We start from the raw sequence: 258,221 nt of genomic DNA on the forward strand, positions 1-258,221 counted from the left end.
TTCTGTCAACTAATTGTCTTATGACATAGACTCAAGGATCTTCACCAGAGGATCTGCCTTCTTCTGAACACTTTCTGCTTTATCAATGTTTTCTTCTTAAACTAGAGTTCCCAGAAGGGAAAGCCGTGATCAAGATGAGGTGTGCTGAGGGCAGGGTGCAGGAAAGCTATCACCTTCCTCTTCCTGGAAACTATACCTCTCTTAATGTAGCCCCAAATTACAGTAGGTTTTTTTGCCTGCCATATCACACGCTCACATTAAGCTCACAGTCCATTAAAAACTCCAGGGGAGGTTTTTCCCTTTTGTTCTAATTCTTCCTTCACAACATGACTAATGTAGAAATATGCCTAATAGGATTGTACATGTATAACCTATATCAGATTGCATGGGAGGGAGGGAGAAAAAAAAATTGGAACTCAAGATCTTATGAAAGTGAATGTTGAAAACTATCTTTACATGTAATTGGAGAAAGTAAAACACTATTAAGTGAAGGGGGGGAACTCTAGGGGAAAAATTGTTTATAGATAGACAGCTATCTAGATAGATGGATAGATGGATGATAGAGAAATTGTTAATATAATGACAGAAATTGTTACTACCAAATGTAATATGGACTACCACTCCCTTAATGTAATGTCAAAATTTCAGTAATGTCCTTACATTCCTACTTTTAAGATATTTACTCTTGATTAGGTTAAGCTGAACCACACCCTAGGTCTCCCCCGACCCCCAAGGGATGTTGCCTTGTGGGGAGCCCAGCTCAAGCCAGAACTCAGCTTCTAGTGTCTCTGCCTGCTTCCATTGGGATTAATGGCATGAAGGGCAAAACAGACACAGTGAAGTGGCTTTCCTTGCCTGGACTGCCTAGAGCAACTGGGATCTCGTGACCAGGCCTTACTACTTCATATTGCCTCCTCCCCCCCCTCTCCCAAAGGTGTAGGAAGCTCTTGAACAGGTCTTGCAGTTGGAAAATCCACTGGACATCCTCCAGGGCGGCAGATTTGCTAAACTGTTCTCTCCTCAACTTGGAGCTTTGATTTATTTCAGGACTTGACAATAGATAGATTATATATACATATATACACATACATGTACACCCACACATATATGTATGCATATACATATGTATATACATATATGTATATGCATACATATATGGATTTGCATCCATATCTATATGGCTATGTAACAAAATATAAAGTCTTTAAGTGTTCTAGCATTTAAAGACCTTCACAATCTGACCCCAGCCTACGTTTCTATTTCTCTTCTTTTCTTATTTCTTTTTTCTCTAGGCTTATTTCTTATTAGTCCTCTTCATGCATTTCATGGTTCAGCCAAAATGGTCCCTGGACTTGGCATTCCATCTATTGCCTCAAGGCCTTTGCATATGCAAAGAATGAGCTAAGAATGAGCTCCTTCCTCATTTATTCCCTTTTTTCTTTTTTTTTTGCTTTTTTGATGGGCAGTCAGGGTTAAGTGACTTGTCCAAAGTCACACAGCTAGTAAGTGTTATGTGTCTGAGGCCGATTTGAACTCAGGTTCTCCTGACTCCAAGGCCGGAGCTTTATCCACTGCACCACCTAGCCACCCCCATTCCCTTTTTTTTCAAGACCAATCTCAGGTGCTGCCTCCTATGGGATGTTTGTTTTGATCCCCAAAATCACTGCGTTCTCTCAGCAAAGTCTCAGAGCATCTTTCTGCCCTACCTGCTATCCCCTCTGCCCTCTCTCCAGCTGTGCATAGAAATATACCTCTGATCCCATAGCATTTCTATCCTGTTCTCCTGGGTGACCTTCACCTCAGGTCTGATACCCTAAGCTACTGCCTGGGAGAGTCACTTCTTTACAGAGCTCAAAATCTGGGTGATCCTCCCAGGCATAGACTGACAGTCTCTTGGGAGTCAGGTTATTAATACTGCCTGACAACTCCCCTAAACTACTTATTAAACTCTGTTTACTATGCTCAGTATTTGGTTGCTCAGGTAGCATAGTTTATCTGTAACTTTGGAAAAACAGAGAGGAAACATTGCCTCCAGACCTCTAGGCCCCTAGTATTATCAGCAGATTTGGTTATATAAGATGACTCTGGAGATGGCAGAAAAGAGAGTTTATGTTAAAGAAGTAGTCATCAGTGTTGATCCAAATAGGTCTCCCCCTTTTTTTGTAGTTAATATATGTGTTCCTGAAAAGTTATGCAAGCTTTACCATATATCAAATAGTATATAAGGGCAATTATTGTCAATGGAATCACTTAAAATACATGTCTGAAAAGCAAAGAATCGCCCGTCCCAACTTCCTTTCCCTGCCGATGTTGTGCTTCACAGATTTGGTTGGGCTTTCTTAAAATGAATATTATTGGTCAGACAAAAGTGGTGTAAGCTTTTTGGTCATTTATTCATTTAAATGTTTATTAAATCTCTACGTGGAATTAGGGCTCTCTAGGTTTGTCTCATTTTGTGATACTTCTTAGAGAGTTTGGAGTTACTGCAAAGGACTTTGGGTAGATTAGGTATTGAAATATGGGAAATTGTATTCCCGTAGGAAAGCTTACTGCTTACAAGGAGAACAATTGAAACTTTATTGTAACTTGCTTGAGTAAATTCATTGTAATCAGTTATCCACTAATGTTTATCTGTTTCTCAGATAATTTCAAGACCCACCACAGGTAGGTAGTTGAGCTATGTGACATATCTTCATTGTAAATCTTGCATGATCTTCCAACTATAGGCCTTCAATTATCTTGGTTACCTTGTATTATTCTTGCTTGATTTTGTTTCCCCAAATGTAAAAAAAAAAAAAAATAACATTTTGCCCTGTGTATTTTGGTGGGGAGCTTCTTCATAGCCACAAGATTTCTGTATATGTGTTTGAAATACCTCTTCCTTTACCGCTGTAATAAAGAATAAGGAGGATTGTGTGATGACCAACTTTGATAGAAGTATTTCTTCTCAGAAATACAATGATCTAAGACAATTTCAAAAGACTCATGATGGAAAATGCCATATGCATCCAGAGAAAGAACTATGGAGTCTGAATGTAGATTGAAGCATACTATTTTCTCTTTTTTTCTTTCTAATGGTTTTTCCCTTTTGTTCTCATTCTTCTTTCACAACATGACTGATGTGGAAATATGTTTAATATGATTGTACATGTATAGCCTATATCAGAGTGTTTGCCATCTTGGGGAGAGGGGAGGAAAGGGAGGGAGGGAGAAAAAAATTTGGAACTCAAAATCTTATAAAGGTGAATATTGAAAACTATCTTTATATGTACTTGGAAAAAATAAAATACTATTGAGTGGGAAAAATAAAAATAAATTAAAGTGGCAAAAAAGATGTAAACGACCTCATGACAATCATCTCTTCTGCAGATCACAATTCTAAAAAAGCATTATTCAAAAAAAGAAAGAAACAAAGAATAAGGAATGTCTTGATTAAGTCCCTCAAAGCAGGATATGCTGAGTCAATTCTTGAACACCTATTGAGTGTAACAAGAAGGGGTGCTCCATAAATAAGAGGTGAGATAGAGTTCTACCTGTAATAGCTAGTATCCCTTTAGAATAGAAACCTTGTAGGTGGAGGAGAACTCTAGCATCCACATCTTTTGGATACAAATGAACCTCAGTTGTAATGAAGTTGTTCTCTCCTAAAGGATGAGCATGCCACCTACCTGGTGCTCCTGCCTGGGCTCAACTTTGTTATAAGAACCCAAGTACTTATCTCAGTTGGGTGTGGGGGGTTATATAAATTATGACACTCCCCATAAGCTTTCCTGATTAATGGAAACTTGTGTTTGCCTAGGGGTATGATGGTCTCACTTGTGATACTTCCAAAAGCGATAGGTGTCTGCTTTTCCCCTTGCACCTCAGTCTTCACTTAAGCAGGGCCATTCCCCATTTCTTTAAAGGACCAAAAGGATAAAACTCACTTCCCAAATCTCTACCCGTGACAGCAACAATCACACAAAGATTAGCAGCCGCCGCATTTTCATTTTATCAAGGAGAAGAAAGTGATACCAGTGACAGCATGGGTAGTAATGGAGGTGGGGAGAACACTTCCTTTGGATCAGAAGAAGCCAGAAGCTCACACTACCAGCCATGGAAGCAGAGTCAGCCTCTCTGCACTTTAACTTTTTCCTTTCTTCATTGGAAGGGAGGGAGAAACAGGGCTTGGGTCAGTTGGGCAATTAGTGGAGGGTTGTTACCGCACTTGGAACAGACCTTGTGAGAGGGGGTAGGACAGGGAAGAGAGGAATATGTCCAGGCTTGGTGCATGTGTGTCCTTACCAACCAACATTCTCATTTTGGGGTGTTTCTCTTGTGCCCTGCAACTTTGATCACTCATACAACCCATTAAAATTACAGAAAGAGTCAAGTTAAGTCAATATTTATTAAGCATTGCCTTCAAGGAGCTTACAATCTAACGAGGGTACAACATGCAAATAACTGCACATACAAGATATATCACACATGTTTTATATATATATATAATATGATAAATTAGAAATAATCTCAGAGAGAATGCACTGGCATTAATCAAAATTGAGACAAACTTTTCTTTTCTTTTTTTTTTTTGTAGTGAGGCAATTGGGGTTAAGTGACTTGCCCAGGGTCACACAGCTAGTACATGTCAAGTGTTTGGTCTGAGGTCGGATTTGAACTCAGGTCCTCTGACTTCAGGGCCGGTGCTCTATCCGCTCCACCTAGCTGCCCCCTAAACTTTTCTTTTTGTTGTTTTGTACTTTATTTTTTATTTATTTTTAATTTTTAACATTCACTTTTTTAAGATTTTAAGTTCTAAACTTTCTCCCCCTCCTTCCCTTCTCTCCTCCCCAAGACGACATGCAATCTGACATAGGCCATATATGTACAATCATATTAAACATATTTCCACATTAGTCATAGTGTGAAAGAGGAATCAGAACAAAAGACAAAACCATGAGAAAGAAAAAAAAGAGAGAGAAAATAGTATGCTTCAATCTGCATTCATACTCCATAGTTCTTTCTCTGGATGTGGATAATATTTTCCATCATGAGTCTTTTGGAATTGTCTTAGATCATTGCATTGCTGAGAAGAGCTAAGTCTATCAAAGCTGGTCATCACACAATGTTACCGTTGCTGTGTACAATGTTCTGGTTCTGTTCACTTTGCTCAGCATCAGTTCATGCAAGTCCCTCCAGGTTTTTCTAAGGTCTGCCTGAAGTCCATTTCTTATGGAACAATATTATCCCATTACATTCATATACCACAACTTGTTCAGCCATTCCCTAATTGATAGGCATCCCCTCAGTTTCCAATTCTTTGCCACCACAAAAAGAGTTGCTATAAATATTTTTGTACATGTGGGTCCTTTTCCCACTTTTATGATCTCTGGGATACAGACCTGAAAGTGGTATTGCTGGGTCAAAGGGTATGCACAGTTTGATAGCCCTTTGGGCACAGTTCCAAATTGCTGTCCAGAATGGTTAGATCAGTTCACAACTCCACCAACAATGCATTAATGTTCCAATTTTCCCACATCTTCTCCAACATTTATAATTTTCCTGTTTTCTAATTTTCCCATATCTTCTCCAACATCTATCATTTTCCTGTTTTGCCATGGTAGCCAATCTGATAGGTGTGATGTGGTACTTCAGAGTTGTTTTAATTTACACTTCTCTAATCAATAGTGATTTACAGCATTTTTTCCTATGACTATAGATAGCTTAATTTCTTCATCTGAAAACTGCCTGTTCATATCCTTTGACCATTGGAGAATGACTTGTGTTCTTATAAATTTGACTCAGTTCTCTATATATTTTGGAAATGAGGCTTTTATCAAAGACATTGGCTGTAATAATTGTTTCCCAGTTTTCTGCTTCTCTTCTAATCTTGTTTGCATTGGCTTTGGTTGTGCAAAACCTTTTTAATTTAAGGTAATTAAAACTGTCCATTTTGCATTTCATAATGTTCTCTATCTCTTGGTTGGTCATAAATTCTGAGACAAGCTTCTTACAGAAGATTGGATTTTAGTTGGAACTCAACGGGGATTAGGGGTCAAGGGAGCAGCTTGGCATATATCCAGAATGGGACCACTGATCAACTCTGCCTTCTGTTCTTCCCTCTTCATGGCCCAAGGGGGATGGATGATCTCCTGTCCTTTGGATATGGCCAAAGAAGGAAACTATTTCACTTTAACTTTACATGTTTGGAATGGGGGCAGAAGGAGAGGTTTTCTTTCTAACTCAATGGGTGGGGTAGGAGGAGAAAAAGTAGATTTTTGTTGATTGAAAAAATTAATTTAAGCAAAAAGGTGATCTTCTAACCTTTTCCTAGAAACCTGTAGAGCCAAATTCAGACAATGAATTGGTGAACTCTGGACCAGAATCCATTCACTACCCCAGAGTCTAACATCTCTGTAGCAGTGCTCTCCAGGTGAGATGCTAGGAGGCCAGTGTTGCAGAAGTACGATGGTTATGAAAGATATCAAAAACCTTTCTCTTCCCATCAAAAATCTTGTAGCCTAGTCAGGGAAATAAGGTATATTTTATTTTATATCACAGCTTTATAGAAACATTTACATATATATGTGTGTGTATTCACATATATATATATATATATATAAATACATATGCATATATATGTGTGTGTGTATGTATATATATATGCACATAAGAGTTCTAAGCAAAATGAATTGAGTTCAAATGAGAGAAGGATCACTACCATCTGGGAGTGGTGGGGAGCTAAGAAAGGAGATCAAGGAAGGTTTTTTGGAGGATACTGTAAACTTTCCTTCTGTATAATTAATCAGTGAGTTTTTAAATTGGTGGGGAGCCCCAAAGAGGTCTCACAAATACTGATGTATCGTTGTTTAGTTGTTTTTCAATTGTGTCCAACTCTTCGTTACCCCATTTAGGGTTTTATTAGCAAAGATATTGGAGTGATTTGCCATTTCCTTCTCCAGATCATTTAACAGATGAGGAAATTGAGGCAAACAGGGTTAAGTGACTTGCCCAAGGTCACACAGCTAGATTTGAACTCAGGAAGGTGAGTCTTCCTGACCCCAGACTCAACATTCTCTCCACTGTGCCACCTACCTCTCCAACTTATCACTGTCCTCAGCTTATTGACATGTGAAACCAAAGAAGCAACTTCAAATAGCCGGAAATCAGTTCCTTGTTGAGTGTAGACCCCAGCAAAGTAGCAAGCTAAAATCTACTTTTAGTTAATTAGAGTCTGAAATAACTGTCAGTCTTGCATCTGGATTTTAGCAGGAACCTAAGCTTTGCCAAATGCTTTTTCATTTCTGGTCTCATTTTCACTAGGTCCCCTTGAGCTGCCCTAATTATATGTGGCACCATGTGGCTTCCTGTAGTGTCAAGAACAAGCTGCTGGTAAGTGATAACTGCTTTCACAGTGAATGGAAATATTCAGTGTCCTCTTGGAAGCCCAACTGCTCAGAGGCTGGAGCTGACTGAGCCATCCTATGTAGTTAGCACCAAACTAGATCAGATCCCCAGGTGGGTGAAAGAAGCATCCTCTCTAATGAGGAGATGGAGACCAGAGTATTCTGCTATACCCACTCCCCTTACAATCCTCTGTAGTCTGTGAGTTAGGTAGATGGTACCTAGTGGCTTATAGTGGACAAAAGTGGGCTGAACAAAGTCCTCTTGCCCATTGCTGGAACCATGCTTGACTTCATCAATATGGTGGATTAGGTAGCCTAGGTTAGAGTGTGTGGTATAGGGTTACTGACCTTATCGGTGTTGTTTGTTTTTCTCTATTCTGTACCTGATATTAAAGCATTTTGCTTTCATCTGGGAAGGAGTCCCAGTATACCTTCACTGTTCTTTCCCAGGGCTACATGAACTCTAGCTCATACTGCCACATTCTGGTGGATGGACACCTAAAATTGCCTTCCCTTCTTGAGGGCATTGATAGCCATCACTCTATGGTAAACAGACAGTTGACCAGGCTGGATGAGGCTATGGTGGGTGAGGTCCTACATTGGATAGTGGTCTATATGAGAGACATCAACCCTAAGAAAGTACATTATCCAGCCAATTCGGTCAAGTTTTGAGGATAGGGAGTTATAGTAGATGAATCCAGAGTCTGGAATAAGCTACTGACCCTCACTTTTGCATAAACTGAAAAAGGAAGCTCAGAGGTTTACTGGATTCCTTAGGTTTTAGAGAACCCACATACCCTACATTGGTATCCTGATAACCCCTACTCCTCACCCTTTACCAGGTCATCCTCAAGTCTATCTTTTTTGAGTGGGGCCCAGAATAGCATATGGCTCTAAAGACCTAAAATGGCTGTTCAGCCATCTATCTCCCTAGGCCCTTATGACCCTGTGGGACTCAAGTTTTTGAAGGTTTCCATCCATAAAAAACTGAGTGGAGCCTTTGGCAGACACCCAGTATGGTGGTCAGACCAAATGAAAGTTAGCCTTCTGGAGTTGCAAACTCCCCAAACTAGCCACTTGCTATACTACTTTTTTTTTTTTTGGTGAAGGCAGTCAAGGTTAAGTGACTTGCCCACACAGCTAGTAAGTATCTGAGGCTGGATTTGAACTCAGGTCCCCCTGACTCTAGGGCCAGTTCTCTATCCACTGCACCACCTCACTGCCCTGCTATACTACTTTTGAAAAGCTATTATTGGACCTTCAGTAGCACTGAGCTACTAAACAAATCATAGAGTCATAAATCCCTCTTCATTCAGCATAGTCTGTTATGAATTAGTGACACAAGACAAACTCTCTAATAAGATGTCACAGGAGGCTTCTATAATTAATAGAAATGATAAATTAAAAATTACCTCCTTCTAGGTTCCATAGGTGTTAGTGTCTTCATGAATAGGTTGTAACTCTGCCAAGGACTGAAGCCTCAAAGCCAAGCTTTGACACTCTGCCCCTTCCACTAATCCAATGGGTTCACCCTATGAAGATCTGACTCCTGAGAAATGCTATTTGGCCTGACTTTTGGGTGTCTCCACTTGTTAAGAGAAAGATATATGAAACTTTAGGTCAGTGACCATTAATCTGGTAACAGGAATTACCCAAATTGAGAGGGAAGGGGAAGTGGTACCACAGCAGATGTATGAGAAAACCTTGAGGGATGAGTTGGATTCCTGGTCACTGGCCATGAGTCTAGCTGTGTGGTCTAGTGCCTAGCCAGAGTAGGACTGAATAATCAAAGGCTCTCCCCTTTGGGGTCAGAATCATTGGAAAAACTTTACTAATGCCTCCGACTGTAAACAGGTGTTTACGGAGTATGCCTATACCCAACAGAGATACCATATTGGACTACATAACCAGGCCGGAGCCATTCTGAAAAGGGAAGTGGTTGGGTAGTGGGTCCATTGTCAGTCTGGACATGAGAGCCATCATGTCATGTTGTGCTGGGTGGGGACACCACTCAGATAATAGAAAAAAAGATGAATGAGGTTTTCTCTTCTTGCATTCCTCTTTCCCCACCACCAAAATATATCTGAAGGAGACTGTGTCAAAACTGAAACTAGCCTTATGTACTCACATCTGGAGAAGTAGGGGGAAACAGGTTATAACTAAAATCAGAACAAAGGTCTATTTTTGGAAGAGTACTTTTCTTCACTCACAAGTTTTATCTGAATCTGATAGCCATCTGGCTATACAACGAAACTATTCTATGTGTCACGTAGTCCTCAACTGATTTCTTTCCCATCCAACCACTGTTGGCATCCTTGGCTTAGAGAAGATGGTGACAAAGGAGTTGAGTAGAGTGGGATGGATGGGGCAGCAGTAGTTCCATTGGGTTTTGCTTTGGAGCAAGTTAGATCTTGATTATTTTATGGACCTAAGAAATTTAGTTCAATTCATTTCAATTTAACAAGCATTTATTAAGCACTTACTATGTCCATGGAGCAGTGGATAGAGTGCCGGGCCTTGGAGTGAGGAAGACTCCTCTTTGTGAGTTCAAATCCAGCCTCAGACCCTTACTAGCTAAGTGACCCTGGGCAAGTGACTTAACCCTGTTTGCCTCCCTTTCCTTATCTGTTAAATGAACTGGAGAAGGAAATGGCAAAGTGCTCCAGTATTTTTACCAAGAAAATATCAAATGGAGTCACAAAGAGTTAGATATGATTGAAATGACTGCATAACTAAAGATAGGTGGAGGATAAATCTATCATGTATTCTTGACTCTGAGTCTGACGATCTACCCACTGCTCCCCCTAGCTGCCCTTAATGTATTAGAAATTATTTACTAATTAATCAATTACTTGGAATATTGTTGATCATCATGGATTTCCCTTTTCTAGCCAAGAATCTCAACTTGCAAAGGAAGACCAGGGGTTTATAGAACTTTCCATGAGGCTTCTAGAGAATTTTAAACAATTACCTCAAGACTACAAGGCTAACAATAAAGTTATAATTCAGGAACAGAGTGTTTATCTAACAGGAAAGAAAAACAAGTCAAAAGTATATTTGTGATGTTGAATCACGACAAATCAGTAACATTTAACCTCGAGGACTCCAAGATGAGAAAAAGTCATTAGAAATTATGGAGGTCCAAACAATTAAATTAAATTCTAAAATTATTAGAATTAGAGGCCGTTTAATTAGTCAGCCAATAAGCATTTATTAAGTGCTTACTATAAGCCAGAACATGCTAAGGCTTATCATACAAAAGAACTCCAAAAAAAAAATTAATTCCCTCAAGGAGCTTACATTCTAAATGCAGAAGACATTCAAGCTAAATACAGATGGACTATTGCTAGAATATTCCAGTTCAACTTAGTCATTTCAGCTATAGAATTAAAACCTTTTCATTCTATTTTGCCTGTAAATTTGAATTTTGAATATTCTGATTTTTCACACTATACAAATCCAATACTGTAAACTCATTATCCTTACATTCAGTGTCTTCCTGTATCACAGCAGTACTCTCCACAATCACACCCCAACACAGCTTTTCAAATTTATGGCTCACTATTCAATTCAATTCAATAAACATATATTAAATGCCTACTATGTGTCAGGCAAGGCAGCTAAATGGCAAAGTGGATAAAACACTGGGCCTGGAATCAGGAAGACTCATCTTTCATGAGTTCAAAGCCAGCCTCAGACACTTACTAGCTAATGACCCTAGGTAAGTCCGTTTATCCTGTTTGCCTCAATTTCCTCATCTATAAAATGAGCTGGAGGAGGAAATGTGGCAAATAACTCCAGTATTTTTGCCAAAAACTCCAGATGGGATTATGGAATCAGACACAGCTCAACAATAACAAAAAATGCTAAATGTTTCCTACTTATTGTCCAGGAAACATTTCCTTTACTCATATCCTTCTTCTCCATCTTTCCCCCATCCAAGTCCTAATCCTCCTCCAAAGCCAACTTCAAAGATCTTTTATTCTTTTCCTGAGCTACTGGCTCATAGGCTGCTTTGGACTGCTTGCTGGATTTATGCCCACTTACCCAACTAGCCTTTTAAATTCTCTGAGGGAGGCAGCCAGTCATATCTTTGTATGTCTCATGGAATTTAGAGCTGAAAGACACTGAGAGCTCATCTAGTCCAATTATTTCATATAGACGAGGAACGTGGCGCTCAAAGAATTGAAATGAAGTATCAGAACAAATATCTTAATCAGGCCCTCTGATTCCAAGTTTAACATCTTCAAACTATAAATAATCCCTCGGTGAGAGATAGTGTTAGCTACACTGGGAATCAGGAGGGATTGGTTCAAATCCTGCTTCTGACGCCTAGTAACGGTGTGACTTTCGTCAAAATCCAGTAACCTGCCTCAGCCTCCTTGTTTGCAAAATGGGTACAATGACCAAGGACTTAATGCGGGTGAAGTGCTTTGCAGACTTTAAAGTCCCACAGCAAATTCTAGACCCTCAACAAGTGTTTGAGAGAAGGGGCACCGTAGGGACAGGACACTGAGCTGAGAAGTTTCAAGTTCTGCTGCAGACGTCCGCTGCGTAACCTTAGGCAGGTTACCACTCTGTACCTCATTTCTAGCTTCTGTAAAATGAGGAGTTGATTCCGTGGATCCAAAAGTCCCTTTTAGCTCTAAATCTATGGTCTTATCTGTGGTCTTGATCTCTCTGTTAACCAAAGAAGCTATTCCAGGAGCTCCCTTGAAGCAGAAATGCCACAAGCCCACTCCCCAGCATTCTATTCCTTTCAACACTCCCCTCACCCTCCACTTCGCGGATTGTTTTTGTTTTGCTTTTCTTCATAACCCTAGAGCTAACCACAGTGTCTGGCACATAGCAGGAGCTTAACTAAATGCATGCTTGTTGACTGGATGACTACAAGTCAACTCAGCCTCCCTGGGAACGAACTGGGGGGAAGGGGTCACGTGACCTCTGGGGCTCTTTTTTCCTTTCCGCTGGCCCCGGCCAGGGTTGCTAGGCAACGCGTAAACTCTGCAACTTGGAGCCGTTTGAGAAGCCCTTAGGACCTCGGACCTAAGTCCCCACCCGCGGGAGAAGCGGACAGAGGGTAAGAGGCGGGCGGCAGTGGTGGATAGGAGGGGAAACCGAGTGGATCTGTGCTTAAGAATCACAATCATTGTAATTAGTAAATTGAGAGCGCTGCAGTAAACTCCGTGTCAGGTATGGAGGAGAGGGAGAGAGGGCTTGGAAGGGCTCTGTCTGGGACACCTCACCCCGGAGAGATTAATGCAAGATTTAGACGTACCGCTCAACTACCTAGCCCTAGTCTTTCTGCCAATTTCCCTAAACCACAGGCTCATTTCTTTTCGATTAGTGGGCAAATTGTGTCCTTTCTATCTCCCTCAGGTAGCTTACATTCTATGAAAGAGACCTGGAAATAAATAGGGACACGTAAGATGCGTACTGCGTAGCTAGAGAGTAATCGTAGAGGAGAAGGCTCTTCTAGCATCTAGGGAATGGGGAACAGGAAAAAAAGCGATGTGGAAGGTGGCATTGAGGCTCTCTAGGAGGAAGCTTGGGATTGATTTTAAGAAGCTGAGGGAATAAGTAGAGCTTTCCAGGATTGAGGGACAGTCAGTGCAAAGACTGGGATGATGGAGTGTCCAGTGGGAGGCCAGGTTGTGAAGAGTGAAGTGCCAAACGGAAAACTTCCTGTTTGATCCTGGAGGTATCTTCCCTTCCATTTTCACCTGGCATGGGGCAAATTTAGTCACTTTCTCATCGAACCCATCCACATCTCTCCCTCAACAATGATGATGTTTCCAGCACAGATCAATGTTGCTGGCTTTTCCAGGTAAAATTTAGTTGTACCTCTGATCCGCTATTTCCTAAGGAAGTAAGGAAAATTTGCCCTGATACAGCAACAGCCAGGGCAGATAAGCCCTGACATGGAGCGATCTAGTATCTCACCCCACTCATCCAGTTAGTGGGCAATTCCTGTCCTTTCCTCTTTCTATAAGAACTCTCCCACCCTAGTTCAAGCCCACATCTCTCCTCAATTAGACTGTTTTTAAAAATAGTTATTTCATTTTTCTTCCCAATTACATATCAAGACAATTTTTAGCATTCATTTTTTGCAAGATATTGAGTTCCAAATTTTTCTCTCTCCCTCCCTCTTCTCCCCTCTTCTGAAAATGATAGGCAATTTGATATAGGTCATACATATGCTATCATGTAAACATTTTCATATTGGCCACAGTTGTGAAAGAAGAAATAGATCAAAGGGATAAAAACCATGAAAAAGGATAAAGTAAGTGAAAAACTTATTCTTCTGTCTGCATTCAGTTCTTTATCTGAAAGTGGATGGCATTTTCCTTCCTGAGTCCTTTGTACTTGTCTTAGATCATTGTGTTGTTGAGAAGAGCTGAGTCATTCATAGTTGATCATCACATAATATTGCTGATTCTGTGTACAATGTTTTCTGGTTCTGCTCATTTCACTTTGCATCAGTTCATACACATCTTTCCAGGTTTTTCTGAAATCTGCCTGTTCATCATTTCTTATAGCACAATAGGATTGCATTACATTCCTATACCACAGCTTGTTCAGCCACTCCCCAATTGATGGGTATCTCCTCAATTTCCAATGTTTTGCCACCATGAGAAGGGCTGCTATAAAGATTTTTGCACAAGTAGATCCTTTTTCCTTTCTTATGGTCACTTTGGGATACAGACCTATCAACCAAACTATTTCTAACAACCCCCTAAGATGCATCCCTGTGTCCAGCCTATCCCCTCTCTAAGCCCTGATTCAAGCCAATATTTTAGGCAATCTCCTTAATGCACCTTTAGTGATGCTCTGTTGCTTTGCAATGCCTTCTGATCCTGACATTCAAAGCCTAGACAACATGGCTCCAATTTCCCTATCAGATCTTATCGTGGGCTACTTCCCCTTCACATACTCTAAACTCCCAACAAATTAAACTGCTCTGAATCCCCTATTTTCAACCTACACATTTCCATCTCCCTGCTTTTGCTCAGGCTGATGCCTAGGTCTGGAAAGACTCTCCATTTCCATTTGTTAAAATCCCTTCTTCAAGATCCAACTCAGATGTTATCCTCCACCCCATCCCTTTCCAAGTTCTCTGCCCAACCCCATCCCACCATGGAAGTTAATAATTTTCTCTACAGATTTCTCATAACCCTTTGCCCATACCTCTCTGTACTTTTTGTCTCCTGACCTCTGCCTCCCAGAATCTTTAGCTTCCTTCTGAGCTCACTCAGCTCAAATGCCACCTCCTACAGGAGGCCTTCCCTGATCTACAAGCTGTACTCCCCTTTGTTATCCTCTATTGTTGCCCGCAACCAGATTGTACACCAAACGGAGAGGCGTGAAATACCTTATGACATGGGCCAGGGGGAGCAGAATTACTGACTCAGTTTATTCATCTGAGGGTACAGGAAATATAGAGAAAATCTAGCCTAACTTCAAAGAGTCCTCCCCATGAGATACTCCCCAGAACATCTGCTGAGGATGTGACAACATGAATTTCCTCGTTATCAGGGTTCCCATATTGGGTTGTATTTTCCAAGGTTTTCCCAGGTGCCTTGGCACCACCTGCACAGAGGAGTGAATGTGTAAATCTAAGGTTCAAAGAGTGAGAAGGAATGTCTCAGGGACCTCCTAATCAGGAAGGGATTGAAGAGCCGTACCACTTAATCATCGAGCCCTTACGGGTAAAAGCCTGGGCAGTGGTCAAGCTCTGCCTTGGATCTTAAACCCTTATCAGACTCTTAAGATCGGTCCTCAACACTCTATTGTACTTATCTTGAGTGTATTTCATTAACACTTATGTGTATGTACTGTTGTTTCAATAGAATATCAGTTCTTTGAGGGCAGTTTATATTGAGGGATATATATCTTGTCTTCATATCCCTAACACCTAGCACAGTGTTTAGCATAATAATAATAATAATAATAATAATAATAATAATAGCTAACATTTATCAAGCACCTAGTATGTTCCAGGCACTGTGCTAACCACTTTACAGTTGTTATCTCATTTGACCCTCACAACAACCCTCGGAGGTAGGTGTTATTATTATCCTTATTTTGTGGGTGAAGAAACTGAGGCAAAAAGAGGTTAAGTGACTTGTCTAGGGTCACACAGCTAATAAGTATAGGAGGCTGGATTTGAACTCAGTTCTTCCTAACTCCAAGCCCCACACTCTATCTACCGTACCACCTAGCTGCCACAGCACATAGTAGATTCTTAATAAATACCTATGGTTTGATTATTCTCACTTTCTCTTCTATCATAGTTATTAGTGTACATTTTCCCCCTCACCTCCACATTAGATTGTGAACTCTTTGAGGTTAAAGTTTATATATGTATATATTCTATACAGAATGTGTATATATTTATATATATATATATATACACTTATTTATATATATATATATATACACATATATATATATATATATATATATCTTTGTATCACTAGCTGCTAACACATTGCCTTGCACAATGCTGAATCAATGTTTGTTGGCCAAATGATTGACCTTTGATGGGCCCATTGTCTGATTGTGAACCACCTCACTGTGGATTCTTGGACAGACTGATTCGTTCATCTTGTAAATTAAGCATTTATTGGGTAAAGTCAGAGTACCCAAGGAATTCATAATTTCCTAGGATGGAAATACATGGGACAAGGCTGCTATTCTCTGCAATTCCTTTAGGACCACAAGTCTTCTTTCCCAGATTTTCCTTGAGGGAAACCATCAGCTCTGTACCACCCTTCCCCTATTGCAGCATTCTCCAAAATGGAGTGCACTTATGTCCAGAGATGGTATGCAAGATGATCCAGATGGCATGAAAATATTATAATTATTTTATATTTATTCTAATTAGCATTATTTCTAATATAAAATATTAGAATTTCTATCTCTATTCATTATTTATATTTTAAAATGAATACATTAAGCTTTCCTAATCTTTAATGTATGGATTGATACCAATACCCTTAGTAATATTAGGTCTCCTGAGGGAATAGTGGTATGCTGGTAAATGTTTAACAATTGGCTCACTGAAAACATGGGAGTGTATGTATATGCACTTTGAGGACTAGGTTTTTTAGGTTTGATCTCCATTATTAATATTTTCTCCATCATTTTCTTAATTCTACTAATCCATCCCTATTGGGAGCCACTGGAATTGATTGAGTATGAGAGTAACATGGTTAGATCTATATTTAAAGAAAATATCTTTGTCAGGAAGATGAAGAGACACTTAAAGCAAACAAACTTTTTCAGTAACCTAGATGAGAGGTGGTGAAGGCTGAACATAGGTGATGGCTATGTGAGTAGAGAGAAGGCATTGGATGCTAAAGGAGATATGGAGGTGGAAATGGCTAGATTTGGCAATGATTGTATATATGGACTGAGGGGGAAAAGCCAAAGATAATACCAAGGTCATGAACTAGGCAGATTAGAAGAACAGTGATGCCTTTGACAGAAATAGGGAAGTTTGCAAGCTGAGAAAGTTTAGGGGGAAAGATAATGAATTTTGTTTTTGACATGTTGATTTTACGATGTCACTATGACCTCCACTTTGAAAGGTCTACTAAAAACTAGATTGGGGTTGGATGTATAATTCTGTCAGGAATATGCATAGATATAAAGGCCGGAGGGAGAGAGAGAGAGAAGAGAGAGAGAGAGAGAGAGAGAGAGAGAGAGAGAGAGAGAGAGAGAGAGAGAGAGAGAGAGAGAGAGAGGAAGAAGAGGAAGAAAGAGAATGAGAGAGAAAGGAAGAGAAAGGGAAGAAGAAAGAGGAAGAGAGCAGAAGAGAAAGATGATAAAAGACTGAGAGAGGAAGAGAGAGGAGAGAGAGAGAGAGAGAGAGAGAGAGAGAGAGAGAGAGAGAGAGAGAGAGAGAGAGAGAGAGAGAGAGAGAGAGGAGAGAGAGAGAGAGAGAGAAGAGAGAGAGAGAGAGAGAGAGAGAAAGGAGTACAGAAGGCCTAAGACAGAGCCTTAGGGCACACTCTCAGAGTGTATAATAAGGATAATAATGACCCCCAGCAAAGGAGACTGTGGGATGATTAGACCAGTAGGAGGAAAACCAAAGCTTGACAGATTTTCCCCCCTTCAGTGTTATCTGATTTAGGTTGTAAACTCCTCCTAGGCAGGGAAAATATCTCAGTCATTCTTTCAGGGCACTAGCCCCAGGCATTGTATCTGCAAGTCGGGAATGTCACCCTTAGGCATTTGCTTCAGAGAAATGAAAAAAGCTTCTGACCTCCTGATTTATGAGGCTGACCAGCAAGTTTGTGAGAATGGGGCAGATCTGGGCTCATGAATGCAGGCAAACTAGCTATTAACTTTGGCTGTCTGGGGCATTATCATGCTTAGATTTTAAATGTCCCCCCTGTCTCTCTTCTGAGAAGGACACAATGTGGCTATTGTCAGACATTATTATCGTTGGCCTGGGAAGCTTTAAGTTATGAAACTGAAGCTTTAAAAACAGCATCTCTGCAAAAGAAATTTCTGTCCTGAAAGTAACTCTGTTCTATTAAGCCTTCTGATATCTATAGAAGTCATTGAGTCTCAGAATAATTTTTTCAAAAGGGGAACCCTGTGAACATGCATATTCCTTCTGTAATGGCCAGCAACCAGCAGACTTGACTTCCTTTAGGAGAGGGAATGGGTGCCATGTTGCAGCACCATTTTATTTATTTTTTAAAAATTGATGTCATTGTAGCAAAAGAAAGAAGAAAATGATTTTGACATTAATTTCCATAAATGCCTGGTTCTCCCTTAGGGAGACAATATGACACTTGGGGATAGACCCCTGGACTAAGAGTTAGTAAGACCTGGATTTGGATCCCACCGCAGACATTGGACAAGTCACTTAACCATGAAAGTCAGCCTCAGTTTCCTCATCTGTAAAATAGGGATAATAATAGCACCTCATTGACAGGGATGTTCCTTGGATCAAATTAGAAAACATATGTAATGTACTTTAAACTCTCTGAACCACAGCTTATTCATCTGTGAAATGGGCATAATAATAGTACCTATCTTTCAGGGTTGTCATGAGGATGATAAGATCCTAGATTTAAAAGTATTGTTGAGTTGTTTCAGTCACATCCCACTCTTCATGACCCCATTTGGAGTTTTTTTGGCAAAGATACTGGAGTGGTTTGCCATTTCCTTCTCCTGCTCACACTGAAGTTCAGAGAAATTAAGTGATTTGTCCATTCAGTCAATAAAGTGCCAGCTGTGTGCCAGGCACTGTCCTAAGTGCTACAGATACAAAGAAAAGCAGAAGACAGTCAGTCCCTGCCCTGAAGGAGCTCACAGTCTAATGGGGGGAGACAAGTCTAACAGACAGACAACATGCAAACTACCATGTACAAACAATCTATAACAATCATTGGAGATTATCAACAGAACTAGCATTAAGGGCAGCTGGTGGCACGGTGGATAGAGTACTGGCCCTGAAGTTAGGAGGACCTGAGTTCAAATCCATCCTCAGACCAAACACTTGACACTTACTAGCTGTGTGACCCTGGGCAAGTCACTTAACCCCAATTGCCTAAAAAAAAAAAAAAGGAAAAGAAAAAGAAAAAAAGAGAAGAAAATGCACATTCAGGAGATCGGGTGTCAGTGGGAAAACAGCAAGGCCAATGTCACTGGATCTCAGAGTACATGGGAGTGTGTGAGAAGGATAAAATAAAGTGTAAGAAGACCGAAAAAGTATGGGAGTGAGGGGGAACTTAGGAAGGACTTTGTACACCAGACTGAGGATTTTATCTCTGACCTTGAAGATGATAGGGACTCACTGGAGTTTACTGAGGTGTGTGGGTGGGTGGGAGGGGGAGGTAACAGGGTCAGACCTCTGCTTTAGAAGATGAGTTTGACAGCTTGGTGGAGGACAGACTAGATTGAGGAGACAGGTGTGTCCAGAGCCCCACCAACAGGCTGTTGTAAAAATCCAGGTGTGAGGTGATGAGGTCTTCACTGGAGTGGTGGCTGTGTCAGAGGAGAGAGAGGACGCCTTAAGAGATGTTTCAAAGATTAATGGGGACAGGCTTTGGCAACGGATTAGCTATTGGCAAGGAGGGTGAAAGAGGGTGAGGCATCATATGCTCCTGGTCACAAAGCTAGTAAGTGCATGGGGCAGGATTTGAACCTGTCTTCCTGACCCAATCCATTGCATTCTGATGTCTCTCAGATCAAATGGGATAATGTATGTAAAGCATTTTATAACTGTCCACTTCTATTATTATTTATATGTAAGATAAGGGATTTGTGATTTCTTCAGTATGGAAACTCTCTCTACCAAGCCACATGACCATCAGGTTATTAAGGGATGGACCTACACACCTGCTCAGGAGAATTAAGCTCTTGACCACACAACTAGTATGTGTCAGAAGGTTCAAATTCTTTGAACCCAGGCCTTCTTTACTCCAGTTCTGATATTCTATTCGCTACTTCACTTACAATTAAAACAAATTAGATTTGATGATTTGATGTAATTGTGAGGCAGCTAGGTGGCCCAGTGGATAGAGCACTGACCCTAGAGTCAGGAGGACCTGAGTTCAAGTTTGGCCTCAGAAATTAACTAGCTGTGACCCTGGGCAAGTCACTTAACCCTGATTGCTTAAAAAAAAAATGCCCTGCAATTGGTGTTACCTTCCTACTGGATCCATTGCTGCTTCTCCACAGCATGGAAGCTTCAAATACAGAAATCCTGGGTTCTGGTTCTAGGTCTCTCACATATGATTGTGTGACCTTAATACGGTCATTTATCCTCTTTAGGCCCTCAGTTCCTCATTTTGTAAAATAAGTTTGAACTATTTCTTAAGGTCTTTTTCAGTTCTGAAAAGTTGTGATTCTTGAGTAGCACATGGTAATTTTATCAGTTTTGGGTAATAGCTGTGTGACTCCAGTCACTTAATCTATCTGTGCCTTGGTTTTTCATCTGTGAAATGGGGACCTTAATAGCACCCAGGTGGCAAACAGTAGATCAGAGCACTAGATCTGGAGACAGAAAGACCTAACTTCAAACCCTGCTTAGACATATGCTAGATGCATGACCCTGGGCAAGTCATTTTACCTCTATCTACCTTCATTTCCTAATCTGTGAAATAGGGATAATAACAGCACCTACTTTCTAAAATTGTTTTGAGGATAAAATCAGATAATATTTGTAAAATGCTTTGCAAACCTTGAAATGCTATATAAATACTACCTATAATAAAAATTATTATTATTATTTAATGAGATAACATGTACAGCCCTCCTTTGCAAAACGAAACACTATATAATTGTTGTTATTATTATCAAGGTATCCCCTTGCTACCTCCTACCCACCCTCCGGCTTTCCTCAGGAGGTATTCTGATTTGTTTTCTGTTTTGCTGGTGCCTCCCTCTGTTGATTATTTCTAATTGATTATTTCTAGCTCCTTGAGGATTCACAGTCTTTTGTGTTTCTTTGTATCCTTAGCACTTGGCACAGTGTCCGGTACACAGTTGGTGCTTAATAAATGTTTATTAACTGACCAACTCACCATCATATCCCTGAAAATAGCCCAGGGATTCAGGAACTAATCTCCATCATTTGAATTTTCTGGGCCCATGGCTACCCAAGTCCTCAGCTCATTGCCTTCTTCACTACTGAAGGACAGCTCTCTGAGGCAAGGAGTTGAGCCACACTTCCATCCAGCTGTCCTTTTCAAAACCACAGTTCCCAGATTTAGTTGGAATAATAAATATTATAGACTATATGTGATCCCGGGACAGAATCTTCCTTTATCCTCCCGACTGGCAGTGATTTCTTTCTCATCTGACCTCAGAGTTCTTTATATGCCTCTTACTAGAAATATTGAAGTTTGTATTTTGTGGAAGCATATTAAAAACCTGTATAGTTTACTATAGGAAAAAAAATTTCTCTAGTCGAAAACTCTTTTCAAACTGGTCTCCTTTGGAAGGTAGGTTAAGTCAAGAACACAAGGCCTTTCTTAGGGAGATGGATTAAGGGTGGAAAGCAAATTTAATTTTAGTCTGATTCAGATCCTTGCTTTCCCCATCCCCTGAAGAAGGTACCCTTCTCCATTCAGGAAGGACTGAGATATTGATCATTGAGAAGAGATCTCTGTGGTCCTTGAGAGGAATTGTCAAAGAAGCAATTGAGTGGTGACTTGCTCTAAAATGTTAAGGCAAAACTGTATTTTAACATACTTTTTATAAATGTTATCTGAAATCAAGGGTAGAGGGGTATGTGTATAATATGCCAATTTGTGTATTTCTCCCTCTAAACTAGAAGTGCTTGGATATTTGATTAATGTTAAATTAAATAAAAATTGTTTCTCAAAAACTTGTACCTGAGGTGCAGAGGGCAGTATTAATATTTTTCAACAGCTTCTAATATGCATTCTATTTGTCTGTGTCCATGTTTTCTCTCCCCTCCCCACTCGATTCTAAGCACCTTTGGAGTATCTCCTTTCTGGTGTATCTCTGTCTTCCCCATCGCCTGGCATAGTGGATCAGGCATGTTGTTTAGTTGTTTTCAGTCATGTCTGACTCTTCATGACCCCTTTTGGAGCTTTCTTAGCAAAGATACTGGCATGGTTTGCCATTTCCTTCTCCAGCTCATTTTACAGATGAAGAAACTGAGACAAACAGGGTTAAGTGACTTACCCAAGGTCACACAGCTAGTAAGTGTCTGAGGCTGGATTTGAATTGATAAAGATGAGTTTTCCTGACTCCAAGCCCAGCACTCTATCCACTGTGCCATCCAACTGCTCAGGATTGTACATAGTATGTGCTTAATTCATGTTCGTTGAGTGCATACAAATATAACAAACATTGAGAACTTATTGTATGCAAAGCACTATGCTTAGTGTTGGGGAAGATATAAAATTTAAGTGAGTTTTAATCTTTGTCTTTAAAGAGTCAGCTGGCAGATGGGTTAAGAAGGAGGGGGATTGAGAGGAAACAATGAAGTATGGCTTTAAATAATAACTTAAGGTGAATGATGAAGCCTAACTGTAAGGAGCTCCTCTCATAGCTTTTCAAAGAGTTTAGCCACAAAAGAGATATGGGGCAACAGTTAGCAGGGACAGATGGATCAAGTGAGGGGATTTCAAAGATGGGGGAAACAGGGGCATGTTTGTACGCAGAAGGGAAACAGCTAATAGACAAGGAGAGATGGAAGATAAGTGAGAGGGGGAGGATGACAGATCAAGCAGTCCATAAGAGGAGGCAGGGTGGGTTGGGATCACTTTTGCAAGTAGAGGACCCTTGGCAAAGAGAAAGGGGCCACCTCTTCATGTGAGACAGGACAAAGAAGGAGAGATGGTAGAGGGCATCTGGGTGATGTGAGGTAAGGAGAAGGGGAGAAGAGAGATCTCACTGAATGGCCTTGATTTTTTTTTCCAGTACAATATGAGGCAAGGTTCTTAGCTGAGAGGGAAGGAGAAGAGAGAACCATGGGAGATTTAAGGAGAGATTGTGGTGAGTGGGATAATGAGCTAATTAGGAAGATGTAAAAGGATTGTCTTGCAGCAGTGAGCTTGTACCACCTAAATTTGTAGTGGACCCAGTAAATATGGTTTTGGGATTTTTTTCCTCCATCTTCATTCAGCTGTACATATATTGGGGATAAAGGTAGCAGATGTTAGAATGATCTAAGGCAAAGGGTTGGCTGGGCAAGATCTAATATAAAAGGTTAAGGGGATAAGGGACTTAAGAGAAGTGGACAGTGTACAGTTGAACTTAAAATGCTAAGGTTAGCTATTGTTATTATTCTTGTTTCTTCTAAATCTTTATGTCCAATCCTGACCGCTCTTCCATGTTCCAGACCCACACTTCCAATCACCTATGAGACTTTTCCAATTAGTTGTATGCTGCTGTCGAGTCATTTTTCAGTTGCGTCCCACTCTTTGTGAACCTATTTGGGGTTGTCTTGGCAAAGATACTGGAGTGGTCTGCCATTTCCTTCTCCAGCTCATTTTACAGGTGGAGAAACTGAAGCAAACAAGGTTAACTGACTTATCCAGGGTCACACAGCTAGTAAGTGTCTGAAGCCAGACAGGAACTCAGGAAGATGAGTCTTCCTGACTCTAGGCCCAACACTCTATAGTCCAGACACATACTATCAGCACTTTAAACTCTGTCCAAAATATAACTCAATTTCTATTACCTTATATTGGCTCTTTCTTCTCTCTTCACTATTTCTATCAGTGGCACCCTCATTTATGTTTTAAACTTGATATAGAAGGAGCAATATCTTAACCCCCCACCTTATTCAGGTTCAGATAATTTTTCCTTAAAAGAAACTGAAACTATCTTCTCAGCGCCCCACAGACATCCCAAACTCAACACGCCCCAAACTGACTCATTATCTTTTCCCTAAATGTTTCCCCTCTTCCTAACTTCTCTATTACTGTTGTAGTTACTTTTAGCCGCCACGATGGAGATAGTCTACGTGTATGTGAAGAATCGCAGCGAGTTTGGGAAGCAATGCAACTTCAGCGACCGGCAGGCAGAGCTGAGCATCGACATCCCACCCAATCCAGAGCTCATGGAACAGTTTGTCATTCGGGATCCTGTGGATACAGGGATTCAGTGTTCTTATGACATGTCAGAGCATGAGGTAGCATCATTCCCCAATGTGAATCAGGGGTCTACTTAAAGGCATATGATCATGATGACTTGGGGAGATGGGGAGAATGGAGAGCCAGCAAGATTGCTTCTAGTCTTCTAATTCCTTGTGTGCATTCCCATAATGATTGTCTTGGAGATTTTTCCATCCCCTCCACCTCTGAGGAGAGGGAGTCTTGAACTTCCAAATAGTGTTTTTGTAGAAGCAACTCAGTGCTTTTTTTTTAAATGATGCCTTTAAATAAAACATAATAATAATTTCTCAGCATATTCTAATTCCCACACATTGAACCCTCCCTTAGGGTTAGAGATAGGAGCTGTACTTATAATTTCGTTGGTACAGGAAAATCCCTGGTGAAGAACCTCCCTCCATCAGTGAAGATAAGCACATTTTCTACAATTTATAATCTTAGAGACTTGCTTAGAGTATTAAGAGGTTAAGTGATTAGCCCAGTGTCACAAAGCCAATATGTGTCAAAGGAAGGACCTGAACCCAGGTCCTTCTGACTTTGAGGTCGGTTTTTTAACCACTGCTCCATACTGCAAAAGAAAGACAATAAGGAAAACCAGTAACCATTTCAGACCACCTAGGCAATGTCTGCCCCAGTACTTATGGGAAGGGTCTTTGTTACATTCTCTTTCCTTCAGAACCAAGACTGTTCCTTGAATTGTTAGCTGCCTTTTAATATTTTCATTGACATTATTGTTGTTATTGTGTATATTTTTCTTCTGGTCCTGCTTTTTTTGCTCCTGTCAGGGTATTCTCTTCATCTTCTGGACAAGGCATACCCATCATCAGGGGTCCAATGACTGTGGGTCAAAGATGGGAGACCAAAACGAAAGAGATTTATTGGCCATACTAAGGAATCAGCCCTTGCTGATAACAACGAATATTTGGTTTTTGTAACATTTCAGGACCACTCAGAGTACTAACCAATCAGCAACATTCTGGGGATTCTTAGGATAGGAAAGTAAAGCATTTCATAGGAAAGGGAGGGGTAGAGAAAGAAGATGAAGGGAGAAAAAGGAGTGGGGGAGGAGGTGGGTTGGAATGCAAGTGGAAGGATTTATAATCCAAAAAAAGAAAACATTTCCTGTTCAAGGGCTGGAGGCAAGAGAAAGAGATCAAATGCTTTTATAATTGTGAAAGCAGTCCTTTCAGACAAAACAGCAGGGTCTCTTATTTAAGGACAGCAAATAGTTGTTACAGCAGTGGATGAGACCATCTGCTTTACCATGTGCTTTCATAGGAGCTGGGGACTTTTGAATATTAGGCCACCAGGTGGTTGGGGGATTTCTACATTTTTAGTTCATCAAGATGTAATGAAATTATTGTGGTTCCTAGTTTTCTCTCACATTCTGCATGATTTCATCTGTCTTCCAATGTTTTTTTTAAAATTTCTCATTTCTTATGGCTCAATACATTATACCATAATAACATTTTTTCACTATAGCGCATACCATAATTTGTTTCCCAGTGGATAGACACCCCTTTGATGCTAGTTTTTCAAATGGTCTCTTACTACAGCAAAGCAATCCTTTAATTCCTCCAGAATTGATTCCCTATTCATTCCCCACAGAGAAGCACAACACTACCACATATATTTGTTATATATGGGACCTTTCTTTCTGTCTCTGACCTCCTTGGTTGCAGGCCCACTATAAGGATCACTGAGTCCAAGGGAATGAACAGTTTAGTGACCTTTCTCCCATAATTCCAAGTTGCTATTTAGAACGGTTGATTACGTTCATAGCGCCATACAGTGTTAGTGTGTCTGTCGTCCCACAGCCTTTCCAAAATTCACTGCTTCCCTTTTTTGGTCTTGTTCTCCATTCTGATGGATGTGAGGTGAAACTGAAACTGAGCATTTTGTGTTTGTTTTTGTTTTTTTACCTTCCGTCCTGTATTTTATAGGTCAACACAGAGAGATTTGAGATGGAGACCCGAGGAATTAATCACTTAGAAGGGGGCTGGCCCAAAGATGTGAATCCACAAGAATTGGAGCAGACGATACGATTCCGGAAGAAAGTGGAAAAGGATGAGAATTATATCAATGCCATCATGCAGCTTGGTTATGTGAGGCAGCAAGTTCTTTTTTTCTGCTCTCTATCCACCCCATCCTCCACCCAACCCTATCCCAAGAGATGGTCAGATTTAGCAGGAAAAAGGAACTCCATAATACATTTTAATGGAGGGAGCCCCGTTCCTGCAATGATGACTCTAAAACCCTCAGAGGAACTCCTTCCCTAAGGGGACCATAATCAATAAACAAACCTAATTTGTTAAGCCCCTACTATGTGCTGGGCACTATGTTAGGAGCTAGTATACAAATATAAAAGTGATATAGTTCTGGCCCTCAAGGAGTTTACATTCTATTGGGAGAAATATATGTTCACAGATAATAAATACAGGATATACACAAAATAGATACACCAGCCAGCCATGGTGGCACATACCTATAATCCTATTTGCTGGGGAGACTGAAACTGTTGGATCTCTGCTTTTACAGTGGGATAAGCCAATTGGGTGTCCACAATAACTTCAGAATCAATATGGTGAGTCCCCAAGAAGCGTGCAGGGAAAGAGTTGGGTTGTCCAGACCATTGCCTAAGGTGTGGCAGAAGAGAGTAGGCCAAAGCTCTCATCTCATGCCTGTCAATACTGGGATTTGGCTTTGAGTAAGTCTTGCACTTAGCCTAAGTGAGAAAGTGAGACCTAGTTATTAAGTGAGAGAGGGAGGGAAGGAATGAAGGAAGACAAGAAGAGGAGGGAGGAGGAAAGGAAGGAAGGAAAGAAAGGGAGGGGAGGAAGGAAAAAGGAAAGAAGAAGGAAGAAAAGGAGGGAGAGAGAGAGAGAGGAAGGAAAGAGAGAGAGAGAAGGAAGGAAAGAAAAAAGGAAGGAAGGAAAGAAAGAAGGAAGGAAAGAAAGAGGGAAGGAAGGAAGAAAGAAAAGAAGAGAAGGAGGGAGGAGGAAAAGAAGGAAGGAAAGGAAGGGAGGGGAGGAAGGAAAGAAGAAAGGAAAGAAAGAAGAAGGAAGGAGAGAGAGAGGGAGGAAAGGGAGAGAAAGAAGGAAGGAAAGAAGGAAAGAGGGAAGGAAAGAAGGAAGGAAAGGCAGGAAGGAAGGAAAAAGAGGGAGAGAGGGGGGAAGGAAGGAAGGAAGGAAGGAAGGAAGGAAGGAAGGAAGAACGAAAGAAGGGACATCTTAATTCTCATTTAGTTACTCCAGAGCCACTCGTCAGGAACCAGACCTAGCTCTTCTCCCTTCCTTCTCCCTCCTTTGCTCATTTCTCAGCAGCTAGAAGAGCTCCATGGTGCACTAGACAATATCCTGAACAGTTTCTGACCATCAAATCCTCCATCCCCCTCAACCTCCCCCCTCCAGCTGCTCTGCCCCACCCTTTACCCCTTCACTTTAGACTCTGTTCTTCAAAACCTGAGCAGTCTAAAAAGAACGACAGAAACTGTTCTCCTCTGTGTCCCAGGTGATGGAGCACTGCATTAAACAGAACAATGCCATTGATATTTATGGGGAGTATTTTGACGAAGAGGATGAAGTAGAAGTATCTGATGAGGTTCTTTCAGCCAAAACTATCAACGTTTTCAGGTATCCACAGCTAGGCCATGTCTCTGCCCAAGCCTTACCTCACATCCACTCCAGGGACAAGATGCTCCCAGTGAATAGGGATCCCTCACCAGTCGGCCAGAGCTTGATGTGAGACCCTTGACGAAGAACCATGTGTCATAGGACTTAGAGCTAGGAGGGACCTCAGAGGCTGTTGAGTCCAATTGCCTCATTTTACAGAGGAGGAAGTTGAGGCCCAGAGAGATGAAATGATTTGCCCAGGGTCACACAGTCATTTAAATGTCCTGAGACAGGATTTGAACTCAGGTCTTCCTGATTTCAGGTGTAGCACCCAATCTAATGTAGCACCTAGCATAGGAAGATAACAGGAGAAAATGATAATTCCTATCACTGGAGAATACAGGCTAAATGGAAGGGTTGGATAAATATGCAAAGGCTTTAAGGACACGGAGAAAGCAATTTATAAACAGCAAAGAGGAAAGAGCGTGGGACTTGGAGTCAGAAGCCCCAAATTCAAACCCCTACTGAGTTATGTGTCTGTAGTAAAGCAAGCCACAGCAGCCCTCAGGACTCAGTTCCACCTCTGTCAAAATGAAGATTTTGCCGCGGCTAGGTGGCTTAGTAGATAGAGTACCAGCCCTGGAGGCAGGAAGGACCTGAATTCAAATCCAGCCTCTCCAGACACTTACTAGCGGTGTGACCCTTGGCAAGTTATTTAACCTCATTGTTTCCTTAAAAAAAAAAAGGGGGGGGTTGTCCTGGATTGAAGTTTTTTTAATGGTATCCTTTGGCAGTGTGGTGAAAAAGGTCGTGGATATGTTCTCAGAAGGACATTCATAAATGCATTAAATAAAATACACAGAATGACAGAGGAAACCAATTGCATTGAAATACAATTATCCAAATTTTTTTTTAAAAAAAAACCAAAGTTCATGGGCACCGGGATTAAGAATCCTTGGGCTACATAAATTCAAAGTTCCCTTCTCATTCTGTGAAGTCTTCCATATTAACAAACTGGCAGGTAAATAATAGCACAAATACTTGAGTGGGGTCATGTACTCTTGTCTTTGAACTGATTCAGAAGTCCAGGGAAGGGCTTTCCAGATTCCTTGATATGCTGTAGTGAACTAGGTTGGAGAGGATGTGTGGAGCTATTGAAAGGTTGCTGGATTTGGAGCGTGTGGACCTGGGTTCAAATCTTGGTCTTCTTATTTATTACATATGTGACCTTGGTCAAGTCATAGCCTTGCTTTTCTATCTGTAATAATAAAACTATAATAATTATAATAATAAAATATATAGCATTTAAAAACTTACAAAGTACTTCACAGAAATTATCTTATAACTCTGTGAGATAGGTATTACAGGTAGTATTATCCCAATTTTACATTTGAGAAAAATGTTATTCAAAGAAGTAATCACACAGCTAGAAAGCATTTGAGTGGCATATGAACCCAGGTCTTTGTTTCCAAGTCCCACACTCTGGTCCCTGTTCCATTAGACTAGATGACCCCAAGTCCAAACTCCTCATTTTAGACAAGAGGTTCTTAACTTAGAGACTATAAACTTGTTTTTAAAATATTTTGATAACTACATTTTAATTTAATTAGTTTCCTTTCTGATCCTACATATTTTATGTAATGCATTTTAAAATATTCTTCTGAGAAAGAGTCCTTAGGTTTCACCATACAGTCCCAGGGGTCTATGATATAGAAAAGATTTTAAACCTCCTAGCTCTAAATCTATACTCTTATGGTAAAGATTGAGATTAACGTAGAGGTATTCATGTATGTGCATATAGATGCTCAGATTTATTTAAAAATTATTGAGTACCTACTTGATAAACATTCAGGGCATTTGGCTAGGTGCTGTGGAGGATATAGAAAACATGGCCCCTGCTTTCAAATAGCTTAAAATCTTATTAGGAAATAATTGCCTGAGAAGATGGGAGGATGGGATCCAGTAAGTACTATTGGCCTCTGACACGTCCTAGCTGTGTGACTCTGGGCAAGTCATTTAACCCTGTTTGCCTCAGTTTCCTCATTTGTAAAATGAGCTGGAGAAGGAAATGGCAAACCACTCCATATCTTTACCAAGAAAACCCCAAATGGAGTCATGAAGAGTCAAACAGGACTTAAATGACTGAATAACGAGTACTATAGGAGCTCAGAGAAGGAAGAGATCACACTGGACTCACTCCCATCTGGAAAGGATAGGAAATAGAGGGCCTTTTCTCTGTGATTGAAGACTCACAGCCTCTCAGAGCTAGAAGAGTCTTCAGTAGTAATCTAGTTCAGCCTGTACTACCCCACCCCCACCCTCACACATGTTCAAGAATTCCCTCTATAAAACAATGTTTTTAAAACCATTCACAGAGGTAGGGGGAGAAAAGAGTCAGCCTAGTCAAGCTGTGTGCCAGACATTCTTCTAACTGCTGGGGATAAAAAGGAAAGGTAGAAAGCAAACATGGCTCCCCTCAAAAAAAAAAACAACACAACAATCTTTCCTTTCAAGTAGCTCACAGTCTAATGGGAAAGGCAACATACAAACTACTATGTCCAAATAAGATCTATGCGTGACAATTGAGAGCCATTTCAGAGGGAAGGCGCTAAGACTCAAAAGGACTGGGAAAGGCTTCCTGTAGAAGATGGAACTTGAAGCCAGCAGACGGAGATCAGGAGGGAGAATGTTCTAGACATCCCAGAACACGGCAGTGAAAATGTCCAGAGTAAAGTCTCATGGAAGGAGTAGCAAGGAGGCCAGTGTCACTGAACGACAGAATATGGTGGGATGGGAGGAGGCTTGGGGAGTGAAGTAAGGTATGAGAAGACTGCATAGGTAGGAAGGAAGCAGATTATGGAGGGCTTGGGAAGCCAAACAGAAGACTTTATATGTGATCCTGGGTGTAATTAGGAGCCACTGGAATTGACTGAATGAGAGGGTGGGAGTGATATGGTCAGACCTGTACTTTAGGAAGATTAATGTGACAGCTAAATAGAGGATGGTCTAGAGAAGGGAAAGACTGGAGGAGGCATAGTCCAGGCATGAGGACATGAGGGCCTGCACCATGGTGGGTGCAGTGTTAGAGGACAGAAAGGAGCACGTTTGAGAAATATTACGAAGATAGAAATGATAGGACTGGACCACTGACTCTGTAATTAAGGAATGAGGAACAGTGAGGTGTTGAGATTAACATTTGGGTTATAAGCCAGAGTGTCTCGTAGGGTGGTAACAGTAATAAGGGAAGTTAGGAAGTAGGGGAAGGTTGGGGGAGGAAAGATAATGAAATCAGTTTGGGGCATGGTGAATTTAAGATACCTACAGGAATCCACTTTCAGATGTCTTATAGGCATGTACAGATTCAAGACAGGAGGATGGAAAAGAGATTATAGGACTGGACAAATAAATCTAAGTCATCTGCATAAGGTGGTCATTGAAAACATTTATTGTTATTATTTAGTCTTTTAAGATGTGTCCAACTCTTTGTGACTCTATTTGGGGTTTTCTTGGCAAAGATACTGGAGTGGTTTGCCATTTCCTTCTCCAGGTCATTTTACAGATGAGGAAACTGAGGCAGACAGGGTGAAGTGACTTGGCCAAAGTCACACAGCTAGTAAGTGTCTGAGGCCAGATCTGAACTCAAGAAGATGAATCTTCCTGACTCCAGGCTGGCTATGCCACTTTAGCTGCCACCAAAATTGAAACCACGCCTATAAACAATTTTGTTATTTTTGTGGAAGAAACGTTTTTTTTATGAAGCTCTACATTCATTCCCAATCTCTTCATTGTTGGCACAGCCTTATATTTTACAGATTTTAGCAGTCTGGACCTGTTAAACCTGAGTTAATTGGTTGGAATTTCTTGTAATTGGAATCTCTAATGGAGCTGGGATCAGAAATTCGAAGGCCAGGAGACTTCTACCTGGTCCAGTCTGCATTTTCCTAGATCCAGATGCCAAAGCACTGAATTTAGAATTGATCATAAAAAGCACTTGGATGAAATTCTGAATTAAAAAATAATTACAATGGCCTTCCAACTACTTTATAAAGCTTAGTCACTACTCCCTCTAAACACTCAGTAAATTGGGAGGAATGAGCTTCCCTGTCCATTTAAAAGGAGGTTTCTGGCCCTTGGATAAGGCTGCTTGCCAACTGATTTGGTGCCTGGTACATAGGAAGCCATTTATAAATGCTTGTTACTGACTGACTGACTGACTATGTAAGTAATCATGATGGGAAGAACTGACTCCATGAAGACTTGAAGCATTACCTGGGTGCCAGGCATCATGACCGTAGAAGCTCAGGCCACTTATGTTCTTATCCCATAAAAATCTCCAATTTGGGTTAATTCTTGTGATGTCTTTGTGTCCCAGTGAGTTGTCTAAATAAATATCAGTGCTCATAGGTGGCGTAGATAGATATGGTCTGAGGTCTAGCCCACCTTTGTGGAAATGGATAGTAGTAATAATGATAACAATAACAACAATAATAATTACAACTCACTTTACAAATATTATCTTATTTGATCCTTGAAACAACCCTGAGAGTTAGCTGCTACTATTATCCCCATGTTATGAGGAAACTGAACCCATAAAGGTTAAGGGATTTTCTCTTTCATATCCTCAGTGTCTAAGGATGGATTTGAACTTGGGTCTTCCTGACTCCACACACCATATCTGTACCACCTAACTGCTAGGAGAAGAGCTAAGGGCCCTGCCCAGGTGAAAACCCAGTTGCACATTTAACATCCTTCCCGGCCTCCCTGATGAAGAGCGTGATGTAATTTACCCCAAGAGTCTTATACTTTGAAGAATTTTTTCTCCCTCTCTTACGCTATAGGGGAACCCAATCTTGCATGTGATTCTGTTTTTCCCAAAAGGGACCCACATGAAATCAAACGTACAGCAACCCACCTGTCCTGGCACCCTGATGCAAACCGGAAGTTAGCTGTGGCATATTCCTGTCTGGATTTCCAACGGGCTGATGTGAACATGAGCTATGACTCATTCATCTGGGACCTGGGTAAGAAATGGAAAGAACACAGAGGCATGTACGTGGTGCAGTAGATAAGAGATCCTTGGAGTCAGGAGGACCTGAGTTCAAATGTGACTTCAGACACAGGCTTACTAGCTGTGTGACCCTGGGCAAGTCACTCAACCCCGATTGCCTCATCCACTCCCCCCCCAAAAAAAAAGAAAAGAAAAAGAAATGGAAAGAACACAGCAGCATCTTGTAGATTGGCTGGTGGGAGTGGGGTGGGGGCTTTGGCAGGAAGGTACCATGAAGTCTTGGGCATAAAGAGTCCCTCAGTAGACCTGTAGCTGCAAAAAAATAATTCTCTTTGAAAGCTACTTTGCAGGTGATGTTATTATACTTAGTGAGATTTTTCTAGGTATTGCTGAGTTTAGAGACTGCTAAGACACACAGAGCCAGGTACAAGAAAGTCTTTCCATTCTAAATCATGGGCATCTGGGCGGCTTAGTGGGTAGAGTGCTGATCCTGCAGAAAGGAAGACTCATCTTCTTGAGTTCAAATCTAGCCTCAGACACTTACCGGCTGGGTGACTTTATTAACTCTGTTTGCCTCAGTTTCCTCATCTTCAAAATGAGCTGGAGAAGGAAATGACAAACCACTCCGCTATCTTTGCCATGAAAACCCCAAATGGGGTCATGAAGAGTTGGACCCAACTGAACACCAATAACAACTTCAACATATGAAAGTTCTGCCATCTGTTACTGACAATTAGAGGAAAATCCAGATTCTAGGACTCCCATTAAAAATTTTGAAAGGTCCCGTTAGCCTCCATTAGTTGTAAAATTTTAAGCTAGTGGTGCAGAACATTATGTATATTGTCAAATTTTGGTGACTCAATAGGTTTTACTGATTTTTTTTTCTCTTTGTTCTCTTTTTCTTCTTTTTGAAGTCAAGTTAACAAGCATTTATTAAGCACCTAAGTGCTGGGAATATAAAGAAAGGCAAAAACAAAAAGTAAACCCAAACCAGACCCTGCTTTCAAGGGGCTCAGATCCAACATGCAAACAATTATGTACAAACATGATGTATACAGAATAATCTGGAGATAACTAGCTAGAGGGAAGGCGCTAGCATTAAGCGGGATTGGGAAAGGCTTCTTATAGAAGGTGGAATTTTAGCTGGGACTTGAAGAAAACCAGGGAAGGCAGGAAGAAGAGATGAGGAGGAAGAGCGTTCCAGGTATAAATGCAGAGAGGGAAGGCGGAATGTTTTGTTATTTAGTCATTTTTCAATCATGTCTGACTCTCTGTGATCCCATTTGGAGTTTTCTTGGCAAAGGCCCTGGAGTGGTTTGCCATTTCCTTCTCCAGCTCATTTTACAGATGAGGAAACTGAGGTAAGCAGGGTTAAGTGACTTGCTCAAAGTCACACAGCTAGTAAGTGTCTGAGGCCAGATTTGAACCCAGGAAGACGAGTCTTCCTGACTCCAGGCCTGGCACTTTATCCATTGCACCACCTATCTGCCCAAGATGGATTGATGCAGGGTAGCAGTTAGATAAAAGGAGTAACATTTAAAAAGATTGGAAAGCTAGAAAGGGGCCAGGTCATGAAGGGCTTTACATGCTAAATAGGATTTTATATTTGATCATGGAGGTAACAGTTAATTTAAATAAGTTAAGACTTTCTCCCCAAGCCACCCCGCCCCAATCCTTCATATTTGTGTGTTTTTTCCCCTTTTTTTATAGAAAATCCAAACAAACCAGAGCTCATTCTGAAGCCATCTTCTCCCCTGGTGACCTTGGAGTACAACCCCAAAGATTCACATGTCCTGATTGGAGGCTGCTACAATGGGCAGATTGGTGAGGAGAGACCCAATGACCATCTATTTCTCCTCTAGCACTTGCCTGGGCCCAGGCCTCCTCTACCTCAAGTCAAAACTTAAATGCCAGTTTGGGCTCGAGGTTTATTAGTATCAAAGAAAACCTGGAGGCTGGGAGTTTCCACAGCTCGTAAGCAGACACATAGATGAGTAAGGTCAATGATTCATAAAGTGTCTCCACCAACCTCAAGTTGCTGTGGTTCAGTCATGTCTGACTCTTTGTGACCCCATTTTGAGGTTTTCTTAGCAAAGACACTGCAGTGGTTTGCTATTTCCTGCTCTAGCTCAATTTACAGATGAGGAAACTGAAGCAAGGAGGCATGAATGACTTACCCAGAGTCACACAACTAGTAAGTATCTGAGGCCAGATTTGAACTCAAGAAAATGAATCCTCCTGATTCCAAGTGCAATGCTCTATCCACGGTGCCACCTAGCTGCCCACTAACCTCAAGAGGTATCCCAAAATTCCCTAAGCAAAAATCATTTAAATTCACTGTGTTTTTAAAAAAATAGTATATAGCATGGAACACTTTCTTGGGGTGGAGGGGAGTAGAGAAATGGTTATAAAGTCCAACTTAGAGATGTAGCTACGGCAGGACACCACATGTTAGAGGAAGCGAAAAATGTAACCTTGGCTCTTTCAGCAATGTGATTTAGGAAGGTTCCTTTTGGAGGGGCATGGGTCTGGGGGTGAATAGAGTTTGTATGGTTCTAGAAGTCCTCCAATCCAGGCAAAGCTTCAAAGGGGCACTGAAATCCTATCATCCCTCCCATCCACCACCTCTACACACATATATTACTCTGCATACAAACTCATTTCCTTATTAACTTTTCTCTCCCAGGTCAAAAGCCTGTCTAGTGGGTATGGCTATATATAGATATATGTAATATGTTATATACATACATATACATATACATATACTGTGAGGTATTATTATTGTAATACAGGCTGGGAGGATAGCCTTCTAATATTGAAGAATTTTTATCTTTTTTTAATTTCCAATTTAAAGTGTTTATTATAATGATCCCTTACTTTGGATCAGCTGTACTACTACTGCTTTCCCCCCTCTTTTATCTCTTTTTAAAAATTATTTATTTATTTATTTTGATTTATCAATAATCACTTCCATATGCTTTTGAATTTAAAATTTTTCTCCCCCTTCCTCCCCACCACCCTCCCCCAAGACGGCACACAATCTGATACAGACTATACATTTACATTCCTATTAAACATATTTTCACATTGGTGATGTTGTAAGTAAAAATTAAAACCAATAGGAGGAACCATCAGAAAGAGGAAACAAAACTCAACAGAAGAGGAAAAAAAATAGCAATTCAACTTCCATAGCTTTTTCTCTAGATGTGGATAGAATTTTCCTCTCTCTAACTGGCTCATTACTCCCACCCCAAAATATACTTATTAGGGTTAAATGAAATTTGTGGTAAGTGGTCATACACTTTAACAGCAGCTTCAATAATCATTCAAAGGAACAGGCCATGATGGTTGCAGCTGGAGGGATTGGATTTTTCTGTCTACACATACTCTTCTTCCCCCCCCCCCCATCAGAAGGTAAATGGTCAGATGGGTCCAGGGAAGCTGTTGGGTTTGTTTTTTTTTTCCTTCCCAGATGGTACTCCAGGCAAGTAGGGAAACAAGAATGGGTGCTATGGACTGTATTCTGGGAATCTCACCATCCCCACATGTGCTATTTTGGCCTGATCTACTCTCAATTCCCCTGGTTGGTTTCCCATATTCTGTCCATGCTGCACCCTCCTCTGATCAGCACCCTGCCTCTGCTCCTGGTCTCCTGACCTCTGCTGTCCTCCTCCACTGACGAGTACCAGCAAGAGAAAGCTAGCTGCTCAGTGACTACTTGCTTTACCCCACTCCCTTTTCATGTGTCCTGGCAGCATGCCTGGCCCTGGGCCTGCAGGAGCCATCCCATGGATCACACACTCAGTGCCCTTGACAACTTCCAGGCAAATGCTTGGCTCCATGCTGAAGAGCTCAGAGTTGTGGGATGACGCAGCAAATGCTGGGTCATTCTTTGATCACCCACCTACCTGGGGTAGCAGTGCCTCAAAGCTCCAAAAGGAATGGCCTGCTCAGTTGACTTGCGGTTGATTGCCTCCACCGTATAGACCTACCTCTTCCTAGCTCTTGTTTTTTCGATTTGTTTGTTTTGTTTTGGTTTGGTTTTGGTGAGGCAATTGGGGTTAAGTGACTTGCCCAGGGTCACATAGCTAGGGAGGGTCAAGTATCTGAGGCCAGATTTGAACTCAGGTCCTCCTGATTCCAGGGCTAGTGCTCTATCCACTGTGCAACCTAGCTGCCCCCATATATTATAATTTGAGGTACTCCTGGTTGCCCTCCTCTGGGTACTTTCCAGTTTATCAATATGATCCTTAAAACACTTAAATCATTAGACTGTGAGGTCCTTGAGGGTAGGAGCTGTCTTTTTTTTTATTTGTATCCTGAGCACTTAGCATAGTGCCTATCACACAGTAGCTTGATAAATGTTTATTGACTATTGACTTAAGCATGGTGCCCAGAACTGAAAGCCACAGTCCAGATGAGGCTTAACCTGGGACTGTCACCTCCCTATTCCTGGGGACCAGATGCCTCTTAACGCCTTCCAAGATTATATTAGGTTTTCTTGGCGGGGAGGGGGAGGAATGTGGTGGGGCTGTCAGAGGGGATGCCATATCTCATTGCTAACTCAAATCGAGCTTGTAGTCTATTCTGAGCCATTTCCCACCACACACTTTGCTTCTGGCACACTCCTGCTTTCCGGGGTCAGGAACTAACACTCTGTGTGCTCATCCCTATAGCACTCTCTGTAGCTCCTTAGCCCTTCCAGGTGCTCTACCACCCTTCAAAGCGTGAGTTCATATTTAACAAAGGAGTCACTGGAGTGTTTAGGCAGCAAATTCTAAGAAAACTCAGAAAGCGGAGGAAAAGAATTCCAGTAACTTTCCCTTCATCAAGATAGACTTCTGAGCTGTTTCTGCATCCTCTTCTACGTCCAGATGTGCTTTTCCCTTTCAGTGATGGAAATGAGTTTGCATAAATCTCATTTATCAAATAATTGGTAAGGATTTTAAAATATTAAACTGAGGTCATTCTGCCATTATTTTTCAATACCTCAAGGCTTGCTCTTTAATTACTCTCTGTCAGCTTTTCATTGCCATTTTCAAAATGCAATTAGGCCAGGCAGGCCCTGGACTGGGTGGGGGTGAAGCTGGGTCCCTCTGCTTGACTCAGGTTGAACCCCACCATGGGAGCAGGGAGTAAAGAGCCCAACATGGTCCAGTGAATGTCTCACTGCCTTATTATAGCTACCACTACCCTGTTACATCAGGGACTGATTTGGCCATTTGCTATGACTTATCTATTTATAAGTCTTGGTTCGTTTATTTTATTAATTGAGCTCCTCCTCCTTTTATTTTTAGAGGCTATACAAACCCATTACTCCAGTGTTTGAGCCTCTCTGGAACAGCTCAGAATAAAAAAAGGGGAAGCCCTTGCTCTAACTCCTGGTTGAGTAGAAAGAGAGTTACGTTTGTACTGAATGACCTGGGTTCAAATCCTTGCTCCTCAATTTAGATTATGTGTGACCTTGTTGGTGTTCTGTCTTTTCAGTCATGTCCAACTCTTCTCGAGTTCGTTTGGGGTTTTCTTGGCAAAACTACTCTTTCTCCAGCTTGTTTTATAGATGAGGAAATTGAGGCAAACAGGTTTAAATGACTTGCCCAGGGTCACACAGCTAGTATGTGTCTGAGGTGAGATTTGAACTTGAAAGATGAGTCTTCCTCACTGTAGGCTCAATGCTCTATCTACTTCACCACCCAGCTGCCCCTCGTAATGTTGTTTTTAGCTGTGTCCAACTCTTCAAGACCCTCTCTGGGGTTTTCTTGGCAAAGATACTGGAGTGGTTTGCCATTTCCTCCTCTAGCTCATTTTGCACATAAGGAAACTGAAGCAAAGAGGGTAAAGTTACTGGCCCAGGGTCACATAGCTACTAAGCCTTTGAGGCCAGATTTGAACATGGGTCTTCCTGACCTCCATGCCCTGCATTCCATCTGCTAATAATTCACATTTCTAGTTTTCACCAACTTACCTGTGAAATTTGGGGTAGACTAGGTGGTCCCTCCCAACTCTAAATCCTAAGAAAAAGCTTGGCTATTACTATTAAAGACAAATAAAGTGCATTTCTCCTCAGGGTAAAACGGAAAGGGAGAGTAACCTAGGTAATCACCCAGTGATTATATGGAGTACAGTGAAGTGTTTCTGCAGAAGTGGCAGTGGAAGATAGGACCAGAGAGAAAGTTTAGATCAGTAAAAGTCAGCATATTTGCTGGTCCTAAGCAGCAAGTTAAAGAAGAGATGGATGGCGCATCCTCTCACTCCTGTTGCAATCTGCACCTGGTAGAGGTGGATAGGGAGGTAGCTAGGCAGCAAAGTGGATCGAATGCCAAGCCTGGAGTCAGAAGACCCAAGTTCAAATCTGGGCCCAGACACTTCCTAGCTGTGTGACCCTGGGCAAATTACTTAACGCTTTTTGCCTCAGTTTCTTATCTGTAAAATGAGCTGGAGACAAAAATGGCAAACTACTCCAGTATCTTTGCCGAGAAAACTCCAAATAGGGTCATGAAGAGTCAGGCATGACTCAAAGGACTGAACAACAAAAGAGGTGGGGGCAGCTAGGTGGCTGAATGGATAGAGCACAGGGCCTGGGGAAAGAAAGCCCTGAGTTCAAATTTGACCTCAGACCCTTACCGGCATCTAGGAGGCACAGTGGATATGTTCTGGGCCTGAAGTCAGCAAGAGTTATGTTGTTGGAGATCAAATGTGGCCTCAGACACTTCCTAGCTGTGTCACCCTGGACAAGTCATTTAACCCTGCTTGCCTTTATCCACCAGAGAAGGAAGTGGAAAAAAGCCCTCCAGTATCTTTGCCAAGAAAACCCCACGAACAAAACTTCCACAACTGAAAGGCTGAATAACAAGAGATGGGGCTTGTTTCAAACTTGGGTCTCTATATATACCTTATAAGGAACATAATATTTGGAGTTAGGATCATTTGCACGAGAAAAGCTTGGAGGCATTGACCTCATTTGCACGTGAAAAGGCCAAAAAAGCAATTTTGAAACCAAGCCAGACAGTAAACTTGCCCCAGGGTTTAGATCCCCTGGGTACATTTCCTCCAGCAGTTCATTTGCAGACCTACAGGAGAACTTTATTTTATTTTATTTTATTGACAATTGGGGTTAAGTGACTTGCCCAGGGTCACACAGCTAGTAAGTGTTATGTGTCTGAAGAACTTTAGAGTACAAAAAGCTAGAGAACCTTGAACCCCAGAGCTGCTTGGTGATTATTGGGTCTGATGGCCTGATTATGGCCTAGCCTGAAAAGATGAAGATTTAGGGAAATGTACTGGAAGGTCATCATAACTTAGGGTATTCAGCTCCTAGCCAGAGAACATTGTCCAAAAGACCTTATTTTCCATTCTGGAAGGTTGCAAGTCTCAGAATTGAGGTTCTAAGAGAGCATAATTGGGAGGTTTATAATACTCCTGGACTAAGGTTATTTGCTTATTCTGAAAGGCAGCATGGTTTATTAGATAGGGTGATGGAGTGGAATCACCAAGACCTGGGTTCAGTTACTAACAAGTCACTACCAGCTAGGTGACATAGTGGATAGATTGGTCCTGGAGTCATTACCTATGTTTCCTCATCTGTAAAATGGGGATAATAGCACCTACTTCCCAGGATTGTTGTAAGGACCAAATGAGATAAAAGTTGTAAACTCTTAGTACATAATAAGCTATGTTAACTGTTCTTAGTAAGTCACTGAAAGTCCTTGACCTTCATTTTCCTGTAGGATGAGATGGTTGAATTCAATGGTCTCTAAAGGACCTTTCTACATCTGATCCAGTGAAAGAAAACTGTAATGCCACAGCAGAGCAAGCCTAGCTCAGCTAGGTATCAAGTGTAAGGTTCAGTGTTAAGACACTAAAGATTTGGAGTACTGAGAGTTGTAAGTGGGCTTTGCCATACGTACTTGAAGTCTGAGGCTTTTCTTCCTGTGGATGCTATATGTTTTTGTAGGACAGTATACACATTTGTAGGAAATTGTCTTACAGAATTATGGGAGGAGGATGTTTTGTAGCTAATATTTTTATTACACTATATTAATAAATGTTTTTGCTTAGAGTTAATTGTGTCTACTGGCTGATTGTTAATAGGGAGCTTACTGATGGGGATCTGTGAGCTGTACTACACAGAACTTCAGAATGTTAGGTAACAGCCACCCTCTGGGGACCTGCCCTGAGAATTCCAGGGCAAACTGAAGGATTGTCCCAGAAGGGGGTGCTAAATGACCTTAATATGACCTCTCCTATACAAGCTTTATAATTGTAGACAGGTTAATTAACCTCTCTGTATACTTGTCTCTTTAACTTAAAAAAAAATAGGGTAATAATATGTGTGTCATAGATAGATTGTTGGATTTTGAGTTAGGAAAAGCTGAATTCAAATCCCACTTCTGACACTAGCTGTGTGGCCATGAACAAGCCTTTTCATTTCTTAATCCTCTAAGACTTTAAGCTAGAGGAGCACTTAGAGCTTGGTCAGACATTGAAGATGCCAAGGTCATCCACTGCATCCTAGGCCAGTTGTCCTGACTTTTGTCTTGCCACGGAACTTTGATAACTCTAAAAGAGAGAATGAGGCTGACTTCGTGTAACTCTGCCTCACTTAAATCCAATTCATGCATAAAGTCAAGACCACTCCGTGATGTCATTGGTCCTAACAACGGCTTGCAATGTGTCCAAGGGAAGAGAATGCAAGCTTTATATAACCATAGGCTATTATTATTGTTGCTTTTGTGAGGAAATTGGGGTTAAGTGACTTGGCTAGGATCTACATAGCTACTAAGTGTCTAGTGTCTGAGGTCACATTTGAACTCAGGTCCTGCTGACTCCAGGGCCTCTGCCTAGCTGCTCCTACTATAGGCTATTATTATCCATTAAAGAGAATTTCCTGTTAGGGTTCTGAGGCACTGAATCTTACCAAAAGAAATCATGGAGCCTGCTTCTTCAGAGACTTTCAGAGAGGAATATACAGAAACAATTCCCTTGTATTGTTCTGAATACATTATGCTCTGAAGAGGGAAAGAAGATGACACAGAACAAATATATGTTGGACCTGGAAAGGACAATAAGTATCTTATACAAATGCCCTCATTTTAAAGAGGAGGAAACTCAGGCTTGGAGAGGTTAGTTAATTCACTAAGGTCATACAACTTATTAGTTAAAGAACCAGATTTATGGATGGACATTACTGTAAAGGTCATTTAGTCCAACTCCCTAATTTTACAAAGAGGAAACTGAGACCAAGAGATGGTTGTGAATTTACCATGGTCACTCAGTAAGTAGTAGAGACAGATTTCAAACCTAGGTCCTGACTCTGGGCCCATTGTGCCATGCCAAGTGTCTAACTCCCAACCCAGTACTCAATTCATTTACACCATGAAATCCCTCACCTTCCTTAAACAGCCAGAGGTGGGATGGGGCATCCTCCATAACTCCCTAGTGCATTATCTAGTGGATTCTTATTCATGGCTCCATCTTAACCAATCTTCTATCAGTGACTTAAATAACTAACACATTTAGCACTTTAAGGTTTGCAAAGCACTTCCTATTTATGTTATCTCATTTGATCCTCACAACATCCCTGTAGGGTAGGTGCTATTATTATCCTAATTTTACAGATTTGGAAACAGACTGAGTGGACTTGTCCAGGGTCACGTGGCTAGTATCTGAAGCAGGATTTGAACTAAGGCCTTCCTGACTCCAAATCTACTACTCCTCTGTCTACTATGCCACCTGAGTTAGACATGGAGCTGGCATGTTCAGTTTTTTTTTCAATCGTATCTGACCCTTTGTGACCCTATTTGAGGGTCAATATCTTGGCAAAGATATTGGAGTGATTTGTCATTTCTTTCTCCAGCTCATTGTACAGATGAGGAAACTGAGGCAAACACAGTTACGTGACTTGGTCAGGGTCACAGCTAGTAAGTATCTGGGTAGCTGGCATACTTGAAGATTGTAGAAAGCTTGGAGAGATAGCTAGTGTGCTAGAATTAAAATCCCAAAATATCTCAACAACCTGAACAAAACTAGGATGCTTGGTTTAAAAAAAGAAAAGTCAACTCCACAAATACAGCAGATGTGTCTCAACATTAATTCATGTGAAAAGGATCTGGGTGACTCAGTAAACTGCCGTCTCAATTTGAGTGATGCAACAGAAGAGAAAAATGCTAATTTTCCTAGAGGCGGCATAAATGAAAGCATAGTGTCCAGGATGATGGAGATGACAGTCAACTTGTACCCTGCCCTAGTCTAATATCATCTGAAATGTGGTGACCAGTTCTGGATCCTATATTGAAAGAAGAGCATGGACAAGGTGGACCATGTCCAAAGGACTGTGACCAAGATGTTGAGGGAACTAGAATGTTTAGCTAGGAGAAGAGATTTTGCAGAGATATAGAATAGCTGTCACTTAATATTGAAGGGTTCTTACAATTAGCATAGACATACTGAAGCTCAGAGTGGAGGGTGGGGGTGGTGTGGGAATCTGCACTCCTCTCACTCCTAAGCTCAGGCATTTAGGTGTGGACCAGTCCATTACTAGGGGTAGTCTGACCTCCAGTTAGGGGAATTAGGCTTCCTTTATTTTCACTCTTGGCTCATTAAACCCCAACCTTGGCATCCTAAGGACAATGTTACTTTTTGTCTCGAGAGTAGGGGGAATAGGAAAAGAGGCATTCAATGTACAGTATTGATAGGGAATGAGAAGAGTAGTTTACTTCTGCACAGAGAGAAATGTTAAGCATAAAAGAATCACAGAGGGCATTAACAGAATGATTAGAAAAGCATTCAGTAACTGAACTTAGAACTATGGTTACAATCCGTTGGGAAGCTAATGGTTTGAGCCTTATCAGAACATAAAGCAGTTGTGCAATACTTCCAATTAGGCATTTCACATTTCACTGGGCATTTTCACCATTGAATTGCTCCTGGCACTTCTTTGCTTGGCCCCTGTCTTGGCAGTGGACCAACTCTATGATGCAGAAACTTCCCCTCTTGTCAGTCATCACCGTTCCAATGGATGGCCCAGCTGCCATGTCGGTAGGTACTTCTGCTGTTGCTGTTCTGATGGACTATGCTGCAGCCACAAACCTTTGGAAACTCGTAAGACCCCTGGACACTTCCCATCTCAGAAAAGTTGTTCTCTTAAGATCAGGAAAGAAGAAATACAGAGAGGAAAGGTAGCCAGGAGCCTAGATAAAGTTGCCCTGTAGCCCTAGCTGCCACAAGGGAAAAATTACCATTCTACTGGGATAGAGAAGCATCCTGCCCTTTTTCACATCTGGAAAATTGAGACACTCCAGCCTGGAGCCATATTCTCTCTCTCTCTCTCTCTCTCTCTCTCTCTCTCTCTCTCTCTCTCTCTCTTTGTGGTGAGGCAATTGGGATTAAGTGACCAGTCACACAGCTAGTGAGTGTTATATATCTGAGGTTGGATTTGAGCTCAGGTCCTTCTGATTCCAGGGCTGGTGCTGTATCCATTGCGCAACCTAGCTGCCCTGCCATATTCTCTTTTTAAAAGGTCCCCTGAGTCATTAGCTCCTCCAGTTTGCCAGTGAGGGGATTCTTCATCATCACACAGTGCAAGACCCTCCACATGTCTGGAAGTAGGTGCTCACCTCCATCCCCTCTCCTGGGCCAAAAGAAAAGAAAAGAAAAGAAAAGAAAAGAAAAGAAAAGAAAAAAGAAAAGAAAAGAAAAGAAAAACTTCACATGACATATTGGAAGCAGACAAAAAATAATTGTACATACTCTGCACAACTTACCCAGAAGAAAAATATGAGCCTGTTCCATAACCTTGTTACATATGAAAAAGAGAACTAAATTTGTTCTCTTTGAGGTATAAGAAAAATGAAAAGTCTGAGAGACAGAGTTTCTGGGTAATTAGTAATCAATTTATTAATTAGGCTAGCAAATAATCAATAAATTGATGTAACCAAAGACAAAACTATGGAGATCACTGAATGCTTAAATACCTTTGGAAAAGGAGGTGCTCCTGACAAGTGAAAATCAACTTTGATTGGTGAGCAATTAATGAGGGGGTGGACATATTAATGAGGAGGTGGGTTAAAAGTCTTTAGCTCTTCCTGCTGAGAACTGACTTGATCATGATACTCAGCTGCCACCAACAATCTGGACAAAGGAATCCATCTCTACCCAGACCACTCTGGTTGGTTTTCTACTTCATGAGCTGGGTTACCCTAAATTCCCATGGAGGGTTCCAAATATAGGGGCTTATTTCCTAAGGGCAAGAATTCACCTAGATTAGATTCTGTTTGTAAGATTTTCTAGTTGGGTGGGGTCCTGCCCAAGATTGCAGAGTTTATATCCAAAGGAGGGCAATCTCATCTATCAGCAATGTTCTTCAGAGACTGATTGACTGACTTGTGGAGGTTGGTCCCTGAATGAGAAAATAAAGCAAAAACACCTCAATCCTGCTTTAATATGTTAATATAATAGAAAATAATCATTTCTTTCAGAACCAGGACCAAGGGTTATACATCATAGCAAGGCAAAATTCGCATACTCTAACTTCAAGACCTTTTTTTTTGGGCTAGGCAGTTGGGGTTAAGTGACTTGCCCAGGGTCACACAGCTAGTAAGTACCAAGTGTTCAAGAACTTTTGAGAGGCAGAATGGTCAGGTGTAAAGAACTCTGGATCTGGAGCCAGAAATTGTTGTTCAGTCATTTCAATTGTGTCCAGTTGTGTCCAACTCTTTATGACCCCATTTGAGGTTTTCTTGGCAAAGATACTAGAGTGGTTTGTCATTTTCTTCTCCAGCTCATTTTATAGATGAGGAAACTGAGGCAAACAGGGTTAAGTGACTTTCCCAGTCACTTGGAAATATGGTTTACATTATTGCACATACATAACCTATATCAAAGCAGGACTTGCTGGAGCTGAAACTTTGGGCTGGGCAAGGCTCATCTTCCCTAAGGAAAAGCCATAGTTATATAGGACTGGAAGAATTCAGGAAGTGTCTGAGGCCAGATTTGAACTCAGGAAGATGAGGCTTCCTGACTTCCAGGCCCTGCACTCCGTGAACTATGGTGCCACCCACCTGCCCATGAGTCCAAATCCTGACACCATCATTTATTACTAAGCCTCAGTTTACTCATCTTCAAAATGAGCTGAATTGAACTTGGTGGCTTTTAAGGTCCCTTCCAGCTCTAAAGCTATGATTCTGTGGCTTAAAGCTGCCCACAAATTGAATATACTGTTGTAAAAAGTAATATATTCCTTGACACAGGAGCTTATCAATCAAGTAAGGGCTAAATGACCACTTAATGGATATGTAGGATGAGATTCATGCTTTAGACCAGAGATCTCTTTTCATGAATGATCTGTGTGTGTGTGTGTCCACACACATTTTGGTGGTGATAGTGAGGGGGTTTCAGACCTATAATTTCTCTTTTTTTCAATTTTTTAATATTATTTAATTTTTTCCAATTACATGTAAAGACAAAGGTGAACATTTTTAAATAAAGCACTTTTAAAATTTATTTATTTTAATTTTCAACATTCACTTCCACAAGATTTTGAGGTCCAAATTTTCTCCCCATCTCATCCCTTCCCCCACCCCAAGATGGCATGCATTCTGAATACTCTTTCCCTAATGTGCCCTCCCTTCTATATGCCCCTCTCCCTTCTCTTATCCCTTTCCCCTTCTATTTTCCTGTAGGGCAGGATATATTTCTATATCCCATTGCCTGTATATCTTATTTCCCAGTTGCATGTGAAAACAATTTTTAACATTTGTTTTTAAAACTTTGGGTTCCAAATTTTCTCCCTTCCTCCCTTCCCACCCACCCTTGTTGAAAAGGTAAGAAACTCGATACAGGTTATATATGTGTAGTCATGCAAAGCACTTCAATAGTAGTCAACATTTTTTTTAAAAAGTTTGAGTTCCAAATGTTCTCCATCACTCCCTTACCTCCACCTATCCCAAAACAGTAAGCAATTTGATATAGGTTATATATGTGGAATCATGTAAAATATATTTCCATATTAGTTATGTTGTAAAAGAAGAAACAGACCAAAAAAAAATGAAAATAGTGTGCTTCAATCTGCATTCAGACTCTGTCAATTATTTCTCTGGATGTGGACAGCATTTTTCATCATGAGTCTTGGAATTGTCTTGGATTGTTGTTTTGCTGAGAATAGCTAAGTCATTTACAATTAATCATCATACAATATTGTTGTGACTGTGTACAGTGTCCTTCTGGTTCTGCTCACTTTATTTTGTATCAGTTCATGTAAGTTTTTCTAGGTTTTTCTGAGAGCATCCTCCTCATCACTTCTTATAGCACAATAGTATATATTCATATACCACAATTTGTTCAGCCATTCCCCAATTGATGAGCATTGCCTCAATTTCCAATTCTTTGCCACCACAGAAAAAGCTGCTATAAATATTTTTGTACAAGTAGGTCCTTTTCCCTTTTTTTTTTTTCAAAGCTGTAATTTCAATGGAGTAGGGGAACTTCCAATGTGGAAGCTCCATGCAGATAACAACTCATCTGTAATTTGTCACTTAGAGTCCTTGAGAGTTGCTTGGGGCTTGGAGTGGTTAAATGATTTGTCTCAGGCTCACACAGCTTCAGGGGGCATCTTGCATCTTCCTGATTTGAAGGCCAGTTCTCTATCCACTGTGGCAGTGGGACCTCTTCGTAATCTATGAAAATTAATGCAGAAAAAAAGTAAAATCCACCCCCACCCTCTCTACACACACACCCAACCTTTCTCAGAGACTGTTAAGTGAAACGCTTGTAAGTTTCTCACCTGTGTCCCCTCTAATTCTACTCTCCAGATCCATCTCCTTGTTAAACCTTTTTCTGTCTTCTCTTCTCTCCTCTTTCCTCCCCACCCTGCCTCCAGCCTGCTGGGATACTAGGAAGGGCAGTCTGGTGGCGGAGCTGTCCACCATTGAGTTCAGCCACAGGGATCCTGTTTTTGGTGCCCTCTGGCTGCAGTCGAAGACAGGCACAGAATGTTTCTCCGCCTCCACGGATGGACAGGTAAGGGAAACAAAAGGGGGCGGGGTGCAGGCAGAGAGTGTAGCAGGTCACATGGAAGGCAGAACTTCCCCCTTGATGTGAAAGACGGGACAAAACAGAAGCAGGGAAGCTTATAAAATCATGAGCTCCGGGAAACCTTATAGAACATCGTTCTGATGTAGGTTTTGCTTGTGGTTTAGTGGAAAGTGATTTGCAGTTAGAAGACTTGGTTTCAGATTTTGGCTCTGCCACTTACCTGCCTATGTGACCTTGGGCAAGTCAGAATATCTGTTGGTATCTCAGTGTTTTTACCATTAGACTGTAGGTTCCTTGGGCATAGAGACTGTCTTCTGCCTCTTTTTGTATCCTCAGTGCTTGGCATAGTGCTGAGCATGTGGTAGGCAATAAATGTCTATTGAATTGAATTGAATTACCTGTAAAATAAGGGCATTGGACTTATTCATCCCTAAAGTTCCTTGCCAGCTCTTAAATCCTGTAATTCCTAGTGTTGAAAGGGGTTTTCACCCTGATTAACAAGGCAAAACTCAGCACGGCGAGAATTAAAAAGAGTTTATTGTAAGTACATCAAGATAGCAACACATCGATGGGCAGATCACTGAAGATCAGTCTTAGCTTCAAGGCATGATGGTTTTTATCTTTTTTAAAAATTTATTTATTGTTATTATTTTTTTAAAAAAACAATCCAGGTAGCTTCACCTTAGCAAAAGAGATGGAGCCCTTGCATCTCAGTTCCTCCCCAAGAAATTTTCAGGTGACAAAGAGCAGATAGCACAAAAAACTGCAGATTTAGTGTCTTCTTCCCCACCAGAGCCTCCCCCAACACTAATTGAGAAGCAGGGCTGGGAACAATGGAATACTGAGTCAACCTAACTTTCAACACTAGGAATGGGATGAAGGGGAAGGAGCTATTTTTTAGGCAGAGGTCGGCCAGCTGTTCTCTCTCTCTCCTTGGCCAACCTGGTAACCAAGACATTGAAATGCCAGTTGAAATCACCCATAAAGAAGGTAGTTTTGGGGTAGCTAGGTGGTGCAGTGGATGGAGCACCGGCCCTGAAGTCAGGAGGACCTGAATTCAAATGCGGCCTCAGACCAAACACTTGACACTTACTAGCTGTGTGACCGTGGGCAAGTCACTTAACCCCAGTTGCCTAAAGATTAAAAAAAAAAAGAAGGTAGTTTTTCAGAGACTATTCAGAGACATTTTTCCCCCAGAAATCCTTTGTTAATCTTTATTAACTCTTCTTTGCTTAACAATTAAACACAATGCAAACTCCTTAGCCTAGTATGATTCAGCCTTCCTTTCCTACTTTATCTCTGTAACCTCTCAGTGTGAACCTTCCTTCCTTCCTTCCTTTCTTTCTGTTTCTTTCTTTCTTTCTTTCTTTCTTTCTTTCTTTCTTTCTTTCTTTCTTTCTTTCTTTCTTTCTTTCTTTCTTCTTTCTTTCTTTCTCTCTCTGTCTCTCTCTGTCTCTCCCTGTCTCTGTCTCTCTCTGTCTCTCTCTCTGTCTCTGTCTCTCTGTCTCTCTCTGTCTCTCTCTCTCTCTCTCTCTCTCTCTCTCTCTCTCTCTCTCTCTCTCTCTCTCTCTTTCTCTCTCTCTCTTTGTTTTCCTTCTATTCTTTAGCACTCCCTCCACTTCTGTCAAGGAACTTACTCTGAATTTCAAACAATGACAAAACCAATTAAACTTACACTCACAACTGGTGGTGTGCTGGTAAATACTTCACAACTGGACTCCAAAAAAAAAAAAGATGTAGAGAGAACACTCTTTCAAGTTTCTCCTGCATTATTAACATTTTCTCTACAGTATTATGTTCTAAAGTCTAGGCAATCAACAAAACAGTTTCTGAGGTATAAATGCTCACACTGAAAATTTAACAACTGGCTCTCTCCAGAACTGATACAAACTGGCTTCAATGTACCCCTGCATTACAACTAACTTTTAAAAACCTGTAACAGCTTATTAGTCCTTTCCACCCTTTTTGTCCATTAACCTCTTATATATGGTATAGTTGATGGATTACTGAATTTGGAGTTCTAAGGTGAGGTTGGCTATCTGAGTTTTGCTATTTACTATGTGACTTTGGGAAAATCACTACCTTTTTCTGGTCCTTGGTTTCCCCATTTGTAAAATGAGTGGATACAACTAGATGATTTCTAAGATTCTATAATCCTTCACTCTTTGTATATCACCCATTTAAATAATTCCTTTTTTTTTGGTGTCTGCTTTCTTCATCACATTATTTCACATATTTTTCCATTTCTTTAGATTCTTGATCTTTTTCCATTGTATTACAGAAACCTCCACTCTCACCAGAACTGTTTGCTGTCCCCAAACATGACATATGCTTTCTTAACTCTATACCTTTACTAAGTCTGTCCCTTCTCTGTTTCTTCCCCTACCTTCCCCTAAAAACCTAAACCCTCAACTGGAATGCACTGCTGCCCCCCTGCACCCCTAGGTTTTTCCTATTCTTTATTGGAACTCAAACTCTACTTCCCTAAAAGTCAGTCAGTAGACTAAATAAACGTCTAATAAGTTAAACATTAAGTGCCTACTATGTGCCAGGCATTGTGCTAACCACTAGGAATTTAAAGAAAAGCAAAAGACAGTCTCTACTGTCACAGAGCTCATGGTCTAATGGGGCCCATTCCATTTCTGTGAATCCCCAATATAGATCATTATTACATATGAGTCACAGACCTTCATAGCTGGAAGGAACCTCAGAAGCCATAGAATCATACCTATACTTGAAAAAAAATCTTCTCCTACATTATGCCCAACAAGTGGTCATCAAGTATTTGCTTGAAGACTTCCAAGGAAGGAGAGCCCACCACCCTTCCGAGGCTACTCATTTCCTTTTTGAATAACTTGAATTATTAGGAAGTTTCCCCTTACATCAAGTTTAAATTTGATTTTTTAAAAACTTCTACCAGTTCCTCTTTGTTTTGCCCTCTGGGCCCAAGAAGAACAAGTCTAATCTTCCATGGGGCAGTCCTTCAAGTACTTGAAGACAGCTATCATGTCCCTCTTAAATCATCTCTTCTTCAATTCCTTCAACTGATCTGAGAATCATACGATAATTGATTTAGAGTTGGAAGGGATTTTAGAGGCCATTGAGTCCAACCCCCTTCATTTTATGGATGAGGAAACTGAGGCACAGAGAGGTTAAATGACTTGTCCAAGCTAGCAAGTGTCTGAGGCAGGATTTGAACCCAGGACTTCCTGACTCTTAAATCCACTTGCTACTCTATACTGAATTCAATCTTGACTGCACTCCTATGGATTCTCTCTATAGTATCAAGGTCCTAACTAAAATATGGTGCCCATATACTCTAGTCAGTTTTGTGACTTGGCTTCCCACACAGATAATAAGGTCCTTAAGAGGAGGATGTGTTTCCTATACTTCATAGCCCCCAATTAGACTTAGCAGAGAGCTATAAACAGTTTCTGTTCATTGATGAAAAGCTAAGAGCTGGGGCAGCTAGGTGGCGCAGTGGATAGAGTACCGGCCCTGGATTCAGGAGGATCTGAGTTCAAATCCGGCCTCAGACACATAACACTTACTAGCTGTGTGACCCTGGGCAAGTCACTTAACCTCATTGCCTAACCAAAAAAAAAGCTAAGAGCCATGGTGACAATGTCTTCTCAATTCCTGAACCATCCCTTGCTTCCTCTTTCTTCTCAGGTCATGTGGTGGGATATCCGTAAGATGAATGAGCCCACAGAGGTCCTGATCATGGATGTCTCCAGAAAGGGGGTGTTAGAAAATGCCCTGGGAGCCATCTCTCTTGAGTTTGAGCCAACCATGGTGAGTTCTTGCCTTCTCTTCTTTAGTCTTCATTAATAGTGGGGAAACTGGGAGAGAGGGATGGATGAAGAAGGATGGGACCATATCAGCAGGCGCTATGCTGGGTGCTAGAAATACAAAGGAAAAATGAAAATAACTTCTGCCCTCAAAGAACTCTTATATCTTACTCAGGTGGATGAGATAAAACATGCTGTGTTGTGGGTGGTTTGTCCTTCGTTCTTGAAGACAACCATGACATCAGAGAGATGATGACATGACTTGCAATTGACTTTGATTTGAATGAGAGAAGGCTGTGCAATGTCACTAGCCTAGCTTTCTCCTCCAGAGCCATCTAGGTCCAGTGGCTAGATATTGATCAGGTGAATATGTATACAAATCAGCAAATACAAAGTTGTTTTGTTGTTGTTGCTTTGATCAGATTTAATTGGTTTAAGGTGTTCCCAGGGTAGGAACTTCCTGTAACCAATGTAAATCAGTGCCTTTTCCACGAATTATAATTTTGGTTGCTTGGGGCACCGAGAGGTTGAATCTAGACTTTTCTTTAGAATTCCCTACATGTTTCAGGGGTCCCTAGAGGCATTCAGGTATGGGTGGCTGAGACCCAAAGGAATTTTCACACAAAAATTTTTCATCAAAAGAGGAGGGAATGACTTCCAATTGACCTAAGGTTTCTAATTTCTAAGAGAGGAACTCCATGTTTTCTGAGAGCTCTGTGGGGATCAAGTTTTCTCTTTGAATGAGGAAGCTAAATGTCTTTTTTCTTTTCTTTTCTTTATTGCCTTTGAATGGGAGAAGGTCTTTGTGAAAACAAAGACAAGCAGTAACCCATGATAGTTTTGTAAAATGATGTCTATGTGGTAAAATTGTATAACTGTGAATTTGGAAGTAAGGTAGGGAATTTAGACCTCTCTTTTGGGAATTTAGACCTGTCCCCCAAAAGGGGAAGATACCTGTAGAACACAAAGGCTAGTTCTCAAGATCTGAATCCCTCTTTTCCCTAAAGGGAAGAGAACCAGAGGAAGACGATGCCTATGAAAATAAAGAAGAGTTTTATTAAGCAGGGAAATAAGACATGGACATAGGAGCATTTGGCCTAATGGTGAACAACTCAACTAAGTAATGGATGGGTAGAGTATGTATACTTTTCAAATAAAGGAAGGCAGAGAATTGGGGAGAAAGGCAAGAACTGGGCAAGTCCTAGAAAGGAATGAGGCAAAGACCCCCACTCCCTAGGGGAGGGAAAGATTCAGGAAAGAAGGAGCTCAAGGAATTCCAGATGTCAGAGCTGTAGCCCTTTGATATACAAATCAGAAATGCATTCTTGGTGATAAGCAGTCCTGACAATTCAAGGCTAGAGCACAAGCAATAAGATAAGAGGATGTCTCCAAAAACAACAAAACAGGATGTGTCCAAGAACCTCATAACTAACAGCTAAGGTCCATAAACCATCAAATGAATCAGAATCTGTTTCAAGGCTGGTATGAGCTGAATTGGCTTCAGAGTTGTTGATTTTCTGCATGTCTCTCTCTCTCGGTCACAAAGGATTTTTGTGAAGCAAAGGATTGTTGGTATGTCAAGCTAATTTATATCTTAGTTAATACAGCCAATCCTCATTCATCTCTTCTTGGTTTCCTGGATAATTGGGGAGCAAAGCAAGTTGAGGTAGTATATTCATTTACAAATTCACTTGTACAGTGTAATTCCTAGGCCAACCAGCTGTGGTGGCCCTGTAGCCTTGTATAAGAAAGTTGATTCATGGATTCTTTTTAAACTGTTCGGCTGAGACATTGCCAAAAAGCAACTCAAAGACCTGAGTTCAAATATAGCCTCAGACAGTTTCTAACTGTGTGAACCATGGCATGTCATTTAAACCTCTGTTTGCCTCAGTTTCCTTAACTGTAAAAAAGTAATACTAATAGCACCTAACTCACAAGGTTATTGTGAGGATCAAATGAAAGAATATTTGTAAAGCACTTAGCAAAGTGCCTGGTATGTTTAAAGAAAAAAAAAAGCACTTCAGTTGATTTCCTTGGAATAGAAAATGTTTGGATGAAAGTTGTTGGGGGAGGTGGGGCAAGGAAGATTCAGTTCCCCATCCTAACCTCCAGCTCAGCTGATAGAATCACAGTTGAAGAACCTTAAAAAAAATTTTAAAGGTGTAAATGTATTATTATCCCTCTACAAAACATGACATGTTATTCATATGGAATTAAAGGGATAGTTTGGGATTATCCAAGTAATAATTGGCTATGCCTGTGCAGGGCTTTAAATAGCTAAGTCTGGGAGAAAATTCACATGTTTAAGAGGTGGAGGAAATGGTGTCGTAGAGCTGTCATTGGAGGAAACACACTCACAGAAACACAGGAAGGAATTTCTGACTTATCCTCTCCCACAGGCCGTGGCAGAGGACGACACTCTGTCTAGCATTTGGAGAACCAGTTCAAGAGAGTTTGAGGCATAGTTGAGGAAGCAAAGATACATACTCCAAACAGATATGAATACAGAGAGAGAGAGAAAGAGAGACACACAGAGGAAAAATGACAGATAGACAGAGACCTAGATAGAGACAAAGAGACAGAGAGAAAGAGAGACACAGAGAAAAAGAAAGACAGGCAGAGAGAGACAGAGAGAGTCAGAGTCACTTGAGGGAGGAAGCAGCCCCAGGAATTAGCAGTAGAGCTTCAGAAGAGAGAAGCAAACACTGGGAGGCCTCTGAGCAAACTATCTAACATAACTGCTGTGCCCAAGGGCAAGATTGGAGAGAATTCCAAAAGAGAAAAAGGACTTTGAGACCTGGTGGTACAGGAGACATGAGTAGCCAAGTCTGATGAATAAGATCAAACTGTGGGATGTGCCTTTAAAGCCCTCTGCCAGCTCAACCTCTGGCAATGGATGTCCTAGCCACACCCTTGGCACAGCTCGGCAGCTCCAATGCCAGCTACAAAGTACAAAGGTCAATCTGCTCTCTCCTTCCCATCCTTAACTCTTTACCTTAATGGTGGACAAATCATTTCATATCCCTGAGCCTTAGTATCCTCATTTGGAAAATGGGAAGAATAATAACAGCACTAACAATAATAACAGGATTGTTCTAAGGAGCAAGGGAGTTAGTATATGTAACCATTTGCAAACCTTTAAGAGCTATATAAATGTCAGCTGCCAATGCTACTGCTATTATTACTATTACTGTATTATTATTACCAATATATTATTTTTATTACCAACAAAGGCTGGCCCATTCATCCAGCAAATGAGTCTCAGTATTAACTCAGCATTAAGTTAGTTGTGGGGAGATGCAGAAGCAATAAAAGTTATAGACCTTAATTAATCTCAAAGAGCTAACACTGTGTTTTGGGAGACAGGACCCATCTACATGAAATAATTCAACAATCACACAAAACAGCATATGATTGTCTCAAAATGAATGATATAATCTAGTTTTAGAGGGGATGAAGGAGGCAGCTAGGTGGCACCATAGCGCACAGAGCCCTGGGCCTGGAGTCAGGAAAAGCTGAGTTCAAATCCTGCCCCAGACATTTATTAGCTGTGTTACTCTGGGCAAGTCATTTTAATCTGTTTGCCTCAGTTTCCTCATTTGTAAAATGGGGCTACACAACACAAAATAGTAGCATGACAAAGCAGTTGTTTGTGAGAATCAAATGAGAATATGTCTGACACTTTGCAAACCTTAAAGTGGTATGTCAAAGTCAAGGGGACTGGACTCAATAGCACCTACCATCCCTTCCAGCTCTTAAACTATGATCCTACAGAGCTGGGAATGACTTTGTGGAGCACTTGAGCTAGATCTGGAAGAATGATTAGGAATGGGATAGGAAGAGGAGAGGGTCCCACTATTCTGGTGGGAGGAATAGTGTGTGTGTGTGTGTGTGTGTGTGTGTGTGTGTGTGTGTGTGTGTACCTGAGCACAGGCCCATCTAAAGCCATGAGGTGAGATCTAAGTGGTGCATACATTTTGTATGAGATGAGTATAGAGTCATAGCTCCATTATGTGTCTTCCCCTCTGTGTCTCCCCCACCGTAGCCAACCAAGTTCATGGTGGGGACCGAGCAAGGAGTGGTGATTTCCTGCAACCGAAAAGCCAAGACCATAGCTGAGAAGATTGTATGCACCTTTTCTGGGCATCACGGCCCCATCTATGCCTTGCAGAGAAATCCTTTCTACCCCAAGAATTTCCTGACTGTCGGTGACTGGACAGCCCGTATCTGGTCCGAGGAAAGCCGGGAGTCATGTATCATGTGGACCAAGTAGGTGGATCAGAGGTGGGGAGGGGCTAGAGGGCAGAGAAGGCGTCTGGTAGGCTAGAGCTTTAACCCTACCTTTGGATCTCCAAACCATAGCACACACCTCTGTGAAACAGAAAACTTAGACTCCTAGAATCATAGAGATGATCTAGCCCAGGGCTCCTTAACCTTTTCTGTGTGCAATAGACCCCTCCTGTCTGCTGGAACCCATGGACCCCTTCTCAGAAGAATAATTTTAAATACAGAAACCAAAATACCTAGAATTACAAAGGAAACTGACTATATTGAAATAGTTATCAAAACTTTTTTTTTTAAGTTCATAGACCTCAGGTCAAGGACCTCTACTCTAGTCCAACCTATTCATTTTATGAATTTCTTGTCCTGATCCTCCTCTTCCTACATCCGACTCTACCCCAAACCATTCCATAGCATCAAGAAAGGGATGTTGGGAAGGGAATACTCTCCAGTTATCCGGTATTCACCTATGTCATTGGTCCTCTTTGAGAAGGAAGGAGTATAGCAATCAATTGGAATGATATTCAGCCACTTTCAAAAATAAATAATTCCTAAATCAATATGCTACTATTTAGCAGCTCCAAAATATCCAGGATGAGCATTTTTTAGCCATTTCTCCTCTCTCCTTTTCTTCCTCTTTCCTCATTTATTTTGAAAACTATGGCAATCCTGCTATTTCCTCCCTCCTCCTCCTCCTCCCTCCTCTTCCTCTTCTTCCTCTACCCACATGAGGAGTCAGACCCTTACATGTGGGTGCTCTGTCCAAAGGAATATAAATTTTGACCAATTATACTTCACAAGATATCATGGAGTTTGAGGGCTGGATTTCCCCCCCTACTTATTTATTCTATTGTTGTTGGGGGTTTGGGTTTTTTTTTTAAACTGCAACAATCAACTCTTTTGTCTCATGTAGCTTTCATTTATGATTTTTTGAAATACAGCTCTGGAAAAACAGGCTTTGAGAAAGCCCATTGGGATTCAAATGGAACTACTTGACTATGCCTTTAAACCCAAATCCCTCTGTCTCTCACAATAATAGATCCCAGCCCAAGGCTCACTTGTTTGAGTTTTGATGGCTCATAGTGAATGTAAATAGAAATTGTTTCAGTCTGACCAGAACCTCTGGATCTTCCCCTCCCTGCTTGATTCTTTTGTGAGGGCAAACTAGGCCATCTTTTGCCTCAATTCTTATCTAGCCTTTAAGTATGGAATGGGCATTGCCTGGAAAAGACTTTAGCTTAAAAAAACCAGGGTATCCCACTGCATCCTGGGCCATCACCAGATGTCCAGAAGTATGTCTTGCCACTGGACTCCCAATGACTCTGGAGAAGAGAGTGAGTAAGGCTGATGAGTTAGCATAGCCCTGCCCCACTTAAATCAAATTCACTTTCAAGTCAAGACATCACCCTCCTGATGTCATTGGTCCTCTTGGAACAACAGTCCATTTATTTTCCTTTCTAATTCCCTGGGCAGCACAGAGGGGAAAGGGTTATCTTCCTCATGATCTCTCACATCTTTCCATTTCTTCCCTCTGTGGTATCACCCCATGCAAAAGGAGAAATACTCTTTTTTTTTTTTTGGACATAGCCAAGTACAGAATTTGTTTTGCTTGATTACATATATTTGTTACAAGGATTTTGCTTTTCTTTTTTTTTAATGGAGGGACAAGAGATGAAGAGAAAAAAGTAGATTTTTGATCATTGAAATTAACTTTAAAGGAATACTTTTTTAAAAAGTATTTCATTGATAAAAATTGTCATTTATTACAGTGAATTCCATGGTGCATTCCAGATTCTTTCAACATTGTCTCAGTTATTTCTTAAATCTCAACAACGTGGTAGAATAACGGTTTTGGAAACAAAGGGCCTAGGTCCCAATTTCAGCCCTGCAACTTACTAGCTGTGGGACCGTGGACAAGTCATTTAACTTCCTCATCTGTTGGGTTAGAACTAGATGATATCTAAGGTCTCTTCTCTCTCTCTCTCTCTCTCTCTCTCTCTCTCTCTCTCTCTCTCTCTCTCTCTTTCTCTCTCTCTCTCTCTCTTTCTCTCTCTCTTCCTTCATCCCTTTCTCTTTGTCTTTTTCTTCATCTCTCCTCCCTCTCTTCCTCTCACTCTCTCTGTCTCTTCCTCTCACTCTCTCTTTCATCCCTCCTCCTTCTCTTCCTCTCTCTCTCTCTCTCTCTCTCTCTCTCTCTCTCTCCCATGTCTTTGCCACAAAAACCCCCAAAAGGGGCCACAAAGAGTAAAACACCACTGAAAAAAATGACTGAACAGCAGCAAGGGTCCTTTCAGTGTTAATAATCTATGAATCTATGAACCCTGTTTCCTACTATATTAAACTGACAGACCAGCCAGTCAGTGCTGAGCTTCATATTGTTACAAGATGATGGAAATAATGACAGGAAAATTTATGATTTTAAGAATAAAGACATTTCATATGAATCATAAATCTAGAGTTAGAAGGGCTGTCAAAGGCCACCTTGTCTAAGCTTCTAATTTTTACAGATGAGTAAATTGAGGCCTGGGGAAGTTGTGACCTTTCCATCTGTTGCTGTCTAGGGGTGTTGGGAATCCCAAAATGCAAGGGCAAAGGGCACAGGTCTGCCTTGAAAGAATTCAACCACTCAAACCTTCTTTTAGTCCAGGTAGTTTATTAAAACACTGATTGAGGTGGGCAAGATTCCTAGTGACACCAATTGTGACACCAATACAAGCAGGCCAGATGTTAAGAATCTAAGCAATTGATGAGGACAAGAGTGATATTTTATATAGAAAGACTATAGGAAGATCTGGATGGGATTGAGGAGTGGCAAGTAGCCTGGGGTGGGGCCAGGTAGAGACAATGGAAGGAGTTAAGTGGTGGGAAAAGGGCAGTTGAAAGGATTATTAATTGGGATGGGATGGGTACCTTAGGCAAACAGGGACTGGCCCATGTGGGGAAGTCCGGGGCCTTTTAGGGGTCCATCATTAGCGCCCATCACACCTATGTCCCCCACAGGGGCACTAGTACTAGATGAAAAAGGAAGAAGGTGAGCTCAGATTCTGCCATAGTTAAGATGATAACTGCCCTTGGACCAAAGCGTCTTGCACTCTGAGGGATGCTATAAGCTTCCTGAAATCAACTGTTAGTCAGTCAGTGAGTCAATGATCATTTATTAAGCTCTTCTTTTACGCCACTGTTGTTATTCAGTTATTTTCCAACTCTCTATTTGGGGTTTTCTTGGCAAAGAGTGGTTTGCCATTTCCTTCTCCGGTTCATTTGACAGATGGGTAAACTGAGGCAAACAGGGTTAAATGACTTGCCCAGGATCAAAGAGCTAGTAAGTATCTGAGGCTGGATTTGAACTCAGATCTTCCTGACTCTAGACCCAGAGCTCTATCCATTGTGCCGCCTTTATGCCGGGGGGCTGTGCTAACCAACAGGGATGGAAAGAAAGGAAAAAACAGCTGCTGCCCTCAGGACCTTATATTCTAATGGTAGAGACAAAGTGTAAATAACTGTGTACACACAAGATCTGTACAATGTCAATGGAAGGCAATCTCAGAGGATGGGACCCAACACTGAGACAGCCTGGATAGAGTGCCAGACTTGGAGTTCCAGTCCTGCCACAGATATTACCTTTGTTGAGTGGCCCTGGGCAAGTTATCTTACCTCTCTCAAGCTTGGTTTCCTCATCTGTAAAATGGGAATGATAATAGAACCCATAGTTCATGGGGTTGTGAGGATTAAATGAGAGAAGATTCCTAAAGCACTAATACATGCTAGCTATCATCATCATCATCGTCATCATCATCATGGCTCTCATTATCTCATCTCATTATCATTATCTCTCATTATCGCCAGCCCCACCCCCATTTCCCTTTGTTGTCCACTTCCTTTTGGGCATCTCTAGGGCAAGATGCATCCACAAGGGCTGCATCAGCTAGTCCAGTTCACTTGCTACCTCTCTGCCTCATCAGTCACCAGGGAGCCCCCTTCCTGAGCCGAGTGCCCAGTGCTGATTCCAGATTAATCTGAGTCAGAAATAGGCAATATTCATTAAACTGGTAAGAAATCTATCTTTTTTTTTCCTTCTGCTTTTGTTCTGGGCAGCTCGATGAGTAGATAAATCAGCAAATTTTGTGCTATTACTAATTAACAAGATGTGAGTTCCCTCTAAGGGAGAAAGCAATGTTGATCACACATCATCCATCATCCCCAGCAGGAGTTCACGGATCGATCAACCTGTGGCCAGGCATGGGTGCCAGTAAGTCTATCCGCAGCCTGAGTACATTGATTATTCCCTCCCCCTCCAGATGATCTTGCGTGGTATTTCTAAAGGGGAGCAACAAGCCAGGAGCTGGAGGAAGGTGACTCTTGTCTGTCTTCTCTCAGAAACGAGGGGTGACTGGGTCCTAGGAAATTTGTTGCTGTTGTTTGTTTTTCATTCTCCAAGAGGACCATGACATCAGGGAGCTGATGCCTTGACTCGGACGTGATTGGATTTAAGTGAGGCAGAGCTGTGCAAAGTCACCAGCCTCACTCTCTCTCCTCTGGAGCCATCTGGATCCAGTGGCAAGATATAGATCAGGATGACTGGAGATGGCCCTGGATGCAAGGAAATGTAAACCTCAGCATAAAAACCAAGGGCAGCTAGGCGGCGCAGTGGATAGAGCACCCAACCTGGAATCAGGAAGACCTGAGTTCAAATCCAGCTTCAGAGACTTACTGTGTGACCCTAGGCAAATCACTTCACCCTGTTTGCCTCAGGTTCCTTATCTGTCAAATGAGCTGGAGAAGGAAATGGCAAACCACTCCAATAACTCTGCCAAGAAAACCCCAAATGGGGTCACAAAGAATCAGACACCTCTGATATAACCAAACAGCAACAAATAAAAGCCAAGTCAACATATATTATTAAGCACCTGCTCTGTGCCAGGCCCAGGGGTGGAGAACCTACAGCCTCGAGGCCACATGGTGGCCCTCTAGGTCCTCAAGTGCGGCCCTTTGACTGAATCTACACTTCACAGAACAAATCCCCTTAATAAAAAGATTTGTTCCGTAAAACTTGGACTCAGCCAAAAGGCTGCACCCAAGGACCTAGAAGGTCATATGTGGGAGGCTGCAGGTTCTCCCCACGCCTATGTCAGGCACTTTACTAAGCACCAGGGCATACAAAGAAAAACAAAAACAATTCCTGAACTCAAGAAGTTCACAAGCTAAGGGGGAGACAACATGCAAATAAGACAAGCAAGATATATACTGGATAAACTGGAGGCAATCTCAGAGAGAAGGCACTAAGATTTAGGAAGCTTCATGCAGAAGGTGAGATTTACCAGAGATTTGAAAGAAATCAGGGAGATTAGGAGGTAGAGGTGAGGAGGGAGGGAATTCCAGGTGGGGGGAGGGGGATAACCAGCAAAAATGTCCAGAGACAGGAGATTAAATGTCTTATTCAAGGAAAAACAAAGATACCAGAGTCAATGGATCATAGAATACATAGATATAGTATATATTTAACATATAAAAGGTAAATTGAGTCAAAATCTTTTCAAGCCACCTCAAAGGTCGGTAATGACTAGCACCTCTGGTGTGAGGGCTGTCCAAGCCCTTTTCAGGGCTGCTCATCCACCTTTGGTGTCCACCTGTCACCCAACACTCACTCCAAGAAGCTATAGCATCAGCAGTGGCCACACCCTAGTAAAACCATCTCAGTACATGGGTAACCAACAGGCCTAAAACCTTTTGGTGAGTTAGGGTGATGTCTACCCCAAATATGTGCAGACTTTCTCTGGTAGAATGGGCGGATGAGAACAATTTGTTTCAATGTCCATGAAGGTGGCTAAAGCAGGTACTGTGGAGCGCTTAGAGTTTGGTCAGACATGGAAGGCACCGAGGTCATCCACTACATCCTCCTCCACCATTGCCGGTCATCTTGACTTTTGTCCTGCCACTGATTTCAATGACTCTGGAAAACAGAGGGAGGCTGACAGCTTTGTACAACTCTGCCTCACTTAAATCCAATGTATCCACAAGTTAAGACATTACCCCATAATGTCATTGGTCTTCTTTGAAAATGAAGGACAAACTGCATGAACAGATGATATTTATAACTCATGAGACCTTTGTTAGTAGTAGGGTAGTTGGAGGGAAAAAATTATATGTATGGATAGATAGATAGATAGATAGATAGATAGATAGATAGATAGATAGAGGGCACAGGGCGAGTTGAAGATGGAGGGGTCATATCTGGGGAATAAAATTAAGGGATGAGAAGGGGCAGCTAGGTGGCACAGTGGATAGAGCACTGGCCCTGAAGTCAGGAGGACCTGAGTTCAAATCTGGCCTCAGACCAAACACTTGACACTTACTACCTAGGTGACCCTGGGCAAGTCACTTAACCCCAATTGCCTGAAAAAAAAAACATTAAGGGATGAGAGAGAATTATATTAGGAGGAGAAAGGGAGAGGAAGAACAGAGTAAATCATCTCACAAAAAACAGAAAAGAAAAGGCTCTTACAGTGGAGGGAAACAGAGGAAGGTGAGAGGGAATGAGTGAGTCTTATTCTCATAGGATTTGGTTTAAGGGGGAGAATAACATAGACACTCAATGGGGTATGGAAATCTGTCTTACCCTACAGGAAAATAGGGGGAGAAGGGGACAAGAGAGCAGGGGGATGATAGAGAGGAGGGCAGCTTAGGAAAGGTGGTAATCAGAAGCAAATACTTCTGAGGAGGGACAGGGTCAAAAGAAAGAATAGAATAAATGGGGGGGCAGGATAGGATTAGGGGAAATAGAATTAGTGTTTCACAACATGTCTACTATGGAAGTGTTTTGCATAACTGCACATGTTTAACCTATATTGAGTTGCTTGCCTTTCCAATGAGGGTGGGTGGGGAGGGAGAAAGGGAAAAAATTTGGAACCCAAAGTTTTAAAAACGCATGTTAAAAATTGTTTTCACATGCAACTGGGAAATAAATATAGGAAATGAGGTACAGAAATCTATCCTGCCCCACAGGAAAATAGAAGGGGAAGGGGATAAGAGAAGGGGGGGAGAGATAGAAGAGAGGGCAGACTAGGGGAAGGAATATTCAGAATGCATGCCATCTTGGGGTGGGGGAGATGGGGTGAAAATTTGGAACTCAAAATCTTGTGGAAATAAATGTTGAAAACTAAAAATAAATAAATTTATTAAAAAAAATATAAAGAAAAAAAGAAAAAAGAAAAAAGAAAATGAAAGACAAACAACAACATTCTCACCACACAGCATTTGTGACTCTGTTGTGTTTGATTTCTCAGTTGGGTCTCCGTTTCTGGCTCTCTAGATCCCTCTTCACCAAGCAACTTGACGTTAGCTTTATGCATTTCACCTGAATCAGTAGGTCTGGAACAAATGATTGGCAAGACCGGTCAAGGATACATATCACCTTAAGGATAGCGGAATGTGAGCTCACCGTTCTTCCTTTTCTCATAGTACACATACCCCTGTGGCATATACGTATAGGCAAGTTGTATTTCATCATCTCAGGGTAATGCTCCTGAAACGTTGTCTGGGAGCGGTGCCAGGAATGGGCTGGAGGGCTGGCACAGTGTGTACCTTTTAAGGATACCCAAACTCAGGTCTTCAGAATGTCTCCCTGGAACTAGTAGTGCCAGAAGTCAAATCTGCTAAAATAAAATTTAAAAAAAGACCCATTGAATCTATCTCTGATTGTATTTCTGGGTCAAATGCAGGAGTTTGAGATTGTAATAGGTAATCCAGACCACATGGGCTCCTTAAAGATGGTGGTGTTATGCTTCAAAACTGAGTGTGGTGGTCAGCAGCTCTTTCCAGACATTAGTTTTACTCTGTTGTGGACAAATTTTTGAGATAAATATGGGAAGTAGCAAATGGTTCTGAAAAAGGTCTGAGAAAACATTGCCCCTGGAGTGGAAATCATCATAGATTTAGAGCTGAAAGGAATATTAGAGGTTATCCATTACAACAGCCTCATTTTGCAGATGAGAAAATTGAGGTACAGTGAGGTTAAGTTACTTACCCGAGGTAACACAGGTAGTCAGTAGCAGAACCAGAATTATAACCTGGATCCTCTGATTTCAAATTCAGTCCTTTTCCCAGTGTACTATGCTGTCTAGTGATGTTAGAAGTATCTGCTTTGAAAAATCTGGAAAGACTTACATGAACTGATGCAAAGTGAAGTGAGCAGAACCAGAAGAACATTGTACAGTGATGGACTGTGAATGACTTATCTGTTCTCAGCAATACAATGAACCTAGACAATTCCAAAAGACTAATGATGAAAAATGCTAACCACCTCCAGAGAAAGGACTAATGGAGTCTGAATGGAGATTGAAGCATATTATTTTTTACTTTCTTTCTTTGTTTGGGGTTTTTTTTTTGGTTTGTGTCTTTTTTCACAACATGACTAATACAGAAATATGTTTTGCATGCTGGTACACGTATAACCTATAATAAATTTCTTACTGTCTAGGGGAAAGGAGAGAGGAGAAGAGAGAACTTGGAACTCAGAAAAAAAAATTTAAATGAATGTTAATAATTGATTTTACATGTAATTGGAAAAAATAGTATTTTTTAAAAGTATCTACTTTCACTCTAAGAAGATGTTAGGGAGATAGGAAGCTACCGTGGTGCTGGGGGTTGGGGTGGAAATTCTGCCCTGAGAGACAGAGGTCTGATAAAGGAAATCTAATGAATATGAGCCAGAAACCAGAAGTGAGCAAATTCGAATGTGGTGGAATGCTTCTGTAGTGCTAAATGCCTCCAGGCCTGCTGGCAGGTTAGCTTTGATGGAGAAAGGAGGGCTGCATAGTAGTTCAGTTTGTTGGATTTGATTGAGTAGCCAGACCCAGAATGTGGATTAATGATTAGTGTCAACCTGAAAGTAGGCCTTTAGTGGCAGCCAGAGGGATCTATCCTTGCTCCTGTCCTGTTAAATATTTTTGTTATCAATAAAGACATAAGTGGTATGCTGATCAAAATTCCTGGTGACAGAAAGTTGGCAAGGATAACTAATATTGTCAAAGACAGAATCTTCTTTTTTTTCCATTTCCACATTTTTTTATTAATTTATTTTGATTTCTCAACAATCACTTCCATATGCTTTTGAGTTGAAAATTTTTCTCCCCCTTCCTCCCCCCCACCCTCCCCAAGACAGTGCACAATCTGATATAGGCTTACATTCCCATTAAACATATTTTCACATTAGTGAAGTTGTAAATAAAAATTAAAACCAATAGGAGGAACCATCAGAAAGATGAAACAAAACTCAGCAGAAGGTAAAAATAAGCGATAGCAATTTGACTTCCATAGTTATTTCTTTGGATGTGGACAGCATTTTCCATCCCGAGGCCTCTGGAGATGTCTTAGATCCTTGTAATGCTGAGAAGGGTTCAGTTTAACAATCTTAGTCATTGCATAACGTGGCTGTTATTGTGTACAAAGTCCTCTTGGTTCTGCTCACTTCACTCAGCATCAGACCATATAAGTCTTTCCAGGTTTTTCCAAAGTCAGCCTGTTCATCATTTCTTATAGCACAATAGTATTCCATTACATTTATATGCCACAACTTGCTCAGACATTCCCCAATTGATGGGCATCCTCTCAGTTTCCAATTCTTTGCCACAAAGACAGAATCTTTAAGATTCAAAGAGATCCTGACAATAGGAAGGGAGAACTAAAGCTGATAAAAAAAAAACAGCTCAATACTATTAAATGGAAAAGGCAGCTAGATGGTACGGTGAATAGAATTTGGGCCTGGAGTCAGGAAGTGTCTTCCTGAGTTCCAGTTTGGCCCGGACATTTACTAGCTGTGTGACCTTGGGCAAGTCACTTAACCCTGTTTGTCTCAGTTTCCTCATCTATAAAATGAGCTGGAGAAGGGAATGGCAAACCCCTCCAGGATTGTTGCCAAGAAAACCTCAAATAGGTTCACAAAGAGTTGGAAAAATGACTTAATGACAATATGGGTTCAAAAAAATCAACCACTCAAGTTAAGGCTAGGAAAAATAATGTGACAGAATCTATACTTGAACCCAGTTCTTCTGATTCAAGGTGCAAATCTGTTTCATTTTTACACCACATTTCTGCAATGTAGTGCCAAAAGGGGTTTTCTGTTGAGTTGTGTCCAACCCTTCATGACCCCATTTGGGGTTTTCTCAGCAAAGATACTGGAGTGGTTTGTCATTATCCTTCTCTAGTATGTCCCCATTTTACAGATAAGGAACTGAGACAAATAGAGGTTAGGTGGCTTGCCCAAGGTCACCTAGCTAGTATGTGTCTAAGACTGGATTTGAACTCACATCTTCCTGACTCCTGGCCTGGTGCCCTATCCACTGCATCACCTTCCTGCCCGTGTTCTTAGATTACTCAAGGACATATGATTGAGAGTAGAATTCTGCTGGAAGCAATCAATCTCTTTAAAACAAATAAACAAACAAACAAAAACTTGAATCCTGCAATGGTCTTGTAATTTTTCACAGATACCACATGGCTTATGTAACTGATGGAGCATGGAGCCCACAGAGACCAGCAGTTTTCTTCACAACTAAAATGGATGGAACAGTGGATATCTGGGACTTCGTATTCAAACAAAGCGACCCTGCCCTCAGCCTGAAGGTTGTGTTCTTATCCTTACAGACTTTCTCATCCAGCTTCCTTCTTTAGATTGGGACTTCCTAAAGATGGGGATATGTGTGTATGTTTCTGTGTCAGATGAGGGCAGATTTTTTGTGTATGAATGATATGTGTGTGTGTGTGTGTGTGTGTGTGTATAAAAATGTGTAATTGTGTGGAAGAATACATGTCAACATGAAAGACTGTGCATCCGTTCATGGGGTTTTATTGCAGGGCTCTGAGAGAACGCTGGTTTTAGTTTTTGCCTTTATGCTCCTAGCACCTAACAAGGTGCCTGTCATCAGATAGGTTCTTATGAATATTAAGTTGAACTGAATCATACCAAAGACAATTGCTCCATTGGACAGACATTTATTGAGCATGTACTCAATGCTAAGCACCATAATAGGCCCTTGGGGTACAAAGATAAAAAAGAAACTAATTCCTGCCTTCAGGGAGTTTACATTCTACTGGGCATTACTATAAGCATCACCAATTCAATTCACCAAACATTTTTTAGCTTACTACACACAAGCTGGGCAGCTAGGTGACACAGTAGATAGAGTGCTAGGCTTGGAATCAGGAAGACTCATTTTCCTGAGTTCAAATCTGACCTCAGACACTTTCTAGCTGTATGACCCTAGGCAAATCACTTAACCCTGTTTGCCTCAGTTTACTCATCTATCAAATGAGCTGGAGAAGGAAACGGCACTCCGGTATCTTTGCCAAGAAAACCCCAAATGGGGTCATGAAGAGGTAGACACGATTGAACAACATGCAAGCTACTCTTTTAGGTGTTAGGAAAAGGAAAGTCAAAATAAAGAAATATTTCCTGTCCTCCAGGCATTGTCTTTCTACTGAGTGGGAATACACCAAACACTGATAGATGCTATATGATTATTTTGAGGAAGGGAGTATCAGTAGTTGGGAGGACTTGGGGAAGAGGAAAGGAAACAGAAACAGGGAAAGGCTTTTGAAGAAGGTGGCTCCCGATGTGAGTATCCAAGGAAGTTAGAGATTCCTAGATTTAGGTGTGAGGAGGGAGGGCATTCCAAGCTTAGGGATATGCACTCGTGTGTCTGAGGACAGCCTCTGCATATAGCTAGGAACTAGAACTCAAAGAACAGCTCATCTAATTTATTTGGATCACCAAGTGGATAAAATAAATGTATTTAGGTAAGGGGAGAGCCAGACTATGGAAGGGTTTAATAAGGGTTAGCATAGGAACTTTTTAACTGGGAAATGACATAGTCAGACCAAATTATCAATCAGTCAACAAGCAGTTATTAAACCCTTACTATGTGCCAAGCACTGAGCTAAGTCCTGAGGATACACATAAAGGCAAAAACATTCCTTATCCTCAGGGAGCTTGGTTACATGTGGAGACATGTAAATAAATAGGTTCAGACAAGATTGACCCAGGGTAGATGGGCAGAAGTCTGAGAGGGGAAAGTTCTGGCAGCTGGGCTGGGGGGTGGAAGGGTGGGGATGGGGGGCTCAGACAGACTTCTTAAATAAGATGGGGTTTGAGGTGAGTCATGGAGGAAGCCAGTCGGGTGAGGTGAGATGGGAGAGAATTCCAAACACAGAGAGCAGCCAGTACAAATGTGTGGCATTTGGTGATCGATGAGTATAGAGAGGGAAGTAAAGTGTAAGAAGACTTGGAAAGTCTTTATTATAATTATGTAATTATATAATTATAAATAAAAGCTTTATTATATTTAATCCTGGAGGTAATAGGGAGTCACTGCAGTGTCTTGAGTGGGAGTCAGTTTAGGAAGATCACTTTGTGTGTAGAAGATGCATTAAAACGAGGAGACACTTGAGACAGGTACTATGTGGGGGAAAGAAGGCAGCTTCTGGGAGAGATGTCATGAAAGTGAAAACAACAAGACCTGGTGACAGAGTGACTATGTGGGGTAGGAGTGAGGAGTTCAGAATGGCACTGGGGTTGAGAATCTGGATTACTTGGGAGGATGGTTGTGCCCTTGACTGTAATAGGGAAATTCAGAAGAGGAGAAGGTTGGAGGAAAAATAATGAGTCTGGTTTTAGAAATCCCCTCTGGTTCCCAAGGAACCCAAGGCCTCAAGTCCTTATGAATCCAGTGCTTTTTTTTTTAATATATATTTTTTATTAATTTATTTTGATTTATCAATAATCACTTCCATATGCTTTTGAGTTTAAAATTTTTCTCCCCCTTCCTCCCCACCACCCTCCCCAAGACAGCTCACAATCTGATATAGGCTATACATTTACATTCCTATTAAACATATTTTCACATTAGTGATGTTGTAAGTAAAAATTAAAACCAATAGGAGGAACCATCAGAAAGAGGAAACAAAACTCAACAGAAGAGAAAAAAAAAAGCAATTCAACTTCCATAGTTCTTTCTTTGGATGTGGATAGCATTTTCCATTATGAGGCCTTTGGAGATATCTTAGATCCTTGTATTGCTGGGAAGGGTTAAGTTTAGTCCAGTGCTTTAAAGGGCTAAAAACAGACTAAGAATTGTTATCATTACCATTCTTAGGGATCTGGGATTGGCCGGATTTCCCCCCACACCTTCCTAGCTTTTCTTTCTCCTTCCTTTCTCAGCAAGTACTCTTGACCCAGAACCAGAGGAAATATGGATATGAATCCTCCCTCCAACACTTACTAGCTGTGTGAACATAGTCATCATTTAATCCTTCTGAACCTCAGTTTCCTTAGCTGTAAAATGGAAATAATAAAATATATGGGGGCAAGAGGGAACAATATAGGGGGCAGCTAGGTGGCACAGTGGATAGAGCACCAGCCCTGGAGTCAGCCAAACACTTGACACTTACTAGCTGTGTGACCCTGGGCAAGTCACTTAACCCCAATCTCCTAAAAATTAAAAAAAAAATTTAAAAAAGAAGGAATAATATGGCTTAGGGGATAGAGAGACAGAATTAGGAAAGCCTGTGTTTAAATCCTTCCTCAGACACATATATTGGCTACGTGACCCCGAGCAGATCACTTAAACTTTTAGTGCTCCAGGAAAATTCTGTAAGACTATAAATTACTGGAAAAGGTCAGAGAAAAAAGGTGCTGACTTGCATAGGTGGAGGAAATTCCTAACCTGGTGTGGGGGGTTCCTAACTCCCCACACCAATAAAATTGCAAGTTAAAAAAAATAATACCCATAGAAGCTATCATGAAAGGTTGCTACAGAGTAATTCTGTTATGTATATGAAGTGTTTTGTAAATGTGGAGTGCTTTATGAAATGTCATTTTCACTGGCTGTCCCCCATCCCTGGAATGCTCTTCCTCCTCATCTGGCTACCTTGGCTTCTTCCAGTCCCAGCTAAAATCCCACCTTCCTAGCTGTGTGACCCTGGGCAAGTCACTTAACCCCAATTGCTTTAAAAAAAAAAAAAAGAAAAGAAAAAAAGAAAACATAAAATCCCACCTTCTATAGGAAGCCTTTCCCAATCCCTCTTAATTCTAGGACTTTCCCCTCTATCAGTTATTTCCTTTCTGTCCTGTCTATATAGCTTGTTTGTGCGTAGTTGTTTTCATGTTGTCTCTCCCCATTAGATTGTAAGCTCCTTGAAGACAGGAACTGTCTTTTGCCTTTCTTTGTATTGGCAGTATTTAGTACAGTGTCTGGTACACAGTAGGTGCTTAATAAGTGTTTATTGACTGACCTATAATTTTGACATGTCTCTTTGGCCTTAGGTGTGTGATGAAGCCCTGTTCAGCCTCAAGGTGCAAGATAATGGCTGTTTCCTTGCCTGCGGATCCCGGCTGGGGACAGTGACCCTGCTGGAGGTCTCTCCAGGACTGTGTACCCTCCAAAGGAACGAGAAGAATGCAGCCTCCTCAGTAAGTGCCCAAAGAGGCCTTAGGGCTGGTAGTGGTGCACTGGTTCCTGTCCTAGCCACAAGTGAAGATAGGCTGGTCAGAAAAATAGTAAATCCTTCAGTGAAAATAGAATCCATACCTGACAATGACATGTAGGTCATTGCAGTAAAAAACACAGTGTACTGGGAATCAGAAGATCCCTGTTCTGCTGCTAACTTGTTGGATTACCTTAGACAAGTTACTTTTCTCCTCTGGGCCTCAGTTTCCCCATTTGTAAACTGAGGAGATGCATTTGGACATTTAAAGCTGGAAGGGATCTTAGAAGTCATCTACTTAAATCCCCTATTTCTTTTCTTCAAATGAAGTCTTTCCTTTAGATTTTGATTATCAAGCTGGTTTCTTCTTTTGCAAGAAATTCATGATTGGAACTTACAAAAACAGAATTACATCCCATCTTCAATGTCTTTTCCCTTTAACAGGAAATTGGACTTTTTTGACTATCAACATTAAAAGTTTAAAAAAAATAAATGCTTTAAATTTGATATGCTATAAAGAAAAAAGTCATGCATAGTGACCAAAAAAATGTCCATTTATGCTTCAGGCTCTTCTCCTCAGGAACCAGCATTGTTATGCTTTTTGCTGTTATTGTTTTCCGTTTGATGAAATCTGATGAGTTCAGTGATCCTCCTTCTTTCAGGCATGATCCCCAACTCAAGGACCTTTTTTTAAAAAAATTTTTAGGCAATTGGGGTTAAGTGACTTGCCCAGGGTCACACAGCTAGAAAGTGTCAAGTGTTTGGTCTGAGGCCAGATTTGAACTCAAGTCCTCCTGACTTCGGGGTCAGTGCTCTATCCACTGTGCCACCTAACTGCCCCTCAAGGATCTTTTTCACCAGCATATGGATAAAGTCATTAAATCCTGGCACCATATTAACAATTTATCACTCTTCATCACAATGTGGATCTAGGATCTTATATACTTGCCAACAAGTTTCAGTGGCAGCATCTAAGACCTAATACCCTCATTTTTTTTTAACGGATAAGGAAAAGGAGAAATTTTATGATTTATGCCCAAGGTCACACGGGTAATATATGACAGCCAGGTTTCAAACCAGACCCTCTGACTCCAAATTTAATTTTCTATCCACTATACTGTACAGTTATCCCTTCCACATCACAGGGGTTAGGAGCACGGTGCCCCCTCGATCTGGAAAATCCATACAAAATTTTTTGGCCCTCCTTTTGTGCCAGAGAAGTCTGAATTTTTTTTCTTTCCTGGAGTGATTACAGTACCTTATTATAAAATTTGGGTTAAGTATTTTGGTCATAGGCTCTGTCTCATCTGCTGGCCTTGGTGTGTCATCTTTGGCTTCTGCGAAACTCCCCCAAAATTCCCATTTAATTTCTTATGCCAATCCATGATATATAGAAAGCTGCGATGGGAAAGGTCATGATGTGGAAGAGATAACTGTACTGCTCTCCAAGGACTAATATTCTTTGATCCTTTGTGATCACTCTAATGAGCAGGATCTCCTGGTAGCTGGGCACCTCTAAAGCCCTAGATTCCCAGGACTAGGCTCACCCTAGATCAAGGAGGTCTCCAAAGAAATCATCCTACACAAATTAAAAGCCTTTAGCCCTGAGAATCCTAACCATGCTGAGTGCATGCTTCCTCTTCCTTTTACTCACCCTGATAATTTCTTCCCATAATGTCATACCCCCTCCACCTCCCGCTATCGCTTCAATCACTCTCCACACCCCTTCTGTGGATACCCTAGATCTTTGAACGAGAAACTCGCCGAGAGAAGATCCTGGAAGCCCGGCACAGAGAGATGCGCCTGAAAGAAAAAGGCAAGACTGAGGTTAGGGAGGAAGAAGGCGAAGGAGAAGTTAAAATTAACCAGGAAGAGTTGCTGGCCTTAACTGAGAAAGAGTTCTTTGATATTATCAATTCTGAGACTAAGAGGAAAGGTGCTACTCTTAAGAAAGCTGGATCAAAGGTAAGTGCCCAAAGGGGCATTCAAAGGAACAGAAGGCAGACTTGGAAGGTCTGTTGATGTCCTGAATGACCCCTATCACTTAGCTATATAGGTCCTCAGCTTACTTATCTGGAAAATGGAATGTATCAGCTCAGTCTTTATCAATTGCAAGTCTTCCATAATGCATTCCCTACTTAAATACTTATTAAATGCTTATTGACTGACAAGAATGCACAAGATAATAGATAGGAATGGGCCCTGAGAGAAGTAATAGGAAGAATGTTAAACTAGGAGTTTTTCCTCATGGTCCAGCCCTGAAATAAATCAAGCTGGTAAGTGGAGGAATAAAGTGTCTTTAATTGAGATACCAAGGTGACCAAACCTGCCTCCTTGGGGGACATCCCACCAGGAGACTTACCGGAAAAGTTTTTATACTTTTTTAGGAGAAAAGGGGGAGGAAGTAGTATGAAGTAGCAAGGCCTGGTCATGAGATGGGAGCTGCCTTTGGCAATCTGAGCAAGGAAAACTGCTTCATTATAGCTGCTTTGCCCTTCATGCCATGAATCCCAAAGAAAGCCAGTAAGGATGTCAGAGGCTACCTTGGAAGCTGGTCTGGCTCAAGTTGGCTTTGCTAAAAGGAAAGGTCCCGGGGGGGGGGGTGCTTAGGGTGCAGCCAGCTCAACATAATCAAGAATATGTTAAGCTAGGAATGCTAGGACATCTCTGGAATCCTGACATTACTAGGATCATTACGAGGGAGGGGGCAGGTAATATTATGTTTAATATTAACAGGTTTTCTGTCATTATGTTAACAATTTTATATATAAAACATACTATATAATACCATATTAACAATATAAGAAGCCTAAACTATATATGTTCGAAGACCCCTTTCAGGTCTGACATTCTTTTATTTTTAAGAAAGTAGCCAGAGAAATTTAGGATGTGGCTATTCTTTCATGAATAATTATGACTTGATATAATGGTATCTGATTTTAAACAAATTGAATTGCCATTTACTGGCATGATTGCTAATTGTTCATATTTACGTGATGGTATTTTGTTTTCAAACTGAGGTCCTGAGGAATAATTCTGTGAAATAAAAGGAGGTATTATTATACTCAGTTCACCTGGTTGTATTGGATGGCTGTGTATAATGGAACACTGCCATTTCAAAAATAAATAAACTCACACATATACGTATACATATACATATACATATACATATACATATACATATACATATACATATACATATACATATACATATACATATACATATACATATACATATACATATACATATACATATACATATACATATACATATACATATACATATACATATACATATATAACTCAATCTCTCTATATATATCAATTATATATGTATTGATATCAATATGTATCTCTGTGTTTGTATATATATATATATAAATACATACACATATACAAACATACATATACACGCATGTTGTATATACATGGTTATATGCCATATATGTTGTTCCTATATAGTTACATGTTACCTATACATTATACATGGCTATGTGTTACATGTACTATTTACATGTGATTGCGTTCTATATGTTGTTTATATGTGGCTATATGTTGTATATGAGTTGTTTCTATATGGTTATATGTTATATGTATTGTTTCTATATTGTTATATGTTGTTTATATGTTAATATATAATATGGTGTCTGGAAGACATAGGGAGTTGCTGGAGTTTATTGAGCAGGGAAGTGACAGACCTGTGCCCTGGAAAATCACTTTGGCAGCTATGCAGAGGATGGATTGTGGAGGGGAGAGAGAGAGAACTGAAGCAGGGAGATCATTTAGGAAACTCTTTCTGTCTAGAGATGATGAGAGCCGGAACTGTATGAGGATAACTGTATGAGCAGAGGGAAGGGGACAGATGCAAGAGATGGTGAAGAAGCAGAAGAGATAACACTCAGCAACTGATTGGCTATGTGGGAAGGGAGACAGTGAGTGGTGGAAAACTTAAGGTTGCAAGCACAGGTCATCTTGGTTTTGGAGTCTGAGGACAGGGCCTTGAATCTCGCCATTGATACTTGGTATCTGTATGACTCTGGGCAAGTCACTTAACCCCATTATCTAGCCCCCCCCCAAAAAAAAATCCACAAACCTTGAAGCGCTACATAAATAAATAATTGTTATAAATAAATGTTGTTATTATTATTATTATAATTTTTAAAAGAGTACTAGCTCTTGAACCAAAAAAATCTAAGTTGGAAACCTGCTAGCTGTGTGATCTTGGGCAAGTCACCACTCTGAGACACAGTGTAATTATTTATAAAATGGGAAAATAAGATCTGCCCGCAATGGTTGTTATGAAGACTAAATAATATTTTTAAATGTTTCACAAACCTTAAAATGCTATGTAAATGTTATTATTATTATTATAAAAGAGTACTAGGTCTTGAACCTAAAAAAATCTAAGTTGGAAACCTTACTTGTGCCACTTACTAGCTACGTGACCTTGGGCAAGTCACCATTCTCAATTTCAATGTCTTTGGTCTGTAAACAGGGGATAACAGTATTCACCTCACAGATGAGATAATGTACAATGAAAGGGTTTTTCTCTTGATAGGCAGTTAATATTAACATAAGTCACTGGCCCCGTTAGAAAGCTCCCAAGAAACACACACACACTAATAAGGCACAGAGATCACATTCAAGGAAAATAAGAAATAATTAAGTATCTAGGAATTACTGAAGTGAACAAAGTGATAGACATCAGGAAGAACCTATAAACTTGTTTCTTTCTTCCCTTTCCCTTGTTGCACTAGTGGGACCAGAGAAAGAGAATGGTTTTTGATGGTAACCATCCTTCATAATTGACTGTTTGTATTCTTTCCTTTTTGTTGAGTTTTTTAGTTAACTCTAACTCTTTGTGACCCATTTGGGGTTTTCTTGGCAAAGATACTTGAGCTGTTTGCCATTTCCTTGTCTGGCCCATTTTACAGATGAGGAAACTGAGGCAAACTTACCCAGGCTCACCCAGCTAGTAAGTGTCTGAGGCTGGATTTGAGCCCATGTCCCCTTGACTCCAGGCCCTGGTGCTCTCTATCTACTGCACCACCTAGCTGCCCTCTTCTTTCCTTTTTTTTTTTTTTGTTGTCCTTCATTTTCTTTTTTTTTCTTTTCTTTTATTTTTACATATTTTATTAATTTATCTTGATTAATCAACAATCATTTCCATATGCTTTTGAGTTTAAAATTTTTCTCCCCCTTCCTCCCTACCACCCTTCCCAAGACAGCTCACAATCTGATATAGGCCATACATTTACATTCCTATTAAACATATTTTCACATTAGTGAAGTTGTAATTAAAAATTAAAACCAATACAAGGAACTATCAGAAAGAGGAAACAAAACTCAACAGAAGAGAAAAAAAAAGACAGCAACTCAACTTTCACAGTTATGATTACTATCTGTCTTTTTCTCCATCCTTTTCCCCCCTGTTTATGCTTTTCTTTCTCCTCTCTCCCTTGCCCCCTCACCAGCACTTTGCTTTTGACCACCGCCTCCTTCAGTCTCTCCTCCCTTCTATTATCCCTTCCCCCCTCTTCCCCTTCACCTCCACCACTTCTTCCCTCCCTTCCATTCCCCCTCCCTTTTCTTTCCCCTTTTCCTTCCTACTGCCTATAGGGCAAGTTAGATTTCTATACCTAACTGATTATGTTATTCCCTTCTTGAGCCAAATCTGATGAGAGCAAGATTCAAACAATGCTCACCCCCCTCCCTTCTTTCCCTCTGCTGTAATAGGATTTTCTATCTTTTCCTGTAATGTAATTTACCCCTGTCTGCCTCCTCCTTTCTCAGTACATTTTCTAAGATCAGACTAATCCACTTACTTGGATCCATTTAACCCACTTGATTAGATTTTTTTTATTTACATCAAAGTCAACTAATATCCACCCCCTTTATGTATACTCTTTAACATGGTAATAACAATACAGTTCTCAAGAGTTGCAAGTGTCATCTTCCCTTGTAGGATGTAAACAGTCCCTTATTAACAATATTTTGTATCTTTCTGTCCCATTTACCTTTTTATGTCTTTCTTGAATCTTACTTGAAGATCAAATTTTTGTTGAGCTCTGGTCTTTTTATCAGGAAGGTTTGGAAGTCTCCTATTTTGTTGAATATCCATCTCCTCCCTTGAAGAATCATGCTCATTTTTGCAGGGTAGTTGATCCTTGGCTGCAATCCAAGCTCCTTTGTCTTATGAAATATTGTGTTCCACGCCCTGTGGTCTTTTAATGTAGAAGCTGCAAGGTCCTGTGTGATCCTGACTGGGGTTCCATGATATTTAAATTGTTTCTTTCTGGCTGCTTGCAGCACCTTCTCTTCATCTGGTAATTTTGAATTTTGCTATTATTCCTTGGTGTTTCAATTTGGGATCTCTTTCAGGTGGTGAGCGGTGTATTCTTTCTATGGTTATTTTACCTTCTGGTTCTAGGACTTCAGGGCAGTTTTCCTTTATGATTTCCTGAAAGATACTGTCCAGGCTCTTTTTTTCATCATGATTTTCAGGTAGTCCAATGATTTTTAAATTGTCTCTCCTGGATCAATTTTCCAGGTCAGTTGTTTTACCGATGAGGTATTTTATGTTTTCATCTTTTTTTCATTTTTTTGTTTCTGTTTGACTGATTCTCGCTCTCTCATAGAGTCATTAGTTTCCATTTGTCCAATTCTAGTTTTTAACAGATTGTTTTCTTCTGTTAGTTTTTGTACTTCCTTCTTCAATTGGCCAATTGCATTTTTAAGGGATTTGTTTTCTTCAGTGTACTTTTTTTCCAGTTTGCCAATTGTGTTTTTTAGGGACTTGTTTTCTTCAATGTACTTTTTTTCCAATTGGCCAATTGTATTATTTAAGGATTCTTCTACCTCTGTCATTGGACTTTTAAAATCCTTCTTGAGCTGTTCTAAGAAGGCTTTTTGAGCTTCAGACCAGTTCATAGACCCTTTTGATGTTGCAGATGTGGGTTTGTTGACAATGTTGTCCTCTTCAGAATTTCTGTCTTGATCTTCACTCTTCTCATAATATGAATCCATGGTACGTTTCTTTTTACTCATGCTGTTTCTTTATTCCCTGTCCTTTAAAGAGATTGAGCCCTCCTGCTGGGGAACAGAGGGCACTGACCCAAGCTTCTTGTGTTGGGAGCCTAGGTCTTGGTCACTGGCTCTGTGTGCTGGGGCCTCTTATGTTGGCAATTGGAGGCTGTAGAGTTCTGGCAGCTTACCTTGTGTTGAGCTGGAATCAGCAAGGCTGGAACTTTCAGGCAATTCTAGGTTGCCTGCTTTTCCTTTCCTTTAGCTTTCTTCAGCTCCTTTTAGATGTGTGCTGCAGTGTGTTTATCTGCCTGGGGCCCCTTGCAATGCTGCCTCCCTGGTTTCTGCTAATGCACTGGGAGATTCCTTTGTGGTAGAGTGCCGAGGCACCTGGTGGTTTTCTGAGCTGGTTTCCACCAGTTCCACCAGTCTCACTGAGGCACTGGGAGGTCCAGGTGTTGGTGTTTGCCTGCTCTACCACCTGGGCTTCAGGATCTCCTCCTGGTTGACAGTTGGAGGTTCTGACAACTTACCTGGTGTTGGGCTGGAATTAGCAAGGCTCGGACTTTAGATAGACTTTAGGTGGTTTTCTTCAGCTCTTTTCAGATAAATGCTGCAGGATGCTTATCCAACTGGGGCCTTTTGTAGTGCTGCTTCCCTTATTTTTGCTGAGGCACTGGGAGACCTACTTGCTGGGCTGCTGCACTGCTGCTCTCTGTCTTTCTTCTAGTTCAGCTGTTCCAGGGTTTTTTTCTGGGGTGATATTTTCTGGGTTTTCAGAGGTTGATAAGGGAGAGTCTGCCCTCTTCTTTCCTAAGAGGTCAAAACTAGTGATAAATGAGGAGGGAATAAAACCACACCCAGCTGTCCTCAATGAGTTTTAAGTCACTAGGCCCAGACGAACTCTACCTATGGGACAAAATAATAACTGATATTTTTATGGCACTTTAACATTAGCAAAGCATTTTATGCATGTTATCTCATTTGCTCCTTGCAACACCTCTGTGAGTTAAGTATGATAGATATCATTGTCCTCTTTTAACAGATGAGGACATTGAGGCTCAGAAATCCTCCGTAACTGACTCTGGGTCCCAAATCTAGTAAGTTCCTGATGCAAGATTTGAACCCAGTCTTTCCTGACTCCCAATCCAGTCCTCTGGCTACCATCCTGTGCCATCTCTTTTGAAAGAAGTGGTAGATGTGGTTTCTGGGATACCATCAGTAATCTTTCCAAGACTGTACAGAAAGGGCAGCTAGGTGGTGCAGTGGATGGAGCACCAGCCCTGAAGTCAGGAGGACCTGAGTTCAAATCTGGCCTCAGACCAAATACTTGACACTTACTAGCTGTGCGACCCTGGGCAAGTCACATAACCCCAATTGTCTTTAAAAAAAAAAAAAAGACCATACAGAGTGGAAAACATGATGGGTGCCTCAAGACTGAAGGAGGGCAAATGTCACCCCAGCTTTCAAAAAGGAAAGAGAGTGGAGTCTATGAATTACAAGTCAGAGAGCTTAACTGATTCTTGATAAAATTCTTACATTTGCAGTATTATTGGGGAGAGGGGGGAAAACAAGCATTTATTAAGCACCTGCTATGTACCAGCCACTAAACTATGCACTTTACAGATCCTATCTCATTCTGTCCTCACAGTAATCCTGAGGCAGGTGCTATTATGTTCCCCTTTTTACAGCTGAGGAAACTGAAGCAGACAAAGGTTAATAAGTAAGTGACTTGTCCCAGGATCACATAGTCTGAGGCCAAATTTGAACTCAGCTCTTTCTGACTCCAGGTCTAGTGCTCTGTCTATTGTACCACCTAGTTGCCTCTATAATAATAATAACTAGCAATTATATAGTGCTTTAAGGCTTGCAAACCGCTTTACAAATATTAATTTGTTTTTTATCCTTATAACAGCCCTGGGATGTAGGTGCTATTATTATCCCCATTTTACAGAAGAGGAAACTGAGGCACTGAGAGGTTTAAAAATGTGGCTGGATTTGAACTCAGGTCTCTGTGACTCCAGATCTAGAACTCTCTCCACTGCACCACCTAGCTACCTTTATTATTAAAGGGATGGTTGGTGAACACCTAAAGGGGGAAGTAGTGATCACAAAGAATCTTCTTGAATGCAAGGACAGATTATATAAGGCTAACATTTCCTTTTTTGACAGGGTTTCTAGACCAGTTGATGAAAAAAAACAAAACCAGTAGATTAGGGCAATGCTGTAGACATTGTCTAGCTAGATTTTTAAGCAAACCATATGACATAATCTCTCAAATTAACATAACCAAGCCCCAACTGAGGCACCAGACCTTTTACTCTTGGCAGTCAAACCAGGTTCAGTCCTGGGGGAACTCTATGACTCTGGTTTTGCCCTCATCTAGATAAATCTTGGAACAGCTATCATTAGCTCATTTCTGTCTCTCTCCTAGTGGTATTTGAATCAGCAACTAACAAGCTCTTAATTAACATCTGAACATAAAGTGTATTTATTACATCCCATAAAGAACAGAAATGAGACCCTTCTCTAAGCCCCAGTTAGCGAGAGCCATCTTTCTCCCCATCTCCAGAGGGTCAGAGCTTGGTCCTCCATCATAAATAAGCCCCCAGGACCAATAATGGAGCTCCCAGTAGTGAGCAGAGTTGAAAATGGTGTCCTCATCCCTCTTGGAGGAGTGCTTGCTTTGAAGCCTCAGCCCTGCCTGCTTCAGTCTCTGTCTGCCAAGCTTAACGGAGAACCACGATACCCAACTGGTTGTTGTCTTTGCCACTGCCAATGCCTTTAAAGTTCCATACATCCCTACGTGGAGTGTTCTCTCTTGCTTCCAGAAATCTCTCTTCTCTGTTCCTGTCATCCCCTACACCTTAACCCAAAGTCCCATATACTGGGAAAATGGGTCTTTTTTTCCTACTCCTTTCTTTCTTTTTTTTTTTTTATGGGGCAATCAGTGTTAAGCGACTTGCCCAGGGTCACAGAGCTAAAGAGTATCATGTGTCTGAAGCCAGATTGGAACTCAGGTCCTCCTGATGTCAGGGCCTGTGCTCTATCCACTAAACCACCTAGCTGCCCCTTCCTACTCTCTTCTTTCTCCATTGTTCACATCTGCTGCACCAATCTTGTCGACAAGATGGAGCAATGTGGGCTGGGTGAAAGTTTAGTTGGATAGATGTGGAACTGATTGAATGGCTAGACCCTAAGAGTAGCCACTCTAACTCTGACATTCCATGATTCCTTGACTCTGTCGTGGTTTAGTGTCAACTTGGAAAACAAGAAAGAGTTTCTCCTGAAGGGTTCTGGGAGCTGTCTCTATACTTTTCCACAGTACTGAATGAAGGCACACAGGGCACACATATCCAATTTGCAGGTGACGCAAAGCTCAAAAAAATAAGTAACATAATGTGGAATGACACGCTACAAAATGGCATTAGCAGGCTAGAAGCCTTGGCCAAATTTAATAACATGAAATATAATTAATTAGAAGAAAAAAACAGAAATAAGTCCAACAGAAAGGTTTTAAAAATCAACTTTATATTGCCTAAGATGAGGGAAGTCTGGTAAAATAATTTGTTATTGTTCAGTCGTGTTAGTGGTGTCCTATTCTTCATGACCCATTTGGGGTTTTCTTGGCAAGACTACTGGAATGGTTTGCCATTTTCTTCTCCAGCTCATTTTATAGGTGAGGAACTGAGGCAAACAGAGTTAGGTCACTTAACTCGGTGACTTACCCAGGGTCACCCAGATTTGAACTCACGAAGTGGAGTCTTCTTAATTCCAAGCCCTGTGCTCTATCTACTGCATGACCTAGCCACCCTGGCAAAATAATAGTTTGTGCGAAAACTATCTGAGGGTTTTAGTAGATGGCAAGGCTGATATGAATCACCATTGTGACATACAGTCCAAAAGGCGAGGATTTTGCTAAGAGAGATTTAGTATCATCACTAAGTCAGCCCAGTGCTCTTTTCACTCCCCTATGCTTTATCTGAGCATAGATTTCTGTGCATAGTAGGTTCTTTAAAAAGACAGCATGGTATGTTGAGAAAGAACCCTGAAATTGGAGTCAGAAGATCTGGGTTTGAGTCGCAGCTCTGTGAACTTGGGGAAAGCATTTAACATATGGTTAAATGAATGACCCCAAAATTAAATAGAGGAGCAGACTGTTCTTTCTGCTCTTGGGAAATTGCAAAGTTCTTCAAACAATGTTCAAACTTCTCCTAGAAGCAAAGCACCTTTTTTTTTAAAGCAACATTCTACTAGTAATGTTATATGACTGCAAATTATGAAATACTTTAGTTTCTGAAGAATTAAAAATGAGAATTACTCAAGAAGGCAATAGAGGGGTACATAGTGGGTACAAGGAGTCTACAGCATTTAACACAGTTGGAGACAAAATTGTTGGAGAGTATGTACTGCTTGGGAAATGGTCATTTTTTAAATGACCATATCAAAGCTATAATTTACATTGTATGTCCTTTACCTGGAATCAGCTTCAAGTATTTAGTGAGATGGGACATTCAAGGCTAGGGCTCTGGGCCTCAATTTCCTCTGTGTTCTCTTGCCTCACAGCCCGGAGGTTCAGCCTCAAAGTTGGGGTAAAGATCAATAGCCAATCAGCAAACAAGCATTTATTAATTGCTTACTATGTTCCAGGCACTGTGCTAAGTGCTGGGGACACAGAAAGGCAAAAGCAGGGTTCCTGCCCTCAGGGAGCTCATAGTCTAATAAAGAAAACAACATGTAAACAACTATGTACGTACAAGAGATAGAGTGAAAATAGAAGGACTGCAGAGAGGGGTCACTGGGGGTGTGAAGGTTGTCTGGGAAAGGCCTCCTGCAGAAGGTGGGATTTGAGCTGAGTTCTGAAGGAAGCCAGCGAAGCCGGGACGTGGAGGAGAAGGAGGGAGAAGATTCTGAGGGAAGAAAGAGGAAAGGAATTCCATTGTCTTCTGCCTGCTCCCTGTTCTACCTACCCCTATGTCCAGACCTTTTTTCCACAGTAGGCAGTCAACTTTCTGGGGCTCAGAGCTTTGACTGGCTGTATTTCACTGTATTTCACATCCTGTATTTCACCATTCTTGCCTCTGAAAGTATCCAATGTGAAGAAGTTGAGCAAAGAGAGGCTGAGGTATCAATTGATTCAGTGATGTCCATTGCCAAGAACGTCAGAACTGAAAGGGGCCTTAGAAATCATCTGGTTCAATTGTGCGATGACCAGCTTTGATAGACTTCATTCTTCTCAGCAATACAATGATCTTAGACAATTCCAAAAGACTCATGGTGGAAAATGTTATCCACATCCAGAGAAAAAACTATGGAGTCTGAATGCAGATCCAAGCATACTATTTTCTTTTTTTGTTTGTTTTTTTCTTTCTCATGTTTTTCCCTTTTGTTCTGATTCTTCTTTCACAACATGACTAATGTGGAAATATGTTTAATATGATTATACATGTATAGCCTATATCAGATTGCATGCCATCTCGGGGAAGGGGGAGGGGATGGGGGCAGGGAGGGGGGAAATTTAGAACTCAAAATCTTATAAAAGTGAGCATTGAAAACTAAAAATAAATTAATTAATCTTTTAAAAAAACCATCTGATTCAACCTCTCTGTCCCCCATACTGATCTTACAGAGAAGGAAATACTGTTCCACAATGGCCTGGAAGAGAAGAGTGTTTCTTTCAGATCACAGGCTAGAGATTTCTGTGTTTAGCATCACAGATAATGAGCAGCAGAGTATCCACTATTTAGATTAGTCTCATGGAAGAACTTATCAGTGAATCAGGAATCTTAAACAGTGGAGAGGCCTCCCTCTGTCTGAGATAAGTAAATTAAACAACACTTCATAGAGGCAGGGGATAGACAGAATGTCCTCTAACCATACTTTGAAGCCCAAAGTCTATGACTTTAAATCAATCAGTAAACATTTATTAAATACTTATGATGTGCTGGGCACTGTGCTAACCATTGAGGATACAAAAAGAGGCAAAAGACAGTCCCGGCCCTCAAGGAGCTTACAATCTAATAGGGGAGGAAACATGCAAACAAATATATACAAAACAAGCTATATACAGGATAAATAGTGGATAATTAACAAAAAGACTGCACTGTAATTAAGAGGGGTTAAGGAAAGATTCCTGTAGAAGGCGGTATTTTAATTGGGACTTAAAGGAAGCCAGGGAGGTCAGTAATTGGAGCAGAAGAGTGAGAATGTTCTAGGCATGAGGGCAATCACAAACAATGGCCTTGTTGAGCGTGGTCAGGGTCAGCTCTAGTCTTCTTCATCTCAGCCTGCTTGGAAATGAAGTCATGTATCTAGCCCTTAAATTCCCACCCCATGACCAATCATTGCAATTTCTTTATCATCTTTCTGTCTCTAGCTGTTTCTTTTCATCTCTCCCTCTATGTACTGTCTTCACCCTTTAGGTCATAAGTTCCTTGAGTGTAGGGACCCTCTTGTTTTTGTATCACCAGCACTTAGCTCAGTGTCTGGAACATAGAAGTGCTTAATAAATATTCTATCCATCCATCCATTTATCCATTTGTCTTCCTGTCTATCCATTCATCTACCTAATCTCCCCCCTGTTATAAAGAAGACCTCAGACTCAGTTCCAAAGACTGGTGCTCAAAGACTTTTTTATTAAAGAGGTTGAAGTGCATCTTCTTCGATTCTCTTGAGAAGTGGGCACACCTCCTTTGAAGGGGAGAGTGCACCCGAGTACAGAAGCCAGAGCAAACTTTATAGTTAGTAATTGCCTAACTCCTCCCTTCTGAATTAGGATTGGTCCTAATCCTTCTGGGTTACAATCTTCCTTACACGCCCCACCCTTAACATACATTATGCTACTAGAACTGTGTTGTCACTCCCTCTCCCGCCTCCCCACCAGGGAGAAGTTAGCCTGTCTGTGCTGATTTCTTATCTACTTACGTGGAAACTTAACTCTTCTATTTCTCGCACCTCCCTCCTTCGATCTCTCTCTCTCTTTCTCTCTCTGTGTCTCTGTCTCTCTCTCTCTCTACCTCTCTGTCTCTCTCTCTCTGTGTCTGTCTGTCTCTATGTCTCTATCTCTCTATCTCTCTCTATCTCTCAGTCTGTCTGTCTCTGTTTCTCTGTCTCTCTATCTCTGTCTCTGTCTCTGTCCCTTTCTCTCTCTTTCACACACACACACACACACACACACACAGACTCACACACACACACACACACACACACACACACACACACACACTCCCCTTGGAGGGATTGGGGGAGCCTTATTAATCTGGAGGGAAACTTGGCACCAGAAGGCAAAACCAAGATTAATGAGTAGAAGTGGCAAATGTAGGTATAAACTAAAGTGAATCTTCCCAATATTTAGAGTTGTCCCAAATGAAATGGGCTACATTGAGGAGTAGGTTTCCTCTCAAAGTCTTCAAGCAAAGGCTGGATGACTTCTCTTCTGGCATGTTGTAGAGAGAATTCATTTTCAGATGGGAGTTGGATTAGACAACCCTGGGGGTCCCCTCTTCCTTAAAGATTCCCTGATGTATCAAATGGATTGGTCAGAGCAGCCCTGGGGGAAAGGGAGGATCCAGAAAAAGGAAGCTTTTTCTCCACCAAGTTTCATTGTACTTTTCAACAGAGAGACGATGAGGACGGAAAGAGTCTTAATGAAGAAGATGAAATAGAATATAATGAGAGACAAGAGGAAGCTGAAGAGCCGGCAAAAGAATAAAAGGTCGGGATTTAACTCCATTCTAAAACAACCGTCAGAAGACTTTGCCTTAACATGATACAGTTCATTCTTTTTCGTTTGTTATCATTTTTATTTTCAGGTCTAAATTCTCTCCCTTCCTCTAGCTCTTCCCCCACCCATTGAAAAGGCAAAAAATACAATAGCCATTATACATATGAAGGTGTGAAAAAACATTTCCACATCAGCCATGAATGTTATACAACTAAGCAGTGCCCCTATTTTAAGGGTGGGGACCCAAGACAGGCAAAAGAGTATGGGGGAGCTGGGTATAGGTCAGGGGACCTGCCTGCCCTTCTCCCTTAGGAAGCCTGAATTGCTGGAGTTAGGATGCAGGAGGAGCAGACCCTTGACAGAAACTGTTTAACAACTTTTCTTAGTGTAGCAGTTCTCCAACTTTTTGGCCTCAGGACTCCATTACACTCTTAAAAATGATTGAGGACCCTCTCTCAAAGAGCTTCTATTTGTGTGGGTTATGTCTATCAATACTGGCCATACAAAGTAAGTGTCAGAGGGGCAGCTAGGTGGCATAGTCAATAGAGCACCAGCCCTGGAGTCAGGAGGACCTGAGTTCAAATCCAACCTCAGACACATAACACTCACTAGCTATGTGACTCTGGGCAAGTCACTTAACCCTAACTGCCCTCACCAAAAAACAAAAAAGTAAGTGTCAAGGTGTGGACCCAGGGCTTTGGATGCCAAATCAGCTACAAGACTAGACAAAATAAGGACAAGATTTTTCGCTAAGTTGCATAAAAAGCAGCATTCTTGTATTTGATATCTACTGCCCCCTTACCTCCTCCCCCTCCCCCTCCCTGCCCTCTCCATTATAGGGCGTTTCCTGCAGGGAAGCCACCATTATCAGCTCTCTCCAAACATCTTCATAGTGAGGTCTTTTCAGAAGTTTTGACACCTCATCTCCTCTCATTGAAAGGGAAGAAGGAAACGAGCATTTATTAAGTGTGTACTATGTATCAAGCAGGCAACTAGGTGGTGCAGTGGATAGAACTGGGCTTGCAGTCAGGAAGATTCATCTTCTTCACTTCCAGTCTAGCCTCAGACACTTACTAGCTGTGTGACCCTGGACAAGTCACTTAACCCTGCTTGCCTCAGTTTCCTCATCTGTCAAATGAGCTGGAGAAGGAAATGGCAAACCACTCCAGTATCTTTGCCAAGAAAACCCCTAATGGGATCATGAAGAGTAAGACATGACTCAAATAATTGAGCGACAACAAAATGTGCTAAGCACTTTTTTACAAATGTGATCTCATTTGATCTTCACAACAGCCCTGGGAGGTGGGTGCTGTTATAACTCCCATTTTACAGTTGAGAAACTTGATGCAGACAGAGGTCAAGTGACTTACCCAGGGTCACACAGCTAGTAAGTGTCTGAGGCTGGATTTGAACTCAGGTCTTCATGATTCCAGGCCCAGTGCACTGTGCATTATGGTAGCACCTAGCTCCCTCCCTCATTGGAATGGCCAGGTTTGTTTTCCAGTTCTAATACTGAATTGGTCACCCGAGAGTTACTGGGGAAGCTCTTCCTTCCCTTGGGAGCAGGGACAATGAACTGAATCACAGGGTCCTCCTTCCTCTTCCCCCCCAAAAGCAGGCAGTTAACACCATATGTATATGACACCATAGCCATATGCTATGTGGGGATATAGACAATTGAGACCCATGATTCTCTTAAGGACTATATTTGCACTAGTGCAGAGAATAATAATTTTTGGGTGCTGCTTGCATGGGGGTGATGCTTGGGTGTATAACTAGTGAGCATTTTTTTTTTTGGTGAGGCAGTCGGGGTTAAGTGACTTGCCCAGGGTCACACAGCTAGTAAGTATCATGTGTCTGAGGTTGGATTTGAGCTCAGGTCCTCCTGAATCCAAGGCCGGAGCTTATCCACTGTGCTACCTAGCTGCCCCAGGAATTTTTTTTTTTGCATGACTTCAGTAACATGTATATGGCCTTCTAAGTTTCGCAGATCTCTTTACATATCCCACTTAATCCTCACAACCATGAGAGGTAGGTTTTCTTGTTATCGCCGTTTTGCAGGAAACAGAGGCTGAGAGTGGATTTGGCCATGGTTGAATTCAGGTCTTATTGAGGCCAAGACCAATACTCTATGTGTTATACCACCAGCTGCTACCATTCAGTAGATTTGTTATCACCATTCCCAGCAATCTCCAAAGGACTTTCTTGCCTAGGTGGTTCCATGGTGCACAGAGCACTGGGCCTGGAGTCAGGAAGACCTGAGTTCAAATCTGGCCTCATACTAGCTGTGTGATGCTGGGCAAGTCTCTTCACCTCTATTTGCCTCCTTTTCCTCAACTGCAAAATGGGGGCAATAACAGCACCTATCTTGAAGGGCTGTTGTGAGGATTAAGTGGGATATTAAATATAAAGTGCTAAGCAAACCTTAGAGGACTATATAAATGTTAGCTATTATTATTATTTGCACTAGTGCAAATATGGTAGGTTGTTCTGAAAGTCCCTAAGGGAATCCACGAGTCTCATTTGTCTACATTCTCACATAATGAGATAATATTTTTAAAGATCTTAATACAATATGCCTGGCATGTAGTAGGAACTTAATAATAATAATAATAATTGCTATTATTATTCCCTTCTCCCCCACCCCAACCCTCCTTTACAATTCTTCTCTTATCCTAGAACTTTGTCCTGTTTTCATTTTGAGGCATTCTCTGGGATTTAGGAAGCTTTGTTATATAGAGAATTTCATTGTGTTGTAATGGTATTCATGGAATGAGCACATGAATGCTGATTCAGAGCCCTCCTTCCCACAGAAGAGCATAGAAAAGTCTATATAAGATGTCTCCCAAATGCAAGGCAGTCTCATTATTATCTAACACAGGACTAATACTGTGAGCTTACGCTACCAGCTAACACATGTTTTTTCTCCCTCACCTGCTTTGTCACCACCCAGTGCAATGGAAACCTGGTGATCATTTTCATCAAAAGCCTCCAATAAGAAAATCAACAGTGGTGTTTGTTCTGAGACAAGGAGCCTCATGGGGGGGAGAAATAACAGCCCCACCACTCTGGTGGGTGTGGAATGTGGAATAGAATGCAGAGACCCATCCAAGGGACCGGCATCTCCAACAAGAATCTGCAAGAGGCATGTCACCCAAACACAGCCAGCCAGTCCAGACGGCTACCCAGCCTCCCTTTATTTATTCATGTACCTATTTTGTTTCTGTTTTGTGTTTTTCCCCCCTTTGGATCGTTTCCAGTTAATAGACAAAACCAATATGTTTCCTACTCAACTACTGATTTTTTAGTCTTATGTCTCTGGCTGACAATTATACAAATATATTTACTGTTGGAAGAATCTGGCCTACTTACTTTACCGGGGGGATGTGACCTCTGTCTTTAAATAGTTAAAGTATTGACTAGTGGAAAAGGGATTAAACACGGTCTTCTTGGCCTCTGAGAGCAGCCTTTGAACCAATGGGTGGAAATCATAGGAAGAAAGAATTCAGCTCAGTAAGTAGAAGAGCTTTCTCACAATCAGAAATGTCCAAAAATGGAACAGATTATCTCGAAAGGTCTTGAGCTCTCCAGTACTGGCAGAAGCAAGAGGATCACTTGTTGGGGATCGGCTCTTGTAGAAGAGATTTGTGCTTTTCAGTGGGGTTTAGACTCCGTGGCCTCTGAGGTCCTTTACAGAGCTAACACTACATAATTCTAAGATACTGAGACTGGCCTATTAGATAAGGATCAGGAAGGGTCAGGAAGACTCCATTCCAAGTCTTGCCTCTAACACTGGCTCTGGGACTTTACCAAGTCACTTAATCACTGAGGGCATCAGGCACAGCTCATGTGTGGATCTCACTGATAGGGAAAGTTTTCTTAATAAGAATTTAGTATAACAATGAAGTCGCGAGTCTGATGTACAAAAATAAAGTAATATAAAAAAGATACTTCTGATGATTCTAATCAGAATAGTCCTAGGTGCTCATGGATCCTAAAGCAGACATTTTTTCCCTATTCATTTATTTATTTTAAAAGTTTGGTTGACATCTTTTGCTGTTATATTGCATCATTTCTACCTAGGTGACCCTGAACAAGAAACCTAACCACTTATTTCTGGATACTGCTCCAGCTGCACTCCCGATTGCCCGCCCTGTGTACCTCCCCTTATAACAGAGAAAAACAACTGGGCAAAACAAACCAGCACAGCAGGGCTGTCTGATGATATATGCAACACGCCTTGACCATAGGCCACCACCTCAACAATGAAAGGGAGAAAGTACATTTCTACAGGAACAAAGATTGTTTATTACAATTACCAAAAATGAGCTTCGCTTCTCTTTAGTGTTCAAAGCAGGTGTTTGACAAAGGATTCTTTTACCTGTTAGGAGCAAAATAAACGTGTTTTTAGAGGTGAAGGTCACATAAGCAGTATTTGCCTCTTAACTCCAGGCCTGGTACTGTATCCACCTAGAGCAGCCCTGATGTACACCTGACCCTACATGAGGTAGTAACTCTCAAAATACTGATTAATTGAGTCAGGCAGGGTATTCCAGTGGAAAGTGCACTGGGCCATCGTCCAGTAAGGACACCTGGGTTCTCATCACGGCTTAACCACTTACTAGCAGTGTAACCAGGACAAGTCACTTTCCATCTGGGCCTCATCTTTCTCGTTAGCAAAATAAGGGATTTATTCTAGGTGGTCTCTAAGGTCCCTCCCAGCTCTAAAAACAAATCATACATTCTCTCTTTTAGCTTTTCTATGATTCCATGGGCTCACTGAACTGAGCTAAAAGTGGGTATTTTATATTAATGACACTCATAATAGCTAGCATTTATTATAGTACTCTAAGGTACTAGGTGGCACAGTGGATAGAGCACTGGCCCTGGAGTCAGGAAGGATCATCTTCCTGAGTTCAAATCTGGCCTCAGACACTTACTAGCTACGTGACCCTGGGCAAGTCACTTAACCTAGTTTACCTCAGTTTTCTCATCTGTCAAATGAGCTAGAGAAGGAAACGGCAAACCACTCCAGTTTCTTTGCCAAGAAAACCCAAAACAGGGTCACAAAGAGTTGGACACAACTGAACAATAAAGGTTTGCAAAGCAGTTTACATATGTGAACTCATCTGATCCTCACCACAAACCTGGGACATAGATGTTATTATTCCCATTTTACAGATGAGAAAACCAGGGTACAGAGAGGTAAATGATTTGCCCAGGATCACGCAGCTAGTAAGTGTCTGATGACATACAACCATGTCATCATGTGGTCCACCCATGGTTCCCCACCTCACCAAGGAAAGGAAAGAGGCACATTTCCCAAAAGTTTTGAAGTGGGGTCTTACTGACTCCAAGTCTTGCACACTATCCACTGTGCCACCTAGCCTTGGAGGTTGCTGTCAACACTCTCTAAATGTTGTTTGTGAAGTAGCAAGACTTTCCAGGTAGGGTAACCACTATTGTGACTTCTGGGATGGATTTTGTGGGATCCTTTTGGCCCTTAGGCCTCCAAATCCTGGAGGGCTACTTAGGTTATAGCTAGGCCTACCATTTCCATTCTTCTTTCTCTCTCTCTCTCTCTCTCTTTTTTTTTTTTGTGATGCCGTTGGGGTTAAGGGACTTGCCCAGGGTCACATAGCCAGTGTGAAGAGTCTGAGGCCAGATGTGAACTCACGTCCTCCAGGGCCAGTGCTCTCTACTGTGCCACCTATCTGCCCCCATTCCTATTCTTCTTAAGAGAAAACAAAAAGGAAATTACTTTTTAAAAAATCTGATTTTTATTGATAACTTTTGTATTTACATCACTTTCATTCAGGGATGCCAGCTCAAACCAGCATAGGAAAGTTGATTGTTAAATATTCAATGAGAACATTTACTCTTTGAAAATCATTTAATGCTACAAATCAGGATTTGACTTATTTGTTGATTTCCAGATTTAAGAAAGTGGCGGAGTAAGTGCTAATAATGCAGATTGGATTTGAAAGTGAGAGAGCTGGTTGTTAAACATTTCTCAGAACACTCTGGCTTAACTTCTGACTATGTCACCCTTCCTCCACCCCTTATGTTTACCCAGCAAGTCATCCCATGTAACAAAGAGCAAAAAAGAAGAAAAATGGCAATTCAGCAAAACTAGCCAATGCCACCCACAATCACATCTGACAGGACATGCAGTATTTTGCACTGATAGTCTTCCACCTCTGCAAAGAAGAGCAGAAGGTATAGTTTCTTAACCCTTCTCTGGGGTCAAGTTTGGTCATTATAATGATAGATATTTCAGTTTCTTTATTTTTTCCATTTCCATTTCCATTACATTTCCATTATATTACATTTCCATTACATTAACATTTACGTTATTATAGTCATTGTGTACAGTGTTCCTGGTTCTACTTAACTTCCCTCTGTATCAGTTCATCTAAGTCTTCCCATACTTGTCTGAATTCTTTATGTCCATAATTTCTTATGGTAACATAATATTCCCTTGTATTCATGTGCTACTATTTGTTTAACCATTCACAAGTGAATTCTTCATGTTCATAATTTCTTAAGGCACAGTAATAGTCAACAAGGATTTATTACTATGGTGCCAGGCACTGGGATAAGATTGGTAATAGGATATTTGTTTAACTGTTCCCCATGGATGGACAGTAATTTCCTTTATTGACACAGGTAGTCTCCTGTTTCCAGTTGCCCAGATCTCTGCATTTTTTCTCTAACTCTGCAAAGGAAACAGGTAGCTATTCCCAATCCAGCCAGCAGGTGGGACCTTCCTCCCACGAACACCACAAGGTTAAAGACTGCAATGTTGCCGCTGCCGTGTGGGATCTCGTACCACCTCTATCCAGGTAGTGTGATTTTAGGGACAGTGATTTCATTTAAAAAGAGTGTTCCTCCCCCTTACCCCCAACCTGTTCATAGAATCATAGTTTTAGAGCTGGAAGAGACTTTAGTGATAATCTAGTTCAACCCCTCCTTCCCCTCCCAATTTACCACTGAAAAGGAAAAGAATCGAGTTAAGTAACTTGGGCAGCTGGGTGGCACAGTGGATAGACAACTGGGCTTGGAATCAGGAAGACTCATCCTCCTGAGTTCAAATCTGGCCTCAGACACTTACTAGTTGTGTGATCCTGGGCAAGTCACTTGACCCTGTTTGCCTCAGTTTCCTCATCTGTGAAATAAGCTAGAGAAGGAAATGACAAATCACTCTAGTGTCCCTGCCAAGAAAACCCCAAAACGGGTCATGAAGAGCTGGATTGAAACAACTGACCAAAAACAACTATTATGTATGTCATCATATTTTGTCATTATTGTTGGGGCAGCTAGGTAGTACAGTGGATAGATAGCTGGGCCTGAACTCAAAAAGACTCATCTTCCTGAGTTCAAATCCGGCCTCAGACACTTACTAGTTGTGTGATCCTGGGCAAGTCACTTGACCCTGTTTGCCTCAGTTTCCTCATCTGTGAAATAAGCTAGAGAAGGAAATGGCAAACCACTCTAGTATCCCTGCCAAGAAAACCCCAAATGGGGTCAGAGACAATGAAAATAACTAAACAGCATACCTCCTCCAGATTTCCCTGTATTTGTTGAGGATACCACCATCCTTCCAGTCATTCAGGTTTAACTTTTCATTCTTTCTATCCCCTCTATCCAACCAATTTCTCTCTTACCTGTTCTACCACCATAACATCTCCTCACATCTGTCTTCTCCTCTCCATCCACACTGCCAACCCATAATGCCCTGTTTCAGGTCCTCAGCACCTCTCGTCTGGACTATTGAAAAATTTTCCTAATTTGACTTTCATCAGTCTTTTTTTTCAGTTGTGTCCAACTCTTTGTGAACCCATTTGGGGGTTTCTTGTCAGAGATAGTCGAGTGGTTTGCCATTTCCTTTTCCAGCTCATTTTACAGATGAGGAAACTGAGGCAAACAGAGTTAAGTGACTTGCCCAGGGTCACACAGCTAGTAAGTGTCTGAGATCAGATTTGAACTCAGGAAGATGAGTCTTCTTGATGCCAACCCCCACCCTCTATGCACTACGTTGCCACCTAGCCACCCTTTTGACCTTCATAGGACCACAGATTTAGAACTGTGACTTTAGAAACCATCAAACGTAAGTTTTTCATTTTGCAGATGAAGAATGTGAGACAGAGAAAAGTTAAGTGCCTTCCTAAGCTCATACAACTAATAAATGTCTGAGCTGTGTTTGGAGCTCTGGTCCTGCAGACTCCAAGTTCAGTGCCCTATCTACTACATCATACTGCCCCTCTCTAGAATTTTTAATTCTCGTTTTCCAGTTTTCCCCCTTCTCCAATCCATCTTCCATGCAGTTGCCAAAACAGTCTCATCAAACACCCTGGTCAACAATATTCAATAGCTCCCTACTATCCCTAGGATGAAGCACAAACTCAACTTGATATTTAAAGCCTTTGACCGACTAGTTCCACACTCTTTCCACATTTATTTCCTGTTACTTCCCTCTATTCCAGCAAGCTTTGCCTTCTTGTTATTCCCTAGACCTGGCATTCCATCTGTGGTCCTGTGCTTTTTTATCATCCTGTACTCCTTCCTTACCCCTGCCTCTTGAAATTCTTAGCTTCCTTCAAGGCTCAATTCTGATGCCACCTCTTACAGGAAGCCTTCCCTGATATAACGACTTCTTAGTGTTTTCTCTCTCTTCCAACTATATGATGCTTATATGTCCATGACCAGGGTCCATACTAGGGTGCCCAAGCCAGACTTGGCTCTGGATTGTCATTTGGACAGCTAGGTGGAACAATTCATAGAGTGCTAGGCCTGAAATCATGAAGACTTGAGTTCAAATTTGACTCACTTACTAGTTGTATGACCCTGGGCAAGTCACTTAATCTCTTTTTGCCTCAGTTTCTTCTTCTATAAAATGGGGATAATAATAGCACCTACCTCCCAGGGTCGTTGTGAGAATCAAATGAGATAATAATTGTAAAGTGCTTAGCACACTGCCTGGCACGTAATAAGTGCCATATGAATGCTAGCAAACATTACCATTATTTTTATTATATGAGCTCAAATCCAACCTCAGACACTAGCTATATGACACTAGGCAGGTCACTTAACCTCTCTCTGCCTCAGTTTCTTCTTCTGTAAAATGGTGGTAATTATAGCTCCTACCTCCCAGGGTCATTGTGAGGGATTAAATAAGATAATAATTATGCAGTGCCTGGTGCTGTAAATAAGAGTTATATAAATGTTAGTTACTATTATTTTTATTATTATTATTATTATTTGCCCTCCTTCCCCCAAACCCTACTGGGGTCATGGTAGCTGAGAAAAGAGGGAAGGACAGTGGAATCTCCCGGATAATTGCCATTTCTGACCCACCCCATCCATCATAGGAAGACTTGTGATTGCCCCCAGACCACCTTGGGAGTTCCAGGCAAGAGCATATTTATATGAGGCAGCCACATGAGAACAGCTCAGAGAATTGATGGGGCTGCTTACGGGCATGCCAGATTTGAGCCTCTCTCTTTCCTCCTATTGCACTTGAGATTCAATCTTTTCCCCATTTTCTTCACCATGGAGTGAATGGACACAGCCTTCTGCTCCCAGGTGAAGTCAGGGCTACTGAGAAGGACCCCCTGGCACACCACCCACCTTTCTCCCTTGTTTTCACTGTTCCAATCTAGGGCCCAGACTTGCATTCTGGACTCCAAGTTCAGGGATATGCTCAGGTGGAAGGGTCCAGATAGGCCCAGGGAACCTTTTCCTTTGCATTTTCATTACATTAAATAAACCAAGGTCATTGTGTTAATAAACTGTTTATCTGAGTCTTATGAATGGGGTGCATGGATGAGGGCAGGAAATTTCCCAGAAGCAGAATGAGAACTAGCATCATTGCTTTTTTTCTCCTCAATAGTTTGGAATGATATAATTTTTTCCTCCTCTAGCACAAAGACTCTTCTTAACTTGGGGCCAGCAAATTTAAAATGAAATGAAGCTCTCAAAATATATTAATTTCTTTTGTAATCTTATGTATTTCATTTTAAACATTTAAAAACATTCTTCTGAGAAAGGCACCATAATCTTCCCCAGCCTGCCATGATACAAAAATAATTAAGAAACCCTGCCCTAGCATAAATATTCAGAACCCAGTCAACAATGGGAGGGGGGAGGGTTTGTGCCCAGCTCTTTAGAGCGGGTGGTTTAACTATGTTGGATTATGGTTGAGTGTCTCTCTGTAACCTCGTGGGAGATTATCACAGAACCTCAGGTCACCTGGGATACCCAAGTGTACACATAACCTGCACCTGTGTCACTTTTATTTATATGTTCAATGAAAATAGTTAAGCAAACTCAAATACCGCATTGTCTAACAGCAGCTGCAACACTCCCACCCATAGTACCTCACTTCCCTCTAAAGGAAGCAGGGAGTTACATTTTCTCCACTCTCCCAGGAGGACAGGGAGCAAGCTTAGTCATTTTTAAATACATAGGAGTCAGTTTTACTTGATTGCTTTTTCCATTTATAATGCTGTTGTCATCATGAAGATTGTTTTCCTGATTCTGCTTACTTTGTTCTGCATCCTTCTAGACATCTTCCCCAAGTTTCTTCTCCAAATTCATCATACTTAGGGGCAGCTAGGTGGTACAGTGGATAGAGCACCAGCCCTAAAGTCAGGAGGACCCAAGTTCAAATCCGGCCTCAGACTTAAACACTTGACACGTACTAGCTGTGTGACCCTGGGCAAGTCGCTTAACCCCAATTGCCTAAAAAAAAAAATTCATCATACTTATGATGCAATAATATTAGAATACCACATTTTGTTTTACCATTCTCCAGCTAGTGGACATTATCTTACATTCTTCACTAAAATTTCCTTGAGTCCTAAATCCTAAATCAGATACCTTCATATGGGCCTTCTGGCCTTCCTTGGTCCCAGGAACTGGTCTGGTTACCTGGTTCAGAGATCAGCGGACCCAGAACTCTAATTACCTGTCTCTTTCTAATAATCACCTACTATCCACCTCCCTTTGTCTTCTATTTCTTGTCTCCACATGCTTCAAACCAGAAAAGTACATTTTCTAGGGCTTCTTTTTATGGTGCGAATTTTAAGTAGATTTTATTCTCCAGGACAAGAATTACATTTCCAATTCTTTTTTTTTATTAATTTATTTTGACTTATCAACTATCACTTCCATAAGTTTTTGAGTTTTAAATTTTTTCCTTCTCCCATCTCACTTCCCTCCCCAAGATGGCACGCAATCTGATATGGGCTATACATACACATTCCTGTTAAACATATTTTCAGAATTAGAACCAATAGAAGGAACCACTAGAAAGAGAAACAAAACAGAAGGAAAAAAAAGAGTAAATAGTATATTTCAAACTGCATTTCAACTCCATAGTTCTTTCTTTGCATTTTCCATTATGAGACTTTTGGAGATGTCTTAGATCCTTGTATTGCTGAGAAGGGCTAAGTCTATCAAAGTTAGTCATCGCACAATGTGGCTGTTACTGTGTTCAACATTCTCCTGGCTCTGCTCACTTCACTCAGCATCAGTCCATACAAGCCTTTCCAGGTTTTTCTGAAGTCAACCTGCTCATCATTTCTTATAGCACAATAGTATTCCATTTCATTCACATACCACAATTTGTTCAGCCAGTCCCCAATTGATGGGCATCCTCTCAATTTCCAATTCTTTGCCACCACAAAAAGAGCTGCTATAAATATTTTTGTACATGTAGGTCCTTTTCTCATTTTTATGATCTCTTTGGGATAGAGTTTAGGGCTTATTTTCAAGGAAAAAAGAATCTGCAGATCTAGAAATAATACAATATACAAGGCATTATGCTAGATCTGGGGATACAAAGGCAAAAAATCCCTCCCAAACCAAACAGTCACTGCCCTCAGTGAGGTTACGTTCTACTGTAGGAATAGTGCATAAAGAGAAAAAAATAGTTTCAAGAAGGACATCCTAGGCCAGGTGGTTTTAAACTTAATGAAGTATCTTATGCTACCTATTTTTTGAAAGGAGAGCTAAGCTTTATTTAAACATATGATTTGGAGAACAGATCTAGTTGTCCTGCTAGCCTTTCAAACCTTGGAAATGTATACCTCAAAATTCCAACTGGAAGCTTGTTGAGGACAGGAACTATTTCTTGTGTCATTTTTCTCCATGCATAGCACTATCTCAGTGGAGGAGGAAGAACATTCTAGGAGAATTCTTGTTCATGGAATAGCCAGGAAGCTGGTGTCACTGAACCAAAGAGTGTATGTTGGGGAGTAAAGTGGAAGACTGGAAAGGTAGGAGAGGCTTATGAAGGGATTTGAATTACAAATGGAACATTTCATATTTGCTCCTGGAGGCAACAGGAAGTCACTGAGGTTTATTGAGTAGAGCAGGGTGACATGGTCAGACCAGTGCTTTTAAAATAATCCATTTGATGTTTAAATGGATGATGGATTGGAGTAGGGAGAAACTTGAAACAGGCAGACCCAGCAACAGTCTACTGCAATAATCCAGGCATGAGATGAAAAGGGTCTGTACCAGAGAGGTAGCAGTATTAGAGGAGAGAAGAGGGCATATTTGAGAGACGTTGCAAAGGTGAAATCTACAAGTCTTGACAATGGCTTGAATATGAGGATGAGATATAGTGAGGAGTCAAGATGACTCCTAGATTGTGAACCTGAGGGGCTGGGAGGATGTTGATTCCCTCTCCAGTAATAGGAAAGGAAGGAAGGGAAGAGGGTGTAGGAGGAAATATAATTTAGTTTTGGACACATTGAGTTTAAGATGTCTATTGAATATCCAATTCAATAAGTCTGAAAAGCATTTGGAGATGTGAGATTGGAGGTCAATAGAGTCTGGGATAGGATAGGTAGATTTGAGAATTATCAGCATGAAGATGGTGATTAAATTCATGGAGATCATCAAGTGAAGTAGTATGGAAGGAGGAAAGAAGAAGTCTCAGGAAAGAACCCTGAGGGACACCTATGGTTAGAGGGCATGGTCTAGAGGAAGATGCAGCAAAGGAGACAGAGAAGGATCAGTCATATAGGTTAGAGGAGAACCAGGAGAGAATGGTGTCCTGACAATCTAAAGAAAAGAGAATATCAAGGAAGAGAGAGTAATCAATAGTGTCAAAGGCTACAGAGCGGTCAAGGACAATGAGAATTGAGGAAATCACTGGATTTGGCAATTAAGAGAACACGGGTAACTTTGGAGAGAGAGAACAGTTTTGGTAGAGTGATATGATCAGAAACCAGATTGTAAGAGGTTAAGAAGAAAGTGAGATGGGGGGGAGGAAAAGGGAGAAAAATTTTCAAGTCAAAAGCATATGGAAAAAAAATTTAAATAAAATGGAAACGGATTGCAGAATGGAAAAAAAAACACGAAGGGAGTAGATTAGATGGGCTTGAAGGTCCTTTGAGCTTTCAAAACCGTCTGTAAACATATTGTAATTAAAAGTCACATGACAAATTTTAAAAAAAGTGAGAAGACAGAAAGTGGGGGCACCTGCTATAAATGGCCTTTTCAAGGCTGCGAAAGACAGAAGAGATATAGGACTATAGTTATCAAAGATGGAAGGATCAAATGAGGATACAGTTGACAAGGTCAAGTTTGTAGGCAGTTGGAAATAAGCCAATAAAGAGAGTAAGATTGAAAATATGTAAAAGAGTACAGATGACCAAGAGGGCAATTGGAGAAGACAGGAAAAAATGGGATCACTTGAACAAGTAGAGTGGTTAGCCTTGGTAAGGAAAAAGTAAGGCCACTTCATCATGTGAGACAGGTGAAGGAGGAGATAGCAGCAGAAGGTGCCTGAGTGATAAAAGATGAGAAAGAGGAGAGAAGAAGGAGTTTACAGTGAATGGCCTCCTCATTTTTTTCTGTAAAACATGAGGCGAGATTCTCAATGGAAAGAATGGGGGATGGGGAGAAAGAAGCAGCGGAGGTGTGTGGAGGGATTAGAAGTTTTCAAAGAGTTGTTGTGGAGAATGAGATAGTGAGTTGATAAGGGGTTGCATAATAGGATTGCGTAGCAGCAGTGAGGGCCCAGTTGAGATTATATAACATAAATTTGTAGTGGACCCAGTCAGAAAATGGTTGTGTGATTTTCTGCACCGTCAGCAGAACATGGATAGAAGTGAAGGTGACAAATAATGGAAGTGATCCAAGGCTGAGGCTTGACAGGGCATAATTGGTGATATGATAAGGGGGCTAGGGATTCAGAAGAGGAAAACAGTGTAGAGTTGAATTAGTTCACCAAGGGGTGAATATGAGAAGAAGAGGAGAGAGTGACTAGTGTAGGGGAGATGGCTTGGGAGAGAATTGAGAAGTCAAGGGACTGGAGGTCAGGGTGTGTTTAAAGAGTAGGCTTATGTAAGAGAAGTCAGAGGGAGAGATGAAAAACCAATAGACTGTGGTCTCATAAGGAAATTTCAAAACTTTTGAACATAGAGGTGGCACATTCATGGATGATGGGTGATATGACCATCCTTGTGTATGGCTGAGGTTGGATGGAGGCGTACATGGGAGGTGAGTAGGTTGAAGAACCAAGTAACTAGAATGTTTGAGAGAGAATCAATGTGTATGTTGAAGTCCTCAATACGAGGACAGGAATTGGTAAGGAGAGAAAAATTGTGAGCCAGGTATTAAACTCATTGAGGAAGTGACCTAGGGATCTGTAGACAACTACCAGGATTTTGACTGGGGGGTAAATATGAATAGTATAAATCTCAAAGGAAGAGAGGTCACTGAGTAATGGTGGAGGGAAGAGAACCTGGAAGTGGTGATGAGTAGCAAGGATTATTCCAATTACCCTATCTTGATCAGGGAGCTAAGGAGAATGAGTAAAGGTATAGCCAGTACTGGAAAGGTGGGCCAGGGAGGCTGCATGATTGGGGGAAAGTCATGGTTCAGTAAAAGCTAGTAGAAGGAAGGAGTAGGAGAGGAAAAGATGTAAGATGAAGGGAAATTTGTTGCCTATAGCACAGGCATAGCAGAGGGCACAGTGGAAGGGCTGGGTGGAGTTAGGGTAAAACTTTGGAGTGGGAAGGTTGAGGGTGAGGGGAATGGGGAATCAAGTGGTAGGGGGTGTGGAGTAGGGTTTGGATAATAATCTAGAGGAGTTCAGAGTCACTGAAATTTGAAGGACATGACCAGATGAGAGAACGTTCATTATTGAGAGGAGGGTTCTTCTCTTGGACCTTCAAAGAACAGGTACAGCAGGAGATGAGAAGCCTGAAGTCAAAAGGAGGGTTGATATCCTTTGTACTGTAGGCTCTCCATAACTTAGTTGGGAGATTGGACTGGTAGCAGGAGGTGGAAGTTGCCACAGATAAAAGTGCTTGCTTTGAGGCAAACGGAAGACTCTCTGGTCTGTCCACTAGCAACTTATCCTCAGGAGACACTAAGCCCAGCAGGAGATAAAGGCACAAGATGCTAGCACACAAGCAGGTGCAAGTGATCTGAATGAAGTCTTTTCACCTGAGGAAGCTGATTATGGAGCAAAAGCAGGCAGTCATGGGCTTCCTGTGCATGGAAGATGCCTGACCTGGCCCTTAGCAGCCTTTCCTCAGGGGGCATGCTGTGTCCAGCTTATGTCCGGGCTCAGGGCACGAGCACACACTTTCTGACTACTGACCTCCCTCACTTCCTTTAAGTCCCAACTAAAATTCTACAGGAAATCTTTCCCAGCCCCTCTTAATTCCAGTGCCTTCCCTCAGTTAATTATTTCCTATTTATCCTGTATATAGCTTATTTGTATTTATTTGTTTGCTTGTTTCCCCCATCAGATCCTTGAGCCCTTGGAGGGCAGGAACCATCTTTTACCTCTTTTTCTGTCCCCAGAGCTTAGCAAAGTACTTGGCATGTAGTCAGTATTTAACAAATGTTTATCGATTGATTGGTTGTTGAACTGACTTTCTGAATTCTCTGTGTCAAGAGAATTTCTGGCTTAAGTTCTGCTGAAAGTGAATTTTGGGGAGAATATAACTGGCTCCATTTTGTTCTGTATTCTCCATTTTGCTGCATATTACCCCTGTGTGAATTGCAGGACCAGTTACTACTGGTTCTCTTCAGTGTCTTCATTGCTCCCCTAATTGGTACAAAAACCCTCAATTACTAAAGAAAAAAAGGAGGCTTTCTGTCTCTGGAATGTTCCCCTTCTTTAACTAACCTGACAGGCAGTTCCCTTTGATTTAGCTAAACTGTCTAGACTAACAAGGACACATCCCTTATCTCCTGTAGCTAATGATATCCAGTCTCCTAAAAAGCATACTTTTTTTTTTATACAACCAGCTGTACTAAAAATGAGCAGCAATTTTTTTCTTTGCTCCACATAATGTATAAGTACTTTTAGCCAAATTGTGAATGGTACATATTCCCATCTGGTAGGGTGTGCTTCACTGTGAGTGTAATAAAACCTGTTTCTCTAATTTATTTTAGCTTATTGGCATTTGCCAGTTGAACTGATGAGAAAATTCATGCAGCACCTGAGGACTACTCTGGGCATATAGGTTCTCCAGCTGCCAGGAGAAGCAGCCCCTTTCAATTTGCACTCATAGCTTCCAGAACTCACCCAAATTCACTTTGGGGATTTCACTTTAGGGATACACTTTTGATTCATTTTTCCAATATGAGGGTCACCCTTAATAAATCAAGAACCCCTTTGTTGTCAGGGAAGGCTTGTGCGGCTTCACTCCATAGTTATTTAGATGTTTACTAAGGTGGCTCAATAAGAAAAGCTGATCCAAAACACTAGAATCAGTGAAACTTTCTCCCATGAGTACAGACAGACAGAATCCAGAGGGAAGCCTGGAGAGCATGGGTCGCATAGTGGTAACTCCCAATTTCTGGCTTCTGAAGTACTTTTCTCCCATGTGGTGGACACTTAAGAAGTTGCCCTTAGTGCTGCAGTAATTCCTTTCTTGGGTTCTTCATGGAGCCATGAATCTGCGTCCCGTCTGCCCTTGACTCCCAGTCTAGTCCACCCTCCCCTATCCGTTTAATTCTGAGTCTGACTCTGCCATTTATAATATCTGCCTAAGATATTTATAGACAAGATCTAGGCAGCGGTTCTTAACCTAAGATCTGTGAACTTGTTTTTTAAATGTAAAATAATTGAGAAATTGATTCACAATGTATCTAAAAGATGGGAATATACCAAAGATGTGTAAAAAACCACAGAACTTATTATTATCAAATATAGTGATATATTATACCAAATATATTGATAACTATATTTCAATATAATTTATGCCCTTTGTCATTCTACGTCATTTCATTTTGTGCATTAAAAAAACATCATTCTGAGAATAGACTTCACCAGCCTGCCACAAGAGTCCATGACACAAAAAGAGTAAGGCCCCTTGTTCTAGAGGTTACCCATCTAATTGCATGGCATAATCAGGACGATAAGCAATCTTCATCTACTTGGTTTTTCCTATGCAGGTGCTTAGGAGCAGCTAAATGGCACAGTGGATAGAGCGCCAGGTCTGAAGTCAAAAACATTCATCTTCCTGAGTTCAAATCTGGCCTCAACACTTACTAGCTGGGTGAACTTAGGCAAGTCATCTAATCCTGTTTCTGTTAGTTTCTTCAGCTGTAAAAAGAGCTGGAGAAGGAAATGGCAAACCACTCCAGTATCCTTGCCAAGAAAACCCTAAAGGGTATCAAGAAGAGTTAGACGCTTCTGAAACAACTGAACAACCATAACAATGCGGATGCTTAAACCAAACATCTTTGAGTGGTTATAGATCTCTTCTAAGAGGGTCTGCAATATTCTGGGGCTTGTCACAACCGTCACAGCATCATCTACAGATAGGAACATCAGGAGGACCTCCCTATCCTCGTGCAATTCCTCTTCAGATTGAACTCTGCACTAGAACTACTCCGTGATAATGGGGAAAACCTTGGGCGAGGAAAGGTCTCTCTCTCTTTTTTTGCCTTGCTTGATAGTTGTCATCCGCAGGTCATGGACCAAGGTTGTCCCTCTTTCACATATCTATTAAGTAATCTTACATGATTTTACATGTGTGGGTGATATCTTGTCAGAGAACAACCTTTAAAATGTCCTTTTTCTTTCTCAAATCAGATACTATTAAAAAAAATTTTTTTAAATCAATAAGCTCAGTGAGATCTTGCATTTTTCTACTGTTTTTTTTTCTAGCTAATTATGTGATGGCAAAGATTTGACCCACTGTGGAATATTGCTCACAAAAATCTGCCTTTTCCATCTAAGAACTTTTTTCAAGGGTGCTCTTACTGCTTGTAAGATAGTTCTCATAAAATATTTTTAATAGACGGGAAAGTAGGAATATAGGTTGGTATTTATGATGTCTTGGCCACCTCTTTTTGATATTAATAAGGTCTGCGATTTTTTTAATACATCTTTGATATATTCCCCTTTCAGGTACGTTATAAATCAATTTCTCAATTATCTTACAATATGTCATCCCCAACTCAGATCTCTTCTACACACACTTAAACTAATCTAACTGAATTTCCCATAATTTTCCCTTTGGTGTCATTTCTTCTTCTTCTACTATGTAAGAACTCCTGTGATTGTTATATTAGAGTCCAGGCATGATAACTCTATTGTCCTCAATGGTTAAAACAAAAGTTTGCTACAAAGGTCTTTGCAGATCTTTTCCATTTTACTTCTGTTTGCTCTCCTCCTTCCATTTTCATTTCCAAATACCATAGGATGACTTTGCTTAACCCGGTCCCTCACCAAGCTTTCTTCAAACTGAGTTTATCATTAACTGCTTATCTCTGGTTTATGAGGTAATATTTCTCATATTCTTCTATCCTCCTTTGGCCAGACACCCACCTAATCAAATTTACCCAAAGCACACTTAAGGATGAAACTAGAAGGACAACAAACAAATAAAAAATGAAAAAGATTTGTAAACATTTTTGACCCAGAGTGCCCAAATCCTTGTATTCACATGAATGAAGTCCAGACGTGGAGGATGAATCCAAAGAGGCATTTTCTCCCTTTTAGCTGGCGGCCCCCACCAGGAAGCCAACTATAGCTTAGGTGTAGAGCAGGTCTAGGCCTCCCCCAACATAGTCAGCTCCCATAGAAGTGCTCAAGCTAATGGCTGCAAATCAACTATAGTATAGGGGCAGCTAGGTGGTGCAGTGGATACAGTACCGGCCCTGAGGTCCGGAGGGCCTGAGTTCAAATCCAGCCTCAGACCAAACACTTGACACTTACCAGCTGTGTGACCTGGGCAAGTCACTTAACCCCAATTGCCTAAAAAAAAAAAATCAGCTATATTATAGCCTTTATTTCAACCCACAAAAAAGTCAGAAGACCAAAATGACTCCCAAGAGCTCATAAACAGAAATAGAAAACACATGCAGCATTCAAATAACTATAACACACCTCAGAAGGCTAAAACATTTGGGAGCTCCTGAACAAAGAAGCACACCATCCAACTGGACCTGCATTGTTTGAGTTACTTGCTATAAATGCAGTGGATGACAAAGTCTATGTCTGTCATTTTTATCAAGTCCCTTTCCCAGATTCCCACACTGCCCAGGAAATCTTATTCTTTGGGACTATCTATCTGTCTGTCTGTCTATCTACACATATGTGCGTGTGTCTTCAGGAACTCTTCTCTCAAGCCACATGGATAAGCACATACCAGGTTCCTCTACATGCTTCCACAGTAACTACCATTTCCTGGGTTGCCACAGTCTCTTAGGCTGGGAAAATTGGTTTTTCTCTGGCCTGCGTGGGTGATCAACTGGAGTTTCCGTATGCTTCTTCAGGAACACTATCTTGCTCCAACAGCTGCTGCCAAGTCTTTGTTTTGCTTCTTTTATATAATTCATTTTCTCAATGAAGAAAAATCTATTTTCTCAAATCTATTCTCTGTCTCCTACTCCTCCTCTCCTAAGTTGGAAGAAAACAGTAGGGGGGAGGGAAGAAACCCTTGTAACAAATATGTAGGTTCAAGCAAAACAAATGCCCCTATTGACCATATCCCCCCAAAATCTATGCCTCATTCTGAGACCTGAGCCCATTGTCCCTCTGTCAGGAGGCAGGTAGTATGTTTCATCATTGGTTCTCTCAAATCACTGCCGGTCATTGCATTGATCAGAGTTCTTGGTCTTCAAAGTTGTTTATCTTTACTATGTAGTTGTTATTTTATAAATTGTTCTTCTGGTTGTTCTCAGTTCATACAACACTTCCCAGGTTTCTCTAAATCCATGCCCTTCCCCATTTCTTACAGCACAGTAGTATTTCATCACATTTGTATGCCGTCATCTGTTTAGCCATTCTCCAACTGATGGGTACCCTTGTAGTTTCCAGTTCTTTGCCACCAGAAAAGAAACGCTATAAATGGTTTTGTACACATGGATCCTTTTCTTCTTTCTTTAATCTCTTTTGGATATAGACCTAGTAATAGTGTCACTGGGTTAAAGAATATACACAGTTGAGTAACTTTTGGGGTCATAGTTCCAAATTTCTTTTCAGAATGGCTGGATGAATTTGCAGTTCCACCAACAACATATTAATGTGTCCATTTTCCCTGGGCTCTTCTAGCCCCATGTGTGGGCCTCTCATGGCCACCATGGAGCTGGGCAAACACTCTGGCTCTGTGGAGTGTGGGGCAGAAGTTTTACCCCCTTGCTAAAGGACATGTATGGTACAGTAACCCTGATTGGAGTCTTGATCTCTATAAATGGAATGCATTAAAGAAGACTGGTAATGTGAGCCAGAAGGAGCTGCGTTCTGGTAGGCTTCAAGAAGAAATGAGGATAGAAGCTCCATGTCACTCTACTTCCTCTCTTTTGAAGATGTCAGTCAAGACTTTTCCAGCTCTCCTTGAACTTTGATAGAAGATGGGGGGTAGGGAAGGGGCATGATTTCTCTCCTCTGCCCTTTAGTGGTTATGACAGCTATGATCATATGGTAGAAAGAACACATACTTGATAGCACTACCAGGTCTATATCCCAAAAAGGTTACAAAAAAGGGAAAAGGACTTCCATTTATAAAAAAATTATAGCAGGTCTTTTTGTGGTAGCAAAGAATTAGAAATTATGGGGATGCCCATCAATTGAGGAATGGCTGAACAAGTTATGGTATATGAATGTAATGGAATACTATTTTGCTATAAGAAATGACAAGCAGACAGATTTCAGGAAAACCTGGAAAGACTTACATGCACCGATGCAAAGTGAGGTGAGTAGAACCAGGAGAACATTGTACATAGTATCAGCAACATTGTTCAATGATAACCATGAATGACTTAACTCTTCCCAGCAATACAATGATCTAAGAAGAAAAGTCCAAAACACTTATGATGGAAAATGCTACCCACATCCAGAGAAAGAACAGATGGAGTCTGAATGCAGATTGAAGCATACTGTTTTCATTTTCTTTATTTTGTTCATGGGTTTTTTTTTCCTTTTGTTCTGTTTCTTCTTTCACAACATGACCAATATGGAAATATGTTTTACATGATTTCCCATATATAAACTATATTAAATTGCTTACTGTCTTGGGGGGGAGGAGAAAAATCTAGAACTCAAAATCTTATAAAAATAAATGTTGAAAATTATCTGTACATGTAATTGGAAAAAAATAAAATACTATTTACAAAAAAAAGAATACATGCTTAATCCAGGGAGCCCGAGACTAGATCTCGAGTCCCTGACTGTCTCTTTTGTTTTGTGTTTCTTTCCCTGAGCCTAGGTCACTGCACCTTGATCTTGAGGGATGTTTCCAGCCTTGGTAGCAACCTCATGAGTTTGAGAGGAAGAGATTACCCAGCTTGATGCCTCAGACGTATCACTTTGACCACTGGCAAGTCCCAGTCTCTAAGTGCCCGAAGAAACTCTTTCAGATTATAAATTATAGACAAATTGCCCATTTACATCAAGTGGAAGGAGTGAGTTTTCATGCCAAAAGCTTCCCATCAGAGAAATAATGGATCATAGTTTTCCAATAAGAAAGGAACTCAGAGATTAACCAGTCCAATACCCTCATTTTATAGATGAAGAAACTGAGGTCCAGGAAGGGTAAGTGACTTGCACAAGATTAAACAGGTAGTCAGCATAAGGGGTTGTATTTAAATACAGGTAATAATAATAATAATAATAGCATTTATAAAAATACCATTTCTATGGTATTTTAAGGTTTGCAAAGCACTTTACATATATTATCTCATTTGACCCCCACAATGGTCCTGGGAGGTAGGTGGTGTTATCGTCCCTATTTTGACAGATGGGAAAAACTGAGGCAGACAGAAGTTAAGTGACTTGCCCATGGTCAGACAGCTAGTAAGTATCTAAGGCCAGATTTGAACTGAGGACTTTATGACCCCAAGTTTGCTGCTCTCTCTACCTCACCCCCGCTCCTGCCTCTAAGAGATCATACAACTCCACAGCCAATGAGTCCTCTTCCCACTCTATGAATGGGAACTGTGTGAATCCAAACAGAAAAAGAGAAAGGAGACTGGGCCTTCATTCTCTGCCAAATGAACCTGAGATCTGGGGTGACTCTAACTAGGTTCTTTGCCAGTAAAGTGCAGGCTTTGATAGATCCTACCAAGACAAAAATACAATACTGCAATGGGCAGTATTGTATTGCTCAAGGACCTACCTAATTCAGGGGATTGGAATCATCACTAGAGAACTGACAAGCAGGTAATAAATGATTTTGGTCCCCGCTAGGTCCCAATTAATATGAATAATGTGTGTTGGGAAGTGGTCCCGTGAATATAAATTTGTACTATTTGAAATTATAATTATGTAAAATGTGGTATTTGGGTAGGCAGGGGGTGCAGTGGATAGAATACAGGGTCTGGAGTCAAGAAAACACCTTTTCCTGAGTGCAAATCTGACCTTAGACACTTACTAGCTGTGGGACTCTGGGCAAGTCACTTAACCCTGTTTGCCTCAGTTTCCTCATCTGTTTAATGAGCTGGAGAAGGAAATGGCAAACCACTCCAGTACCTTTGCCAAGAAAACTCCAAATGGGGTCATGAAAAGTTGGACACAACTGAAAAAACCACTGAATAACAATAACAAAATGGTTGTTGGTTCCAGACCAATGGAAGTATGTTTATATAAAATGCTTATATAATACTATAAACTGAATAATGACTACTTCGAAGGACTCATTATTTGCAGTAATCAAGACCTAGGGGTTCTAGGTCTTACAGAGGTGACATCACAAATCTCTGGGCTATTGAAATATTAAAATAGGGGCACCTAGGTGGTGCAGTGAATAGAGAACCAGCCCTGGAGTCAGAAGGACCTAAGTTCAAATCTGGCCTTAGACACTTGACACTTACTAGCTGTCTGACCATGGGCAAGTCACTTAACCCTGATTGCCTTGCAAAAAAATATACGTATTAAAATAAGTAGCCTGGGACACAGGTAGATTTTTCCATTTAAATTACTGCTTCCCAGAGACCTGATATCCACAGCCCATCCCATTAAACTGTGAGCTCTTCAAGGGCAGGGATTGCATTTTTTGCCTTTCTTTGTATCCCTGGGGCTTACAGAGCACAGTGCCTGGCACATAGTAGGTACTTAATAAATGCCTGTTGACAATTTGATTTTACTCAGGCAATGTCAAGGATCTGATAATTAAATTCCCATCATTCTCCCATACTAGTAACTAAAGCATGATCTTTCATTCATAAAGATGGTGCTACTAATCTTACAATAAGTAGGACTCATCCTGGATATTTTTCTTGTAGACTGGATAAGTTTTTGTTGTCTAATTTACATTCTATCAGCCCATCCTCCTTTGACCAACAATAGTTGGTCAATAGTTAATTTGAAGAATGACAAGATTAGGTTAGAGGTATGGTATTTGGGCATACTAATAGAGAGGAGTCATAACTAATGTAAGGTGACCAGGGCTTTTGTCTGGCACGGACATGCCTCTTTCCTAGGCCATCACTATAGCTACACTCTTATAGAGCCCCACTCTGTTATTCCCCTCCTCCTCATTGCCCCACTGATACACTTCACCTCCCTACCCCTGCTTTGAGATTAGGGAGTCAAAAATTGTCAGCCACAGTACAGGTATATGGCCTGGACTTTAGAGAACCAGCCAATTTCTTCTCCGTGGGACTATCATCCCCTCTCCCTCCTATACGGATCCTCTCTTCTCTTGGGATCTGGGGCAGCTGGAAAGAATAATATTAACAGAATCAAATCTTCTAGCCAGTCTCCTTCCAGGATTCACCAAGATGCTGGCACTGGGGAAAGGGGATGGCCCTCCCAGGAGCAAGAGCTTGAGCTCACTTATTCTTCATGTTAGAGTCCAATTTCTCCTTGATAATTTGATTTATTCCAAAATTAGTTTAGCCCAGGCACAAGAATCTTTAGTTATGACTCTAACTTTTCATCTTTTCCTTGGACATTTATTAATGTTCCCTTAACATTTATTAATAATGATACCCAGACCAAAGCCTTAGAGAACTGAAGGAGTCCATCCCTCTGCAGAAGCTGGCGCTAACCTCTCCCTCTTTGGCTATGTGCCAGGGCCTCTGAAACATCCCTCAGGAGATATATCTGTATTTCATCAAACCTTTCCCATAGGGAGATTACTACAGTGAATGATTATGTCTGGCAAGGAAGTGAGTGTGGTAGTTCCCTTTGACAAAGTCCCTGGGGTAGTTGGGTTTGAGTACCTGGAGAGGTATTTTAAAGAACCTGTCTGTCAGCCCTGCCAGGAGACAGGTGGCTGCCAGCTCACAGGGGCCAATCTGCTCTTGGAGGTGGGGAGAGAAGAAACCCAAACCTTATTTCTTTGTGGGACATACTGACACAGACGGACGGCCTCACATGGTGATATCAAGGAACTAATCAGAAAGTACTTGTCTTACACTACAGCCGGAGTCAGGTGGAGTGAACCAAGATGTCAGTCTCAGGCAAACAAGGACAAACCAATTACAAAGGGACAGCCCCCCAACTGGAAACCAAGAGAAGGTCATTAAAGCAAAACTCACACTACACCCCCAGAACCATAGCCAATACAGCTAAATAGCACAGTGGAATAGAATGTTGGGCCTCAGTGAGGAAGATCTGAGTTCCAACCCTGCCCCAGTCCCCTGACCAGCTTGGATTATCCTGGCCAAGTCACTTCCCTTCTCAGCTTCATTTTCCTCATCTGTAAAATGGGGATGATAATAGCACCCACTCGATTATTGTAAGGTTTAAATGAGATAACATAACACGAGATAACAAGTTAGTTGTATAGAAACATATGTTGGGGGTGTGGCATCATTGATCAAGATAAAGGCCGACAGACAGACACCACCCGCAGACTGGACCAAGACAGGGGAGGGGAGCCACCTCGGTCCTCCTTCCCTTCCACGCCCATCTCGAGGTGCTACAGGCTTGCTCTGCCTTCTGGCCTCCCAGCCCAAGGACCTTCAGTAACCCGGTAGGGCTGGGGCCGTGGAGCAGAGCAGGTGCTAGGATTCCTGGACAGAGCAGAAGGGGACGAAACGCACACATTGAAAAGACGCCCAAACTTTCTTAACTTGTGGGACACGCTGACACAGCCGTGGGGTACTGGGGGCTGACTAGCATCTGGACAGCTGGGATGAGGGGATGGCAGGTGGGCTGGCTCCCGGATAGCGGAGAGCCCAGTGTCCCGAGGAGTGCAGGTGGGACCAGCAGGCCAGCCCCTGGAGGCGGCTCCCGAAGGCCGGGGGAGGTCCCAAAGGGGGAAGGGCACGGAGTGGGTCCGCGCCGCAGCTGGCAGGAGCGCGGACACTGGTCCCGCGCAATGGGCAGGGGGAGGAGGTGGAGGAGGGGCCGTCGGTTTCCCCCTCCCCTTTCTCCGCCTCCCCAGTCCGGTGCCCTTGGCCTCGAGCGCGTCGTTGGTTTCCGGTTGTCAGGCAGCGGCTGGCTGGGCGGCAGCCGAAGTGGGAGGGAGGGACGGACGCTGGTGGGGTGCGGGCCTGAGCCCTCCGAGACGCAGCCAGCATGAAGGACAGCGCGGACTCCAAGGACCAGCAGCTCACCGTGAGTCCCGGCTCCTCCTTCTCCTGCCTGTCTCACTCACTAGCCGTCTGCTCCCGGATTCTGGATTTTCACCTACACTTACACCTGCACCCACACTGCACCTACACCTGCTCCTATACCTATACACACACACACCCCTCTTCCCCACACGCCCCCTCCTAACGGACCCTCCCTTTCATATCCGCACCCCCCCTCCAGCTCCTCAACCCATCACTAGAACCAGGCCCCCACCCACACGCCTCCTCCCAAATTCTTCAGCTTCCCCCGCCCCAGAACAGAGCCCACACACTCACATTCCAACCTCCTAGGACTTCTCAAACTCTCTCCCCCCAGAGCAAAGCCCCTCCACCTTTATATCTACCCGAGCTCAACTCATCAATGCCTAACAGACCCCCCCCATGCTGCCATCCCTCACATTCGTGAACCTGCTTCAGCTAGAATATACACCTATCTGCACACTTCCCCTCAGCTTCCCAAACTCCCCAAACCCCTGCCCAGAAGCCCTCCTCTATTCCAACAATCCTCCCCACCCCCTCCACTCCCACACAAACACACACACACAAGTACACACAGTGGAGGGAAAGCTCTCTGGTAGAGGAAACAAAAGGAATGGTTTTATTTGATGGGGTGAGGGGGCTGCAAGTCTGTCTGGATTTTGTGGAGTTTGTTATCTTGGCTCTGTGAACTTTCTCTAAATTGGGAGTGAGGAGCATCTTTGCTTGCCTCCTTAGACACACCTCCTCCTTCTTTTCCTATCTGAGCTTGAGATGTCTGGAAGTTTCCCTAGTGAGAAGTGAGATCACACTCTCCTCCTCTAACGTTGCGTGTCTCTTATTACATCTGTGGGACTCCCCTCATCCCCCTGTCCCAGAATTTGTGCTGCTGTATCTTTAGGCCAGGACCATCTCTCTATACCTCTTCATTCCCCTAGCCCAAAGCAGCTGCCATGCCTATGTAGAGGCTGGGATCAGGTTTGCTTGTATTTGCTGTCAACAGAGGGGAAGCAAGAGAAGGAGGAAAAGGAAACTTGAATCTCTCTAAGCAAATCCTAGTGGGTATCTTGCTCAAGCAGCATTGTGGGGTGAGGGAGTGGAGAGTAAGGGCAGACAGATTCAGGGATTACTACAGAAAATTGTTGCCCTTGCCTCAAATGATGTCTACAATGTAACTCAAGACGTTGTACAATTCAGAATTCTAATTCACAGAGAAACTTGGACAACTAGGATGGTTTTTGTGCATTGTATGGTGAATCTGGTGTGTGTGTGTGTAAAGCATAGACTCTTCTGATCAACAATACCTTTTAAAATAAAAATTTTAAAAACAAGCTTGGGCATGGTAGAAGAGGTGACCCAATGACCCTGACCACCTATCTATCTCAAGGCTTTGACGGGGTATAGCAAGATCATGAATAGCCTCCCTGTCATTTTTTTCTGTTGCTTTCAGAGACATCATCCCAGCCCCTCTAATCTCTGCCCCTCCCCATCCCCTACATACGTACATATAATACTCCTCCTGTCCTTGAGAGTGTAGGGTGGTATAGTAGATTGAGCACTGGAGTCTGGAAGACCTGGGTTCAAATGCTGCCTCAAATACTCTGTGAACTTGGGCAAGTCACTTAATGTCTCTGTGCCTCAGTTTCCTCATCTATAAGAGGAGGAGTTGTACTTTATGACCTCAAAGCTCTCCTCTAGCTCTAAAACTACAATCCATTAATCCCCAATTGTGCCACAGTAGAGAACTCTGTATAGACCATCCGTTAGCAGCAGGTAGGTGGTGATGCAACCTAGCCATAACATTTCACCAAGAGAATACATCGCTGTTGCAGCAAGATCTCTAATACAGAGATGGGACTCTTGCCAAGGCCCTGACCTCAGCTCCCCAAAGCCCCTGGGAGCCAGAACATCCTCTTTGACAGTTTAGAATCTGTCCATTTGAAAACTGGTTCACAAGGGGAGAACTATGTAGATTGGGCTGGGCTGGGCTGGGGTGACTTTCCTCTTTCCATCAGCAAGGTATAGCTAAGACAATGATGAATATGAACTGGCTAGTATTGTCTCTCCCCTTGGAAAAAGAAAATGATTATTTTGGGGAAACCTTATGTAATTATGAGTAGGTACATTCACTAGGAATTTCCTCATTAGGGAAACAACTTGGTCAGACAAAGAAAGCGTCAGAGACTTTGTGCCAAAGAAAGTTACACAGGTGCCACGGAACAAGCGTTGGTGTTTTGAATTAGAGGGTCTGAGTTCAAATCCTGAACTGCTATTTATAACCTGTAACTACTTATATGCAAATCACTTAATTTCTGCAGATGGACCAAATGATTTTAAGGTTTCTTCCAGCTCTAAATCTATGATACAATGGTGAAAGCTTGTTTAGATTGAGAAGACCTGGGTTCAAATCTTGCTTCTGTCCCTGATACACTGCCTGTGTGGCCTTGGTCAAGTCATTTGACCCCTCTAGGCCTCAGCATTCTTATTTGTAAGTTTATAAAATGAGGTGATTGTCCTAGATCAGAGGTGTCAAACACGAAGCCAGCAACACACTCTTAAATGCAGGGAACCAGCTTAAAATGTAATTGATAAATATTTGGCAAAACTAGAATACAGTAAAACATAGATCATATTACATTTTAAAATTACATCAATATGCAGCCTGTAGGGATGTAGAGATTGCTAGTCCCAGTTTCTATTTCAGTTTGCTGCCGCTGGTCTAGATGATTCCTGAGCTCCTAATTTTATGATTCTATGAGCCTGCCATCTTCCTGGCTCTAGTATCCTTATTTCTGTTTTCCAAGTGGGGACTGGTGGGTGGCACCATTGTCCACACTGACTCTTTCATCACAGAGTTATAGTATTCAGAACTGGAAGGAATCTTAGAAATAATTTGGTGCACCCAGAGAAATGAAGTGACTTTCTTACAAGTAGTCACAGGTCATGAATACAAGAGTGGGATTTAAACCCAGGCCTTCTGACTTAAAACAAGTGCTTATTTCACAAAACCCGTATAGTTTCTTTGTGTACAAAGAGGAGGTACTGTTAGATTCACAGCCAGACTGATCATACTTTGCCCCAATGTATACAATGTCTTTCTGCCTTTTTCCTCCCAGAAGTAGAAACTTGAGACTAAATGAAATTTGTATCATTTAGGATTGCAAATAGAAGACCCTCTTGGTATAGGTACATTCCTCTCTGCCCTGCTGACTAGGGTAAACCCTAGCCATCAAAACAGCCCCTCTCCGTATTCACCTGCATCACTCGAGTGTCTAATCTCCAGGCACACAGACACCTCTGTTTAGATGTCAGAGACATGAAGGAGCAGATCACTGGGGAGTTACAGGTGTTTAATTTGGCCATATGTCTGAGCAAAGTAAGGCTCACAGACAGAGCTCTCCCCAGAGTCTCTCCCTGGAACTGTGGACTCCCATGGGGCAGGCACCTCAGTTTCCCTTAGGGAAGTCTAGAAGTCTGGGTAAAACTTAAGATACTAACATGCAGACACACCTGTCTCCCTGCATGCTAAACGTTTAGTGGGGTGATGATGGTGGGAAATAGCATCGATGCTAGGAACTATCAGTCTTGGGGCTCAGAGAAGAGAAACATGAAAGAAAAGATATTTTTGGTGACCATAACTGGGCACTTGTCACTTGGGGCTGATGTGGGAGTTAGTCAACAACAATCAGCAAGAATTTATTAAGTACCTACTATGTGCCATGCACTGGGGATACAAAGAAAGGCAAAAGACAGTCTCTGCTGTGAAGGAGCTCATATGTAAACAACCATGTACAAGCAAGATATAGACGGAATAAATTGGGACAATCAACAAAGGAAAGATGGTAGCTTTAAGGGGCATCAGGTTCTTATCTAGCCCCCACATGTGTGGTGAGCATCTGACCCCTGGACCCATCCCTAAGTTGCCAGACCACTCCTCCTTTCCTCCTGTGGAAAAAAGTGCCAACTGTAGAAGATTCTCTGTTGTCCTCTAGAAAACTCTAATGCTGCCCAAGATGTGGCCCTGTCTTCTCTTCAGGTGCTCACTCCCTTTCATCTGGGAAAATGTTAAATTATACTCAGTCTTTCTGCCCTAAGGTAGGTCTGACTTGGCCACAGACATGGATTCTTTAAAGCAGGCTAGGTGTCAGGGTATAGAGTGTGACTCAAGGGAATCTAATTGTTCAGCCCATTTTGGACAAGAGAATAGGGTCCCTGGGGGCAGCAATACACAACTCACAATCATACAGTGCCTTCAGGTTTGCCCAGCCCTTGTCTGCAACCGCTATGTGAGTGCAAGGATTATTAACTCCGTTTTACAAACGAGGAAACCAAAACTCAGACAGGTTAAATGATTTGTCCTTGGTCACATAGCTAGTGAATGACAGAACTGAAATCAGAACCCAGGCTGTCTAACCCCAAGCTCTTTCCACCACCCCATTTTGTCTCCTTCTACTCACTGGACCCTTAACTGGTGCCATTGATGGATGTGATCATACAGAGGCAGCAAGGTGGCACAATGTTGGTCCTAGAGTTAGGAAGACCTGAGTTTGAATCTTGTCTTGGGCAAATCACTTAACCTCTGTCTACCTCAGTTTCCTCATATGTAAAATGGAGATAATCATAGTATGTACCTTCTAGGATGATTATGATTGAGGTAACATATGAAGTGCTGCATAAAGCTAAAAGTGCTATATAAATGCTAGCTATTGTTATTACTGATATAATTATCATCACTATAAAGGAGACCCTGGGATTTTCATTACTGCTAACCTTATGGGTATTTTAAGCTCATCCCACATTTGTACCTTTGCACTGGCCTGACTCCATGAACCTAGGAAGACTACTCAGTGGCCAAATGGCATAGTTCTTGGGGCAAGTGACACAGAGGGAGAAGTGATGACTTCCCCATATCTCTCTCTCTCTCTCTCTCTCTCTCTCTCTCTCTGTCTCTCTCTCTCTTCTTTCTCTCCCTTCCCTTTCCTCTCTCCCTCTCTTTCCATAATCCTCTCTCTCTCTTTCTCTCCTCCCCTCTCTCCTTCCCTCTGTCTGTTTCCCTCTCTTCCTCTCTCTTTTTATAACTCTCTCTTTCTCTCTCCCTCTGTCTCTCTCCCTCTATCTGTCTCTGTCTGTCTGTCTGTCTCTCTCTCTCTCTTACACACACACACACACACACACACATGCACATGCACACACTCCTCTTTGCACACTTTCTGTTCCAATAAAACTAACCTGCTAACTGTTTCTCCTATATGACATCCTATCCCTTACCTCCTCATCTTTGCACAAGTGGTCCCAAATACCTGGAATGCACTCCTTTCTCACCTCCACCTTTTAGAATCTATAGATTCATTCAAAGCACAGCTCAGGTACCACCTCCATCACAGAACCTTCGGGGATCCTCCCCAGCTTTTTAGTATTATCTCTTTTGAAATCACTTGGTATTGCTGTCCATTCATAACTTTCTATTTACTCACTTGCATACATGTTGTATACTGCCAGTCGTATGTAAGTTCCTTGAAAGCATGGACTGTTATGTTTTGTCCATCTCTCAAGTGCCTAGCACAGAGCAGGTGCTCAGTCACTGTATGTTAACTTACATTGAATCGGACCCCTACACCTTGTTGGGTAAAGAGCTGAAAGAAGAGTTGCGGAAAAAGGAGGAGAGTGCCCAGGACAAGCAGGGCCAACCCAACTCGTCCTCTCAGGCCATGAGCAAATAAATGATCCTCTTTAAGCCTTTGTCTTCTCTTTGATGTGGGACCCACTGTCCCTCAACCCCAGCTTCACTGAGCCTAACAAGAAATCTGGTGTCTGTCTTTAGGTGGCACTTCGGGTCCGGCCCATTAGTGTCACGGAGCTGGAGGAAGGAGCCACACTTATTGCCCATAAAGTGGATGAACAGGTAAGCAAAGGCCCCAGACAAGAAAAGGTCAGGGAGGTGGGCTCCTCTGGAAAGCTGGATACAAGCTATGTTTGGGCTGACCAGGGCAATGGAGTCGCCTGGGCCTCCCAGCCTAATACCACCACCACCACCAATAACAACAACAATAATAAGTCATATTTATTGTTATTGTTGTTTAGTTGTTTTTTCAGTTATGTCTGACTCTTCCTCACCCCATTGAGATTTTCTTGGCAAGCATACTGGAATGGTTTGCCATTTCCTTCTCCAACTCATTTTATAGATGAGGAAACTGAGATAAACAGGGTCAAGTGACTTGCCCAGGGTCACCCATCTATTAAGTGCCTGAAGCCAGATTTTAACTCAGGAAGATGAGTCTCCCTGACTCCAGGGCTGAAGCTGTATTCACTGTACCACTTAGCTGCCCAAATTATATTTGTAGAGAGCTTTAAATTTCATGAAGCATTTTGATCACAACTCTGAGAGGTAGACAGTGTATAGACAGAGACAGACATTTTACAGATGAGAAAACTGAGTCTCAAGTTGACGCAGCTAGTAGGAAGTAGACATGGAACTCAAATCCAGGTCCTTTGACTTTAGATTCTGTGACCACATTGCTGCCCAAAACTTTCTCTTCCTCCAAATGACTATTTCCTCCTAGTTACTAGCAGGGCAGCTAGGTGATATAGTGGACAGAGTGCTGGGCCTGGAGTCAGGGAGATAAATCTTCCTGACTTCAAATCTGACCTTAGATAACTTGCTGGCTGTGTGACTCTGGGCAAGTCACTTAACTCTGTTTACCTTAGTTTCCTCATCTGTAAAATGTTCTTGAGAAGGAAATGGAGAACCACTCCAGTATCTTTTCTAAGAAGACCCCGAATAGGGTCACGGAAAAGCTAGACTCAACTGAAATGGCTGAATATCAACAACCTAGGTGGCAGGAGGTAGTGGATAGTGACCTGGAGTCAGGAAGATCTGAGTTCAAATCTGGCCTTAAACACAAGCTATATGACTCTAGGCAAGTCATTTAACTTCTGTCTGCCTCAGCTTCCTCAACTGTAAAATGGATAATGGATTAATAATAGCACCCACCTCCCAGGACTGAATTTGTAAAGTGCTTAGCTTGGTGCCTGACACATGGTAAGCTTTTAATAAATACTTGCTTCCTTCCTAGGTCAACAACAACAATAATGATAATGATGATGATAATAATAATAATTACTATTAAAATAAATGAAATTTACATAGTGCCTTAAAGTTTGCAAAGTGCTTTCTTTACATAGGTCATCTCATTTGGCCCTCACAAGCGGCCTGTGAGGTAAATGCTACCTCAAAATGATATTATCGTCTCCATTTTACAGATGAGAAAACTGACTGTGGTTGAGAGAAGTTAGTGACTTGTCCACAGCCACAGAGCTAGTGCCTAAGATAATATTCAAACCTATCTTCCTCACTCTAGCCTCTATGCCACCAACCCTTCTCATCTTTCATTCTATCCTCTCCCTCATTCATCCCATCCAAACAGCTGCAAGGTCTTGTCAATTCTACCTTCACAGTGTTTCCTACACCCATCCTCTTCTCTTTACATATATAGCTACCCACCTCATTCAGTCCTCACCACCTCTCACCTGGTGACTACTGAAATAGCTTCCTACTTGATCTTCCTGCTTTCAGCCTTACCCCTCCTTAATCCATCCTCCACACAGCTGCTAAAATAGTCACCCCAAGGCACAGACCTACATTCATTCCCCTGCTCACAAATCTCTAGTAAAGCCTAGGTAGCTTTATTTATATAAGGATAAAATACATACTCCTCAGTCTGGCATCTAAATGTCTCCATCATGGCTCCTACCTCCCTTTCTAGTATTATTTTTGTATAACATTCCTTCCCCTTCTCTTCCTCCCAGCCAAACCAGACTCCTTGCTGTTCTGCCAACTCAGCATTCCATCCTTTGCCTCCATGCCAGGTAGTCCCCCAAACCTAGATGTACTCCCTCCTCATCTCCCCCTCTCAGAATCCTTTTGTTGTTCAGCAATTTCTGTCATACCTGACTCTTCGTGACCCCATTTGGTGTTTTCTTGCCAAAGACACTGGAATGGTTTGCCATTTCCTTCTCCAGCTCATTTTACAGATGAGAAAACTGAGGCAAACAGGATGAAGTGACTTGCCTAGGGTCGCTCAGCTAGTTAAGTGTCTGAGGCAGGATTTGAACTCAGGTCCTCCTGACTTCAGGGCGGGTGCTGTATCCATTGAACCGCCAAGCTGTCCTTTCAGGATCTTTATCTTCCTTCAACACTCAACTCAGGTGGCATCTCTCATGCAAGACCTTCTCTGATCCCCCAAGTTGTTAATGCTTTGTTCCTTCTCAAATTACCTTTAATATTATTTATCTATTTACATGGTATATCATTCTCCCTACCTCAACCCTAATCCAGACCTGTAAGTTCCTTGAGCCTTGTTAACAACCATTATGCATAGCACACAGTAAATAGATATTAATTAAATGCAATTGAATCACCTATTGGACCCTCAACTGGAACCATTCATCATTTAATTGGTTGATCAACAAACATTTAAGTGACTCGTGTGTGCCTGGTACTGTCCTAGGTGCTGAGGATACATATACAAAAAGAAATAGTCCCTACCCTCAAGGAGACGACATATACATAAGTATGTATAACAGAAATCCAAGGTAAATTTTGAGAGTAAAGGCACTAGCAGCTAGGAAGCTCAGGAAAGATTCCATATAGAAGGGCCCCTTGAGATCAGTTCTGAAGGAAACAAGGGATTCTAAGAGGCAGAGGTAAGCTGGGAGGGCGTTTCAGTCAGGGGGCTCAGCCAACGCAAAAGCAAAGAGATGGGGGAGGGAGCGTCATTTGCGAAGAAGAGTGAGAGCACCAGTTTGGCTGGACTCTAGAGTACAGGAAGGGGAGTAATGTACAATAAGGTTGGAATGGTAGGTTAGGGCCAGGTTAGGAAGGGCTTTAAAAGCTAAACAGAGGAGCTCATATTTGATCCCAGAGACAAGAGGAGTCGTTGGAATTAATTGAGTAGGAAAATAAAACGTGCAGACTTTTACTGTGGAAAACTAATGGATTCAGGAGGGGAGAAACCTGAGACAAAGAGTCCAATTAGGACAGTGGTCTAGGTGAGAGATGTGGAGAGTCTGAACCAGGGTAATAGTCTGATGAATAGAAAAAAGAGGATGGGTGTGGAGGAAGAAACAACGAAATCTGGCAACTGATTAGATATGTAACATCAGGGAGAGATAGGAGTCAAGGACAGTGCAAAAATTGTATCAGGACAACTGAGAAGATGGTAGCACCCTCAACAGAAATAGGGAAATTTGTGAGTGGGGAGGGGAAGAGGGTTTTCGAGGAAAGAGAATGAGGTTGAAGGACATCGGTGGTGATGAGGCCCTCAGGGGATCTACTCTTCCCCCACCTCTGGCCATCTTGGCGCTGCCTAGAAGTTCCTCCCCTGAGCGGTAGGGCCCCAACAAAGCAGCAAGACTTGCCAATATTTCTGTGAAGCTAAGGAGGCAGCTGTCAATGCTGCTAAAGGTACATGTTGGAACAGGTCGAGTTATGGGTTCAGTAAGTTTGAATTCATTGGTGCCCAGTGGCTGTGATAAGAAAAACGGGAGGTGAGCAGTGGCCTCTCCTCGGCGCTGTAATGGACTTGTTTTTCCTTCGCAGCTCTTTCTGAATAGGATGGTGAACCTGACCTCCACAAAATGGGCAGGGTAAATTAGCATAAATACTAAGCCACTAGATAATTTCCAAGGGCTTTCTCCACCTGTGTTGCTTACTGGAAAAATGTAGGTTGCCTCAAAGGTTTGTAAGCCAATGAGGAGAAACAAGTGGGTGAGAGGACCATGTCTGGGCTGGTTTGGGAAACAGAGTTGGATTTATATCTTTACACAAGAATAAATTCTTCAGCACTGAGAAAAACCCTAGAGATCATCTAGTCCTTGAGTACATGGACCCCAAGGAGTTATTTATGTAGTGCTTAAAGGTTTGCAAAGCACTTTATATCTTTTCTTGATCCTCACAATTCTGCAAGGTAGAAATTAGTATCTCCCCTTTACAGATGAGGAAACTGTAGCTTGCACACCATCACCCAGCTAGAGTCTAAAGAAGGATTCTAACTCAGGTCTTCCTGAATACCAATCCAGTGCTCTGTCCATTGTACCACCTTTTGTTCAGTCATTTCAGTCACATCCAACTCTTGGTGACCCTCATTTTGGGGTTTTCTTGCCAAAGATACTGGAATGGTTTGCCATTTCCTTCTCCAGTTCATTTGACAGATGAGGAATCTGAGGCAAACAGAGTTAAGTGGCTTCAGGTCTGACACTCTATCCTCTGTGCCTCCAGTATTATTATTATTATTATCCCCATTTTACAGATGAGTAAACTGAGGCTGAGAGCCTAAGTGCCTTGCACACTATCATACAGCTAGCGTCTGAGGAAGGATTTGAACTCAGGTCTTCCTGACTTCAAGACCAGCGTTCTATTCCTTGTACCACCTAGCTGCCTCTAGATTTCAAGGGATCTTTGAACTAAAGAAGCCTATTTTACAGATGAGAAAGTGACTTGCGCAATGTTGCATAACTAGAGTGGTAGAAGCTCTTTTCTAGCCAATATCTTTTAAAAGACCTAATAAAAGTGATATCCAAGCTATACTCAGAGTCAGTTACAAGTATGGATATTTCTTTTCAGGGGGAGGGGGTTAGGCAATGGGGTTAAGTGACTTGCCCAAGGTCACACAGCTAGTAAGTGTTATGTGTCTGAGGCCAGATTTGAACTCAGGTCTTTCTGAATCCAGGACCGGTCCTCTATCCACTGCACCACCTAGCTGCCCCTAAGTATGGATATTTCTACCACCTTTCAAGAAAGACATTCAGTATTATGGGCTTAAGTCAACACTGGGAAAGAAGATGTTCTAGAGAGAAGTGGGAAGTGAAAAATACAGGCCCACCCTAAGCATAAGAACAGCTAGGTGGCACAGTGGATAGAACACCAGGCTGAAAGTCAGAAACATTCATCTTCCTGAGTTAGAATCCAATCTCAGACACTAGCTGCGTGACCCTGGGCAAGCCCACTTCACCCTGTTTGCCTCAGTTTCCTCATCTGTAAAATGACCTGCAGAAGGAAATGATAAACCACTCCAGTATCTTTGCCAAGAAAACCCCAAATGGGGTCACAGAGAGTCAGACACAACTGAAAAATGACAACAACGAGAACAAACTAAACATTAGCAATGCCCCTGCATATTTGTACCCCTGTTTCAGCCCAAATGGTGTAGAGGAAAGGGCCCTAGTCTCAGAGGCTGGGTTTTGGCAATTTACTAGCTGTGTTATCATGGGCAATTCACCTTTTATCTCTCTAAGACTCAGTTTCTCATCTGTATAATGGGATAGTAATACTTGTGCTACTCATCCCAGCCAGTTGTGCTGTCTGTGTCCTAAGGCTGCTTTTAAATGTGAGCTGTGTCATTATTATTGTCAGTAACACCAAAGTCTCTTTTCCCGTACTTGTCTACCATCAGCCGTCAGGAAGGCAGTTCCCAGGTGATTATTCCAAGTCTGCTGTCCTGTGTTAGGGTCTGTGAGCTGGACCTAAGACAGCCCAGGCAATCTTGTTGAGGCGTCTGAGTAGGATTAGATCCTGGAAACAGACTTCTTAAGGGAGTGGTGGATTGCAGGGAGGTGAAAGAAATCTGATGGGATGTTGGAGCTTATAAGGGACAAGAGTAAGAGAAGAAGCATCTTAATGAGTCATGATGCCTGCCCTCCTTCCTGCCCAGGAAACATCTCCTGCCCAAGCTTTTCAGACTATTTATTTGCAGGACCTGAGCCAACTGGCTTTATTTACAATCCACTAATAGGCATTGGTCTGCTTAAAACCACCAACTGTCACCTACCTCACCCCTGCTCCTAAGGCCCCTAATTCAAGCTGAGGTAGGGCAGTTAGGAAAATCAGGGAGGATCTAACTCACCTTTTAGGGGAAGGGAAAGGAAAAATAGAAGGAGGAGGTCAGAGACTTTGGGAAGAGATAGATGAGAAGGAAGGAAAGAAGGGAAGCAGGGAGGGAGAAGAAAGAAGTAGGGAGAGAAGGATGGAAGCTAAGCAAAAGCAGAAGGGAAAAGTGAGAAGAAGAAGAGAAGGGAAGGATTGAGGAGAGAAGAGTAGCAACTATGAGGACTAGAGGTCCAGTGCCGACTTGAATGCCCTCACTCTTCAGGTGAAGTGTGGCTGTCATGTGTTACACCACATCCTTCTCCTGTGATGGGGGAGGAGATGAGAATTCAACCTAGTAGCCCTTCTTGTGGTGGAAGCCAACTACTATCTTGTGCAAGGTGGAGGCATGGAACAGGGAGCTGAGATGAGTCAGCCCTGCCCTCCCACCTCTACCCCAAACCAATTCTAGCATCAGCCTGTACCCATTTGTTCAGAAAACCTGGGATTTCATGGGTATAGAGAACTCCCAGCACAGTTTATATAGTCTTAGTAGCCTGTAAGAGTCTCATATATATAGTGAGAGGTGGAATCTGGACTCAGTTCTTCCTGACTCTCCATTATACTGTCTACTGCTGCCTATTCCTCCTAATTCCCCCTTAGAATTCTAAAATTAAAGACAGAAGAACCCTTAGAGATCATTAAATTCCGAGGTGTCAAACACAAGGCCCCATTCCCCAATGTACGTGACCCAGATTAAAATGTAACTGGGAAATATATAACAATATAAATAAAAGTACAATAAAACATAGATAATATCACATTTTAAAATTAAGTCAATTTGTGGCCTACAGGGATCTTTACATGAGATTTAGTGGCCCCTTTTTCTATTTGAGTTTGACACTACTGAATCAATACCCTCATTTTTCAGCTCAGGAAACTGAGGCCCAAAGACAGAAGGCAATTTACCCCAGATTGCCTCAGATGTGCTCTGTATACTTCTAAGATCTGTCTTGGCCTTCCTTACCTTGATCCCTTATCATTATCATCATCATCATCATCATCATCATCATCATCATTAATCCCTAAAAAATAGTCAAAAGAAAGACTGAAAGTAGTGGAGGAAAGAGCAGCTGGGTGGTACAATAGGTAGTGCACTAGGTCTGGAGTCAGGAGAACCTGAGTTCAAATCCAACCTCAAACACTCACTAGTTTTGTGACTTTGGGAAAGTCACTTAACCCTGTTTGTCTCAGTTTCCTCATCTGTAAAAATGAGCTAGAGAAGGAAATGGCAAACCACTCCAGTATGTTTGCCAAGAAAACCCCAAATGGCGTCATGAAGAGTTGGATACAACTGAAAAACAAAAATGGAGGAAAGCTGAGACTTTTTAAAAAATTTTTCATTTCATTTCTTTATTTATTTTTCATTTTTAACATTCACTTTTGTAAGATTTTGAGTTCTAAATCCCCCCTCCACTCCTCTTTCCCCAAGATGGCATGAATCTGATGTAGGCTATACATGTATGATCATATTAAACACATTTCCACATTAGTCATGTTGTAAAAGAAGAATCAGAACTAAAGTGAAGAATCATGACAAAGATAAAACAAAAAAAACAACAAAAAAGGTAGACAATAGTATCCTTCGATCTGCATTCAGACTCCATAGTTCTTTCTCTGGAAGTGGATAGTATTTTCCATCATGAGTCTTCTGGAATTGTCTTCGATCATTGTATTGCTGAAAAGAGCCAAGTCTTTCATAGTTGATCATTGTACAATGTTGCTGTTATTATATACAATGTTCTCCTGGTTCTGCTCACTTCACTCAGCATCAGTCCATACAAGTCTTTCCAGGTTTTTCTAAAGTCTGCTTGCTCAACATTTTGTATAGCACAATAGTATTCCATTACATTCATATACCACAACTTGTTCAGCAATTCCCCAGTTGATGGGCATCCCTTCAATTTCCAATTCTTGGCTACCACAAAAAGAGCTGCTATAAATATTTTTTACATGTGAGTCCTTTCCCCATTTTTGTGATCTCTTCTGGATATAGACCTAGAAGTGATATTGTTGGATCAAAGGGTATATACAGTTTTATAGTCCTTTGGGCGTAGTTCCAAATTGCTCTCCAGAATGGTTGGATCATTTCACAACTCCACCAACAATGCATTAGTGTTCCAATTTTCCCACATCTTCTCCAACATTTATCATTTTCCTGTTTTGTCACGTTGGCCAATCTGATAGGTGTGATGTGGTATCTCAGAGTTGTTTTAATTTGTATTTCTCTAATCAATAGTGATTTAAAGCATGTTTTCCTATGACTATCCATAGCTTTAATTTCTTCATCTGAAAACTGCTTGTTCATCTCCTTTGACCATTTATCAATTGGGGAATGGCTTGTGTTCTTATAGATTTGACTCAAACTGAGACTTTCTAAAGAGGCAGGAGCCTGTTTCCTCATGAGGGACCTTTGGAAGTTTGCAGTCCTGGGCCCCGAAGAATTGGATGGATGGGCATTGATTTGTATTCCTTTTCCTCATCAGTCTCTGGCCTTCCTGACAATTTTTTTTTTAATTTTTAGGCAATTGGGATTAAGTGACTTGCCCAGGGTCACACAGCTAGTAAGTGTAAAGTGTTTGGTCTGAGGCCGGATTTGAACTCAGGTCCTCCAGACTTTAGGGCCGGTGCTCTATTCACTGCGCCACCTAGCTGCCCCATCCTGACAATTTCTGTTAGAGCACCTAGGGCAGAGGATGGATGTAGGCTGGGAGCTCTTGTCAGGTAAAGAGGAAAAATTCCTCAGAGTCAAGGTGAGGACAGGCATAGTCAAGTGCCACCTGCATCCTTAGCATGCTTCAGCTTTTTAGTGTCCTGGCCCCTTTGGCAGTCTGGTGAAGCTTATGAGCCCCTTCTCAGAATCATGTTGTTAAATATATAAAATAAAAGACATTAGATTGCAAAGGAAGTCAATTAGTTTGAAAAGCAATTGTCAAAAAAAAATTTTAAGAGGTTCACAGATATTCCCAAGATTAAGCATCCCTACTTTACGTTATTCCCTCCCCTCATGCCCCCCAGCAAGATTCTATCATCACCATAGAATACTACAGTTAGAGGGGACTTTGGAAATCATCTGATCTAAGCCTCTCATTTTATAGAAAAGGAAACTGAGGCCTACAGAGGAATTTACTCAAGGCTATACAATTATTGGCATCCACATTTAGTGAACATTAATTACGTGACCAGGCCAAGGGTTCTCTTAACTTTTTTGTGTCATGGACCATTTTCAGAAGAATGTTTTTAAATGCATACAATAAAATACATTATATTGAAATATGCTTTCTCAAGGGGTAGAGGAAGAGCAGGAGGGAAGGAGAGAATTTTGAACTCAAAATTTTTAAAAATGAATGTTAAAATTTTTTAAAATATAATTGGGGAATATTTAACAAAATAAATTATATGTATGTATGTTGTGTGTGTGTGTATGTGTGTGTGTGTGTGTGTGTGTGTATATATATATATATATATATATATATATATATGTCTAGTTATCCACATATTTTTCTTAAAAAAAAAAACAGGTTCACTGGCCCTAGGTTAAGAACACCTGGGGAATAAAAAAAAAAAAGAGAGAGATAAGACATGGTCCCTGATTTTGAGAAACTTGGTCTAATAAGGGGTACTATGTGGAGTGGGGGGGGGGAGGAAGATTGCTAAGAGTACAAACATTTCAAGGTATGGATGAGTGAGGCAGATAACAATAATACATCCTGGCCTTGCCATTTACTAGCTGTCTGACCCTAAGAAAGTCACTTCATTTCTCAGCCTCAATTTCCCTATCTATAAAATAAGGTGATGAGCTGTAACCCATCAGAAAGAATACTAGAAATAGGGTGTCACGGGACCTGGGTTTAAATCTTAGCTTTCCCACTTATTGGGCAGCTAGATAGAGCACTGGGCTTGGAATCAGAAAGACTCATCTTCATGAGTTCAAATCTGGCCTCAGATGCTTACTAGCTGTGTGACCCTGGCTGGGCAAGTCACTTAATCCTGTTTGCCTCAGTTTCCTCATCTGTAAAATGAGCTGGATAAAGCAATGACAAACCATTCCAATATCTCTGCCAAAAAAAAAAACCAAACCCCAAATGGGATCACAAAGAGTCAGACACAATGGAACAACAAATTTGCCACTTATTAGCCATGTAACTAGCTTGAACAAGTCATCATACTCTAGTTGCATTTACTTCCAGTGAAAATAATCCTAGTTAAGGCTCTGCTTGCTAGAGAGTCATCTCATCAAAAAGGGGCTAACCTGAGTCATCCTCTAATTCTGTGTTTCTTTCCTCAGCAGATAGCTTTACCTTTCCTTCTTTCTCGTCCTGCCCCTTACATCAGGATTGTGAGAGCTTTGGAGACCCCCTTCTCAGGTACAGTACCTGGGAAAGAAGACTCTCTTAAGGGAGCAACTGAATTCTTACAGAATGATTTTTTTCCATTTGGAAATATGGCCCCCACAGCAAACTCTCTCAAAACATCACTCTATTTAAAAAATAAAAACCAGAACCAAAAAACTTCAAAGGTGGTGTCTGGAAAATGAAAAGATTTTGTTCGATTATTCACCATTTTCCAGACTTACTTTGGTCAAATTGCTTCATCTCTCTGAGTTTATATTTCTTCATCTGTAACAAGAAAAGATTGGACTAGGTGATCTCTGGTGGTCCTTTCCAGCTCTAACAGTCTCTTGTTCAATTACCACTCACCTAACCTGCTCCTGCATCATTATTCTTGCCTTTCCACTCCTTTTGGAATGTCCCTCAAGCTTCCCCTCACTCACTCCACCATCTTCCTTCAGCTCCCAAACTCCCAATCTACAGCCCTTACTTTTTTTTGATTGATAAACATTTCACATGGCTCACTATATCTAGTCCACCCCAACCGTGCTTCACTTTACACCCCAACCATTCTCTTGCCATCAACCCTGCTGCAGCACCAGCATCCTCTTTCTATCTACCCTGCTCCTGTGCTGGTATCCTCTCTCCATCTCTAGAACAATAGTTAAACCAATACTACCATTGCTACCATAAAGGATGGTCAGTCTTCTCCCTTAGGGCTCCACTCAGCATCCCTGTGATTTTTCAAAACAAAGCACCCTTCCCTAGCTATGGCTTTCCCACATATGTTGTTTCCTCTTATTAGAATGTGAGCTCGTTGAGGACAGGGACTCTCGTTTTTTTTTTTAAATGATTCATAAGGACAAAGAAAGGCAAAGGACAGTCCTGCAATAATGATCTTTTTTCAGTCCTCATCCTTCTTGACCTCTCAACAATGCCTCTGACACTGTTGATAAGTCTCCTCTCCTTGATACACTCTTCTCTCTGAGTTCCTGTGACACTGCTCCATCCTGGCTCTCCTCCTACATGTCTGACCACTTTTCTCACTCTCCTTTGCTGGATCTTCCACCAGGTCACTAGTGAGCATCCCTCAGGGCTCTGTCCTGGGCCCTCTTCTCTTCTCCATCTATACTATTTCACTTGGTGAGCTCATCGGCTTCCATGGATTCAATCTGATCTCTCTGCTGATGATTCTCAGATCTACTTATCTAACCCTCACTCTCCTAATCTCAAGACTTGCATCTCCAGCTGTCTACTCGACATCTTGAACTGGATGTTCCATAGACATTTTATTTAATTTTATTTTATTTGGTGAGGCAGTAGGAGTTATGTGACTTGCTCAGGGTCACACAGCTAGTAAATGTTATGTGTCTGAGGCCACATTTGAGCTCAGGTCCTCTTGACCCCAGGGCCGGTGCTCTATTCACTGTGCCATCAAGCTGCCCCTTCTGTAGACATTTTAAATGTAAACACAAAAAAATTTTGAAAAACGTAAAGCAAGGGTCTTTAACGTGTGTGTGTGTGTGTGTGTGTGTGTGTGTGTGTGTGTGTATTGGTGGATCCCTTTGGCAGTCTGGTAAAGTCTATGAACTTTCAGATAATTTTTTAAAAAATCATAATTAAAGGAAATGCTAAATTTCAGTTAAAGTGTAGTAAAACTAAAGATGTCTTTTTCCTCTATAGAAGCTCATGTACTCAGACCTCCTGAAATCTATCTATGGACCCTTTGGGGACCTGATCTTTGGAGCCTGAGATAAGAACCTCTGCCTTAAAACAGCCAGGTGGTACAGTGGTTAGAGTTCGGGGCATGGAATTAGGACTACTTGAATTCAGATCCTACCTCCAAAACTTACTAGCTATGTGACCCTGAGCAAGTCACTTAACTTGTCTGACTCAGTTTCCTCATCTATAAAATTGAGATAAAAACACCTACCTCCAGGGGTTGATAGGAAGATTAAATTAGTTAACATACATAAAGCTCTTTGTAAACTTTAAAGCAGTATATGAATGCTAGCTGTGATTATTGTTGTTATTATTAAAGGCTACATAAATTCCAGCTACCAGTATCACTTTGCCTCTACACCCTCCTGTGGTATTGACTCCCTCTTGCCTGGTTTGTTGGCCCTGTCTCTTCTCCTCCCCTCAACAATAAGCTCTTCTAGGGCAGAGCTTGAGCTGCCTATCACATGATAGGCTGATTAATAAGTGTTTGTTAAATTTAATTGCTGTATTAAAACAAGCTTTGGTTCTAAGGGGTGTGTGTGTGTGTGTGTGTGTGTGTGTGTGTAGGGAGGAGGGGAAGGTTTTTCATTTTCTGAGGCCTTAAGAACTGTTGACACAGGTTCCTATGTACCTGGAATCCAAGTGAAGTCACTTAAGTGTACCACCTTCCCTGTATTAGGGTGGGGTGTTTGCATTTGTTTTTCTCTACCATGAAGGAACCCTCTGCTTACCTACTCTCTCCCGGCTGGAGACGAATTTCAGGCCCAGAGAGGTGAATACCCTCACCCAAGGTCACACAGCAAATTGGAACCTCCAACCCTACTGTGCTGTCTGGGGATCTCAGCTATCTAATACCGCAGCAGGAAGGAAGCCTCTGGCCTCCGAATTTGAGAACAGAGTGGAAACAGTGCCCAAGGCTCTTTGCTCGTAGTCTTTCTCACCTAGGAGATTGGGGGGAGGGGAACGAGAGGAGGGAAGTGCGGAGCCTGGGCTCTCTAACTAGGACAGATCCCTCTGATTAAACTCTCTGCCTCAGACTGAAACCCCAGTGCTTTCCCCTTCCCGGTGTTGGGTTTCCTGGCTCTGAGAGAACAGCAAGGTGGTCGGGAACTCTGGAAAGGTCAAAATCTGCATTGAGATGGGAGCCAGGGCCCTAGATGAAAGGCAGGGTTTAAGCTGAGCCCTCTAGCACAGGGGCTCAACCTTTTCTGTCTGCTGTGGACCCCTTCAGCAGTCTGAGAAAGCCCACAGACCCTTCTTGGAAGACTCTTTTTAAGTGCATAAAATAAAATATACAGAATTACAGAGGAAACGAATTATATGGAAATTAAGAGGTATTTATTTGTTTTCCCTTCTAAGTTGAGAGCTCCCTGAAATCTCTCCCCTCCCCCTACTCCCTGCCCCAACCCTGGTTAAAGAACTGTTGCTCTAGGAACAGGATTTTCTAGAAATTTTTCTAGATTTTCTAGAAACAACCTGACATGACTGGCCATTTCCAGCTAGGATGCAGAAGGGGTGAAGTGTACATCTTAAATTTATATTCCATGGGCTTGGCCCAGTGGCAGGCACGTAGTAGGTGCTTAATAAATGTTTGGTGGCTAACTTCCTGCCCTTTGTCTCTCCCCTACCCTCCTCTAACTCTGAGGACCTTCCTCCCCGCCTCCACCCTCCCTCTGAGGTGACGCACCGTTGACTCTCTCTGGGGTGATAATTTAACTCAATTCATCAAGCACTTGTTAAGCACTTAGTATGTGCAAGACTGGAGATACAAAAACAGAAATGGGGGAAAAATCACTGTTATCCAAGGGCTTACATCATCTTGGAAGAAGATACACACACCCCCTTAGATGTAGGCACCTAACATGCTGTGGGTGAAGAGTAAGCAGTAATTGATAAGCGTAAGAGACAAATGGGGAGGTCCTTGGGACAAACGGGTGAGGGGGAGTAAAGCCCACTCCACACAGGCCTGGGGGAGAAGGACCAGGCTGGCTGCCCATTTCATGTTGTAGCAACAGGTGGACGGTTATTTATTGCCTCTGAGCTCTACTTGTTTCCTCAGGCTCTGGTGACGTCCCTGTTGGTTTTGCTGACAATAGGGACAGACACAATGCTCCTCCTGTGGCTTTCAGATTGAAAGGACAGATGGGCCAGAAACATTTGCTGGGGAGGAAAGTGTGGTCTGGGGCTGCCAGCAGTCATGAGGAGGCTCACCCCCTAGGTTCTCTCCCCAGCTCTGCCAGGGTCCGGTCGGGGTAAAGTCAGACAGGAGTTAGGGTTTTAGAGCTAAAAAGGACCCTGGAAGGTTTTGTTTTTTCAGTACAGATAAAGAAACTGAGACCCAAAGAGAAGAAATTATTTGCTAAAAGTCCTTTAGGTGGTAAATAAATAGGCCGAGATTCAAATTCAGATCTTCTGATTCCAAATTCATTTCTCTACACACCCTCAAAAAAAGACTCAGCTATGTACTCAGATCAAGGAGTTCGGGTCCTGCCAATGTCTCTAGTTGTGTGACCTTGGGCAAATTACTTGATATCTCAAAGTCTTAAGTGTTCTCGTTTGAAAAAAAAATAGTAATTATGATGACGATGAAGAAGAAGAAGAAGATGATGATGATGATGATGAAGATAACAAATATAGTGGTAAATAGCTGAATTCCTCAGAGGCCACAGTAAGGCTGGAGTGATGATTTGCATATTAACCTTTCTGGGCTTGAAATTTGTCTCCGGCTGGGAGAGGGTAGGAAAGCCCAGGATTCCTTCCTGGTATGGAAAAACAAATGTAAACACCCCATCATAATATGGAGAAGGTGATACAGACAGAAAGTAGCCCATGAGAGGTTATCATTAAGTGACTTCACTTAGATTCCAGGTACACAGCAACCTGTATCAACAATTCTACAGTTCTTGAGGCTTCAGAAAATTAAAAAAAAAAAACTTCCCCTCTCCCCACAACAAACACATAAAAATACACCTTAGAACAGAAGCCTGTTTCAATACAACAATTTAATTCAATTCTCAGTTAGATGGCTCAGTGGGTAGAGTGCTGGGCTTAGAGTCAGGAAGACCTGAGGCAAGTCACTTAATCTCTGTCTGCCTCAGTTTCCTCATCTGTAAAATGGGGAGAATAATGACACTTTTCAGGTTTGTTATGCGAATAAAATGAGGGAACACTTGCAAAAGTATTTTGCAAACTTTTAAGCACTAGCTATCATAGGAATTAGAGCCGGAAGGGGCCTTAGAGACCATCGAGTCCAGCGCCTTCATTTTTTACAGATGAAGAAACTGAGGCACAGAGAGGTTAAGTGAATTGCCCACAGTCACACAGCTAAGTAAATAAGGCAGGATTTGATACTAAATCTTCCTGACTCCAGGCCTAGCACTATCTACTACACTGCTGATTCATAATATATGTGAAGGCGTTTTGTTTTGTTTTCAATGATAAAGCACAAGTTGTGATTATTGTTAGTATTATTCCTGGGGCCTCTGTCCCTATCTTTCTTTCTTTCTTTGGAGGCAATCGGGGTTAAGTGACTTGCCCAGGGTCATACAACTAGTAAGTGTCCAAGGCCGGATTTGAACTCAGGTCCTCCTGACTTTGGGCTGTTGTTCTATCATTGTGCCATCTAGCAGCCCCTCCTATCTTTCAACGAAAGGAAATTCAGAACACCCTGAGAACATGGAAGCCAGGGCCTCTTAAATAGCCATGGGGTCCACAGTAAGAGAGGTGGCCGGCCTCTCCTGAGGGTCTTCTGACTTCTCCCAAGTCTCTTTGTGCAGGTGCAAATTCCAAGCCCTTCCCCTCTGATCCAGGGCTTGGCTCCTCGGCACCTGGCTGGACTTGACAGAGGCCCCATTGTCTGCCTGGGCAGATAGGAATGGGGAGCAGCCCCTGTGGGGGTGTAGTGGGGGCTAGACACTGGGAACAAGGCAGGCCGGAGCACAGATGGATGTGGGCTCAGACAAAGCCCTCATTAAGAGAAGATCATGGCAGTGCCAATAATGTCCTGAGTCAGGATATGGGATAGCCAAGGGAACTCCTTGCCCAAGATGCTCCGGCCTATGGCGGGGGACTATGGGGACCTCTGAAGGTGACGAGAGTGGGAGATCGGGTGTGTGGGCAGACGTGTCCTCCATGTGATATGCCCCTCAGCCTCCCTGCCATCCAGTGGCTGTGGGGTTTAGGGGAGGCAGGCTGGGCTGGTGCCTGGTTACATTCCGCTGGGATCCATCCAAAAATGCTCAGAGAGTGGTTTTGTCCTCATCTGGGCCTGAAACCGGAGCCCAACTTAGTGTTCTGGATCAGCAGACCCAAGATGGAAACCTGATCATTGAAAAGAATGTTGAGAAAAGGGCATTCTGAAGGAGACGAATCCAAGTGCTGGAAATCAGGGTTCGTTTGTCAATTTATTGAGTCCCTTTATCATCATGCCTGGTGGGCAGCTAGGTGGTACAATAGTCAGGAAGACCCTGAGTTCAAATCTAGCCTCAGGTACTTACTAGCTGTGTGACCCCGGGCAAGTCACTTCACCCTATTTGCCTCAGTTTCCTCACCTGTCAAATGAGCTGGAGAAGGAAATGGCAAACCATTTCAGTATCTCTGCCAAGAAAACCCCAAATTGGATCATGAAGAGTCGGACAATACTGAACACCACCAGCAACAAAATCGTGCTTTACGGGCAGCTAGGTGGCGCAGTGGATAAGAGTACCGGCCCTGAAGTCAGAAAGACCTGAGTTCAAATCCAGCCTCTGACCAAACACTTGATACTTATTAACTGTGTGACCCTGGGCAAGTCGCTTAACCCCAATTGACTTTAAAAAAAAAATCATGCCTTGTACAGAGGATAAGAAGACAAAAACACACTAATACTTGCCTTGAGGGAGCTTACATTCTACTAATAAGGGGTGTGGGGGAGAAGACAACAAAAACATAGAAAATTAAATATAAAATAAATACAGAGTCATGGGAGGGGGGTGGCTCTAGCAACTAGGTTTCCTGTGGGAGGTAATATGTGAGCTGAAGGAAGCTAGAGATTCTACAAGGTGGAGGTGAAGAGGGAGTGCATATCTGGCATCAAGAACATCCCATGCAAAGGGATGAGGGTAGGAAATGGAATGTCATGTATGGAGAAAGGCAAACAGGCCACTGGGACTGGAATGTAGAGGTTAATGTAGAGTAAAGGATAATAATGTACAATAAACCTTGAAATGTAGGCTGGAGACAGATTGTGAAAGCTTTATAAGTCAAAACAGAGGCGTTTATATATTCTCTTAGAGTCGAGAGGGAATCCAGTCAAACTTTTTGAACGGGGAGTGCCATGTGCTTTAGGAATCTGTTTGGCAGCTGTGTGGACAGCATGGGTGAGAGAAAGGGAAGGGGCTGGAGGTAGGGAGACACAGGAGAGAGGTAATGCAGCCTTCTGGGCTAGAGATGAGAAGGGGACACCTGGGAGATATATTGTGGAGGAAGAATCCATAAGACATGAGAAATGATTGGTATGCAAGGGGTAAAGGAGAGTGAAGAGTCAAAGTTGGCTTTGGGGTTTTGGACCTTGGTGACTAGAAGGATGGTGGTATCCTCCACAGACATGGGAAAATTAAAAAGAGGTGGGAGGACAGGATTGGAAGGGAAAGATAATGAGTTCTAGTTTGGACTCTGTTGAGTTTGAGATGCCTGCAAGGCACCCAATTGGAGATGACCAATTAGCACTTAGGAAAATAGGTGATATAGTGGATAGAGTGCTGGGCCTGAAGTTAGGAGACTCATTTCTGTTCAAATCTGACCTCAGGTACTTACTAGCTGTGTGACCTTGGGCAAGTCACTTCACCCTGTTTGCCTCAGTTTCTTCATCTGTAAAATGAGCTGGAGAAGGAGATGGCAAACCACTCCAGTATCTTTGCCTAGAAAACTCCTGATGGAGTCATAAAGAGTTGGACACAACTGAAAACAACTGAACAAAATAGGCATTTGGTGATGTGGGACTGATCTTTGGAGAAAGAAACGAGATGGGGACTGGCTCTGGGAGCCATTATTAGAAGTTCTAGGTAGTACAATGGATAGAGTCCTGAGCCTGGAGTTAGGAAGACCTGAGTTCAAATTTTACCTTAGGTATTTTACTAGCTATATGACCCTGAGCAAGTCACTTACTTTTTGTTTGCCTCGGGTTTCTCAACTTTAAAGTGGGGATAATAATAGCATCAGGTGAGAAAATATTTGTGAAGCACTTCGCACACAGTGCCTGGAAACCTGGTAGACATTATTTAATGCTTATTCCCCTGCTTCCCCCTGTCCCCATCTGCACAGAGATAATGGTTGAAAACTTGGGGTGATAAGATCAAGCAGGAGGAAAAATAGAGAGAAGGCAAGACCCAGGACAGAAACCTGGGATGTATACATAAAGGAGTCATAGATGATGATCCATCGAGGGGAACTGGCCAGCCAGGAAGGAAACATTTATTAAGGGCCTGCTACATGCCAGGCACTTAGCAAATATCTCATCTGGTCCTCACAACAATCCTGGATGGTAGGTGCTCTTTTTAACCCCTTTTTATACTTGAGAAAACTGAGGAGGATAGAGGTTAAGTGACTTGCCCAGGATTACATATTAAGTGTCTGAGGCTGCATTTGAACTCAGGTCCTCCTGACTCCAGGCCTGGCCCTATATCCACTCGACCCTCAAGCTGCTTTTTGACATGAAAAAATGTAGCAGAGAGAAGTATCACAAAAACTTCTCTAATGCAACAGAGAAATCAAGAAAGAAGTTTTTAAAAGGCCATTGGGGGCAGCTAGGTGGCACAGTGGACACCAGCCCTGGAGTCAGGAGGACCTGAGTTCAAATCTGGCCTCAGACACGTAACACTCACTAACTGTGTGACTCTGGGCAAGTCCCTTGACCCCAATTGCCCTCACAAAAAAAAAAAAAGGGGCCATTGGATTTGGTTCTATGCTTAATTGTGCCCCTGGTAAAATGGAAGCTGCTTGAGGTCAAGGCTATTTTATTTTCATCTTTATTATCTCAACACTTAGCGCAGGACCTGGCACATCCAGGCTCTCATAAAACATTTGTTGAAATGAATCCCTCTTTGGCATTGAAACATATGAAGTCAGTCTTCCCAAAGCAGTTTGAACAAGTCCCTTGGATGTCAGGCCTCTGCTCCCCAACCACCCCCTAAATTACCAGGTATATAGGTTACTGTGTAGGCCTTTAAAGCAACACTACAGTATTGTCCTCTGGGGAGCCCTTGCCTGGCAAAAGGGCCCCATTTAGTGTTCGCTTTGCAGTGAAATTGAGTAGCCACAGCTAGGAACATCTACTGGTCTATCTTGATTAGAGGGGCTGCTTAAGGCTTTTCTGGGAGACAGCCAACTCGACTTGCTTTTGCTCTTAACAAAATGCTTTTCATTAACGAGCATTTATTGGGCACTTACAGTGCTTGCTAATGCCTTCCTGCAAAGAATAAAATACCTCCGATTCATCCTGTTGGTACAGAGAAGTTTGCCTGTTGTCTCCCCTGTTAGCCTGGGAGCTCCTGGAGGGGAAGGGACTGAGGGCTTTTTTTTTTTTTGCCTTTCTTTGTGTCCCCATCGATTAGCACAGTGCCTGGCCCATAGTGGTCAAGTGAAGAAGTCAATAAGCATTTATTAAGCACCTACTGTGGGCCAGGCACTATGCTAAGGGCTAGAGATGCCAAAATTTAAAATAAATGGCAAAAGCATGGTCCCTGCCCACAGAGTGCTCATGTCCTAATGGAAACAACATGGAGACAACTCTCTGTATTTCCTCCTCCCCTCCCCTGCCCTCCCCTCCCCTCTCCTCCCCTCTCCTCCTTCTCTCTCTCTTTCTTTCTATACAAAGACACACATTTACACATACTTTTATATATACGCGCAAAATATATATACAGTGTAAATAGAAGGTAGACTTAGAGGGAAAGGACCGGCTTGGGGCAGGAGGAGGGAGCAGGAAAGGCATCTCTTACGATGTGGGATTTGAGCTGAGTCTTGGAGGAAGCCAGGGAAGCCACGTGCAGTTGAGGCGTGATGGAGGCAGAGAGGACCAGGTGCTTTGCAGTCTGAGATGGAGGTTGAGAGTTCTTCAGGAGTCTTGCCTCCAAATCCCACATTCTGGCTATCTCACAGTCTGCTCCTGGTACCCCACCACTGTCTCATCCTCCCTATGCTCTCTAGAGCTCTCTGTGGGAGGCAGCCTCTGGGAAAGGATGGAAACTTAACATTTATCCCTTGCTGGAAGCCTTCCCTGGTTGAGCCTGAGGCCAAACACACCTGCCTACAACAATCCTTAGTCAATTTGCATTTTTTTTTTCTGTGTTGCGTTTCTGAGGGCTCTTAAGGCCTTTTCATGTATGTTCTATTGTCTTGGAATTGAGCTAGAAGAGGGGTCCTTAATCATAGCCATGGTTGGATTTCAGGGGTATGGTAAATTTGAATAAGAGGGAAAATATATCTTTATTTTAATATAAGTGGTTTCTTCTGTAATCTCATGTATTTTATGCATTTAAAAACATTCTTCCGAGGAGGGGGTCCATGGGCTTCACCAGACTGCCTGACTTGACCATTGACAGAAACACAGTTAAGACCGCTTGCCTAGGAGCCTTAGAGGACAGTGACCTTCAGCTGACTTCCTTCCTTGGGAGTCCCCTCTCTATTACTTTCACTCTGTTGTATGAACCTTGATGTCCCCAGAAAGACTGTGAGCTCCTTGAAAGAAGGGACTTTCATTTTCCCCCATAGCCTGGTAGAACAAGTAAGTGTTTAACAAACCTTTCAATGGAATTGAATCCTCCCCTCCTCCCCATACCCAGTATACACTACCAGGGGTAGGGAACCTGCGACCTCAAGGCCACATGTGGCCCTGTAGGTCTTCAAGTGTAACCCTTTCACTGAATCCAAACTTCAGAGAACAAATCCCCTTAATAAAAAGATTTGTTTTGTAAAACTTGGACTCAGTCAAAAGGCTGTACCCAAGGACCTAGAAAGCCACATGTAGCCTCGAGGCAGCAGGTTCTGGGGTTGCTTATACATAACAGGGGCTCAACTCTTTCTCTGGACTATCATAATTGCCATGAGTTAAAAAAAACATCAGGCAACACTCCCTCACATCACCACTCTACCTTTTATAGAGCCACTAGGTTGGGGTGGTGCAGTGCCAGGAGTCAGGAAGACTCATCTTCCCAAATTCAAATCTGGCCTCAGACACTTAGCAGCTGTGTGACTCTGGGCAAGTCACTTAACCACATTTGTCTCCGTTTCCTCATCTGTAAAATGAGCTGGAGAAGGAAATGGCAAGCCACTCCAGTATCTTTGCCAAGAAAATCACAATTGGGATCACGAGGAGTCAGACACAACTGAAAAGTCATTGAACAGCAACAGGGTGGGAAAAGGAAAAACAGCACAGGATTAGGGCCCCAAGATGTGTGTTTGTGGGCATGACAAGGAGGGGAAGGGCTGCTGCTGCTATCTAGCTCTCATTGATGAGGAAGATGAAGGGTAGAGCAGGACTCAGAAGGGACCAAGGTAGGGAAGGGACAGCCCAAGGTGCTGGGAGAGGCCCAGGTCTCCCTTCAGTAATCACATGCCCTCAGGAAGCTATCTGGCAGGCTCATTACAACTCAAGTACAGCGAGCCAGACACTTATTATCCCCATTAATTGTGCCCCAGCCAGAGCCCTGGAGAGCTAAGCCAGCTCCTGGGCATAGGTCAGCTGCCACCTCACCTCATCAGGGAGAGGCAGGGCAGGCCTGGGCTTCGTCTCAGAAGAACCCCCTGAGATGGTCACTGGGAAGGGGCCTGGGCTTGCTATAGGACTGAATTTCAGCCGCAGGTGAAGGAATATAACAACACTAGCATTTGGGTACCTTATCTAGTCATTGTGATACTGATACAAGGAACAGGAATGCAGCCTCTCTGGCCTCTCTCTCCTCCCTTCCTTCCAAAGTCTATCTAAAATTTAACTTTTCTAAGAGAAAAACACAAGGAAGGGGTAAGTGCTATATATGTGGTATTTCATGGTACCATTTACCCACTAGACTGAGAGATCCTTGAGAGGATGAACTGTCATTTGCCTTTCTTTGCATCCCTAGTGCTTAGCAGTACATGGTATGTAGTAGGCCCTTAATAAAGGCTTATTGACTGACTGACTATGAAGGGTAGTACCAGATTCACGGAGCACAATCATTCTACAGGAGGCTGGTACTGTCTGGACTTGGTTCTAGAGGTTATCTATCTCTGTGTGTATATGTACATGTATGTGCACATGTATATACATACGTACACATGAGTGTGTATGTATACATACCCGTGTGTGTGTGTATGCACATATATATTGGGGGGGGCAGCTAGGTGGTGCAGTGGATAGAGTGCTGGGCCTAGAGTCAGAAAGATTTATCTTCCCTGTCTTACTAGCTGTGTGACGTTGGGTAAGTCACTTCACCCAGTTTGCCTCAGTTTCCTCACCTGTCAAATGAGCTGGAGAAGGAAATGGAAAACCATCCAGTATTTTTGCCAAGAAAACCCCAAATGGGTTCCTAAAGAATGAGACATTACTGAAAATAACTGAACAACACACACACACACACACACATATAATTGTGGCTCTCTGCTTATAGATTCTCCTGTGGTTGGAATCTTGTGCTTGCCAAGGCATATGATAGCTTGTAGATCTTTCTTTCATGCAAACTTCCAAATACGACTAGGGTCTGTTCCTCCCCTGTATGCCTTAGCCTGAGCTGAAACAAGGTTGTGTCTCCTATCTCTCTAAAGGGGTCATAACTTCTTCCCAAATCTCTACCTGAGGGTCAGCTAGGTGGTGCAATGGATAGAGCACTGGCCCTGAAGTCAGGAGGACCTGAGTTCAAATCTGACCTCAGACCAAACACTCAATACTTACTAGCTGTGTGACCCTGGGCAAGTCACTTAACCCCAATTGCCTAAAAAAAAAAAACAAAAAACCCACAAAAACCAAATCTCTACCTGAACCAGCATCAATCATATCAGAAAAAGATTTGGCAGCCACCAGATTTTCATTGTTAATGATCAGCTAAAGGATATACATGACAATAGAAGGGGGAGAGGTGGATTCAATCAGAAGATAAGTAACGAAACTGGCTACTTTGGCAGTGGTCAGCCTTCTCTTCTGGCCACTTTGGCTGCAGGCAGTGGTCAGCCTTCTCTTGCCTCATCTTCGGCTGATGGAGCAAGAGAGACAGAGACAGAGAGACAGAGAAAGGGAGGGAGAGACAGAGACAGAGAGAGGGAGGGAGAGACAAAGAGAGAGAGAGAGAGAGAGAGAGAGAGAGAGAGAGAGAGAGAGAGAGAGAGAGAGAGAGAGAGAGAGAGAAAGGAGCTTGTTAGAAGTACCCCATCAGTTCACAGTGCCACAGTCCTATTGAAATATCCTACTGGGGTCCTGGGAAAAGGGACATGAGACCTCTGCTCTAGACATCAGACATGGTTCAATCCCACCAGTGGCACTATCTTCTTCAGGGCACATTATGGCAATTGGATTCTTTTCCACCAGCGCCCTCTTCTCAGAAATCTTCAAATACAAGTCCAAAAAGATGTCACCAAACTGGTGAATTCTGGGATAGCATCTGTTGGAGTTTCCATCTCCATGGCAATGCTACCTGGGCAGGGAGCCTAGGATGCCAGGATTACTTGCCTAATCTGTGCTTCTTTTTATAATGCCTTTGTATACGTTCTTGTATCACTTTCATGTGTGTGTCTTGTCTCATCCGGCATGAAGTGGACATTAATGGTGTTAAGAGTCTGCCCTGTAAAACAAATACAACCTTAGAATCTATGAGCAAAGGACAGAGAGTGAAGGTAGGCTCTGGGGAGCAAAGGAATGGAGCCTTTCCCCACCCCAAGCCTGGCCCTCAGCTACCTTCCTCTCTTCCCAACCTTTTCTTATTTTGAGGATATGAACAACTCTAGAACAGATGCCCTAGGGATAAGCAGGTGGTCCAGAAGGCAAACAAAAAGTTGGTAGGAATCACAATTTTGAGAAGTTAAGATGAGATCATAGATAAGGATGTAATTTTTAAAAGTACCATACACTGAAAAAATTCCCTGCTTCACTTTTTTTCTGTTGTTTAAATTTAAGAAATTGTACAGAGAGATGTAGTAGTGCAAGAGAAACTTAAGGAAACCCAATTCCCTCTGTCACTCCCCTTTAAGAAAAACTCCTACCCAGCTTCTGACCCCTTTTCCCTAGCTCTTGCCAACTTCACCCTTACCCCCCCCACCAGCTGTCCAATCTAGTTATTCCCTTATTGTTGTAGTTCAGTCGTTTTAGTCACGTCTGACTCTTCATGATCCCATTTGGTATTTTCTTGGCAAAAATACTGGAGTGATTTTTGCCATTTCCTTCTCTAGCTCATTTTACAGATGAGGAAACTGAGGCAAACAGAGTTAAGTGTCACATAGCTAGTAAATGTCTGAAACCAGATTTGAACTTGGGTCTTCCTGTCGGGTCTAGGCCTGGCACTCTATCCTCTATGCCACCTAGCAGCCCAGTGATTCCCTAGCCTGCCCCAGAAATAAGGAGGTACCAATTCCTGACACCTTGGCCACAGGACCCCCACCAGCTCTCAGTGGCTCCTTCCAGACAACTTCTGGGGCTTTTGCAGATGGTGGTTCTGATGGACCCAATGGAGGATCCGGATGACATTCTTCGAGCTCACAGATCCCGGGAGAAGTCCTACTTATTTGATGTGGCCTTTGACTTCACTGCCACTCAGGTGAGGGGCCAGGGATGGGAGAGACTAACATAGGACCAAAATAAAGAAAGGGTCTGTATTTGTCCCCCAGAGGCCATCACTCAGGCCTGGGTCTCTGTAGACAACTATTAGAAACCGCTTCAGTCCTTATTTGGAAAGGGTGCGGCTTTCTTCACTCATGCATATGTGCATGTCCACATGTGTTTCCTATATAGCATGCTCATTCACAGACCATTACATGCATGCATGCATGTATACATACCCCTCCACTCAACAACCATGAATGTCAGCAAGTGCTGTGGGACCCACATTTGGTTCCCTTCTGAGATAAAGAAGTCTGAGACTCCACTAGATTAACCCAGATGGTAGGATGGACCTGAGAAAATTGATGCTCTCCTGGGGATACCGCCACCTGGCTCACCTTCAGGATATCTATCCCTGGTATCTGTTATAAGGCAACAGCTGGGCAGGGGGCCAGGAGAAGTCTGGAGGAGCCAGCTGGTGTCCTGAGTTCTGTCCCAAGCTGGCATCCCTAATGAATTAAAAGTAAAGAGACTCTTTCCTCACCTCCTTGGTGTCACCTCTCCAGAGTCTAACAATCTTAGGCTAGGCAGGGCCCAGAAACAGAAATTGCTTTCTATAGTGGGGAGTTGGGCATATTCTGCCTCCTGAAGCCCTCACACCCCCAATTTCCCTTTCTTTGCAGGAGATGGTTTACCAAGCCACCACGAAGAGCCTCATTGAAGGGGTCATCTCTGGCTACAACGCCACTGTCTTTGCCTATGGCCCCACTGGTGAGCTGGCTGGCTCAGCACCTGACTTCTGACTCCCCAGTCCTGTCCAGAACAGAAAGAGCCCCCCTTTTCAGCCCACCTGACTCCCTAACATGGAGATCATCCAACTCCCATAAGCAAGAGTTTTATAGGACAACCCCACTTCACTATCGCAGGAATGGCTTGGCTAAATGTAAGCCTAAGTCATCATGAGCTCCATGTCCCACCCCCATCTTCACCCAGAGCCACCTCATCCCAGAAGACCCCTCCTTCTCCCACCCACACGGATCTAAAAGGAGTCTACACCTTTGCCTTTCAATAGCCTCTCAATGACCCCTCCCCAAGAAGGGACAGGATGCTTGCCCCTCGGATAGAGCCTTCAGAGCAAGAACAGGAGGGAGTTTTCCCTGGGGAGAAATCTTCCAGGTGTGGCCCTCTCCAGCAATGTCACATGCCCTATAACCCCCTGCTCACCTACTGTCCTTTCCTGCTTCTAGGCTGTGGGAAAACCTACACCATGCTGGGCACTGATCATGAGCCCGGCATCTACGTTCGGACCCTCAACGACCTATTCTGTGCCATTGAGGAGACCAGTAATGACATGGAATATGAGGTGTCCATGTCCTACCTAGAGGTAGGTCATCCTAGTGGGGCTATACTTGGAATTTTGAGTAGGGGTAAGGCACTGATTGGCCCACGAGAAGGGTAGGAAAATCCTTTGAAAGCAGCCCAGCCTATGTCCCACTGCAGTTTCCTAGAGTATGGACAGACAATTGTTTCTACTTCTCCCTTCATTCTGATAGGCTCTCACTTTGAAAGAATAGAAGCAGGGCTAGTGTGAAGTGCACAGCCCCCAGGGACATGCCCCATTGCCCTGGGAGATGCTAAGCCAGATATCAGTTCCCAATGTCCCCGCTGTCCTTTCCTTTCCCCCTCTCCCACCTAGAGTGAATGCAAACTTTAGCAAATGTAGTGGCCTTTTAAATAAGTATGGAAATTACTGGGTCACACTGATAACTAACATATCTACTGACCCACTGACCCCCAAACCATTCCTTGGAAGCACTCCTTGTCTTTTAATGAATGGAGTCCACGTATCTTTTTTCTCTCCAGAAACAAATTATGACTTAATTTGGATGACTGTTAAATGTGGGCCATTTATCCAAGTGTGTCTTTGTGTAGCAGTATCATCTGTGGGGGGGGGGGGGGAGTTTCTATATGCCTAGTACACCTGGCACTATCTTCCTCTGTTGTGGGCATGTGGTGATGGGATTAAGAGAGCAGTATGATGTGTGCAAGGAGGAATATGAGAAGTCATTCTTGAGAACAGGTGAGTTGTGACTGCTCTGTAGAGCTGGAACTAAGGACAGGTGTAACTAAGGAGGGGTGATGGGGGTTTTGACACAGGGTTCTAAAATTTAGAGGACACTGACATCAGCTTAGAAACAACTGAGCTTAGTACCTAGGTAGCAAGAATAATTAAAATAGGAAGCAATAAGATGGAATCTTTTTCCACTTGGCAGTAGCACCTCAAGTGAGCTCCTCTCAGCCCATTCTCATCCTGGGGTCTCTGTCACTCCTGACAACTGACTTGTTCTTAAATAGTGGATTTGAGGACATGTTTCATGCCATTTGTCCTGGGCATGTTTTGTATTCCTGGCATCAGGTGCAAAAATTGCTAGTAATAGCTCTACTTACCAGGCTTCCCAGCACCTCTAGTACAGTCTAGTGCTGGGCTTGGAGTCAGGAAGACCTCAGATACCAGCTGTGTGACCTTGGTCCAGTCACTTAACCTCTGTCTGCCTCAGTTTCCTCATCTGTAAATGGAGATAACAATCACAGCATCTTCCCAGAGTTGTTGTGAGGCACTAATAAAATAATCATTGTAAAGCGCTTAGCACGGTGCCAGGCACATAGTAAGCACTGTGTAAATGTAAGCTATTATGATTAGGGAAGGAAGAACAGCGAACTAGATCTATCACCTGTTTATGCTGGCTAGTACAGTGTTTGCTCGCAGAATGGGAATGGTAGGAGGGGAGGCAAAGAATAACCCAGAAATGTAGCAATGAGCTGTTAGATCTTCCCTTGGGTGACCCTAGTCCTTGGCAGGGTCTTTCTTCTTCAGATCACCTTTGCTAGAGGTAGCAGAGAACCATTGAATAGATGCCCAGGGATCTGGGTGGAAACCTATGCCGTTCATATTTTCCCAGGAAGAAGAGAGTAGCTATGGCCTGTACCACAGATACCTTGTCTAGGGATCCAGCCTCCTGGGCTCTGGGAAGGGCATCCCATTATTACCAACTGTCCTTCTTCTCAGTCTACTGATACCCTCTCTCCATTTTGAGTAATGTACTTCCTTGGAATACCAAGGACCCATAAAGCTCCTTTGGAAATCTGTCCCTTCATATTATCTGTCCCTTGCATCCCCAACACCTAGCACAGTGCTTGGGATATAGTAGGTGCTTAATAAGTACTTGATTGATTCCAGCGCAGGTTGTTTCTCCTCTGGTCTGATGGGTGATGAGGACCCTCGCTCCTGCCTTTGTTGTCTGCCCTCCTTCTTCCAATATTCTCTCCTTCCTCCAATCAGATCTACAATGAAATGATTAGGGATCTACTGAATCCTTCCCTGGGGTACCTAGAGTTGAGAGAGGACTCCAAGGGCGTGATCCAGGTGGCCGGGATCACTGAGGTTTCCACCATCAATGCCAAAGAGGTAAGTTTTTGGCAGAGAGAAAGGGAAGGCTCACTCCCTCGGGTCAAGGGACCCTCGGAAGCTGCTGCCTGGTAGGATGGTCTGGTGTCTGGTGCTTGAGGCAGCCATGCAGAAACCTAACCAGGGCTGGGATATCTACATAAGGGGAATCTTGGCTTTCTATGTCTCCCTTACTTCCAGAGAATTCTAACATCTCTTGTCTGATCCAATCCTCACAGGGATCCCCAGGAAAAAGATGAAGAAACAAATAGTTTTCCCATGTTATAAGTAGCTAAGAGAAAAAAAAAACCTGGGACAGCAAGGTGGCACAGTGGACAGAGCACCAACCCTGGAGTCACAGGGGCCTGAGTTCAAATCTGGCCTCAGACACTTACTAGCTGTGTGACCCTGGGCAAGTCACTTAACCTTCTTCTATCTGACTCAGTTTCCTCATTTGTGGAATGGAGATAATGGTACCACCAACCTCCCAGAGTTGTTGTAAAAAATGAGATATTTGTAAACACTTTGCAAAACTTAAAGCACTAGTTATCATTATTATTGTTATTGTTACAATACCTCTTGAAGCCTCAGTTTCCTCATCTATAAAATGGGGATAAAACTAGCCTCTATCTCACAGGGTTATTGTAAGGATCAGATAAGGTAAAATATAGAAACATATAACATATATTTGTATCATTTTTGCAAACTTTAAAGCACTATGTAAATGTTATATTATTACTGTTGTTATTATCATAGCTGGAATGGACTCTAGAGGCCACCTTCATTTCATAGTGTCAGAGAGTGAGGCCCAGAGAGGCTGACTTGCTAAAGGTCAGACAGTTAGCAAATGGCAGAGCTAGGATTTGAACCCAGCACCTCTGACTACAAAATCAGCACATTTTCCACTAACACCACCCATGTCCTCTGTCCCTACTGTTAGTCTGTGAATTCTTTTTTTTTTTTTTGGTTAGGCAATGGGGTTAAGTGACTTGCCCAGGGTCACACAGCTAGTAAGTGTTATGTGTCTAAGGCCGCATTTGAACTCAGGTCCTCCTGAATCCAGGGCCGGTGCTCTATCCACTGTGCCACCTAGCCGCCCCTCTGTGAATTCTTCATAAGACCGACAGGGGCAAAGACTGTCTTCCCTAATCTCACATCAGCTCCAGCCCCCAGCACAGTGCCCTCTGCACACCAGGTTCCTAAGAGATGGGAAGTGAGGACCAGTTAGGGAAGCTTTCCTTGCCTTGGAGGGTTTGCCAGAGTGGGTCAGGAGTCTGAGACTTTTCCCTCTCCCAACTCCCCATCCCTCTTCATCTCCAGATCATGCAGCTTCTAATGAAAGGGAACAAGCAGAGGACCCAGGAGCCTACGGCCGCCAACCAGACGTCTTCCCGGTCCCATGCCATACTCCAAGTGACCGTGCGTCAAAAGAGCCGGGTCAAGAATGTCATGCAAGAGGTGCGGCTGGGCCGCCTCTTCATGATAGACCTGGCTGGCTCCGAGCGGGCATCCCAGGTGAGAGGATGAGCAGGAGGTGGGAAAAGTGGATGGGGAGAAGTGGGAGCAAAGGTTTTCTGTGGCATGGGGGTAGGGATAAGACTGCCTTCAGAAAAGCCACTCTCATGGGCCGCTAGGTGGTACAGTGGATAGAGCACTGGCCCTGGAGTCAGGAGGACCCGAGTTCAAATCTGGCTCTGACACTTGACACTTATCAGATGTGTGACCCTGCACAAGTCACTTAATCCCAATTGCCTTTCCTCCCCCCCCCAAAAAAAAAATAAGCCACTCTCCCGGGAGAAGGCTCCAAGTTGTACTCACCCAGTAGAAAGGAAAATTAATAATAATCTTCACTTCACTCACCATCATGGTCACTTATCAGGAAGCTTACACTCTTTTCCACTGACACATAGAGTAAGCTACTTAGACCCAGCCCCAACGTTGTTAAAAGACTTAAAGTCTTAGGGCAGGACCACCTGATGTAGGTAAACACAGAGGAAATCTAGACAAGGCCTGAGGAGTAAGTGTTGACATTGTGGGCAATGCCAGAGAGAGTACAGAGGAGGATGGGGGAGAATCGTTAGAGTTTCGTGTTTGGACAGGGTAGCAGCGGAAGCTTCCTGCAGGAGCTAGAATTTCTGGAGTTGCTTGGATGATGGGAGAGAAGCTATTTAGATGACTATGGCAGGAAGAGCCATGGGACATAGGGCAGCCTCCTCCTGTGGTCTGGGGAAACGTAGACCCTGAAGAAAGCTTATTGTAAGGGGAGGGAAGATGGGGGAAGTCCAGGGGTGTGAATGTTTAACAACTGGCTCTCAAAAAGAAAAAAAAAAAGACATTTAATTTTAATCTGCATTATTCATATTTTCACATCATTTTCTTCAGTCTAGAGCAAGGGAGGGAAACCTGCATCCTCAAGGCCACATAACTTGAGGACCTAGAGGGCTACATGTGGCCTCGAGGCTGCAGCTTCCCCACCCTTGCTCTATCCCCTGCACCACCATCCCACTCCCTTGCCCCAGTGGCAGCTTGCCTTCCCCTCCCTTCCTCCTGATTAGATTTCCTGTAGTTTGGAGCGCCACCTAGTGCTCCAAGTCAATGACTGTGCCTTGTTTTCTGTCCCCAGCTTTTCTCCCATTCACAATTTTAAAAAATCAAGCTGGGTAGCCCACGTGCCTTGAGTTGGTGGTGGGGTTATCCTCCTCATCATCATCGTCATGGTGGCAGGGGTGGGGGTGATCATCATCTAGCGGCCATCATCAGCATTCTACTCTTTTTTTCCCCATGAGTTCGGATAGAAATAGCCCTGGGACAAGTCACTGCCTTGTTCTTTCTCCTTTATTTTCATATTCTCTGAGCTCTTGCACAGGCAGATGGAATAACTGCTTGTTGTACCTGAATAACAGTATTAGGATGTGAGCTCACCCTCTAGCCTAATTTCTAAACTTGCATCAATTTCAGGGTGGATCTATAAACCTGGGGGGAAAAAACCTTTGTTTTCATTATTTTTTGTTTTTCATTGTTTCTTGGTTTTCATTACTCTCTCACTGGAATTTGGCACTTATTTCAATTATGGATTAAAAAACAGACAAAATAAAAGGTTCTTTTCAGAAAGGATTCATGGGTTTGCCCAAACTTCCAAAGGGGTCCTGGACACAAAAAAGGCTAAGATTTGCCCCTTCCTGCCCCTGGCTTTGTAGGCTCCCTGAAAGCATCCTTGGTACAGCTCCAATAGCAGCCAGGATAAGGGGAGGCCACAACTTCATTCTCTGCCCCAATTTTCTCCAGGAGATCTCTGTCTTTTGGAAACTTTTCCATTCTTTGCAGTTTGGCAAGTAAGTATTTGGTATGGTGATATCTATTTTAAAAGCTGTTCTTGGGGCAGCGAGGTAGTGCAGTAGACAGAGCACTGGCCCTGGAGTTGGGAGGACCTGAGTTGTAAATCCAGCCTCAGACACCCACTTAACCCTGATTGCCTTAAAAAAAAAAAGTAGTTCTTAAATTTTTATAGATTAATATTAGGGTAGCTAGGTAGTGCCACAGGGCTCAGAGCGCCAAGCCTGGAGTTAGGAAGATTCCTCTTCCTGAGTTCAAATCTGGCCTCAGACACTTACTAGCTATATGACCCTGGGCAAGTCACATAACCCTGTTTGCCTCAGTTTCCTCATCTCTCAAATGAGCTGGGGAAGGAAATGGCAAACCACTCCAGTATCTTGGCCAAGAAAACCCCAAAAGGGATTACAAAAAGTTAGACAGGACTGAAAAATGGCTGAACATGAATGCTTATCAATACTCTTTCTCACTTTTTTGATAAGGAAATCTTAATCTTCTTATAGTTGACTTAGAGCGATGGGCATTGCATTTCCTTAATATCATATGGGTTTTTGCAAGGTTGCTTTCCACATTTGTTAGTGTACACTTTATAGCCCTAAAGGTATACAATAAAACTGGCACTTTAGGATTGCTTTAAACATATTCTTCCATTTAGCTTTGCTTTCAAGGTGCCTGTGAGTCACTTAACATATTCAGCATAATTTTATGCTTGATATATCTTACCCGGAGGAGACCAAGGTATTTGGTCAAGCTTGAAGCCTCCAGTCTTTACTTTTCCTTGATGTATATTAAGAATTTCATACTTATCAAGACCAAAAGATAATTTGATGTCACTGGAGAAATATTCCACAGAATGAAGGAGCTGTCTAATGTTTCTTTTGGTAGATCCACATACTGTAATGTAGTCCATGTACATCAAATGATTAATAAGATGTTTTGGTCTGTGGAAGGTCTTCATACTCTGCAGTTTAGCCTAAAGACCAAGTATTACTATATAAACACTGGGAAAAGATCCAAATGGACAGCTTCCCTCTGCTAATTTGAATTCTCTGACTCAAACACTGTCTACATATGTTTAATAATAATAATAATAATAGCTAGTATTTCCATAGTGCTTTAAGGTTTGCCATGTACTTGACAAATGTTTTATTTGATCCTCACAACCACTGTGAGAGGTATTATTTGCCATGTTTTATAGTTATCATGAAACAAAAGACAAAATTCCACAGGCAAAGTTTAGATTTTTTTTAAAAATTTGCTTAAATAGAACAATAGTAATACCAATATCTGCACAACTTTGCAGAAGTATCCGCCTTAGAGGCAGCTGGGTGGCACAGTGGATAGAGCTCTCACTTGGAGTCAGGAGGACCTGAGTTCAAATCCGGCCTCAGATGCTTGACACTACCTGTGTGACCCTGGGCTAAACACTTAACACTGATTATCATTAAGAGAGAAAAAGAGAGAGAGAGAGAGGAGTGCTGTGTGCTTCCAACATTCAACTCTTTCATATTAATATTATTTTGTTATTAATGTAATCATTATATTGTTAATATGATATTGTTAAATCATTAATATTAAAGTAATATCCATATTCGTTAGAAAAGATGATAGCAGATTGAAAGCTAGGTAGAGGGGGAGCTAGGTGATGCACCAGCCCTAGAGTCAGGAGGACCTGTGGTCAAATCTAGTCTCAGACACTCACTAGCTGTGTGATCTTGGGCAAGTCACTTAACCCTGATTGAAGAAAGAAGGAAAGAAAGAAAGAAAGAAGAAAGAAAGAAAGAAAGAAAGAAAGAAAGAAAGAAAGAAAGAAAGAAAGAAAGAAAGAAAGAAAGAAAGAAAGATCAAAGAAAGAGAAAGAAAAACAAATAAACATACTGAGTTTAAATGTTCTCCTTTAAAATGCCATGTTTTATATGGATTGTTCTTGACATGATTGTGGTGGTTGAAGTGTTTTAAATTAAAAACAATTTTCCATGTGAACATCAAATGATCTAATGTTCTAACTGTTCTTGGGTCTAGACTATGTATTTGCAGATCATGGATAAGTCTTAACTGTGGTACTGAGACAAAGGCTTTGCATTAATTGGCAAAGATGGTATAAATGCCGCTGTGTTTTCAAGCAGCTTATTCAATGATAATAATAAGTTGTTCTTTATACCCTGGGACTTTTTGGCATATGTTATGGTGATGATTAATAATAACTAGACATTAATAATCTTAATAATGGACATCCATGTGAACTCAGCCAACAATATGTCAACAGAAAAGTGTTGAACAAATGGCTCTCACTAGACTTGTTTATGGAAACAGAGGAGATTATCACAGCAATTCAGGACCAGGTCATTGCTACCAGAAACTACAGAAAGGTCATCCTTAAGGAGCCTGGACTTAGTTATAAATGTCGATCATGCAAGGGAGCAGTGGAGACCGTACAACTAGCTATAAACATGTAATATCCACTGAATACTTACCTGCTGGCTAAAATGGTCAGAAGCTCACTATTATCTTTTGTGGACTAACAGATAACAAATCCCAATACTATAAATATAGACTTCTAAATATCCCAGAAAACTCAACCAATAAACTGTACTGGAGCTAGACCATTATCATAGAATGAATTGTTGCCCCAAATTGCCTAGACATAACACCAATTCACAAAAACTTAAGAACATTTTAAAGGCTGGTAGATGGCGCAGTGGATAGAGTACTAGACTCTACTAGAGTAGTAGTATCTGAATTCACATACTGCCTCAGACATTTACTAGCTGTGTGACCCTGGGCAAGTCACTTCCCCACTGACTGCCTCAGTTTCCTCATCTGCAAAAATGGGGATAATAATAGTATCTACCTCACAGGGTTGTTGTAGGTATTGTTGAGACAATATATATGTAAAGCACTTTTCTAACCTTAAATATCAATTCTATCTATTATGCCATCATAGTGGCATCATAATAATCCCTAAGCTACATGGAACCAAAAATTTTCACAATATAGAAACCTGGACAAGGAAACCAAAATCACGTAGGTACAAGATGAGTTATATATATTATGGCTGTGGTCCTGTCTGCTACTGGACTGTTGGGATGCTTTCAGGCAGTCAATAGAGGATGAGGTTATATCCTCATACTTTTATTGAACTACAAAAAGCAATTATTTTATGCATCTGGACAATAACCTTTGGAATATAGAAATAATAGCAGGAGAGCAACTTGTCCCAGGGTCCTTTCTATACAAACCCTATTAGAAAAGAGAACGTGATGGTAACAGTAATGATACTAATAGCCAGCATTTATATGGCACATTAAGATTTGCGAAGTACTTTACAGACATTACCTCATTTGAACCTCCCAACCGCCCTGGATGATAGGGGCTATTATTATTGCCATTTTACAGATGAAGAAGCTGGAGACAGAGGTTAAGTGACTTGCCCTGGGTTGCTTAGTTAGTAAGTGTCTGAGGTCAGATTTGAGCTCGGGTCTTCCTGACATCATCTAGTCTTCCTCCGACACTTGATCAGGTGTGGAGGTGACCTTGAGCTCTTGAATGTTATACAAGCTCTGACTGGTCTTAACCAAGCTGAAACAGCTTTGAGTATAGGCCTAATTATAGACTGTATGACATTTAGGCATCATCATAGCAAAGGCCAGAAAGGTTCTTCAGCAACCATTTTGCTACAATGTCAAAAGATCTTAAGATTTAAAGCTAGAAAAGACCTTTTTGTTGTTATTGTTCAGTCATTTCAATTGTGTCCATCTTTTCATGACCCCCTTTGGGGGTTTCCTAGTAGAGATGCCAGAGTGGTTTGCCATTTCCTTCTCTAACTCATTTTTACCCATGAGGAAACTGAGGCAAACAGGGTGAAGTGACTTGCCTAGGGTCACATAGCTAGTAGGTGTCTAAGGCCAGATTTGAACTCAGGAAGATGAGCCTTCCTGATTCCAGGCCTAGCACTCTATGCACTATGGCGCCCCCTAGATGCCTTCATGACACTTTAAGATTTACCAAATGCTTCACACAAATTATCTCATTGGATCCTCACTATAACCTGCGTGGCAAGTGGGGCAAATAATATCATACCATTTTATGGATGGGAGAGTTTAAGTGTCTTGCCCAAAGTCACCCAAGTAGTAAAAATAGCGAAGCCAGTATTTGAACCCAAGTGTCCTGAGGCCAGAATGCTCTCCTCATTATAATCCCCCTACATATTACATATTATAATCTCCATTAAAATATAGCTTCTTCTAAGACCTCCCATTTATATTTTTAAAGCTCTTTTCTATTTGTTTACCTTTATCTTCATGGCAACCCTATCAGATTGGTGACATAGAGATTGTTATCCTCTGTGTTCCAGGAAACGAAACTAAGGTCCAGGGAACTAATGTCCATGGCTGGACATTAGTGCTTTGGTGGAGAAATCAAATTCTTGGTTACATCACCAGCCTTCCCGGTCTGTAGGCCACTCCCTAGAGGCTCAGCCCCTCCACCACACCCCAGCCAACTTTTGTCTTCTTGACCCTCAGACTCAGAACCGTGGACAGCGCATGAAGGAGGGTGCCCACATCAACCGGTCCCTGCTGGCCTTGGGCAACTGCATCAACGCTCTCAGTGACAAGGGGAATAATAAGTATATTAACTACAGAGACAGCAAACTCACCCGGCTCCTCAAGGTACCAGCAAAAGCCAAATGGGGCATGAGTGGCAGAGAGCTGGAGGGTCAGGAGCCCAGTCTACAGAAGATACTGTGTTATGTCAAAGGAAACTCTGAATCCCATTGCTATTATTGTTCATGGTTTGCTCATTCAGTTTCAGGGCATTTTAAGGTACTTTTTAGAAGTCACAAGGAGAGCTACAGAGGGGCAGTATGGTGTAGTGTACAGAGAGCCTTGGAGCCAGGGAGAACTGGGCTCGTCCCACCGAGGTCAAGTCTGACCATGACTGGCTATGTGACTCTGGGCAAATTACTTGACCTTTCAGTGCTCTAGACAACTCACTAATACTAAAAGTCAAAAAGAAGGTGCCAATCTACATTACTAGAGGTGATTTCTTCATCCGGGAGGTCCCTATGCCCAAGAAATCTCAAGCCCAGTCCAGATTCCTAAGGACAATGAAATACCTTACAGCCCAGGAAAGATAATCACAAGATCACAGAATTCAGAACTGAAAGGGATGCTAGGGATTCCCTAGTCCAACTTTCTCATTTTATAGATGGGGGATCAAAAGCCCAAAGTGGAGAAGTTGTAGTTTATTTTTTTAGTTAACATTCTACTTTCTACAAAGGGCACTCCTTAGCCATGTAGTCAGTCAATTAAAAAAGAAAGAAATTTTCATTCAAGAACTGGACAAGGGGGAGGAAGAAAGGAGGAAGGAGGTAGAGGCCAAGGGATCCCAAAGGTCTTAGAGTAGAGCTGGATTGGCAGCTACTTCTGTAGCAAAGGAACTGATTTTAAAGCTCTCAGTACAGGATTGATAAGTTTGATAAATACTTTAGCCTATATAGTAGTGGGGGCCAGGGGGAGATGGGGAGTGGCAGCGGTTGAGATTCCCACAGTGGAGAAACCCAGGCATAGGTGCTTGCTCACATCTGGCAAGATGTGATAAGATGCAATGGTTGTCCAGCTAACGAGGTCCTCTCCTTGACCCTCTATGTAGGATTCGCTTGGGGGCAACAGTAGGACAGTGATGATTGCCCACATCAGCCCTGCAAGCAGTGCATTTGAGGAGTCCCGAAACACCCTCACTTATGCTGGCCGGGCCAAGAATATCAAGACCAGGGTGAGATACAGCCACTTAACCATTCCCAAGATCAAGTTCCTTACTTATGTTCCCTGACCCATTGACCTGCCTGGCCACTTCTCTTCCTGCTGAATATCCCTGTTATCAACCTCTGCCTCTTCAGCACCATCCCCAGTCCTTGGATCTAATCTTATTCTTCTCCACTCTTTAAGCCATACTGCGTGGATACTTCTCAGAAGTTAGTGATTAGTGCTTCCATTCACCACTGAAAGCATTAAACTTCCTCTTTCTGGCTTATTCTCTTTCTGAATCTCCCCCCACCATTCCCATTGTCTCTTTTTCTTTCCTCTTCTCTTTCTCGCATTATTCCTTCCTTGTTTCCTTCCCTCTACTACAAATTTTTAGTATATAAAGCTCGTGTTTCTTCTCTATGTTCCCCCTCTTGGTGATCTCATCAGCTCACCTTGGAGTATAATGTCTTCTCTAAGTAGATGACTCCTACATCTATATTTCCAGCTCTCAGTCTTGTATCTCCAGCTACCTGTTTGACATCCCTGCCTAGATGTCCTATGGGCATCTCAAACTCAGCATATACAAAATAGAACTCATCATCTTTCCCTCTAAATTCAAACCCTTCTTCTAACTTTCCCATTTCTGACCATGATACCACCATTCTTCGAATCATTCATGTTCACAACCTAGGAGTCATCCTGGATTCTTTAGTCTCCTACACACACACACACACACACACACACACACACCCCTCCCCAATATTTAAAGTCATCAAGTCTTGCTTGCTGATTTCACCTCCTCTCACATTCATCCCCTTCTCTCTATTTGTACCACCAGTGGTGAAAGCACTCATCACCTCTCTCCTGGACAATTACAATAGTTTCCTGATTTACTGCCACATATCCAGTCTCTTGGGGCAGCCAGATGGCATAATGGGTAAAGAGCTCTGAGCATGGAGTCAGAAAGACCTGAGTTCAAATCTGGTCTCAGACACTTACTAGCTGTGAGACCCTGGGCAAGTGACTTCCCCCTGTTTGCTTCTGTTTCCTCATTTGTCAAAAAGAGCTGGAGAAGGAAATGGAAGTATCTTTGCCAAGAAAACCCCAAATGGGGTCATGAAGAGTCAGACATGACTGAACAGCAATCCAGTGTCTCTCCTCTCTAATCAATCATCCACACAGCTAACAAACTAATTCATAGTACTGTAGCACAGACATTGCTCCCCTGCTCGAGAAGCTTCAGTGACTTCCCTTTAATCTTAGGATCAAATTTAATATTTCCTGTAAGGCATTTAAAGACTTTTCACGGTATGGCTCCAGCCCATCTTTCCAGGTAGATTTTCCATCACTCCCTGTTACCCATGCTATACCACAGCCAGACTGGCCTATGTGCCATTCTCTGGACCCAACATTCTGACGCCTCTCACTGCCTGTTCCCCATACCTAGAATGTTCTCCTCATTCACTCCTTCCTCTTAGAACTCCTCACTTTCTTAATGGTTCCCTCATTCAGGAGACTTTTCCTGATTCTCCTGTTGTTAGTTACTGGTTCCTTACCAAATCACTGGGTTCTGCTTTTGTATATATCCTCTATGTATTTCTCTGTGAATATGTTATATGCCCCTATTAGATTAGAATGTAAGCTCCTTGAGGTCAGAAATTGTCTCACTTTTGTATTTGCATCCCCAGTGCCTAGCACAGTAGCCCAGATGCTTGTTGATTGGTTGGTTGTGTACTACAGGCCCATAAATCAACGAGTATCTGTTAAGGGCTTAGTATGTGCCAGGCACTCAACTTACCTCTGAGGATCCACAGACAAAAGTGAAATAGTCCAGATGTGCGCCGTCTTGGGCAGGGAGGGGGGAGGAAGGGGGAGAAAAATTTTCAACTCAAAAGCATATGGAAGTGATTGTTGATAAATCAAAATGAATTAATAAAATTTTTAAAAAGTGAAATAGTCCCTGCCCTCAAGGATCTTACCTTCTAATGGAGGAGTGACATGTATACCATATATACACAACGAATACAAAGTAGTTTTAGGAAAGAGAGTTAGCACCTAGGGCCGAAGAAAGGCATCACACAGAAGCTGACACTTGAGCTGAATCTTGAGATAAACCTGGGATTCCAAGAGGCAGAGGCAAGGAAGGAGGGCATTCCAGGCATGAGGAAAGTGAGGGCAAAAGCATGGAAGCAAGGGGAAACTAGGTAGCCCAGTGAATAGAGCCCTGGCCTTGGAGTCAGGAGAACCTGAGTTCAAATCCAGCCTCAGACACTTGACACTTACTAGCTATGTGACCCTGGGCAAGTCACTTCACCCCAATTGCCTCACCAAAAAAAAAAAAAGCATGGAAGCAGGATAAAGAGTGTCCAGGGTGTGGAATAATGGGTAGAGCTTATCACAAAATATGAGGAAGGTAGTAAAGTTTGAAAAAACTAGAAAGAAGATATATAACAAGGCCGGAAAGATAGGTTGGCATCAAATTGTAAAAAGCCTTGATTGCCAGACAGAGTTTATATTAGGTACTAGAGGCAATAAAGAACCACTAGAGTTTATCGATCAGGGAGATGACATGATCAGTCCTACAGTTTAGGAAAAATCATTTTGGCAGCTGTGTAGAGGATAGACTGGAACGTGGACAGAGGCTTAAGTTAGGCAGCCCAAATAGGAAGCTATTGCAGTAATCCAGGGGAGATGTCATGAGGACCTAAATTAGTGTGGTGCCCATGAGGGTAGAAAGGAAGAGATGGTTGTTGTTCTTCATTCTTGAAAATGACCAAAATGCCATCACTATGTTGGGGTCAAGCTACAGTGTGTCTCACTGTGGCTGATCAGACCAAGATGGGCTCAGAAGGCTCTACCACAGGTCGGATACAAATAGTCCATATGAACATTTGGAGAGGAGATGGCTGTAAATTTGTGTTATCTTGGGAGAGGAGGAAATATATACCAGAAATGTCATGGAAATAGAAAAGACAAGATTTGGTGACTGATTGAATGTCAGTGGGGTGAGTGAGAGTGAGGAGTAGAAGTTCACATCATGGCATGGAGGAATTTAAGTGTATATAAGGCACAATCCCTACCCTCAAGAAGGCTAAATTCCAGGGCAGCTAGATGATGCAGTGGATAGAGCACCAGCCCTGAATTCAGATGGACCTGAATTCAAATTTGGCCTCAGACATATAACACACTTACTAACTGTGAACCTGGGCAAGTCACTTAACCCCATTGCCTAGTCAGAAAAAAAAAAAAGGCTAAATTCCAGTAAGGGAACTAGCATATATATAAAGTGCTTCAGAACCTTAAAGTGTTATCCACTCTTATTATTATTATTTTACTAATGAATAAGCAGGGGTTCAGAGACATGAACTCACTCACTTAGGGTCATTCAGCTAATAAAGATCAGAGCCTGACTCTCAGGTGCAGCACTACAACCCAGGTGAAATTCAAGAGTCATCAGAAAGAAAGAATCAGCAGGGCTTGCTGACCCTTGGCTATGGAGGACAAAGGAGAGGGAAGAGGCAAAGATGATTCTGACTCACTCCCACCACCCCCAGGTGAAACAGAACCTGCTGAATGTCTCATACCACATTGCTCAGTACACCAGCATCATCTCTGACCTGCGCAGTGAGATTCAGCGCCTCAAGTGCAAGATTGATGGGCAGGGTGGGCGGGGCCATGTCCGAAGCCCCTGTGAGCGGGGAGACATTCGCCAGATCCAAGGTCGGTACCTAGAGGCGTGAGGGTGATACTGTGCCTTGGTTATCTTTGATCATCTATCAGTGGTCTGGGCTAAGTGTAGCTCTTGGGGAGCCCCTGGACAGAGGGTCACATTCCACCCCAAAGACAGCTACTTCCTAGCGAAGCTTTTCCTTTCTATCATGGCCAGATCTGGCCATTATTTGGTATGGATAATGACGACAATAATAAAGCTGTCCTTTTCATAGAGCTTCAAGGTATGCAAAACACATCCAATCGTTATCTCCTGTGGTCCCCACAACTACCCTGTGGGTTAGGTACCACAGAGATTATTGTTCCCATTTTACAGATGCAGAAAGGGAAATCACACAGCCAGGTAGCCCGGTGGATAGAGCATTAGCGGATTTATTAGCATTTATTAGCATTATAGGATTTAGAGTTAGGAAGACCTTAACTGAATCCTACCTCATATGCTTTGTGACCCTGAGCAAGTCAATCAACCTCAATCTGCCTCATTTTCCTCATCTTAAAATGGGGAATAATAATAGCACCTACCTCCCAGAATTGTCATGAGGATAAAATGAGATATTTGCATAAAGACTTTGCAAACCTTTAATATTATATAAAGGTTAGCTAGAAGTAGTAGTAATAGCAGCAGCAGCAGTAGCAGTAGGAGTAGGAGCAGGAGTACTAAACTCAGAGGTTAGGTGACTTGATGATTTGTGACTGCCCAAAGCAGAATCTGAACCCAGATCTCATGTAGTTCCAGATTCAGGAGAAGCCTCTGTATATTTGTGATGGAGTGCTAAGCCACGGCCTCTTCTTAGGTGTTCAGGAATCGTAGACTGTCAGAGGCAGAATAGAAGCAAAGTAGAGATCATATAGCCCAACCCCCTCATTTAATGGGTCCTGAGCAGTTAAATAACTTCCAATCTTGAGAGGTTACACTTGGACAAAGATAAAGATAACATGCCATAAATCAATGCCACAAAGCTGGTAGGGTCAGCTGACGTTGAATGATGGACTCAGATCCAGAAAGGGTTCGGAAGGCTAAGAAGTGAGTCAAGCTCTAATGAGATTTAATAGGATTAATGTAAGGACATATCCTGGGGCTCAGAAAATCAACTGTGCATGTAGGGGATGAAGCAGTTCCTGTGGAAAAAAAAAAAGATGTGAGAGTTTTTCAAAGTAGACTCCAAGCTTAATATGAGTTAAAGTCTTTCTACTGCCTTACCCAGGGAAAAGTACCAATCAGAGCAAATTCCTGATCTGAGAGCTGGAAAGGGTCAAAGTGGAACAGGTACTAGACATCCTATACTGGTATTAGGAATAATGACAACAATAATAACATGGTAATGTTTTTACAGTTTGCAAAGCATATTATCAAGTCAGACAATACGTATAAAGTGCTTTGCAAAGGATAACCACAAATCCTGCTTGGTGTTGGGCTATAGAAGCATCGAATTCAGGACAAGGTGGGGATACTCCCACGGCCATGGTCAGTCCACATCTGGAGAATGCCAGCAGAGGGCATTGTGTCCAGAGGCGGGCAACCAGAATGGGAAGGGCACTGAAGACCATAACCCATAGGGATTATTTGGAAACAACCAGTCAGAATGCCAGGGACTATGCTAAGTGCTGAGGATATAAGGAAATTCCACTCCCTTCTACCCCTCACAAAAAGGGACCCCAGATATTTAGCCTGGAGAAGAAAAGGCTTAGGAGGAACGTGACAGTTGTCTTCAGCCATTGAAGGGTTACCCAATAGAAAAAGGATTAAATTTGTTATGATTGGCCCCAGAGGAAATCACAAGGAGCAATGGGATTAGAAATTACCAAAAGCCCAGATTTGGGCTTGATAATTGGAAGAGGGATGGAGGCTAGACCTGTGATTTCAATGATGTAAGGAATTCCCAGATGAGGGACCTCCCTCTCCCAATGCAGGTAGCACCTTCTCTGACTTATAGTCTTAGCAAGTCGCCTGCAGCCCTGAGAGGTTCAGTGACAAGCCCAGCATCTCATAGCTAGTATGTCTCAAAAGTTCACCTCAAACTCAGGTCTTCCTGGCTGGGAGGCCAGCTCTCTATCTGATACATCATGGCTGCCTGTCTTTGGAGGGGGCTCAAAATGGAATCGATGGGTTCCCTGTTATTGGAAGGGCTTCAAAAGGAGTCTGGAAAACCACTGGTTGGTATTATTGATAAGGGGATTCCTGTCCTGATACAGGTCCTGGAATCAGGAAGATCTGACTTCAAATCCAGCCTCAGCTACTTACTAGCTGTGTGACTCTGGGCAAGTTACTCAATCTCTGTTTGCCTCAGTTTCCTCATCTGTAAAATGGAGATAATGGCACATATACACACACACACACACACCAGAGTTGTTGTGAGGATCAAATGAGATAACAATTATAAAGCATTTAGTTATTATCATTATTATTATTATAAGGCCTCTGAGGTCCGCCTCTGAGCAACTCTGGCATCCAGGACAAACATCTTGGAGTCTGGGGCTTCTACCTTACAGAAAGATCCAACCTTCTCTTTTTATAGATGAGGAAACCGGGGGGAGGGGAGGGGGTCAGGGGATGGCTTTCCAAGACCATCCAGGTAGTAGGTAGCAGAGCCAAGATTCGAACCCATATCCTCTGACTCCCAACCCAGTGCTCTTTCTATTGTGCGCACTGCCTGACATTGATGAGAGAGAGGAGAAAGGAGACACTACGTTTGAAAAATACCCAAGCCACAAACCACAGGGACACATACAGCTGTAATAAATTAGAGCTGTCCTAAGGTCCCTGTTGTTAGTTCTTGAAGAGGACCACGCCATCACTTGCAAATGAATTGGATTTAAGTGAGGGAGGGCTGTGCAAGGTCCCCCTGGAATATTACCATAGGGATGGAGAAATTGGGATACCGGGGGGACTGGGCAGGGGTGGGAGTGGTGGGAATTACCATGTTAGTTAATGGAGAAAGGCTTCTTGTGAATTGTGGGGCAAGTGGAAAAGGGACATGGCTTGGGAAGGGACAAGGAGGCTGCAGGTGTGCAGGAAGTGAGAGGGCGGGGCTCTCCCTGGGCTCTGCTCACTACTGCTCCTCCCTCCTTGTCTTTGGGGCAGCTGAGGTCCAGCTTCATAGCTCCCAGTTTGAGCAGCTGGAGATGGGACAGCTGCGGGGGCAGCTCATCAGTGCCTTCCAGGCCCAGATGGACGTCCGCAGGCTCCTGCTGGAATTGGAGAACCACTCCGTGGAGATCCAGATCGATACTTCCCGCCACCTGCTCACTATTGCTGAGTAAGCATACAGCCACGTTCTAGCCCATGGTACTCCCTTAGACGTGTTGATCCTCCTGATCGTCAGTACCCTCCCCCTGGTCCCACCCTTCGGATCTCTATGGCTCTTGTGGGCCACTTGTCCCATGTCCATCTATCTATGCTCTCATACCCTGTATCTCCCTGGGGGGCTGGTCTGGGGCAGCTGGGAGCAGGAGAAATCTCGCCGCACCCTCAAGTGGCAGGAAGAACAAAGGAAGGAATCATACAGTAAGGATGACAGTGAGAAGGATTCAGACACTGGTGATGACCAGCCTGACATCCTGGAGCCTCCAGAGGTGACCTCAGCCCGAGACAGCATTGCTACCCTGGTTGAAGAGCAGAAGAAACTCCGAAAGCAGAAGGTAGCCAGAGGCCTGGGGAAATGAGGGAGGAAGGCGGAGGGCAGTTTCTCTGGGGCACAGCCAGCACAGGGGCCAGTTCCAGGCCTTACTATGTGAGATGGGCAGAAATGTCCCCAGAGGTGATCTATAGGGTGGTCCCTGGGACGGGGTTAGATGTTACTGGCCTCAAGGGTGTGTGGCCTGGAGGAGTGGGGTAGGGTGGTGCTTGAGAGGCTAGCCCTCCTGCTAGCTCTAAAATCCTAAGGCACAGCCTTTGTCTCACCGGAAATGGAGCACAGGGTGGGTGTGCAAAGAGTTTGCTTATTAAGGATTGAAATAGAGGGATGGGTCCATTGGGAAGAGTTGTTTCCCTTTTGGACACCACTCTCCCTTCACCCCTGGCCCTGGGTCCCTTAGGTGGAGCTGGAGCAGAGGTGCCGGGATCTGAGAACCCAGGGCCGGAGGCTGGAGGAGATGCTGCCACGTCGCATTGGTTCTCAGGAGCAGCGGGAAATCCTGAGCTTACTATGCCGGGTTCATGAGCTAGAGATGGAAAATACTGAGATGCAGTCCCATGCCCTGATCCGAGACGGTGCCCTCTACCACCGTCGGGAGGCCATGCGGCGCCTGGAACAGCACCGGAGCCTCTGTGATGAGATCATCCAGGGTCAGCGGCAGATCATCGATGGTACGCTCCTTAACCCATCTTACAGGCTTACACACTCCCTTCCCCCCAATTCTAAACCCTGAAGCCGTAAGCACTCCCTGGACCCCTGGTTCTCTGACACGCTCCCCATGTCCTTGACCCTACTCTCTCAAGCCTCCCTCCATTCTGATCGCTCCAGTTCTTGAATCCATGGACCAGGGCAGAAGCAGTATTTCTGGGGTACCTATCCCTCCTCCTACTATCTGCCTCTGCCTGAGAACCAAGGCCTGGAGGCAGGTGCTTGAGGTACTAAGAGAACCCCTCCCTGGCAGATTACAACCTGTCTGTCCCTCACCACCTGGAGCATCTGTATGAGCTGTACCAGCGGGAGCTAGAGGAGGGAAATCTGGATCGGATGGCCAGTATGGACCGGGCAGCCTCCAGGGCCCTGCAGGTGTGTGGGAGTACCACTGGGGGTGGGCGGGATGGGGGAGAGGTGAAGAGGAGGGGAAATGATTTGGGTAACCAAGGAGATGCAAGCAGGTGCTCTGAGGAGATGAGAGGAGAGGAGGCCTCCTGTCTGACACTTTGAGGAGCAAGTTGTAACCCCCTAGGTTGACTCTGGTCCCAATATCCCTTCAAGTAGTCTTTCCATTCTCATTTCTTGGATTAGTACCCAGGGCTCAGAGTTCCTGAGCCTCTCTCCTACTCTGGTGAATCACTCTAGTGTTAGGGGTGAGGGGGCTTATCTTCTGTTGAGAATTTGAAGACCTCAGGTGCAAGGTCAGATGGTCCAGGAGGTCTGGTCACCAGGCAGAGAGTCCAGGAGCTCAGATCACTCCTGGGATCTCCCCACTCCCCAACCCCAGCAAAATGAGACCTGTTCCTGTCTTCCCAGGGGAGGAAGGGAGAGCAGCAGAATACATGCTTAACACCTGGCAATAGAGTTAGTAATAACAACAATAATAATATATATTAATATTTTATAGCTTGAAAAGTTCATTACCAAGTGAGATAATATGTACGATGCACTTTATGTTCTCTGAAGTGCTATGTATATATGATTTATCATCATTATTATTACAGGACCCTGGGCATATACCCCATTATCCCTGGAAGAGGCCAAACTCACTCAGAAGAAAACCTGGCCCGCATATTTTTAAAGCTGTTAGTCAACTCCAGCTACATCTTTCCCTTGGCCAGGTCTTCTCACTTTATGTCTCTCCCTTCACCACCCAGGAGAGTTCATTGCCCAGAATTCCCCCAGGCCCTGGAGAGAACACTCTGGCCCTGGATTCGGATCAGGAGAGTGTGAAGACTCTGGGCTCTGAACCCCAGCTGGTGCCGCGGAAGGAATGGCAAAAGGGCATACTCCCACCTCTCAGTGTGGGGGACCTGGAGAGGTGAGGTTGGAGATCCCAGCCCTGTAGAGTCTGTCCCCAAAGCCCGTGGGGCTTCTGACCCTGGGGTGGCTGAGGCTGGGTGGTGACACCATGAATTAGGACTTGGGGGAGGCCTTGGATTGTTCTGCAACCGAGGACAGAATAAGCATGGGACGGAGAGGTAAGCCTTCCTGGATTCTATCCGTGGGTAGCCAACCTCCCCCTAACCCAACAGGAATCTATAATTCCTTGAGCTTGGGGCACTAGGGGATGAGAACCTATGGCTACGGAGTACCAACTCATTTCTGAATATGGTAGGGATAACGAATATCTGCTTCTTTTCCTCTCCTAACCACAGTGATGTTAACAAGGTGTTTAAGGCCAGTCCCCATCCCCGGGCCTGGCAAGCAAAGAGTTCAGCTGTGTTGACACCACCACCCATCCAGATCAATGGCATGGTTTCTCAGGAGGTGAGTCCCAAAGCACCTTGCCGTATGGCATCAGAATGAGGCCCTAGAGTCAGGGGCCCTTTAACTATTCTCCTGACTCCTTCTTTCCCACCTGCTCACCTACAGGACCTACCCCAGGACAGCAGTCACATCAACTCATCCCCTGAGAGCAGCGAGAACTTCCCAGAGATCCCTGTGTCCCACAAAGGTGAGTTAGCCCCACCACCCCCACCCTGCTGATTACCTGGGTTGCCTTGAATTCTTTGGGCCCCTTTCTCCCACCAAGTTCACAGTTCTTAACCCATCTCCAGTCACATCAGAGCAGAGATTCTTAACCTGGGGTCAATGGACTACCAAGTCGTTTGGAAACCTGGGAAACTGTTTTCTTAATATTTTAACAACTTCATTTCAATATAATTAGTTTCCTTTGTAACTCTATATATTTTGTTTCATGGCTTGAAAAACATTATGAGAAGGGGTCCATAACACTTTGGAGAGAGTCATGGAGGGGAGAGTGAAGATGATTGTCCACATTCTACAAAGGGAAACATTAAAGCAAAAGAGTTTCCCAAGGATTTGATTTTGAGCAGTTTGGAATAGAAATAGAAATTTAAAATAGACATCTCCTGACTCTCAGTCCCCTGTTCAGCTGAGTTAGTAAAACATGGACCTGAGGTTTGGTTTTTGGTTCTCTCTCCTGCCCCAAACCCCCCACTACAGAGAGGAAGGAGATCCTGTCCGGCACCAAGAGCATTGTGGTGAAAGCAGCCAGGCGGAGGTCACGGGTGCTGGGCCCAGAGAGGCACCAGCTGCTGGCCCCGATGATGGAGCCAAGCAGTCTGTCCTTACACTCCTTGAGTGCGGCAGATGATGGCCCCCCACCACCCCCACCTGCCTGTAAGCGCCCGCCAAGCCCCATGCTGCAGCACACTGTCAGTGAAGACAATCTGTCCAGCAGCACTGGGGAGACCCCGTCGCGGGTGGCCAGATGCCATGGCGATGCCCCAGGTCTCTGGCTCCGGGGCCAGAAGAAGAGCCTGGGTAAAAAAAGGGAAGAATCACTAGAAGCGAAGAAGAGAAAGCGGAGGTCCAGGTCCTTTGAGGTCACAGGACAGGGGGTAAGACCAGAGGGGCCCTAGTCGGCAGACTACTGCTGCACTGTCTAGAGAAAACTGCAGACAGTCCAGCTTCCCCCTCTCCAGCTCCATGGTCACATGTTCCACAGACCTCTTCAGGAGGCCCATCCTGGAGGTGATAGATGTTGGGCTCATTTTGAGATGGATTCAGCCCCAAGGACATATGTTCAGATTCCTGGGAGGGGGTGGGAGCTTTAGTAGTCTCTTGAGGAAAGTACCCTGAACTCCATGAGAAGCAATCTGAACAGAATTATTACTAGGGTAGGGCAATCTGAGCTTTCATCCAGGGTGCCCTCTCTAAATTTAGAGGGGTAGAAACAACTGAACTTAGCACCTGGTTAGCAAGAATAATTAGGTAAAATAGAAGGCTAGCCCTGACCTCTCCCCTGCATGACTACCATTAGGCTCCTCTTAAGCCCAGGTCCTCTCTGTTCCCTTCCCTAGTATCTCAGGGTCTTTGTCTCCCACCTCCATGGGATGGTATCCCAAGGTCTTTTACTCCACAGGGTCTTGGGTCATGAAGTCAATGCAATAATATAGGGAGACTTCAATGGGGCCCTGGCCCTGGGCGTAGATTTCTCCCAGCTCATTCTACAGCCCTATGAGATACTGTTTACACCATCCCATCTTGTCCCTCATTCCACAATTATAGTGAGATCAGACAGAAAGGCATCACTCTTTGGAAAACTTACCCCTAGAAACTCTGCCTCATGGGAATATGTTTGCTCTGCTGATTAAAAGTTGGCCAACCCAGGACAAGGGGGATTGACAGACACCTAAGAACCATGACTTCTCAACTCTTCCTCCCCATTTGGACAGTGCCTTGTACCTCACGTGCTTTCCCCTTATGTACCAAGCAGAGTCCTCAATTGGTAGAGTAACCCTCAACTTGAAAATAGAGCTTGCTATCCATCTCCTGGCAGAGGAATGATGGACTCAAGGTGCAGAATGAGACATATTTGGGGGTATGGCCAATGTGGGAATTTGTTCTGTTTGGCTGTGCGTGTTTGGGTTCTATTTTTCTTTCTTTCTCTCAGGATCTCCTTCCTCTCTGTAGTGGGGGGTTTAGGGCAGATGAGAGAACCAAAAAACCAAACCTCAGGTCCATGTTTTATTAACTCAGCTGAACAGGGGACTGAGAGTCAGGAGATGTCTATCTTAAATTCTTATTTCTATCCCAAACTGCTCAAAATCAAATCCTTGGGAAACTCTTTCACTTTAATGTTGCCCTTTGTAGAATGTGGACAATCATCTCCACTCTTCCCTCCATGACTTTCTCCAGAGTGTATGGACCCCTTCTCATAATGTTTTTCAAGGCATGAAATAAAATATATAGAGTTATAAAGGAAATTAATTTTGTTGAAATGCAGTTGTTAAAATATTAAGAAAACAGGTGAGGTAGGGAGAGATAGGAGAAAGAGAAAATACATTTTTGTAAAATTGAAAAAACAGATTAAAAAACAAGAAAATGGGGTTCCCATGTATTTTTGTTCTCCTGCCTAATCTCATATCTCCATTCTGTCTATCCATTCAGCTATCCCGTCCTAAGAACCATCCCCTGCATCCCCGCCCTCTGGAGAGCACCTCAGACTACAGGATACCCATCTCTGGTAACCCAGCACCCAGTATGCAGCACCTGAGTAAGGTTGCACTGCCCCTCGCCAAAGTCAGGCTTCCTCCAAGCCAGACCACAGGTCAGTGACCCCTTTGGTAAAGGGAATAGGGTGAAGGATCAGCAGCAGTGTCCTTGCCAAGGCAGCTTTAATGATGAGCATTTGCCAGGCCATCAGGAGGGTGCTCCTAGATGCCCTTAACAGGTTCAGGTGTCCAGGTCTGATAAGTCACCTTGCTGCAGAGATGCTGAAAATCCTGCCTATAGAGCTATGAGCCCATTGTCCCTAAGGGGGTGGGGGGTGGGGCTCTGCAGAGATCAGGAACATTGGCTGGGGGAGGAGGTCAGGAGATGCTGAGTTGGCTGAACTATTTACAATCATCTTACAATCACCTGCAGGTCCTGGGGACCCGTTGCCCCTCACAGTGCCAGCTGCTTCCAGAAGAGCCACTTGTGGTCTGCATCAGCCCCAGGGCAAGAATGGGCGTTTCCGACCTAACTGAAGACCTCTGCAGCTTGGAACCAACCAGCCCCCGAGAACGAAAGGGGAGAGAGATGGGAAGATGGAAAGACCAGCGACAGAGGGGAGTGCAGTGGGAGGTGACCTGGGCAGGAGAGCAGAGATGTCCAGACACCTGGCACCCCCCCAAGCCCTGGTGAAGTTTGTGTCCTGGAGGTGCTGGAATGAGGAAAGCAGCTTCCTTCCACTTCAGTGACGTCAGTGCAACCGGGGTGGGGGGCAGGGGACTTCCTGGGAAAAGGAGATGATCCCAAGAAGGGATCCCCAGAATGGCCTGGGGGAGATCTAACCCCAGGGCCAGAGCCCCTGGGCCTGCCTAGATTACACTGCACAGAAATGTGTTGCCAAAACTCTTCACCCACCATCAGGCTTCCATGTGGTCAGCAGAGCCCACCAGCCTAAGCCTCTGCAGCAGGGTGGTGGGAAGACAATGGGGTCCTGGGGCCAAATATAGGACAGGGGTGCTGAAGCTGTTGGATTTGGGGAAAGGGGAACCCAGGAGACAGCTGGGACTGATGCTAGAGTCCAGTCTTGTATTGGAGGTGGGGGCTGAGGGTGATGGTTTAGTTTTCTCACATCACAGTGGCTTTCCCCCCTGCTTTTTAACAATAAAAAAAAAAAATCCTACCTGGAGTTGCATGTTCATGTTTAAGACCAGAAGTATAGGATCTGGGGCAACTATGTGGTATGACGGATAGAGTACTGGCCCTGGAGTTGGAAGAACCTGAGTTCAAATCTGGCCTCAGATCCTTACTAGCTGTGTGACCCTGGGCAAGTCACTTAAGATGTGTAGGAGCCATTATTTTGCCAGAGCACAGAAGTCTGAGGGCTGATAAAACTAAAAAAGATGAGTCTCAGGGCTCTATGCTCATCTCTGCCAAACTCCTTTGTGTAGCAGGGATAGAGACCCTGGTGAACAATGAATCACCAAGATCACAGATCTTGAGTACTGGAAAGGCATTCTAGCCTAACTCCCCTCATTTTGCAATTGGGGAAATTAAGGCCCAGGGAAATGGAGTGATTTGTCCAAGTAAGTAGCAGAGTTAGGACTGGAACCTAGGTCTGCCCACTCTATGTTTCTTCCTTCTGCTATACCACAATGTCTGCTTCCAAATACTGACAAAGCATGTTAGGGACCTAGCAAGGTCCATTTGCCCTCCTCCCATCCTGTCCTCACCTGCCACAGCTCTGTGGCCTATCTTCCACTGTACTCTGCTCTCCCCCGGACCAGATGTAACTGGGAGCCAAGAAGAGCAATCTGGCCCACTGGAGCCCCTGAACCCAGATGGGAGTTGGGAATGCCACAGATATCAGGACTGGAACCTTGAAGCCTGACCTGGAACACTATTCCCACCCATCCCCCACTGCCCTAACCTTGCCTGGAGAGGGAGCATGGACATAGTGAATAAAAGGCTAGACCAGGAGTCTAGATAGATCCCGGTTCAAATCTTACCTCTTTTACTAGCTCTGTGACCATGGAAAGTCACTTAATCTCTCATCTCTAAAATGGGTAAAATAATAAATGTCATCTTTATTTTCCAGAGTTGTTGTGAAGATCAAATGAGATGACATATTTAATTTTTAATCACTTTGCAAATCTTAAAGTATTATATAATAGTAATAATAACAACTAACATGTATGCGGTGTGTACCATGTGCCAGACACTGTGCTAAGCACTTTACAATTATTCTCTCATTTGAGCCTTACAACAACCCTTGAAGGTAGGTGCTATTATTATCCCCATTTTATAGATGAGGAAATTAAGACAAATGGGGTTAAATGACTTTCTCAAGGTCACACAACTTGTGTGTCTGAGGTCAGATTTGAACTCAGGTCTTCGTGACTCCAGCACAGCAGTGGTTGCAGGTTACTATTATTGTGACCCTACTCTGTCCCCGCCCACACATCAAGCAGCCCCTTAGGATGTTGAACAGTAAGACAGAGCCTCTCTCTGTACCAAGACCAAAAGGACAGACCCAGCTCTCTTGGGGATGCCTTTAATGCCCCGATCAAAGGCCTTTGGGCCACGTGTCTGGCCACCATTCCAGGAAGTTCAGCTGCTTATGGTCACTGCCATTCAGGACTGTCAAACTGGGGAGTCCATGGAGGCCTTCCCTTTTTCCTTCCCTCATTCCCTCTGTCCCTCCTTCCACTACTTGTGGGTCCGAATGAGGCTGTGGTAGATGGGCTTGACGATGAGATGCAGGTGAAGGGCGTTTTCCACCAGGTACTCAGAGTTGCGCCGTTGCAGATCGGTGTGCGCCAAGAAGTCCCCGGACTCATCACTGCTCTGATGGAAGCTGTAAGCATGGCGGATCAAGAGCCGCCCCTGCTGTCGAGCCCCGACCAGGACTGTCTTCTGGAAGCTGACGCCGGCGGCGTCCCCGCTGATGCTGGCTGGAGTCACGACCAGTCGGGGCCGCCCGTCCTCGGGGCGAGCGGCCGGCAGGGCGGCCCCGGCGGTGTCGGCATAGACCGGCCGCAGACTGATGGGCAGCCAGCGCGGGGAGAAGAGGACATTCCACGTCACCCGCCTGCCTGCGTCGTGCCCGCTGGGGCCCAGCTGCGTCTGGAAGCTGGTGCTTCGGTCATCCCTGGCAGGGTTGCTGATGACCCACAGGGCCCCCCAAGCTGGGGAGAGGTAGTTGCGAGGCAAGAAGGCACTTCCATTGACGTCAAAGAATTTGGCATAGTGGAGAGGAGAAGCCGAATGGAACTGGTAGGCCTGCAGAAGGAGATCCCCCACAGCCTCTCCATGACGGGCCAGGGCTGGCGACTGGGCCTGCAGCTGGAACAGCTGGGCAGGGGGGGATCATGGGGTAGCGAATGGCCCTCAGTGCCTGCTCAGCCACAGGGGTGGGAGGGCGGGCCCGGCCCAGCCAGACTTCCAGGGCCTGAAAGAGCTCTAATTCATCCTGGAGCACCAGGTCAGAGCGGTCTAGCAGCTGGGCCAAGAGCTCGGGAGTCACTTCCCCCCCACTCGGAGCTCCCCACCACAGCCGACAGGTTCCAAGCCAGGAACTGGAGGCAGCTCTCCCTGAGGTCTTCGTTGCCTGTTCGTGCTGCGTAGTGGTACCAACCCACAGCTGGACCGGGACCCCCCATCTCTCCCGCGAGGTGTGACTTCATATACTCAGCTATGCCCTGTTGTAGGGAAGTCACGCCGTATTTGCTGGCCAATCTGTGCAGGGGGATGGCCTGAGACATCAGGAGGGACAGCTCCCCACAGTACAGATACCTAGAAGGGGAGGAAAAAAGAGACGGTGGGGGCCGAGCTATGAAGCCCACCCTCACCCAGCCAGGCTCACTGTCTGCTTTTCTATGCCCCAGGAAGCGGAGGGCCTGAGGAGACGATCCAGAGCAAAGGTAGTGGAGAACTCTCTGGGGATTACGGTATCAGCTCAGAATAGACTGAAGAATTACAGCTGGGGCCTTAGAAATCATCTAGTCCACTCTCTCATTTTATGTTGAGAGTCAGAGATTAAGCAACTTGTCAAAGGTCATATTCTCCAAACTAGAGCTTTCCTTTTCAGCGTGCTCCATCTTTTCCTCTTCTGATTACTGTGTCTCCCCAACACCACCACCGTTTCTCTCATCCTCCCTCACCAAACTTAAAATTGTTTCTTTCACAGTCCCACAAGCTTGTCCCATCTTTCTCATTGTTTCATCTCTGTCAGTACTTTTCTCTGGATGATGATTTTTTCCCCTCTATAAAATAAGGGGGGTTGTTCTAAAGGATCTTTAATATTCCTTCTAGTTCCAAAATTCTATAGGTCAAGAATTCTTCTGTATCTCACATCACTGTCATGTTCTTTCACTGTTCTTGTCTTCCTCCTCTGTTTCTCTTGTTGTGTCATTAATCTTCAGTCTTGCCTGTCATCTCCCTTATTGTCTTCCTCTCTATTTTGCTTTCATTGTCTTCCAAGGGCTGGCTCCCTCCCTCCCTCTTCTCTCTCACTCTTCTCTCTCTTTCTCTTCTCTTTTTTCTCTTCTCTCTTTTTCCTCTCTCTATCCCCCTCTGCTCCCTCTCAATCTCTCTCAATCTATCTACCTGTCATCTGTCTATTTATATCAATCTGTCTCTAGCTGCTTTATCTATATATTTATCTATTTATCCATCAATCTATTTCTATTCATCCCTCTGTCTGTTTACATCTATCTCTATTTCTATTTCAGCAGCTAGGTGGTGCAGTGGATAGAGTGATGGGTCTGGTGTCAGGAAGACCTGAGTTCAAATATGGCCTTGGATGCTTACTAGTTATGTCATCTTGGGAAAATTGATTAACCTCTGTCTGCCTCAGTTTTCTGAACTGTAAAATGAAGGTAATAATAGCACCTTCCTCAAAGGGCTATTGTGAGGAGCAAATGAAATAATATTTGTAAAGCACTTAGCACAGTGCCTGGCACACAGTAGGTGCTTAATAAATGCATATTTTCTTCCATCTGTCTCTATTTATCTATATTCATCTATCTGTCTCTATCCAGCTATCTATCTATAGCTATCTGTCTATTATCTCTCTATATCTTTAGTTAGTGAGTGATTGGGTTCTTATTATTGATAGTACAAACACTCAAGAAATACAAATGAATAATTCAACAAAATATGGAATTCACCTTTAATGAAAATATGTTAGGTAGAAATATTTATATTTTGGTCGGCAAAAAGAGTCAATTTTTTTTCACACAATAAGAATACCAGTTCATCTGTCCCGTATCTCCTGTGTATGTATAAACTTTTATGGCCTTTATTTCTTTTTTATTACTTCTAGTGTCTTATTATTATTATTGCTTTTATCACTTTATTACTTTTTTATTTACTTTTTTTGGTTGTTGTCAATGTGCACGTCATTCTCATTCTGCTGACCTGGGTTTGCATCACCTTGTATGAATCTTTCTATATGTCCTCGTGCTCTTCATATCTGTTACTTTTATGGAACAATAGCATTATATTAACATACTATAATTTAATCAGCCATTCCCCAATCACTAAATGTATAAGTTGGTTTTCCCTAGATTTTTTTGTATTTTTTTTTACTTTAAGCTGGCTCTCTCCTCTCTCTCTCTTTTTCTCCTTTTCTTTCTCTGTCTCTCCCTCACTCCCTCTTCCTTTCTCTCTCTGTCTCTCTTTCTCCCTCTGTCTGTATGTCTGTCTGTCTGTCTCTCTCTCTCTCTCTCTCTCTCTCACACACACACACACACACACACACACACACACACAAGTTGTTTAAGATCTCCATTTGTCTTTTGTTGCCTCTGTCTCTCTCTCAACATATTTTTACTGCCAACCCCACAATGGGATACAGGGTGCAGGTCAGTCTATCCAGAGATGAGAAGGTAGAGGAGAAAATTGGATTGTCTGCCTTATGGACAGAAAGCAAATGTTCTCCAACCCTTGAAAGACTCAGAAAGAGAAAGCAGATTTGTATTGTGATAGGCAACAGGAATACAACACTAAGTAGGAATTTTTGTGCAAATTCATTGGGGGTTGAAAGGACTGTCGTTGCAATATGGGTGTAGTCACACTAGTAAAGTGGTATGACCCAGAGAGTTAGGCCTGTATCACATGGGGACTGGGGAAGAAAATGGGCCTTTGGATAAGGGTACCATGGTACTGGGATGCTGGGGGGGGGGCAGACCCTCACAAGAAGCACCCCCCAAAGTCAAGGTTCTGGAGCAAAGCTCTAATATCCCCATGTTAGTTATAGCTCCAGGTAGGAATACCTTTGATCCTTGTGGTTGCTTAGCAATAGGCTATATAGTGAAAGGAGACTGTCACATTTGCAAATAGGAGTGGTCTGAAAAGATGCCATTTTACTCAGCAGTTGGGACATCATTTCTGGAGGCCCCTGAGCATCTATGAATCACCAGAGAGAAGATCTAAGGGACTAAGAAAGAGAAAAGGGTATCCCTTATGATAAAACTTCACTCCTCCACTCTCAGCCCATATCTGACCCCAAAGACTCCAGCTAAAGGACGCTGATGACCTTGACTTTCCAAAGATCCCAACAGAAAGACCATAATGAACCTGATTCCCCAAAGACTCCAACAGAAAGACCCTGATGAACTTGACTCCCCAAAGACCCCAGCAGAAAGACCCTGATGGATTTGACTCTCCCAAAACCCCAACTGAAGAACCCTAATGAACTTAATTCACCAAAGACCCCAACTAAAATACCCTGATCCCCAAAAACCCCAACTGAAGGATCCTGATTAACTTGACTCTACCTGATAAACTTGTCAAAGACGGCAGCACAGTCCCTGGGCTCCTGCAATGTCACCTCACTTTGGTTGAGCAGCAGTCCCTGGAATACCTCACTCTGTAGGCCCAGGAGCAGCCGGTGAGTGTGGAAGATGTGGACTTCATCTGTACCTGTGGCTTGCACCCGCAATACTGTGTCGCTGTCATTGCCCAGCTGTTGTAACTCCTGCAAGCGCTGGAGCATCGTCAAGGAGTGGTTAATAGAGGTATCTGCTGCTTCACCAGAGACACATGCTTTCTGAGCTGGGGAGGGAGGAAGGGAGACAGACTGAAGGGAGACCCTGGGGCAAGACCAGAAAGCCCTAGCAAGGTCCACATGAGGAGGGCAGTGGGCGCCCTCCCGTGGCAGCTGCTCACCCATGCAGTCAAAAAAGCATTTTTTCCATCAACGAGAATTTATTAAGTACTTACCATGTGCCGAGCACCATGCAAAGCGCTGCTGATACAAAAAAAAAAAAGTCTTTGTCCTCAGGGAGCCCATTCTAATCGAGAAGGCAACATTTAAATAACGAGATAGATACAGAGGTGATGGGAGATGTAATCTCTGAGGGAAGGCTCTAGCAGCTAAGAGGCTGCTAAAGGCCTCCTGCAGAAGGTGGCATTTGAGAAATTTTATTTATTTTTATTCTAAACTTAACAAATGCCAGATCCCTAATATGGAAATATGTCTTACATGGCTGCACATGTATAATCTATATCAAACTGTTTGCCTTCTCAAAGAGGGAAAAGGGGAAGAAAGGACATAATTTGGAACTCAAATTTTTTAAAAACCAATGTTGAAAATTATTTTTACATGTAATGAGAAAAAATATTAAACTATTTAAAATTAAAAAACAAAAAACATGCCAAATCCAATGAACCTTTCCATATATATGGTAGAAGAGAAAAGGAGGATTATATATAGAACTACAAATCTCTACTATGTGAAGCTTGCTTTTCCCTTTAAGTACATCAAATTTGACTTGTAGCTTTCAAAGCTGTCCTGCTTGTCTGTGTTTCTTTCTGACCTTCCTTTTGTTTGCTTCTATGAATTTTTAAAAGATGCCTCAATAATGTCCTTTTTTCTTCTTTTCTTTTTTTTGTGCTAACTACCCCTTGCAACCTCCCACATTTTAACCACCACCCCCAACCTCTGAAAAAAGAGAAAAAAAGAAAAAGAAAAAGAAGCTGAGACTTGAAGGACGCCAGGGAACTAAGAGGCAGGGGTTAGCAAGGAAAGCATTCCAGGCAAGAGAGACAGCTGTTACAAAGGCACAGAGTCAGGAAACGAAGTCTCATGTACAAGGAATAACAACAAGTGGGCCAGGGTACCTGAAGCATAGACTTGGTGGAAGAGAGCAAAACCTAAGAAGACTAGAAAGGTAGAGATGGGCCAGATTATAAAGAGCTTTCAGAAACAAGCAGAGGACTTTGTAGTAATTTTAGAGGTAACAAGGAGCCATTGAAGTTTATTAAGGGAGAGAGGGATGACATAATCAGACCTACAGTTTTTTTTAATTTTTAAAAATTCATTATTTATTTATTTTAAACATTCTTTCCTTTTTTAAATTTTGAGTCCAAATTCTCATCAGAAGGGGCAGGTAGGGGGCAGCTAGGTGGCACAGTGGATAGAGCACCGGCCCTGGATTCAGGAGGACCTGAGTTCAAATCCGGCTCAGACACATAACACTTACTAGCTGTGTGACCCTGGGGTCAAGTCACTTAATCCCATTTCCTAGCGGAAAAAAAAAAAAAGAAGAAGGTGCAGGTAGGTGAAGGACAGGTGTTACTGACCAGGGAAGGGCAGCTCAGAGAATTATTGACAGAGGGGCACAATGCTACTCACTACCTCCAGGACCATTAGCAAATCACTTCACCTTTCCTGCCTCAGTTTCCTCATTTGTAAAATGTGGGGGTTGTACCGTATGACTTCAGAGGTCCTCCCAGCTCTAAATCTATGATCATGTTACACATGCAAGCTAGTGATAGCAGTAGTAGTGGTGGTGATAGTGGGCAGGCCATCCAGGGGACCATGCTATTCTTCCTGGAGTTGTACCTAGGTTACCCCAGCTCTTGTATAGAGCTAATAATAAGAGCCGACACCAATATAACACTTTAAGGTTTGCAAAGCTCTTTCCATATGCTATCTCCTTGCATCCTATCAACAATCCTGAGAGGTAGGTGCTGTTATGACCCCATTTTACAAATTAGTAAACTGAGTCTGAGAGAAGTTAAATAAATTACTCAGGGTCACTCAGTGAGGGAGTGTCCAAAGCAGGATTCCAATTCAAATCTTTGTTGGGGCAGCTAGGTGGCACAGTGGATAGAGCTCTGGCCTTGGAGTCTAGAGGACCTGAGTTCAAATCCAGTCTCAGACACTTGACACTTACTAGCTGTGTGACTCTGGGCAAGTCACTTAAGCCCACCTGCCTCACCAAAACAAAAAAAGAAAAAAAAATTGAGATCTTTGTGACCCCAATTTTGTCACCTAGCTGCCTAGGTGCTCCCATACCTTTTCTTAGGCCAGGGTGAGAGCAGCCTCAGGCCATGGTTCCATACCCATCCTATATACCTCTCTTTGCTTTTCTTCAAATCCTTTATACCCTACCAACTGTCTAGGCTTTAGAGCTACTGAAGTAGCGGGCTTTGGTCATAATAAGTCACTGCCTCCCCTAAACACACTATACACACACACACACACACACACACACACACACACACCCTTGGGCTGAAGAGGCTGCTGCCCCAACTCATTTAATCAAAAGTTTTGGATTCCCGTTCCCATAGATGTACCATGAGCTGATCAAATTGAGTCTTGCTCAAATTCTGATGGAAAAATCACAGAAATGAGCCACTCTAGATCCAGTTTTCAGAAGACTCCCTTGTGATCCATTATTAAGCTGGCCACATGGTGGAAAGGATTTTTAGTCCACCTTTATTGTACTAGGACCAGCACCTACAAGCTGATGATATTGCATCTACCTTTCACTCAGAGGTGTGCTGGAGGCAGCTCTAAACAATTTTGTCAAATTTTCAGGGTGAGCATTCACACCTCCGAAATCAGCATTCCTTATGCATGATTTATTGTTTTATTGATTGTCTAGATTTCTTGTTGTTCACACATTTCAGTGGTGTCTGACTCTTCGTGATCACATGTGGGGTTTTCTTGGCAAAGATACTGGAGTCATTTGCCATTTCCTTCTACAGCTCATTTTACAGATGAGGAAACTGAGGTAAACAGAGATAAGTGACTTACCCAGGGTCATACAACTAGTAGGTGTTTGAGGTCAGGTTTGAAATCAGGTCTTTCTGACTGCAGACAGCATAGAGCGCCACCTAGCTGCCCTATTGTCTAAACTTAAGAAACTGTAAATAATGTAGACTAGATTTAAAAATGTATTGCACTTTTTTTTCCTGGGGAGCCAGTAGTTAAAGATTGACCAGTTACCCTTGTATTATTCTATAAACATTGCTTAAATTCAGCAGGAGTATGGTAGAAGGCTCCGAACTGAAGTCATCACCATACTGGAGATCTGATGACAGCAGGCTAATAATAGTAATCATAACTTGCATTTACACAGTGTTTTAAGGTTTGTAAAGCACTTTACATCCATTATTTCACTTGAGGCTCACAACACCCCTGCTTGCACTTCATAGGTTAGGGTTCCAGAGAAGTGCTGTGCTTTGTTCTATAGCCAAACTTAAAGCACAAATGAGCCAAGTTATAATGAAGCCTGGAACGTGGTCTTTACATTATAAAGTGTATGAATATATTGGTGGAAGGGAGGAAAGGAAAGTGCTTAAAAATACCAAAGGAAGGTGACCTCAGCGGTAAATTATACAGATCCCCAAAAGTCTATTGCTAATAACATCCCAGAGTAAAGGATATTATTCCACTGTTACTTAATATTGAAATAGCCCAGTAAGTTTAACCATTTACAAAACACTGGGTTCATAACTTATTGTGATTTTTATTATTTTACAGCAGGGGTGGGGAACCTGCAGCCTCAAGGCTACATGTGGCCCTCTAGGTCCTCAAGTGCAGCCCTTTGACTGAATCCAAACTCAGTCCCCAGGCTCCCCACCCCTGTTTTACAGAAAACAGACTAAACCTTTCATTTCCATTGTAGACAAGTGTTAGATGAAGACACTCCAGACAACATAAGTCTTCATCTTATCTGCAACGTTTTTAGTCTTAGAGACTTGCGGGAATACTGAGAATTTCAATTGACTTCCCCAGAGTTGTAAGCCCAGTATGCGTCAGAGGTGGGATTTAAACTCAGGACCTCCTCATTCCAATGTCAACTCTCTATCCACTACAAATGCCAGGGTCCCTAAATTGTACGTAAGGATCACTGCAGGCTACATCACAGCTTAGAAAACCACATATTAACATTTTGCTGTTTTTTGTTATTTTGTCCTTTTCAGTCATGTCCAACTCTTCATTACCTCATTTGGAGTTTTCTTAGCAAAGATACTGAAATGGTTTGCCATTTCCTTCTCCAGTTGAGGCAAAGTGAAGTGACTTACCCAGGATCACACAACTTATAAGTGTCGGAGGCCAGATTTGAACTCAAGCAGATGAGTCTTCCTGACTCCAGGTCCAGCGCTCTATCCACTGTGCCACCTAGCTACATATTGACATTATCTATGGTCTATTGTACTTTATTTATTTTGCTAAATATTTCCCATGTACATTTTAATCTGTTTCTCACCCCACGAGATTTGACACCTCGGCACTATACCAGGCCACTATAAATTATTGTTTATAATAATAAATTATTTTTGCCCTCCTCCCATTTTATAGGTAAGAAACTGAAGCTCAAGGAACTTAAATGATGCCCATGGTCCCATAACTTGTAAATGACTGATCTGGGCCTTGAATGGTGCAATGAAAGCATTAGATTCTAGAATCAGAGGACTTAGTACCTTTGTGACCTTGGGCAAGTCACTTCATTCTTATTTTTTGCCATTATATTTATTTTCTTACTTGTGAAATGGGGTGAGAGCAGTAAGGATTGGACTAGATGATTTCTAAGGTGCCTTTTAGTGCTAAATCTACGATCCTATAAATGGAGGGATTATTGACTCGATTTCAAATCTGTTCTCAGACATTTACTAGCTATGAGACCCTGGGCAAATAACCTCTCTCAGACTCCATTTCCTCATCTGAAAATGGGGATAATAATAACATCTACCTCCCAGGTTGTTGTGAATATCCAAAGAGATAACCTATGCAAAGTGTTTTGCAAACCTTAAAAAAAAAGCTATATAAATGTTAGCAACTATTATTATTATTATTATTATTATTATTATTATTATTATTATTATTATGACTCCAAGTCTGGTGAGGGAGGGCAGGACTAGGAGAGAGAATGAGAAAATAAAGAGACGGGAAGAGGATGAAAGTAAAAACAAGTCAATTCAGACAGAGCTCCTAGGATGCCCCAAATCGACTTTTAGGGGGGCAGGGAGAGAAGAAGGAAAGCAAAGCTTCAGTCTGTTCTCCCCTGTCCCAATGCCAGCAGCTTCTTTTCTGTCCCTAAGCCGACTAAGTAAGAGAGGGGGAGGGGAGGAGAGAAACCTTTCTTGGTAAGTATGTGGAGGGGGGAAGGATGAATGAAAAGATCTTTAAAGTCCCTTCCAACTTTAATACTCTCTGGGTCTAAGAGGGGGGCAGCTGATCAGTGAGAGGCTCCCTGCCCAGGACACTCCGAATCAGCTTCACTCCACCAACCATCCCTTCAAAGTTCTGGGATGAGAGAGTAGAGAGTAGAGGCAGCCCCTCCCATGGACCCTACACACATGTCCCTGTGGCAGCCAAGGGACCCCTTGCTACCCCTCTTATCCAGGTGCCCTCCCATCAGTTCTCTTTGCCCTTGGAAATGCCAAGGTGGATCCCACACCTCTCTCAGGCTCCATCCCTTCTCCCTCACCAGATACTGATCTCTCCCACCTCCTAACCCCACCCCCAACCCAAAAGGGAAAGGACTTCCTGCCTCTTTCTGTCTCACCCCAGTCCTTACCTGCATGCACTGCTAGGCCCAGTAAGGTCATGGTGGCCCAGAAGTTGCCCCAGGGCCCAAGCTTGGAGTGATGAGTCCCAGGCATCTTTGTGTCCTCACTCCCAACCCCAAGAGCAGGTTATACCCCACACTGATCCCTTCCCCACTGCCCTGGCTCCTTATATAGGATGCTGGCCTTTGGTGGGGAGCAGTTCCCCTCCTTCCTCCCTTGCCTCCCTCCCCCAACCTATCTTTGCCATGGATTGGTGGAAACTGGCCTCAGCTGTTGCCCAGACAACCACTTGAGCTTCAGCATGACAGCCGTAGGGACTATTGTCCTGACCAGCAAGGCCCCTGAGGGGGAGAGTGGACCCTCTGCAATCCCCAGGCCTTCCCATCTGCTCCCAGAATCTGCTTTTCCCTTCCTGTCTTCCCAGGGGTGATGCAAGCCCCCTGGAGGGCAGGCAAACCAGAGAAGGTGGGAGTTTCTGGGGCCCCTGCCAATCTCTAGTCAAAGATGCCTCCTCCACTCCCATGACCCAGCCTGGTGCCCCAGCACGGAGGAAACTCGACAGCTCTTTGGCAAGCATGCTAGGGAGAGCTATGGGGAGCTGGCTGCAGAGATGGGCAGGAGAGAGAAGAGGAAGGAGGCTGGGTGGGCTTGCCCACTTGTGGGTCCTGGACTGTTCCAACTCCAGTGTCTGGTTCTCCAGGGAAGTCCTCCTCAGGGCAGAGTGGGCACACACCACTGCGGTCAGGCCATTGGGCAGACTGTCCAGCGGTTCTGTTCTTCTTTGGGAAACATGTAAACATGGCTAAGAGTTTCTAAAGGACCCTAGGCACTTACCCTTTTGACTCTTAAACTAAGCCCCACCACTCTCTACCCATACCAAGCAACCCCGGAAGGTTGAAGTTAATGTAGGTAACTTTTCTCTCTGATGCTGTTGGACCTTTTTGCGTGTTATACTGCATCCTCCCTAACTCCTCTTCTCTAGGCAGGCTTAGTGCACTGGGCTAGGACCCTAACAAGGCTTCTCATTACTCTAAACTACAAATTGCCATCTGGCATATTTCTTTTCCCAGAAGTTCCAAAAGCCCCATTCCTCAGGTGAGGAAACTGAGGCAGAGCTGGACAGGCTCACACTGTTTGCTGGGAGAACTTGGACGATCAATAACTGGAAAAAGTCTGAAATACGTGCAATACTCATGGACCTCTCACCTCTGCAAAGGGGCGAGGTGACAAATGCAGTGGAGTGGATGGATCACATTGCTTTTCAAGGCAAAGGTTTTGGGATAGGACGGAGGACTGGAGAGCTGAAACCCTTGAGATCTGGGGACTGGACCCTGACCTCAGCTCGGTAAGGAATCTTTTCCAGTCCAAATGCCTAGATGCCCACAAGGCATAGTTCCTCTCCATTAGCTCCCTCTTGATGACCGTAAGGCACCTGTCCTGCTCAGCTTTCCTCCTTGGGCAAGGTCCATGAAAAGGTCATGCATGGGTCAGTAGTTCTGCTCTCCCCCACCCAGCAGCCCAATGATCAGATCAGTGCATGGCTCTCTAACTGCCAGACCTGCCCCTTCGCTGGGGCCCAGACTGAGTGGTATTGAATCTGGCTTCTACTCTGATAGTGCTGGCATCAAACCACCGGCCATTGGAAACCCCCTTCCCGGCCCCTATGACTTTCACGCCTGATTCCCCTCATCCGGATTGATCCCTGCCCCCACTCTGGCAGACAGCCTCTATTTCCTAGAGCCTGACTCTCCCCAGCCCGGGGACTCAGAGGCTAAACTAGCTCCCTTGCCACCAGTTCTGAGGCAACTGTGCTTCCTACAGCAATATTATCCATAAAAAAATGCTGTTGGTGTAAAAAAAAAAAAACAGAGACCAAAGTCAGAGAAATATGGGAAGACCATATGCCACAATGCAGAGTGAAGTCAGCAGAACCAGGAAAGCTCTTGTAACCAGGAGCTCAGGGCTCCCTCAGGAGAAGCGTGAGTGGAGGCATCTCTGGAGAGACCCATTCTGGCCTCTCTTTGAGCCGCATCCAGACAGAGACATGTGGACATTTGTGCCCTACCTGGGGAGAACTGGAAAGCGCACACACACTTTACATAATATATGTAAGGGCTACAACAATAAAAATGAAAAAAAAAACCATTAAAATGGAGCTGAATTCTGTGTCATTATAATGAGGTGGGAAAGATATGGGTGGGTACAGAATGTCATATACATTGTCAGATACAGTCTACTTCATTGTTTTAATTTTGATTAAATGGTCAGTCAAAAAGCACCTACTATGGGCTAGGCATTGGATACACAATGATCCCTGATCTTAAGGAGCCCTCTTTCTAATATGGGGGCAACACACACAAAAAAAAAATTATATAAGACTTATAGTATGCAATGACGTAGTGCAGAAACTAATGTCAGAAAGAAGGCATGAGTGGGGAGGCAGGTGGGGGGGGGGAGGAAAAGTCTGCAAAAGGTGGGATTTGAGCTGGATCCTGAAAGAAGCCAGGAAGTGGAAATGAGGAAGGAGAACCTTGCAGGCATGGGAGACAGCCCGTGAAAAGACTATAAGAGCTCAATCAGCATGTGTATGGAGTGCTGTTATTGAGTTGTTTTAGTCCTGTCCGACTCTTCATGACCCCATTTGGGATTTTCTTAGCAAAGATACTGGAGTAATTTGTCATTTTCTTCTCCAGCTCATTTTACAGATGAGGAAACTGAGGCAAACATGATTAAGTGACTTGTCCAGGGTCATACAGCTAGTAACTGTCTGAAGCCAGATTTGAACCCAGGAAGATGGGTCTTCCTGACTGTAGGCCTATCACTCTATCCACTGCACCACCTAGCTATCCTTGTATATAGAGTGGGAGGAAGATAATACTGAGTACAGAAAACAGTTTTTGTGAAGTATACCCATAGCCTTCAAGTTCTTGATGAATTAAAGTCAATAGAAATTAAATTAAAGTCATGAAGAAACTCTAGCTAGAAACTCTAGCCAGGATTACTCCACTGTGAGAAAACAGAAGGAGACTAGCTTGCAAAGGCCTGGGCCAGCCCCACCTGGGGTTCTCTTCTCTTTTCAACTCTCCTCCTTACTTCAAGGCTGGTCAAAGCTGTTGAGGTCCCAGTCTTTTTATTTTTGGCTAGGCAATGGTATTAAATGACTTGCCCAGGGCCACACAGCTAGTGTCAAGTGTCTGAAGTGTTTTAACTCAAGTCCTGCTGACTCCAGGGCTGGTGCTTTATCCACTGTGCCACCTAGATGCCCCTCAGGTCCATTCTCTATCTTTTTTCAAAATACGTTTTATTTCTTTCATTAAATATTTCCCAATTACATGTAAAAAATTTTTTAACATTCTTTTTCAAAATTTTGAGTTCCAAATTCTCTCCCTCTAGCCCCTCCTTGGGTAGTCAGGCAGAAGGCAAGTAATATATGGATTATAAATAAATGTGAAGTCAAGCAAAACATGCAAAAATGACTGAACAACAATAAATAAAGGAAGCCAAGGAGGTCAGTAGTTGGAGTAGAGGAGAGAGAATGTTCCAGACATGGGGGACAGGTAGAGAAAAATGCCCAGAGCGGACAGATAGAGTGTTTTGTTCACAAATCAGCCAGGAGGCCACTGTCACTGGTTCAAAAAATATGTGTAGAGGTAGCTAGGTAGTACAGTGGCTAGAGCATTGGCCCTGGAGTCAGGAGGACCTGAGTTCAAATGTGCCCTCAGATACTTATTAACCATGTCACTTAACCCTGTTTGCCCCCCCCAAAAAAAGAGTATGTTTTGGGGAGTAAGGTATAAGAAGACAGGAAAGGTAGAAGAAGGCTGGGTTATGAAGGGCATTGAATGCCAAATAGAGCACTTTGTATTTGCTCCTGGAGGCGATAAGAGCCTACTGGAGTTTATTGAGTAGGGAAGTGATATGATCAGACCTGCATTTTAGGAAAATTATTTTAATGGCTAAACGGAAGATGAATTGGAGAAGGGGGAGACTTAAGGCAGGCAGACCCACCAGCAGGCTATTGTAGACATGAGGTGATGAGAGCCTTGTTAGAGTGTTAAAGGAGAGAAAGGAAAGTACTCTAAAGATGTTACAAAGGTGAAATCAATAGGCTTTGGCAAGTTTGGATAGAGAGGGATAAGAGATAGTGAGGAGATGACTCCTAGTTTTCAAGCCTGAAGCACTGGGAGGAGGGTGTTGACCACTAAGGCAATAAGGAAGGGAGGGGTAGGTTTAGGGGGAAAGCTAATGAGTTCAGTTTTGAACTTAGGGAGCTGAAGATATCTACTGGACATCCAGTTCAAGACATCTGAAAGGTGGTTTGAGATGCAAGATTGGAGGCCAGCAGAGTCTCTGGCATCCCTAGATCCAGTCCTCACATAATACACCATAGCATGAATCGCCTTGACAAGAAATTGCCATCTTTTTTTTTTACCTTTTGGAAGTGAAGGTGACTTTTTTCCCTCCACCCCAACCCCCCACAATTGCTACTGTCGCCAAGCCAAAGAGTAGATCACAAAGATAATCAGGTGTTAATGCATCATTCCTTTACCAAATGTGAATACCTTTCTCTTATGGAATTAAAAGGAGCTAACTCATTGGACATGCAAAAAAAGGGGGGGGGGCTGCTTTTGTGTGACTTTAAATAGCAAAACCCTAGATAAGCTTAAATTTGGCAGTTCAGGTGAGTCCACAAGGAGAGTCAAAAAAGGAGGAGAAACCCAACTCCAGAGAGGAAATGTTTGCTTTTCTGTGACAGGAGTCCAGACAGCTCCTCTGGGACACTTGTGACCCGAAGGTGGCCCAGAAACCCTGAGAGATAGACTCCAAGGGCAGAATCCTTTTCAAGGAGCCCCACGCCTCTCTGGGACTTTTCTAAGTTTGTTTTCCATCATAAATCAGCTTGTTTGGCCTAGAGAAGGGAGAGTTTGAACTGCAGTTTGGATTATCCTGTGTGTTACATGGGTCCACTGCAGAATTTTCACATGTCCTATGTGTTACAAGGACCAAGAGGACTTTTCATACATGCACAACCTCTTCCCTCAAGATTCAACCTAATCTATGTGGGGGTCTATAGCAGAAGGGCTTCCCTCTCTAGCAGCAGGAGAAGCCCACACAGTCCTAGGCCCAGGGGTTTGTGTTGTCACACAAGCACCAGGACAAAGTGATTTGGTTCCTCACCTGAAGGCTGAAGCATCAGATGACTTCCTTTGGACTTTAGGTCCCTGATTCCTGATGGGAAAGTCTCATATATTCTTCAAACTCCTGTAGGGGACCAGGCTTTTCCTCTGAGGGAAAGGAAGCTTGATTTTTTTCTTTATTATCTTTGGGATTATGAAAGCCTTTATAAGTTCCAAAGCAAAGGGTAACACTATAAAATGATGTACACTTGTTAAAATGGTATAACTCAGAATCTGGAACTAAGTATAATCCCTAAGCCCACCATTTATGATAGGCCAGTATCTTTGTGGAAGAATGTTAACTTCTGGATTGTTTCTGAACTATGCCACACACAAAGAATTAGAAATTGAGGGGATGCCCATCAACTGGGGAATGGCTGAACAAGTTCTGGTACATGAATGTAAAGGAGTACTATTGCACTATAAGAAATGATGAGCAGGCAGACTGCAGAAAAACCTGGAAAGACTTGTATGGTCTGATGCTGAGTGAAGTGAGCAGAACCAAGAGAATGTTGTACACAGCAACAGCCACGTTGTGTGATGACTAACTTTGATAGACTTAGCTCTTCTCCACAATGCAAGGATCTAAGACATCTCCAAAAGTCTCATGATGGAAAATGCTATCTACACCCAAAGAAAGAACTATGGAGTTTGAATGTAGATAGAAGCATACTATTTACTATTTTTTTCTTCTGTTTTGTTTTGTTTCCTCTTTCTTGAGGTTCCTTCTATTGGTTCTAATCCTTCCTTACAATATGACTAATGTGAAAATATGTTTAATAGGAATGTATATGTATAGCCTATATCATATTGTGCACTGTGTTGGGAGGAAGGGGGGGAGGGAGGGGGCAAAAAATTTAAAACTTAAAAGCTTATGGAAGTGATTGTTGACAAATCAAAATAAACTAATGAACATGGACTTTGGCAAAACAAACCCCAGCTGATTTTCCAGGGACAGCAAACGTTTAAATAGAGAGAAAAGTATAAAGGAGGGGATTTCTTTCCTACCCACCACAGCAGATGAGTCACAGAAAGTAAAGAAGAGATGAGAAGTAACAAGGTATTAACAAGGTACTAACAACTGGCACTTCCTTTACGAAGTGTGAACACTTTTCTAAGCTGGAATTAAAGGGAATAACCTCTTTGAACAAGCAAAAATCGGGTACAACTTTGCAGGGCTTTAAGCCCTGAGCAAGCTTGGTAGTTTGGATAAATCCAAGCAAGAAGTGAAAGAAGAACCTGGACCTTGAGAAGGAATTGCTCTTGAGGAAGAGGGGATTTTTCTATCCTCCCCCCAATCCCCACCCCACCCTCACCATTGGTCACAGTTGTTTTGAAGCACTACTCAACCAGTAGGAAATGTGTATCCAGCAGGGAACAGAGACACACATTCTTTTTATTGTTCAGTCATTTCAGTAGTGTCTGATTCTTTGTGACCCCATTTGGAGTTTTCTTGACAAAGATCCAGGAGTGGTTTGCCATTTCCTTCTCCAGTTCATTTGACAGATGAAGAAACTGAGGCAAACAGGGTTAAATGAGTTGCCCAGGGTCACCCAGCTAGTAAGTGTCTGAGATTGGATTTGAACTCAGAAAGATGAGTCTTCCTGACTCTAGGCCCAGCACTCTATCCACTGTCACCCAGTTGCCTCACACATACTCCTAATGTATATAAATACACAAAGGCAGTCACTTGAGGGAGGAAGCAGCTTACAGGAGATGAACCTCTGGTAGAAAAAAATGGAGCCCAGCTGTGGCTTCAAGACAAAGCTGACCTCGTAAGGCAGCTAGGTGATGCAACTATAGAGCTCTGGCCTTGAAGTCAGAAGGATTCGAGTTCAAATCTGACCTCAGACACTTGACATGAGCTGTGTGACCCTGGATAAGTCACTTAACCCCGATTGCCTCAGAGAGAGAGAAAGAGAGAAAGCTGACCTCAGGCAGTTGAGAGTAGAGCTGTGCAGACGATGAGACCCCAGGAATCCATTTGAGCATCCTGCCCAACAGAGCTGCAGTTCCCAAGGGTGAGCTTTATGAAGACTCAACAGGAGGGAAAGACCTTTAACCCTTGCATTTCCAAAGTTGTTAATTGCCTTGGCCACCCATGTTCCCTAGATATGTGCCTCATTATCATTTTACTTTAAGTTTGCACTCATCCTTCCCCGGGACACTGTGTATGAATGTATGTGCCCTAGGTCTACTGGAGAATATTTTGTAACTACTCTTCTTACCATCTGGTCTTAGTAATGGTGTCTACTGGCTGACGGAGGCTCATGAGCCACAGCACCTGAGAGTGCTCAGTCTCTGCAGACCCAAACTTCAGTCGGAAAGGCAGGTTGAGAAAGTGGTCCAGAAAGGGGGCAGGGTGTTACACTTCATGTCAGTTGAGCCTAAGTGAGGGTTAAATGAAAAAAAAATTAACAAATATGCTGTGTACATTTGACCTTGAGGAGTTTATTATCATTATTATTATTATTATTATTATTATTATTATTATAATTATTATTATTATTATTATTATTATATTCCCTATTTTCATTCCTGTTCCTTTTTGCCTTCATTTCTTGAAAGGTTCTGCTTTTTAATCAGACCATGTCTTCAAAGCAGTGTGGTCTAGTAGGCAGAATGATTGTAGTCAAGATGTGAGTTCAAATACCATCTTTGTTACTTAGGACTGAATGAGCTTGGGCAAGTCAAAGAATTTCTCTAGGCATCAGTTTCCTCATCTATAAAATGAAGGAGCTGTGATAATGTAGGGAACTAATACAAATACATGAGAAGAAAAGTCATTCCTCAATAGATGAGTAGTCAAAGGATTGAAGCAATTTAATTGTTTAATTAATCTTTATTTCATTATAAACATCAATAAATATGAACTTCAATATACAAGGAACAAAAAAAGAATATTGTATATGAAAATGTGAATTCTCATTACATATATCTTGCTTTTTTAAAAAGTATATATTAAATTTATAATGGTAGTAACAAAGCTGCTCTGTCAATGTTGAGGTCCTGGGCTTGGGATAGGGGGGTGGGGCAGGGGAGTGAGTTAGATGGTGAAGGAAACAGGAAGTGGAAGGAGAATGAACAGCTAAGAATGAAAGGTAGGTTGAACCCTAACCAACTAATAGACTCCCTAAAAAGTTGAATGGAACAAAGAGAACTAAATGATTCCATGAGACAACAAGAAATATTACAACAAATTAAAAAGATTGAAAAAACAGAAGCACATATAAGGTAGCTACTATATATATATTTTTTAAACTGACCTAGAAAACACATTGAGCAGTAATCATTTAGGAATCATTTGGACTCCTTGAAAACTACAACCAAACAAAAACTTGGACGCCATATTTCAAGAAAACTCCTCAGATCTGTTAGAACCAGAAGCAAAGTGAAAATGTAAAGAATCCACCTCCTGAAAGAAGTACCGAACATGCACCATCCTGGGTATCAGCCAAAATTCAAAGTGCTCACATCAAACTAAACATACTGCAAGCATAATGAAAGAAAGATTTCAAGTATCAAGGAGCCACAGTTAGGATCACACAAGACCATATCGCAACTAATAATAAAGAGAGAGAGAATAATCTTGGATTGTGATATTACAGAAGACAAAAGAAAAGGACTTATCACCTTGAATAACTTACCCTGCAAAAATGTGTATATTCCTATAGGGGAAAATGAACCCTTGATAGAATAGAGAATATGCAAACATTCATAATAAAAAGACAGATCTGGGCAGACTGTTTGAAACACAAGCACAGAAGACAAGAGAAACTTAGATAGCTTGTACATTTGAGCAATTAGAAGGGGCCAAATGCTGATAAGGTGCTTGCATTCTACAAGGCGGAAAAGAGAGACAAGTCTCTTCAGAATCCCACTGTCTTCAAGGGTCACAGAGAGAGTTTGAAAAAAAAGAAAAAGACAAATGTGGCCTGGACTTGTTTTTCTTTTTTTTCTGCTTTGTTAGTTTTCAGAAAGCAAAAAAAAAAAAAAGGATCAGGCAAAAGAAACACATTGTGGAAGAAATGAGGAAGAAGGAGAAGGAACTTACTATTCCTCATAATTGGGAGTACAGGAGAAAAAGAATATATAAACATGTGTGAAAAGTTAGCATCTCATTAATCTTACTTACCTGTACTGGAAAAAGGAGGATTGAATACACACACACAATGAGTTTGGTGTAAAAATATATTAAACTCAACAGGTTGGGACAGGGAGAGGAAGGGTGAAGAAGGGTGGAGGTGAAGAGGGAATATTTATAAGGAAAACAAACTTCAACTTTGGAGTAGTAATCATAAAGAGGAGAGAAAGAAAGAGTAAGAATCAGTGATTAGGATTTTAGATAGATGGATAGACAGACGCATACATATACAAATAAATACACATATATGTATATTTTAACACACATAAAAATGTACATGCTCCTTCTTGCCTCTTTAGCTTTCACCTCTCTCATCTTTACTTTGAGAAGCAAAACTACCAGCGTTGCCCACATATTGCTTCTTATAGCTTAGGGAAGTACTACCCTCCTCTTAGCACTTTGACAGCGCAGTCTGCTTTGCTTACTAATGCCACCAGATGCTCATATAGATTTTTGCATCCTTCATATTTATCACTTTGTAGCACAATAATATTCTGTAAAAATTTATATTAGAAGTTTGGCTCAGTCCAAAAGACATTTATTAAACACATCTGTAAAGCACTGTGCTAGGTAGGCCCTGAGGATACAAAGTGAAAAAATAAAATAGAATAGTTCCCACTGTCAAGGAATTTATTTCTGCAGGGGTGGAGGGAAGCATACAGTAAGTACACCGGTAAATCAATTAAAAAATGTATAAATTAATGTAAAGTGATCTCAAAAGGAAAAAAGAACATAAAGTTTTCTTCCCCTTCTAAAAACATCCTTAGGATGTATCACTAGGAGCAAAATGACTGAGTTAAGGGATATGATCCCTTCCATAACACCTATATTTTTGCCAGATTATTTGCCAACTAACGTTTGACCAAGTCTTTCTCTTTTTGTTGTTGTTGTTGTTGATGATGATGGTGATGATGATGATGAATTTGACAAACATCAATAAACACGAGCCTTTCTATAAATTTGCTTATAACACTGCATTGCTTGTAACAAGAAGTTAGGCTCAGATGTGCTCAGATGGAGCATGAATATTGAAAGGCCCAATTTCATAGCAATTCTTTCCTTGGAAGTGTAGTTATGAAACATATGGATGGCCCCAGATTATTCCCCAGTTAAAGAGAGAAAACTCTCTAACAACGGGCTGTTCTGGGGAAGAGCACTCTATCCTATGTGAGTCACAAAACCATGAACAAAGGAACACAAAGAAACATACAGGACAGGGTCAGTCCTGTTTATTGAAATAAGATTAGATCAGTTAGATGTAATCTTTAATAAAATTAAAGACTTACACTTAGAAATATGTGCCAGGCACATCCTGCTAAATTAAGGCAGGGGAAAGGAATAAAGACCAGATTCTTCTTCCAAATTCCCCAGAAAGTACCTGTTGTTGTTGTTGTTGTTTTCTGATTTGTTTGTTTTTTAACTCAGTCCTCTAGTCACCAGAGCAAGAGCCTGTAATTTAAAAACAAAACAAAACAATTTCATACCTTCCTTCTTGACCCTTTAGTTTTCACCTCTCCAATCTTCAGCTTGAGAAGGGGAACTACCAAGCAATCTGCCACCACTGCTGCTTTATGTGGCTTGGGGAAATACTACCATTATCATTCACTCTCTCTTCTTGTTGTATTCTCTCTCCCTTAACTCTCTCACAGGAGATTTTTAAAGGTCCTACTGATGTGTAAGAGTCTTCCCTCCAGCACTAATCCCATGTTAGCTTCTTCTCTTTCCAAAATGGGAAGAAACACAATAACCTGAGTCCAGCAATGTGCTGGAGCCAACTCTAACCAGCTTTTAAGAGTTAGTTGTTAAATTTTTAGTCTGAGCATTTACACCTCAAAAATTGCCAATGCTGCAATTCAGGGCTTGATTTCTTATTTATTGTCTAGACTTAAGAAAGTGATAGAGAACATATTAATAATGAAAATATATCATGCATACATTTTTCCATTGTAAGAGCTGGTTGTTAAACATTTACCAGCACAATGATGCCCTGGGTCCTTAACAACTTACAGTCTCTCACAAGGCAGGCAGTCCAACCCTTGCCAGAACGACTGTTACACAAAGAAAAATAGAAAAAGAGGATTGCACATGAAAAAATGAATTTCTATGCTTAACTTTTTAAAAAGTATATATTAAGTTGCTATCTCATCCCAACTCTCCCTCAACTTCCTACCTACCCCCTTGGGAAAAACAATGCAAAGCCCTTTTAATAAATATGTAAAAATAAATTCCTGCTGCGGTAATGCCCCAAAATGTATGCCTCATTCTCTACCTTAGGTTTATCATCTCTCCTCAGGAATGGTGGTTGATCATTACATTGATCAGAGTTCTAAAGTCTCTCTTAGTAATGTTATCATTGCATAAATTGTTCTCTGAGTTCTGTTTCACTCTGCATCAGTTCTTAGAGGTCTTCCCAGATTCCTCTGAAATTATCCATTTTATCTTTTCTTATAGCACAATTAATATTCTACCATATTCATATACCATAATTTGCTTAGTCATTCCCCAATAGGTAGGCACCCTTTTAGGGTTTTTTGCTTCTAGGAAAAGAACTTCTATTATTATTTTTGTACATACAAATCTTTTTCCTATTTCTTTGATCTCTTTGGGTATAGACCTAGTGGTGGTATTACTGAGCGTCCTACAAAAAATTAGTGACTTTTGGGGCATAGCTCCAAATTGTTTTCCAGAACGGCTGGACAAATTCACAATTCCACCAACAATGCATTACGGTGTCTGCTTTCCTGCAGCCCCTCCAGCATTTGTCATTTTCATGCTTTTGTCATGCTTGTCACTCTAATGGGTAGGAGGTGTGGTATATTCAGTTTTACTCAGAGCTTTGGTTTCAAGAATCTCTCCTTGCTTCACTTCGTACAAATATCTTCACGTTCCATTGTATTCTTTATATCGGCAATTTTTATGGCTCTCGTATATTGCATTGCATTAATATAACATCATATATTCAGCCAATTTTGAATAGGAAATTTAAAGATTCAAGCTGTACGGGTTTAGGACGCGTCGGCATTTAGGACAGCAGGGGGCACTGCATGCAAAGGGAAAGGGGCTGGACCAACTGGGTCTGGAAGGTGGGAGGAGCCCCAGGACCGGACCTTGAACTTAGAAAAAGTGGCCAGAGCTTGGACAGAGAGAAGGGCTTTTTTTAAAAGGAGGACTAGGGTCATTGCCAAGGAAATATGCCCCCTGCCAACATCCAGCAGGGGAGGGAGAGGGGGAGGGGAAGGGAGAGAAGGGGTGTGGACCAGCTGTTCCAGTTGTTGATTGCGTCCTGACTGTGTCCATGTACGGTGTGCCAACCTGGGGGCTGCAAGGCCCTGACCGTTTTCTCAGATAACATTGGTGGTTGGATGGATTTCCTGTTCACTGCCCCCGTGTGAAGGGCCCTTTCATACCCTCCTTCCCGCTGCCCAGCAGGGTTGGCCGAATGCCTCCTCCCCTAACCCCACCCCACTTTCTCTACCAACCCTACTTCCTTCCAGGACAAGACAGACTCCAGGTCTATTGACCTCCCCTTTCCTACTACACAACCACCCTCCTTCCTCCCCTGTCCCCTCATACAGGGAACCTTTCCAGATACCCAGGACCTCTGTCTCTATGGCCTCAGCCCAGCCCCCATGTTCCAGCACCCCAGCTTCTCTCCCTGTCTGCTCTCTAGAGGTTCCTGTCCCCCTTAAACGTCCAAGCCTGGATATCCCAGGCCAAGAATGGAGGGAACCAAGTAAAAAGTAGCAGCCCCAAAATGGGAGGGGAGGCCACCAAGCCCCAGAGTGAGTCACTGGCAGAGCCGGGAAGAGGACACAGGGGAGCTGGCACCCAGCCCAGGGCTCCATCCCCAGCTTGCTGCCTGCCACTCTCCTGGAGTTTGTCAGCTGTGAATTGGTGCTGGTTTACTCTCTCGGACCACAGCGGGGAGGAGTCCTCGCTGAATTACAAATACAGTGCTCCACAGTGGGATTCAAACCCAAAGGGACATCTCTCAAGTAGACACTGGAGACGTGTGGGCTGAAGGGCTTTGTGTATTGTGTCAGCTTTGGGGGGTGGGGAGAACTCTTCATCCCTGTCCTTTCTCCCTAGTGGCATATTATTATCCTGCACACGTGCCCGGCCACTTTGAGGAAGCTATCTAACACTGGTCTTGGGGGTCCCCATTCAGAGAAGAAGAGAGAGACAGGTCACCAACACAAACCGGGCGATGAGACACTCAGATCCTCGGGGTGGGAATTCATCCCAGCTCCTGAGTCCTTCACACCTGTATTCACGGTGCCCTGTAACAGGATCCGCCCTAGGGAAAAGTTTGGTCTGATGCCTAGTACTTGCTGTGAAAAAAGATGCAAAGAAGCAAGATAATTACTTGGGTTATTCAGTAAAAGTGGGTTAAGGCCTGGATTAACTAGGTTATTTATTGCCTCGGTGACTGCTGAATTTTGTGAGGAACTGATTTAACCGTTTTACCAATTCTTTGCCTTAGCTTCCCTTCTGGACAAAGGGAAATCAAGACAGAAAAACAGCATGATATAATAACTCACATATCAAGTGCTGCATGGATTGCAAAGCCCTTTCCTTATGTGGAGAGTATAATTAGATCTGGTTTTTTTAGATGAAGAAAGAGTGATTTCAGAGAGGGTAATTTGCCCAGAGTCACACAGCCAATTAGTGTCAGACCTGGGACTTAAACTCAGGTCTTTTGGCTAGGGTCTTTTTTTATCACACCACTCTGTAGAAAAGCCTTTAGTTAGCACACCAAGTAAAGCCACAAGAGTCTGGTCCAACAGGCTTAAAGCCTTGCTGCTCTCATTTGGGATGGAAAAGTCCCAGCGGGACAGATGGACCCTCAAACATATGTCTCACTAGACTCCAGGGCATTCTGTCCTGTAGAAGAAGCTGACTTCTTCCTAGGGTTATGAACTGAGTGACCCTGGGCAACTCACTCATCCCCCCTGGGCCTCAATTTCTTTATCTGTAAAATGACAGTCTCTGAAGTCCCTCCCATCCCTAGATTTGTGACTCTCCCAAAGAATATGCCAAGGGTCTTCTAAGGTACCCTGTTATCTGGGGGTTTTTTCTCTCTAAGATGGGGGATTCTTGAGTCCTGGGGTGACCTCTCACCACTTCTTCTTACAAGCCTCTCCCCTCCCTGTAGCTGACTATATGTGAACAAGTTAAAACTGCCTATGGTGCTTCCTGTTCTGATTCCTCGGAAATGTATATTTAGTAGACAGGGCAGGACTGTCCAGATGGAACAGTATGATGTCCTGGAACCCAAATCTTTGACTTAGCACACCACTGCTCAGAGAATCTGTGGAAAGAGAAGCAGCCTGGCTTGCTTTCGTTAGCCTTAGAGGGGTATGGAGCAGAAAGAAAGTTATGAGAATATTGGTAGAAGGATTAGAGACATAAAGGAGTGAACTTACAACAGTGGGAGAGTGAAGGGAGGAGACAGAGGGGAAAGGAAGCATTTGGTATGCACCAAGTAGGGATGAAAGGAAAGGCTAGACTCCTAGAGGAGGAATTCTGAGGCTGCAGAATGGGGAAATAACATTGTCTATACCAGGGATGGGAACCTGCGGCCTTGAGGTTAAATGTGGTCTTCTAGGTACTTGGGTGCAGGCTTTTGACTGAGTCCGAGTTTTACGGAACAAATCCTTTTACGAAGGGGATTTGTTCAGTGAAGGCTGGAGTCAGTCCAAGGGCCACACTTGAGGACCTAGAGGACCACATGTGGCCTCGAGGCCACAGGTTCCCCACCCCAACCTATACATTTCCAGGATAGGAAAAAATAGTGATCTGAGCCCTCTGAACATTCAGTAGAGTAGCTTGGGCTCCTGGGGATATTCTTGTTACTTTTTGGGGGGAGGGGGAGTTGCACCCTGGTGGCAGGAGATGAGTACTTAACTTTATTATCACTATATATAGTGCTATTGGAACTTGCTGAGGTCAGGGGCCATCTAAGCTTTTCAAGGCCCCTTAAAAACTTAGAGGTGTGGGGCAGCTAGGTGATGCAGTGGATAGAGCACCAGCCCTGAAGTCAGGAGGACCTGAGTTCAAATCTGGCCTCAGACCACACACTTGACACTTACTAGCTGCGTGACCCTGGGCAAGTCACTTAACCCCAATTGCCTAAAAAAAAACCCAACAGCTTAAAGATGTATTGTTTCACCATTTGGGGAGGGGGAGAGCTATCAATGGTCCTACTAGAAAGTCATTCTCAATAATTGATATTAATACGTAAGAACAAGAGCCATTCCCCAGTAGTTAAATGGTCAAAAGATATCAACAGACAGATCTCATAGGAAGAAATGAAAGCTATCAACCAACAAGGAAAAAACAATGCTCCAACTCACTAAAAATAAGATAAGCGCAAATTAAAACCACTCTGAAGTTCTAACACACACATCCAAATAGCAAAGATGAGAAAAAGTGAAAATGACAATAGTTGGAGGAGATATAGGAGGACAGGTACATCAGGACTCTTGGGGGAGCTGCGAATTAGTCCAGTCACTATTTTGAAACATACCCCAAAAGTCACTAAACTTTGCATAATTTTAACCCAATGGTACTGCTATGAGGAATATGCCCAAAAAGATCAAAGAAGGATGAAAAGGCCAAAATGTACAAAAAATATTTACTGGAGCACATTTTGTTGTAGAAAAGAACTGGAGATAAAATGGGGTGAACATCACTTGGGGAATGGCTGAATACATTTTGACAAACAAGGTGGATTCAGAGAAACCTTGAATGAACTGTTCCATAGTGAATGGGGCAGACCATTTACACATGTCACAACATTGTAAAGGAAAACACCTATTAAGATCTTAAGAACTCTTATCAATGCTATGGCCAAAGTTCCAGAAGACTGATGATAAATCATGCTACCCACTCAGATGAGATATGCAGAATGAGACATACATTTTCCCAAAAAGACCATTATAACATAAATTTGTTTTGTTTGATTATTTTTTTTGTTATCTGGGGGGCACTTTTGTCTCCCTTCCCCCACCCCATCCCCTTTCAGCTTCCTTTCATATGTTGTCTTACCCCATTAGAATATAAGTTCCTTGAGGCCAAGCATTACATTTCTTTCTACCTATAGAGTTTTTGTATTCCCAGATCTTAGAGGAGTGACTGTCTCATACTAAGAGCTTAATAAATACTGACTGAGAACAGAAGGAAGCCCAGCAACAAACCTAGACAAGCAGAACAGCTTTGAAAGCTTTCAGATGCATTTATTATATACTTTAAAAAGAAAAGCAAGTTGTACATAGGAAAGATTTTCAGTTTCATATGCAGTCTTTTTCTTTTCTACTCTGCATATGGAAATATCCATTTAATTTGGTGTTTGTTGAGTTTAGAATAAAAATAAATTTTTAAAAATTCAATGAAAACCAAAATTATAGGCACTTTAAAAACCACAAGTCTTACCAGACTTTTTTGAATCTATTCTTTTCATCATTTCTTATGGATGAATTATATTCTGTTATATTCATATACCATAATTTGTTCAGCCATTCCCCAGTCAATGGTCACTTACTTTGTTTCCAATTCTTTCTTCAAGAAGTGCTTTTACATTTACTTTATACAAGAACTGTGCTAGGCATTGGGGATAAAAAGACTAAAATAAGGTCACTTGCATCCAGAAACATATATGGAAAGCAGGCTCAGAGTAAACCCTATTGCCTTTAATCAGGTGTCACCATCCAGGTTTCCCTCCTTTCATGATCTTCAGCTTATCAATGCCTTTCTACTGAGTACGGGATTCTTATTATTTCTACCAATGTGGATGGTATAATGAAGCTGCAGATGAAATTTACCTACACTAAAAGTATTTGCTTCTTTTTAAAAAAGTGCTTTTATAGATATTTTGTACGTAAGAGTCTTTTTTCTCCTTCTTTGATCCCATTGGGGTAGAAGTGGCATATTTGGGTAAAAAGGTATACAGTTTAGTGACTTTGGGGTATATTTCCAAATTTCTCTCTAGACTGGTTGAAGTAATTCTCTGCTCTACCAACAATGCATTAGAGTGCCTGTCCTCCTGTTGCAGTTTGGGGTGCTGGGAACCCTGAAATGCAAGGGTACAGGAGGTCTGTCTTGAAAGAATTCAACCACTCAAGCCTTCTTTCAGTCAAAGTAGTGAGGTTTATTTGTGATACCAATAGAAGCAGACTGGATTCTAAGTGAATCTTTGGTATTATTATAACTCTGATTAGAACAGTGAGATCCTAAGAATCTGTGCAATTTAATGAGGATAACATTGGTATTTACATATAAGAAAAGACAGTGAGAAGATCTGGATGGCATTAGGGAGTAGTAAATAGCCTGGGTGGTCCAGGTGTGATGACAGTGAAAGGCATATTGAGTATCTAGGTGGGCTGGGGTGGGCCAGATGCCTTGGGTGAGATGCCAGGGACTGGATTATGTGGGAAAATTCAGGGTCCAGGTCCCATCACCCCATCATTCCCCCCTCAAACAAATGGGACCCAAAATTTTTTGGGGTAAGGAGTGAAGGTCTCAGCTTCTGAAACTGCTTTCTCCTGGCAAGAGTTGTAGAGCTGTCCCTGCCTCAAGGTGATTCCAGGGAGGAGGTTAACTGGAACGGAGCATAGGCTACATGCAGGGGACAATGGGTGGACATGGGCTGGTACCCACTGTTTGCTACCAACTGTAAGTGAATAGCCCGTAGTCTGCAAGACACAAAGTTGACAAACAAGTTCAATGTGCAGGGCCCAAATATAGGGAGAATTAAAAGTGATGTCAGAATGGGGGAAAACAAAAAAAGTAAGAGCCCCATTAGAATCATTTACTTTTGACATACAGGGTTATCTGATCTTGTTACTGTCTCAAAAGTTTCCACTCTGATTCCAGTTGTTTGAAGAGCATCAGATGCTATTGGGAAGTAACAACACTTTTGCAGGTAGAAGTTTTCCACCCCTGGGTTCAATAATTACACAAATGAATTTGCTTAGCCAAAAAAAAGAATATATATATATATATATATATATATATATATATATATATGTATATATGAGGGGATCAGCAGGGAACCCTGAGAAGGGGCTTCCTATTCACCCCCAACTACCCTTAGAGCTGCTGTGGGCTGTGCCTTTTGACTAGCCCTGAGGACTGCTCTGAATGGGCAGATCCAATCTGGATAAGGCTTTCACCCCATTCCTGTCTTTACACACACACAGTAATCAATTACAGTTTTAGGTTTCAACATTAAAAATAACCCAAATATCTTAGTTAACCATCTTACAGTTTTCATAAGTGAGAGTCAAATTGTTTTAGCTATAGTTTTGTCTTAACTATAGGCCAGGGTGAAAATATCTAGTTTTCTAAATGGTAGTTACAAAACATTATAAGACAGGTTTAGCAGGGAAACAATTTTTCCACCATCTTTCTAGTTACTCTCATTTCATACTCTAATAACATCCAAGTTATAAAAAGTTCCTTGACATAACTGATAGAAAAGTTTACCAATTTGAAACTTGAAACAAACCCATTACCAATCAGGTGACTTCAATCTTATTGAATGCCTTTCCAAACTACAACTTTTAAAAAAGAGTGGGCTTACCAAGTGCAGAGGCTAGCTGACTTCTTACCTCATACTGCTTTGACCACACAGCTGCTGGGGGGATTGGGGGTGGTGGTGAGTAGGATGTGATGAACCTGGGTGATACTTTCAGATTTTCTAGGTAGGCTACAGGGTGCCCCTTCCACCCTTTTCCTGGAGACCTAAATTCCCTACCTTTCTCCAGCACTCTCTTCTCTTAATCTGATCAGGGATGAGAGGGGTTAACAGGAAAATACGGGGCTGTTTGCAATCTCCCAAACCTGAGATACCCTCTTGACTCAAGGGAAGGGAGTTATCAGGGTTGTAAGGAGGTGTTTCAAAACTCCTTAATGATCAATCTTAAAATTTGCTAAGATGTTTTTAGCTGTTCTAACTTTTTACTGTAGCCTTAGCCTGGTCAAAGCTAGGACTACAGGAAGAAGAATCTTAAGAAAGAAAAAATTTTTTAAAATTTTTACAATTTTTCTTGGTCCTCTAGATCATATTGAGGCCAGGCACAAAGCTTTCCTTTTCAAGGTCTTAGAGACTGAGCTTTTTAAAATTCTGTAAAAGATAACCTAGAGGCAAATCTGAGGGAAATCCCCCTGAGTCCAGCTGCAAAGCTGAGGATCTGGGGGCCATGAGGGCAGAAGAGAAGGGGTCTCAGGCAGGTGTGAGGACTGAGAGTCCCTCCATGAAGAAAGATCCCAGGGCGTAGAGAGAGTAAGCCTCAGGAAACCAAAAAGCACCTGCGGCTTTCCCAATTCCCTAGTGTCCTAGAGAATTGAGAGAATTGGGAATACACTTCCAGATACGGCATTCCCCATGTGGCAGAAGGTCTTCCCAGCTCCTGGACAGCCTCATAACTGTCTGACCCAAATGGAGTCTGAGAGTGCCTGGCTCAAAAAGCACCTCCAAGCCTTCCCAGGTGGTTGGAGAACAACCCCAACTGTAGAGCAAGAAAGAGATAGAGAAATGAGGCTCATGTACCTGCCGGCCTTGACTGGAGAAAGACCTGAGGGCCTCAGGCAACTCCCCCTTATAGGGTCACCAAATATGTTGCAGTTTAGGGTGCTGGGAGCCCCCAAATGCCAGGGTACAGGGAGTCTGCCTTGAAATAATTTGACCACACAAGCCTTCTCGCAGTCAATAATAGTAACCTTCTTTCAGGTTTATTGTAACACCAGTATGGTGGGCAGATTCCAAGTGAATCTGCTATTGTAATGCCAATAGGAGTGGTGAGATTCCTAGTACATCTTCCAATTTGATCAGAATGGGCCTGATACTTATATACAAAAAAAGGCTGTGAGAAGATTTGGATGGGATTAAGGAGTGGTAAATAGCCTTGGGTGGTCCAGGTGCGACAGTGAAAGGAATATCTCGAGTATCTAGGTGGATTGGAATGGCTAGATGCCTAGGTTGAGATGCCATGGACTGGGCTGTATGGGAAAATTCAGGGTCCAGGTCCATCACCCCATCACTCCCACATCCCCTCCAACAATTGTAATTTTCATTTTTTATCTTTGCTACTCTGATAAGTTTGATTTGGAGCCACAGAATTTTTTCGATTTGCATTTATGTTACTAGTAATTTGGAGGGGTTTTTCCAATGGTATTGATAGCTTGCATTTCTTCCTTTGAGAACTGCCTATTCATAACTTTTGGCCATTTATCTATTGGAGAATTATTTATGGTTCCTACTTTTTTGGATATTAAACCTTTATTATAGAAAATTGCTGCAAAGATTTTTCCCAGTTCCCATTTCTCTTCTAATTTTAACTGCATTGATTTTGTTTGTGCAAAAGCTTTTCAACTTTATATAAACAAAAGTGTCCATTTTCTGTCCTGTGAGCATTTATTCGGGAACTAGTCTCATGAAGTATCTCCTTCCCTATCTCCTCTAATTTGTATATGATATGGCCTTTTATATCTAAGTTCTGTATCCATTTACAATTTATCATGGTATATGATGGAAGAGATTGGTTGAAACTTAACTTCTATGCAGCTAGGTGGCGCAGTGGACAGAGCACTGGCCCTGAAGTCAGGAGGACCTGAGTTCAAATCCAGCCTCAGACCAAACACTTGACACTTACTAGCTGTGTGACCCTGGGCAAGTCACTTAACCCCAATTGCCTAAAAGCAAAAAAAAAGGAAGAAGAAGCTTAACTTCTACCAGACTGCTTTCCAGTAGTCTTTTTCTTTTCTTCTCTTTTTCCCAGTAGTTGGAGCCTTTGGGTTTAGTGAAAGACCATGAGAGTATATTCATTTTCTTCAGTGTATTTTGCCATTATTCTGCTCCATGGCTAGAATTTTCCATTTTTATTGAGTACCAAATACATTTTATGATTGCTGATTTGTAGTATTGTTTGAAATCTGGACCTGCCATGCCCCTTTCCTAATTTTTTTTCTTTATTTCAGTCAATCAATGATAATTTATTAAGAACTTACCTATGTGCCAGGTATCACGCTAAGTTCAGTAGATACAAAGAGACAAAAAAATGCTGCCTTCCCTCAAGGAGCTCACATTCTAATAGTGAAAACAACATATAAACAACTAGTGATATACTAGTACATACAGAGTAGATAGAAGATAATCTTAAGAGAAGGCACTAGCAGCTGGGAGAATTAGGAAAATCTTCCTACAGAAGGTGGGATTCAAGCTTGAAGAAAGCCAGCTAAGAGGCAATGAAGACAGACAGCATTCCAGGAACAGGGTCACCAGAGGAAAGGCATAGAGATGAGGTGTAGTGTGTGAACAACAGCAAAGGAGGTCAATGTAGCAGGATTATAGAGTAGGTAGAGGGGAGTAAAGTATAAAAAGACTGGAAAGATAAGATGGGGCCAGGTTGTAAATGACTTTAAACTTCAAATATGAAGGACTTTATGTTTTATTCTTTAGGTACTAAGAAACCACTGGCATTTATTGAGTAGAGGAGTGACATGGTCAGACCAGCTTGTTAGCACACACTTTGACAGCCAAGTGGGGGATGTGTCAGGGAGATCAATTAAAATTATATTGCAAAGAAATAGGAAAAGGATTCATATATACAAAAATATTTATAGTAGCTCTTTTTGTAGTAGTAAAGAATTGGAAACTAAGGGAGTGCACATTAAATGGAGACTAGATGAACAAATGATGATATATAGATCACTGGAATAATATTGTACTATCAGAGGAACCTAGGAAGATTTGCATGAACTGATGCAGAGTAAAGTGAGAAGAAAAAGGAAGAGAATTTATACGACTAAATATTGTAAAGAAAGACTACTTTGAAAGACTTAAGAACTCTAATCAATGCAATGAGCTATGATAATTCCAGAGGACTAATGCTGAAACATGTTGCCCACCTCTTGACAGAGAGATAATGGACTTAGGGTAAGGAATAAGACATACATATTTGGTTACAAAAATGTGGGAACTTCTTTTGCTTGAATATGCATATTTGTTATAATGGCTTTTTTTCCCCTTCCCTCCCTGCCTCCCCAATGGGGAGATAGGTGGGAAAGAAAACATAAATCCTTGTTATTTTTTTTAATAAAGTTTTAAAAAAATTTTTAAAGCTATTGTGGAGGCAGCTAGGGGGCACCTTGGATAGAGCACCAGCCCTAGAGTTAAGAGGACCTAAGTTCAAATCCAGCCTCAGACACTTACTAGTCACATGACCCTGGGCAAGTCATAAAACCCCAGTTGCCTGAAAAAAAAAAAGGCTATTGTGGTAGTCCAGGTGAAAGGTAATAGGGGTGGTGACTGTTTGAATAGGGAAAAGAGATTACTTATGAGAGATATGTGAGGGTTGTTTTTTTTTTTTTCCAGGATCAGGGAGTTATAGATGTCTTTGTAAGGGGCAAGGAAGGAACCAGTAGAGAGGGGGAGCCTAAAGAGTAGTGAGAAAGTGAGGATGATAATGGGAGCAACCTGTTGGATAAGATGGGAAGGAATGGGAGCAAGGGAGCAAGGCCTATGCCTTGGCAAAGGAAAGGGTCACCTCTTTGCCCAGGACTGGAAAGCGGGAAGAATAGTAAGGGAAAATATCTTAGTAATGTGAGATGGAGAGGAAGATAAAACACGGAGCTCCAAGGGAATGGCCATAATTTTTCTAGGGAACTATGAGGTAAGGTCCTCAACTGAAAGGATTTGGGGATGATGGGGTTAGGATCTGGACCCCCCCCCCCAAATAAAACAAAAAACCCTGGACTTTCCCATCTGGCCAAATCTCGAGTGTTCGCCTGAGGCTATAATCCCATCAACTGGCCTTTCATTGTGGCTACAGCCAATCTCCCAATTCTCTGTTACCCTTAACCTAGCCTAGCCCTATGGGCCCCTCCCCACCATCCCCCCCACTTCCCACCCTTAATCCTATCTAGGCTCCATTCTCCCTTGGCCACAAGGTCCAGGTCCTTGACATTCTATTACCTCACAGTCCCCACAAACTACTTGGCCACTCCTCGATCCTTCCCACAGTCTTTCTGTAAACAAGGTCCTTCTCGTCTCCATTCTTAAAATCTAGCTCCTGCTCAAATTCTTATAATCTAGCCAATAGCTCACTAATGTTCAGACTCCTTAAGAGTCTGCCCAAGGCTTGGGCCGAATTCTTTTGGGTAGGACCTGCATGTTGTGATTTTGGGGTCCCAGCACCCCTAAACCTCTAAACCTCAACAGGGAGGCTAAGGTGAAAAGCTTGAGGAGGGATGAAAAGGTTTGTAAGAGTCAGTGTAGTATCACAGTGGGATAGAGTATAAAAGAATTGTCTTGCTGCTTCAAGGACCTATCAAGATCATATAACAAAAATCTGTAGTGTACCCAATCAATATAGTTAATGATTTTTCTCTACTCTGTTCCACAGCACACAAATAGGCACAAAGGAGAAGGATGATGGGAATAACAGGGTTTGGGTTTATCAAAACACGATCAGCAAGACGACAAGGGGGCAAAGATTTAGAGAATATACTATATAGTTGAACTAATTCACCAAGGGGTCAAGATAGGGAAGTGAGAACAATATAGGGGTGATAACTGGGAAAGAACTGAAGGATGGAGGGAATGGAGGTCACATTGGAGATGAACAGGATTAAGGGTACTAGGGCATAGGGGAAGGTAGAATTCCTTGATATACTTGACCTTTTGTTCCTCCAGATATAGATATGGATCACTGGAATTGTGTTGTACTATCAGAGAAACCTGGGAAGATTTGCATGAACCGATGCAGGGTGAAGTGAGAAGAACAAGGAAAAGAATTTATGCAATGACTAAATATTGTAAAGAAAGACTACTTTGAAAGACTTAAGAACTCTAATCCAGAGGACTAATGTTGAAGCATGCTGCCCACCTCTTGACAGAGAGATAATGGACTTAGGGTAAGGAATGAGACATACATATTTGGTTACAGAAATGTGGGAACTTCTTTTGCTTGACTGTGCATATTTGCTGCAAAGGCCTATGCCTTGGCAAAGGAAAGGGCCACCTCTTTGTCCAGGACTGGAAAGCAGGAAGAACAGTAAGGGAAAATATCTTAGTGATGTGAGATGGAGAGGAGGATAAAACAGGGAGCTCCAAGGGAATGGCTCCCCCCCACCATACCCCCCCACTTCCCACCCTTAATCCTATCTAGGCTCCATTCTCCCTTGGCCACATATTACAGAGATGCAATATTGAGACAGGAAGCTTGTGGCGTTGCTTTTATGAAGCCCACTAGACCTTCTCTCTCTTTGGGAAGCCAGAGATATGAAGGACAAGCACACCAAAGTATAGCTAGCATGGCTATGCATGTGGGATGACATACTGGAAAACAACACTGAATGGAATTGAATTACTATATCTGAATTCCTGTATTTATTCTGTCATTCATTGAAAATATTTTTAATTTAAATTTTTTTCCAACTAACACAAATCTTTTTTTCTCTCTTTCCCACCACTTCCCCTCCAAAATAAGAAAAAACAAAGCCATTGCAACAAATATGCGTAGTCAAATTCCTGCATTTTTCATGTCCAAATACATGTGTGTGTATGTGTGTGTGTGTGTGTGTGTGTGTGTGTGTGTGTGGTGTGTGTGTATACATACACACATTTGCCCTAAATCCATCGCTTCTCTTTCAAGAAATAGTTAGCATGCTTCATCATTGAACCTCTGGAATTGTGGTTGGTCATTGCACTGATCAGTATTTTAAGGTTTTTCTAAGCTGTTTGTCTTTACAATGTAGTTGTTATTGTATAAATTGCTCTCTGGGTTCTGCTGCCTTCACTCTGTATCAGTTCACACCACTCTTCCCAGCTTCCTCTGAAACCATGTTGTTCATAATTTCTAACAGCACAATAATATTCCATTACATTCATATGCCATCATTTGTTTAAGCATTCTCCAATATTTATTCAGCTATATTTCAGTCACTGAAAGTATTTTCAAGTGCACTCAAGAAAGCCAAATGCTAAGGAGATTCAGTGGTAAATAGTTTGGTCTAACAAGGGTGAAAAATTCATGGCTCCAACCCTATTTACTCCTCACCGCCTCTCTTGGTTCTTTTTCTCCACCCCATCCCTAAAGAATAGGTTTCTTGTGCAATTTTCTAAGTAGTTGAAACTTTCCTCAACAGGAACCCAGAAGATCTCTACAAGCCTCCTGCCTAAAGCCTCAGAGTTAGTCCAAAGAGACCAGGACAAATGGATTCCAAATTTTCCTCCATATCCCACCCCATGTTCTTCCCCAGGCAAATGAAGCAGCCCAGCCAAGACATGCAAACTTCTGGTTATTTCCTGAAATATGGTCTGTGCTAACTCATTGGTAGTTCATACCTGGTAAGGACTTACAATGCTGGTGTTGGTGAATGGGGATATACCCCTAGCTTGCAAATATAGGTGAGCCCTCTGGAAGTAAATTTGCCATGTTGAATTGCAGATCCCTCAGGGGAAGGTCATGGGCTCTATCCAACCATCAGAATGCTAAAAATTCCTGTTCTCGAAGAGTTCCTATTTAGTAGCCTCCATTCCCCAAGAGTACCGTATTCCTAGAGTCATGAAATGGGAAAAAAAACCCTTTAGGGACCACCTGGTCCAACCCCTTCATTTTACGCATAAGGAAACTGAAATCCAGAATAGGGGAGTGACTTTTTCAAGGACACATAGCAAGAAACAGTTCAAAGTGTGACAGCATAATGGGGTCAGTAAAGGAGAAGGTAAGGAACAGAACTGAGAAGGTGTGGGCATTAGGAGAATATCCATCTTCATACAGCAAATGGGAAGACTATTTCTCAGGTGAAGGACCATTCTAGCATCTAAAGCCCAGTCATCATTCCTAGACCTGTCAGAAGTTAAGAGGATCAGTCTAAGGACAGATGATATCCACTCCACCTCTTCCATTGCATTAAAACTTAGCTTAGTTAACATTGAAACGGCAGAGGGGCCACTCAATTGATTTTTTTGTATTTACACAAATAAGCAGTATGGAATGTGGCATAGTCATCAGCAGGCATGATTATTTTCCCCAAGGTTTGGATATTGCTTCCTGTTTGCTGAAATCCTTATAATATTCACACAAAAAGGAGCTATTGTACCCTCTCAATGAATGACTCTTGACCTCAATGAGACTAACCCAAACACAGCTTGTGGTATGCGGGTGCAGACAATAAAAAGCTTTAGAGAGACTGGAATGCCTTGCAGCCAACACCTAAACTCTTACCTGGAGAAATAAATGGTGAAGTGACTGTCTTGTACATGCACATATGCACATACCCAAAGTCTCACCCAAAGATAGACATCCCTCCTACCAATCACAACTTGGGAGTATTGGGATACAATGCAGCCTGTGGACCCTGTGATCTGGAAAATCCAAGTAAAAATTTTTGGCCCTCCCTTCTTATCAGAGAAGAAGTCTGAATTTTTTCTTTTTCTTTTATTGGGTGTTTACAATACCTTATTGTAAAATTTGGGTTAAGAATTTGGTCATAGGCTCTGTATTGTCTGCTGAGTTTCACCCCTCATCTGTGGCTTATGCAAAACTCCCCAAAAATTCCCATTTAACTTCTTGTGCCGACCCTTGATATAATGAAACCATGGTGGGCAATGTCGCGATGTGGAAGGGATAACAGTAATGCAAAGAAGGTGCTATACCTTACATTGGTAGAAGTTTACAATGGGCCTCCATTTCCTTTCCCTCTCTCTTCCAAACCTTCTATAATCTGGCTTCCAAATTTATCATTCAACTGAAACTGCTCTCTCCAAGGCTACCAATGATCTCTTGATTGCCAGATCTAATGGTCTTTTCTCAGTCCTCAATCTTCTTCACCTCTCAACTTCTCTTTGATCACCATTTTCTCCTGTATATTCTCTCTACTCTAAATGACCATGACACTACTCTCTGCAGTTCTCCTTCTGTCTCCATGGATAACTAACCACAGGTGTTCAGGGGTATGATGAAGCCAGCTCCAACAGGCTTTGGAGAGACAATTGTTAAATTTTCAGTGTGAGCATTTATTTACACCTGGATATTGGCAAATACTACAAATCAAGGTTTGATTTACTGTTTTGTTGATTTCTAGACTTAAACTAATCCAGAAAATATTAATCATGCAGATTAAATTTTAAAATGTGTCATAGGTACATTCCCCCCCCCCCTGGAGATCTGGTTGTTAAAAATTGGACAGCCCACCTCTGGAAGTTTCCCAAGGCTCTGTCCTGGGCCCTCTTCTCTTCCTATACTGTGATCTTATCAGTTCCCATGGATTCTATTATCATCTCCACGCAGTTGTTTGCAAGATCTCTATATCCAGCCCCAATCTTTCTCCTGAGCTCCCATTATCAAAATTGCTTTTTGGATATCTAGATTCACCACGTCCAAAACAAAACTCAAAATCTCCCCCTCGATACACCTCACTTTCTCCTATTTTTCCCAATTTTCCTACTATTGTGGAGGATGCTGCCATCATCCTAATCACCCAGGCTCACAGCTTTGGTGTTGATGAGGTTTGGGAGCTAGGCCCCCAAAAAAAGAAAAACCTTGGACTTTCCCACATGGCCAAATCTCTGCAGTTTTCCTGAGGCTGTAATCCCATCAACTGGTCTTTCATTATGGCTACACCCAATTCTGTTACCCTTAGCCTAGCCTAGCCCTCTCTATGGCCCTGGGGGCCATTTCCCACACTTAATCCTAGATAGGCTCCATTGTCCAGGTCCTAGGAGTTCAGTTCACTCCAGCTTACTGGACACTCCCATTCCCTCCTTAGACACCTCCTCCAGTCACCCCAAACTACTTGGCCACTCCTAGATCCCTCCCACAGTCTTTCTGTATATAAGGTCCATCTTGTCTCCTTTAAGGTGCTCAGATTCCTAAAATCTAGCCAATAGCTTACTAATGTTCAGACTCTTTAAGAGTCTGCCCAATATAACAGATGTTCTAATAAACCTTGTCTTTGGCTAAAAGAAGGCTTGGGTCAAATTCTTTTGGGGAGGATCCTCATGTTGTGATTTTGGGGTCCCAGGACCCCTAAACCCCTAAACTTCATCAGTTTCCTTATTTGCTCTCACCCCACATAACCAATATGTTGCCAAACCTTGTCATTTTTAACATTCAAAACATCTCTCCTATGTGTCTTTTTCTCCACTCACACAGCCACCAAGCTAGACCAGCCAGGCCATCACCATGTCATGCCCAGAATAATATGGTATCCTTCTGGTTGATCTCCCTGCCTCAAGTCACTTTCCACTCCATTGTTTCCTCCATTCAACTGTCAAAAATGATCTTTCTAAAGCACAGATCAAATGTCCTCCCCAATTCAATAAATTCCAATGATGATCTATTACTTCCAAGATCAACTCCTGGACTTGTTACTGTTCAGTCTTTTTCCAGTCATGTCTGACTCTAAATTATGAGAAATAATTCATTTGGACCCCTATTGTATTCTAATCAGTTTGATATATTACATAAATCATATAGGGATAGATAGGTTCTTATAGCGGGCTTAAACTTTAAAGTAATATTCACTACTTGTTTACCAAGTTATGAGGCTCACTTGAGCAACCACAAGAATGCTGACAAAGGTCCTGCTTTGCTCAAATTCCATGTCCCAACCCAGCATGAGTAAGATTCCTTGATACTTCAGGAAGTCCTCCAATTTATTTTTGTACATCTGGACCTCTCTCTCTCTTGTCCAACTTGAGCAAGTGACCATCTTATAATCAGTTAGTCAATGGAGATACCCCATGCTTTGCCCAACCTGTGACCCCTCTGCTGATTTGTCATTTTTGGCCCTTAAGAGCAAGGTCTGTCAACCAATGAGATTCAGTATTTTTTCATGCTTCTTTTGCATATTTGGGTATCAAATTCTATAAAAACAAGGTCCCAGAAGAAGGGGGCGTCTCGAATCATGAGGAAGATCTGAGATCCATTTCATTAGAAGGGACCATGGACCCTTTAATAAAATGCCATTGGCTCAGAGCTCTGCCTCAGTCTCTTTTATTGTAGGTTGGACAATTTTAATCCCTACATCATGACCCCATTTGGGATTTTCTCAGTAAAGAGTGGTTTGCCATTTCCTTCTCCAGCTCATTTTACAGATAAGAAAACTGAGGCAAACAGAGCGAAGTGACTTGCCCAGGGTCACACAGCTTGTAAGTGTCTGAGGCCAGCCTTGTGAAGCTGTGAATTTATATTATGTAGAGCTCACTTTTCTTTTAAAATATATAATAAATTCAATGTTTAATTTTCAAAGCTTCATTGCTTATCTGTGATTCCTTCTGGCTCTTTTCTAATTGGAAAATGGGCACCCTATCTGTAATCATCTCTGTCTCCGATACCCTTCCATGAAAACCAAAACTAAAATAAAACCCTTGTAGCAACTACGTGTAGTCAAGCAAAACAAATTCCTATGTATTCTGTGTCCAAAAATGTATCCTTTAGAATCCTTCATCTCTCTCTGTCAGGAAGTAGATAGCAGGTTTTATCATCAGTGATCTGGAATCAGGGTTGGTCACTGCATTGACCAGAGTTCCTACATTTTTCAAAGTTGTTTTTCTTTCAAATGTTATTATTGTTTAAATTGTTCTGGTTCTGTTCATTTTACTCTGTAACACTTCACATGAATCTTCCCAGGTTTCTCTGATGACCCAATAATATCCCGTTACATTTACACACTATAATTTGATTAGCCATTCCTCAATTTTTGGGTACCCCTTCAGTTTCCAGTTCTTTGTCCAGTTCTACAAAAAAGGGCTGCTATAAATATTTGTGTCTTTTCCCTCTTTCTTTGATTGTTTTTGGGTATAGGCTTAGTAGTGGCATCACTAGCTAGGTTCAGGGGTGTGCACAGTTTAGCAACTTTGGGGGCATAGTTCCAAATTACTTTTCAGAATAGACAGACAGATTCACAGGTCAGCCAACAATCCATTAATGTGCCTGTTTTCCCACAGCCCCTCCAGCACGTCATTTTTTTTTTTGTTACCCTTGCAATCTGCTGGATATGAGGTGGCACCTCGGAATTGCTTTAACGTACATTTCTCTAATTATGAGTGACTGGTCTCTCTCCCCCTTCCCACAAAGGAATATATACTCCCAGGCCCAAGACGGTTGTCTAGCTGTTCAAAACAACTTAATCTAAAGTAACTCTGAAGTATATGTCCTTCATCAGTGTTTTATGACAGGATGTTTAAATTCAGACATTAGGGAAAAATCTGGATGTAACAGATATTCTGACCTCTGCCAGATGTTAATTTTTTTTCCTGTTCCTCAATGTATATAAAAGGGACATTGGTTGTTTTAAGAGTTGAGAATCACTTCTTTAATAAGAAGTGTCCTCTAATTCGTTTAGCTATCTCTTTAATAAAAAATGTTTGTGCAAATTTTGCCTGAAGAAAAATGGTTTTGTTACAGACAATTCTTGGAGGTTCTACAAAGACCTCTAATGCTTACCAGTTTTATGCTCCAGGGGACAAGGCAATCCACTTTCCTGAATAACCAGAGCTCTCTTCGAAGGTCAGGAGATGCATTTTCTAGGTTTGCCTAGGGGAGATAGGCAAACAGATGACCAGCCTTTTGAGTGACACGCATCACAACCTGGAGATCAAATGTTGCTCAAGGTTTTAAGTTAATTGAACTCAGGAAAAACCTCAGAGGGTTTTTGTTAAGAAAAGTCTACACTAGTTGTTAATTGACCAGGTTTCTGAATACTTATTCAGAGGAATTCATGTAATTTGGTTGGAAGGTGTTTTACTCATTCTGATTTTCTCAAGTCCTGAGAGCCATATAACTTATCCTTAACCACCACCTCCCCAGCCCCCTACCTCTTGCTTGAGAAGGAAAAGTTGCCTTGTGTCGGCCCTATATCCTACATTACAATAGGCAGCCAGGTCTGAGATTAACTCAAAGAATACTGTGGCTTCAGGGCAGCTAGGTGACACAGTGGATAGAGCACCCGCGCTGAAGTCAGGAGGACCTGACTTCAAAACTGGCCTCAGACCCAACACTTGATACTTACTAGCTGTGTGACCCTGGGCAAGTCACTTAGTCACTTAACCCCAATTGCCAAAAAAAAAAAAAGAATATTGTGGCTTTGTCAGCCTGGACTAAGACTATGGGAGCACGAAAGTCTCTGAGGAAGGAAAGATCTAGATTCCAATGGTTATACAACCTTGTGGCCTCATGAAAGTTGTTCAGTTTGTGTCTGGTTCTTTGGCAAGGATACTGGAGTGGTTTACCATTTCCTTCTCCAGCTCATTTTACAAATGAGAGAACTGAGGCCAACAGGGTTAAGTGACTTGCCCAGGGTCACATAGCTAATAAGCCACTGAGGCCAGATTTGAACTCAGATCTTCCTAACTCCAGGCCCAGTAGTCCATCCACTGCACCACCTAGCTGCCCTACAGCCTCCGGTAACTAGAAACTAAAAGGATTCCAGGAAATCCTTTAGCCACAGTAGACTCAGGATTTAGGGCCCTGTTGCAGGAAAAAAAAGTGATAGGTCAGCAGTCTGAGATCATGTAAAGGTTATATATACCTAGCTTAGCTGATCTCAGCTCTATCAAAAACTTGCAGGTTTTTAAACATATTTCATTTTAAACCTGGGATGATCCTAAATTACAATTCTCCCATATGGGTCTTTTGCTCTGGATGAAATTATTCACCTTAAAAGAATCCCAGAGTCAGAATCTAAATGATAACATTATTCAGCTGCTTAAAGTAAGCTCTAGTTCCCCTTAAGGGACATCTCCTATTTGTAGGCGGAAGCTTCTATAAGTAATTCTGAATTCTTGGCCTAGAACCACCAAATTCACAGGGAAAAAAAATGGAAGTGCACATTCAGGAATGCTAGGGTGAAACTGCATTCTCCCCCAATTGTGGAGCAACGTTTAACCCTCCTGGGTTAATTAAAGAGGGCAGCCATCCCAAAATAAGGGCATTTCCTGCAGCCAGATGAAAATGAAGGCTTTTCAATAAAGACAGAGGAAAAAAAACCACTGGAGTCCAAAGTGCAAAAGAGAAGAGGAAGTCTCAAAACCTGTCCTGGATCTCAGGAAAGGAGCAATGTGCAGCAATATTGGCCTGCAAAAGTGCCTGTTTTGCTATCTTTAAATTATTAAAGGGCCTTTAATTTAGCTGTGGGAAATTTAGGAAAAAAATAAGACTTTTCAATAGGCAGTTGTGTGTGTGGGGGTGATTGATGAGGTGTAGAGGTTTAGGGGTGCTGGAACCCCAAGATCATGATATGAGGGTCCTGCCCAAAAGAATTTGACCCAAGCCTTCTTTCAGCCAAAAACAAGGTTTATTAAAGATCTGCCATATTAGCCAGACTCTTAAAGAATCTGAACATCTGTGAACTATTGGCTAGATTACAAAAATCTGAGCAGTGGCTAGATTATAAGAATCCTAGCATCTTAATGGAGACAAGATGGACCTTATATACAGAAAGACTGTGGGAGGGATGTAGGCGTGGCCAAGTAAACTGGGGTGAACAGAACAGAACTCCTAGGACCTGGAAAATGGAGCCTAGCTAGGATTAAGTGTGGGAAATGGCCCGGGGGGTTAAGGGTAACAGAGAATTGGGAGATTGGGTGTAGCCACAATGCAAGGCCAGTTGATGGGATTACAGCCTCAGGCGAACTGCAGAGATCTGGCCCTGTGGGAAAGTCCAGGGTTTTTCCTTTCTGGGGTCCAGATCCCAACCCCATGGTGGGGGGGATATAAACAAAATTAGCAATTTTTTCTTTGAATGATAGGGGGAAAAAACATTAATTAAGGAAATTTCCCTCTCCTAGATGTGTTAAACAGCACCTGTTCAATGAGAAGGGTCTAAATAGCCCCATCTGTGAATTGTTGGAATCACTTACAACTTGCTGAGCAGAATTAACCATTAGAATGTTATGTTATCAATCCCATGGTGAATTGAGCCCTGGAAAGTTGTACCATTTTGTTATTCACTATTTATTGCTTTAGGAGATAATGTATGTACAGGATGAATCGTTGCTGGAACTTGGAGCTGTTAATTAACTCTTTCCATCTGACCTCCACATGTTTGGTGTTAAAAGTCCTCTTTAAAAATATGAATTGGGGGGCAGCTAGATGGCGCAATGGATAGAGCACCGGCCCTGGATTCAGGAGGACCTGACTTCAAATCCGGCCTCAGACACATAACACATACTAGCTGTGTGACCCTGGGCAAGTCACTTAACCCCATTGCCTAGCCAAAAGAAAAAAAAACAAAACAAAACAAAAAAAATATGAATTGGAGGGGAAGCTAGGTGGTGCAGTGGATAGAGCTCCTGCCTTGGAGTCAGGAGGATCTGAGTTCAAATGCAGTCTCAGACACATGACACTTACTAGCTATGTGACCCTGGGCAAGTCACTTAAACCCAATTGCCTCACCAAAAAAGCAAAGGAAAAAAAAATATTAAGGATATGAATTGGAACAGCTAGGTAGTGGAGAGGATATAGCACCGGGCCTGAAGTGAGGAAGACTCATCTTCCTGAGTTCAAATCTGGTCTCAGACACTTACTAGCTGTGTGACCCTGGGCAAGTCACTCAACCCTGCTGCCTCAGTTTCCTCATCTGTAAAATGAGCTGGAGAAGGAAATGGCAAATCACTCCAGTACCTTGCCCAAATGGAATCACAAAAGACTCGATACTCCAGAAACAACTGAACAACAGGAGAATAAATTGCATATGCAATTTAGGGGAAAGTGAATAAGTTGTAATTTCCTACAGAAAGGCAAACATCCTTGAAAGGTGCTAAAAATATTTTACATTAAACTTTCATTTTCTGCTGTTTGTAAAATTTATAGCTGAAAAAATGCTATGCAATACAGCTGTCCTAAAGCCTCAGGGTGCTGCAGTTACCATCCATATTATCTTATCAAAGAAGGGAGATAAACTTTATGAGTCTAGATCTAATTATATTTATCAGTGATCTCATTTTTAAATGGTGTGATAATCTGCGCAACTAAGATTTAGCAAAACTGAAGGTCAGAAGGGGTGAAAACACACTGAAATGTAAAGAAGCCCTTTTAGATGTTGAGAAAAATTTAACATCTTAGATAGGGTCTGAGAATTGAATAATAGCTCAATTGCATATGAAGAATCTAGGGAGACAATAAACACGTTTTTTAGGGCTCTGTCTGCATTCTATGGAAGTAGTACTGGGCCTGGAGTTAGGAAGATTCCTCTTCTTGAGGTCAAATCTGACCTCAGACACCTGCTGTACTACCCTGGGCAAGTCACATAACCCTATCTGCCTCAGTTTCCTCATCTGTAAAATGAGCTGAAGAAGGAAATGGCAAACCAGTCCAGAATCTCTGCCAAGAAAATCCCAAATGGAGTCACAAAGAGTTGGATAAGACTGAAACAACTGAACAACAAAAACTGCATACTAAGCACTGTGCTGAGTCCTGAGGATATAAATATGAAAAAGACAGGACTTATCCCTCAAGGAGTTTACCGTCTAATGGGGGAATACAACCCATAAAAGGAAGCTGAAAAGTGGGATGAGGGGGAGGCACCAGTCAAGGGGATTTGGTAGAGTCTAGTACAGGGGTGGGGAATCTGCAGCCTCAAGGCCACATGTGGCCCTCTAGGTCCTCAAGTGTGGCCCTTTGACTGAATCCAAACTTTTTTGTTCCAAATTGTTTTGAATCCAAACAAATTTGTTCTGTGAACCTTGGAGAAAAGAAGACATAGTTGGCCTGGAAGCCATCTTTAAATAGAAGCTTTCTAGAGGAGTTCTTTGCTTTGTCTCCCAGCTTTCCAATCAGAGGGGCAGAGGGTACTGATGAGGTATGAATACCAAAGCTGATGCAGTTTATAGGATGACTTTACTGGGAATAGAGTTTACTAAGGCCATGGTAGAATCCAGCCCCAAGAGTATACCTGGTGGGAAAACACCAATATCACACCCTAGAGCAAACTTCATAAGGCCTCTCTAGAGAAAGAAAGGACTTGAAGGTCTAGCAATTCTAGGATTGTGAGTTGCTTTGGCCATGTGTTTCCTATGTATGTGCCTTACTAGTATTATATTTCAAATGCATAACCACTTTCCTCTTCTACCCACTAGTGACTCAGTATGCATATTTGGGAAAGTGTGCCGTTTTCTAGGAGAAAATGTTTTGTATCTGTTATTCTTGCCACGCCATCTGAGTATAGATCTTTGATAAAGAACTGGGTCTATTGGCTAATTGTTAAGGGAAAGTACACCAGTGGGGTCTTATCTGCTAGTATAGGAGAATGGCCATCTACAAGGTTGCCCTCAGAATCCTAAAAATAATAATCAGCTTACCAGTGCCAGTGCAAGTTGGAGGAATGAAACCAGAGGGGCTGCTAAAAGTGTAGCTGGCCTAGAGTTACAAAAACCTAAGTTCAAATCCAGCCTAAGACACCTACTGGTAGTTTGACTCTGAGCAAGTCATTTAACCCCTTTGCCTCTGTTTCTTCATCTGTAAAATGGGGATCATAATAGCACCTACCTCCCAGAGTTGTTGTGAGGATTAGATGAGATAATAATTTGTAAATTATTGTAAATTACAGTACATTGTAAAATGTTATAAATTTACAATTGTAATTAATTGCAAGGTGCTTAGCCCAACAGGTGTTATGTGTTAGTTATTATTGTTACTATTATAATTGTATTTTTTAATATATTATATGTATAGAAGAAGTTAGATTGAAAAAATCGTATGCCCAGTCAGTACATATCAGTGATGGGACTTAAACCTAGTTCTTCCTGACTCCAGGGCTGGGTCTCTATCCATCATGCCACCACCCCTAGCGCATCTGTTTTTGAAATTCCAATTTTTGAACATAGCCTTTTTTTAAAGTGAAGCATGTGTATTTTCTGGAGTAGGCTATTTATTTTCTTTGAATCTGCACAACAGCAGTTGAAATATTCAGAATGCTTTAAAAGGCTCTATGAGGAAAGTGAAGGGCTACAGTGTCCATAAAATATCATTAGAAATATATGGCTATCTTCGAATCAATGAAAACCAAAGGAGCCTCAGGTTATAGCATTTGTAAACCATTAATTTAAACATTAAAGCCCGTGGGCAAACTGTTCTTCAACACAAACATCATCTGATATATAGAGTTTGAAACAAATTAATTAAAAAAAATAGTATACCCTAGACTATGTCCTATACAGGATGACATTAATTTGTCATTGTTTTTCCCCTCCCTCTACTTACTATATACATTAAGAGGGCCTTGTGTGTTTGTGTCTCTGCAAACATGAAGGGGCTCTTGTCATTAATATAAAATGGTCATATAAAGAATGCCATCAGGCCCAGCATAGAAATGCTAATTTTCCTTAATAAATATTGTTTTAGTCTTAAGAACACCTTAATTACATTGTATGGAATGCAGGAGAATATTTTTGTGCCTATATTAATTTCTGTTGAAAAGTAGTTTTTAAGTAAAACTTGAAAATAAGCACAACCATGAAACAATTGTTTAATTGCAAAATGAAGATGTGCTTTAATAACTGAAATCTATGTCATCTTTGGAATATGCCCATTCTCAAATTATGAAGAATTGCTTATACAACATATTAATAATTAATTGGGTGATGAGTTGTTCTATACAGACTATTAATCAATTGTTCTTCCTGCTACATGTCAGTATCTTAGCCGCCTGTAAATCTCTCCCTGTTTTTATTATTTATTACTGTTCTGCTTCTGAGGCTGTGCTCAGTTGTGGACAGTTTTGAAAAGCTATTTCAACTCAAACAGCCTACATGTACAAGAATTGCCCGAAGAGAATCTTACTCTAGATTTTTTTACATCATGAAGAGTTTCATCTGGCCATGATGGATGTGACCCTTTGGAAATATTTTGTACAAAAACACCACGTGACCACTAGATCATACTTATTGCTATGATTTTAGTGGGACTCTTTGGACAGATCTGTAATCTGTTTTCCTTGATAATTTCTTGAAAGATGATATCTAGGCTCTTGTTTTGATCATGGCTTTCAGATAGTCCAATAATTTTTAAATTCTCTCTCCTGGATCTATTTTCTAGGTCAGTTGTTTTTCCAATGAGATATTTCACATTGTTCTCTAATTTTTCATTCTTTTGGATTTGTTTGACAGTGTCTTGATTTCTCATAAAGTCACTGTCTTCCAATTGCTCTATGCTAATTTTTAAGGAAGTATTTTCTTCAGTGATCTTTTGGACTTCCTTTTCCATTTGGCCAATTTTTCTTTTTAGGGCATTTTTCTCCTCATTGGCTTTTTGGACCTCTTTTGCCATTTGGGTTAGGCTGTTTTTTAAGGTGTTATTTTCTTCAGCATTTTTTTGGGTCTCCTTTAGCAAGCTGTTGACTTGTTTTTCATGATTTTCTTCCATCACTTTCATTTCTCTTCCTAATTTTTGCTCTACTTGTCTTACTTGCTTCTCAAAATCCCTTTTGAGCTCTTCCAAGGCCTGAGACTGATTCATATTTTTCTTGGAGGCTTTGGATGTAGGAGCTTTGACTTTGTTGTCTTCTTCTGGAGTCGGACTCTTTTTGCGCTGCTTGCTCATGATCCCAGCCAATTACTTGAGTTTTAAACTCTTTGTTAAGGTAAGAGTCTGCTTCCAATGTGGAGAGTGTATTGTCCCAAGCTTCAGGGGTTTGTGTAGCTGTTTTCAGAGATACTTGTAGGGACCTGTAAATTTTCAGTTCTTCCAAGGTGGTATGATAAAGGGTGAGGTGTTTACTCCTTTCCTGGCCTGTGACCACAAGTATTCCTTTCTGTCCCATAACTGAGAGGAGGGGTTCCTCTCCACAGCCACTACAAGCTCCACCAAGCCAGCATTCCTCCTCATCCCAGCACCGCCGCCCAGAACTGTGACCCAGATCCAAGCACGGGCAAAGCAAGAGATTCCTGCCTGAGCACTGGCAGAGATCTCTGCAGTCCCTCTCTGATCAGCCACTGGATTGCCCCTCAGTCTGTGGGCCAAAAGCTCAGGAAGCAGCTGCCCCCCCCCCCCGGGCCAGGCTCTTGGGGAATGGAGCTAAGACCCCACCTTCCTCTCTGACCACCGACAGAAACAGACTTTTCCCACTGACCTTCTAAATTGTCTTTGGCATTCATGGATTGAGAAGTATGGAAACCTCCACAGCTGCCCACGATTCAGTCCGCTGAGGCCTGCTCCAGGTTTGCTGCGGCCTGTGCACCCACGCTGCACTGCGCTCCCAGCCCGGCGCGATGCACCTTTCTGATCAATCATCCAGGTTGTCTTGGGCTGGAAATTTGTTTCACTCTGTCTTTTTGTGGGTTCTGCTGCTTCAGAATTTGTTTAGAGCCATTTTTTATGAGTATTTGGAGGGGTTTGGGGGAGAGCTCAAGCAAGTCACTGCTTTCACTCTGCCATCTTGGCTCCGCCCCCTGTAATCTGGAATATATATTAAATTCTGAATAACATACAACTGAGTTATCAAATAAGAATAGCTATTGGTTATCTGTATATGAGAATAATTCAAAAGAAACATCTCTGTAGTGGTACTGTATTGTGACAATAAATATGGTAAACATTGCTAAAGCCTACAGCGGTGACTCCTGCTTGCATTTTGAATTTTACTTCATTTCCACTGCACTTTTGTTAGCGGTACACCAATCATATGGTAAGAACAAGGGAGAATAAGTGGATGGCCCAGATACTCCTCTGGTATCATCATAACGTCGGGAGAAATCAAGGAAGCCTTCTTTGGGCTAAACTTCCCTATATCCTTCAACTGATTCTCACGTAATATAGCCAAAAGAGCCCATCAGATTCATTTTCCCCAGCAGTTCAGGTGAACCTTCTGTACCGTGGGGAGGACATGAGCAAGAGTCACACAGGATGGGCAGGGATGAATAGATTGTGATTACATTGTTGAAAACATCTGAATCAACGAGATCACTAATTCATTTCAGTTCTTGTTGAGTCATTTTCAGTCATGTCCAACTCTTCATGACAAAGATATTGGAGTGGTTTGCCGTTTCCTTCTCCAGATCATTTTACAGATGAGGAAACTGAAGCAAACAGGGTTAAATGAGCTACCCAGGGTCACACAGCTAAATAAGCTCTAAGCTCACATTTGAACTCATGAAGATGAGTCTTCCTGACTCTAGGCCCAGCACTCTACCCACTGCGCCATCTAGCTGTCCATTGATGTGGTCAATGAAGGCAAACTAGGCCATCTTTTGCCTCAATTCTTACCTAGCCTTTAATCACTGAATGGGTGTTGCCTCAGACAAGCTGAGACTTGGGAAAGACCTTAGCTTAAAAAGGCCAATGTCTCATCTTGCATCTGGGGCCAACTTGACCTATGTCTTGCCACTAGACTCCATTGACTGTGAAGGAGGGAATGAGGGTGATGACTTTGCACAGCTCCGTCTCACTTAAATCCAATTCACTTGCAAGTCAAGACATCACCCTCCTGACATCCTTGGTCCTCTTTGAGAATGAAGAATCAACAATGACAACAACACAATTAACATGTTAGTTGATGCTTATAATTATCTTAATGCTGAAGTATCCCTCCTTTCCTGATATAAATCCAATTTTGTCATAGGTTGTTGTAAACTCTTGGCTAATATTGCATCCAACAATTTTGTACTAATATTAACTAGTGATCTTGGTCTGTGGTTTTATTTCTCTACTTCATCTGCCCCCAGTTTGCTTATCAGGACTATACAGAAAGAGTTTGGTAAGATGACCTCTACCTCACTTTTGCAAGTAAGTTATTTATGACAGTTTTTTCTTCTTTGATTCTGTGTTAGAGTTTACTTGTGAGTCCATCTGGGCCTGAGCTTTTTTCCTTCTGGAGTTCAATTTATTGTTTGCTCAATTTTTGCTGCTGAGATTGGGTTATGTTCTCTTTCTTGTTCTGCAACTCTGGATATTTCACACTTTTATAAATATTCATCCATTTCCTTTAAACTTTTTGGCACATAATTAGGCACAAGAATAGCTAATAGTTTCCGTTATTTCCTCTTCATCAGTTGTGTTTCCTTTTTTTTTTGTTTTTGATTAGTAAATCTGTTTTCCTCTCTCTTTTAAAAAAAATGCAACAAATTAGCTGATTGTGTATTTTTTTAAAGGCATTTCTCAGTTTAATTTATCATCTCAATAGCTTTGTTGATCTCTTTAATTTTTGGAATTGCTGTTTTTGTGCTTTTGAAGCTTTTTATTGGTTGGTTTCTAGTAGTTTTTTTTTAATTACATGTTCAATTCATTGAACTGTTCTTTATTTGTATTGTTGATGAAAGCATTTAAAGTAGAGTTTTTTAACCCGGGATCTATAAACCTGTTTTTTAACACCATATTTTATTTTATACACTTAAAAACATTATTTTTAGAAAGTGACAATAGACTTTACCAGACTGCCAAAAAAGATTAAGACCTTTTAAAGATATGAATCTTTCTCTAAAACCTGCTTCAGGTGCATGCTAAAAGTTTTGGCATGTTGTCTCTTTTTCTTCATTTTTTAAATAAAATTACTTATTATTTCTAAGATTTTCTCTTTAACCTACTACTTCTTTAGGATATTATTAGTCTCTAAGCTTGAATTCTTTCCTCAAATACACTTCATTAATTATAATTTTTATTGTATTGTAATCTATAAAACATGCTTCCTTTACATTTTTTGTCCATCAGTTTTTTATGAGTTCTTTATCTCTTATTACAATCAGTTTTTATAAAGGGACTATTAAGGCTGATAAATACGCACATTCCCTAAAATTCCCATTCAGTAATTGCTAGAGGCTTACTTTTTCTAAAATTCTATTCAGGTCTTCAATTTCTTTCTTGTTTACCTTTCTGTTGGATTCATCTAGGTCCAAAATAGATACATTTAAATATTCAACAATTATTGTTTCGCTGTCTATTTATCTGTGCAATTTGATTAGCTTTTCTTTTAAGCTATTACATTATTCGGTGCCTACGTACTTAGTGTTGATATTCTTTAATTACACATGGTGCCTCTAAGCATAGCATATTTTCCATGCTTATCTATTTTAACCACCAGTATTTTTATTATTCCCTAAACAGATAGCTGTTTCAAGCAATTCCCATTGCTTCCTGGGTGAAAAATACTCAAGTTCTCATTGGCTGAGCAGAAAGACAAGGAGAAAAGTAGATTCATAGACCCATAGACACATACAATCACAAAATTGGAAGGAATCTCAGGCAATCAAGTCCAGTCTTTCACCCAGCTTCCTCTTGAACACTCCTCAGTGATAGGGAACTCACTTCCTACTGAGGCAGCCTAGTCCTTTTTCAGGAAGCTCTAAATGTTATTATATTCTCCCTCATATTGAATTAAAATCTATTGCCCCATAACTTCTCCCTGCTGGTCTGTGAGGGATTAGGATTCTAGGCCTGTTAGGAGCTTAGCATTAGTGCAAAGGACTCTGGGTAATTTAGACATTGCTTCCCTAAAGGATTCTGGGAAATCCCCCTGCCTCTCTTAAACTTGTTGGTGTTATGGACCCCTTTGGAAATCTGGTGAAATTTATGGACCCCTTTTCAGAATAATATATTTTTTTACCTAGATTTGTAATTGAAAGAAAGGCTAAATTTCAGTTAGAGGTCAGCAAAAATATTTTTTTTTCCTTATCCGAGTTGACCAACCCCCTGAAATCTATCTACAGGGTCCATGGACCCGGTAGGAATTAAGAACCCTTGTTCTAGACAGAGCAATGACAGAGTTGTGCTACTTGCTTGTGCAATTTTCCATAATCTACACCTTTCTCTGAACACTCTGGAAACCCATATAGAACTTGCTAAGCCTCAGTGGTTCACCTTTAAATGTATCCAACTGTGAACAGTTCTATGGGTTCATTGATTTCTCAAATCCTTCCTTTCTCTGTTCTCCTTGTGCCGTACCTCCCATTATTTGATTCTGCATCTCCTGCCTTTAATTTAATCCCCTCAGGATTTTTAAAATTTAATTTTACTATCTTTTGCCATTACCAAGGATTTTCTCTCACTCTCCGTCCCCCCTCCACTGGGTAATTAAGAAAAAAGGAAAAGAAAACCCTCCTAACAAATATGCATAGTCAAGCAAAACAAATTCCCACACTCGGCAAGCCCACAAGTGTGTATCTCATTGTGCTTACTAAGTCTATCACTTCACTGGCAGGAGGCAATTACAGTACTTCATCTTCAGTCCTCTGGCACCAAGGTTTATCATTGAATTATCAGAGTCCTAAATTTCAAAGTCATTTTTCTTTATAATATCATTGTCATTGTATAAATGGTTCTCCTACTTCTGCTCACTTCATTTTGCATCAGTTCAGAGGTCTTCCCAATCTCCTTTGAAATTACTCAATTTGTCATTTCTTATTGACACAATAATATGCCATACTTTAATTTGTTCCCCCAAGATTTTAAAAAAGCTTCAATTTGATTCAAATGACATAATGGATGGAAAGCTGGCCTTGAAGTCAGGAAGAGCTGGGTTCGAGCCCTGCCTCTGACACATACTGGCTGTGTAATCAAATCATTTAACCTCTCAGGGTTCTAGGCAACTCTCTAAAACTGCGAGTTGCAGAGTAGGTATCAATTTGCATTGGTAGAAGGTGTTTACTCACCTGGGAATCCCCTATATCAATGAAATCTTGAGTCCATTCTCTATCACTATCCAAATTATGGTAATAGATTCTTGCTATCCAGAACCACACGGAGCTCTGCAGTCTCCAATGTGTGATCGCATTAGCCAGTAAAGGAAATAAGCCTTATCCTTGCTGTAAGCAGAGCACAGTTCTGGTGCCATTGGATTTGGACGTCATAGCTGGATGCAGGTGTGGGGCAGCAGTGAGGGGAAGTCTTCCTTCACTAAATCTCATTCAGTAATCTAGGTGAGACGTCTTTACTCTCAGATGAAAAAACATGGTGGATGATTGAATTGCCTTCATCAGAGAGAATGTATGTCAGGACAAAGCTATACAATTTAACTAACACATTAGTTGCATTGTGATCTATAAAATAAGCATTTTACATTTCTGCTTTTCTGCAATTTTTATAAGTTCTTTATGTGGAAAGCTGAGAGATATGTATGTTTCTTATGATTCCCATTCAGTTACTTCCCAGAGCTTTATCACAGACAGGTGAATGATTGTTATTCCCCCCCACCACCCTTGTTTAAAGATGCATTGTTCTATATAAGCAAGCAGCCCTTGTTTGAAGGGTAGCCTTCCTCCTGACTCCTTAATCTGCATGGTGGTTGTGGCTAAATGAACTTCTGGAAACATTTCCTGATCCGAATATTTCTGACTTGAAGGAATTATGTTTCCTGTAATTGACCAAGGCAGCTTCTGAATGGTACTGATTGAGGTTGATTCCTTTGCTTTGAACATGTTCTGGTTCTGTTAACCTGTAAGAAAGCCACAAGCTTCCCTTAGCCATGGATCTATTGTTGTTTGAATTTTATCTGAAAAACTTTGAAGTTTGGGTGTTTCTTCCTCCAAGGTCCTGGTTGCCAGCTCTGTTTATTCAGTGATTTTCAAAGCAGATATGGGAAATGGACTGTGGAGCCCTGATCATGGTATCCATCAGATTGTGAATCTCAGATCTCTCCCCAAAAAACTTAGTGGTATCTACTCTGTGTTGCATTTCTGTTGTGTGCTGTGACTTATTTTTCCAAAGTTTGACTTCTGTATGTACTCTTCCCAGAACAGAATGTTGTTTTTTTAATCTGTCTGTTCTGACAAAGGTTAGTGTATAAATTCATTTATTTCTAGACACTGCTTACAAGGTTTAGGAGATTTTTGTTAGAAATTGTTGGAGTTGGTTACACGTCCTCATAGTAGGTTATCTGGAGTGGAGAGAGGGTGGAGGTAGGGCAATAGAGTTCCAAACTTCACCATCCCTCTTCCCCAACTAAGATACCAGTATAGTTTGTAAACATGCATTATAGGGGGCAGCTAGGTGGCAGCTAGGTGGTGCAGTGGCTGGAGCACTGGCCCTCAAGCCAGGAGGACCTGAGTTCAAATCCAGCCTCAGACCAAACACTTGACACTTACTGGCTGTGTGACCCTGGGCAAGTCAAATTAAGGTTAACCTAATTGCCTAAAAAATATAAATAAAATTGAAATTCTGAAATGTTTTTTAAAAAACCACGTATTATAGTCCAAGGTATTGTCAGCTTCTGGACAAGTGACATTTTTAGACATGGGATGATCCTAGAAACAGTTTCCCTTCAAAGTTACTTTTACCTTAGTCAAGATTAATCCCCTCAGAACAGTTCTTCATTCTTTAGGCCCCTATGTCCTCCAAAATCAGTTTGGAGCTTCTCAAATCAGTATGATGAAGTGCAAAATGGCACCAGAAATCCCAAATACCTAGGGTTTTTTTAAATGGTATTTTTCCCCAATTATATGTAAGGACAATTTTTAGCATTTTTACAAAATTTTGAGTGCCAAACTTTTCTCCCTCTCTTCCTCCCCTCCCTTCTTGTAAAGATGGTAAGCAATTTGATATGTTATATATGTGCAATCATGTGAAACATATGTCCACATTAGTTACAGTTGTGAAAGAAGAAACAGACCAAAAGGGAACACACACACACACACACACACACACACACACACAAAATGAAGAAAGTGAAAACAGTATGCTTCAATCTGCATTCAGAGTCTATCAGTTCTTTCTACGGATGTGGGGAGCACCAAATACCTAGTTTTTAAGATTCTCTGGTATTGGCTCCTGAAGGAAAAGAAATTTTCAAAAACTGTTGGTTAGTCCAGTCCCCAGGACCATCCTGATGTCACACATACACCCTCTCCCATACCAGCTCCTCTGTACCTCCAATTACCCCCAACAAAGAAAAACAGCCTGAGGCCCAATTATCTTATTGATCTGTGCACCAGCTCCTGAGCCCCACCCCCTTGTTCTTGGCCTCCCTCTGGTCCCCACTCTTCTCCTTTCTCCCCTTGGCAGAGATTCCCTTGGCAAGAACCTCTGGTTCAGCTGCTGGCTCAGCACCCTGATGTTTCCTATTCCTCTCTTTCATTTCCCCATCTGACCCTTGCCAGCTCAGCTGCCTTAAATCTCAGCTCTGCTCTTCCTTGCTGCCACTCAGGTCAGATTTTGCAAGCTCCTCTTGGACAATATCCTGGCCAGGGTACTGTGGGAAATGTCTTGGTTCTCGTCCATGCCTGCATGGAATCCAGGCAACCTTAATATCCTTTTACAGGGATTTTCTAAGATCCAGCTAGAGTGTATAGAGTGTTTAGAGCACTATCAAGGTCTTGGTTCAAATCTGGCCTTGGACACTTACTAGCTGTGTGACACTGGGCAAGTCACTTAACCAGTGTCTGCCTCAGTTTCCTCATCTGTAAAGTGGGGGTAGGACCTACCCCACAGAGTTGTGAGGATCAAATGAGATATTTGTAAAGCACTTTACAAAACTTAGAACATTATATAAATGCTAGTTAATATTATTATTGTCATTCAGAAATACCCATGTGTAGAAGTCTAAGAAGGAATTAAAAATTAATGTTGAAGACTATACCCCTTCCTCATTGTCTCCTGGGCAGAATTTAACTAATATCTGCTATTCTTTGCTTCTCCTGAAGTCCCCCAAATCCTACTTTTGGAGGCTAGGGCAGGATCCAGGAAATGGTCAGGAACTTATTCAGGTATGGGAAAGTCCATCGAATACCATGGCAGTGCCCACTGAATGCCATTGTGGTGGCTTATGCTGAAAAGGCTGGTTGGATAAAAGTAAATTCTTGCAGACAAAAGGACTTCATGGGCCCTTTGTGTTCAGTATGTGCGTGCCACTCAGGCATGGATGAACTGTTAGAGCAAGCCTCTGGGCCTCTGGCTTGAACTTTTATCTAGACTGTGCTTCAAAATTAGAGATCAGGTTCAAGACCTGTGAAATGGCAAAATAAATCCCTTCCTGAATTGATGAACTAATCACTTCATGTCCAATTTCAAACATCAGAAAGACTTCTGAGAAAAAAAATTAATGGCTTTGCAGTTTCAGAACCTCCAGTGAGCTTATCATGCCTAGAAGGGAGGTCTTGACCAGGCCAAAGAGGTGGGCGAAGGGCTGGGGGTAGAGGGATGGCCTGTCCAATCTCTACCCTCATAGTCCAGTGTTCCCTGCACTCAGCTGTCCCAGAGGCTCACAAACAAATGTTGCCCAATACTTGCCATTACTATAAATAGTCCAGACACTGGAAAAATCAGTGTTATATTTTACTGCCAAAGAAAAACATGAATTCTTGCTAGGATGGCCCGAGGAAGCATGATATCATCTCTCTTTATTCTATTATTTTAGGAGCCTCTTTTATCACTGGACAGTGAGATCAACCTTTAGTCCACAGAATCCTGGACAACAAGAAAGTTTAACTTTTGGTAAATAATAGAACTGCTCACTCCACAGTCCCAGTGGAAAGACGTTTCTGATGCCCCTCTGTTTGGGGAATCCACAACTACTCTTGGTATTGCCAATCAGGAAATTTAACCCTATTACCCAGCCTTTGCCAGTTTCAATTGGATCTCTTTCTGACCCTCTTTCAAAGCCCTTTCTCACCCATTAACATTCTAGGATAGGACCTCCCATGTCAACTGGGTGGTAACAATCTACTGCTGCCTGGACAGAGGTTTTGTTTTTTTTTAAGGTCCTAGCCCCTCAGAGGCTGTCCTTCAGACAGCAGTCAACAGACCAGATCTGATTTTTCCCAAAGCAAAGGCATTTCGTGAAATATAAGACAAGTGGAAATAAAATATTTCCCCTATAAAAATGGGGCTCACTTTCTCACAAGTACATTTGACACGGGTAGAAAGAGTGGATGCATATAAGGAACACATCAATCAACGAGTATATATTAAGCACTTAATTTGTGCTGAGCACCAGGAACACAAAACCAAAAGTGAAACAGTCCCTGCCCTTGAGGAGATTACATTCTACCGAGGCAGACAATAAATACATATTAAAATATGTACACTACAAATATAAAGCTAATAAATATAAATATACACAAAACAGCTAAATAAAAAATACTTTGGGAGGAAAGGCACTAGTACTTGGGGGGATAGGGAATAGTATCATCATCATCATCATCATCATCATCATCATCCTCTCCAGTATGCATATAGTACTTTATGGTTTGCATCTTCATATAGAAGACAGTGCCAGAACTCCATTTTAAAGAGTGAAGTTCTTTAAGGAGAAGGGAAGGAGGAAATGCATTTCAGGCACGACAGATAATGCAAAAGCACAAAGGTGGGATATGTAATATCATGAGTGAGAAAGCCAGTTTGTCTAGGGCCCAGAGCGAGGGAAGGGAAATGACGTTCAATAAGGTTAGAAATATTAAGTTGGGCCCAGACTGCAAAGTGCTTTAAAAGCTATACAGGGGTTTATATTTTATCCTAGAGATGATAAGACACTGGAGTCGTTTGAGTAGAGGTGTCACATGGTCAGATATATGCTTACAGAAAATGACTTTGGCAGTAGTGTATAGGTGGGTAACTAGGTGGCACAGTGGATAGAGTGCCAGACCTGGAGTCAGGAAGACCCGATTTCAAACCTGGCCTCAGACACTTACTAGCTGTTTGACCCTGGGCAAGTTACTTAATGCTATGTGCCTCAGTTTCCTCATTTATAAAATGAGCTAGAAAAGGAAATGGCAAGCCACTTTGGTATCTTTATCAAGAAAACTCCAAAAATTCAGATATGGCTAAAAAGATTGAACAACAACAGCAGTGTCTAGGTCAGACTGGAATAGAGAGAGACTTGAGGCAAAGACATCCAATTAGGAGGCTGTTGTGACAAGAGCCTGAACTAAGATGATAGTTGTATGAGTAGAGAGGAGTCTGATACAAGAGATTTTGTGAAGTTAGAAATGGCAAGATTTAGCAACCAACTGGATCTGTGGGAGGGAAATAGAGTCTAGGATAATGCCAAGATTACAAACCTGAGGCATTGGAAGGATGGTGGTGCCTTCAACAGAAAAAGGGAAGGGGATTTAGCAGGAAAGATAATGAATAAGTTCCATTTTTAGATATGTTGAGTTTAAGGTGCCTCTGGGTCATTCAGTCTGAAATTTCCGGTAGGCAACTGCTGATCTGGGCCTGAAGCTCAGGGGAGATACTGGAGCTGGATATATAGAACTAGGAGTCATCTCCATAGAGATGATAGTTATACACAGGCTCCATTAGATTGAAAGCTCCTTGAGGGCAGGGACTGTATTTTACCTATTTTTTTTATCCCTAGTGCTTAGTACAATGCCTGGCACATAGTAGGCACTTAATAAATGTACGTTGATTGATTGACTAATGAGTTTACAAGAGTGAGAGTATAGAAAGAGAAGGAAAAAAGGCCCAAGACAGAACCTCAGGAGAACCCATAGTTATGGGGCACGATGTGGGTGAAGAGCCAGGAAGGGAGACTGAGGAGTGATCAGATTGGTAGAAGAAGTGTCAGGAAAACCCAGAAAGGAGAAAATATCCAGGAGGAACATATGTGGAAAGGCCTATGTGGAAAGAATATACATACACACAGGGAGGGGTGCATATATAGGGGACACATCACTGCAGTGCTCACATGGAAAGGCACGTTAACACAATAGACATAGGATAGATGGATACATTGGGAGCTTTTGCTACACACACCCAGATCACCCAAGGTGGAAGGAGTTGCTTCTAGGAGAAGACATCTTATATACTCCTACCATGTGGTTGACAATAGCTTCTTTAAATTGGCTGTGGCCCTATATCAGATTGCCCACCATCTTGGAGAGGGAGGTGGGAAGGGAGGGGGGAGAAAAATTTAAAACTCAAACGCTTATGGAAGTAATTGTTGATAAATCAAAATAAATTAATTTAAAAAAATAAAATAAATTGGCTATGGCCACTGCATCTTTTAAAACTGTCAGACTGGAACACTAGCTCTCTTTTCTTCCAGTTGTCCAGAGAGGATGAAGGTTCACCCACAACATGAATACAGGCACCGTGAACTGGGCGGGGTTGGGAGTGATGGGGAAGCTACCTTCCACTTTTTCCCTTTTTATCCTGTGACCCCAAAGAAATGCATATCCTATGGAAATACACCATAAGCCCAGTTGTGGCATTGCCTCTGGTACCCCAATATCCCTTGAGGCCTGCAAATGAAGCGGGTGTTCACTTAATTATCAGCTCTCTCTGAAGTAACCTTAGTATTCTAACCTCTAATCCCTGAAATTCCCTTATTCTACCTGTTAAAAAAAATCATGGTAAGGATACATTTTGTCCAAGCCCTCCATGAAGTCAATTGGTAGTTCAATGTGAATTTCTGGCAGTCCCTAATCTATCCACTCTCCTTTCTGCTATTTCTCCCATGACAAAATCTTTGATTGTTTTGGCCTCGTGTTCTGTTGTTTTTATTTTTTTCTCCATGTTCTGTTGTTTTGAAGACAATACTTTGTGCCTATATAGTCCAGATGACATTTTCCAAGTTTTCACAGACCGCTTCCTTAACTTTATGCTCACAGTGACCCTTTGAGAGGAGTGGAGAAGAGAGCACACTCGCAGATTCCCAAAGAATATCAGAAAACCAGAGTTTCTGCTTGCGAGGGCTGCCAATTGAATCCCAAAGGAAAACAGCCTGGAGTGGGGGTGGGGCAGTAAGGGGCCAAGCTCCAGAAGGCTTCCTCCCTGCCTTCCTGACCTTTCTGACCAGAAGTTTGAAGGGGGGAAAAAAACACACCATCTGCTCATATTTGATGTAACCAAGAGACTGACAAGAATCTCAATCCTGCAAATGCCCCAGTCAGTAACTAGGGAAAAGGTGAAGGTAGGGGCAGTCAGCTATGAAGTTAGTTTCCTGGTAAATGGCTCAGATTTCCCACCCTGTAGGCAGTCTCCTGGAGTGAAAAAAGCAGTGGATCAGGCTCAAGTGAGTGACTTGAGTTCTAATTTTGCCACTATCAATAACTCGGACCGTGACTCTAAACAAGCTGTTTTACAAATCTGGTTGGACTTTAGGGGTTCTTACCCTGGGGACTGTGAATTTTTAAAAATATATATTTTGATAACTACTTCAATATAATTAGTTTCTTTCGTAATCTTACGTATTTTATTTTATGCATTTAAACATATTTTTCTTAGAGAGGGTCTAGAGACTTCACTAAATTGCCTAAGGGCCCACACAAGGGTGTGCTGGTAAATATTTAATATCGGCTCTCCTGAGGGGGCAGGGAATGTATGCAAGATATACTATTATATTTAATCCTTACCATTAACTCTTCTCCATCACTTTCTTGAATGAGAACCTGGGGCCTGGAGGCCACATGTGGCCCTCTAGGTCCTCAAGTGCTGCCCTTTGATTGAATCCAAATTTCACAACAAATCCCCTTAATAAAGGGAGTCAGTCAAAAGGCTGAACCTACGGACCTAGAAGGCCACATGTGGCTTGGAGGCTGCAGGTTCCCCACCCCTGGCTCTAGACAATCAACAAAATAAAAAATCAAGTCCTGTTTTGGAGCATGTGCCCTATCCAAGGTATTAAGAGATGAAATTTCCCATTTAATAATTAGCTAGTTCAAGCTGGGTCCAGGACACCAAAAAAGCTAAGAACGCCTGGGCTATATGATCTCTTAGGCCTCTTCTAGCTCCAATATCTGTGTGTCTGTGTATGTGTGTGTTTTACTTAATTCTCAGAGCAGAGGAGAGACATGGGTCAAGTGTGAGGAGGGGAGGGCCAGGTACAAGGTTTGGAGGCTGGAGAAGTAGGAGGGAGCTAAGTTATGAAGGGCTTTGAATGCCCTTTTGAGCATCCTGAAGATGGATAAAGGGGAGATGGAGAGGGAGCAGTTTAAGTGACAGGCTTAAAGGTGGCTCAGCAGAGACAAAGGGAGAGATGAAGAAACCCGGGTTGGAACAGGTTATGGAGGTGCCTGGGGAAAGTACGGCCAATGTCTCTTGCCTATCTCTCAACTTTTCTGGCAGTGTATAAGCTCCTTGAGGAGAACTGTATGTTTGTTTCAGGGCCACCTCCAGTTGTCTTGAACTATACCTGGCCACTAGACTCATATGGCTCTGGAGGTGAAAGTGAAGCTAGTGACTGCACAGCTCTCCCTCACTTAGATCTAATTCACTTGCAAGTCATGGCATCATTGTCCTGATGTCATGGTCCTCTTCTAGAACAAAGGACAAACCACACAAGACAATTTTTGTTTCGCTTTTGTAATGCCCAACACCTAAAACAATGCTGGGCACAAGCATTTAATTAGTGTTTCCTAAACGAATGCTCCTCCCAGCCCCCCTGCTCTCTCCCCTCCAGTCTTGTTTCAGTATACCACTGTTTGAAACTGGCCATCTCTGCCAAGAGAGTCCTGATGGAAGACAGCCTCCAAAGGGGAGGGGCAGGAAGGGGCCACCAACCTCTCAGATCAACAAAAGGATAGAATGCCTGTTGGGGCCATCAAACTGAAGGAAATCATTTCATCTGTCTGTGCAAAGACAGAATAATGGGAAAATTTAAGAGAAAAAAAAAGTCACTTGAGATTCCCAATCAGGTCAGAAGGCTCAGCCTCACACCTGCCCCTTCTCTACTCAATATTGTCCCTTTTCATTGGGCAGAGTCTATACACCATCTGGTAAAGTCAACATTGTAATACCGCCATTGGTGGAGGGAGACAAAATTGTGTGCGTTCCAATAAATCTGTAATATCATTGACATGGATCCAAAGAAGAGAATGGAAGCTCTTTGAAAGCAGAGACTTCCTGTACTTGTTTTTTGTAGCCTCTGAGCCTAGAACAGTGCCTGGAACATAAAAGGAATTTAATAAATCCTTGATTTTTTTTTTCAATCAAAGAAATGTTTGACCATCTCTTTTATTCCAGTTTTTCTGCTTGTTCCTTATCTTTCACGTGTTACAGACTGCTCACACTCACCATGTACCTTCTCCATTGCTTTCTGAATGATATATGTGTTTTAAGTCTTCAAGGATGGTAGAGGACAGTGTATCAGAGTGGATAGAGAGCTGGCTTTGAAGTCAGAAAGATCTGGGTTCAAATTCTATCTCTTTCATTCACATCCTGGCTATGTGAATGAACTATGAACTGGCTAAACCTGGGCAAGTCACTTAATCTTTTAGTGCTCTGGTCAACTTTCTAAGACGATAAATGGCAGAGAGGTGCTTACTAGCATTGGCGTAAGGAGTTTTCTCGACCAAGAGTTCCCTTAAACAATGAAACCACAGGTCTGGTACCTGTCCCAGGATCTGCAGTGTTCCATGACTAATCACAATACAATGGATAGAAGGAGTTTCCTCACTTGGGAAATCACAGATCCAGTCTCTTTACCAGAGACCATAATGTTCCATGACTAAGATCAATACAACCCCACCAGCAGAACACTGGTATTTGAAAAGATGAGCCTTTGCTTCTTCAAAGTTTAAGTTCATTCAAGAAGTTCTACAATTTTCCCAAGGCAATTATGGATCATGCAAAAATCATGTATATTTGGTTTTGAAATGTGGCTAACAAATTACATGTAGATATACATTCATCACCATACTTCCCCGCTCTCTCTATGCCACCCTTACCCAGCTCTGTACTTTGGACAATAACATGGAACTCAGGTTGGTGATGGTAGTTCTGAGAAGGCCCTGGGGTCCCACTCAGTCTACCGTGTGAATGTTCAGTAGTGCCCCACTCTTTGTGACTCCAGTTGGGGTTTTCTTGGCAATGGTACTGGAGTGCTTTGCCATTTCCTTCTCTGGCTCATTTTACAGATGAGGAAACTGAGGCAAACAGGGTTAGATGACTTGCCTAAGATTCACACAGCTAGTAAGTGTCTGTGGCTGGATTTGAACTCATGAAGATGTATCTTCCTGATTCCAAACCCAGTGTTCTACCCACTTGAGCCACCTAGCTGCCCCAGCTAATCTATAAAGTAGATTATCTCCTAATCTCACCTCTACCCCTTAGAATTCCTAATTTCATTCAAAGCTCAGCTCAAATGCCCTCTCCAACTATGAGGCCTTTCCTGATTGCCCCCAGCTGCCAATGCCTCCCTCCACCTCTGATAAATTTATTTATTTTGTATAAACATATATGTATGTATTACTACCAAGTAAATTTCTTGAGAGCAAGAATATGTTCATTCTTGTGTTTGTATTCCCATCAGCTAGCACACTGTCTAGCATACAACAATTGTTTAATAAATATTTGTTGATTAATTGATAATCTATTTCCACCCACATAATGAGACCTGATTGTCTTAACTAGAGGACCCTATAATCTGAGAAGTCATCTTTTTTTAATTAAAGTACACTATTTTTCTTACTGATGCCTATTATTCCCAAGACCATGCTTAGGGGCCTATCTTGCAGTCCATTAGAATTGAACTGATTGACTGGGAGGTAGGGGACTCTCTTGGAATCTTCTAGGAAAAGAGCCCCATTTGGGATGAAGAGTCCGGAACTGAGTCTCACCCAGACTCCTGCTTGGCAGCTGGTGGGGGAGCTGAGGGCTCATGCTGCACAAAGGACGATTCTATTCGGTGCATCCCCAAAGAAGAGGCCTCTGCAGCTAAGAAAACATTTTTATCACTTGGTACAGGAGGAGACTGCATTCCATTGTAAAGCCCCAGCTGGGAGGGAACAAGGGGAGGACCCCAAAGGTCAGGTCTGAACCTTGGTCTTAGTTAGGGGGGTGAGGGGAGACTGCTCCAAGCCTTCTTCGGGAACAGCCCCCAGCTGGCTTCTTCTAAGAGTTTGCCTGCCCCTAAAGGAGCTGGAATCCAAAAGGCATCCCAACCAACCACAGAGACAGAAGAATGAATGATAAAAGGATTAAAAGCCAGGTGAGATCTGACAACCCCAGTCAAGAACTGAATTGATAATTTATGAAATTATGTGATTATGAAATGGGGACAGGTATGCTCAGTTCTTTGGATACTCACCATGAAAACCCACAATGTGGGGCAGCTAATGGGTGCAGTGGATAAAGCACTGGCCCTGGAGTCAGGAGGACCTGAGTTCAAATTCAGCCTCACACAGTCACTAGCTGTGTGACCCTGAGCAAGTCATTTGACCCAATTGCCTAAAAAAACAAAAAGCCAGGTGAGCCCATAATGGCAGCCTGAAGCGGGGCTGCAATCACACTTTAATAAGGCATGAAAGATATAAAGACAAGCATCAAAAGGGGTACAGATGGCCACGGAACAGGGTGAGGGGGATGGGATGGTGAAGGGAGGCAGGTAGTATGGGGAAGAGGATAGGGAGGGGGAGAGACAGAGAGTGTCACTCACTAGTCATGGCTTGGCATTGGGAGCACTCCGTGGCACGTACCCAAGGGATACTGAAACATGCTTGGTGGGCACAAGTTTGAGGTCTCATTTTTATAGGGTTTTGGTGGGAATGGACTGACTCTTATCTGTGCCACCTTGAGGTTAGTTCATTAATATATCCAAATCATTTCAAAGTTGTCAGTAAAACTTTAAAGTTAACACGTCCACATCATCTCAAAATCATCAGCACCATTTGGTGTTCTGCTGGTCTTACTGAGGATGTCTGGAACTTGGCTGAGATTTACATAGCATAGGACTAAGAACCCTGACAGCAGTGCTCAGAAGGCTTCTGCTGATTCAGCACATACTACCAGGTTAATTTTGGTTAATATAATGATACAATTTGTAAATTACACTCCTTTGATTTCTGTGACAGTTTGTATGTGACTTCCAGGTTTCCCTCTTCAATCTTATTTCCTGCTATTGTCCCTTTATACTGGCTACTTAAAAACTTACTTGGGGGTGGGTTGGGGGAAGGGGGTGCCAGGACAACTAAAACAAGATATAATTTTAACCCAAGGATATCAGAGGTCTCTATGACCAGTTACAGTACTTCCAATCTTCCTCTCTCATCTTCATGGATGTCAGCTCCTGGAATGGGAACAAGAAGCTAGAAAAATATGGCAGTCACAGAAGTTTAGAACTGGAAGGGTCTTTAGTGTAAGCTCATTCAAGAAAACTGAGGCTCAAAGAGGTAATTGACTCAAGGTCACTCACTCAAATGGCAGATCCAGAATTTTAACCCAGGTCTTATGATTTGAAATCCAGTCTACTTTTTATCATACCACAAGTCCATTAGATGTATCCATAAGTGGCATGTACCCCAGAGCCAATAGTAATTTATGGAACAAATTAACATACAAAACAGTCCTAAGTCTTGTGAGGCCTCCTTCCTCATCTGCAATCAGGGTAGCCCAGTGAGATGAAAGGGTATGGAGGATGCTTAGCATAGCATCATACATTTTTTAGACCATGAATAAATTTTAATTTGAATGTTCATACTTTAAATGAGAGATACTTGTCCAATTATTGCTGGAGGAACTGAGTCATCTTCATCTTGACATTCTTGATGAACAAAACCAGAAGAAAAGCAACTAAATGGAAGGATGGCTCGAAGGTACTTCTTAGCAAAGAAAGGAATGGGTAGCATGCATTTTATCACATGAAGCAAAACTACAAAAATATTATTCCATGGGACATTTGGTCATAATGTAAACCACCATATAAATGATTATAATTTACCTACCAACATCAGTTGCTAAGGACAAAGTATCAGAGAAGTTCTATGATGAATTCAATAAGACCCTCCAAATCAAATCAACCTCTACTCTGTTACTTGATGACATCAATGCAAAGGTGGGAAAAAGTGAGGATTGGGAAGAAACTTATGGGAAAATATGGTTTAGCCTGCAAAGACTTACATGAACTGATACAAAGTGAAGTGAGTAGAACCAGGAGAACATTGTACACAGTAAAGGCAATATTGTATGATGATCAACTGTTAATGACTTAGCTATTCCCAACCATATAAAGACCTAAGACCTAAAGATCTGAAGGACCTATGATGAAAAATGCTACTTATCTCTAGAGAAAGAACTGATGAAATCTGAATGCAGATTGAAGCATACTGTTATTTTACTTTATTTTTCTTGGGGTTTTTTTGTTGGTGTTTTCTTTCACATTACTAATAAGGAAATATGCTTCACACAACCAAATATGTATAATCTTTATCAAATTGCTTGCTTTCTCAATTACAGGGGAGGGGAAAGAGGATGAGAGAGAATTTAGAACTCAAAATTGTTTAAAAATATAAAAATTAAACATTGTTTTTACCTGTAATTGGGAAAAATGAAATATTTCTAAAAATTTTAAGTATGGTTTAGGAGAAGGAAATGAAAGGGACTAGTGACTTGTGGAGTATGGAGAATCTTCATGTATCCATATTATTAACACTTTTTAAAAAATGGTAGGCGTTACATATAGCAAGTACCAAACAACATCACAAAAAATGAAAGCGACTAAATATTTTAACAGACAGGAAAAAACTTATTATGGACATGGGAGTTATTCCTGAGTCAGCTGTTTGTGCACAGTTTTGTCAGAGCTAAGACCAGAATTTATAATCAGCAAAAAAAAAAAAAAAGAATAATAATGAAAAAATGGCATGTAATTAAAAGGATTTAACCTTGAATTATTTGGACAAGCTATTGAAAATCAAAACTAGGAAATAGAAAAAAGAAATTATTTTTAAAAATCAGATGAGGGATAAAACAGGGAGATGTATAGGAAGACATTTGATGCAAAGTCTAGGTCAAGGAGGGATTCTCTGTGGATAAGGCAGTCCTACAGATGCTCTTATTTGTAGATGACATTAAGTTGATTTGGGGCAGCTAGGTGGCTCAGCAAATACAGCCCCAAGTCTGGAGTCACAAAGATCTGAGTTCAAATCTGGTCTCAGACACTTACTAGCTGTGTGACCCTGGGCACGTTTCTTAACCCCATTTGCCTCAATTTCCTCATCTGTCAAATGAGCTGGTGAAGGAAATAGCAAACCATTCCAGTATCTTTGCCCAGAAAACCCCAAATGAAAAGTCCAACATGTCTGAAACAACTGAAAACAATAATTATGTTGATTACATCGAGCCCCTAGTCACTGCAGAGCCTTCAGGAGTAAATCTGTAATCTTCCAAAAAAAAATTTTACCTGGTCATCCACACAGGAAAAATCAAATGGATGAACGATGTCTATTGCTCTAATTTCAACATGTAGCTGAACAGATACGCTAGTAGGTATATCTGGGACAGACAGTACAGATGGACAATGAATGGGGGCTCAGAGTTGAATAGGAGGAAGAGTGTGGGCTGGATTGCTTTTGGGAAGTTGTAAAACACTTTTACTGACCCTAAGCTTTCCATTACAGGGTCATTTCAATATGAACATTTTAGTGGGCCGCATATAGCAAAATCTAGAATACTACTGCTTCTAAAGAACTAAAGATGAGTATAACATTTGGGGGATACCTGGTATTTATCCCCCACACTTACTCTCTGGTCTGGATTGCTTATACCAACCTGCCCTGACACTGACAGGTCTAGGTTTTCAAAGAAGAATCAGTTAGTCAACAGGTATATTTAATACTATTTTCCCCCAATTACACGTAAAGACAAATTTTTCACTTTTTTTCTAATTTTGAGTTCCCAATTCTTTCCCTCCCTTCCCCCTTCCCACCTCCCTGAGATGGTAAGCAATTTGATATAGGTTATACATGTGCAATCATTATAAAATATATTTCAATATTAGCCATTCAACAAGTATTTATTAAATGTCTACCATGTGCCTGGCACTGTGCTACGTGCTAGAGATACAAAGAAAGTAAAAAATGCAGTCCCTGCCCTCAAGGAACTCACATTCTAGTGGGAGAAACAAACACGTATGTATAATATATATTAAGGGCAAAATGGAGGTACATTTCAAATTCTCTCAAGGTACTAGGGGCAATCCTGTTGGAGAGAGGGAAATGGAGTTCCCCTATTCACTACCAGAGTTCTCAAATCCCCACTGCTACGCTTCCATTTACACAAACTCAGGCGCTCACACTACCACCATTAGATCTTAAACATACCCATTTACTTAATAATTAGGCAAAAGCAATAATAATCCTAATATCACAGGCATTCAACATCAAGTTATATCCTTCACCACAAATAAACTGTCAAGACCAAGTAAGACTCAGCAACTATTTTTTTTTCAGAAGCAGACTTATGCCTTCTAAAAGTGAAGCATCAAGGGTCACTCCTTTAAAATGTCTCTCCCTTTCTTGAGCATCGTATATGGAAACAATAAAAGGGCTCAAGGTTAGGTTGTGAGCAAGCTGCAACACATAATCAATGAGGAAACTCAAAGAGGAGCAGGAATAAATAATGTCATTAAAGAATTGTATGACAGAAAGACAAGATGGGCTGGTCATATGGCAAGAGTGATAGATGACAGGTGGATTGCCAGAGTGCCCCACTGGTGCTCTCATATTGTCAAGAGAAAATGAAGAAGGTCAAAAAAGAAAAAAAGAAAGAAAATGAGAAAGGTGAAAAATAAAAAAAATAAACGAGGAAGGTCTCTACCACGTCAGTTGGCCCTCGTGATGAACTTTGAGGAGGACATAGACAAGGTGGACAGGAATAATGGGTTACTCAGTGTACATGCTGAATCACCCTTCTCACCCCCCATTCTCCAAAACACTAAATTCTTTAAGGGCATGGACTATTTTTCATTTCTTTGTATACCCAATGCCTTGTACATAATAAGAGCTTAATAAATGTTTGTTGAATAGATTGAATAGGCTTCCTGACAGTATAAATGGATACATTTCTACATTCTACAAAGTGCAATAAGGAATATAGTAGTTGCTCCATAAATGCAAAGTGACTCTTGGCTTCTAATCCCTAGGTAGGGTGTATGGGATATTCAGGGAAAACTAGCACCTTTGGTGTGAGGGTTTGTCAAGGCCTTTTCAGGGCTGCTTACTTACTTTGGTGTCCACCTGCCACCCAACTCTCAATCTGTGGCTCCAAGAAGATATAGCATGGGCAGCAGCCACATCTCAGTAAAACCATCTAGTCAGATGGGCTAAATCAGGTTGAGGATAACTGACAGGCCTCAGATCCATCAGAGTTAGGGGATGTCTACCCCAAGCATTTGAAGACTTTCCCCCTGAGAAATGGGTGGATGAGAACAATTTGTTCCAGTGGTTATGAAGATGGCTGAAGCAGACAGTGTAGGTTGCTTAGAGCTTGGTCAGACATAGAAGAAACCAAAGTCATCCACTGCATCCTGACTTTTGTCTTGCCACTGGATTTAGATGACTCTGGAAGAGAGAGGGAGGCTGATGACTTTGTGCAACTCTGCCTCACTTAAATCAATTCACCCTATGATGTCATTGGTCCTCTATGAAACAAAGAACAAACAACAATCACTCAATACAGGGGTCCATCCTGCGATGGGGCTTGAAAAAGAGGGAGCTGCTGAGATGCAGACATTCCTACTCTTTCTATGGCATCAACTAGAACTCTCTGATACTCTCAAAATGAAGACTCCTGTGGTCATTTCTGCTGCCACTATCCTCAGAATTAAAGAGGTCTCTCTACTTCACAGGATTATAGATTTAGAGCTGGAACAGACCTTAGAGGTCATTGAGTCCAACCCCCTTCCCCTCTTCACACCTTTTTGGATTTTCTCACTGGGGACTCTGCTCAAAGATTTTTTCTTTCTTGGACTCTCCCCTTCCCAACCCCATTTAATGTTAGCTATAAGCATGTGACAGCAGGAACATGTCCTTGTTCAGGCAGGTCTAAAAGGAAACTTCAGTTCCCTGATTGCCACTTCATGTTTTCTGTTTCCTTTAGCAACATTTAAAAAGGTTCAAGAGACACAGTTTCTGGATAATTTGGTCGTTTTATTAATAAAGCCAGCACATTTATTAATAAAAGGATGACCATTTGGTTATCTTAGACCAAAGACAATCATGGTGACAGGTTCACAGTATATATACCTGTCAAAGAGTAGGTATTCCCCAGGTTAGGAATCAATTAACAATTAATTAATTGGTTAACAATTAATAAGAGAATGAATATTACAGTGAGGAGCTGAGAGTGACATCACATCATCCTTGGACAGAGACTATTTCTATACTCAGACCACCCCCAGCCTCAGCAATTTAGACAAAAGTGTCTATCTCCACCCAAGCTTGATTGAATGGAATTCACTTTAGAGTTTCCTGGTAAGGTTGGGTGGAGTCAGATAGAGGAGAAGGCTAACTCAACCTTTAGAGACTGAGGTCTTGAAAACAGAAAAGGGGGGAACTCTGAATCTCCCCAAATCATTAGTTATTAATAGTCATCTCTCTCACTTTCCTAAGCACAGGTCATCAACCAGAGATTCTGGAAAATGAGTGTTTTCAGAACTGGTGCTATCTATGAGTCTGAGAGTCCCTGAGTTGAATACCAGGTGGTCATCACAGGGGAAGACCCTTAAGTTGAAAGATTAAAGAAATCTATGCCTGGATGGCCAGAAGATCCGCAAAAGTTTCTAGGTGAGTGTGAATGCAAAAAATCTGTCTCTGCCACAAAGGGTCTTTACCTTCCAAAAAAATATAATTAGTGTAATGGCCATTTGAGATGTCTTATTTACTACATTTCTTCATTTACCTTTGAGTCCTCTGTGTTTTATGGCTTTACTATGGTAGAGGAAATATATGACTGTCCTAAACATGATACCCATATTGTACATTCAGTGCACTTTCTAAAAGTGATCCTATCATCCACATTTTTGAGGAGACCCTAGATATGGACTATAAAACTAAGTTTGTTTTAGAAATTCTTATATCTAGACTTTTACTCCAGAAATGGAGAACAAAGCCAGAAAGGAAAAAAAAAAAGCCTGACTTTCCCTCCCCTTTAGAGTCAGCCCCATTCCCCCAGAATGAATCTGTATCCAAGTGAAGCCAAAGTCAGAGACTCTCATGAAACGCTCCCCCACCACTTCCCCTCCCTACCCCCAGCCAAACAATATATCTAAGTAGAGGTCTCCAAGAAGCAGGAGGTTGGGAATGGCACAAATGACAGCTCCTCCAGAAGAAAATTGGGCATTTCTTGAAGACTTAAGGGATGATGTAGAGATTCAAAGGATTTTAGAGCTGAAAGGCACTCTTAGCTTTGTCCTGTTCTGGAGGCACCACTGGCCTGAGTCCTTGACCATCCTGCCTAAGAATTTGGAATCATGGGAATTTTCCAGGCCACTTAAGGGAAGTTTTGGGGCCCTGCCCTATTACTAAGAGCTCTACAGTTGGCACCAAGAATAGTAGCCAATTAAGTCCACGGGCTGCTGAGTCCTGAATACACACTCTAGTTGGTTTAAAAGCTGTTCTTTAAGTACCGGCACGTGGAACAAATTGCAGTGGGACTCAAAATAACCTCCCCCATGACTTAGTTATTTGGAGAGGTCTTTATCTCTCTACCCCAACATTTGCAATGATGTGTTTCCTCCTCTCCTAATACAAAAGCAATGGTAGCTGTGGCCTGCTCCTTCAAATGCTGAGGGCCAGGCATTCAGAGACAGGTATAATCTAACACAGAGGCCACCGCCTCACAAACAACCCTGCCTCAGAAATTCTAGAGGAAATTTACTTTTTCTGTGGGTCAGAAAATAGCTGCATCAGACTCCCCAAGGACCCAGAAACCCCAACACAGGCACTCCTCTCAGTGAATGAGTCTCGCCAGATGGGTGGGACTGTTCTAAAATCTCGTGTTGGGTTCTCCCACAAAAGGACCAACCCTCACAGTCCACTTAGCAAGGATTTGCCTTGGTAAAGCTAACTCACATGGCACTCTGTGAGTTTAGATATATGGAGTAAAATATTCTCCCAATCATCCTTGGATTTATAGAAACAGAAGCCATCTTGTCCATCCTCTTGCCTCTGGACCTAACTTAAGGGTGGTGAAGCACTTGTAAAGGAGACATGTATGTGTGTGGTTGGGAGAAAAAAGCTCCATTCCCTAAGGTTCTATTTTTATTCTTAAAGATTTTTGAGGGGCAGCTAGGTGGTACAGTGGATAGAGCACCGGCCCTGGTGAAGTCAGCAGGACTTGAGTTCAAATCCGGCCTCAGACACTTGACACGTTCTAGCTGTGTGACCCTGGGCAAGTCACGTGACCCTGGGCAAGTCACTTAACCCTGACCACCTCACAAAAAAAAAAGATTTCTAAAAGATTTAAAGATGAAAGACTACAGAAACTCCTTTCAGCCTGTCGACATTACTATAGAATTATATAAGTATCACTATTACTGCTTTCTGAAAGTTCATTTCTATACTTCTCCAAAATCTCCTCTATATTGGGGCACCTAGATGGCACAGTGGATAGAGCACCAGTCTTGGAATCAGAAGAACCTGAATTCAAATCCAGCCTCAGATACTTGATACTTACTAGCTGTGTGAACCTGGGCAAGTCATCATTCCCTAGCTTAAAAAAAAAAATCTCCTCTATAGATTCAGCACATTTCCCTTTTTTTCCCCTATCAAATAAAAATATGCCTTTGTCTTCTCCCTGCTTTAAATTCCTTCCTGAAAGCTGTCCATCACCAGCCCCAGGGTCTGAGGGGAAAAAAATGGTACGGGTTTTCTCATTCAATAGTATGGCTCAAATCCCCACTATGTTCTAAGTAAGGCAGCACAACATACAGCCTGCAGGCTGCTTGTGGCCCACCCAAGGATTTTGGGGGGCTCTGAGAAAAATGTAGGGTTGCCACTAGGCACTCTATCCTGTTTGTCACATGACTCTTGGCAACCAACTATCGCCAGTCTGTCTGTAGTCTAACCTATCTTTGGCCCAAAGTTTAGCCTAATTTTGGCCCCTACCTACCGCCAAGTTGTGCAGGTCTGTCCTAGGTGTGTGACATAGTTGAAATGATACTGAAATAGGTGTTGGAGACTAAGGTTCCAGTCCTCGCTCTGTGACCTTTATCATTTCATTTGTGTGACTTTGGGGATGTCACTTAACTTGTCCGAGTCCATTTCCTTCTCGATAACATCTTGATGGTCTTTGAAGTGTTCTAAACTCCAACATTTCATTCCCAAGGTTGCTTTTAGCTCTGGTATTCTGTGTTCTTCATTTTGTGTTTTAATATTCCACGTCTAAGGTCTTCCAGCTCTATTATTCTAAGATTCCAGGAAATCTAGACACCATTCAGGTTGTGGCAGAGGGTGAGACCTCCCCAAGAATGTAGGAGCAGAGCCGGTTATGACCATAGTTTAATAGTGGGGCCTTCCTTCCTTTTTTCCTTCCTTTCTCCTTTCCTTCCTTCCTTCTTTCTTTCCTTCACTCCTTTTTTCCTTCCTTCCTTTCTTCTTTCCTTCATCCCCCCCTTTCTTCCTTTTTTCCTTCCTTCTTTCTTTCGGTTCTTTTTGGAATGGCTCTGGGATAAGGCCCTGAAAGTCTAAGAAGATCTTATGTGAGGTCACGTAAAGGGTGTTGTTCATGGGGCCACATTCATAGGCTTAGCTTGGAGAGTTAGGGTAGCACCCTGATCTGGAAAGAGCTGGAAAGAGTATTAGGTCTGGAGTCAGAAGAGCTGGGTTTGAATTCTGCATCTGATACTTACTTCCTGTGGGACCTTAACCAGATCACTTAAGTTCCTTGTATGTCAGCCGTCTCATAGGTAAAATGAGTGGGTTGGACTACAGGGTCTCTAAGCTACCTTCCAGTTCTGGATTTATGAGCCCAAGATCTTTCACCTAGAAGCAATTTCAGGTGCTCTCCATCTTTTCTTTGGGAAGCATCACTCCTGGGGCAGAAGTAAGAGGAGAGAAGAAGAAAGTAAAAGGGAAAATATTAAGTTGGACTCAGCTAGTATGGGATGACTCTTTTAAAGGGAGTTATCTGAACAAGTCCCCATAAATTCAGGCCTCCAGGCAGATGGCAGGAGTCATCCACTAAAAGGTATAAGCAGCATAAATTATTATTGTAGAACTCCCTTTGAGCTAACCACCCCCCAACTTTCATCTCCCAAGGAATGATCACTCTCAGGGAACTTATAATCTTGGAATCTTTCTTTTTCTTATCCCCACTACAGCTGATTTTGTTACTTAATCTTTTCAATCATTCTCTTGCATTAAGTGGGGGTAGCCCCATAGGAAAGTCTTTGGGGAAGAAGCCAGTGCGGGGGGTATAGCTTTGAGTAAGGAGGCTAACCATTGCAACAATTTCTCCATAAGGACATCAGCCCTGGAAGTTTTCATCTTCTTTCTTGTATGTACAATCACATTTTTTCTAGAACTCTCACCCTCAAATGGAACCAAAACATGAAAAAACTGAGACAAAAACTGAGAGATGGTTTTTCTTCCCTTTCCTGCACTAAATAGTCTTGAGAAACCATATCTCTAAGTGGATTTTTACCATTTTTTTTCTTACTGAAATATTTTTGTTGAGCCTCTTTTCTCCCCCACACTTCTCACTCTGTTTTCCCTCCTTGGATCAACACCTCAAAATAATGCTCTCATCCTTACTTCTCTCCAGACCTCCTAAGTCAAATCATCAAAAATATGAGCCACCTTCCTAGGAATTATTAGCTCTAACTTTTTCTAGGTCCTATTAAGTGTGGGGGAAATGCTAGGCATATGCTGGGTTTCCAACTAGTCACCTACTCTTCTAAGAGATATTAAGCTAAGAAGTAAAGAATATCCATTTGTTTTCATTTACTACCTATAAAGTTCATAGGAAAGAGGGCAGGGAAGTAAAAAAAAAATGATTTGTGAGCTGGTAAATACTGTCTGTTCCTTTTCAAGGCTGAGTTATATTCATTTTTGGCAACAAATTCAGAGACATTTCTTTGTAATCCAAAAGGTTATTTTTTTTTGTCTTGTCTGTAACAAGTCTTTCATCAGGTTAAACTATTTATGAACCATCTCCCACATAATTTTCTCTAAAGCTAGAGATAAGCAATTGTTTTCTTTCATTATTAAGTGACCCCAGGATCTGGACAAATTGCCATATAATTCTCTGGTTCCTGAAACAAAAGATGAAGATGCCAAACAGAACTAAAAGAGGGGGAATCTGAAGGCTATCACCAGGGTCAGGAGAATGGATTGGTGTTCCCTCCGAGTTTCCTACCAAGTATAGCTATGAAGGACCAGAAATATCTCCGACTGCATTTAAGTTTGGACCTGCCCCTGTGAAGCCAAACAAATCTTCATGGAGTAAGAAGTTGAAGTCATGAGAAAGTGACCACACACACACACACACACACACACACACACACACACACTCCTCCCACTTCCACTGACCTGATAAGCTATATCTCCTGACAACACAATAGCACAAACAGGGCATGTGGGACTCTCCTCCTTCATAAAATAATTGAAACAGAACCAGGGATATGCTGGAGCCATATCTCATCAGCTCATGCGAGCCAATTGTTAACATTTCAATGTGAGCATTTACAATGTGGAAATCAGCAAATGCTATAAATCAGGATTTGCTATATTCTTTTATTGCCTGTCTAGACTTGAGAAAGTAATGAAAAACTGCTAATAATTCAGAATAAACTTAAACATGTGTCATACACACTAGTTTGTTTGGGTTTTTTTGAAAGCCAGTTGTAAAACATTTACTAGAACATTCTTAGAGGGACCTCCGAGGTCATCTAGCTAAATGGTAGTAGTGGTGGTGGTTATTTTGTGACCCCATTTGGGGTTTTCTTGGCAAAGGTACTGGAGTAGTTTAACCATTTCTTTCTCTAGTTCATTTTGCAGATGAGGAAAATGAGGCAAACAGGTTAAAATGACTTGCCCAGGGTCACACAGCTATTAAGTATCTGAGGCCAAATTTGAACTCATGTTTTCCTGACCCTAGGCTCAGTGCCCTATCTGCTTTGTTCACCTACTTGCCCAGCTAAAAGATACCCCTTCTACAATATCCAGCCCTGTCATCAGGAAAGAGGATTGCTAGCTCTTTGAAAAATTTCACAGTCCAGTTATCCCTTCCACATCATGGGTGTTAGGGATAAATCACCCCTGTGATCCACATAATCTGTGCAAGATGTTTTGACCCTCCCTTTGTACCAGAGAAGAAGCCTGAATTATTATGGTATTAAAAGATAAAATATATTGATATTATACAATACTGTACATATATTTTATGCATTTGAGTTTCTAAACTTTTTTCTGTATTATCTGTTGGCCTTTGCAAAACTCCCCCAAAACTCCCATTTAATTTCTTATGCCGACCTATAATATTATCAAAACCACAATGGAAAAAGTTGTGATGTGGAAGACACAAGGGCACATAGCTTTTCCTTACTGGCAAACTTCAATCTCCCATCGTAACACTTCCCTCGAACTCTAAGTTTCCAGTATTCCCTTTCCTCCACCTTCAAAGTGTTTGTGCCTTCATAATCAATCCATCCTCAAGTCAGAGGCAGTATGGTGTAGATCTAGAGCTGGCCTCAAATCTGGAAAGACCCATTGGGTTCAGGTCCTGATTTTGATACATCCTAGCTATATGACTCTAGGTAAGTCATCTAGGTTCTCATTACTAGAGGCAATTCTCTAAGACTAAGTTGCAGAGAAGGTGCTGACCTGAATTGGCAGAAGGAGTTTCCTCATCTGGGAATTCCCTGTATCAATGAGTTCACAGTTTCAGGCACTATCCTGTTCCCTGTGTTAAATGCTAGAGATACAAAGAAAAATATGAAATAATACCTGTCCCCAAAGAGTCTACATTGTATTGGAAATGATAGCAATGTACACACATAAGTAAACAAAAAATACATACAAGGTAATGAAGGAGAAGGAAAAACAATAGTAATTGAATACATTGCAAAAGGCTTCATGTAAGAAGGTAATATTTGAACTGAGCTTTGAAGGAAATTAAGAACTCTGTAAGGTAAGCAGTGACGTGGGTTTGAACTAAGGAGGTGGCAGTGTGAGCGGAGGGAAGGGGACAAATGGTAACTGGTGGTTGTTTGTCCTTTGCTCTCAAAGAGCAATGACATCAGAAGGATGATGTCTTGACTTGCAAGTCAAGAGGTAGAGCTGTGCAAAGTCACCAACCTCACTCTCTCCTCCAGTCATCAAAGTCCAGTGGCAAAATATAGGTCAAGACAACTGGAGATAGCCCAAGATGCAGTGGGAGAGTTTGGTCTTTTTAAGCCAATGTCTTTCCCAGATCTCACTTTGTCTGGGGCAATGCCCATACAGTAATTAAAGGCTATGAAAGAAATGAGGGCAAGGGGGCAGCTAGGTGGCGCAGTGGATAGAGCTCCAGCCTTGTAATCAGGAGGACCTGAGTTCACATTTGGCCTCAGACACTTGACACTTAACTAGCTGTATGACCCTGGACAAGTCATTTAACCCCAACTGCCTCACCAAAAAAGAAAAAAAAAAAGAATTGAGGCCAAAGATGCCCTAGTTTGCCTTCATAAAAGAATCAGTCTGGGAAGGGAAGATCCTCAGAGTTTCTAGCCAGAACAGAAACTGATATGTGATATGAGAATGAGGAGTTGAGGATGAGTCCTAACTTAAATGATTGGGAGAATGGTATTGTATCGACAAAAATATGGAAATTAGGAAATGGGGTGGATTTAGGGGGAAATATAATGAGCCCTACTTTGGAATGTTGAGTTTGAGATGCCTATGGGACATCCAATTGGAGAAGTTTAGTAGACAGTTGGCAATATGGGGCTGTATCCCCAAATCAGAGAGACTGGGATTGGAAATGCATGTCATCCGGGAATCATTTGAATAGAAACAATAAATTCACCAAATTTGTAGAAGTTGATGAGATCATCAAAGGGCAGAAGAGGGCCAAGGACAGAGCCTCAGTATATAGGATGCTCAAGAATAAGACACAAAAAATGATCCAGCAAAGGAGATTGAGAAGGTAAGAACAAAAACAGAAGAGAGAACAGGGTCATCACAAAAGGTCGAAGATGAGTGTACTCAAGAGGCAAAGGCGGTCAACTGTGACAGGTGTTACAGAGAATTTATTGATGAAATAAAGATGAGGTTTGAAAAAAGGCCATCAGCTATATCCCAAAGAGATCATACAAATGGGAAAAGGACCCACATGTACAAAAATATTCATAGCAGCTCTTTTTGTGATGGCAAAGAATTGGAAATTGAGGGAATGCCCATTAACTGGGGAATGGCTGAGCAAGTTGTAGTATAGGAATGTAATGGAATACTGTTGCGCTGTAAGAAATGATGAACAGGTTGACTTCAGAAAAACCTGGAAAGACTTGTATGGTCTGATGCTGAGTGAAGTGAGTGGAACCAAGAGAACGTTGTACACAATAACAGCCACGTTGTGTGATGACTAATATTGATAAACTTAACCCTTCCCAGCAATAGAAGGATCTGAGACATCTCCAGAGGTCTCGTGATGGAAAATGCTATCCACATCCAAAGAAAGAACTATGAAAGTTGAATTGCTATTTTTTTCTCCCCTGTTGAGTTTTGTTTCCTCTTTCTGATGGTTCCTCCTATTGGTTTTAACTAATGTGAACATATGTTTACAACACCACTAATGTGAAAATATGTTTAATAGGAATGTAAATGTATAGCCTATATCAGATTTTATGCTGTCTTGGGGAGGGTGGTGGGGAGGAAGGGGGGGGATAATTTTTAAACTCAAAAGCATATGAAAGTGGTTATTCATAAATCAAAATAAACTAATAGAATTTTTAAAAAATTTAAAAAAAAAGAAAAGAAAAAAGGCCATCAGATTTGGCAATTAAGAGATTATTAGTAACTTTGGAAAGGGTTGAATAATAAGGGCAGAAATCAGTCTGCAGATACCCTAGAACCCAAGGTTGCAGTCACTGTCTAAAGCATCCAACACACAAATTAGAGGCCAGATCCTCTACTGAGGAGATGGGGGAAGGGAATTTGAGGCTGGAAAAAAAAGAGTTGAGTGTCAACAGAGAATTAACCAGCCAGAAGCAAAAGGCTTAGCTTGCCATAGTAAGTAGCTGAGATGACATAATATAAACCTGTTGTGTATCGGATGGATGGTGGGTTGGGGCTTGGCAAGGCATGTTCTGAGACAGGACAAAGGGGGAAGGGATTTGAGTAATAACAATGTAACAATGAACAGGTTAACTATACAATCAAAATTGGGAAGGGAAGAAAATGAAGCTAGAGTTGTCCAAACCCCTTGATAAGGTGTCCTGGGTTTGAGCCACCCCTGCCTTCTCTGGCATCCAATTACAACTCCCGGTACTTTAAGGTTTAGCCCTTGATGGAGATAGAGGAAGGGGTGTTGGTTCTTTCAGACTAGGGTGGAATTGGAGAAACTGGAATCATTAGCCTACCTTACTTCTCCCTAGCTCATTAACTAAATATTTCTGTCTGCCCGCCCAGTCCTCCCAGGTTGGTGTTCCTGTAAAGGTTTTTTTGTTCATAGTTTAAAACAATTAGAGTCACCCATGATCAGGATCCCCACCATGTAGTGCAAAAAATTCTGGGTTAGAAGTCAGGTGACCTAGATTCTAAATTGTGGTCAAGTCATTTGACCTTTGTGGGCCTCCATTTATTATCTGTAAAATTTGTTGTTCATTCATTTCAGTATTGTCCAGCTCTTCATGACTCTACTTGGGGTTTTCTTGGCAGAAATACTGGAGTGGTTTGACCTCTCCAGATCATTTTACAAATGAGGAAACTGAGGCAAACAGGATTAAGTGACTTGCCCAGGGTCACACAGCTAGTAAGTGTCTAAGACTAGATTTGAACTCATGAAAATGAGTCTTTCTGACTTCAGGCCTGGCACTCTATCCACTGTGCCACCTACATGCCCTGTCTGTAAAATGAGGAATAATACATTCCAGTTCTACCATCTTTAGACATTTGCTGTGAGAAAATACAATCTAGATGAATGTGTTCTATAAAGGTAAAAGTGGCATAGAAATGCTCTTGTATTCCTGGGCACTGGGGATGGAGTGTTTGAAAGTATATCCCTCCTCCCTGCCCCCCATGCCCACTTCCAGATTCACAGCTGAGTCTGCTGGGTTAATAATTTATGGAAATCTGAGGTGGGAAAGCAATAATTTCAATTAGGTCCATATATCTGTGGAAGGGGGGAACCAGGAAAGAGGAATAAAGAGAAAGGATTTGGTTGCCTTCCAGTGTTGTTCTTTTCCTCCCTTCCCATGAAAACACGCTCTACAACCTCCTAGGTACCAAGCATATGCTTCTTTCCACAGCCATCTGCCCAACCGTGCCCACAGGCAAAAGCCACAGTGTCAGAGAGAGGAACTTTGCAGAGCAGAATGAAGTCAGCAAGAACATTTTAAAAATCAATTACTAGAGTGAGAACCCTCTGGAGAAAGGGGGCCAGGCAGGCACTTAGAAGAAATGGTCTTGAAGAAACAGCTTGGTCCTGGGGGGGATCGGGCAGGGCTGGGAGGAGAGAGGGGTCTGAGGTTTGTTCATAGCTCAGTAGTCACTCTGGCCAAATATGGTCTGTTTTGTTGTTTTGCCCAAGGACCCAGCCCATGGCTGACCTAGCCTACATCTGAAGATACAAATTGATGGCAGAAGGGCAGGTATATGAGATTTACTTGTCTATATGGGGCTTTGAAGTCATTTCAGAGATGTATGTGTATGTCTATGTGTTTCCCTTTCATTTCTCCCCTTACTGCTCCTAACTCTGAGATGGCGGTGGGGTGCAGGAAATGAATGAATGAGCATTTATTATATGCTTTACTATGTGCTTAGCATTGTGCTAAGCTTGAGCTGCAAATAGAAAAGAAAGATGGTCAAAGAGCTCACATTCTCACAAGGAGAGACAACATATATTGGACATTTCATCCGCATGACACATGGAAAAGTCCTGTGTGGTGTTGTGGGTGCAAAGCAGATAGTAATATATCTTCTTTGGTGTTGTTTCCACTGATAGAACCACATCACCTTTTGATACTGAACTGTTTGGCAGGCTGGGAACAAAGTCAGTGCTCCGGGGGAGGAAGATAAGGTAGAGGGGTGCTGTCCAAAAGACTCTCTTAAGCTTACCTGACCATAGGTAGCTATTAGTTATCTGCTATTGTTTCTGCTGCTTCTGCTGTGTTGTGGCAATGATACCAGTCAGGCTCTTTCTTTTTTTTTTATTTAAGAAATTTTTAATTAACTAATTTATTTTTAATTCTCAACATTCACTTCCATAAACTTTTGAATTTTTAATTTTCTCCCCTCCCTCCCTTCTCCCTTCCCCAAGATGGTGTGCAATCTGATATAGGCTGTACATATACATTCTTATTAAACATATTTTCACATTAGTCATGTTGTAAAGAAGAATTAGAACAAATGGGAGGAACCACAAGAAAGAAAAAACAGAGAGAGAGAGAGAGAGAGAGAGAGAGAGAGAGAGAGAGAGAGAGCGAGCACAAATCGTATGTTTCCATCTGCATTCAGACTCCATGGTTCTTTTCCTGGATGCGAATAGTATTTTCCATTGTGAGTCTTTTGCAGTTGTCTTAGATCCTTGCATTGCTGAGAAGAGCTAAGTTTATCAAAGTCAAATCACACAATGTAGCTGTTACCGTGTACAATGTTCTCCTGGTTCTGCTCACTTCACTCAGCATCAGTTCATATAAGTCCTTCCAGGTTTTTCTGAAGTTCACCAGGCACCTCTTTCTTTACAAGGGTTAGAAGTAGAGATCTAGGAGGAGATCACTGCTCCCTCCCAAAGTGGATTAAAAAAAAAAAACAACAAAAAACTATGGCAATAGCTTTCCACAAAGCTTCCTATCAGCACTTACTATAGGGTATAAACAAATCTTCATATGGGAAAGGCAATATGACTCAAGCTAAGTCCCAGACCACTCAATCTCCACCAAGGTTCATAATACAGCCTCTGGGGTCCTCAACGTCCACCAATTGGTTCTATTTTCTGATGCCCTTCCTTTGGCAATCATTACCATATGTAGGAAGGTTTAGGGGAAGAAGCAGCCTGACTGAGGGAGAGGAAAGGATAGTATCTGGGGTCTGGTCATAGAAAGAGAGAGGCAGAGAAGCTGTGATAAGAAAGCTAGAATCAGAGGTAGAGGCAGCAGAAACCTGAACCAAATACTTCCTGCTGACCTGTCATCATTTTTCACCATTTTCTATTTGCACAACTTGGACCAAAAGGTTATTTAGGGATTGGCAAGAAGAGGCAGACAATATACATGGCGATAAATCAGGGAGTTCTGTATAGGATAAGAAGAGAAGAAAAGGAGATACATCCAGTCTGTGGCCAGGTGGAATAGCTCTGGTGAAGTCATATAATATGATACATAATAATATATTAATATAATATAAAAATACGTAATATAATTGAGTCAAGTGAAGGATGCAGATTTGAGAAAAGGTATCTCTGGCAACTAGTGAGGCAACCAGAGAAGGAAAAGAGCAAGTTACAGAAGGCAGAAGAGCGTGGGGAAATGAAGCTATAACACTGTTCTGTCTGCTCTAAGTCTGAGAACATTAAGGAAAGAAAGGCAATGAAATACTATTTATTAATGTAATAGAGGGTGATCAGAGAACTAACTGCCCCTGATCTGCCAGAATAGAGCACCTCCCATAGAGCTGAGCATGTGTGTTCTGGCTCCATGGGGCTCTTGGGATGACACAGCAACCTCTTATCGGTCACCATAACTGGAGGCTATGCCAGGATTGGGGACTGAGCCAGGAAGGGATGCCCACTCAGAAAGCTTAAAAAAGAAGCCAGAGTCTCTGTCCCTCTGTCTCTTCCTCTCTTTTGAATGTGGCTCAGGATGCTAACAGCTCTCCTCCCCAGTAGCTGCTATGGTAGCTGTGGGTCAAAGGGCACCAAGAATATACATTAGGTGAACCTGAGGCTGGATCTCAAAGTCTCTAGTCACCTCTTCTGCTTTTGTGTTTTTTCCACGTGCTCAGGGGATCTGAACAGCAGTATGGAAATGAAAATTCTTGAGCTCACAACGGTTATCTTACAAGCTTAAGAGATCAAGTTATTTAAAGGTCCAGGTGCTAGTTGTCCAACTGGGGGTACATTGTGCAGCTACATTATTCTGACCACAGACAGGAATTTGAACCATGTGTGTTTAGCTAACCTCAAGATATGGATCTTGAACTCACTAGCTGTGTGACCCTGGGCAAGTCACTTAACCCCATTGTCTGGAAAAAAAAAAAAAGATATGGATTGTGACAATTCCAAAAGACTCACGATGGAAAATGCTATCCATATCCAGAGAAAAATTATGGGTCTGAATGCAGATCAAAGCATACTATTTTCTCTTTTTTGTTGGTTTTTTCTTTCTCTTTCTTGTTCTGATTCTTCTTTCACAACATGACTATGTGGAAATATGTTTAATATGACTATACATGTATAACCTATATCAGATTGCTTGACATCTTGGGGAGGGGGGAGGGGAGGGAGGGAGAAAAAAAATTTAGAACTCCAAATGTTATAAAAGAGAATATTGAAAACTATCTTTACGTGTAATTGGAAAAAATAAAATACTATTAAGTGGGGGGGAAAAAAGATATGGCTCTTGAGTGAGTTGCTGCTAGGTAAATCTTTTTAGCAATCTTTTTAGCAGTTTCCCTCCCGGAGACTTTCCTACCCCACGAAAGGATAATAAGAGTGATGGGTTATTGTTTCACATTTTGAGCATTTGCCAATAGGTGTTTATGAGTATTTTGTGTTTAAGGCGTTTCTTTTATAGAAAATAAATAGCTGTCCTATATCTGATCTTTATACCTTTGCACAGCAAATATCATTATAGAAGGAATTCTGTAAATCTCTTCTGGGAGATGCAAGGCATAAGCCAAACCTTTATCTAAGTTTTCACCAGACCAGGTGTGGGTGTTGTGGGTGGGGGTGGGGGGGGTGGGGGGTGGAGTAATGAGCCAGAAAAAGAGAGGTTAGTCTTTTCCCTTTAGGATTAGGCCAGGGACTGAATCTTGTTTGAGTGAGTAATTTAGTCTGAGCCCTTTCATGAAAGAGGGACACCCACTGGACCATGTCTTACGTTAAAGAAAGATAACCTGTTCAATGAAAGCATTGTTTAAACAGTTACTTCCTGTCACTTTAGAACAATAACCCCCTCAAGCACTGATATTTTGGCTTTTCACAATGCTGAAGCAAAAAATAAAAGATCACTTCCACTTGGCTAACTAGCTACATAGATATTGAAGTACCCCAAGCCCCTGTCTCCCTACTCAGTCTCTAGTAATAGGTCAAAAGGACCTGGGATCCACAGAGGAAAACTAGATCTATAATCTCAGGGATTACCCAGGGACCATGCTAAATATAAAAGGCAGAATGTCTGGGCCAATGTGTTCTTGGACTGACAACAGACCTTTCAAATCAAACCAGAAAACCACGTGTTCTAAGTTCCTTGATAGGAAGGCCTATTTCTTTGTGTTTGTAGCCCAGCTGCCTAGCATCCAATAGGCTTTTAATAAATGCTTATTGAATTGAATTATTATATCAGGGGATATAAAAAAAGCACCTGACTTGGAGTTAGAAGGGGTAGCTAAGTGGTGCAGTAGATAGAAAGCCAGGCCTGGAAGTCAGGAAGACTTATCTTCTTGATTTCAATCTGGCCTCAGACACTTACTAGTTGTATGACCCTGCACAAGTCACTTAACCTTGTTTACCTCAGTTTCCCTATTTGTAAAATGAGCTAGAGAAGGAAATGGCAAACCACTCCGGTATCTTTTTGCCAACAAAAGCCCAGATGGGGTTACAAAGAGTCAGAGACAACTGAACAACAACAAAAAGGAGTCAGAAGACCAGTGTTACAGTCACAGGGACCATTTACTTTATCTTATCCAGAGCCAGTTCTCCCTCCTTCCTCCTCTCTGCCTCCTGGTTTCCTTCAACTCTCAGCTCAGATTTTTCTTTCTTTCTTTTTTTGGAAGTAATGGGGGGGGGGGTGTTAAATGACTTGCCCAGGGTCACATAGCTAGTAAGTATCTAAGGCCAGATTTGAACTCAGTTCCTCCTGACTCCAGCTCTGGTTCACTCTTGTCACCTAGCTGCCCCCAGATCTTTCTTTCTGCTAATGGCCTTTCCCATCCTCCTCCCAAGCCCAATGCCTTCTTTCTGAGATTACTACCAAATTCCTCTCTATATATATCACATATGCACTTGTTTGTAAGTTGTCTCCCCTGTTAAAATGTTGAATTCATTGTCTCTTTGTATCCCTAACTCTTAGCATAGTGCCTAGTATGCTGTAAATTTTTAATTTTAATTGATTTGACCAGGCTTCTTGCCTTATTTCCCTTTCTTTTCCTCTGAAAACCTACTGACATCAGTTCCCATACTTTCCTCCTTTCCCCCAACCTCTGACAAACAGGTGGCCCTTTTCCTAGCCAAGTCCAAATGGTCCAGGTGCACTTAATCCCAACCCTTCCCATCTTCTCCAGCAGATTGCAGTCTCAATCATCCCTCCCCCTTCGATCTTCAAACACACCTAAATCTCTCCCATCCTTTGAAAACCAAAAAAAAACCAAACCCTAAAACAAAAAAACCCAAACCCATCACTAGACACAACTATCCCCTCAAGCTATGCATTGTTCCATATCTCCCTTTCCTTTCATAGCCAAAATCCTAGAAAAAGCTGTCCATATTCCCTGCTACCTCCCCTCCCACTCAGTCCTCGATTCATTGCAATCTAGCTTTTAATGGTATCATTCACCTGAAACTGCTCTCTCCAAAGTTACCAACAATTTCTTTATTGCCTATTCTGATGGCCTTTCCTTGGTCTCCATCCTTCTCCTATCTGCTGCATTTGACACTGCTGACTAGCTCTTCTCTGAGTTTTTATGACATAATTCTCTCCCAGTTCTCTTACCGGTCTGCTTTTTCTCCATCTTCTTTGCTGGTTAATCGTCTATATCACACTCTCAGGCTGTGAATGTAACCTGCACTTCTGTCCCTAGTTCTCTTCTTTTAAACTCTATCCCTCAGTAACCTCTTTGGTCCCTAGGAGGGAACCACAGCCTGGCCCCAACTTCTTTCCTGCCTCACCCTATATTACTACCCCCCTTCTCATCTCACACTCTGCATTCCAGACAAACTGGTTAGATTCTCTGTTGCTCACACATGACATTCCAATTCCTACTCCTATCATTCTGCTTTTACATTAGCCATCCCCAATAGTGCTCTAGGTGGCACAGTGGATACAGCACCAGGCCTGGAGTCAGGAAGACCTGAGTTCAAATCCAGTCTCGGGCACTTACTAGTGTGTGACCCTGGGCAAGTCATTTGCCTAAGTTTCTTCATCTGTAAAATGAGCTAGAGAAGGAAATGGCAAACCATTCCAGTATCTTTGCCAAGAAAATCTGAAATGAGGTAAGAAGAGTCAGACAGAACTGAAAAAGGACTAAATAACAATACCTGGAATGTACTCCTTGCTCACCCCTACTTCTTTGACCGCCCCTCTCACTTCAAGACAGCTTAAGCACCACCTTCCTGTTCCCTATCAGTTGCTGGTACCCTCCCTCCCAAACTACTTTATTTAACTGCTTTGTATATATTTGTATTTATTATCCTTTAATTTATTCTGTATATACTTATAAATGTACTTGGCTTCCTAACTGGAATGTCAGCTCATCTGAGTAGGGATTGTTTCATTCATTGTCTGTGCATCCCCAGCATCCGGCACATAAAAGACCCTTGATAAATGCATGTGGATCACTACTTGCCACACTTCCCGAATTCCAGCCTTCCACTCCAAACTGGAACTCAAGCTCTATGTTCTCCCTGTGACCATGGGCTCCTAGTCCCAGGCCCAGCACACCATTCTCAGGCCATCTCTACATCTCTACCCTTCCCTTTTCAGCCTTATCTCTGAGAACAGTAAGCATATCAATACTACCATTCCTGTAAGGAATGTCTTTTCTCAATCAATTACTGTTTTAGTGGGGCCACCTCCCGTCATCCTGATCTATATCTGGCCACTGGACTCAGATGGTTCTGGAGGAGAGAGTGAGGCTGGTGACTTTGCACAGTCCTCCCTCACTTAAATCCAATTCACTTGCAAGTCATGGCATCATCTTCCTGATGCCATGGTCCTCTTGGAGAACAAGGACAAACCACACACTATTACCATTCCCTCTGACTTCCTGGTCTAAAACATTGAACCCTTGTCACCTCTCCCATATGTGTTGTTGTCTCCTACAATAATGTAAGTTTTGCTTTGGTATAACTTGCTCTCGAATTACTCTCCCAATGCCTGCTCAAACTGACAGGCACAGTCCCCTGAGGTTGGCTATTACATTTTGGGCAAAGGTTCCCTAGAATTGTGTTGGGGGGGTGCTATAGTTGTGTCGAATACTAGAGCTCATAAGCACCCACCAATGTGCTTCCCCTACCCCATGACTGACAGATGATATCTACTATTTATCTGTTAATTATCTTTTAGAAAAAGATACTTTGGCGCAGTGGATAGAGTATTGGGCTTGAAATCAGGAAGAATCATGTTCATGAGTTCAAATCGGGCCTCAGACACTAGCTGTGTGACCCTGGGCAAATCACTTAACCCTGCTTGCCTCAGTTTTCCTCCTCAGCTAGAGAAGGAAATGGCAAACCACTCTAGTATCTTTGCCAAGAAAACTCCAAATGTGGTCATAGATGGGGAAAATGAGGCAGGGTTAAGTGACTTGCCTAGGGTCACATAGCTAGCAAGTATCTGAGGCTAGATTTGAACTCAGGTCTACCTATTCTGAATTCCATAGCATGGCTTTTCTGCTGAAGTCCTCATAGAAAGGACCTGAAGCTGCCTTTCCTCAAAAGGTCATTCTCTTCTCCCCATGTAATCACTGTTACCAGTCTAGGATTTTCCTGATGATGAAAAAGTCCAAATCCTCTGACTTTTCAGAAGTTCACCAGGTCCTCTGGTCAAGAGGTAAGAGGAGGATACTGAGAGGGAAGCTGAGGCCAGACCTCTTCTCCACCCTCATGGGATTCCTTCTTGGGAATCTGACTGGAACGGCTCTCTTTCCTCTTCACTTGCAGACACTCATCAAATGCCTGAGTTCCAAATTGGCCTGTCATTTTATATAAAACTTTACAGAGCTTGAGTGTCTCCTCAACAAATCATAATATACTTCCTGTTCAGCAGCACTACATTTCATCCAATGGCTTTCAAGGACTTCTAAAATTGTCAAGGACTTTTCTAACCTTATTAAGCCTTAGATTGATCGACTCATTGAATCAATAGAGACACTCTCAGCTAGTTAAGGGCAGTGGTGGATAGAGTCCCTGCAGTCAGGAAGACCCCCTCTTCTTGAATTCAAATCTGATCTCTGGTACTTACTAGCTGTGTGACCCTGGGCCTTGTTTGCCTCAGTTCCCCTACCCATAAAATGAGCTAGGGAATGAAATGGCAGACCACTCCAGCATCTCTGCCAAGAAAACCCCAAATGGGGTCGCAAGAGTTGAAAAACCGAAGAACAACCAGACAATACCTAGTTAGGTTGCCAAGTAGTTCTTTGTTAATTACTTTAAGTGAGGTGACCACCTCCTTTATATCAATATCCCCAGTCCTTCCACCTAGTATGCCCTTAATA

General features: G+C 42.3%; 3 protein-coding genes across 4 annotated transcripts; 2 read left to right on the plus strand and 1 right to left on the minus strand.

The window, feature by feature from the left end:
* The first annotated feature begins 12,365 nt into the window (after positions 1 to 12,365).
* On the plus strand, positions 12,366 to 88,891 carry DNAI2 (dynein axonemal intermediate chain 2). 2 transcript variants are annotated; one of them, XM_021002627.2, is made up of 14 exons: positions 12,366 to 12,465; positions 23,818 to 24,018; positions 25,942 to 26,103; positions 27,509 to 27,630; positions 32,488 to 32,630; positions 34,328 to 34,441; positions 47,493 to 47,632; positions 51,320 to 51,442; positions 55,484 to 55,707; positions 66,204 to 66,339; positions 70,037 to 70,183; positions 71,941 to 72,162; positions 84,839 to 84,934; positions 87,897 to 88,891. In XM_021002627.2, exons 2-13 carry the CDS (start codon positions 23,836 to 23,838, stop codon positions 84,929 to 84,931), a joined length of 1,809 nt encoding a protein of 602 aa, XP_020858286.1. In that variant the 5' UTR covers positions 12,366 to 12,465; positions 23,818 to 23,835; the 3' UTR covers positions 84,932 to 84,934; positions 87,897 to 88,891. The 2 variants fall into 2 exon arrangements, with proteins under 2 accessions (XP_020858286.1, XP_020858287.1); XM_021002628.2 differs by having other exon boundaries at positions 12,369 to 12,465; positions 23,828 to 24,018.
* Positions 88,892 to 110,182: 21,291 nt separating this feature from the next.
* On the plus strand, positions 110,183 to 168,530 carry KIF19 (kinesin family member 19). Its single transcript, XM_021002667.2, has 20 exons — positions 110,183 to 110,936; positions 116,751 to 116,831; positions 141,547 to 141,657; positions 142,343 to 142,430; positions 142,907 to 143,043; positions 145,000 to 145,125; positions 146,425 to 146,619; positions 152,958 to 153,104; positions 154,087 to 154,209; positions 157,736 to 157,901; positions 160,993 to 161,167; positions 161,351 to 161,549; positions 161,946 to 162,216; positions 162,507 to 162,628; positions 163,414 to 163,577; positions 163,915 to 164,026; positions 164,132 to 164,213; positions 164,726 to 165,123; positions 166,676 to 166,835; positions 167,153 to 168,530. Exons 1-20 carry the CDS (start codon positions 110,898 to 110,900, stop codon positions 167,254 to 167,256), a joined length of 3,000 nt encoding a protein of 999 aa, XP_020858326.1. The 5' UTR covers positions 110,183 to 110,897; the 3' UTR covers positions 167,257 to 168,530.
* A 725-nt stretch (positions 168,531 to 169,255) lies between these two features.
* Positions 169,256 to 179,858, minus strand: BTBD17 (BTB domain containing 17). Its single transcript, XM_021002609.2, is given in 5 exon segments — positions 169,256 to 170,083; positions 170,085 to 170,243; positions 170,245 to 170,512; positions 173,500 to 173,776; positions 179,539 to 179,858. Coding segments are annotated over 5 exon segments (1,446 nt in total). The 5' UTR covers positions 179,624 to 179,858; the 3' UTR covers positions 169,256 to 169,426.
* Between the last annotated feature and the right edge of the window lie 78,363 nt (positions 179,859 to 258,221).

Source organism: Phascolarctos cinereus, unplaced genomic scaffold (genome assembly GCF_003287225.1).
Source record: "Phascolarctos cinereus isolate Bilbo 61053 unplaced genomic scaffold, phaCin_HiC Scaffold_5;HRSCAF=322, whole genome shotgun sequence".
Taxonomy (NCBI): domain Eukaryota; kingdom Metazoa; phylum Chordata; class Mammalia; order Diprotodontia; family Phascolarctidae; genus Phascolarctos; species Phascolarctos cinereus.

Excerpts from the sequence above, each read along its gene's own strand:
- DNAI2 (XM_021002627.2), top strand. The coding sequence starts at position 23,836 with ATGGAGATAGTCTACGTGTATGTGAAGAATCGCAGCGAGTTTGGGAAG. Across the intron at positions 34,442-47,492 it reads CTGCTACAATGGGCAGATTG|CCTGCTGGGATACTAGGAAG; the intron begins GTGAGGAGAGAC and ends CCCTGCCTCCAG. Across the intron at positions 70,184-71,940 it reads AGAAGAATGCAGCCTCCTCA|ATCTTTGAACGAGAAACTCG; the intron begins GTAAGTGCCCAA and ends TGGATACCCTAG.
- KIF19 (XM_021002667.2), top strand. The coding sequence starts at position 110,898 with ATGAAGGACAGCGCGGACTCCAAGGACCAGCAGCTCACC. Across the intron at positions 146,620-152,957 it reads GCTCCGAGCGGGCATCCCAG|ACTCAGAACCGTGGACAGCG; the intron begins GTGAGAGGATGA and ends CTTGACCCTCAG. Across the intron at positions 166,836-167,152 it reads TCCTCCAAGCCAGACCACAG|GTCCTGGGGACCCGTTGCCC; the intron begins GTCAGTGACCCC and ends AATCACCTGCAG.